At 38.9% G+C, this 288,358-nt stretch overlaps 4 protein-coding genes across 7 annotated transcripts; 2 read left to right on the forward strand and 2 right to left on the reverse strand.

Annotated features, from left to right (window-relative positions):
• Positions 1 to 61,872: 61,872 nt before the first annotated feature.
• Positions 61,873 to 192,434, forward strand: plxna2 (plexin A2; the record flags this gene model as incomplete). The annotated part of the gene is made up of 31 exons (XM_079477514.1): positions 61,873 to 63,066; positions 66,940 to 67,122; positions 104,277 to 104,411; positions 127,087 to 127,187; positions 131,809 to 131,932; positions 134,034 to 134,187; positions 136,230 to 136,326; positions 139,901 to 140,015; positions 140,974 to 141,174; positions 141,688 to 141,784; positions 142,245 to 142,444; positions 148,465 to 148,616; positions 151,436 to 151,553; positions 154,291 to 154,427; positions 156,208 to 156,375; positions 158,174 to 158,267; positions 163,903 to 164,142; positions 164,236 to 164,376; positions 164,697 to 164,931; positions 166,240 to 166,382; positions 166,690 to 166,958; positions 174,650 to 174,716; positions 175,033 to 175,179; positions 175,430 to 175,589; positions 176,960 to 177,063; positions 181,312 to 181,411; positions 184,425 to 184,615; positions 184,998 to 185,167; positions 185,289 to 185,501; positions 185,629 to 185,779; positions 188,846 to 192,434. 31 exons carry the CDS (start codon positions 61,873 to 61,875, stop codon positions 188,939 to 188,941), a joined length of 5,697 nt encoding a protein of 1,898 aa, XP_079333640.1. The 3' UTR covers positions 188,942 to 192,434.
• A 13,089-nt stretch (positions 192,435 to 205,523) lies between these two features.
• Positions 205,524 to 219,825, forward strand: cd34 (CD34 molecule). 2 transcript variants are annotated; one of them, XM_079477450.1, is made up of 5 exons: positions 205,524 to 205,714; positions 215,114 to 215,242; positions 215,397 to 215,590; positions 216,598 to 216,747; positions 217,767 to 219,825. In XM_079477450.1, the coding sequence occupies exons 1-5, from the start codon at positions 205,636 to 205,638 to the stop codon at positions 217,956 to 217,958; spliced, it is 744 nt and encodes a 247-aa protein (XP_079333576.1). In that variant the 5' UTR covers positions 205,524 to 205,635; the 3' UTR covers positions 217,959 to 219,825. The 2 variants fall into 2 exon arrangements, with proteins under 2 accessions (XP_079333576.1, XP_079333577.1); XM_079477451.1 differs by having other exon boundaries at positions 205,546 to 205,714; positions 215,403 to 215,590.
• Positions 219,826 to 258,676: 38,851 nt separating this feature from the next.
• LOC306906355 (L-rhamnose-binding lectin CSL2-like) lies at positions 258,677 to 261,121 on the reverse strand. 2 transcript variants are annotated; one of them, XM_079477676.1, is made up of 10 exons: positions 261,026 to 261,121; positions 260,833 to 260,856; positions 260,611 to 260,673; positions 260,357 to 260,489; positions 260,163 to 260,260; positions 259,925 to 259,969; positions 259,716 to 259,760; positions 259,445 to 259,571; positions 259,231 to 259,342; positions 258,677 to 259,115 (listed from the first exon to the last, which is right to left on the reverse strand). In XM_079477676.1, the coding sequence occupies exons 1-9, from the start codon at positions 261,051 to 261,053 to the stop codon at positions 259,237 to 259,239; spliced, it is 669 nt and encodes a 222-aa protein (XP_079333802.1). In that variant the 5' UTR covers positions 261,054 to 261,121; the 3' UTR covers positions 258,677 to 259,115; positions 259,231 to 259,236. The 2 variants fall into 2 exon arrangements, with proteins under 2 accessions (XP_079333802.1, XP_079333803.1); XM_079477677.1 differs by having other exon boundaries at positions 258,677 to 259,082; positions 261,026 to 261,095.
• Positions 261,122 to 264,844: 3,723 nt separating this feature from the next.
• On the reverse strand, positions 264,845 to 275,185 carry LOC306906520 (rhamnose-binding lectin). 2 transcript variants are annotated; one of them, XR_013787844.1, is made up of 22 exons: positions 274,848 to 274,898; positions 272,303 to 272,412; positions 272,160 to 272,183; positions 272,012 to 272,068; positions 271,596 to 271,731; positions 271,405 to 271,517; positions 270,913 to 270,966; positions 270,672 to 270,807; positions 270,473 to 270,591; positions 269,243 to 269,299; positions 269,000 to 269,135; positions 268,801 to 268,919; positions 267,976 to 268,032; positions 267,734 to 267,869; positions 267,549 to 267,655; positions 267,420 to 267,464; positions 267,164 to 267,293; positions 266,916 to 267,025; positions 266,235 to 266,298; positions 266,038 to 266,071; positions 265,280 to 265,321; positions 264,845 to 265,190 (listed from the first exon to the last, which is right to left on the reverse strand). XR_013787844.1 is itself a non-coding variant. In XM_079477986.1 (19 exons), exons 2-18 carry the CDS (start codon positions 272,397 to 272,399, stop codon positions 266,920 to 266,922), a joined length of 1,629 nt encoding a protein of 542 aa, XP_079334112.1. In that variant the 5' UTR covers positions 272,400 to 272,412; positions 274,848 to 275,185; the 3' UTR covers positions 266,475 to 266,752; positions 266,918 to 266,919. The 2 variants fall into 2 exon arrangements, 1 of the variants encoding a protein (XP_079334112.1); XM_079477986.1 differs by lacking the exons at positions 264,845 to 265,190; positions 265,280 to 265,321; positions 266,038 to 266,071; positions 266,235 to 266,298 and adding an exon at positions 266,475 to 266,752 and having other exon boundaries at positions 266,918 to 267,025; positions 274,848 to 275,185.
• Positions 275,186 to 288,358: the final 13,173 nt, after the last annotated feature.

A 288,358-nucleotide genomic window follows, 5' to 3' on the forward strand; every position in this document is an offset into this window, starting at 1 on the left:
TGTAAATGTGTTGCGTTAATGACTGTTCTTTTTCTCGTGAAGTTGTGGATGTCTTTATCTGTACAAGAGCTCATTTGGACTCTTTTATTATCTCTTTAATTATATTCCTAAATCTCAGCATCATTCATTCTTTAACCAAGAAACCGTGAAGCATCCACAGGGTCACTGTTAAGCGCTGTTTATGGGTCCTTGTTAAACATGTAGGTTTAGCTTAACTAATTAAGTTTTTCTCAGTTCAGTGCTGTTCTCTTTTATTGTTCGTGTAATTACGATTTTAAAGGTTATGTTAGCTTGTGTCTGTTAACAATAGGCATCATAATAAAGACAGAAGAATACATTTATAAATAAAAAAATGATAATACTGTATATGTGACATATCATTTTATGTTATGAATGACAGTCTTGCTGGACTGTGCCTCTTTTAAATTAAGGAAATTAAGGGGAAAAGTTATGTAAATGAGAAACATTTGAATGTGAGATATGAACCAGAAGAGGGAAATAGAGGCCAGCAGTCACGCTGTTTGTATAAGAGCAGCGAGTCTAACATCTTAATTGGTGTGAATGGCAACGTCCGCTACCTGACCAGAATCATTAATCAGAGCGGATGAGTGCCGGAGGGTGTCAGCATCTCTCTATCTCTCTCTCTCTCTCACACACACACACACACACACACACACACAAACAAGCATAATTCTATGGTTACAGCTGTGACTGTCACACTCTAGTTCTCTGTAATACCAGCAAAGGCCAGAAGAGCAGAAACACTCATTAAGAAACACACAGTGCCCACTGGTACACTGTTTATAGCTGTATCAATACATGCTCACAGGACCTGTCAAAGGTTTAAACTGTAAAAACACCTGCTTTTTTTCAAAACAATGACAGCAGATCAGTTGCTGCTAAACTGGAATTATGGCATCGTCCAATAATTCATTGGAAAATGATATTGAAAGAAAACTAAATTATTGATAGTATTGAATGACAGGGACATATTGAATTCATTTTTTGGAAATGTATTTATAAAAGAAATGCAAATTAATAGTGAAATATATGAAATGTTTTGTAAAATATTACAAAAATGTTCATTATTCAATTAATTCATCATCGCAATACCTTATGCCTGCACAACTATTGATTCACTATAAGTTGGTGTTGTTTACATTATGCACTTACGCCCCGATCGCCAACAAAACAGTTAAAACCATTCACTTACGGTAGAAATATCCAATTTAAAACTTCTAAAACTGTCTGGACATATTTGTTTCGTTTTTACTCTTTCTGTAATGAACTTCCTGAAATAAACCATGTTGGTTGAACATTTGTTATTGATGTTCTGCACATGCTCTGTATGGTCTTGTGACGCAGACATATGACTTAGTTTCACTAACCGCATGCGGTTCATGTCCTGTATCTTTTAGCACTATGACTGCGCCAGCTATCAACTTTCTACATCCAACTCGTTTTTTGACAAGTTCACTATGTTGAGCTTAGGAAGCCAGCATGTTTATCATTGTAAAACAGTCAGAATGCATGAAATATCATTGCATGGCCTTTTAAAATTTTCAACATACAACTGTAGGTAAAAAATGAGTTAAAATGCACCATCAAAACTGTACTTGCAACACTACTCTACTATTATATTAAACTGACCTGCATTTCTCCAAATATATCAAATTTTTCTACAGTGTGGGTGTCGTGATTCACAGTGGAAGAACCCAAGTGCAGGCAGCGGGGATGAATGTGTAAACAGAATTTATTTATAAACAAAAAACAAACACCCATGATGGGGAAAACACTAACTAAACTAAATACAAAAACAACCACTTCCCACAAAGGGAGCAAAAATAACCAAACACAAAACTCACAAAGTAATTTGACATATACAAACAGCAGACCAGCCCATGAACAAAGGAACTCTTCAGTACAGGGCAGGAAACATGTACAACGAACGAGCACAAGACAATAGACAAGAGGGCATTATATAGGGAGACTAACAAAGGAGATAACAATGGGCAGGTATGGGTAATGAGACACAGAAGGAAAGCTATACTAGGAACGAGAGGTGCGGGGCCAAATGACGAGACTGGAGAGAACGCATATTATGTCCTGATTGACAATAATATGTTTCTCTCCACATAAAACACGTGGGTCTGTCATGATTCTGCACCTAGACCAGAAAATCAAGACAAGAGAAGGCAGAATCATGACAGTGGGTATTCCTATATTTTACATGCACACTCAAAAGAGATACGGATGCAGTTTGTTGTGTACTCTTTTGTGAACAAAACCCACAGAGCTGATTGGATTTGCTGTCTGAAGGCAGAAGTCTTGAATGATTGGTGGGCATCAGCTGTGGTCCAGGTTTTGACTCGCTGTCCATCAGAATTCTACAAATTCAATTGGCAGAGGACCTTGAATGGTTTATCAAAATGGGTCAATCTAATCTCTGTGTTTACTGGAACTTTCCTGAGTCGAGGCCATGAGCATGTGGCCCTCAGAAATGTAATCATGTAAATCTAAACTAGTCTGTAAGTAGATCAGAGGTCATTAAAAGCAAACAACAGGCAACATCTTTCTAAAAACATGGCCGCAGAGTTTTGGTTATTCATGACTGAAGGTTGATTGTTTGTCTGTCAACATGCATTTTTGCTTTGGATGACAGAACATTGACAAATATGAGAAATATAATTTTAAAATAATCAATATCATCATATAATGTACAGTATACTGGAATGTACAGTTCTACTGGAAACTTTGCACTACATCACACTTTTTTGACAACTGACAGTTTTGAGAGCATTAGGGGAAAAAGATCTTTAGAAATGTGCAATTTGACGAAACTTCTCAAACTGTCTGGACATATTTGCTTTGTTTTTGACACCTCACTTTCTGTAATGAACTTCCTGAAATAAACCGTGTTGGTTGAACATATGTTATTGCTGTTCTGCAAATATATTGCATAAAAAATAATTGATTAAAAGCAATAATAAAATGTCTTGTACTGCATTTATTCTCATTTAAATAAAGTTATATTGACATTTATGGTAATGAGAATTGTGGGAACTTCTGCTTGAATGTTAATAATGTCACAGTACATTGTTCTCTAAATATGCTTATGCTAATTTTTCTTGTGTATTTGTTCCTGTGTGCTATATTGAATATTCCTTCCATTTTTATCAAAGTACATGTTGTTATTACAGTATAATAGACGATGCATCTCTTGTATTGAGTGCATCAGTCTATGCTCTCTGCTCCAGTGCTCATACTGACTGCAGGTCTAATTTAATGCAGTGTTATTTGTTTTTTAGACACCCCGGAGGTCTGACATAATGCAGTCCAGCCCTCAGTGCTGACCAACACAAAACGCTGGCCACATTGGTTGATCACGGCTTACCCCCGCTGCTCTTTTCTTCACTCTTGTTATATTCATCATGCTCATCTTCCTCAGGTCAGTACTCCTGATAGACGAACAAAGTGTCGCCCTGAGGCCTAAAATGCATCTTTAGGTCTGTGTTGTGCATCTCGTGCTCTTGCCCTGCATTTCCTCTGATGTCCCATTAGTTCATGGCCGTGGGGCAGAGGGCTGCAGCTGAGGTCACTTGGCTTTCTCTGACTATTGCCTTTTTCATAGGCTATTCAGAGGATGCTATTAAAGGTGACACAACTGGTTTGTGTTTTTGTCGTCAGGCTAGTTTCCACTCCCCACTTTCAGTGGCTTTCTGGGAAGTTTAGGTGGTTGTGTGAATAGATAGAGTTCTGTGATTTTATCCATTATTGCATGGATCAGTGTTTTTGGTGTGGAGAAAAATGGTGTACCGCAAAACAATAAACTTGTTTTTAGGAAACCAACTTGTTTCAACCCAGCATTGGGTAAAAAATGGACAAACCCAACTGTTGGGTTATGAATTATCCTGCTGGGTTGCTTCAACTTTGTTCCATTATTGGGACAAAAAACTAATTTTTGGTTAATTTGACCTTATGATTGGGTTTGTCGATTTTTTACCCAATGATGAAATAGCTCAACGTCTTGTGTTGAAACAACCATTCCATTTTGTACCCATTAGAGTGTATACTTTATTCAAATAGCAATGTTGCATATACTATAATTATATTGAAACCATGCAACATATTTGTAGAAAATGATGTCCTTGTATTTTAGAAAATAATATAATTTCAAATAAAAGACTGTATAAAAGTGTATGCGTGAAGTGATTCACGTCATTTGTGATGTTTGTATTGAAGAGTGTTTGAGTCCACTTCTGTACACAGATTTGCCAAGCTAGGCTTCTTTCCAAGCAAATCAACTTTTTACTTTTCATGAATGTTCTCAGAAATTTCATTGAAATTGTTATTTGATAAATTGCAAATACGATGAAGATTGATGTATCGCGAATCCACTTATTTGCAATTGATGCACCGTCTGCTTTAGTGCGAATGTATTGATTCGACCGCCTGTAAGAAATAAACAATTAATCTTCAATTTAAAAAATTTGGTCTGAAAATAACTTCATACAACTTTAATCTTAAGCAGTGCAAAAACCAATTACTGAGCCAAGTACTTTTTGTTTTTCCTGTAAATCTGCTGATGAAGAATTGCATCATGGTTAATCTTTTTATATCTTCCCACGGGACTTGCATTAAAGAGGAAATTGCCATGTGAAAGTTTCCGCTGAGTCTACACAACAAAAACATAAATCCACCAGGTCTTCCTGAATCACCCCTGCACCTTCATCACTGTCACTTACCATGTTAGACTACAATAGCTTCCATCCATTCCACTATATTGACTTCCCATTAATCACCAGCTTATCTGTAAAGCTGATATCAAAGACAAAAGAAACCAGCGTTGTGTACCCAGGTCCCTAGATCAGTGTCAGTTATTTTGGACACCTTTGTGTGTGGCAGTGTAAAGGGATTGTTAAATTAATAATACAAATTCTGTCATCATTTATTCGCGGTTCAAAACTTGTTTATGACTCTTTGTTCTGTTGAACACCAGAGAAGATCTTTTTTTAGAAATGTCTCAGTGGTTTTGTGTCAATACAACGGAAGTCAGTGGGGGTCAATGTTGTTTGGTTACCAACATTCTTCAAAATATCTTTTTTTTAAGAAAATCGTGCAGGTTTGGAATAACATGAGGGTGAGTGAATGACGAAAGAATTTAGGGTAAACTATCCCTTTTAGCTATGACAAGAAAGTAACAGTAAATGAGAGAAGAGGAACCAGTTTCAAACTCATGCATCCCATATGAGTTACAGCTGTCAACAGAGCATTTTCCCAGACTGAATTGATGGAGTGACAGACATCAGCTTTCACACACTGTTCACACACATACACACTCCAGTCACCAATCTGCAGTCTGAATCATGCTCTGAAACCCGCTGGTGCTCAATACTCACACAGCAGGTTGTTGATGGACAGCCATTACACACCTCTGCAAACATGCCCAGTGTTCTTCTCTCTCTATCAGCTTGTTTCCCTTTTACCTCTCTCACTCCTCTCTCAGTCTCTCTCTCTTGTTTTCTTTAAAAAATTAACAAGTAAACCTTATTTTTTAAATCCTTAATTTATTGGTCCACATTGTTTGCATTTTATAACCTTTCACCAAAATGTATTTTTCAACTAAAGCTCTTTGTGTGTTGTACTGCACTGTATCAACTTATACATGTCATATGACTGTCAGAGCAGCATAAACATGTTCATGTGTTTGTTTTATACAGAGAATCATCGTACTTTACTTCTACCTGTACTTCTGCTTGGAAGCCCATTTCCTCTTCATCTCACTCTTAAAAATAAAGACACTTTACAATGCCATAGATGAACCATTTCGGGTTGTATAAAGAACCCTTAACATCTACAGAACCTGTGATGAATCTTTTGTAGCACTTTCATTTCTTTCTCTATTAGATAACAAGCTGACCATACTAATGACCTGCCATTTCAAATGCACACCGAAATTCTTTTTCGGAAGCTGATGTGATGTAGTACAGAAATGACATTTCAGTTCACTATCAAGCCAGGAAAGTGACAACCCTTCACAAAATCTCTCTCTTCAGTCTCATTAACCTCGGTGACAGTAAACTTCTGTCGTTTCATCTCTACCAGCACAGAGGACAGTTAGTGGTGCCTTTAAAAGAGGGAAACCGTCCTGTCTTTCTGCCACGCTTCACTGAGCTCTACTCATTTGTTTTTGACAGTGTGTCGCGGAGATTCAGTCATAACAGTTTCCGTTGCTAGATGTGTCTCTGCCTGTCCGCCTCCGTCTTCTTGGGTCTACATGCAATGAAAGCGTTTAGCTTCCAACTTTCTGTGTCTTTCCATTCCCCCAGAGATCTACTTTCAAGGTTAAAGACTGTATGATGCGTCACCAGTAGTGAACTGCAGTCAATAATGAGAGCGCAGCGGGAAGACATACGTATATTGAACTCCAACCATATTTCATTTTCAACATTTCAATTTCTGAAAAGCTTTTCACATTTTTAGTTTTCAATTTCCTGCTCTTTAAATAAAAACTTGTACTGTTCAAACTGTATATTATACATATACATATTAATGAATGTATTTTATAACAACTTAAGATATTGTTAAAGATATTGACTACACTATGAAATAAAATTTAATTTGTTAATACATTTTTAGTCGTATTTGTTAACATTTGTTAATTTAAAATAATGATAACAGTTACAACCTTTCATTTGACAAATATATGAGTTAATGCTAACATTTTCGAGTTTTGTTTTTGTTACATCATGTTAGCAAACACTGTAAAAAAATATTTTAAAGAATCTTTTTCAGATGTTCTTCAGATTTTATATATAATATATATAACTTGTATTTTACAAACTTTTACTGTTATTACATAATTTTTTATATTTTTGAAACATGTCAAAAACCATTAAATTAATTGAAAAAAGAATGCAAATGTACAAGAAAAGCATGAAAAAAAACAAAATTTCTCTTTAAATGTATTTCTTTTAACAGATTTTTTTACAGTAACTGCATGAACCAATGTTAACAGATACAACCTTATTATGAAGTGTGCAGGGTTTTTTTCTGAACGTGTCAAGACATACATACATATTTATTTTTTTAACATTGTTAAACTGACACGCTTTATGTTAGAATCAAATCAGTTAATTTACTGTGGGTCTTGTATAATTTGATTTTTTATTTAGACCCCACAAAAACACACCTAATGTCAAACATTCATCAGTAATGGCAGTTTTTAAAGCACTTCTCTTCCTGCTGAAGGAGCGTGTAAGTGCATCTGAATGCTCATTTTTTATAGATCACTATCGATCAGGCCTGGAAAAGAGCACGCTGCTCTCCAGATAGCAATCAAAGTGTGGCATCGCAAAACTCCCATTTCCTCTCCTGTTGTCAGGTGGGATTGATTTTATGGGTCTGGTGGTCTTTCTCCGAAGCACGCTGGAAAAAACTTCAATCTTTGAGACCAAAGGCACAGTCTGCAGTTTCACGCGCACCCTTGCACTTTCTTGCTCAAAGACAGGCAACGTTAAAGTTTTGTTTGTAAGTGTAATAGAGCGTAATGTGTTTAATACAGTGATGCAGAGAATGATAAACTGATTAAAGTTGTAACACGTTGTCAATTGCTCACAACTATCTAGAAATCTGACATGTTGTGGCTTGCTCCAATCTGGTTTTAATTATGTTCAAGATGCATGCAAGCAGGATTTTAGAGATTCACTGGAGAATGTAGACTGACATGAAAGTAATTTGCAATGCTCTCTTCATTAAAATGCTTTATCTTCCCTATATTTCCTTTTTATTTCTTCCCCAACAGTCATGCTCTAATCTCTCTCTCTCTCTCTCTCTCTCTCTCTCTCTCTCTCTCTATATATATATATATATATATATATATATCTTTCTATCATCTTTTTAGCAGGTGGTAGAAAATCAAATCAGGATGCAAAAGTGCTTACAAACTGAATTTCACTGTCAACTAAAAATGCATTTTTCGTTTTGCACTAGGCAATTTTCCACAATAATACTGTACCTGATAAACTCTTCTGATTTCTGTCTAAAGTCCTACAATACTTCACCTTCAGGTAAACAAGATGACTCCTGATGACATGCTCCCCAGAGACGGTTTGAAGATGATGGGGACATATTCTGTTTCCCTCCGATAGAGCCTTTGAAATATTCAGCGTGAGATTGCTCGCTTTCCCTCTCTCTCCTGTCTCTTTTCCCAGGCTTCTCCTCTTTTCCTCATCAGTAATAGACTCCTGGTGTCACCACTGCTGCTCTCAGCATGGGGCTAATGCAGAGATGGAGCTGTCGCCAGGGGAGATCAGTCACAGCAAATAACATACATTGTTCCCCCCTCTATCCACATAACACCCCACATTCTGTCTTTAGCTACCAGCATACTCGAATGCTCTCCAGCATTCAATGAGGTCGGCTATTTTCAAATATGAGTATAAGCAGAAAATTCCAGAGGTTATGCTTCAGGAACAAGATTTAGCAGGGGATATTAAAAGGATTAGAAATGTAATTCTAAAATGGCCAAATATTGACTCTGATGAATATTGTAATGAACTGCACAGACCTTATATGCAAAATGTTATAGTTTATAGTTTGTGTTTCTCCCTTTCAAAAGTCAATACGGCAATTTAACTTGCTAAGCAATGCACAGTTATATGGTTAATTACATTACATAAGAAATAACTTTACGGATGTGCACAAGTCACAAGATGATTTGAGGGTTGAATAACTACTTTAAGAATTTCTGATCTGAGAAATGCGCCAAAGCAACTAAGAAAAACTGTATTATTAGTTGCATTTTGCATTGAGTCCAGTAATAGCAAAGTTGTAGTAAAGTTACATAATGTACAGTTTTGAAATGAGTTTAAGGTACTTTTTTCAAGCCAAAAGAAAAGGCAAAGTAGCCTAAGCATCAATTCCAATCAAATCTGTCACAGGTCTTTATCTCTGTGAGCACTGTAATACCTGTCAGTAATACCTAGAGATTCATCATATCATGTACTGACCTCATGCTCAGCAATCAGACAGAGAGTCTTTACACCCTGTGGAAACATGATCTCAAGACATCAGCTCATATCTGTGTTACACCGCTGACTTCGCTGTCCATGGTGCTGATCCACCTCTGCAACATCGTGCCTTTGTCTGCTACTTTGTGTTCTTCAAGCAGCAGAGAAGATAGAGAAGATCATCTTACGATCATAAACGAAATATTAAACTACTTTAAAAAAATGAAGAGACCATTTCTGAATTCTTTTTGACTTTAAGACTATAGTAGGAATTTACTATTTATGGGCATGTGTTTAGGTAAAATTATTATTTTTGCTTAATTCTGTGAACCACTTACAATATTTCTCCCACATTTCTAATTACACATGTGTTTCTATTTGCATCTATTTGCATACAATAAAAACTGTAGAAATAAGTCAGAACAGAAAAGATGCTTTGTATTTTTCCGACCTCAAATACTGCAGAGAAGTTCATAATCACTTTCTAAGCAATAGAACAGTCATATTTCATGGAAAGTAAAAAAGGTTTTATGTGATAACATTGATTTTAATCACAGTTTGTTAGACATGAGTCTTGTCGTGCTATCAGTCTTTCACATTGCTGTTGGATGACTTTGTCACTCCTGAGGTCTGACTTAGTTCAAATTCAACAGACACTGGACTGGAATGGCTACAATACATCTAGAAATGCTGATTAAATGAAAATTTGAAATAGTCTTTTAATTTCCCCGGCTGTAAGTACTTGCTGTTTGAAGACAAGATAACTTGATGTTACATATCATGTTCTTGCTGATATACTTAAATGTCTATATCAGTGTTTTACTTGGCGTGACCTTGGCATAAATAGCCTTAACTGTTTTTCTTTATGTTTTCTTGGTTCACATGCCATCAAGAATAAATGCTTGAATATAATTTCTTGTACATTTAATTCCATAATTTAGCATTTTAATTATAGGTAAAGTGGTTTTATACACTTACGTTCCGTACACTGAAGTCACTGTGAAAGAGAGCAAGTCTGTATTTGAAGGTCGATACTTTCACTGAATGTTTTAAACATTATGTTGAAAGGCTTGCAAGTCAGCTGCGTCACAACTGTGACATACAAGTCATGTTTGCACAAATGTGTCTTTTCTTGTTGTATATTTTCTGATCAGCAAGATACAGAGATGTCAAAAGAGTAATTTTGCATAAGGCTGGTTAACACCTGCATCATGTTAATGCTCAAAGTTCATTAGAAATTCAAATGTCCATGTTAAACCTAGAACCTCTGCATTAATTCTCTGAATACTTCCATTCTACATAGATCCCATTTCCATCCATCTCCACTCACCATTTAATTTGGATTTCAGCAAGTTTAGAAAAAGTCAATCTAATAGCTTTTGAAATGACATGTATTCATCATGTTTATACATGGCACAGGTTAGCCAGACGTGGATGAAGTATGGCCTGAGGATTGACAAGATAATATGTGTGTACATTTGATATCATGTCTCGCTACCTAAATGTGCCCCAGGGGTATAAAACAGAGATCACGGTATTAATAATGTAATACATTTCTATCGTTAGTTAATGAGACGCTGGATATATGCAATGCTCGCACGTCACACCTAAACTTTTCAATGTACAGAACAAGGACTATTTAACTGAATTAAATCATCGGTCACTGACACTTCTTACGAATGCAAATTTTATTTTTCAATCAGTTGAAAGTGGTTACCGACTACCTGCTAGTGACATCCCATAATTACCGCGAGACCCATTAAGAAGATCTAGGCTCACATCCACAGTGGCCGTCGTAGGGGCCGCTCCCACTGTGAAGCATTTTCACAAAGAGCAGGCAAAGTGAGGGTCTTGGGTGGATTGTTGTCTTAATTGCTGGATTCATCAATCAGTTCTATTTTCTCGGTTCATTCTGGTAATATGACCCTATTTACAGCCGGGGTCATGCGGAGTGGGATGGCTAAAGTGTCTTATGCCTGTGGCCCTCCTGAGGGAACAAAGTTGGATGTCCTATGTAGTGTATAACACAGAAAATTGAACGGTTATCTAAAAGCTGTGTGTTAATGTTGCAAGAGATTCTATGGTTGGAGTATTTTGAGGTGTGTATTGTATTTTTCAAAAAGATATCATTGTAAGAATAAAAAATTAATAGCGGACAATCCATTATATATTTACACATATACTGTATCAAATTATGGTTGAAGAATTCCCTCTTTCTTGTATTAACCAGTTGGGCAATCCCATGCGAATCTCAACCTCAAGACTTATACTGATAAGATGTCAATATTTTGTGGTTTGAATACCCATGTGAAGTCTCCCTTTAAGTTTAAAAATGATTTTATTTTACTGTTTTTAAAAGCATTGTTTCCTTTAGTCAAGTGCATAACGGTCCATTGAACGAGAACATGAAAATGTAAATATTCTCGCTTTTTTACATCCATAAAGCATACATTTTCCATCTTTTAAAAATAGAAATTGATCAACATTCTTCTTATGTCTGGACTCTATCATCAGGAGCTTAGTAAAATTAAAACAGATGGTAGATGGAGTATTGGTAAAAAACATTCTCTCAGAGTTTATATTATAAATTGTGACTGAAATGTCACACCCAATGCTGGAATTGCCCAATTATGTTGTATATAAAATATTGATGTTGCTTGTAAACATATTTATGTTGTCTTGCAAACATATTGATGTTGTTTGTAAACATTTATGTTGCTTATAAAAATATTTATAGTAAATATATTCATATGTCTAAACGCGTTTTGTTGTTTTTGTGAGTGTGCATATATAAAAATAGATCCTTTACAGTTTCTAATGATGCGTAATGGTATGATCATAAAAGAGAGATAGTTTATGCTGTTATGAGAGAAAAACATAATTGTGCATTTGTCAACCAACTACTTGCTAACCCAGAGATATCTTGCTTTATATATTCTTGTCATTAAAATGATTTATCTTTAAAGGGACCATTGTTAACAATAACTAATATTGACTTTACAAAAGTCTAGACTACAGAGCATCTCCAGTAACTCTGAGACTGTTTATTGTAAAGAGATAGCCACAGCCTCCGTTGTACGAGCCCCCAAATTTATCCCCAACAGGAGCAGCCTTGGACCCTTAAACACCTCCACGCCATCCAGAGGTGCCATAACACACCCAGAACCCAGCTGCGCCTTTTCAACATGGCTGGCGATAGACTAGAATGCTTTGTATTGTTTATTTCCTCCTTGGACCCAGCTGTTTGAGAGTGACTCACATATACATATTTATGGCCATCTGCTTGCACAGAAAACAAAAGAACTCAAGGCATTTCCAGACGTGATTATGTCTTTGAAAGAAAGCTGGGATGCGCGTGCACCAAAATGGCACGGCAAAGAGGCCTTCGCAAAACCATGTATTTGGAGACGTCTAGCCTTGATCGGTCATCAAAAGCAAAAAAACTAAACTAAACGGCTGGTTGTTTCAGACACCTATATGCTTTTAGATGTGGATGACGTGTACTCAGTTTTTCGCATTCATAAAGTGCCAAGAGAAGAGCATTTGAAATGTAGCAGATCCGACTTCTCAAATCAGCATGCTGACAGTGCCTAATTTATCTGTCAGGCTGGAGGCATATGCTACAATTAGAGTCCTTCTCTCACACGCATTGTTCTGTGGACCCGCCGCGAGTACGAATGCTCCGAGCACCGTCCGCGCTCTGACAAAAGCCTTAAGACGCATAACGGCATTGTGGAGTTCTCTGAACGTCTTGGACATGAGGCTATTGGAATGAGATTAGGGGTTGTCACTGGAGACAGTAGTGCGATGATGTCACACGTTTTGAGGACGTGAGGTGTGTTTTAATGCGCATGCTCATATGACAACCGGTTTACGTTTAGTGCATGTCTTTCAGTAACAGGATATTTAGGTTTTCACTCTGCTCGCACACAGAAAGGAATGCTTTGGAGTTGAAGAATAATGAGGTAAAAAAGCACGTACAAATATTTGTAAAAGTAAAGTTGGAAAGTAAGAAGTGCTCTTCTTCAGAATCCAAGCAATTACCAAATCTTGATGTAATAAACTGCACTTTAATTAAACCTAAGTAACTTTTAAAAAACGTGTTGTTTAATATAATAGTATTCTTTAGTGAAGAGTAATTGTTTAATGAAACTAGGGCTTCTTTAAACATAATGAAACTATTGTTAATGGAATCACCAGGAACTGGTGAAATTACAAGAGGAACCAGCATCATTAAATTCTTTATGGTTCCCATGCATCCCTAGTGAGGACTGTCTCTTAAATGAAGATCCATTAATACAGACTCCCCTGCAGAAGAATAAAACATTACTTCAACAAAGGCACTATCTAAGAGACAGTGAAATACTGTGATGAGTTATTAACTCTAGTCTGTTGTGCATTTCAACTAGAATTATTACAGCCATGAAGAGTTTAATGTCAGGTGCTTGTCCATCTATTTCTGTCTCTCTCTTTCTCCCTCCTTTTCACTGTCAGTTACAACAAGCACCGTCGCTAATCACACTAACTGCCACATTTTATTTCCTCAAAACATAAAAGTACCTAATGAGGTTCTGGGTCAAATGTTGAAGAGTTAGTGCCACCCGAAATGAAAATTCTGTCATCATTTACTCATCCTCGTGTCATTTTAAAACTGACTTTCTACCGTGGAGGATAAAAAAGAGAACACGGGATTCATGCTGGATGGACTAGAGGAGTCATAAAAAGTTGATTATAACATCTCATGGTACGGTTCTCACTAAAATGCAACACGAACACATTGTATCTCAGCGTTCTTTCTGCCTTTAAATTTGTCTATCTTTGTAAATTGTTTTTAAACGTTGCTGTGTAAACACTGTTTGTGTTACAGGCATGAAAAACCCACTCGGGACACATTACCAACACCAGAAGCAACGCCTCGGCCACACTTCGGCAACCATCTACAACATGATGGAACAGTGGCAGCACCTTAAGCCAAGCAGCATTTTCTTGAAAGGTGTTTATGTAAAATCCATCTTATAATTATCCAGCTTTTCATATCACCCAATGCATATTTATTTCCTTTCTCTTTCCAGTTTTTCTTTTCCCTTCCCTTTGTCAATGGCAAGCTCATAATTCTCTTTTTATTGTAGATTAAGATTGGGCCGTGTAAAAATCTCTTCTTTTTACAGTAGTTGTAATTCAGTTCTAGTATATTCTCAGACTCGAACTCTGAAGGAATTTCAGTGGTCGGTGTTTGTCTTTGTGAGAGGGACACGGTCTTGTTTATTCAGTTGTGTCGGTGATGTAAAGCGCATGCAATCAAAGACATCAGTGTTTCCCCGCAGAGTTGAGTGGTTAATGGTTCTTTTAGAATGTTGTCTGGATGCGGCTGAACAATTCTGCGGTATCACCTTGACATCTAACCAGTAAGTCCAGTAAATAGACGAGATATCCAATAGAAAAGTGAGGAGAGGCAGCAAAAATTGCTTCAAAATGGATGAAAGAGTAAACGGTGTAGATTGTCTGTTTACATTAGTCTCAGCACAATACACCTTTTTCTCTTCCTGTAGTTTTGCTACCTGCGTTTTTTCACAAGTGATTCCCATCATTGTTGTTTTAGTTGTCTGACACCCACACTATCTCTCTCTCTCTCTCTCTCTCTCTCTCTCTCTCTCTGTGTGTTTGTGTCTCTTCCTCTCTTTCCCTCCCTCTAGCTTTCAGTCAATAACGCGTGATTATATATTTATCTCACCACAGAATACTTTTTGGACATCTGACTAGATCCGTTCTAATTTATATGTCCATAAAATACATTGTTTTTTAATCTTGTCATTTGACTCACCTCAAGGGGGCAGTGTGTACCCCATGTTAAAAAGTTTAGAGCATTTTGTCTTAAGCAGGTCCACAGTAAAGAAGTTACTCTTTTGCAATGTTATTAAGGATAATAATTTAGTCCCCTAGCATAAAGGGTTCACACAAAGAATTTCAGTTTTGCGATGTGTAGACTGTGATAATGTTGCCTTGGCACATGCAGCTGTCAAGAATCCAAAAGCGTATGCGTTACAGTATATAAATCATAGTTCATGGTCATTATGTTCATCTCTGTTCTATTATGATCTGATTATCCTGCAGCTGCTGTCGGCACACAAGACATTACACAGATCTTCAAGAGAAAAATGTTTGATTATAATTACAGTACAACCGTGGTGCCACCCATGCGTAGTGTCTCTTTGTGAAAGAATGTACTGCGATGTCAAAAATGTCAAATACTTTGGACACAAAGCTCAAGAGAGTGTACATACAGTACGTCCCCTTAAAATTTGTATATCTTTAGCATGAGACGTTTCAGAGCTATAATAACTTCAAAGATCAAGGTAAAAATGACATTCAGTGTGTTGCATTCAATCCGATCGCATCAGTTGTGAGGGCATGATGCTTATAATTGTAAATAATATAAAACTTAAGGGCTTGTTACCTTGTACTATCATAAGAGCCTGCAAGTGTTTTTTTGTAATTTCTTCATGATGTAAGCAGTACAATCAGCGTGCACATGACCTCTGCACACATGATTCATAACATTAATTCCAGAGGCAAATGTGTTCCTCCCATGCCAGCTGTGCTGTGCCATGTGACCTTGTCTCGGTGAAGGTCGCGCCCCGGTCTTCTCTCGTCTACTACAGAGTGTGAGCTCTATGTGTGGAGAGGCAAACACACACACACATATGCACACATGTTCTTAATACTGGGCAGGAAGGCCATAAGGGCAACATATGTGAAATTAATTCTGCTCTTCATTCTTGGTCTTTATATCTTTGAAGACCTTCACCTTGAAATTAACATTCTGTCATCATTTTCTCATCCTTACATCATCCCAGATCCATATGACTTTCTTTTTTGGGACATGAAAGGAGAATGTTTTTGACATTACTGGTGGTGGTTTTGGGCATTGTGTCACGTCTTAGGCTGTTTTGTTTAACATCCTGCCGTAAGGTTTACATTTTGAAAGAAACATAAAATGTCTCGACCACTATATTCTCTTGCCCTCCATTCAGTTGTTTTTTACACAGGAGCACTTCTTACGTAAAACCCATTAAGAAATGCTGCTGAATGGGGTCATGCAATGCTGAAAATGTTGTTTTGCACATCATGAAAGGTTCTGGTACATAACAGAAGATAAAGTTAATATAAACACACAAACAGAAGTAAAAATAGTTTGGAACAACGTAACGCTAATTCTGATTAAATGGTGACAATTAATGGGTTGTGTTCCTTTAAATTATCATGCTTGTCTCTCTCTCTCTCTCTCTCTCTCTCTCTCTCTCTTTCTCTCTCTCTCTCTCTGCATTTCTCCATCTCTTCGAATCCCATCTCTCTGTATCCTCACTCTTTCCAACTATCTGTCATCTTCCATTTGTCTGTACCTTTTTGCAGTTTTTAAATGTTCCTGACAGCTCAACTTTTTCTCCCGAGTTTCTCCCATTTCCATTCCTTCTCGTTTTTCTCTCTCTCTCTCTCTCTCTCTCTCTCTCTCTCTCTCTCTCTCTCTTTAGAAGATCTCTATGGCTGTCTCCGTAAAAAGCAGAGAGCAGGATTTTTCAGGTCATAAAGTACAAGTCATACAGGAGGAGCTGATGGGACCCACACCCTAACAATGAAAGCAGGTCAGAAGATGAGTCACCAATGAAGGTGATTCAATCAGGCCCTAGCAGTATGTCCGCTATTCATTTTATAATAGAGCAGCTAACAAACTCCTCCTGCCCTGACAGATAAAGGCTAAGAGCGCTGCCTTTTGTTAGACCTTCATCGAAGCCTCTTTTTGATGCCCCCAGATGCCCCCGGTCGCCTAAATTGAATGCTCCTATTCACCTTAGAGAGTTCTGGTGCAAAATAGCAATTTCCGTTGGCTTGTCGTGCTCCGTCCTTCCATTTCTCTGTGCCTTTATTTCTGACGTTCGCCCGTAAATTTCATTACGGGCTCCTCTAGTACATTACCCGGCGAGCAAATCAAATTGTCGTTCTCTAGAGGCTGGAGCAGGGTTAAATGAGCCTTTCAGAAGTCTTTGGCCAGGGTGGGCGCTTGTTAGCTCTGCCAGGCGGCACACTTCTCCTTGGTTTGCCCTTTGGACCCAGGATCCTCTGCATACCTGTGCTGCATCATTTCTCTGCACTGTACACATACACGGTACCAGCATTTTGTTTAGTCGCTTTATCTGGTAGAAAAGGAAAGGCAGGTCATTTTGTGTCAAGCGTTTTCAACTAAAAGAGAGCAGTTATGTTTCTTAGCTGCAAGTTGTTTAGTTCGGATATGTGTTTTGTTGTTACAGGTTTCCTGTAGCTCAGTGGTAAGAGAATGATTGCGTTAACAACGCCAAGGTCGTGGGTTCGATCCAAGGGGATTGCACATACTTAGAAACAAATGTAAAGGATAATGCAATGTAAGTGACTTTGGATAAAAGCGTCTGCCAAATGCAGAAATGTAAATGCAAATGTACATTTGTCATGCATTTTCTCTACAAATTTAGCACTGCCGTGTCTTTTTAAAGCTTGTTATTCTTCTATTTGAATATTTCTTATTTTTCACATTTTACATACATTTACATACATTTCAACCCACTTGAAGCAAACATTAAACCACATACTCTTATACGTTTTTTACTAAAATAATATACTGAAGCTAGAGGCAGTACAACAGATGCTACCACGATAATTAAATACTTAACTCTCTAAATAATATATTATTGTTTGTATTAAATTATAGTTATTCAAAACGATTTTTTTTGTGAATTATAATAATGAAAATTCAAGTGAATTGCTTATTTTCATAAAAGCAGGGTCGCAATGCAAAATATCTTGTTGTTCCTAAAATAGGTTTCATTATCTGTCTGCAAATAAGTGGTAAAATAGAACTTTTATGAGAAATGTGCCAAATGTCAAGGAACAGTAGCTGGAGTCTTGGCTTTTTATTAATGCATGTCACTGTCAAACTGAGAAAGCCCTCATTGCTCTAAAACACAGGTGGGCATTTAAACAACCGAGCGTGCAGACAGACGGCTTCTAGAAACCACGACATGCCGTCTCAAGGGCATCGGACCACACAGAACGTCTTTAGGTTTCCACAAGCTTGAGTCGGGTCTCTTGAATCATACTGGGCGATTTTATTTCGGTTAGCATTGTCAAGGGCACGTGTCCCTCTTCCATCTTGTGCTTCATACATTTCCTATTGGTCTGTGATGAGAATAGTTTTGTTGGTTTTTAAAATGAGGCTCACTGGTGACCGTACTCGAAAAACAGGTTGGAATTGACTTCAAAGATCTTGGATTTAGATTTGAATACACTGTGGGCTTAGGATGTAAACAGACAGAAAAATTTGATTTCCTAGGAAAACGTGGTTGCTAGGCAGAATGCTAGGGTGTTGTGGCTGGTTGCCAGGGTACTGTTATTGCAATACAAGTATCCAAATCTAGTGTTGTAAGTCCTTTTCTGCATTTAAATTTGTGTCCTCAATCAACACTCTGGAAGGATCTAGGACTATTCATTTACAGCTTGGAAAATACTGTAAAGGCAAAGTGAAAATGAATGTGAAATGACACTTCGGGCCTTGGACATTGCATTGGATTTGTTTGTTGTGTGTAACTGCAAATTCTGGGTCTACGCACTCACCCCCATTAGTGGGTCAGAGACCCTTGAGGAGGTAATACTATAATTGGTTTAATGGCAAAAAAGGGTGGTGGGGCGAAAGGGGGTATAGGCTGGAATAATTATGGGATTTAGTTTCACACCACATTAGCTTCAGTGGTGCCGGAGTCGCCAAGATGATACACAGACCAGTCCAAATAAATAAATGTGTCAAATCTACAGGGTATGGAATGGTGTATAGACTGACAGAAAAACACATTCGTACTAGGAGACGGGAGTTGTGCATTAGGGCTAATTCTGCACATCTGGAAAGCTGTTTTTAGATTCACTTGTAAAACCTTGACTGTGAAACCTAACAGAGTAAACCACATAAATAAAGAGTCAGGTTAGACTGAATATTAAGTCTAATACTTTTTGATTTACATTAATACAAGCTGAATCAACAATCAATTTATGAGTTAAACTGTAAGCAAACATGGGCTCTCCCGCTGGGATTTGAGTGCCAAAAAGTGACGTTTTTCTCCCCGCTAAAAATATATCAAACCACATATAAATGTTTTACCTCGAAGCCCGTTTGATCAAACTGTCTGGCACGCCAAATGTTAAATACGCAGCCCCCAGAGAACATGTATGAATGTCTTCCACTTATCCAGTTGTTTTCCAAAGCGGAAAATCTGACATTTCCAGGTGTTCGGTGTTTATATAGTCAGCCGAATAAGACAGATCCGTACACACCCGTACCTACTGCAGCGTTTGCTTTTCCTCCATTTAACACGGTGTGTGGCGACCATTTTGTTTAGTTTGTCTCGGGCCTGAAATGTCAGTGAAATGTCAGCTGTTGAAAATGTATGAGTGATGGAGGGTGATGTGTTTGTCTCTATATTTACATTAGATGGATGCCGAGGCGAATGCCACAGGGATTTTAAAGGGGCGGATCTGGAAAGATCAGTGTCGCCGCTTACTCATGCGCTCGGTCGTAACTGAATTACATCGGCCTCGTTACCTAAACGAGATTGGTTTTAAAAAACGTAAACTCCACACTTTCTGAGTAATTGCCCATAGAATCTTGTTATCCGGGCAAAGCGACTTTGGTGGAGTTGAGGTTGCAAGCGTAAGGATTTGCCATTGGGGATTCAGTAATGCTGAGTGTCTTAAACAGTGTTTAAAAAATGTCAAGTGAAACTTTTCAATCCTATATTATAAAGATCATACTGGTGTTCAAAACCTCTGTCTTCTGCGGAAGTATTGTCCCAGTGGTTTTGTGTCCATGCAATGAATAAAAGTAAAAATTCGTGCACGCTTCTGTGGCCCAAACCTAACTACCGGTAGCCTACACATCCGCAAAGAATAGAGTCCATATTATTTCTGATAACAAACAAAACAAATAACAAGTAAATTACATTAGCTAGCAAGTTAAAAGTATATCTAGTCAGTATTATTTTGGATTACTAGTAAAATAATAATTTCTTGGCTAAACCTAAATGTGAGGCAAACCATTTAACAAATTATTTATTTAATAAAATAAATGTACAGTAACATTTAACAAATTGCTTATTCAATACAATTATTATACAGTAAAATATTAATATTAACTTATATTAATACAAATTCCAAACTAGTTATATTATTAGCCACTAGCCAGATCGATCAACAAACACAGACCGGAAGATAACTTCGAGCCAGGCGCATGAATTAGTTCACCGTCTTTATGTAAAGCCAAGTTCATCCTTCCACTGGATTTTGCCTTATGTTGTTGTGTGGGCCCTTAGTTTTTTTCTGTGTTTGATCCAATGGATGTCCATCTACTGGAGATAACTGCTGGGTCTGCCAGCCCAGCTGAGGAGCACCATCAGAGGGTGCAATTTCCATCTGATTGGGCCTCTCACCACTCAAATTTATGCAGCAATTAACTGGCCAATTAAAGGCTATTTTCCCTGTTTCCTGTTAATGGCTGCTAAGTGATAACTGCTAGGGAAGCTTTGGAGATCTATATTGTTCTGGACGCCCAGCTGAGCCTGGCTTTCCTTGTGCTTTCCCCTTTTGAGCCTCACGGCACCATACATGTTTAAGAGGGCGTTAAAGTTGAACCGGGTTCAGACCGGGACATTTCCTCTATGAGAGTCGATCTATGCAATAGAACTGAACTGCTATTTGAGCAGCAGTGGGCAATAAATCCACATTACTGGTTGTGAAGACTGTAAGGTCGATGTTGCTGTATTGATGTTCGTTTTGTTATTTAGCGGATCTTCTGGATATCCTACCGCAAAAATGTAACAAACAACCTTTACACGTGATCCTAGATGCAGATGTATCTGGTGTAGGGCTGGGACGATGTATCGTGCTATTTTTATACTCAGTTTCTCAATGAATTACGGTTAAATGTCGTAAACACGTTCGGACAGCCTTCAGAGGCACCGTAACGGAATTCGGTTTTAAATATAAACATAGGACGCCTTTGTGATAACAAATATTATATTTTATAACTACAATTAGTAATTTCTCGATAGAAATGCAATGAAATTGGTAAAAAGAGAAATTTCTATTTAACCAAAAACTGTGCTATATTTTCTTGAACTTGAGCCTGCTCGACCAATCACATTCCTTGCCTGAGCACACACATCGAATTGTGGGACATTGAAGGCAACGAAGGACACATCTATGCTGCCTTCAAAAACCACCCTGATGGAGATATCCCAGGAGACAGGAAGTAAAGCAAACATTGGATTCCGAGTGGTTTTAAAGGCTAAGTGTAGCACATCATAAATCATGTTGCCCGGGTCTCGTGAGATTGGGTGGAAAGCTTACCACTGTAAGTTATACTACTAATTTTAAAGGTTATATCTTTATTTATTCTATGTTTGGTGTTGCACATTTTATTGATGAAAACTTCAGAGTTATGTTTTTTGTAAAATAATTAGAAACACTGCATTAATTAACGTTACATGTTTGCACTTGCTAAGTGTGTCCCATCAGGTTAGAAATACTCCATGCTCACTCTGGATCTTCACGCCCACTTGGGCCAAAAACAGGAACTACTTCATGAAAGTAGTCAAGTGGTCAAGGGCAAAGACTGCAAGGGGTGGTATTTGGACGCAGCCTACGAAGTGTGGAACTGTGGACACTTCATGCACTCAACAGTCGCAGTTTCGCTTACGTAGCAGAATGGAGGCGGGGCTGCAAAATTATAACGCCTCAATCTGATGATAACTAAAGTAATGCTGGGCAAAACAGATGAAAACTAAATTAAATGTACAATGTACAAATTAATTTGTCGTTTGCTCTCGTCTCGAAAACCGAGATACCTTCTAAAACTCATATAAATCATGGTTGAATGCATAGTGCATAGTGAATAACATGTCATTTGGGACACAACTTTTCAGGGTTTTTTATGATAATAAAGTATATTTATAGTGATGATGTTTGATGAGTGTTGCTTTCAAATGTAAATTATAAATGACTCAATCTTATAGTGCTTTTAGATTGAGCAGTACTTGCTACTGATCAAAGAGCCGTAGTTTTATACACGGAAGAGCTGTGCATAAAACACAAAAGCTTTGAGGTTTCAGAATCGCCTAAGACAGATGTAGTTAGTTTGAATCTGGTGTAATGTATCTCACATCATTAGCTCTTCCAGACCTCACAGCAGTAATGGTGATCACACTGGTGCTGGTGATTTAGGTATTGGGTGTACTGGTCCATTATTCACATTGACGCAAACTCTGAGTTCAATGGACAGAGATGTATGTGACCTAACAGTTGCGCGGCACAGGGGATTCATATCTTTCCCCTTCCTCCTGCTCTCGCTCGTTCACATCACTCAATACACTAGCCCTTGAGAAATGTCCTGTGGTCTTTCAAACAATAAACAAAATGACTGGTAGTTAAACATGGCTGATTATGTAGGTGTTGGAATAATTGTAGGCCACTTTTATTGTCTAGTCTTTCAATACAGGCTGTAAATACCACAGTAAAAAAAGACATTGATCAGCAGGGTGAAGACACGTTTAGACCCGCTTTTAACATGTTTGTATTGACTGGTGCGAATAGAGAGAAAGACATTGTTACAAGAATGGAGAACATGTTTTAGTGTTTCAGTTCAGAGAGCTTGAAAAACCTTTAAGATTTATGTTAAACAGCCTTATGATTCATTTTACATACAAGGATTCCAGAATTCAACTCTTTACATTGTAAAATACATTATCAAAAGCTGTACGTTTCTACGTTTCTGCCTTGTCCCATGACTTCCGAAGTGCATTACTATAAACTTGTGCTGTGTTTGTTTTTACAGACCTAGGGAGTCTGTGTAGCAGTGAACAGCATGTGACAAACGTCAACAGCTTAAGTTCAGTAACTTGAAACCATTTTTTATGTTTAAAATGGCTATTTATTTTTTTCATTGTAAAAATATAGATATTTTAAAAGAGCTTTGAGTTTAGGAGGGAAAAGTTACATTTAGACAAGTATAATTGTGATTGTGAAGTTATCCTCCAGTTATATTACAAGCCCACCATAAGATGACAACCAGACCCATTCTGAGAAACCCCTAAGTCCTTACTTTCTAGTATTTGCTTTGAAAACAACCTCACTTCAGAGTTTTAAATACATTATACCTGACACATCCTGTAACCGCAGCGACCTGTGAGGACATGTCAGAAGTGTACAGAAAATGTGCTGATGTTGTGGATTTGATGGGAGAGGAGAGCTATCAAACCTGTCTAGAGCTTGTCTCAGGACCTTACAAGGTTTTAAGTAGTGTTTTATTTACTTTATGACCAAATAAAAGCTGATGTTTGGAAAATTATAGATGTGACTTGCATTGCAAAGGTTTGTACTACTCTTTATGCTATGTATACAGCAATGGATTTGTTTTTTTGAAAGATTTTTAAACAGTGAATTTAAGGTGGGATTGAAAGCAAACACGTAATGATGCTTTCGATTGAGGTTTTAAAAAAGTTTTGTAGAAGGCACTAGGCAGTATGAGTTTGCACATCTAACTTTTTGATTGGCCTTTGCGATGGAAGCATACTGTCTTTTAAATGCTTTCTAGGTAGGGAGCTCGCTAGGTGTCCGAGGTTTTTGTTTCCTCAGAAGTCTTTGTGAATAAATTGTGGACTCAGTTTTCTGGATTTATGTTGGGCCCTAATCTACTGTCTGTCACCTGAAATCACGCAAAAGCACTGGGCTTCAAATGATACACTGCAGATGTGACAGAATCACACTGAACAGACCTGTTTTAAACACTTTGATTGCAGTCCCAGAAGACTACGATATTTGGAGTTTTGCATACGAGAACTCGCAGATGAAAATGTTCAATCTTATTTTCTCTCTCATAGTCAGGCTTTGGAGGCAGTCCTAAGGCGTGGCGTACATTTTTAATGTTGTTTTTGTAGATAATGATGGTCCAGAACGCCATCCTACAGGATACGTTTAGCGGTGCTTTGGAATGATTTTATTTTGAATAATGCATGATTAAAAATGAAATTCTGAATGGATCTAATTTAAATTTAAATGTGCCGCATGAAGAGTTTCATGAGGCCCAGAGGAGGCTGAACGCTGCAGAAACACTCACACAAATTCTTGTAAGTAATGAAGGTGAATCTTAAAGGAATGTGCTCGCTGACTCTGGTGATCACATGATTTGTAATTACCCACAGTGCACTGCAGCTATTTCCCCAAAACTTGATTAATATTGGATGTATAACGCATCATTTTGGTGTCTCATACATATTGAATATGTTGTGGGCTATTGGATATTACAGGCACATTTAAAATGTATGAATGTCACTGCGTCCGACCCTGGTCATGACATCTGTAACGACGAATGATGTTGGACCTTTTTTTTTGAGTTAACACTACTTTTCTTTTCTTTTTTGTCTGTAACCAGCTGGAATCAAGATGATTTTTAGTGGGTGCATAAAGTCAGATTATAGTTAACTTGTACTGTCTTTTTTCAAAAGGATCATTTGTTATTTGATACAATGACATTCATGAATTTTTAAAGCGTGGCTTCTGCCCAAGTACTTTATGACCACTTTATAATTTCACAGAGGAAAATTTGTATATTCAGGAGATGTAATGGAGATTCCTGTTTGGATGAGCATGGTCTTATATAAATGTGGACAGCTCAGATAGTTTAGTTTGGGAAGAACTTGATAAGGGAACGTTACAAATATTTGTTATTGTTGGTTTTGGCTTATCTGGGGAGATGTTGAAACATTGTAGATTAAAAAGGTTTACTCAATTTGTTCCTAGCGCTGTCTGCGAGAAACGGTGGAGGCATTAAACATGTCTATGTCGTGATTTGTCTTTCCTCTGGATTGGTTTATAACTTCAAAATGGAAATGAGAAATGCTATTAAAACTTACAGAACTTCTTACCACCAAGCTTGCTGCCATTAAAGAAACAGACAGTTCACCACATTTCCTTTCCCCTACTGTCACGCATCTAACCGTGACCCTCATCGTCCTCAGCTTGACGGATGAGGCCTCTTCTAATGACTCTGTCACGTCCTGATCCCATTCCATCCTTCCCCTTGATCCCTCTATTCTACATTTACATCTTCTATCTACATAGGCTTTGGTCCGGGTTGGGCTGTGAAAGGCCAGGTGGGATTAAAGCATCAGAAGCTGTCTGCGGTGTGTCTAGAACGGGCGGGCGAGGAGTCTAAATCCCCATCTTGGGAGATGGAATGCAGGGAGACCATCTCATCATCGTCTCGATCTCTTTTTTGTCATCACTCCGTCCGTTCCCTTGGTGATGGAGGGCATTGACGTGTAATGGTGAACGTAATAGTCTCGTCCTTTGTGCGTTCTGCATCACTTGGTGGGGGATATTAGCCGGATAAAATGAGTAATTCATGTCTGTTGGCATTTTTGGGGGTTTAACGAAAGGTAATGGGATGAATTTGTGATGGGGCGTGTCTGGTGTCCTTTTGCTCTGCTGGTGAGAGGATGGAATTATTTAAGAATAATTGAGCTCAGAGTCACTCGGGTAGCGGAGGGCTTTGCAAACATTGACACGCTTAATTAAAAACTGACAATCATTGTCTGATGGAGAAAATTGCTTGAAGTTGAGGAGTTTTGGCCTTTGTATCATTTCATTGATTGTAGATAATAAAGAAAATACAGGAATTGATTGGTTGTAAAAGTAATAAAGTCGGACCAAAAAAATCGAATTATTGGTTGCCTCATAAAAATAAAAACATTTAAGTCTGCATTACTGTACTTCATGTGTTCATAAATCATAAATGTTATTCCAGGGAACACGCTTTGGATAAAAGCATCTTACGAATGCATAAATGTAAACGAAACATACAATTATATTGTAACCAGAGCAATTCATTCTTATTTAAGAAGCATACCACACACCACTGTTGCATTTTCATTTAGGCATTTAGGAGGTGCTTTTGTGTCGAAAGCGACCTACAGTGTGAGGACAACATTGAGAAACAAATATAAAATGTGTTTTATACTGTCTGGCCACCATCATTTGTGAACCTGTATTACTTGTATTTGTAAAAAAAGTCGTATTTTTCCTGTTTTATCAAGGACGTTCCCATTCTGTATGCATTCTCTTGGTTTAGTCCATAGTGTGGTTCCAAGAAAATGCATTTCGTTGCCCGGTTATTTCATCTCGGAGATGGAAAAAACACACAACCTCATGCAATGTTTGTTGCGTGAAGGTCTGTGTCATGTGTACTTACATTAATGTCCTCGACGGATGCTTCCAGTGACTTACAAGAAAAATCAACATCAATGTAAAAGACATGACAGATATTATTGTATTTTTAAAGGGCCGGTACACTTATTTGAGCATTGTAACTCTTTAGAAATGCTAAACTCTAGCTAATATGCAAAGTAGTTTATTAGTATGCGCACAATGTCTGGTTACTGATTGTGGGGGACATAATGACAAAATCAACAGGAGATTACCCTATTAAGCGGTGTGGTTCTGCTTAATAGCTGCGCGTTTGATTTGGCCGGAGCCGTGCAGAATCGCTGGGATGTTTCCGCGCCTGTTTCCGCCGCCACAATGAGAGGTGTTTGGCCTAGCAGGGTGTGGAAATACGTCTAATTAAAATCAAATACATTATCAAGATCCGCGACAAGAGGCGAGCGAACACATAGTCATTTCCGAGAGACGCGCGTTCTGATAAACAGCTTATTAAAATGGACCCTGATTTATTGTGCGTGTAATTTTCCTGAGTGCTTTTGTACGGATGCATTTGTGGTGGTCGCGTATTCCTATCAAACCGAGGCACTTTTGTGTGTGTTTAGAATGTGTATTTTTGAAAATGTAAAAATTATAATTATATTAATGATATTATTTAAGGATTAAAACCTATTGTCAGTGAGAGAGGTCTTTACAAATATTGCACTCTCCAGTGTGAGTGATTTAGCGAAAATGACTTTTTCCCTTCGTGTGTCATTAGGAGTGACTGTTTGTTAAATGGCGCTTTGTTGTGTGTGTGAATTGACGAAATGTGTAAATGACTTGTTTGCGAATGTGCCGCTCTTAATTGTTTTATCCATTACGATCTCCTCCGGTAGGATTTGAGATGATGTCTGTTTGGTCGGGATGGAAGCGCCACGTTGAAGGTTCGGCCATCTGCGTGCTAGCGCCGCTAGCTAACGCGGCCCGCCACTCTCTCCCACGCACTTGATGTGCGAGAATGTGGGTTCCCTCCGAGTTCCCTCCGCCCGCTGTCAGTCAGATGCCTTCAAGCAAGGACAAAAACAATAATAAACATTTCAATGTGATATGTGCAGCCATATACACTCTCTGGTGTTGCCTGCGAGAACAGAACTGAGAAATTAAATCCCATTTTGTTACTGGTGGAGTAATCGAAGGTCCCCGCAGGGCATCACGTTAAAGGATCTTCTTGATGTTTGTTCTCCGTAGAGCATGAGGGTCTTTCATCCTGATCAGATGAGTTCAGGAGGATGATTTAGCCATTACGCTGAAATGATACAACAAAGGTGGACGCTCCCCTGACAATTGCTGCGCTGCTTACAGAAAAGAGATTGGATGGGCATTAATGTTTCTTCAGAAACTGCCTGTACAGACTGACCGTAAGCTAGTTGTTTGTTTGTGTGTGTGTGGTGAAGCTTCCTTCTTGAGTGGGCCTTTAGAGATGCACAGATACCAGTGTGTGTGCTTGTGGTATATTTCCGCCTTACAGCCGCTGGCTGCTCTGACAGGCATGTATATCAATTCATGTATCCAGGCTAACCCAAAAACAACTGTCGCTAAACAAAGATGGTTATTCAGCGAGCAGATATCCTTCAGTCCCAGATTAGAGAGCAGAGGTTCTGCCCCAGACACATGATCAGGCTCCTCAATCTGTGCGTGCATGTGGTAGGACAAAGTTTTGGCCAGTTGCCTTCTCAGAGAAAGAACAAACCCACATGCCACCCAGGCACAATGACATACAGACTAGAGATATAAAGCAGCTGCTCCACATGTATAGTCGTGGAAAAACAAAAGACCATTTCAACATTTAATATACTGCATTTAGCTGTCGCTTTTATTCAACGTAACTTACATTGGACTATAATATTCATAGGCTATCTGATTATGTGCAATCTCCTGGTATCGGACCCATGCCCTTGGAGTTGCTAGCACAATGCTTTAACCACTGAGCCACAGGAAAGTGCTTACTATTTATAGGTAGGTATGTGTTTAATTAAAATGAACTACTCACAACATTTCTCCCAAATATCAATACGACGATTGTTTCTATTTGCATTTCTATATGCAGAAAATGAAAACCGGAGAAGTCAAAATGACTGAAAAGATGCACTTTTCAGCAATACAACAGGAATATTTGTACATATATTTAGGAAAGTAACACTACTAGTGGAAAGGGCCACACTACATTTAATGCTGATTAAATAAAAAATGTTATCTTCATTTTTTCTGTGGCTGTATGTTAGTGCGCTTCATATAATAAATAATAACGTAACAGTGCGACTTAAAATGAGCTTGAATTAACATTATAATCCAGAACACAAAGCATTAAATGTACATTCATAAAATCATGCTTTAACGTCTACTTTGTCAGTTTGTGGTTTTAGTTATTCATAGAGCAGAAACTTTAAAATCGGATTGAATATGATTTGTGTTGCTTTATACAAACTGACCTGGTAAAATCCAGAAATTATTAATAGATGTGATTGCATGTAGTTTCTACTAGTAGAGAAATGGACTGAAAGCGTTTGGTCCATTTTTAAGGGCTTTAAACTATAGGAAAGAAAGATTGTGTGTAAAAATACTGTATGAGATCTAGCAGAAATTAGATTAAATGGAGGGCAATTGAAGATTTGGTCAAGTATTTTGCTGCTTGATAAAAATGGTTGTGTTGTCTAGAGTGCCAAAAACTGTGCCCAGATTTTGCCAACATCATTATGTTTTAGTTTCACATGAGAGATGTTTAATATCATTTTGTTTGAGCTACATTGTTGCTTGACACAAATTTTATTACTACTTTAATTTGAAATTCTAAACAAAGTTGATACATTAATAAATAACATTATTTTTTATTACTTATAATAGAGCAACCTTTGATAAATAAGATTGCATTGCAAATCTACTTTACTGTGTCAGCTGTGAAGTAGGACTGTTTTCTATTGTAAATGTCATGTTAAATAATCGTCTCCAACTTTGTAAATCTGTTAGTTTAATAACTATGTTATGTCTTGCAGGTCAAAGAGTGTGTTTACTCCAACCGAGGCCAGAAAAGCTCAGCACTGAGTTTCGCATCAATAACACATCCACAGATTCAGTGAATCTTTCAGAATCCTTCATTTCACAGTATATGTGTGTGTCAGAATCAGCTGTTGTTGTGGCTGGTGTGTGTTGCGTGAGTCCATTGGCATGACTGAACTGAGAGGTGGAATGGATCTCCTGCTGTGCCGGCAGAGTCATGCTTGGCCTCATGACGCTTTGAGACGGTTGGGAGGGGGTGATGAGACGCCACAGTGCGTCAAAGCAAGAGCCCCCTTCAGCTCGCTACAAAATTACGGCATGCGAGTGCTTTGATCCGCCAACGGATGAGCGGCGTTGTTGCAGTGGCCCATCGCCCTGCATTACGCTCTGCAAGCTTCCCTCTCGCCCCACGTCTGGCTCACCCACCAAGCTGATCACCCGACAAATCGAAATCGGCTCAGTGCATGGTGTGGAATCGTTCTGTTTTGTAATACACTGTCATTTAACCCCTCCAAAACCTCACCGAAAAAACCCACCACTTTATCTCACCATTTCCGGATAAACATTACAGTGGTTTTATGCCCTTCTAATTCCTGAAATGAGTAATTTCGTCCACAATGTAATCTGTTGCACTTGGATTACAAATATGCTCCACAGACGTGCATTGAGAGTGAAAGGTGGGGGGGTTCATTTGGAGGGTCTGAGAGGCTGTCTGTCAGCTTTCTCATTGCGATGACTCACACTTTTGTTTGTCTGTTCAATGCAGTGCTGAACGTGTTGGGGTGAGTAGATGCCGTGCACCCACACCCTCAAATGTGTGGTTGAGTCCCAGGGGTATAATGGAGACCCTTGACAGCAGAGGTGTATGTGAGTTATAGGCCAATCGATTTGCATCCACCACTGACTTGCATAGGATTATATCCATAGAGGATGAATAGGAGAGGGAGGGAGAGAAGGTGGATGCAATGGACACAGCTGTAGATGAGCTATCTGTAGACTCAACCATCAAGGGCATGAAGCCAATCCATGACTTTTTTTTTCAAACTAACATTTAATGTTCAAAGTTTTTGACTTGAATAATGAAAAAAGAGCAGCCGATAAGAGCTTGGAAAAGATGCAAGTTCCTTTAATATTGTTTTAAAAGCATCTCAGGGTGACACTTCAAGAAGTTGCTAATGATAAAACAAAAAAAGAACATCTGCAAATTCAAGGCAAAGCATTACTACATGAAGATTTTAAAAAAATGATTGTTTTAGTTATTATGTTGATGATTTATGTATTATTTAAAAATGTGGAAAATATGAATGACTTAGTGTTCCAACACTAGTCCACTTCGCAAGATGTAAACACTGGCAGATATTCATTTAATATTTTCAGTTATATATGTTCTGTTAGTTGTATTCTGTTCAAACATTTGTGTAGTGAAACAGAAACTGAAACAGAACGTTCTTCTGGACACACAGTATGTTGGACCAGCATTGTTTACTATTTCCAAAGTGATCTATATAGATAAAATTAAAATCGCGATTACATTTTCTGTTCTTCAAAGGGACTTGGATTTGTCATTATTCAATGATTTCCAGCAAACATGACTGCAATGTTTTAATTGAGACTTCTGAAATTTTTCTGGTGTGTTTCACTTTTTTACCATCTGGACGCAGGACCCAATTTGGGCACTTTCACAACCCCTTTGTGTCCAGCAATCATCAGTAATTAGGCTCAGATTGTACGACCACGGCCAAGGTCAGGCAGGGATAATGTTTCGTGGATTGTACCAATTATAGCATTCGTTCCGTGCCTGGCACTTGAGCTCAACCTTGAGTCGGGCCTCGTAGTGGTTGTAACACAGGACATGTGTTCACTGCTACACAGCTGCAGTCTCCACTCACATCTGTCACTGTTGACTTCAAATGACCAAAGTCGAATGTGTCCATCCCATTGCTCTCAGAAAAACTGGGGCTGAGGAATGTGGGAGGATGTTTGGTGTTTCACACTGTAAAAATATTATTTTACGATCCTTATTTAAAATAATTATTTTGGGTTTGTATGCCTAAAGGTGTTCACATTTTATTGTGTATGAGATTATTCTTAATTCATTTTTCTCAATTTAAGCAACTACAGTTCAATTCAGCCTAACTGGATCTTTGCAATTCAAATTGAATTACCCTTTATTAAAACATACTACCACTTGTTCAGAACAGGCCAGAGAATAATGTATTAAATATCCTGTATTTGATTATCAGTAGATGACTAAGATGCATTTGAGAGGTAGTGCAGTGGAACTTCAATATGGACGCCCTCCAGATATTGACCCGGTCTCTCTTAAGAGTACACAGCTTTTAGTAGCCTCTACTTACCCAAGGCTTGGTGGGTGCACTCTTCTCCTCTGGCAGTTTTGCAATACTTTTGATGGCTGCCACTGTTTTTTTTCCCACTTTAAATTATTGATGGATCATGGAATGAGTGCTCCTGCAATATCCCCCTTTAAGTACAAAGATGTAGAAGACAGGTCAATGTGTAATCTATTTCTGTTGTAGCCAACCAATCAAAGTATCGATTGTAGAATGTCATTTTAAATGATCGCGCGACAGATGCGAAGCAGAGAGATGGCAGATTTCTACGTTTTTTTCTCTCTGTATGTGTTTTCTAATACCTTCAGCAACTTTTCAGACTGTCAGAACAGAATTATTATTATTTTGCCTATAAACTAAAAAGAATGAAGAAAAGATTGATGTCGCCTGTAAAATGGAATTGATGATGCAAAAGCTCATTTAGTGCAGAAGGAGACTGCTAATGACTTACGGAACACAAATTCTCTATGACAGGCAAATATCATTTATCGGTTGTATAACACAACGTTATGATGCTGGCGGAGGTTTTATATTAGATGAAACGAGTTTCAGCCTGAAAATTGATCTGGAACTTATTGCAGTAGGAAAAAGTCTCTGTGATTATATATAGAAGCAGGGATCTGTATTGAAAACAACAGAACAGGTTATTATGAAGCAAAATTCAGGGCAGAAACAGCTCAGGGAATCCAGCATCAATTCTGTGCCTACCAACTTCTTGTTTATGTAGACTGTTTATGAGAGTGATTTAAGACTCATTGCAAATTCAGAAATAGAAATAGTTTGCGGTGATTCAGTGATGTATTGACATTAAATATGAGATATTAAAAATATATGAATAGATAACCTATATTAAAATATACTGGTGAAAATGAATACATTTGTGTTATTTAAATCATAAAATGCATTTCTACTGTTGGTCTAATGTATTATGAACATGATTGTGCAGAAAATCAATGTATTCTGGTTGAATAAAAAAAATTAAGTACTATTTAAAAACAGACCTTTTTTCATTTATTTTGTAAGTTCTGTTTTTTTATAATACATGGAACAAATGTATTGATTTTCCCCATCTCAGCGCCGCTTGTACCCTTTTCACTGTAGGCAGTGGCCCTGTTGATTTAGTCGAGGTAATTGCGTGATTCTGTCCAAAGATGGCACTGTCTAGCAAAATTACCACGTGAACTAGCATCTCCCAAACTTGCGGTTATTTAAAAAAGAACATAAAAACTAAACATTACCAGCTTTTCAACATGTGAACGACCTTTGCGTATTGGTGTGACTATCGACCTTTTTCAACCACAAAAAAGATTTCCCTTATTTCAAAATGGCATTAAAAGAAATAAATAATAAAAATCTTTATCCATGCTATCTCCATCTTATATGTTATATTTTCTAAGCAAATATATAGATTATATCTTTTTCAAGACTTCTAAACTTAATTTTGCCTCAAAATATTATCTTTAAAAGTAGGCTTTTATTCATCTTTATACAGGTATAAAGACATATTATAAATAATTAAAAACATTTTCAGCGTTTCTTGTACTGAGCTCTGTGTTTCGATGTGGGCACTGCAATATATTTATTTATTATAATAAAAAATACTAACCTCGCTATTCTTAGCTTTGTATACTGTGCTGGGCTTTAATGGACTAGTTTTGATGCACTTATGTATTTTGTTGCCTATGTTGTTATAATTGCATCCAATGTTTCCTCATCTGTAAGTCTCTTTGGATATTTAGCGTCTGCTAAATGACTAAATGTAAATGGACCCAAACTTTTATGAATCTCTATTATTAATCAGCATACACACTATCTAGGCAATATGCAAAACGTATGTTCGAAGACATACATTGCACAATCAATGTATAGATGTATTGAGTTAAATATGGTGCAGTTATACCGTTACCTGCTGCGTTTGATTTCTAATCACCTTAGATGTTCATTTTAAGTGACCGGCGTTCAGTACATGAAATGGTTAAGACACGCGACATGCAAATAAAGCCGGTGCTAACACAGGGGGCTGGGTTTAAACGCGGCGGTACTGTACCGTTGCCGAGCTCCGGTGAGCGTGCCAGTCTAGCGTAAAACCTTCGGAGAAGCAACGAGCGCGTGCATGACGGTACAACGGAGCTACTAATGAAAAGGCGTGATGTCAAGCCGCTGTCAGTGTCACGGGACCGAGGGAATGTGCCATGCGCTTGGCATACGCGCTCGTGAATGACCATCTTCCCGAGCGGACGGCGTAGATAGATGAAGCGTTGATTTTGCTGCATAGATCAGTTACCGAGCGTCATTCGTCGCCTCGCATGCACCCTGAGAGGAATTGTGAGAATTATTGCAGACACTACCTACAGGACGACTCCGCAGCATTCATCCCGATGTGGATCTATCCGTCAAAACTGAGCTGAACGCAGCATCTTCTCAGAACTCCTTTATTAGAGCATTTGAATATCGTCTTCTGTTTCCTCTTGGATTGTAGGTGAGTGGAGAAGCGTGTTTCGCGAATGCATTTCAGCGTAGAGATGCGAGATGTGGCTGCGAATACTAATGTGTTTCGTGCACTGTTAGAGGAAAGCAGAATCTAATAATGCATTGGATACTAATTCAATTGGGAGAAACGCAAGAAGTTGTAGTTTGCGAGCAATTTAATTTGGATAACGTGATTTCATTTGATGCATTTTGTGGCAGTGTGTGCGTTGCTGATGCTGGCGATGCCCATCTTCACTTCAAGCATATAACCTTATCTGCACTGTTGCAATGCTTCAACTTTTTATCTAATTTATCATGCATGCCGTTAGTGATAACAACGACGCTCTGTCTTTTCAATCTCTTGACGTCATTTGGATTTTGTCCTCCAAACCGGCTCAGATATTGTAACATTATTCCCACATAGACATTATTGCGATGGGCTCTGGCAGGACTGTTTGGTAGGCATATCGGTTTGGATGCGCTTCCGCAACATTACGTTTAATTAAATTGATGCTATTTTTACCTGAAAGTGAATTGCTCATACCTCTCGCACACCTCGCGTCTGACCCGCTGTCATTGTCTGCTTCAGAAAACGTCCACCTCTATATCCTTCCTAAATAGACATTGGCCACCTCCGTGATGTACAGTACAACTTTAACCTCGACACATGTTAAGCGGGAAGCTGTCAAAGAAATTGATACACGTTTAGAATGCGAAGCTGATACATTTTGTCGCATTTTAAACTCCTACCTCAAACTCCACACCAGATGCACTCGCAAATCTTCATTTTCCTCGCACGCACAGCTCCGACATCGGCACTAAAGAAAATAAATGTCTCTTTGAGGAGAATATCGGCCGGCATTTGCATGAGAATCGCTGGCATCTGCTAAGGGACGGGAACGATATTAATCGTTGTAACACAATCAAATGGCGCTTTCTGTGAGGTGAATTCATCTAAAGCGTGACCTCTGCTTTTATCTCCGTCTTAAAGCGAAATAGCGGTGAGGCAGGTCAGCGGGAAGAAAACGACTCTCATTCAAGAAGTGAAAGTGCGCAGTGCTGCTGAACGATGAGCGAATTAACCCAGTTTTCGAGGGAAATGAGATTCAAACTTTATTTCACGCTGGAGAACAAACTGTGTGGTGAGATCAAAACCGAGGAAACAAGAGCGTGACTTGAATTAGTGTACAAACTCCTGACAATTCGTGAAATGTGTTATGTTTAGCCAACAGTTTGAAGTATTTGCATTCAACCTTTGTGTTTATCTGAAAATAGTTTTGCTCGACCAATGGTTCAATGCAAATGCAACCCCATAGCCCACAGATCTCCGAATGATGTTATGCCACCACGAAGCATAACGGTTTAAACTTCTCCAATGGAGTCGGAATGCATTCTGTACGAGGCAAATCTTTGTAGCCGGTTCGATGAGTCGCTAGGAGACACGGAAAGCTGTAGAGCATCTCCAGATCACAGGCTCTTAATCGATAAGGTTAACTACACAAAGCCGAGAAGACAAGTCTCTACCCATCGTCTTCACATGCCCTCTATATACATTCCCTCGCCACCCCGACTCCATGCGGTTTGATTTGAATCATGAAGTGAAACCGTGTCTTTTCCTTCCTTCACAGCGTGAACCTTCTCAGCTCGTCTAGGTTTGCATGTTTGGACAGTTTATGAAAAGCCTGCAGCACTTTTACTCTGGGTCCCGTGTGCTATTGATTTGATTGTGTCAGTCAGGTGCATTAAATGCTTCCTGGAGGGTAATTGGAGGGTATTATGTTCTTAAAGAGGGGTTTGTTGTTTTGTCTTCAGCTATTGGCTCTCCGATGTATACATTTAAGGGGCTGCTTAGGGTCGACTCTCAATGGGGTAGCCACAAGAGACCCATGCTGAGTGCTTATCTTGCCTGCCCCAGTTAAATGCATGCTTTAGCGTGTTAGTTTAAAGGCCAATTTGGATGCGTGGTTGTATGTTGGCTCGGTCAGATAACCTTATCAGTCTTTTCCGAAGAGAAGCGAAGCGGTATAAAGGTATTAACGTATTGTCTATCTGATCAGTCATCTCTGCCATTTTCCTTAAGAGCCAGTTCTTCTCTGTGTGGCTTCCACCGCTGAGGCAGCTAAACATCGAAATGAACATTGAATGATAATCCCAACCGGTCCCCAGAGTAACCTCAGCTGACCACGCACATCCACGTAGCTCAATGACGCCACCTATTGATGTGTTCATTCAGAGCACAATTTTCAATAATTGAAACCATGCTTGTTTAAGTTGCACGCTGGGCACTGCAGCGTACACACTGCACCCCCAGAGACGTCCATTCGGTGCTTTGCTACATTCTCATGGTGTTATTGCCCCTGTTTAGCTTAAGAGGTTTTGACAAGTCGCGGCGCATGCAGGCGGAATCCTTGACCTATTTCTTAATGAGTGAACAGTACAAATGCATTCGGGGGCTGTGTTTGCAAGACCTTCCACCGTCCCCTAAATGCTTACACAGATAGACAAACATACACACGCCCTGGAGGATGAACAGATGTACAGTGAGTTCATCTGGTTCCTCTATGACTCATAAATGTGTGTGTATCCTATACTATATCCTATATCTTTCACGCAGATATTTAGTTAGTGTTGTGTGCCGTCCAGCTGTCACAACAAAGATCGCAATCACTCTTGACCCTTCATGCTTTGCTCTCTCACGAAAAAAGCTGTGTTGGCATGTGTACACGCGCTCACAGCCGAGTGCATCCAAGTGAAGCCAGATGTGGTGGCGATAAAAATTACACTGTGACATTGATCAAGGCAGAATTGAAAGCTGGGTGTCAAGGGACGTTTATTTACCGTGCAACCAGTTTGTGTTAGGTACAGTCTGACCAATAGGGAGTAAGATGCCGCAGTAACATCTTTGTCTATATTCGTCCATCCTTATCTGTGGAGAAAGGTTGTAAACAACGTGGCGTGATAATTTGTCTTCTGTGTTTGTGAATCAGACATGCAGTTGATACAGTGACCCGGCGTACTCTACTCTGTAATTAAACCTGTGTTGTGTGCCGCAGCTAATTACCCTTGAACAGTTGGCGGACAGACGCACGGTTGGAAGGTGCCGGTGTCCAGATTGGTCACGGAGAATTGTGGGTGTTGGTGAATTTAAAGCTTCAGCCAATCACAGGCGGGTGTTGGTCAGACTGTGAATGCTGAGTCCTATTTACACTTTTAATGTTTGTATACAGCATGTCATTTGTAGCAATTGAATCACACTATGGTCTGTTAGATCTGTTGTTTGTGTGATCCGTCAGTAGAGTATGATAGGAGCATCATATTAAAGTTATATATTTTTTCACTTAGGTTCGGTGTGATTAAAGGGAGGAGAAATTTGCTTATTTTACAATAAACCTAAATGGGTACTGCCGTTGTTTGGTTACCAACAGTCTTCAAAATATCTTCTGCAGAAGAAAGTCATACAGGTTTGAAATGACAAGAGGGTGAGCAAATAATCATTTTTGGCAGAACTAAGTCTTATAATACCAAAAGGGATTTTAATGTTATTATATTATATTTTGCATCTATTTTATTTACTTTAATAGCCTTGTACTATAACTTCATGTCAGCATTTTTGTTTGTTTGTGACATTTAATAGGTTTTAGAATAAACATCTGGTACAGTGTTGGTAAATAACTCTAATAAGACTCCTGAGTTATGTACGATCAACATCTGACCAACAGAATGTTCTTCTGTGCTGTTTTGTGTGTTTAAATCAAGCTGACATCTAAAGGTGTTTCTATTCAAAACTAAAAGTTAAAATCAATCTGTACACTTGCATGCTTCTCCTCTGCTACTTTTATCCGATGTTTAAACTTTTTAGATGGTTTGGTTTTTTGTAGCTTGTCTGCCGGGGAGCAAATTTAGCTGTCGTTGCATTCGTGGGTCATGTCTATCAAAGCGTTACTGCTTAGTTTTGTCTGTACGAGCTGGTTTTGATGGAGCTTTGCCTCTTGAGAGTCAGGCCATTCAGATGTAAAGAAAGTGGCTGAGTTTGAGAAAAATAGTTTGTGTGTAAAGTGGGTGAGAGAGAGAGAGAGAGAGAGAGAGGGGGAGAGAGGGAGAGAGAGAGAGAGAGAGAGAGAGAGAGGGAGAGAGAGAGAGAGGGTAAGAAAAATAACCACAGAGGCGCCAACACATGTTGCCATGTGCCCAGTCATAGGAGTCCACTGCAGTTAAACCCAACACTCCCCTTACAGCCATCGCCAGCTTGCCAAAACAAAAGCTTTTGTTTAGGTCTTCAACCCAGCAGATGGGAATAAGGACAGTAAATGAAAACAGTAGAGCGAATAGAGCTAGTGGACCATGATGGAGAGCATACAAACTCACAGGCTTGTCCTTTGGGAAGAGTAACGGCCTCAAAAAAAGCGGCCACCACAAAGTTCCTACGCCGCGCTGCCCTACTGTTTCATCTCATGCCATTGAGTGAAAGCGCTAGTCAAAGCCTCAAGGCTCTCTAGGGCCCGAGCCGCTTTTATTAAGATGTTAATGGAATTGCCTTCATGACACACTTCTATAGGACAGAATCCCACAGCCATTCTTCAACGGCTCAATCTGTCTTGAGCTCGAAGCACATTAGCGGCTTACGCACAACAGGTTTCATACGCATTGAGGTGCTGCTCTGTAATTCTCGCCCTATGTAATCCTTTCCTCTAAATGGCATGCTAAATTTCACAGTATGTAAAGAAAACCAGTTTTGCTGATAGCAGTAATAATATACGGACGTTGTGCGTCTTAATAATAGGCATCGCCTGTTTGTCTGTCAGTGAACTTTAGGCTGGCTGTACGTCAACATCAAGTCCGTGTCTACACGCCTTCTACGAGGCATGGAATGCTTACGCAAGCCTTTTGTGTTTCCACAAACCACTAATGATTTCTCACCCTTAAACCCCAACCCTTAGTCAAGACACCTTCACAGATATGCTAGCGCTAATTCCATAGGAGTTCTATATATAGTACTAGTACAGGTTGCTGTTTTGGAATAATTAGTTATACTTTTGTCTGTTAAAGTGGGTACTCTAAGACTTCAATAAGTCATAAGTTATTCAGAGTTGTTAAAAAAATTAAGCCTTTTTGAATCTTTGTGGTTCTTTCTGAATGTTTGCTTAATTCCGATCACACCTTTCACGACTCCTTGCTTGTACGCTGGCTGGGAATGATTTCTTTGTTGTGGCACTGTAATTGCTTTTAACATCCTTTTTTCCAGATTTTGGCTGCAGGCTTATGCATGCACTCCTACGTGTAACCACCTGCATCCATTCGGTCTGCTTTGTTACAATTTGTTACAAGTCAGCCGTGGCCTTATCAGCAAAGATAGGACCTCTTTCCTGTCAGGAGGCAGACGCCTCAACACATCCCTGCCTCAGCTGGGAAAAGAGTTCTGATAAGACTTCCAAATTCATTCCTGAAGCTGATAGCAAGGAGGGCTCCACAGAAGAGAAAGAGATAGTTTAGAAGAGGGTGAGATGATAAACACTTTCCACAGCACATACAAAACAAACATAGTGTTGATGAAAGTTGCAGAGTTAGAAATATGACATGCTCTCTTGGTACCCCATCCCGTCTTTGGGCAAAGACTTTTGGACACGCAGGAGTTTTGGACACGCTCCTTTGAAAACAAGAAGTAGCTGTGCTTAGAATGGGAACAGGGAGTCATGCAGGAGGAGAGTCTCGGTATTCTGGATGGAGACGTCTTAAGTCCTCAATGGTGCTATGTGTCCTTCTTGGAATCTTTACTTTGGCTTCGACTTGACATTGACTTTGGATACCAAGCACATTGGATTCAATCCAGTGGGCATATTTTGACAATATTTGATTTTAATGGCCCCTCATGTTAGTTTGAACCATACAAATATTTGCTTTATTATACAAAAGTTTGTAAAACACTACACTTGTTTTTCATTTATAAAACAAAATTATTTGGCAGAAAAGGCAGAAGTACAGCATATCATAGAACGAAGATGTCAGTTATCCAATGTTGGGCTGCTTGGGCATCACTTTTGGCCGCTAATGCTTTGCTTTCTAGTGGTGTTTCCAATAAAAAGCAATTATCTATCTTGTCATTTATAAGCGTGTCCTTCAAGGCTGATAGTCACAATGAAACTAGAAAATATTGAGTCCTTTCAAAACATCAAGGTCACTGGATATTCTAAGTATTGATTAGACCTCAAAACTGACCTTTTGGGGAGCAGGATTGTTTGAGCATGTAAAGATCTGTCCAGAATCACGAGAACAACAGACAACCTTTTTTAGCTTGTTGGCTTTTCAATCAAATATTTGTTTACGTTATAAACACAAAGCTTGTAAAAACCGATATTAGAACTTACCGTAAAATATGTCTTAAGAAAACACCACAACAGACATGCCACACTATTACACCTGCAGTGTCAAACCACAACATCATCATCTACCTTCCGCTTTCCGTGTTTGCATTTGCAAATTGTCAACGTAAGCGTTCGGCTCTTGAATTACACCACAGGAAATAAATAATCAAACGATGACATTATGTATAATTCACAGATCATCAGCAATGTAGGTCAGCCACGCTTTTTCTTCAGCGTTTTAGAGACGTGACTGTCAAATTAGGGTATCTAAGACAATTATCCAGAGAGTGACAGTACAGAGACTCTGAACGGCAAACGGCAGATCCCTGTGTTGTCCTTCGAGATGTTGATTAAATATGACTGGGCTGAAGCTACTGCCTGACGATGGGGGGTGGGGAGAGAGAGAGAGAGTGAGAGAGATGGAAAACGGCAGGGGGGTTTGAGTAGGTTGCGAATGAAGAGAGGCTCAAGTCTGCATCTGTGGCAGTGTAGGATTATGGGTAATATTGTTTAACGCCTGCTGCCACAAAAACAGTGAATGCGTGCAAATCTGTGACACTTTGTCACTGTGATGTAATGGGGGTTTACTCAGCACCGTGTTTTTACACTGATCTTAGGTAAGCTTTTATTGTCAGTTTATAGAGTATTTGGATTTCTCATAAAATAAGCCAGTTTCAAGGCAGTTTGTGGCATAGGTGCGAAATTTGAAGTCTATTGATTTGTGTTTATGTGTGAACATGAATTACCCATTTTTTTCGTGTCACACTGCATGACTTTTAATACACAGAGCGCATGTGTACCAGAGATGGAAGCCGCAAAAACAGAGACATGTACATTAAAAGATTGAATGACATGCTAAAGATCAAGGAATGATGGTTGAAGACATGTAAGAGAGTCTGCGTAATGTCTTTTTAAAAATATTTCTCATTTAGTCCCGAGCATAGTGTGAGTCCTGTCAGAGTAATTCATTGGTTGAATGTTGTACGCCCATTTATTGAACGAATCATTTAAGTCAAATTAGATTGAATGAACTGGTACATGCGTTCGTGGTCTATATTCTCTGTGTTGCAACAATGCATATCCATTAGTTACTGAACTTTTCTGAAAATGAAAGGTAACGACCTGGTTTAATTTCATTCTAATGTAAAGTAAATTATGTCAAAACAGTTAAATCTTTGTTTTTGTTTGGAACGTCAAGTAAATGATTTAAACCATTTTGATTTTAGTAGACTAAATGTAATGTAGATTTAGTCAACTAAATTGTTTTTCATATTTCGTCGACTTAAACTAAACTAAAAGTAAAATTATGGGGATGACTAAAATTAAATAAAATTTTCGTCAAAAGACTATGACTGAAACTAAATCAAAGCTGGCTGTCAAAATTAACATTTACATCGCTGAATACATTAAGCTTTGTTGCAGCTCTGGCACCAAAGAAAATTAACCAGGTGGCATCCCTTGGCACGGAGGGGCATTTCATGTAATTCATTACATCATTATTGCGCATAAAATTTATTTTGATTTTGCACCAGTAAATATGGCGCAAAGGCCCAGTTAAAGAAGAAAACACAGGCTTCACACCAGCATCAGCACTGGTTCAAACTGTACACAATACCCAAGACATTCTGTAGAGTTAATAAGTTGTAACCTTTCAAAACTGATTTAGCTTCATACACTGAATTACAATAACTGTCTGAGTGAACTATTGCTAAAAGTAGAACAGAGACTTGAGATGTGACTTGGAGTCCACCTCAGAGACTTGAGAACATGTCTGGTGTGTACAATTATATATTTATAACTTAATATCAAAAGAAGTTGTTCATAGTTTAGGAGGTTGCCAACCAACACCTTATCTCCCCAAACCCTAAAATCACAGCCGTAAAGGCTAATTTAGCTATAAATGTGAGATTCACGAAGTGGCAAAGCAATGATAAAATGCTACTCTTAATGAGCCACCTTGTAAATTAGGTATGAATTCCCGTCAGATTGCGTTCATATATATTAATACATATAAAAGATGCCACGTATTAAAATACTTTAGATTGAAGGTCATGCTGACTGACACGAAAAACTGGGGAAATTCGCGTCCATGAATTTATAGATTACAGCTCGTGAAAATGTCACAAATTCCCAAGTTGAGACAGTGTTGAATAAGCATATCATAAATTAGCTTGCTGTTTGCTAGGATTTGTTTAGTCATTTTTGTCTTTAAAGTCAACTTTTGACCGCATTTTAATGCACATCTCTCATCTTATTTTGGATGTCTTGTTGCATTGAAGTCTCAGATGTGTTTGAGGATTAAGTATTTTTGATGTGTAACATTGCTTCTCTCAGAAAAAATAAAAATTGGTTGTGAACACCATTTCGTTTTTGCCGTCAGTGACTTCACTGAGAGTTTGAAAAACATTCTCATTACCAAAAGCTCTGGAGGCTTTAGGTTGAATTGTTTATTAGGTTTGTGGATCAGACCCGAGGCATTTTAGCTGTTCGCGAATTAAGATTCTAACCCGCAGCTAAGTTTAAGACGATGCCTTATTTTGCCACAAGCAAAAGTTTAGAGGTGAATCTTCTAAACCACCCACCTCATCCGCTCGGTCTATTGGTCCCACATCGGTTGTTTTGGAAATGCACCCGTTATGTAACACAAAGTTCCTGCGGACGATACATATTTCAATATCTTTGCCTTTCGTTTTCGTGCATTAAAGTGAATCTGTCAGTCTAAGGCGTGTGCTGGAAAGCAGACCTGAAAACTGAATAAAAAATTAATTCACGTTATATTGTTTGTTTACTCATTTCAACTGCCTGACAATTAACAGATTGTAGCCGACAGCATTCCACCCCTCCCAAATGCTGTCCCCTCCCCAGGTTCCTCTGTTCTTCTTTTTGTTTGCTCAGTGGGGTGGAAGACAGACGAGTTTGGGGCTGGAAGAAACAGTTGTGTGCGGTGTACGTGGGTGGGGTTATGCATGTTTGTGTATGTAGGTACTGCAGTGCGGATAGGAACGTGGCCTCTCCTGTCAAGCTCGGGTTCGTGCATCACCCAGTGACTTTGAAGGACTTTGGCAGATGCCCGGCGCGTCTGCATTAATGACCAGAGAGACACATGCACCCCTGTCCCCTTGCTGCTGTTTTGTCGTTGCCTGTCCTCTCTGTTTTTGAAGCGTGGGATGAGAAGTAGGGATCAGTAGAACAAAAGCTGAGGTGTCTAAGTGTGGCCAACCGGCCTCAGGCTCTCCACGCAGAGTCAATATGTTTCAAATCATGTGGCTGCTCTCTCTCCCTCTTTCTCTCAGACAGCAGAATAATAAAAGATCTTTACTCCGATAAGGTCCGTGGAGAAACACCTCAGGACGCAGCATAAATTGCATCCCCAACTCCATCCAACGACCCCATCAGTATACCATGACCTGCTATCAGCTACGATCTTCTTGATGTTTTTCCAGAATCCAGTGCCGTCATCGCAGTCGACCGTCGGATATGCGAATGAAATAAATAAATGTAGAGCTCACTAATGCTTGTCGTGTCTGACTTTGGGACACAGTCGTCACAAAGCTCTCATTTAAAGGGATAGTTCACTCAAAAATGGAAATTTTGTCATCATTTACGCAACCTCAAGTTGTTCCAAACCTTTGTTCTGTTGAACAAAAAAACAGATATTTAGAAAAATGTTAGCAACTGAGATTTCTGGGGCACCATTGAGTACCATAGAAAAAATTGTAATGGTTGTCAAAAGGTGCCCCAGAACTGTTTGTTTTCTTGAATTCTCAACAAAAAATTATACAATATATCAAAGGTGCCCCGGTTGATAACTTTCTTCCAAATATCTTTCTTTGTGTTCAACCAAACATTGACATTTATACAGATTTGGAACAACTGGAAATCATGACAGAATAATTTTTTTTGGGGTGAACTATCCCTTTATTGTTCAACCCCTCTTCTCTGTTTTTCATCCTAATGAACGTGTTTATGACTTTGTCAAGAGCTTCAGTCAAAGTCGTTGTGTTTACACAACGAATATCTCAATAAAATATCTCAGACAAATTCCTCCGGCTCGTAACGCAATGATGAAGATTCCTGTTTGCTGTGTTTGTCCCCTGGCAAGTCACTGGGAACCATGTGACTGACAGCATTCACAGGCAGCACAGAATATGACTCGAAACAGGAAGAATGAAAAAAGGAATGTGAACACGGTCTACTTAATTGTTCCTTATGAAAGTGAGTCAGACAGGAAGAGGAAGGGAGCGAAAAGGAAGTAGGCATTATATCAGTGGCGCTCAAGGGAAGTTTAACGGACAGGGCACGGCATTGGAGTGACCGTTCTCACAGTACGGAAGAAGTGGCGTACAGTTTCACATGGCCGTCAAAGAAGGCTGCTTGGCATAGCGCCATGCTAAGGTCAAGCAGGATAAGTCACCCTATTTGGACAGGAGCCTGTTTAGAAACCCAGGCATGTTTAACACTTGTCTTGTCGTAACAGGAATTTACGATTCACCTCAACTATAAGGTTAAAAAATAAGCAAGGATCAGTGATTTTATTTCACAGCCTTAGTGATTATGCACACGTTAGCCGGATTTTGACGTTGAGTGCATTGCTCATGCACATACTCACCTTTTCTGTCTGGCATGATGTGATTATAAACACGGTGTACTTTTCAACCTCCATCCTCCACTGCACATCGAAAGCCGGATGCCAAGAGGGATGCTCCGACTTGATGCAATTGACGCGTTTGCCTTTTGCTTCATAAAGATGTCTTAGACTTAGATTTAAGCGATAGTTCACCCCAAAATGAACAATCTTTTGTCATTTTCTCCCCCGTATGTCATTCCAAACATGTCAAATGTTTCTTCGATAGAATACAATAGAGGATATTTTGACCTGGGGGTTAGAGCGTTGGGCTTGTGATCAGAAGGTTGCTGGTTCAAATCTCAGTGCCAGCAGGTCATGACTGAAGTGCTCTTGAGCAAGGCACCTTACCCCTGATTGCTCTGCAGTAATGTGTCACTGGAAAAAACTACTTGTAAGTCGCTTTGGATAAAAGCGTCTGCCAAATGAATAAATGTAAATGTAAATGTTCTATATTTCGGTTGAAGTTCTAAAGTAAAAAAACACCATTTACATGAAAACTTAGCATTTGCAATATGATGAATATTCACAAGAATTCTATTACAAGAACACAGTTTACCATTGTAGTGTTTTTTCTAAATATATTTCTGCCATGAATCAACATTTGTCATGTTGTTATTCACAGAGCCAGACGGTTTGGTTTGTTATTCATCTGTGAATAATGTTTTTTTTAGTCCTGTGGAAAAGCGGTTGGATCTCAACTGTTTATGGACCCAGCTAGTCCTACCAGAATTGCCTGTGTAACAAAACATTACAAATCCAAACAGTTGCTGGTTTCTTTTCATTTATTTACATATACATATTTTCTCTCTTTTTCCTTCCATTTCATCTCTTTATCTCTTATTTTTTCAAATAGCTTTGGGTACAGCTCTTTGCCCAGCTGAAACAGATGCTAATTTGAATCATTATTCACACACAGATTAGTCTTTGATCAAACTTAATGCCCAAGGAGCGTCTGTTGCATTCGAGAGAGAAGGAAAAAACACCCTTTCATCTGTTCAAATCTGCTCGCAAAGAGTCAGAGGCACAGAGTGAAAATATGTTTAAATGGCTTTGACCATTCAGGTTGAGACCATGACCAATGACCAATAAGGATCGTTCCTGAACGAACAGCATGGGCCTGAGACTGCCACCTCAACGCTAGTCCCAGAGGATCTATGTGTTGCATATGGTCTAGTAAGTCAGTAGCATTATTTCATTACTATGCAGTTCACATGTTGGGCTGGGTTTAGTAAATCCCAGCACTGAATTTTAATTCTCTCTGCTGATGTGCGCTGGTTATAGGCAAGTGATGGTATCAGTATGTATGTTCAATTAAAATGCATTTCTCTATTTTAATGGTTGGCGTGTGAGAACGTAAGGTTACCGTAGGGTTTTTTCTGAGAAAGTCCAAGAGAATTCTCAAGTAAAAAAGATAACATTAAATTTTCTGATGAAAATTTTTATTGATGCTTAACAATTGTAAGTGGTGCACAAGATGTTGCAGTAAGGTTGCTTAAATAGTTTTTATTAAGTAACCCGTATGGTTTTGATTTGATATTCTGTGTGGTTGCTAAAGCATCTCTCTCACTAGGGGGGTAGCTAAGGCTTTCCCACTGTAGGTGGTTGCTTGGGCGGTTGTAAAGGCTTGGCTAGGCTGTTGCTAAGGCTTGCTGGGTGGTTGCTTGGGCCATTGCAAAGGCTTTTCTAGGTGGTTGGTTGGGCAGTTGCTTAGGCTTTGCTAGGTGTTTGCTTGCCTGGTTGCTAAGGCTTTGCGAGGTGGTTGGTTGGGCGGTTGCTAGGCTGTTGCTAAGTATTGCTAGGCGGTTGCATCATTTCATGGTCAATCGTGGCAAAGTCCTGCTTCATCAATGACAATTATTTGTCTGAATACCTTGAAAAGGAAAATTCTTTGAAAATGTGATTTGAGCACAAACAGTGTTAGATATCTACCCAAACGGTATTACATTTTTGCATGTAAGTCATCTCACACAAGTATAAGGAACAGCAATAGTGATGCTCTCTAAAATGAACTTAAACGGCAATTTCGGCCCTTTACCCCGACTCACTGCTCCAGGTCTACATCCCCTCCCGTCATCTTCGGTCTTAAAATGAGTGATGCCTGGTTGTTCCATCACAGCAAGGCACCGAATCGCTTGCAAAAACCTTTTCTCATTCGGTTACCCTGTGGTGGAATGAACTGCAGCATCCTTCACAACTTTTAAAAAGCAACTCAAAACATACCTGCTCCACATTCATTTGACTAACCAGTAACTGTTTATGTCTTGTGTCTAAAAAAACGTGTTGTTCATTCTCTCCCTTGCTTACTCCAGCTGTAATCCTCCTAGTAGCATGGCCTTGTATACGAACGGTACTGTTTAGCATGTTGACAAATTGTGATATGCTCTCCTACTTGTAAGTCATTTTGGATAAAAGCGTCTGCCAAATGAATAAATGTAATGTAACGTCAAATGTAAAGTGCGAGATCTGCAACACAGCATATTACTGTGCTTCTAGATACTCACAGTCTTTGTCAAGGTCACACTCTCCCCATACTATCTTTGATGGTCAAAATGGATATGGCGCCACAGGCCGTACATATGTTTCCAACCCTACCTGACACCTCCCAGCCCCCAATCCTTGGACTTCCACTACCCTGCCAAGATGCTCATGGAGAAAGAGGAGCTAGAAAAGAGGAATTGCTAATAAAGGATGAAAGAGAGGTCGAGATGGAAGCCAGCAACTAGTTTTTGGCACTTAGCGTGATGGGCAGTGCTTTTGAATCCAAGGGCATCAAATTAAAGTCCCACGGCTTCAGCCTTTTAGCATCTCTGCTCTCTGGGCTTCTATACTGGCTTCTTCTGTTCTATTGTTCAGCATCGTGTCTATTCATGTTTCATGTGGTGTGTTTGTCTAAGGGTTTTGCCTCTCACACCTGCCCCCGTGACTCAGTGAATAATGCAGTGCTTCAGTGTTAATATGCAGACACAAAATTAATTCTTCATCTGTTGTTGTAGGTCAGTGTGACTTTCACTAATATAGTATCCACGTCTTCTACACAGTTAGATTTTTCCTTGAGACGTTGGTCTTTTGAATTTAGGAGATGTATAGGAATGATAAACCTCTTCTTTTAGAACTTTCTACCAAAATAGCTAATTATAAATAGAAATATATACAAATCAGCCAAATGTTGACATACAGAGTGCTTAGCTATAAAATAAATGTGGAAAGCACATGGTTTGGTTTTGGAAGATTTTGATGAGAAATGTTTGCGGGAAGTCTCTCTTAAGATCTCCTTAATGTCATTACTGCATACAAGAAACCATTAAGATTTTATTTGCAATTGTTGTTATGGCTTTGTTGAGAAACTATGCTAAAAAAATAAATGACATTATATTAGCATATGTTTCTTAAATTCTTCTATTTTTCCATTATTGTTTCACATTAGAATTCGCATTTTCGCATTAAAATGATAGTTAACCCAAAGAAATGATTCACCTCTTGTCATTTCAAACCATTATGACTTTCTTTCTTCCACAAAACACAGAAGAAGACATTTTGAAGAATGACTGGCATCCTTTCACATTGCTTTTGTGTCCACACAATAGAAGTAAATGGGGTGCAGTGCTGTTCGGTTACCAACTTTCTTCCAAATATCTTATTTTGTGTACTGCGGAAGAAAGAAAGTCATAAAAGTTTGAAATGACAAGAGTGCATTTCAAAGATGTACATCAATACATGGATCGTGCTGCACTTCCAAAAGGAATTTGGGTCACATGACGCCAAACTTGCAAGGTGTTTGGCCAACAGGAAAAAGGCGTCTTATTTTCCACTTAATGCTTCTTCCTGTAGGCGTCGGTCTACAGAGCATTTCCGCTGGCTGGATACCATGTCTGGCAGGGTTCAGGATCATAAAGTTGGCACTTCCACACGCTCAAAATATAATTGACCTTTTCTATTCTCTCAGGCCGGAAGATATAAAATAACTCTTGAGGCTACTGGCTGCAGACTGTCAGTTTACAGCCGAAGTTCTTTAGATAATTGTGAACACCTCTGTCATGCATAAAGGAAATCCAATCCTGTTTACCAATATTTTACACTTTGGTAGCATTTACATTTTTCCATTTAGAATCAAATTTGTTGCTTTAAGACATCTACCTGTAAATGCACTTAGTTATGATTGGCAATACTATTTATGTGTGAAATAAGTAACCGTAACCCTTGAAATAATTGAATACTGCATAGGTGTTGTATGTAAATGAGGGCGAGCAGATGTTAATTACATAACATTATGCATGTGACTTTTGCAAAAGATTCTCTATAAATAGATAACAAAAGCCATCAGATGTAATCACCTGATGTGTATGTGACCAACCACTGCCTTTTACTTCCAGTCCGGTGGGTTTTGACCCACTTCCGTCCCTATTTCATAAATAACCAATCCACTAATTGCTTTCATTTATTTATAATCATGTAAGATTCAGCCTGGCATAACTGTCCTAAGTCACCAAAGGACAATCTGAATGAATTCATTCTGATCAGCAGCGCGTCCGTCTTTTCAGCCGACTTAAAAGAAATCCTGTCAGGCCGGGCTTCACGGTGTACTCTTATAAAAGAGAGTCTGTCTAAAGGGCAAGAGGAACGAGGAAAAGCAGATATATTTAAAGCAGTGGATCTCAAACGGTGGGACATGTACTGTACCGATAGGTGGTATGCAAATGACATGAAATATGAAATATAAACCATTTTATACGTAGGTTGTGCACAATGCAAAGGCCATGAACCCTGTTTGGCATTAAAGTCTTAACTAAAGCTTTACTACATTTTCAATTTTGTTTATTAATTACGTGCTTCTTTTTCTGTTTTGCTGAACTTCTAAACGTTACTGTTGTGTGTTTTAGATGCTGCTCATATAGGGTCCTTCCGCAGATCCAAGGTACTGATAGAGAAGATCCTCTGTTTTAAATAGAAAAGGCCACACGAGATGCTCTCAGCGCTTCTGTGTAAGTTCGCAGTAGTTAATTCAGATACTACTAGTGTCATGATTCTGTCCCATCATGTCATGTTTCTCTTGGTTTAGTGGCAGTACCATGACAGAGTCTCATGTCTTGTGTGGAGAGAGGTAGTTATGGCCCTTATGGCCTTCCATACGCTCTCTCCTGTCTCGTTTCCTCGTTATTGATTCATGCCCTACACCTGTTCCCCTCTTGATTTGGTCCCTTATTTAATGCCCTTGTGTCTTCTGTCCTGTGCTGGTTCATCGTGGTTTGTGTGGTCAGTTCATGTGTTTTGTTAGTTTAGTTATGTGTAGTTCATGTCAAGAGTTTATTTAAGTCTTGTTTAAGTGTAGTTAGTTTTAGTCCTGTCTTGTCATGTTATTATTTTCCCCTCCCCTGTTCTGTTATGTTACCCCTCGTGGGTTTTTGTTTTCTATGTTAACCCCTTACCCGCTGTCTGCACCTGGGTCCTCTGTCCGTATCTCACCACCCGTGATCATGACAACTAGTGTTATTCTATTATTGCCACTATATATGCTCTATAACAAACCGGCAATTCAATTTGGTCTGTTTTTATTGCTGTTAGTGAAATAATAGCTCTTGTTGAAACTGTGAAGTGTGGCAAAGAAAGACAGGAAGAGAGACATGCTTCTTTGGAAAGACTTTGTCTAATGTAATAGACTGAAGTAATGGTCCTGTGTGTGCTAAATAAGGTTTTGTTGTCACAGCGTGGTGGACTAGAGATAGCAAACTTAATAGAGAAAAGGAATCTGGAATGTGTTTAATGCTTATTTTGTGTGTATCAATATAAAGTGAGTGAGATGACGGAAGAAAGCGGTATTCATCTGACTTTCGATTTTTTTTTGTTCACCCAAAAAATGAAAATTCTGTCTTGCATTTCTCACCCTCAAGTTGTTCCAAACCTATATACATTTATTTGTTTGGTTAAACATAAAGATATTTGGGTGAATGAGAATTCTGGGGCACCGTTGACTACTTAAGTTGGATTTTTTTTTTGTTCTTTTGAACACAAAAGAAAACATTTTGGAGAATTTAGAAAAACACACAGTTCTGAAGCACCTCTGACAACGATTTTAATGATAGTAAGCTATCTGAAAGATGGCTTAAGTCACATCAATTCCTTAACGTAGTGTAACAACAGTGTATTAAATCCAAATTAATAGAACAGTAAATAACATAATACAAATGTGTTAGTTCGCAAGCTGTACTCCTCTGGTGTGACTGGCTAATAATTCCTTAAATCTGATCTATATACAGTAGATTTCTGCATTGTTTATTATGCATGGTTTGCTTGTTTCACAGATGTATTTGTCAGGCGGAGGCTGTTAATTACATACAACTGTGAATGAATATGATTTGAATGGGTGTAAGTTACAACAGTGCTTATAAAAATAAATCACAAGGGTATAATCTTAATGCTTCTTGTGTATTTCAGAGTGCTGTGTTCTTTCAAGCAAGGGAAGCAAGTTTTTGTAGATTTGTGATTAGATCCTAATGTCTACATGTTTATTTCTATAAGCACATACACAGTAAAGGCCAATCTTATATTTTGGGGTGAAATGTGACCTACTACATATATCATATTTTCATCTTTTACCCACCCTCATGTCATTCCGAACCGGTATGACTTAATTTATTGCTCAACTAAAAGACGATATTTGAAAGAATACTTTCAATACGACTTTCAGAGGAAAGAATCGCATACAGCAGCATGAGGGCGAATAAATGATGACAGAATTTCTATTTTTGGGAGAACTGTCCCCTTTAGAGTTCACTTTATTTTCCTGCCAAATTCCCAATCTTATGCGTCTGCGTGTTTCCGGTGTATTTCCATTATTCTTTTTTTATTGCAATAGAGTATTTAGAAAAACAATGCAAACAAATCTAATAGTAGGTAATGCTGGATGGACAGACAAAGATTCAGAGCCAGTGCTGGGCCAGTGGATATAAAAAGAGAGAGCTTCTACAGCCCAGCGTATTAATGAATGCCGCTCAGCGACAGTATATGCACAGCAGACTCAATGTCCTGTACGCCTGGGGAGGTTGTGACGGATGATCCAGTCGGTATAGACCGCCGTGACATTGCATGCAGTTGTCATTCCCTGCGCTGACAGCAAAGCATTTCAATGTGGCTTCCTAACATGCCATGCCTAAGCAGGCAAAGCGATGCACAGTAACTGCCCCATAACACCATTATTAACCGACAAATTTATGGCTCCAAAGCAGTTATTTCGGCAGCATTTCCATGATTTATTCAGTAGCTTCATAACAATGATGGCGTAAAATACATCTACTGCTGCAGATCTGACCATAAAGTTCTGCTGTTAATGACCCCTACATGCGTTTGAACTGTTTGAAGTTTTTTTCTGCATCGTCTGTACTATTGCTGAATGACGTATTTTAAAAGCCTTCTGCTATTTTTATTGTTTATTAAGCTGTGTGGCTGTGATTCACTTTAACGAAATGGATTGTGAGAGAGAATACTTTTTCTGCTCCGGATTAAACCTGGAACACGGTGACCCCTTTACGACCGGCCGTCAGCAGGCCTAAATTAATTAGATTGGCATCTGATTGATTAGAGGATAATGAGAGAAGCAAAGTGGGTGGAGACGGACTCTGGTCCCTCTGTGGCCTACCTGCCATTCAAATGAAATTCAGACTGAAATCTTCTGTAGTTTATATTTAGAAGCAGGGCGATTATGTTGGTTAGTTGCTGATGCTAATAGAAGGTCAGCGTTTCAGTTCCAGGTTTTCATGTGAAGCAGTGAGGTTGGGAAACTGTTATCGCATTTGGCCGTAGACATGATTGGTGTGGATTGAGCATTAGAGAGAAAGAGAGTAATATATCGGCCAGACTGATTAAACGGCAGATATTTGGCATTTTGAGATTATCGGCATAGGGTGAAAGCCCGGCCTGCTGTGTCAGATAATTAACAGAAGTGTGTTAATTCCCCTTGAGTCAGTTCTTAAAGGGATAGTACACCCAAAAACAAAAATGATGTTATTATTAACCCTCATGTCATTCAGTCTTTTTCTATGAAACACAAAAGATATTTTAGGAAATGTCAATCATTGTACAAATGATGTCAATGGGAGCTGGTTAGCGGTTCTTTGGAGTACCAACAATCGTTTTGTTTTGTTCTACTGAAGAAAGAAAGAGATGGGGATGAAAAAATGATGAAATAATCTACCACCAGTACTTTTAATGCTAATGATCTTCTGTTTTTAGTTAATTTTGGGTACAGTTCAAGTGAATTTCAAGTAAATATTGCGTACTATGTATAACATTAACTGAATTTATTTTATGGATGACTAACTTTCTATCTATCATATTATATTATTTATAATATATTGTTCTAGTGACGTATCCTGATTCTGTACAAGGCTTTCTGGAATCCTTGATTAGAATTGGTCAAAAGACTAAAGCTGCAATCTGTAACTATGTCGCCATCTCTGTTTAACACATAAAATTGCAGGTTACTTTACATATGACAGCTGACGTAAAACTGACGTTTTCAATGAATTTGCACGTGATAGCTCAAATAACAATTGAATGTTATAAAACTACTATTAAAAATCTTCTAAAGAAATGAACCTCGAAGTGCTTCCGGACCAGTGTTTAGATTTTTTGAAGTGGTCTTTAAGGGTGGAGATGTGAATCAGGGTAGGATAAGAACAAAGATTTTTATCAGGTTAAAACATACAAAGAATAGATCATATAAATCTAATAAAGACACTCTACACCAAGTTTAAGGCATGCGATATGATGTTCATCTGATGTTTTCTAGAATTACGCAAGTGTCTGTTTGTGCTTGTGGCCTCAGTCGCTCATCAGTCAGTCTGGCACATGTGTGTGTCTAAATCTTACAGCGCTGGCTGTTCTTGATGCTGTTTATGGAGTATCAGGACGAAGCTCTGAATGGCTCTGCATACAGTTGAAGTACGATTAGCTCGCTGGATTCTGTCGCCGGGGCTTGAAAATGTTACAGAGTGATACAGAGGGGATTATTCTGACAGGTGACCTTTCATTTCTCTCAATCTCTTATGTAATGCATCAAATTTTTAGGGCAGCAGATCGTCGTGTTATGTTTTCTGCCGTCGTAATGTTACAGTACGTGCAGTTTGCTAGACGTGTTTGCATTGGGCCAGTTCAAAAACAGCATGCGCTTTTTTTCCCGACATCCATCCGTTTATCTCTTCTTTTGTCTCCCGTGCTCATTTTTCCCTCACAAACATTGTAAATCTCCCCCGCTTCCGCTCTCCTTCATCTCACTGACGTTTCTTTCTCCGTGCCAGGCCGTGTAAATCTGCCTCAGATAATAGTCTGTGTGTGGGTGCCAGTTTTTGGAGTTGTGACTGCTGTTGTAACGGGTTGTTGCCCAGTTGGAGTAATGAATAGATGGGCTTCTGCTGCCTCTCCGTCTCTCCTGGGTGCCAGAGCCTCGCATGGCCGCTTATCCATGCCAGCCAAACCCTCAGACACACACACACCAATCCCAAGAGGAAATATTTGGGGGAAATCCTCTATGTGTCACTAACTTCCTGATATCTTTTTTGCATGTTTTTTTTAAGCATTTTTCAACAAAGTTTCAGATGGGCGGAATGCATTTTTGATACAGCTCTAGTGGCTTGGTTTCAGTTTGCAGGGGTCTGATGTCTGATTTTGAGTAGAGCAGCGATTTAGTTCATTGGATAAATCTGAGCTTTGGCAGTACGAGTCAGTGTTACGGTTTAACACTGACCCCAGTCTTGGGTGTTCGGATGTGGGTCTGAAAGAGATTAACAGTCCCTTTTGACAGCTGGGAGTGCCTCCGTTTACGTAATCCAGCAGCCTGCAAATCTCTCCGGGTTCTGTCTTTGGTGGCCATCTAATACTTACTAAAGCCTGATACTGTCTGCCCTAATACCTGGGACTGGGACCTGAAACATGGGTGCTAGATGCAGAAAAGCTAAAAAGAGATGAATAGATAAATAATTTCAGAAAGTTTTTGATGTAGTTTAAATGTGAGTTCAATTGTGAGGACAGAAATGCCTTTAGATCTTTGGCCATAGCTTATCCCATCCGTTCTATCCCATCAGTTGCACCTTCTGACTGGAAACGGCAGTGCTCCGAAGAAGGAAGCGCTGCTCAAACAGCATCAGATTTTACACGCTAACAGTTTTTTTCTTCCCCATAATGTTGACTTTCAAAACTTCCCCATTGATAAACGCGAGTCGCTTCAATCAAAGCGTTTAATTAAATTCAATCCCGTGGCCTCTGGTGACATTTTCCGTTTGTGTCTCGTGCTTTTCCAAGGTCTCCCGTCTCCCACCGCCAGCCTTTACAATTCAGATTTATGGAAATAAGTCTTAATAGAAACCCGTGCCAGGCTTGACAGACAGCTCTGATGAGAAGTACTTCCTGTGTGTGTGTGTCCTTAAGCAGATTGTCAGTTGTGGTAATAGCTGTGAGGCCAAGACTCGAGCAGTGTGTGATTTTTGTACACCTCTCGAGCATCTGCGTACGCCCGGCGACTGTGGGAGGGAGAATAAAATGCATTAGAATAACATTAATATTATAATCTCTCTTCAGTGGAGTTACGGGACTGTGTCGGGAGGGAAAGGGAGTTTATTTTCGCAGAGCTGTAGCGTTGAGAATGCTGTGGCGTCGCAGCAGGTTGCGGGTGAAAGGCGAAGATTATATCCGCACCCCCGTGTTTGTATTTGAGGATAAGAACGCCCGCTGATGTCTGCTAATTCTGATGTCATGTTGACATGGCTTTTACTGTGGGAAATCACAATGTGAAGGGGATTTAATAGTCTTTAATATGCTGCAGCCAGTCTGTATCATTCAATGTCCCGTTGAGAGACAGACTGAGATAATGGCGAGACGCCGCAGGGTTTGAACTCCATATTTTTTAACTTGACCTTCACAATGCATGTTAATTTGAAATCGTCGCTGTCATTCCAAAATATGGTATGTCAAAATTTGCTGTTTTTCAGGAAAACTAAGAAAACTGAATTTTCAAATGATTGTCAAAGTTGATAATAGTGTTTATTGCTTAGATTTTTGCTAGAACCAGTGACTTACATAAAGTGTGACTAATAATAATGATTTATGGGAGATACAAGGTTTCAGAAGTACAGCAGAGATGTGTATCAGGGTTTTTATGACGATAAAAGTTCTGGCGATTGACCCTTCGGGTGAGTTTGATTGACAGGTGAGCGGACCATTTATAACGCAGATATAATGCTCCCCGCCATTTGACAATCAAACCATAGAGTTTAACCGACTGAGCATGATGCAGTTTTAAAAAGTATATACTTCAAATGCAGACTTTCTTATCGCTTTCAGCTGAAAGTACATGTCATTCTTTTTCCAGAATTGATTATTTCACGATAAATATACTTTAGGGCAGTGGGAGCGCTCTGGCTGATGTCGGACATAGCAAAAGGGGGTGGTATTTGCGAAGGGTCAATTGATTTAATTGTTAAAAAAGGACAGGTGGAGGGGATGAGTCAACGTTAAAGGGCTTGATGATGTCAGAAAGTTTGTTTTGGAGGCGGAGCTTATAAAGATGTCATAAGTTTCTATTCATCTAAAAGTTACTGGGTAAGGTGAAGAGTAACATCGGGAAGCCATGGAAAGTGTAATCCGTCTGTACTTCACACTGTGTGCAATGGATGCGCTCAACACCAAGAGCTGGCAGAGAAAGGCAGCCATTACCCGTGCAGACGAAGCTCCCGCAGAGACAAAAGAAATTATAAATATCACTACCCTGCCACGACACCCTGCTCTCACAAAGCCTCTCATTATCGCCGCCAGAGAATGTCAGAGAAGAAATAAAGACTAATGGACTAACCTCTCCTACTAATCGTGTTTTAGACACACTCCCACACAGCTCTTCTTCCCTCAAGGAAATTTAAACTTTCTATTTTTAACTTATTGCCAGCTGAGATGCGGCTTTTTTGCTGCCAAGCAATGTCAAATTTGCCTGTTTTCAAAACTTCTATCGAGTTGATGACAACCAAGCGGTCTAAACGGAAATCACACTGACTGCTTGATTTTTGTCCGCTTAATTAAGTTTCCTTCTTTCAGGTATGAATGTATTTGTATTTATTAACCATTTAGATTACATGCTCAAAGATTAGTCTTTATTGGGAATGACGGATTAATCCCTGGCATGAAATTCCAAAGTGTCATTTTTTTTCATTCCACAACAATTAATAGGATTTTCCACCATAACGGGATTGCGGTTTAGGCTTTTTATCTGCGGCAGTACAATAGCTGTAAATAGGAATTTAAAAGATCAAACAACTTTGGCTCTATTGTTAAGTGGCTTAAAGAACGAGGGAGAATATGTCAAGTCGCACATGCCGTGGGGGTTCATGAAAGGGGCACGTTTTGCACTATAGACTGAAGCCTTTATACAGACCAACCGTTGAAATTTGCAGTTGAATCTGGTGATTAAAGCTTAAAAGGAAAGATATTCTCATCCTAAAATAAGAGATACTCTTACCTTATGTCAACAATGATCAAGGTTTTAAAGTAAACAAATGAGTCAAAAATGATATTTAAAAAATGAAACAAAAGAAAACCCATAGTCTCATGAGCAAGTGCACAACCGTTTCTAAGCATTCAGACTTTCCATGTGGGTTTGTTAAATCCCCTTAGTTTTACTCTTTTATTCACTGTCAACTCAGATCTGAATGTTTATATGCTAACACTTATATATACAGAAGCGTGGCCCAGAGATTACACAATGCACTGCTAGACATCTATGTTGGCAAAGCATTCATTGAGCCCAATGTTGCCAGGCCAGAGCATCTTTGTATGATGTTAGCACATAGCCGATAGATGAGCTAACCACACACAGTTAGTCACCAGGACAATGTGTGTTTATTCAGTGGGTGCTGTTAGCGCTAACATGTGGTTTGTTTTGCCTTACTGTTGATTAAGAAAAACAACATTTTCCTGTACAGTTATAAGAGCATCAGCGCCGTCTGGAATGTAGCGGTTTCTGTGCACATTTACCCCAGAGTACAAGTTTTATGCTTAGAGGTCAATCCAATTGAGTTCACAGTTGTGTTTCAGGTATCAACTTTGTCTCAGGTGGTTCTCCACATTTTTTGAGAAATAGCATGTGAAATTGTTTAGATCAATGCATTGAATTAGCAGTGCGAAAGTTGTGAGTTTGATTTCTAAGGGACACAGTTTTCACGAACTTCTATGGTGCCGCTTTCTTGGTCTTTTTAATGAACAAAACATAAGATGCAGAGCTCTTAAGCAAGAGTTTCCATTTTCTCTTTCCTTTTAAGCTTACTGCTGTCTGACAGAAACAAATGAGATATTTAAAAGACCTTGTTTTTTTATTTACAGTATGTAGAGCTGATATTGATTGATATCCAGTGCTGTGTATTCGCACATAAAGTTACGCACTAGCAAATTCTGTGACCCCTTTTAAGAGTTTTATGCAGTTGAATACCGCAGTGTAAAAGATACCGCTGCGGCCTGAAAAATCTGCTCTGTACACATTTTAGCCGAAGAATCTTTCAGAAGCATAGCCTTGAATTTTCCATGGTTCAGAAGAGAATAGCGATGCTAAATTTGGATCCCATCTGAACAGCATTGTATCCCTGAGGTCACTTTGAATGTAAATGTGATGAGAGGATTGTAACCCAGGGATGGATTTTTACACGATAAAATGACACTTGGTGGAAGCGTGTGCTGATGCCCGGTCAGATGGAACTTAAATACCGCCCGGTGCCGCAGTGGAATATTAGTGATTGCTCCTTAGTTAGAAACAGATGCATTGAATGTATGAAGCTTAGTTTTAACATTTTTATGTGGTTTTGACAGGAAGGATGCTTCTAGTTGTTTGTCATATTTTAAAGGCTGGAAAGAATGGGGTTTTGGGGCACGTAAACCATTTTAAAAATTTCTTTAGGATTTGAGTAGTACTTTCTAACCAAGCAGCTTTAGGGTTGTGGTTAGAAATACGATTCTGCTTGCCAGTGATATTGATCCAGGAGCTTGTCTTACTTGAAAAATAACTAAATAGTCTTAACATAGTGTTTTTTTATGTAGCTTTTTGGTCCCATATGTTAAACTCCACAAATCAAACCAGACACATACACAGGACAGAACGTTGGACTGAAAAGCTTGGTCGCTTGTGGTTGTGAGGTCGTAATGGTTATGCTAATGAGGCAACCGTTACCTTTCCAGTGGTGCGCTGTATGGACATGAATCACTGCCGTGGTGAAAAACGGCTTTTGACAAAACGCCGTTTCTACAATACGGATTCCTGTTCCGGCAAACCTGTCTAAACTGTGCCATTATCGCTATAGGCTGTGGTGGGACGAAGGAGTGATTCACAGGTGCAAACATTGACATGGTAATCTCTTCCGAGAGCCGAGTGTAAAAGCCTGACTTCAAACAATGAATGGAAACTAAGAGGCGAATCAGTCTCATCTATTCAATTCCATGACCACTCCGCATAATAACGAGAGTCCTGTCAAGCGTTGTAGAGAAAAGAGAGGAAAAAAGACAAAGCGTTATAAACAAAGCTCCTATTGCTTCTGTTCCTGACAGCACTGCTGCTAAACTCCGGGCAGTCGTTATTTACACCATTCGGACCCCTCTTCAGTGCAGCTGTCGCTAAGACATAAAAGGCGAGGAGTGCTTGCGCTGAGCCAGCAGTCAGCAGGGAAGGTGGAAGAGGAGAATAGAATAGAAGGAAAAAATTCTGAGCGGGGGGGTGTGGGTTATGGAGGTGGGCCTGTTAAGTGACTAAAACCCAAAATAAGGCCAGTGACTATTGCAGAGGGAGGGGTGAGCGCGCTCGAAGGTGAGGACTCAGAGTCAGAATGCAGGATTCGGGAAGTTGCTTGCTCAGCAGATGCCTGATGACACCTCCAGGGAACGTGCTTTGCACCTCCAGCATGTGGAACGAACACAAAAGAGCCGCATGAAGGACATTACTGTTTTACAGTACTGTTTTACACTCCCTTTACAACCATGCTAATATACGGCCTTACATGCTATGAACTTGCAGATCTCAGCAAACAAACATGAACTGTATAGCTTGAATGCACTGTAATTCGCCGTAGTAAAATTACTTCAGCAAAATACATGCTTGAAGATTGTCGTAGGAAAGATAGATAGATCTTACAGACCCCTTAAAGATATGACATCTGACAGGAGAGATGTAAAATTCGTCTATGCAGACATCAAATTGACGTCTCCTATATGTACATGTGCTATCAGGATAGATTCATCAGATTTTCAGCTATTGTTCTTTCAGCAATCTATCAGAATTGTATGTAAATTTACCAAAGTGGTGTTTGTTATTCCACTCAGAACTTTGGCCTCAACATGCAGATCACAAAAAAGGAACAATAGCTTTTATATTCTGAAATGTTCTAGCCCCCTGTTTGCTAAGACTTACCACTGTGTTGGATCAAGTTACTATTGTTGGGCCGCTTTGCCTAATCATATGTGATTCTGTGATGCACAAGCATTGTCTGCACTTGTTAGCCTGCCACCTTGCATTGATAACGCATGCAAATCAAACAGGAAAAATAGAAGCAGAATTGTAGTGAATGTGGGCAGTGTAGATTGTATATCTCTAATGGCTGCCTTATTCGTTTAGGGATGATTGCTCTAGTGCCAATGATTAATCCCTCGTAGACGTAATGGTTTCAAAGGGATACAAAAAGAAGACAGAGAGAAAAACAGACGAAGAGAATTGGAAGGCATAATTAATGAATTCAGATCCTGGTTTACAGGCCCCTTACAGTGCAGATAGTAAAATCAGGGTGCATGGAAGCGGCACCCAATTTGTTCGCACTTTGTTGTAGTAATAAGATCCAGGCCTCCCTCGTGCAGCGGATTGGATAATTAACTCCTTGGGATAAATTCAGAAGAAAGGGGGGACCGGTCCCCCTTTTGATTTATTGAATGCGGGAGACCACCCTTTGCTATTACCTAAATTGCATTTTTCCTTGATGCACTATTCTGCACAGACACATATGGTGGGGTGGAGGATGAGAAATGAGATTGCAACGTTCACATTTAATAGAAATTAATTTTCTTAAGTTTTCTTTTCTTGACATAAATGCATTATTAAAAAGCATCTCAGGGACTTTTGCTCATATGGTACAAGGGAGTAATTTTAGAATGATTAGTCAGTCTTGTTCACAAACCGTGTCATTGTTTCCTTTTGTGATCTTAGATATTGACGTTGACAAAGCAAGAGATCTTCTGGAGACCTTTGACAGAACACCGCTCTTAGAAACTGCTTTCTCAGAGAACTGTCAAGCGGTGTGACTCAGGTCATGCTCATTTCCGTTGCTACAATGCGCTTCACCTTCCTGCATTGTGTTATCTACCCAACAACTCCTTTGGAATGTGAAGATAAACCTTTCCTGCCATTGTCTCTAAAAGCTGCCGCCCCCTTCTGATTTAACACAGAGCTAATAAAAACTGTTCTCCTATAGTGGCCGAGGGTCTCTGTTTGGTGAATGAGGTGTAATTTCCATTGTCTGTTTCCTTTTTTGCCTCATATGTTGATTTATTTCGAAACTCTGACATGCTGATTTATTTCCTAATGACTTTCTCTTTCTGTCTTTCAGAAACATGTGAAGACCCTGTTGTGGAATTGGACTACAGAGCTAGCTTTAACACAACTAGAAGAAAGCTTTTGCCATCTGATATTCCTCTTCGTTTTTTCTTCTCTCACCTTGCAGGTCCCTCAGACAATGGGGGGACAGCAGGCTTCGCAGAGGACTTTGAATCAAAGCCCTACATGGGTCTTCACATGGTCTTGGTTGTTAGTTTTAGTCGTGCCACTAGTGTGCAGTGAACAGACCTTCACAACCTTTCACCCTGAACGACGGGAATGGGCTTTCAACCACTTGACGGTTCATAAGACAACAGGTGCGCTCTACATTGGTGCTGTCAACCGTGTCTACAAATTATCAGGCAACCTAACTCTTCTAGTGTCCCATGATACTGGTCCTGAAGATGACAACAAGGCCTGTTACCCTCCCCTCATCGTTCAGCCCTGCAGTGAACCGCTGGTTTCCACTAACAACATAAACAAACTCTTGCTCATTGACTACTCTCAGAACAGGCTGCTCGCTTGTGGTAGTCTTTACCAAGGTGTTTGCAAACTGCTACGGTTGGATGACCTCTTTATCCTAGTGGAACCATCTCATAAAAAAGAGCACTACCTCTCCAGCGTCAACCAGACGGGCACCATGTACGGAGTCATCGTGCCCTCACAGGGCAAGGATGGAACTCTCTTCATCGGCACGGCTGTGGATGGCAAGCAAGACTACTTTCCGACCATCTCGAGTCGCAAGCTTCCTCGCGACCCTGAGTCCTCGGCTATGCTGGACTACGAGCTCCACACTGACTTTGTTTCGTCACTCATCAAGATCCCCTCAGACACCCTGGCTTTGGTCTCTCATTTTGACATCTACTACATCTATGGCTTTGCCAGCGGCAACTTCGTCTACTTTCTGACTGTGCAGCCAGAAACACCCGAGAATAGCATGTCTTCCAGCGGCCCCTCCAATGATCTCTTTTACACCTCCCGCATCGTCCGACTCTGCAAAGATGACCACAAATTCCACTCCTATGTGTCGCTGCCTATAGGTTGTGTCCGGAATAGAATTGAATACCGGCTTCTGCAGGCCGCCTACCTTGGGAAGCCCGGACGGGTGCTCGCTGCAGCCCTCAACATTAGCGCTCAGGATGATGTGCTGTTCGCTGTCTTTTCCAAAGGTCAGAAACAGTATCACCACCCGCCGGATGACTCGGCCCTCTGCGTGTTTTCCATCCGGGACATAAACGCTCGGATCAAAGAGCGCATGCAGTCTTGTTATCAGGGAGAGGGGAACCTGGAGCTCAACTGGCTGTTGGGAAAAGATGTACCTTGTACCAAAGCGGTGAGAGATCTTTTTGTTATTACAAGTTACAGTAGTTGCAGTGGCTGTCGATTCTAAAATCCTGTAAAAGCACTTGTGCATGTTTTATTAGAATTTTTCAATATCTCTGCCTTAAAATTCTGTTCTCATAGTTCCTTATATTCTTCCCAGTTCCTGTGTCTGCTTTTTCTCACCACCAAACGTCAGTAGATCACGTCAGTGGGGGATAGTTACTAATTTTATGTATTGCCTGGAATGACGATTGGATCAGAGTACTGTTTATGTAGCCGCTGGTTGTTCTGATGTTACCATCTTTCACTCTTTAGTGTGTAACAGAACACTATCCAAGCAAACCTATTGACCCATAAAACCTATAGGATTGAATATCAGTCTATAGGTTTAGGGTTAGTCCACGCATAAAAACATGCAAAAACAATCCTGTCAGCTTTTAGTCTGTCTATAATTTTGGTTAATTGTTTAGGATTGATAGATTTGAATAAGAGTTAGAAGTGAGGAGAGCTGGCATATGCCTTCTTAGTCAGATAGCACAAACCTGAAATCATTTCAGCATTTTTCACTTCTCTTTTTTTCCTTGTCTGAGTCCCATGGGGCCACATTTGTTCAGAGACTTTATTTATCTGAGGGTATAAACAAATTGAATTAGAGACACTGATAATTCTCAGCGTGTGTTTATTTGCGAGCGTGCGCATTGACTTGCGCTGCCTCTGAGCAATAATATATGATTTTGAATATTTTTGTGCCTCTTTTTGCATTTTTGTGCATGAGCCATGAGACAAAGTATTACCGACAAACCACTGGTACGTGATTCCCTCCAGGGTATACTTTATTAACTTCAGTAAATTCACCATTAGCATTGTGTCAAAGGTGATTGTCACCCCGAGAAAAACATTATTGAGTGTCTGAGCGGGGTGGTCCTTATAGTAGCAGACTCCACTCTGGCCCCATTAAGGGCCCTAGAGGATCCCCTGTGTGACCCCCAGGGGCTGTCAACGGCTTATGATGTCAACCAGCCCTCCTCCTTGTTTTTCTAAGCCTCATTAAAAACATAGCTTTAGAAAAACCTTGTGCTTTTCTTCTCCTAGTCTTGAAGGAATGTGTCAGAGCTGATTAAGAATGTATGCAGTGTTAAAACCTTTGCAGTCAATATCATTCAATAAATCCGTAGTATTATGCAGGTAGATCTTTAATGATTAACGTAGCAAAGTCTAAATCAAAAGCCACAACTGGGAGACTTTTGGAGAATTCAGCCCTCTGTTTTGATCGCATTTTAAGATCAGTAGGAGTACGAAAATATTTTAACAACGAAATAAAACCCAGATATTTTACATTACTATTAAAGCTCATTTTTCTTTACCCAGTCAGTGGTTTAAGTTTTAGTTTAATTATTTTGTGCTATTTTAATTGCTGGCTCTTGAACAGACTTCTGTGCAGTTTCTGCCTCAACTAGGTCCAGTGCCTTTTGCTCTGAAAAAGTGAAAATAAGAGAGATTGGGAGAGATTGGCGAGAAGGCTCAATGAAAGATTTATCTCACAGCCCAGCTGCAAGTGTCTCTCGGCCTGGTCAAACTGATCATCCAGCCTTTGATGCTGTTCACTTATTCAGCTGCTGTAGTGTTTCATCGGGCCGAATGATCAAGCCTGACGTGATGCGAGTCGGACCGGTGAGCTAAAGAGAACACTATTGATCAAGTGATGACCTTTGTCTAGATTTTTGTATGGAACCAAGACCTGGCACATTAAACAGCAACAGGTTTCAGTGCTGTGCAGGAAGCTCAATGAGTAAAATATCCCATAGTTCCCATTTAGTTATTATTTATTTATATTAATTCTTATAGTTACATTTGTGGTATGCATAAGTAGCGTATAATTTTTGCCATAGTTTCTGAGATTACTATTAATTTAATTTGTAGGAAAAGAATCACCCAAAAATACGAATTTTTCATCATTTACATAATTTAATCCAAATATGTATACATTTATTTGTAACGGTGAACACAGAGAAAGATATTTGGATGAATGCTTGTAACCAAACGACAATGAGAAAGACAATGATAGTCAAAAGTGCTGTTGCTTTACATTCTTCAAAATATATTTTGTGTTCAACAGAACAAAGGAATTTATAAATATTTTTCCTGCTATGGTAGTCAGTGGTGACCATGAACTGTTTGGTTACAAGCATTCTTCCAAATATCTTTCTCTGTGTTTATGAGTACTAATAAATGTATACAGATTAGGAACAACTGGAGGACGAGTAAATGAAGACATCATTTTCATTTTTGTGGTATTGACTGTTTCCTTAAGTAAGTGACTCTAAACTTCGTAACGGCAATGTATACATTATATAGTATATACACCAAATAGCCTGACTTATTTTTTAAATAATTAAAATTTTACAATAATTTACAACTACATCAATGTATACCATTTCATTGTATTTAATTTACTTATAGACCTCGCAGAACAATCCGGAAATATGTCAGGCTGGTCATGCTGCTATTTTTAGATGCGAAAATAAAAGAAAACACACTAGGAAGGGGCAGAATGCGGTCGGCCGAGTACGAGACATTTACATCCCTTCTTTATTGCCGTCCCCCAGCTTATGAAGGTCCGGGAAGCAGTAAAGATTTTACAGCGTGAGTCTGTAGTCGGTGGGATGATATTACAGGGCTGCGGAGTGTTCGGGACGAGCAGAGCTGCGTTCAGCATCATGGGCTCACAGCGTTCATCTCTCTTATTCTACATGGCACTTTGAGGCCAGTGTCAGTCACAAACTCCGATGACCTGAATCTAAACGGCGCCGAGCTTTGTAACTCTCCACCCCAGCTCAAATAGGGATTGATAGTGGTGCGTGCCTGCGTGTGACATGAAAAATTGCTCATAGTCCATCCCATTACATTGTAAATGTTTACAGGCTTTGGTCTCTTCAGGTCGGCTGTATGTGTCCGAGTGAGTGGAACATAATTTTTTTACCACTCTGCCCTTGACAAGATAATTTAACTTTAAATCTAACAGTGTGTTTATGGTTTTAGCTTCTGTCGTGTCTGTTTTAGTGCTGGTGTGTGAGTGTGTGAATGTGCTCTTGTCCCCTGCTGGTGGGGTGAGCTACACTATTCTCATAGCACAGTGTAATGAGGCAATCCGGCTCCGGCAGGACTCACTAGAGCAGAGCGAGAACATGTCTGCCCGACCGAACAGAAAACCAAGCATCTGGCTGGGGGAACCACACTCAATGGTCCAGTTACCTTCTCAAGAGTCAGTTTTCTCTGACCTGTCAGGTGCATTTTCAGGTTGATCGTGATGCACTGGTGAAACTGGTTCAGAAGGTGTGGGAACTCTGTGAGACCAGAATGACGGTACTGTAAAATATTTGGCACAAAAAAAAACATTTTGAAAAACAATTGTATACTTGACTGATTTGCATATGGGAAAATAATTATCAAATTTATAGTCAGATTTATCCCCCCTCATGTTGTTCAAAATCTACATATTGCTCTTTCTAGTTTGGAATGCAAAAGAAGACATTTTGAGGAATGTCTCTGTGGTTGTGTGCCCACACAATAGAAGTCAATGTTGTTTGATTACCAATGTACTTGAAAATGTCTTCTTCTGTGTTCTGCAGAAGAAAGAAAGTCATACAGGTTTGGAAAGACACAAGGGTCAATTTGTATTTTTATGTGCACTTTTACTTTAACAACAAAACAACCAGCTGACGTTCGATCGGTCATTGCAATTTGCCTGCGAAGCGCTTCTCCCTATTAAAATTAGTGCAACCTTTTCACCCTCCTGCTGATGTGTGTGTAAACAACCGAGTGACCTTGACTTTTGGATTCTAAGCAAACTGCTGACTATCCATTGACCTTTCTCCTCCTGTAGCCTGTCCCTATTGATGACTCCTTCTGTGGTTTGGACATCAACCAGCCTCTTGGCGGCTCTCAGCTGGTGACCGGACACACACTCTACACGGAGAGCAGGGATCGCATGACCTCGGTGACATCCTACGTCTACAACGGTTACTGCGTGGCTTTCGTTGGCACCAAGAGCGGACGACTAAAGAAGGTGAGCCTCAACACAGGTGTTGTTTTTTTCCTCTCTGCTGGTGTCTGCATTGCTTTAACTTTCACTTACAGGTTTGACTGGCATGTCTTGTCCTCTGAGGAGCTTCTAAGAGTTGGAAATGTTTGCATTATTACGAGTATGTTTTCTCTAATGATCTCTAACCTAAGTGGCCAGCAAACGCTTTTGTTGGCAAACGGCGTGTCACGTTAGCTAGTTATGGTGTCCTCCGTACTTGGAATCGTCTGACTTTGAAATTATGGATGGTAGTAAGAACTAAAAACTTTTACTTTATATATTTGATGTCTTTTTCGTGAAGTTCTTCCTGTTCTTTTCATCATATGTCCATAAAGGGCAGCTTGTGGCAACCTCTGGCTCCCGAGTCTATTAATTTTAATATGTCTTCTCAGCCAGAACCAGGAGAAGATGTTAGGCACAGAGACATGGAGATTGAATATAGAGACCCTTGACACTGGCATTATAAGCCTGACACCGCCAAGGCTAAAGGGTTGTCATATACATAATTATAATATCTCGCATAAAGGCCATGGAGACAACATGTGATTTATAGTCAGGTTAATTTATGTAAATTTTAGCATGATTGACAAGAATACTCAACCTTTTAAAAGGAAAGTTCACCCAAAAAATGTGTCATCGTTTACTCACTTTCGTGCCAAATCTGTACAGAACAAATAAAATATTTTTTGAAGAAAGTTGATAACCAAACAATATTGACCCCTATTGACTTCCATTGTACGGACACAAATCACTGAGACATTTCTCAAAATATCTTTTATTTTTTATAGAAAGTTGAATTGTGAAAGCTTCGATATAACAGAAGACAAAAAATATTCCAATAGTTTACTAATTTAAGCTTTATACTTTGTCACGCTGTGGTAAAATACCGGTAATGATAAACAATTATGAAGGCGAATACAATTCCGTCAGCTGCTTTTGGGACTTGTACCCCCTGGGGTCCTACAGCATTGAGTGACAGGACAAGCCCTGATAGATGAGCAGACACAGACACGCCCTCCTCTTTCCTCACCCCACAGCAGCTGCATGAGACAGCAAGAAGCTCCAAAGCTGCTCTGTACAAACGTTGGGTTTGTCCCTCATTCCCACCTTCCCCCTACAAACACAAAGACAGCTGCCTTTCCAGACACTAAAGAGAGTGGACAATGTCAAAGTGTCAGACCCGGTGTTGGTTTTATCCGGTAAATGTCCAAATTGCATTTTGCGCTGACTAATTAATTTATATTTGTATCACCTCCACAATTAGGAAGTTGTGTGGCATTCGCTCTCTGTAATCCTCGTGTTTTAGCAACTTGTTAACTACGTTTTTTTCTCGGTTGGCTAAATTAAAATAGGACCAGAGCGCTGTGCTCTTAGAATTTGTGCTTCTGGAGCCCCAAACTCGTTTCGCTCACAAATGCTTTCGTTTTACTCAGTTCATATCTGGAGAATGCGCTTTACTGAAAATACTGTAGTTGTACATGCTTGCCGCCACAGAAAAAGCTGAATTTAAAAGGAATTACTGTAGATGAAAGGCTGAGAGGAGAGGATCATGCTACAGACGGCCACATGTGCACACGGCGCAACAGTGTCAGAGGAAAAGCTGAGACAGTCTTACTGTATGAGAGTTTGTGTGTTTTGGAATGGTTAGGGAACTGTCACATCCCCAGATTCTGTGTCTCTTGGAGAATGCGCAACTAGGGGAGCTTAGAAGGATGTGTGGACTTGCACGTCACTTTTTTGTGTGTGGATATGACTTTGCCTGGCTGTGCTACTCTGAGCATCTGGCTATTGTGTGCTAGAGTAATTGGTAAATAAAATTTCACTCCCTATAAAATTAAAACTTCTCATCTCATGGCTTGTGAGTTCGATGACGAATATTTTACTTTATTATTTATTTTAATATTGAATATTTAAATACATTTTTAGAGTTGGTTTGTTCAATTTATTTCCATTAATAAGTTGGATGTGACATTTTGCGTTATGGACGTGACATAAAAATGCTGAGTGAACGAATATATCGAACCATCTGTTTATATTTTAGTAAACCCATGTTGATAGAGTCTAAATAAAATAATTCTTTCTAATAAATTAATCCGAATCAATGTTTTTTCGTCATCACTCAAAAAAAGAAAAATGACCTCGAAAATCTCCTCTTTGCATTCGTCATATATTAAATGGAAAATATGTATGTTAATATTTCTATTTTAACTATTCATTGTTTTATTGGTGCATTTTTTAAAACAAATTTTAAACAATTAGCTTTTAAAAACATTTATGCCAAGTTAAACCTTTTTTTAAAGAAATATGTCACTACAATGCCTCTTTTTTGCTATATAACCTTTCTCTTAGTTTTTACTGTTCATTGTAATATCGGTTCATAACATATGATTAAATATTTAATTTTTTTACTTTTAATCTGCTTGGGTATGATAGCTTGTCAAATGATTTATGTAAATTAGAACCTTTTCGATTTGAACGTGTGTATATTTTTGAAATATTGGTAACAGGGCTTCTTATTTTTAGCCATATAACCTAGCCTGAGTTTTATCCATGCTGACAGGGACTGTAGATTGACAGGATCTGATGCTCTGGTGATATTGTTACAGAGGGGTTGAGCCTCATACTTGGTGCTAGAATAGAGTCGGTTGCATGATCTGCCTGCTTCTACCTTCCAATTGCAGAGGTGAAAGAGAAACAGAAAAATAGAAAGAGAAGCCGAGTGGCAGCAAGAGAAAGGAAGACACTGATGAAATGTGAAATTCAGCTGAAGAAACCGGGCTTGCACTGCTGCCTGTAATTGGATTGGCTCCTTTCCCGAAGAGCAAACCCAGCACTCTCTATAGCCACTTTCTCTGTTTCTCACTCCCTCTCTTTCTCCCAGTGACGACGCAGACACAGACACACATTTGCCATTCAGTCCACACAGTCTCCCGCTATAGCCTTCCTCGCTCCCAGCAGAACTTCCATGCTGGTTTGGTTGTGGTGAAAGAGATACAGGCGACTCCTGCAGCATTGGCTTCTGCAGTTGGACCAGTAGTGGCAGCGTTTTTCCCAGCGTTGAAGCCTGCGGGCTGAATGCACGAGTTGAGAAAAAGCCTTTTGAATGAATTAATAAATGCAGAAGCCGTGCAGAGAGGTATTGTGCCAATTCCATCACACTAGGTTCAACAGGGCTACTGTAGCATTCAGCGTTTTTGTAATGTAGATCTGTTTCAAGCAGTGAGGCAGACTTTGCAAAATGTTTTTTTGCAACAGTCATCCTTTGAGGGACTGTCTTAACAGTATTGATTTTCATTTGTAATAAGGATCTACTCATTTTTAATTCAATCTTAGTGGCAGAGTCGTGATAAGAAGAGCAGAATTTGGCAACAACTGCAGAATAGAAACCTGTAACATTTTGGCGAAGCCATGACAAAATCTGAACATAACAATGTATTATTTTAATATACTATATATTGCAGTATTTTGCATCTATATAATTTGAAACACAGAGTGAACACATGCAGCGCTATATTTATTCATTTCATGTTATATTAATAATACATCATATATAAATAATAGCTCTGAGTAAAAGAAAGTGTACAGTCGCCCATGTCTTCTGTTAGCAACACATTGCATCAGATTAATTATAGGGTGTGAAGTTTAAGTTGATATTGTGCTTTAAGTGTAAATCCCAGTAGAGAGCGGGGGGCTTCCTGAGGGGGGTATGTTAAGAGTGATCGTTCCCCGGCGGATTCTTTTCTCTTTGATATTGTCGGAGTGGAAAAGACTGCATGCTAAAATTGGATCTTCAAAGTTATCCCACCGAGAGATTAGTGCCGATTTGAGATGGTCATGCGATCTGAACTACATTAATCCAATTAAAGCACCAGCAAAGTGAACTTTGGGACACCAGCAAAGTGAACTTTGACTCAGGTTTACAAAAAAAGTCAATTGAAAAGAGCACCTGGGCTAATTTTAAACGGTCCCATTAGACACATCTCCTATTTCTAATTGGTGCTCTAATGAGTGCTCATACGAAGAGTGGTTTGCATGACCTACATGGTAAATCCATCTGTGTAAAATCCCCAGCGAGACACCGTACTCAGCTGACGTTTTGCAGTTCCTGCCCAGGTTTAACATCTCAACCACAAATCAAATGTTTGCTTTGTTGTAAAACCAGCATTTGGTTTGGACCCTACTGGACTTGAAAGACGGGTTCAGGTGGCTTCTTTCTGGCGACCGATTGAGGTCCTAATTGGACAAATGTCTCATTGAACTGGTTAAGTGAGATTCTGGGCAGCGGTCCCATTCTCCTCGACGCTGTCATCGTCTCGGTGACACAGTGAATGTTTTTGGGACTGGTGAAGAGACGCAGCGGTGGTCTGCAGGCGACTGCGGCACATGAAAGGGCGGCCGGTTTAAACGGGCGAGCTTGCAGCTGCGTCCACTAGTTAGCTTGGCCTTGATCTCGTCCTCAGAACACCTTTGGATTGTGACAAGCATCCTTTGTGGTGTTTCGCAGCGAGTTGAGATGGTGTCTGATGATAGCGCTTTGAGCCGAGAGCGGGATGCTAAAGTCTGCTTGGCTTTGATGAGCTGTGAAACAGCTGGCTTGGCGGCTTTCACGTTTCGCTTTACCAGTCTGTGGCTTCCTGATTGTCCCTTGGATTTGGAGTGTAATGAGCTGTGTTTGGGGATGTGCTTTATTGTCTGTCTAGGGGTTTTGCAGTACTAAAATAGCAGCAGTCGATATAAACAAATGAAATTTCTTTTTTTTTAATTCTTATTCAACAAGAACTTATATTCTCCTTATTTTTATTATATATTTGTTTATATCAGTAAATGAATAGACATGTTCATTGTCAACCAAATACTGTCTGTATCGCCATCTCTGTCTGTCATTTGACATTTCTGTAATCGTTTACTTATCCTTCCGTCATTTTAAACCTCTGTGACGTTTTTCTTCTGCAGACCAAGAAAGGAGATATTTTAAAGAATGCTGGTAACCGAAAACGGCAGTACCCATTCACTTCTTTTGTAAAGACAAAAAGCCAGTGCAAGTCAATGGCTTTGGTTTTTCGGTAACCGACATTCTTTAAATATCTTATTTTGTGCTTGGCAGAAGAAAGAAAGTCATAGAGGTTTGAAATGACAAAAGGGTGAGTCAATGACGACAGAAATTTTATTTTTTATTATCTCTTTTACTTGGGGTAAGAACTTGCTCAATAACAGATTTATTTTTATTTTTCACCGAAAACGTTTTGAAAAGAAAAAGCAACCTAAGATAATGTACAAATGCACGTTTTGTGCTTAACTCTGTTTTTAGCAATATTAACCACATACTCAACGTTAACATGTCTATTAGGCTTCATTTCATTCTGTCCCTGCAGGGTTTTCTTTTCAGAATTCACATAAACACTGAAGCATATGCACGTTGAGATGTGGCGCATAAATTTTTTTAAAATCACAGATTTCTCTCTTTGTTTTTTTCCCTCCAGATGTCTGCGCTTCATTCTTCTTTGAATGGCAGAGATGATTTTGACTTTAGCCCGTGAGTGGGAAACTTTAATGAGTCGTTTAGAAACAGACTGTCAGCGACAGAAACGCTCTCCAGAGTTCTGCCCGCCAAGCAAAACTTGCCCAGCAGTTATGTGTTAATTTGTTATTTCAAGGTCAGAGGGGCATCTAGCACATCAGTTTTCGTACCGGTGGCATTTTCTCGACATACTGCAACACTACAACAAATTCTGCTGTTGTGCGGCAACACAAATTGGTGTATCTGCCATGTTGTTGGCTGAGGTTATACATTTTGCCTGCTGTTTTATAATTACTTGGATTGAGAGCTTTCTGTAAAAGCCAAGTTATTATTTTTTGAATTTCACATTCAGTACACTGTGTTATTATTCCTGTTTCCCGAGTTTTAGATAAATAAGTCGCGGATGGAACGCTGCGTGCTGTCAGAAACAAACACATACCAGATGTACTTGTTAACATTTTCTTGTAAGGAAGCTTGATTTACATTCAGCCCAAATGAGCAAAACAGTAACAAGCTTTTCAATCATCAGTCCAAATTCCGGCTCCTTCTCCAATTTCATGTTGAATTAGTAACAATCTGTCTGTAAATTGAATTCTTTGCTTCAATTAATCTTCACTTGCATCATAAATACGTCCTTATTTTTCTGTGTGAGTTTGTCTGTCTCGTGTAACTGTAAAGACTGTCTATAGCTGTACAATATTCAGACATTTGAGCAGTTTTTATTGTCAGTAAATCTGTCCTAAAAGATTGATCAGGTCACTATAGTAGCAGTCATTGTCTGCCGTGGTTGCGCGTGCTATTGCTCCTCAGTGCATCCTTGCTGACTGTCAGCGAGATTGGCAGCAATCTTGTTTATCATGTTACTGTATTTCAGGCAATTCAGTGCGTAGTAGGGATCTCTGATTGGTTGTCGAAATTAAGGGTCACGATATTAACTCACCCGATATTTTACTAAGAAATCGGGCAACTGGGGCATAGGTCAGGGATCGAAAGCTAGTCCTTGAACAGTTTCATATATACTTAGACATTTTTTTGTGCCCAAATATGTAAAAAAACAAATTGTAAAACTCTTATATTAGCTGAAGTCGAGCGTTGATCTTCTAATTGTTGGTTTTTATTTCACTCCGGATCAAAGTTAACTTTAACGTTTTCGGTGACCCCTGGTTGAACTGAGCGTGCTTTGTGCTAAACCAAGGGAAGCAACCGAGACAAAAAAGAGCGAGAGACTTCATTCAGGTTTTCAGAGCAGGCGTTACAGTTTCTTAAGAGGATCTCAAGCTTTCGCGACTGAAGCCCGGCTAAAGAGCCAAGTTTAGCCAAAGGCTGTGTGATAGAGGAACCCTGCTGTTCCATTGACTCATCAAACACACACACAGACCTCTTACACTTATCACCTCGGCAGGGTCTGCATTAGGCCTTCTGTTCATGGACAGTCGTGTCCGAGTTGTGAGTTAAGACCTGGCCAGCTGTCTTGCTTTTTGTGCTTCTGAGGGCTTTGTTCTTCGTCCTTCGCTGTAAAAAACTTCGGATAAAGTAAATAACGCTGAATTACTGTAATTATTTAGGTGATTGTTGCTTTTGTAGGTTTGTACAATATATACAGTCACAACTCTTATTTTGAAGCATCTTTATTTAATGAACATTTGGTTACAATGATGGTATATTCAAAGTCATCCTATGTTCAGTCAAGTTTTAATCATACTTTTCATTTTAATATAACAATCTACCAACCTCTTTTACAGTAATCCGCTTTTTTCTTCGCCTCTATCTCTTTGTCTCGATGTTTCTCTCTTCTGTCTCGCTCATATTGTCTGACCTGCTAGCAGCTAGGCTATTACTTTACCATTAGACTTCACACACACTTACACTCTCTCCCATCTTTCAGCCTCCCTTGATTTTTGACTGTCTTGAGCTTTTTCGCGTTCCTCTCTTCCACTCACTTTTTAGTTCGTGAGACGCAGCTTTTTCTCCGTCTCTGTGCATTACGACTCTTTTGTACTCTCTCTGTTCTTTGTCTGCCTGTCCCCGCTACTTTAAATTCATTTTCAAACCACATGTCTATACTTCGCTTTAAAAGAAGCCCTAAGAGAAGTCTCGGCTTTCACACCCTCAAGGGAATTCTGACTTGCGGCTTCCTGCAATACAATAGTGCACACAGGGACCAAATTCAACTTTTGTGTGTTGAAATGAATATGTGTGTGATTTGAACAAATGAGCACAAATATTTTTTACAAATGGGATTTAAACCATAACATTGCGGTTACTGATGAAGGCAAGTAGCAAATTATTTCTCTTGCCAAAGCCAGATTTTACTTACAATTAAATGGCGATCATTTTGAACCCTGAGTCTGCAGTATACACCGTATTATTGTTCATTTCATCTTATATCAAGCAAACCAACATACGTTGTTCATCAAAAAATATGTCTGAAAACATCAGACGCATTTCAGAGAAAGATAAAGAGCAGCATGTTATTATTCTCTTGCCATTATTGCTACTGTTTTGTTTTGCAGACGGATCACATTATTTGTTTTCCGAAGAGATTATTAGGTAGTTGGTGCCAATAACTGCACCCTCTCAAGACCCCGTGTTCTGCTCACTTGTGCAACATCTGTTTATTCCTACCCTTCTGCTTTATTAAACGCCTCCCAAAAAACAGTTCCCTCCTCGTATTATTTTAATTTTATTCATATAATTTTTCAAGAGCATGGTACATTACCCTGTTGACTGCCTGCTGTAATTGGTCTTAAAACGTCATGGGGGGATGAATTAACCTTGCGATTAGAGTCAGTGGTCACTCGAGACCAGCGTCTATGAGTCTCACATTTTATTTCCCCCTTGAATGAACTCTAAAGTAGCTCTATCTATCTATCTATCTATCCATCTATCCATCTATCCATCTAATCTATCTACTCATCTATCCATCCATCCATCTAGCCATCTTTCTATGTATACATATCTATAACTGTCTTTCTATGTATACATATCTATAACTGTCTTTCTATGTATACATATCTATAACTGTCTTTCTATGTATACATATCTATAACTGTCTTTCTATGTATACATATCTAAATCTGTCTGCCCGTCTTTCTATGTATCTATCGAATTTGTCATTCTATAAAAACATATTTATAAATCCATGTATATTTATGTCCAAAAATATAAATAAATATAATTCAAGATTTGCAAAAACACAGAACATGGTTTTATAAAATTGTCAAAATCACGAATGCACATAAAAAAAATATTTTTATATTTATGTTATATTTATTAATTTGTATATTACATTTCTATATATATAGTGTACAATAGAAAGCACACCCTGTTTTTTCTATGTAATCAGATTTTTTTTAGTTGATGTATTATTATTTGAAAACACATTATGCATTTAGTTATATGCTTAGATGTAACAAGTTGATGATGTGGCTTAACGTGACAAAACTTCCATCCAGTACAATGTCCGATTCTGTTTGAAAGTCTCTTACAGCTGATGTTCTTACCTTTGCATGTACAGTACACTATGTGTTCATATAACTTGTAGTGTCAGAATTGCTGTAATCCGGATCAGAGGTCTGAATATAATCCGTGTGAACTAGCAAATTGTGCGTCTGTTTCCACTAACATTTGACAACGTATCATAAGGGCCGGTAAACCACATCCGACAAGATCTGCGTTTCCATCTCAAAGTCTTCCTGCTAATGCGCTCCAAAGATTAAACACGAACAGAGACCAGAATTACACGGCGGCCTTATTGCTAACAGATGTCCTTGCGGGACCTTCTTGAAGTGTGTTTAGAGAAGGAAAACCTCTGTAATGACATCCATTTTGTATTTGCGGACTGACGTCGGCGGTTCGCTGTGGTTTGCTTGAAGCCTAGCGCATTAGCATAGCGTGGCTAGTCGTCAGAATATCGATATTCAACCAGAAACCCAGCTCACGTTATCATTGTAGGTAGAGCATTTGAAATTCATAGAAACCCCTTTCAGTGGCGTTGGCGTATTGATCTGTTACAGTGGAAATGAAACCAAGTTACATGAGCTCCTTACGTAAATGTAAAATTATATCCCACCTTTACCATAGAAGTAGCAAATACGGTGAATGAGGACATGGGGATGAAACTGCCGGGATAGATAATGTAATCGAGAGAGAGAGCAAGAGAGTGTAAAAGCATTTTTGGCCGCAGTTCCACAAATAGATTTCTACTGTCCGTCAAAGTGGACAACTGGCCCGACGCCAGACTATATTGATTTACTTTACAAAGCACTTGAATGGGCCAGATTTCTGTGATTACCCAATTCATTAGTGTAGTCTCTTAGATTGAAGGGGAAATTAGATAAAAGCTAAAGCCTAGAGATGGGAAGCTCTGAATGTACTGCATGCGCATGTAGGGAGGGGTGAAGTGCTCTTTAAATCAATTAAAGGTGGTTTGGCTTTTACTGAAGCAAATATCGTGGTGCACCCTGGGCCCGAGCTGTAGTTTGACCACCCATTAGTTTGTTCTAATTTTACCCTGAAAACGCTTAATTTGTAGATAATTGCTGTTAAAGTAATATTTTTTTCCCCCTTAAGTTTAAAGAAGGCCCAGTCAATGCAACTGACTGTAGAAATATACATAAAATATACGATGAATATAAAGAGACATTACTTTCCCGAGTGTGTACTGTTTGTGTTGCCCTCATGTTTATAACCGCTGTGTGTAGATTTTGTTGCGTCTCGGAGGATCCTGCTTTATCGTGTAGCTTTCAAGTAAGGCTCTCTTACTGAAACGCCGAATGATGTTTTTGACAATAGCTGCAAACATTGTTTATGCTCGTGAGGCAGCAATTTTCTTCTCTCCTTTTCTTTGCCCGTCACTTTAAATTACACCTTCAAAGAACCTTCATCTTGTTTGGACCATGTTTACAATTGAAGCTGCTTTGTACTATTCATGTCTTACTTATGAACTCATTTTAGCTGACAAGGTGTATTGTGTTTGCCTGTGCCATTATAAGATGTCAGAAATACTTTTATAGCTGTTTTAGTAGCCGGGCACTGCTGATAATTTACCACTTTAGAGCCTTTAAACTATAGTTAAATTTGCATTGAAGTATTTAGCAGATTTGTGAAGATTACATGTTTCTTAACTTTCTTAAAGTTTTTAAACATGTTAGTTGCTCAAATTGAACATCAATCTGATGAACATTTTCTATAGACAGAGCACAAATGAATTGCTTCTTCCTGTTCAAAACCCATACGATTATTGGCCTATATATCGGTGCATCTCTAATTATTATTTCTTCATAGTATTATTTGATTTTTAACAACCAACCTGGTGTTTTCAACCTATTTTATTTTTACCAGCCACAGGTCATCACGGTGTTTGTAAGATAATAAGACGCATACAACGCGCTGGCATTTGTGCCCCCACTTTTTAATTATCTATGGCATTTCGGTCACTTTTCTGTGGCATTTTCTCCAGAGCTCAGGTTATTTTCTTATCCTGCTGCATGCCTCCTAATTTAGGCCCCTTGTGCCGTGGAACGAGGAAGATACTTTCTGGTGATATGTAGAGGCATCTGAGGTGCTCTGGGAATTTTTCCGCTGCCGTCAAATCATTATTGGTCATTTCCTGTCTTGTCTCTTGAGCTGTCCACCTCTTTCTGAATCTCGTCACCCTTCAATAGAGCATCATCTCTAATGAATTCTGATACTTATCTAATAGCAAGCGATAATGTTGCGAATGTCAGGTAATAACATCTCGTTCGCCAAGTCATTACCGGGCCCTCACCCCATCTCCCTCCTTTCATCTGATCTTACCCCACCCGGCTGTTCTGTGGCAGACTTCAGCGTGACGTCACTTTTCCATGCGTCTTAATATGAACTGACAGCTGCACCTCGTTCATGCATCCAAATGCACATCCAGACATTTAGAGCGGCAGAAAATGGAAATGTCCGCTTGAGTGCCATTTTTTTAATCATGCTGTGCGTCCCGACACTTGACAAGAGGGGAAGGTTCCTCTTGAAACAATTTTTTTTATATTGATGTTAAATAATATTGGTTATTGTAAACCAATAGGCACTGCAACCAATGCAAGTCAATTGGCAGCGCCGTGGTTCTTCAAAATATCTATCTTTGTGTTCTGCATAAGAACGAAAGTCATACAGGTTTGAAATGACAGGAGAGTGAGTAAATACTGACAGAATTTTCATTTTTGGGTGAACTTTCACTTTAAGTTAGAACAAAAGTCCAGTCACTCTTGTTCATTTCAGTTCAGAGGTCTACAGGCATCACAGCACAGATGGGATATTTTGCTCGGAGGTTTCTCATTTGGGACCCTGTCTGAGTAGCTCTATCTCGACATCGCTTCAGGCTTTTTCATTATGTTCAGCCTGTGAGTCAGTCCAGAGGGCAACAGGAGTGCTACGGCAAGGCATGAGCTTAGAGCTGTGTAATCCCATTACACAATCATGAGAACTGGACAGGAAGTGCAAGGGTTACAACTCAGATCTGTGGAATGTACATTTGCATGCGGTATGTTATATACAATAAAGGGTGGCACGTGAGGTTAACATTCCAGTTTTATGTAGCAATGCTGAGTGTTGTCGGAGGCAAAAAGCATTAAAATGGACCCTTCATTGTCGTCATCCGTTATAGGATAACAACCCTGGGCGTGAAGGTATCACAGATCCTTCCCAGGAGGCCACACAAGGGCAAATCCAGAACATGAATGTTCGCCGAGCTTGTCTTTAGAGCATACGCTGATGTTATGTAGTACTATAGTGATATAATGGTATAGTTAGGATGTTAGATAATATGCCTTTAATACTTGTGTTTACTGTGTAGCAAACGGTATAGTAACTATAGTCTAATAATTACATTTGTATTGAAGCTATGGTAAAAGATGGAAGAACACCATTGAATTATCATCCAAAAACGGGTAAATGGGTAATTCCATTATACAAATGTTTTATGTAATTTTGGGGAAGAGATCGTCCGATCCAACACTGTTGATGTGTTTGGCTCATACAGTCAGGCTGGGCTCAAAGCAGCTGCTGGTCCAGCAGGGGGTCCAGACCCACAGGCTGTGTGTGGACAGGAGTGTAGATTTGGACCCTGACCCGTAGTTTGTTTTTCTGTCACCCTCCTATGGAGCTTGTAAACAGCTGCCCCTCGGGATAAGTAAACACACAGAGTCCTCCATCATAAGTCCAATCACTGTCTATGCATTCCCTGGTTGTTAATGAAGCTGGATGTGTGTCAACACTTTAAACTGGCCCAGATATTTCCATTGTGTAGGAGAATCACTATAGTGTCCTTCTGTGAAGATATTTCTTTAAAATGTACCCACAAGGTCTGCTTGTGATTAAAGGGGCAGTCCCTCTGAAATGAAAATGCGCTTCCCTCATGTCGTTTCAAATTTGTAAGATTTTCTTTGTTCCGTAAACCACTAAGGAGTTGTTTTGGTGTTCGTTTCCATACAATGAAAGTAAACAGTGACCAGGATAAGTATTCCTAGAATCATTTTTGAAGTTTGAGATTAGTTATACGGATAAACCACATATTACACATAAAAGTTATTTTTTTAAAGGGACAGTTCACCCAAAAATAAAAAATTCTGTCTTCATTTACTATTCCTCAAGTTGTTCCAAATCTGTATAAACATGTTTGTTCTGAGGAACACAAGGAAAGATATTTGGAAGAATGCTTGTAACCAAACAGTTCTTGGCCACCATAGAAGGAAGAATTTCTTTATAAATGTCTCTTTTCCTTTTAACACAAAAGAAGATATTTTGAAGACTGTAGGAAAGCAAACAGTTCTGGGGCACAAAATGTTCCTACTATGGTAGTCCATGGTGGCCAAGAACTGTTTGGTTACAAGCATTCTTTCCGAATTTCTTTCTCTGTGTTCATCAGAAAATATTAAATTTACACATGTGAAACAACTCAAAATTATGATTTTGTGTTCTGCTTGAACTGTCCCTTTAAGGATATTTCATTCAGTTTCATCGTATTGAAATTTATATCACCAACATTCTCCCATTCAGAAAGCAAACAGTTTAGTTTTGGAATGACAAGAGGATGAATAAATTACGGAATGACAGAATTTTTATTTTAGGCGACTGTCCCTTTAAGAAAATCATGGAACACAACTGAGCGACACATAAACCTCCATCATTAGGCGGTTTACATCTGCATTGTGCAAATTGTCTAACTAGCAACAGAAAGTGTCTCGTCCATGGCAGGCATGCGTTGTTTTGACGGCGTGTGTGAGAGCTGAAAGGTGTGTGGTGGATCTGATGACAGTCTTGGCTTCCTGGGTTGCCCCCGTGTAATGAGATCTGTCTGGTGTTTGGGCTGCTCTCTCTCCAGAGCGCTGCCTGCTTTAGACAGGGTCACACTGAGCTGTGTGACAGAGATAAGATTAACTGTGTTACACAGGATCGGCTTTCAAACACTCCAATGCTGACTTTCTTTTTCTTTTAAACTCTCGGCCTTTCTCGGTTTCTGTGAGCAATACCATAATCCTTTGGGATCCATCAGTCATGCGCTAGAAGGTCAAAAATACAGTTGGGTGGTCATTAAAAAAGAATGTAGACAATGTGTAATATGTATAGTAAACATGTAAATGCAGAATTTAAAGGGACAGTTTTCCCAAAAAGACAAATTATATGTATGTAATTCTTTCTTCTTATGAACACACAAGATTTGGAAGAATGCTTGTAATCGAACAGTTCTTGGCCAACACTGACTTGCATAGTCAAAAGTTCCCTTTCCTACATTCTTCCAAATTTCTTCTTCTTTGTTCAACAGAATAAAGAAATGTATAAAGCAATTTGTCCTACTATGGTAGTCAATGGTAGGCAAGATTGTTTGGTTACAAGCATTCCTCCAAATATATTTCCCTGTGTTCATCGGAACAAAGAAATTAATACAGATCTGGAACAACTTGAGAGATTTTTTTCCTTTTCAAAAATGTAAGATGGCAAAAAAGTAAATTGAACTCTATATATACTGTAATATACAGTATATATATCTTGGAAAATATGTGCACCTCTACATTCTCTACCATATCGATGGTCAGAAACTCAATTTTCAAAGAAAGAAAAATGATCTAAAAATATGTTTGCTTAAAAGGAATCTTTATTTTACCTCTCAAAGAGTTTATATCATACAGTCCATTGAACACAGACATTTATTTCGTGAACAGGGCCATGGAAAAGCAAGGCACCCAACAATAACTTCTTTAAGCAAAAAACACAGAAGTCTGGGATCATATCAGAAACAATAGCAGCAGTGGAACCGGCATGAGTTCAGATCCAGAGAAGTTACACTGGATGCTATTGTTGCCTTGCGAGACGGAGAGGAAATTGTTTCCCTTCCAGACCACAATGACTTCCCCCATAAAAGAATCATCATGGACTGTCAAACAGAGAAAACAGTGTATTTACTCTCCAGGCACCCCTTTCTCTGTTTTTACATCTCTCTCTCGCTCTTCTGTATTTCCTGTGCATTATAATGGATTTTGCATCACTCCTGTTATCTCATATCAGATTTAAAGTAGACGCCGGCAGATGAACTGAGGAATTTAGTTATTTTCTTGCCGCAGTCCCTTTTCTTTCCGACTTCTGTTTCTATTCGCTCTGTAATGGCTCTCGAAAGTTAATTGTAGGATGTGTTTGTAAATATTTCTATTCTGCTCTTGTTCTACATCCTCCGCACAAACCACAGACGGCTAAACAGAGACACGCTACTAACATCCGAGAAGAAAATAAGCCATTTGGTGTCTTACAGAGACAACACAAAAAACCCATAAAGGAGCCATAAAATATACAGTGAGCGGCATATTTTTTTTGTGGAACGGGTCCATTAACATTTTAATAGTCCTCAGTAGTCTTTGATTAATCTTCTTTCTTATGCGTTTTAGTATTTTTTCATCTTGGATTCCTCATTGTTTTGCTCAGCAGGCAGCTTTTCTGTTTTGATATTTTTGATAAGTGTTTGTTTTCTTCTTTTTGTCAAGCAACTATTTGAGAAATATAGCTTGTCATCGCTGTTTATGTCTTTATGGGGTTTTCAGCTTTGTTTCTTCATTAACAATGCCAGTGATTTTCATTAAAGGGACAGTTCACCCCAAAGGAAAGTCTGTCATCATTTAATCCCTCTCAAGTTGTTCCAAAGTTGTTCTTTGTTTTGATGAACAAAAATAAAGATATTTGGAAGAATGCTTGGGTAAAAAAAAGACAACATTTTTATTTTTGGGTGAACTTTCTTTAACACATTTGTGAACCAGGTACAAATGGACTTCATTTCCCACAATTCACTTGACACAGAAGAGTTTGCTTCTGGGATGGGAACAGCTCAGCATTTCAACCCAAGTTACGGTTTACCATAGTGGCATTAGTATCATGAGATCAAAACAGTGCTGTTGCAAAAAAGAAATTGAAGTAATTTACAGTTTTAACAGTGATTTATAGCATCGTGAGGCAGAACTGAATGTTGAAATGCATCATCATGCTTTTAAACGGTTTTACAAGAGCTCATATTTTCTCAGTTATTTGATTGATGGCTGACGGTCCATAAGCTGATCCAGCCGTTTCTTCCGCACATGGGATGTTACGTGTCCGAATACGTCTCCGATTGATTCGCTGAACATGTACTGGGAGTTTATGTGCGTAATAATTGCCAGTGAAAAGCATAAATCTTGTTTGAATGAAACAGCACAAATCCCTGGTTAGGCTGCCTTGGGATAAGCTGCTTGCTCTGGGTTTAGCCTCTATGATTTGTCCTGAGCCCATCAGAAATGGAGAGAACCTCAGATAAATGCAGACCCTGAGTTTTCATTTGATTCAGGTTTCTATCAAAGGCCGATTCCTGCCCACTCGTCATTCCGTCGCAGATATTTAATTGAAAAACACATTTGTTACATAGTTTCTTATGTTATGGACAACCACTTTTGTATTTCAGTCCAATTTTGTTAAGATATTTTTATTTGAAAAAGACAAAAGTTAAACCTCCGGTCGGCACCAAAAGCTCTTGTGAATGTATGCTTAAAGGAGTGTATAGAAGTCCTGAATGTCAGGACAAAAGTCAACTTATTTTCAGGCTTTCTTTCCACAATGACCGCTTTTGTTTCATGGTGCCTGAAGCATCTGTCTGCAAGCAAGTGTGTGTTTTGTGCTGTTGTTTCCCATTCGACTTTGGTGGTTTCTATTTTTTTCTCGTTGTCTCTTTGTGCAACTGTCCTCTTGATTTTTTTTCTCCTTTCAGCTGTTCTCCTGCGTACATTCAAATATTAGCATACATTGACATCAGAGGCCTCGGCTTCACAATTAATGCTTTTTTAATGGTTCCTCCAGCCATCACATTATACAGCTCGGCTTCTCAACGTAAGCCGTGAGGGGCACCTTATGGACGCCAGCCAGACCCCATGCCAAGGGGTCTGGCGTTCTGAGAAGCATCGTTTTAAAGTCACAGAAAGTTTATTTGTCTGAACTCGGTGGGAGCCAAATTCAGAGAGAATAGCCGAGTCAGGATCGGGTGTCATTGTGGGTTAGAGTTACTGTAAAGGTGATGGGGGAGCAGAGGGGCTTGACAAACTGTTGTTGAGTGAAAGCCCACACTGGACCCCTCGAAACCCCTCGAAACCCCCCGAACAGCTGAAGGGAACTGACTGGCCTTTAGATTAGCGACAGGAAAACAATGACTCCTGACAAGGCTGTTATGAGCAAATATGGCGAGATTGTCAGTTTCTTTGTATGTTTTTGTTTTGTCTCTTAAGCTCAGTTCTGAGTACTTAAGTTCCTAAGGACTTACTTGTGGCATTTGTATTTCCCCGCCAAGTGGTATGTGCTGAAGCTGCGGGTTTTCTTGTAAAAAAGATGTGAAATACTATCCCAGTTATGACTTGTAAATGGGAATCTGAACGTCTTAGATGTGTTAGATGATCCTCATCTCCTGCTATGGTTTCGAAGGTTCTGAAGTATTATGTTATATACTCTAAACTACAAATCCAATACAAATGAATGTATTTTGTAAAAATGAAATAAGATACTTTCTGTGTTGTTATTTAGATAATTTATCACATTCAAGTCTTCAATGGAACGGAGCCAAAAAGCCTTTTTACTCATTACACAGGTTTGTCGATATTAAGAAACCTTGTCTAATGTTATTTTTGGTCTGGTTTTCTGCAAGGATCGCGTTGAAATGAAACCTAGCGTTCCGGTTACATGCAGGTTCGGGGTTTTGCGAATCCCTTGACAGGCTAAAACCGAAACTGCTGAGTTTTCGTTCCCAAAATGGCCTCCGGCACTGCCCTCATAGCCAGGCTAGCCAGGAGGACTTGACATTTGCCTCTTCATTAAAGGGCTAATTAGCCTGATTTAGACTCATATACGTGTGATTCCATCCGTTCTTCTATGCATAAGGGAATTTGGTTTTGTGCAGAGTGCAGTTTTATCCTCTGTGCTTTTTTTGTCTCAAACCCCCAAACGTACAGGAAGGCCAAACAATAGAATTGTGGGCTAAAATTGGCTTTTGTAAGTTTGGAGTTGTTGAGTAAGTATTTTTGAGGCACACTTTTTTCACTGTGCCTTTATAGTTCAATATGCCTTAAGCATACCACCTGACAGAGTTCTTAGCTCTGTGTTCAGCGTCCGTAGACAGTTTTTTAATTACTCTATTTCGACACCATGCTGCAGATCTGCACTTGTGTTTTTTCTTGTCTTGGTTATGATGTGATTAATAGAATGTTGATTTGTGGAAGGAGAGCGAGTGGACGAGCATAAGAGAGAGAGAGAGGCCTCTTCAGACACCTGACATTTGCCGCTCTTCATTAAAAAGGAATGAGTGTTCATGGCAAACAGGTTGAGGTTTAATTAGGCCATCAGTTCGGGTTATGAGCGTTGCAGTTTTTTCCAGATGCATCACATTCTCAATGCAAATCTCTTTAAGTCCCCTCTTGACTGACGCGTGCCCAGCCACAGAAGAAATAAGAGACCATTCTAAATTTTCATTTATTCAGCATTTCTAGATGTATTGTGACTATTCCAGTCCAGTGTATGTCGTGTTTTAACAAAAGCAAACCTCAGGAGTGAAAAAGTCATCCAACAGCAATGTAAAAGGCTGACAGCATGACCAGACAAACTGTGATAAAAATCCAGGTTATCACATCAAAAAATAATTCGTGAATTTTTCATATAAACACGTATCAGTATTTTTTTTGTATTTATTTAAAGTGAATTTGAACTTGTTTTCTTTGCATTATTTGAGGTCTGAAAAACACTGAGCATATTTTCTGTTATTTTGACCTGTTTCTCCGGTTAGAATTTCTTTGCCAATAAATGCAAGTGCAAACAATATTTGTATTTGAAATTTGGGAGAAATTTTGTTAGTGGTTCACAGAATGAAAGAAATTTTTTTTTTTAACTAAACGCATACCTACAAATAGTCAAAGGAGGTGGGAAACCCCAGAGATGCCAATGAGATGCAGTCTTTGTCTAGCCTGTTTTTGCCCTCTGTATTCCTACTGTGTGATTTAGGCAACTTATCCCAACTTATGCAGCAAAATTTTAATCCACTGTCTGGTTTCGGACCCTCTAGGTCAGGTTCTTCTTCCACTCCCAGCTTGACTGTAAGCCCTCAGACTGACTCATTACTGTTTCCATGGGTACCGATCCGGAGGCTTTTCTGTGGGTTCTAGCTGTTACGTTGACTGCGCAGAGTACAGGTGGATCTCAGACAGGACTTTGTGCGTGCACGAAACCGTGACTCCCGAAGACGGTAATCACGGGAGTTTTCTTTAACAAGTAGCAGACAGAGCTGCAGGTTCCCACAGGAAAGAGATTACGTAGGAATCGCCCACATCCCTCTGAGTAAACATTTGGTTTTATCATACTGTTTTTGGTGTTGAAACATCTAACCCACCCTGATTACTCAAGCATCAAGTAGACTTACTTTAGCTGAGAGATCGTGTAAGGCTTTCATTTCTCAAAATGTATTTTTATGTCCTGTCTGTTAGGAGTGCTGAGCTCATAACTCTATGAAACAGACTGCATCACTGTAAGGACGGCTGTTTAATGTAGATTAAATGCATGATGTACATTTTACAGATGCCTATATCCAAATCGACTTCAAATGCATTCTAGGCATACGTTTTATTAAAATGTGTTTGCTGCAAACCCCTGACTGAATGCTACCAGTGCAATGATCTACCAATTGAGCCTCAGGAACACAAATACATATACATTTTAAAACGAAATAAACACAAATGTAACAATCACAGACATTCTTTTTAGGTCGGAGGCTCAAATGTGAAAATCTTGGAAATGAAGCCCAAAAGTTGTCAAAGGTCGTTGGCACTTACTGTAACTTACATGTTTTTTTAGGACTAAAACAGAACGCTTACTCAGCTCTTAGACAGAATTGTTCTAGCAGCTGTAATTTTGTGGCAGTGTTGTTTTTCATAAACCATCTCTTTGTTGCCTTTCTCTTTCTCTCCCCGTTGCTTTCTCCTCCATCTGAAAGAGGAAGTTCTCTCATGGCTGAAGTATGTAAGGTCTGGCCGGCAGCAAACTCCTCCAGAGAACGTTCACTCCCTCCCTCATATTCAGTATCAGCTTCCGAGCCGAACTGCTGTTGAGACTGTGCAGCTGTCTGCAGATGGACTGAAATGTGATTTTTCTTCAGGTTGTGCACAACAAAAAATATAATTTTTGGTGTATAAACAAAAAAAAAACAGCAAAAAGACACCAAATGGATTTCAGCTGGTTTACTGTATGAGAATAAACTATTTATGAGGTTTTCAATCAGCTATGGAGTCGTGTTTAATGTGTTTGGTTACACAGTGCATCACACCGGCTTTGTGTTCATGAGTGAAGCAGCGAGGGTGTTTCAACAGTCTTTCCGTCTCCTCTGGTAATGATAGCTTTTACTGTCCACACCATGTATGAATTTTTGTGGGATATCAATTGTGGATCTGTTGCTTTTTAACAGTTTTAATTGAACTGTAAAGAGGCCGCAGTCTGGTAGTGTACAGTGCGTGGTTTAGATTGTATTCCCTCATGGTCAAGGCATTTTTGCAGTTCTGTGTTTGCAAGTGTTTCCCGGGGTAATATTTTTAAATGAGGTTTATTATCTCATTGCTTTGAGTTTGCAGTCTGAATTGAAAAAAATTTGCTCTTTTTTATAAAGTTCGGTAATGCTTTTTTATTTCTTTTAGTTTATTCAGTATGATGTAACATGAAGATATTTAAAGACATTTTACTGGACTCTGTATAGAATTTCTAGGAAACACTGACATACACTAAGAAGCTTGTCTGTGGATGCTGTCTAAGGTTTTAGACTATGTCTAAGTTCCTTAAACTCTTAAAACATTTCTGTTAACTGAAATCAAATAAAAAATTGTCTAAATATAGTTTGCAAAACTTAAACTAAATGAAAATTTGAAATGTTGCCTTAGCGATAAACTGAACCAAGTTTTGCTCTATTAACCGCCATGTAAAAAATAAACAAGTACATGATAAAATGACAAAAAGCACACAACTAAATTGCTAAAATTAAACAAATATTTACTATCTTAACAATATAACTGAAAACAAAAGCTATTTTACTGCTTTTAAACTGTGGTTCAGGTTGCCTTACATTTTTAAGTTAAATTAAATTGGCTTTGCAAGTTATTCAAAAATTCGAGCTGTAATTCACCTATATTAAAATGAAGTTATTAGAAATATACCTCGATTTATTTCTTAATATAATTTAAATTCAAATTACTTGTAAAGCCAATTTGATTTAGCTTAACAATTTAAGGATGCTTTTTACATTGTAAGATGCTGTCTGATGAATGAGTTCACTGTGTTTATTACAGGCTTTAAACCTGTGGCTGTTGACATAGAAAAAAAAGTTGTGTAATATATCACATGGTCTTATCAACCGCTATTTACAGTAGCACCCGTCATAGATGCTGAGTCTCATATACCAGTGCATGTAAAGCTGTTTTGCTGGAACAAGAACATCAGGGCAACCTCTGCTTGGATGGATGATTCGATCCACTGATCTTGTCACTGAAACGTCTCTTACAGATACATTTGCATAAATACTTAAAACAAACAATATGTGAGATATAATCTATGTGCCGCTAAACAGCTAATGCTATATAATATGCATAATTTGACAAGAAGCTGATATTGATAACCGGATGATTTTTTTCTATGGTAGTGAGTGAGTGTGGATCTCGGTTTTGTCCACATAGATCTCTATTTTAGTATTCATGTGTTAGTTTTGTGTGTATTTGTGGAAAGATTAGATTGAACAGTCAGACGGTCTGGTCCGTGTAATCACTGAGTAGTCAGGCAAATCGAAAACGTTTGCTGTGTGCGTGTGACTGACCGATTTCATCTCTTTGGGTTGCTTTCACCTCATTTCTGTCAAAGTGCACAAACATATGTGTTTTTCATGCAAATGTGTTTGCATTTCCATACAAACCTGTTTGCGTCCACTGCATGTCTGCTTGTTTCCGGGCAGCCGGAAGAGGCTTTGGCATTAATGATATTGATTCCAGTACTGAAGTCAAAGGTCAATGAGTCAGTGTCAGTTAGAGGACGGATGATTGATCACTTCAAATGATAATCGATTGATACGAATGCCTCGCGCTCAGCTCTCATGCACACACGGATAGATAGATACATACAGAGACAGACTCAGCAGTCACGGACAATAACTCACTTGGCTGACTGTGAGCCAGCTGGACCGCAAACTGCCTACCCCCTTCTCCACATAAAGAGGGGCACAGCAGAATGCCATCCACCCCTTTACCCCTCCTTTCAGGCATGTGTCAGCTGCACCCGTTCCCCAGGCATCCCCGTGCCTCCGGGTCTGACGGGGTATGCACAGTTATCCCCCCCTTTACTTGCCGCCTCTTTGTCCATTCATTGGGGATTAGTGTTATTGAATTATGCTGCAGCCCTGTCACTCTCCCTAGATCACAGTTTTAGCCCCTCCCAGCGTCTCGGTAGGGGGCTACGCATGACAGGGTGTCTGTGCGGGGTCAGGCCCCCTGACGGAGGGCTGAGGGTGAGAGGAAGTGCAGACCTGTGAAGCGTGACTTCCTCAACGTAGGATGAGTGCCATTGAGCGCCAAAAAGTGACAAGCTGTTCGTTTGATGGATGTGAAGAATGGTTTGATTCCATCTTTAACGTTTAACGTCTCATGACTAGGTCCATGTGGAATCTGCCCACAATGAAAATCTCAGGAATAACAGGTGTTTTCATTCTAATGAACCTGGGAAGGTTTTTTCTCATTTAAAAAAAAATCTAATTTAAAATGTAATATATTTATAAAAATATAATCATTTCTGTATTTGTAATATATTAAATGTTTTATAAGATATGTGAAACAATATTGGAACAACATAAGACAACAAAAAGCATAAGTGCAATATCATATAACAGCGGTCAGATCATTCCAGAAAAGTGGAACCGATCCAGATCCAGATTTTTTATCTTTTTTGGTTTGGCACTACAAGACGTTGTTCGTTTGCAGAGCATAGGGATCTGGCGGGTACCTTATCTTATTTCTACTTTTATAATATATTTACTTTTATTTATATTATATTTTTATATATATTTATTATTCTATTCTATTTTCTGGCTCTTGACAAATTTATATCAACCAGTTTATATTGAATACATGATTTAATGCCGGCTTTTAGGCAGTCTACGCTCAAATACTTTTTGCAGATGTTTCTCTAAATCAATGCACTAAATTCAATCTAGTCTGCAGATTCTATATGGACCTTCTCTTGGCTCAGACCAAGACCAAGAGTCAGAGAGGGAGGAGAAATAAAGGAGGATAGACAGAAAAGTGGACAGAGGTTGGAAACAAAGATAGCAGCTTTGAGACGTCTGTCGTTCCAGACGGCTGCTTGCGTGCATGAGCATCTGACCCTCTCTCCCTGTTCTGTGTGTATCACAGCACTCTACATGCAGGGCCTCTAATTCCAGATCTTCATGAATAGCACACAATGTCAACCAGAACGTAAAGCGTTGTCCCTTCTTAAGCGTTGTTGCCTGTTTGCCTTTCAGACTTAAACTGCAAAGCTGTAAATACAGGCTTGGTTAGCAGACCTCTGGAATGTATATACCCTCTGTAAGTATAGGATGCTCACTGCATGTATGTCTGAAGTTCCAAAATGTTTTTTAATATAGTATAATCAAAACAATACACTGAGATGGCCCGGAAATTCTTCCCAACCTTCTTTCGAACAACCGATAGTTCAAACACAAGACTAAGGTCATCCAACACACATTGTTTTTTGTTGATCTTCACGCCTTCTTCAGGACCCTCGGCTCCCCAGAGCACTGTCAGCACTTCCTGTTTGAGAGCCCTCGGGAGTAGTGTCCACACACATGCATATTTTCTCCTTCTGACTCTCACAAACACAAACTCATTTACCTCATCAAAGCATAGTTTCAAACATCCCCCCTAAGACAGAGCCTGTCCCTGTTTTTATTGCCTCTTACATATGGAGCCCATTATTCTGGATGTAGTTAAACACTTTGAAGTTATAAATGAGGGAGAATAGAGAAAGGTGAGCTGTTTTGTCATTACAGTATATGTCCTTTTAAACATATCATTTTGTTTTCTTATATAGATTACATATGTTGATGTTAAGCAGAATAGGCACCATCTCTTTTACTTTATTCCAACGCTTCTGAAAACATCCAATTGATTTATGTGAGGTATATAGTCCAAATGTGGGTTGTTTGGAGCTAAATATTCAATATTATAGATACAGGGACAAAGATCATTTAGTCAAGTTTGTTTGATCTTTCTTTGTATGTTGTTATATTCATAGATATATTTATAACTAGATGTCACATTTAAGCGCCTCAGGCACGTAGATGTGTCCGCCATCTTGGAAGGGTCCACTGACATCACTCACAGTTTCCAAGAATGGCACAACACTGCACAAACATGGCTGTGAAAGCGACGGGGATTTAAATTCCAAAAAAAAAGGATAACCTTTTTTGTTGTCATGTGTTAGTGTAGCAGATATAAAGTTTTCACAACAATAAATATGTTTTCATAATCATGCACAGTCAGCTTGCTCTTGAGTGTAAACGGACTCGCACCATTCCAATATGTCAGACGACCTGCTCATAGAAACAGATGCTAATGCAGCATCTAGTTATATATATATCTATGGTTATATTATTACAACCAAATATACTGTAAGAGCGAAATGAAGAGAGAGAGAAAGAGCAAGAGAGAGAGAGAGAGAGAGAGAGAGAGAGAGAGAGAGAGAGAGAGAGAGAGAGAGAGAGAGAGAGAGAGAGAGAGAAATTGACCAACATGGAACCAAAGTGTTTCTGGCCAGAATCTAGACAAACACAGTGCCGACTGAAAGGAGTCTGTGGTGAGCAGATAAAAGAGGAAAGAAATTTAATGCGTTCTTTCTTTTTTGGCTTGCATATCTCTAGGAGTGGAAACAAAACTCTACCTGTTTCTGAAGGAAAGAGAAATAACAAAGCTCTTGAATGTCACAGTTGTTTCTCCTGAACAACAGTGGGATTAAACAGAGGTGAAATATAGACCTTGGCTTGAACTCCTCAGTTCTCTTAACTTTTGTCCTGAGAACAAGAGTTTTTGTTATTGTTCCATTCATTTCCAGGACTTGGGGAAAATGTGTCCTGAGCAGCAAAATCAGTGGCATTTCCTCTAGGGATGCACCGAATGTTCGGCAACCAAATATTTTCGGCCATTCACTTATGCCGAATATTTTTGATGGCCGGACATTCGGTGCGATGTGTGATATGATCAAGCAGCAACCAGCGCAGAGAGAGAGAGAGAGAGAGAGAGACACGCTTTATTAATGCAGCAAACAAATAAAGCATCTTTGCCGGTCGATAACTTGTGTACTTCAGACTTGAACGGGCGGTCTGACTGTAGCCCCGCCGCTCTCGCAACATCCTATGCAATCATACATTGGTGGCGTGCACACAATTCCATGTACTAAACAACTTAGTTAAATTTAATTTATTTAATTTAATTTATAAATTATAAAATAGTCAAATTATGTTCTGTGCATCCCGGCCTAAAGTGCACCTTCTGAGAGAACAGTGACCGTCAGCTTTTGTGGGCGGAGTTTGGAGGAGAGACAAGAACTGAAATTGTTGTCAGTCAGAATTCCTTGCATGTTTGTTTTCTTTTCTTTAAATCATTTTGCATAGTAAACCTATAAAAATCCAACAGTTTTCGTTTATTCATGTTTTTAGCTTATAATGTTGAATGACACTTTTTAATAGAGTATAGAACATTCATTCAGCATTCAATTTAAATTTCAGTACATCCCTTATTTCCACTTGGTCTGTCTGATAGAGACATAGACAAATTGATGGATAGACAGAGAGAAAGTGTGTATATCCTTTTACAGCCAACCTTATTTTTATTGACTGGTTCTTTCATTCATTCAGAACCTGTTTTTAGGAAACATAGAAGCGGTCCGGCCGATGACAGAACACCCAAAGAACCACAAAACATTTGGTTTTCATCTCTGCATAACGAACGTGCACCTCGGGAAAACAATAAAGATCAGCTGCGTTTGATTTGCTATTCACTCAGTCGTGGACAACGCGTTCCGACTCCCAACCCTCGATCCCGTTGCCAGAACCAGACATTACCTCACAATGGCAATTTATAGCGAGGAAATGCTTTATAGCACAGGTAATGCTGTGCAACATCACCGCACAGACCCAGACATCCGACAACCTCCCAGTGCCAGTCAGAACAAATCAACCCATCTCCTGCGGAAGACCTGTTCTTCAACTCGCTCTCAGTAATGAGTAATAAGCCATAATTGGAGGCTGTGACAAATACTATATGTGCTATTTAAAGCAGATATGGTCACATTTGTGCACGCCGTGGGCTAGAATGTTAATTTTGTGTATATTAACAGCTGTACCTGAATGGACTGTCAGCATTTGAAATAATTTGATTCATATTTGAGAGCATGCTGTCATTCTTTTCTATAATGAGGATCTCAGAACGGACCCCTGGGGCCCTAGGGATGGACAGTTGGGGGTTTGGGTCAGTCTCACAAACACAGACACATGCACACACGCTCGCCCGAGGCTCTTCTTCCTCAATTGCCTTTCCTAGATCAACTTTTCTGGCTTCCTCCTCCTCACAGTTGTATGTTATGGCTTGTTTCCGCCTCTGTCGGTTGTAGACTTCGCACACACACACAGTGTGGTTGGGCACTGACCGGCAATAATGACATTAATGGTTCTGGCCTACATACAGTGTCTTGCAGGCTTGTGTGTGTGTGTGTGGACGACGCAAAGCCAGCGGAGAAAATAAAAGGTTGATTTACATACATAATAACTGATGCAATATAATATTGGTTAGGAACTCAAAATATGTATGAACAACGAAATTGAATTAAAGGGATTTGTTCATCCAAAAATGAGTATTTGGTCATCCTTTATTCACCCTCACGTCATTCAAAACCTGTATATGAGATTTACTTCTGTGGAACACAGATATATTGAGAAATGTCTCAGTGGTTTTGTGTCCATACAGTGGAAGTCACTGTGGACCAATGTTATCACTAACATTCTTTTCAAATATTTGTCGTCTTCTGCAGAAGAGAAAAATCCTACAGGTTTGGACTGACCTAAGGCATTTTTCTGTTCGCCACATTAATAACATACAGTGGGCCCGTTCACATATATTTCTGACCATAAAATGCTTACAACCATAGCTCAGGCGTTTCCTTTCTTCCTCCCACCTCTAACCCTTCCTTTAGATCTACAAAAACAATCTTAAAGAGCTGTTGAGAGAACACGTAATAAGTCTAAATATATATCCGCTTTACCTTGCTTCTAGGGGAGGGTCATTTGGGGCAGGCAAACCACCGAATCCCCCTCCGGTCCTCACCTCTGCTCCTATAATATACGGTATAGCCGAGACAATAACACACGTCTGGTCTCCACCTCCCTATGAGTCTGTCAGTTTGATTTGCTGCAACTGGGGAGTGCTTTGAGCCAGCATGGCGTATGGTGGCTCACGACTAGCCCCCCCCTATATATGTGCGTCTTCCTGTATACGAGGGCACGGCTGCGTGTCATTAAGGAGGTGACGGAGGCGTGCATTGACGAGAGTGAGGCGAGAAGAACCTCGAGTGAATTTATGGTTGCAGTCATCCATGAGAGATATAGAGAGAGTTGAGGTAAGAGCTGCTGATGTGCCCCCTCCTTCCATTTTCTTCCCATAATGCATAGAGCTTGATTTAACAGTGATCTTTGTAACAAGACCTCCAGGTTTTGTTCAGTTATTGATCTACTAGAGAGGTAGTATCTGTGTGAGTGCGTTTTCTTGCTTTTCATTTGGTGGGACGGCGTTTGCCTTCGCTCCCAGTATTGAAATGTATTAGAGAACATTATATATATATATACTGTATCTAGAAAAAGAAAATTAGAGGATTTCTAACGAATAAACACATGCATCCACCTTTGCTTTTCTCCCTGCTAAAAGTGTGCCAGCCATATGTGCATGTGCTCGTGAACATATGTCGTGGAAAGCTGTCATACATGCTCAATTAGAGCGCTTCTCCTGAGACTACCTTAAATCGTTCACAGCTCATGCTCATCTCGCAAAATGCCAATATGTGTTTTCATCATTTGCGTATCTATTTTTCAAATTTCTTCGAGTGGGTCAATGTTGGTGCTTGCCTCTCTATTACCCCCTGCCTCCCGGAGGACACGTTGCCGTGGTTACGGGGAAGGTAGTGGACGATCCTGGCATTGGGATTGTGGCAGCCGCGGAAGCAAGCAAGCTCGCCGGGTCACATGACCCCCATCTACAGAAGGTCACTTGACCCTTATCACTTACGGCACCCAGGAGGGCTATCGAACGAATGGTCAGTACTGTTTGGAGAGTAGCAGGCAGATATAGGCTTTGAATGAAAACAGCAATGCGTTTCAGGCGCAAGGGTCGAGATAAGGTACAGTGGGTCTCTGGGGAAAGTCGAACAGGTAGGCTGATAAGAGGAACTATGTCACACACGCACACACACAACCGTACACATATTTTTTATCTATCTAACACTTCTCCTTGTGGGGTGTGTGTCTTTCAACATTTTGTAATTAAATTTAGTGTGTGTGATATATTTACTATAAATTTAATGTTTTATAATAATACATCAATAGAGAAAGCGGTGTGCATCGGGCTGTGTTGTGTAAGAGACTGACCTTATCAGAGAACAAAAGAGCACCAGGGCAGTACTCCCAAGATAACTGGACAAAGCAGAGACGAAGACAATGAAGTGCATTTGTATCTGAACAATACGAAGAAGCACACTAATCCGTTTAAAGACCTTTTCTAGACGTACACTGAGTAAATAAGATCTAAATAAGACACAATATTTTGCTCTTCCGCCAGAAGCCCATCTCAGTCTCTCTTTTGTTTAGCTAATAAGCTTTAACGGTTAAATATTATCGAATGCTCTTCATCTTTAATGAAGACACCATGAAGTTGACAAAACAAAGAACTTCAGCTTTCAAGCTCAAACCAAGAGGTTTTAGTGAACAGTTAAAGAGCAGTGTGTGAAGAAAATCAAGGAAAATCCCAGAAAAACTTCTAGTCAAGATGTTATTTAGTCCAATTTCGCAAAACATGCAGTAGTCATGTATTGGACTCATCAAAAAAGGAATTTTGACATGTCTTTACAAAAAGGTTTAAAATGCACCACCTATAAAATGGATGGAAATTACACGGTCTCAGACAGCCGTCCATGTGGAAGAAACTAAGTTTGAGGTTCCTGAGGTTTAATTCTGATTGGCTGATTTGAATGAAAACCACATCCGTCTCAGCTGACGTGTTCGTTTTATTATTATTATTTTTATTTTTTAAGAATCAAGCATGCACTTAGTTCAGATTCACTGTACTCTTTGTTCTCTTTATGTCAAATTACAGCCTGCTAACTTGCAATACAATATGATTGTTCTCCAGGGGAGAAATTCAAACCGTTCCTGCTGTTTTTCTTTTCACTCTGCAACTTTAGATTTCATTCATTCCATCATCCACTTTAAGCACTTAAGTGGAGAGAGAGAGAGAGACATTATGCTCATGTGAGTTTTTTTTAAGACAAACGCTTTTGATGTTGCTTTGATAAAGTCATAATAATTATGCATCTTTTGATACTGAGTTCGCCGCAGCTGTCCTGAACCGCATAGCTGTGACTATCCATTGCATTTTTGCTCGGGGTTGTTTTGTTCCCTTTGATCAGTTCTTGTCCTCAAACCCCCCTCGTGTTGTGGCTCTCTCTTAAAGATATTTCATATTGACACTTACCTTTTTTCTGGGAGGTATTGGTGAAGTATGGTGAACAGTGCTGTTATGAACCAAGTTTTGTTTTATTTCTTGGTTAGTTGCCATCAGTGACAATACAAGATATTCTGATGCTTTAAGTGAGATTAAAAAAAACTATTTATAACAACCTGGTGTTTTTTCACCTTATTTAATTCTTACCAAATTTAGACAAGAATAAGTATTTTTGTAACAGCTTTTCATTATTTTGCTATTTGTTAAAGGGATAGTTTACCGACAAATGAAAGTTCTTTCAACATTTATTCACTCTCATGTCTTTCCAAACCTGTTTGACTTACTTTCTTGTGCAGAACAGAACAGAAGATATTTTGAAGAATGTTGGTAGTCTAACCGAACAACACTGGAACCCATTAACTTCCATTGGATGGAAATAATACCTAAGACTTTTCTCAGAATATCTTCTTGTGTTTCACAGAAGCAAGAACGTCACTCTCGAGGGTGAATAAATGTGATTAAATAATGATCTTTTTTTACTCTCATTATAGTTTTTGTTTTGGAGAGGCTCAAAGAATAACAAAAATTGATCTTATGATGTTCCTAAATACTGGAAAACTTTCCAGTATTTGTCCTTTGTTCTCTGGTGTTGGGAGAAAGAAGTATTTTGTTCACAATAGATGTCGAGTCTTAAATAGCTTCTTGGTTTTTAATGGTGCATGCTAATTTGTCTTTGCAGGTCGAGGTTTATTTTAACATTCAGTTTTACGCCTCTTTGATACTTCTTTTATGGGTCATGCTAAATAAGGGGGGCTGTATAATTCCTGTTTACATAATTTTCTTCTCAGAGCAGAATTAATGGGACACCTGATCTCATAGTAAACACTGCCCGGTCCCCCGAGCGGAACACTTTATTCTTCTCCAAGCAAGGGGCTCTATTAGGCCTACTTTAAAAGGAAGAACTCTGAGTTCTCCACAGGCCTGTAAATGTGGATAAGTCATAGAGGGTGCAAAGAATCTTATAGGATTTAGCATGAAATCTCATGTCTGACTCCAAGCTAATTTTAGCCTTCAGCAAAGATATCTGAACTTTATATTTGCCGTCCTTAACATAAATCCTGTCTAAAACGCTGTGAGAGAGGAAACCTCTGCCAGGAATATAATAAGACTTAATGTAGAACAGTTCAGGACAATTAGGTGCACAAAACACCATCTAACCACTGGTTCGACATTAGCTTTACCTCAAACTCATTTTCAATGAGCTACTTGGACACAGTCCACCAGTTTGGCAGTGGTTCTGTCATTTTAAGACTTCCTCATGTACAGTATCTGGCTGGTTGTAGCTGTGCTTGTTGGCATTTTTAAATCATTAAGGATATTTTTGGCCATGTTTCACCACAATCTCTTCTACGTTCAGATCTGGTTTCTGTACCTGTCAAGCTCATTCTTGTTTGTGCGGGTTTCAAACGTACACTAGGTAATGTTATATCTAAGTTTTTCAGTGAACTTTGTTGGAAGTTTATTTGTGACATGATGTCCAGAGCTGGAGAAGTATTTAAAACATTCCACACGAGGGAAAGCGTTTGTTTTATGTAAATGCCAAGCAGTCTAATTAAAACTGCCCTGGATATGTGTATGGAACAGATACGGACATGTGTCTCCATCACTGGGAGAATTTTCCTCAGATGATGACACGTTCGATGTCCCAGGACCCTGTGTTTATGATGTATTTTACGTGGTAAATAAAGCTCAACAAGTTATTGATAGCCTTCAAAGATATGACCAATCCATTTATTTTAAGAGTTGTTGGATGGTTGTTGATGTGAACGTTGAATCTAGCTTGTCAATGAGAGACATGTTGGCCACAAATATATAAGACGTTGATTGTTGAGACAGAATATAAATATTTAATAATAAAACAAATTTAAGTCCTTTTTTTATTCGTTTGCCATCGGTAAATGTGGCAAAAATCATGTGGGACCCTGGAAATCGTTTCAGAGTGAAGTCAGAATCGAAGAGTCCACCCTCTGGCTCTCGGCTTTGTTCTGGAGAGCTCAAGATCTGCTTTAGTGCTCAAGTGTGTCTGAATGGAAAGTGACACGGCGCTAGCAGACTGTTGCTGTAACACATGCGTTATGGGAGATAGTGTTGTACTACAGCAGCTAGAACAAAAGAGTCTGTTTTCCACTGATAGAAACCATCAAAGAGAGGGAGAGAGCGAGAGAGAGAGGGTTTGCTGACACCAGAATTCTTCAGGCTGACACAGGTGATGGATTAGATGTGTTATCCGGGCGGACTTGGGCTCAGAAAAATTCCCTCAGAGAGTGAGAGAGGAAGAGGTTGAGGGAGGATCTGGGTGGTAAAGAGAGAAAGAAATAAGGCTTTGACTTGAAACCAACCCACCTCAAGAACTGGAAGAGAAATCAGCAGCAGTCATTTTAAGAGATGCTTGTGGTTATTGTTCTCTGACAGGGTGGTTCTAGGCTCAGAGGATTTTCGGGAACTTTATGAGGCCATTTGTTATAGCAATTTAATACGCTTTATAATAAATGTCTGCAAGTTGTTATTTATATGATGTGAAATTTATGTCTGAACTAAAACAAAAAATTATACAACCCTTAAAGGGATACACCACCCAAAAAGGAAAATTCCGTCATCGTTTACTCACCCTCAGATTGTTTTAAACCTGTATACATTTCATTGTGCTGGTGAACTCAGAGAAATATATTTGTAAGGATGTAAGTCATTTTCACTTCTGTGACTACCACAATAGGGGAATTTTTTTAATATGTTTTTGTTCTGTTGAACACAAAGTGAGGTATTTGAAGAATTTAGGAAATCTGGGACACCTTTGGCTCACATACATTTTTTCCTATTAGGGCAGTCAATGATGTTATTTATACAGGTATGAAATGACATGAGGGTGAGCAAATGATGACAGAATTTTCATTTTTGGGTGAACGATCACTTTCATTTCTTCCTCAGGTCAATGGTTAGAACTTGTGTGATTTAAATGTATAGTTCACCCCGAAATTTAAATTCTTTCATCATTTGCCTATCCTCAGTTTGTTCCAAATCATTAACGCAGGGGGAAACCCAACAGTTCGAGGGCACCATTGACTACAATAGCTTTTACTTTACTACATACTAGTCAACGGTGCCCCAAAATGCTTGGTTGCGAACATTCTTGCAAATGTCGTTCTTTGTGTTCAGCACAACAATGAAACGTATACAGGTTTGGAACAACTTGAAGGTCAGCAAATGATGACAGAAGTTTCATTTTTGGATAACCTTTCTGAATGTTGGTGAAACATTGGTCTCTGTCCTCTGGTGACTTTAAAACCTAGTAAGCATATTATTAAAATAACAAGGCATCAAAAAGGGTAAGTCATATCTTCCAGAATCATCACTTTAAAGACATCATACGTATGTAGTACTGGACTCCGGTTAGTCTCTGGGGGTTGAACATGGCTATTGGTTTTAAAGCTTTTATGGATGTTACCAGTGCAACAAATCTAAGAAAAGGAGTCAAGTCGGCCTTATTTTGACAGTTAACCCTTTCCTTTAGCGTGACCATTTTCTTACTGGATAAGCAGTGACATTTGACCTGTGAGAGCAGTCGATTCTGAGAAATCCCCTTTGGTGTAATTCGATTTGTGTGCAGGTGGCTGAGCAGTCTTTCTTTCTCTCTCTCTCCGTCTCAAACCGCACAGGTCTACACATTTAAAATGGATTACTGAAGATCAGAGATTGGCCACCGGACAGATTACTTTGTCAGTCTCAGTTCTGTCTCTGCCTCTCGTTCGCTCTCATGCGCACACGTATTTAAACAAGGACATCCATTGTCCCGTGGTGACCTGAAAATGATCTTCTTGTGGTTTGTGCTTTTCAAAGCCTTAAAATACACATGGCGAATGCATTCAAGTTTTTTATGTCTATTTCTGCTTTGATTATTCCTGAGTGGTGTGGTTAAAAGGGTTATTTTCTAAAACTATAGAAGAGTGTAAATATTGTTGCTGAATGTCTTTAAACAGGTTCATGTTTCAGCTGGTGAGTGCTTTGTGTTGGAATGAAATGTCTCTCTTGCACTACGTTACGCCTGCCCTTTGTCAAATCATTACTTTAAGAGCAGAACAGGGAAATATTGCATTAGATCAGGATAAAGATTACATGTAAGATGGATGCGTTGACCTGTCAATGCTTATAATCATTATGTTATACCAAATATACCAATGCTGTCATTAAAGTGTGAGAATAGAAGTAAAGCTGTATTGGGATGGAAGGGTGGTGTTAAAGCACAAACAGGATAATGACCTCTCGGGCCGCTATAGATCTTTGTACGGCTCGGACCGAAAATGGATTCTGAGAGCATTTAGCGGGACCTGCCATAGATGACAGAGAGCTCCATTAAGATGCCAGTATGGGCTGAAGAAAGCAGGTTTAGTGACATCATCACTTCACAAATCTTTAAAGTGTACCTACTATAAATGTAATGTAAATGTACAGACACACCTACAGATTTCAGTGTCCCTATTGTTGTAGCATGTGCACATATAGGCTACTGTATGTTCAAAATGTTTCTTTTGAATTCTATACATTCTAAACATGAATTTATGAAAATGAATAATGTATTCAAAGGAAGCATTTAGATGTCGGTGAGTGATGCTGTGTATTGTATTGCAGATGTATGCACAGTGTGTGAGCGAGTCATTTTTGGAGGGTGCTGAAGAGCATTTGAATGTGAGGCGCTTTTCCCATTACGCTTCAAATTCACATCAAATGCGTCCCGCTGGCATTAAACTGGATGTGATCGGCAGTCTCAGAAGTCCCCTTTGAAGTACACACAAATGTACATAAATAAAAAACATGCAAATAGGGAGCCACTCGGACATGGAGTACATCTGCCCGTATGTGGGTCAAAGCGGGGGAGAAATATTATATTCAATAAAATAACGTAAACCACTTTTTTGGCATGCATCATTGTGCAGCATTATTTTCCTGCAGCTTCCATGTGATAGGTCACATGACATTTACGGTTCAGGTGATTGGCTCTGTATGCACAGATGGCATATTTAAGATCATGTTCTTCCAGGGATTCCTCGATGATCGAGAATGCTAATTGATAATTCGCTCCAGGTTTTACAGACCCCCGTGGTGAAACATCACTGGCAGGTACAGGTACGGGCTTTGGCATCCTTTAATGGTGAAATCTCATATACTGACAGCACCACGGGACACACTTGGACATGTGCACATACACACACACACAAGCACATATGGGTGGAAGTGTGCACCTACATGATGAGCGTGTGTGTATTTGTGCGTGGGAGAGTTTCTCAGCACTCTGTGCATCTCCAACGAGAAAGACAGCTGCACTCTCACTGGAGCCAAAGAGACAGCAGCCATCTATAATGTACAGGAGTGAGAGAGAGAACTGTACTGAAAAAGTCATGAGCAAACGTGGCGGAAGAATGAAGGGATGACAAGCATAAGTCTTGGAGAATAATAGTGAGAGATCGAGACTTAATCTAGGGTGAACGGTAGATCATAGAAAGAGAGAGAAATTAGTTTTTTCTCCCTGTGAAGAGGCTTGACCCATTTTTGGATCTCTACCGATTAACTGGTTTTGCATTTATATCTCACATTTACTGTAAATATGTATATACAGTGCAAAATAGTGTATTCCTTACGAAGCATTTTTGTTGTGTTTTGTTGTACAAAGAAAGTCATCTAAAACGTTTATTCTTGGTTTTGTGAACTAAAATTCCTAAATCAAGATTTTCTGCAGAAGCAAAATTATTTAAGATAAAGTATAGTCTTGTTTTCTGACATTAAATCTGTATTGAATTGAAAGCATATACTCATTTTTATATTTCTATACAGAAAACATGATAATATCCTAGTTCACTATTCAGAAATGTTTTGATATTTTTACTAGAATATAACCTGGAAGTTCATTTTTTGCAGTACAATCATGCATTTGTATTTGTAACAACATGACATTTACCCTCACCCCATGTCTTAGCACTTCTACAATTACATATTCTCCCTGCAACCGTATCCCTGCTTGAACGCTTTTAGGTTCCCTACAGTAGTCGTGAACACAACATTTACCTCCGAAACCAGAATGCCAGGCCTGCTTATTGCCTGCAAATGAAGTATGTTCTTCAAAGTGCCCTCTGCGGAGTAGTGGACACACTGCGCTTGGTGACATAACGTCCCTATGGTGCACGCCGGGTCGAACCGGGGTCACGTTTGGCCGAGCGAGAAAAGACGGGCCGTGTTGACTGGCTGGCATGTTTTATGTATGAACAGATTTACTGTTACGGCAGGACGTCAGTGTGCTGTAAATGTCAGTTTGGTGGAATGGGAGTCTGCGGCTCACAGATGGTTTTTACATTTGCTGCAGTGGACTAATGGCTCGAACAAGGCTTTAGTGAAACACGGACATGTAGCGTTCAAGGTTTTTTTGCATCTGGGCTTGTACTGCGTTGAGAGAGATGTGGAGCACCAACAGAGATGTGATAGTCTTCTGCTGCTCAGAAAACTGATCTTAATAATTACAAACTACACTCCGATTTGCTGTGATACCAAGTCAGGGATTTCAATATGTGCTCAGACATTTCTCATCAAAATTTTACATGATACATTAATCTTAGAGGACGCATGTAAGTTTGATGGTTAATGAAAGACTGGCTGAGAACTTGCTTTTTGAACTGGGTTTCGCTCCGCCCCCCATGGAATTGTGTTTGGATCGTCCTCCTCATCTGCTCTATTGTGAAGTTTTAGTAGACAGACGCGTGACCTGACTCTGACCCTGGTCAGACAAACACCCTCCATTCAGGACAGCCCCAATGTGTCCAAGTCTTTTAATTTGTCGTTGTGGGTGGGTGGAAGTGGTGGGCGGAGACTGGACAGATGAAACCTGCGCTGTCGATTAGTATATGATATGATATTATTGACATTTGTCATGATCAAAAGATGTTCTGTCACTGAAAGGCATGGTTTGAAGATTAATTTCTTAAAGTAGAAATGAAAGAAGAAACTAAATCAAATACATTTTAATAAAAAATATATTTATATTTGTCAAATCAATATTCTGCACACTCCGGGCATTCTCTCAAAGAACGTAATATGTCCAACTGGGATGTTTTTAAACTGCATTGAATGATTTCCCATGTACGCTTTTTGGCTGTATTTCCTTTACAATCTTGTCCAACTCTTCTTCAAAATACATTTCAAGCTATTTTTTAAGAAATGTTATAATCTGAACTGCCGAACATCCTCTTATAATCTCTTCTAACCTCTTTCTGTTGCAGATCCGGGTTGATGGTCCTCCTCATGGTGGCGTCCAGTATGAAACTCTGCCGGTTATGAAAGACGGAAGCCACATCCTCAGAGACATGGCCTTCTCCCTGGACAACAGCTACATCTACGTCATGTCGGAGAGACAGGTCAGAACATATATACTCTCACACGTGTGAATGTGCTCTCTTCTGCTTCATAACAGCCATGGAGAATGTGACAGCGGTCGCTAATGAAATAGGAGAGTAGAGAAGTCGTGTCAGTGAAGGGAAGAGTGATGGAGAGACAGCTGAAGAAGTAGAGATGGAGAAAGGACAAGGTCACCCGCCTCCCTCTTGACAGCGTAATGATGAGAGGGAAAGAGAGAGAGACCGTCTCATATAATAGACTTGCATACAAGAAGTGCTTTATATCCTGTGGGATAGATATATCCATACTAGATGTTACATACAGTTTTATCGCCCAAGCCTAATTCAGATTATATAATAGAGAAACAGGGCGTGACAAAACGAGAAATACTCTCCCTCTGAAGATAAAGGACTCGGCTGCTTCCCAACATCTCCAGGCTTTTTTTAACATCCATTGCCGAGCGCTTATATCCCCTCTGGGCTGGGACGTGGGCAGCAGGATGGGGTCGGGTGTGGCGAGAGGGAATGGGTCTGTAATGAGAGAGGTGGTTTAATGCACGAGAGACAGGTTCACATTATAGCAGCACACGCAATGCATGCTGGGTACGCCCCGGGTGAGAGAAAGAGCGCAAGATTTGTTGAGTCAGCACATTGTGACCATTCGCACTCTCCTGAGGGATGGAGAAGTGCTCTCAGCATTTTATCAACTTTATGGTCGGAGTCTCTTGTATCACCCAGACCTGGTGACAAAGAATTAAGAAGATGGATATAGACTCGATAAAGTCGCTACTCTCTATTTCTTTCTCGCTGTTATACAGTTTTAAATTTAAGGGTTCTTTATGGTGCGATAAATACAAGTTATGCTCTGTTGATAGCATCGGTGACAGTATATTTGTTTTCCTCATAACTTTGCGTTTGAAAAGCAAACGCGAAGTGTTTTCACAGTCACGCGGTTAAACTGGGAAACCACAAAGTAAATATTATTTCTGTATAGGGTTTCGGAGTTGTCTGCTTTGTGGCTCATTTAAAAACTATTTTAATTTCCTCCTCCCATGACATTGCAAACCAATATGACTTTCTTTATGACAAAAGAAAGATATTTCGAAGAACGCCATTGACTTGTCTTATATAGACAAAAAAGCTATTGAGACATTTCTCAAAGTCTTTTCTTGTGTTTTCTACATAGCTCGCATCAGGTTCGATTGCTCTCTGTTGTATTTCTCTCCGCTGCGCCCGCCGCCGCTGACTCATTTCTCTGTGTGGCCTTAAAATTCAGCTCATTGGGCTGAGAGGAGATGGGAAGTGTACACATGAAGTGTACACTTCACAACATCAGAGAGCTGCAATAACTACCCAAGTTCAGCCATTCCAGCTCCACCTCATACGTGACTCCACTCAGGCTATGATTCCCGATACCGTAAAGGTGAATGCTAATCCTGTCACTCTGTGAAGTGTGAAACGTGACTGCGATGACTTCTCAGACCGGGGTGACAGACTCTGTGGGGCGTTCATCAGCATTTCCAGCCCAACGAGCGCGCCTTCACACCTGCATCCTGAATTTTAAGGCCACTCAGAGAAATGAGTCAGAGGCGACGGGCGCAGCGGAGAGAAATCGAACCTGATGGCTGGAATGGCTGAACTTGGGTAGTCATTGCAGCTCTCTGAGGTTGTGAAGTGTACCGCCGGCATGCCGGCTGGATAAGAGGAGCTAAAATGGCAGATTGTGTGCACACGGGAGTCTGTAAGATGCTGTGAAATGGAATGCGATGGTATATACAGTAGAGTAGATACGTTGCAAATGTTGTTTTTTACGTTGACTTTAAGAGTGTCATTAGGTTATGGTAGCCTACTGTAGTTACAGTACTGATGTATAGATCTTCTTCATATTTTGTATACAAATTGACATACATGCACACATGTATCAGACGCCCCGAGCGAAGATGGATTTGCAGTTTTCAAGCATGCTCGTCCTTGAGTGTAACCACACACACTCTTTACTAGCACATTTGCCCTTCAGCATCAATAATTCTTTTCTATGAGGCCATATATTGTGTGTTTTCGCCTTTATTCTAAAGACTCACATAAATAAGACTCATTTCAAATGCATAGGCATCCCCTGCTAACACTTTAACACAAATACATTTCAAACAGACTTCACCACACTCAGATACTGGAATATAGGCAAATACTCACAGACTATAATCCGGAGTCCTTACTATGAGCATATACTGTATGCATGAATGCACTATCATATTTTGTCATTTAATTTTAAAAAGGCATAGATGTTACAGATTTGTTTCAGCGAAACACATGCATGTTTATAAGAATACTGCTCTTTTTTGTGAGGCTTAGGCAAACCTATTCTATTACTTAGAACAAGAGTCATACGTGAAGATTCTTCAGTCATTTGTAATGGCAGATTTGGTCATTTTTGTATGAATTGTTTCTTTTATGATCCATAGTTTTCATAGTTGGTGAAAACACGTCATCATATAACCACTCTCATGCTATGTCAGGTCTATTTACCGAATATGGATGAAGGAGCAAAGATTGTCCCGAGCAGAGGATTGTTAGATCAGGAAGCCGTTGAGATGGTGTGCTTTCCGTGGTAATTCATAGCATTGTGATAAAGTGCTTTGGCTGTTTGGCTGGGGATGAGAGCCAGAGGCTAACAGCTACGAAAGGTCAGAGCTGTTTCAGCTGATAACAGCTTCACAGAAAGAGGGAGAGAGAGTGAGGGCACGGGCGGTGGGGCGAGAGAAACAAAGGGCGTCTCAAAAACAGACATGAAGGCCTTACAGTGCCAGGTACATTTGCAAATGCTTGTCAAAGACTATTTCAAGAATGCCTCACACCCTTTTGATTTTCAGATTTAAGCCTTCCTTCAAATGTCTGTAGCAGACTTCTTTCTTCAATAATGAGTAAATGTATTTTACTTTGCACTGACTTTGGAATATAATTTTAGCATGTTACTAAGGTGACAAGAAAAAAGCTTTAAAACACATTGTTATTTAAAAGAACTACATTTTAAAAGGAATCATTTATCCCGAAAGGCTCTCATAAATGGCTTCTTTTCATTGCAGTTGTATATGACTTTCTCTCATAAGCTGAGTTCAAAATGTTTTTTATATTTACAATCTCCTTTTCGATTGATATAAATCAGTGTATAGGTCTCAAAAAGCATGCAACACCGCTGGGTTTAAAAATGCTTTCTAAAGCAACCCAATGGGTGCGTGAGCGAAGACTTATAATATTTTAAGCACATTAAGAAATAATGCTTAAGTCATTAACTTTCACACACCTTCATTTGGCTTCAGATGAGTTATACGCTAACACTTACACACAAGTGTGATTTTGAGGATTATCAACATTTTGGGACTTATTTATTATATAAATAATTTCTTTTTTATATATTATATATAAAGTTACAGATATCCTCATCAAAAAAATGAAGGAATAAAAAGAAGTCAGAATAAAACAGTATCTGGGATTGCATGAAATGTTGCACTGTTTATTGTATGTTGTTTACTTGAATTAAATTGACCTACTGTGAATTTATACTAAGACTTTATATTTATATAAATAAACTATATTTATACTAGAATAACATTTTTCCCATTTCTCTGATAGCTGAAAGACTTTTAGATGGACAGACAGTGTTGATCAGTTTAAGCAGATCTTCATCCTGGACAGCACTGATGACTCTGTATAGAAATAAAAGTTCACATTGGATGTTTTACTCATTTTCACCACTGAGTATTAAACAAATCAATATGTTTTTTGCAGTATCAATGCAGGGGGGGGTTCATAACCTTCTTGCTTTACTGTCAGTTGCTTTTCCAGACAACCTTTAACCGATTCTACTGCTCTCATGTAAACCATTCTCTTATGCAAAGTATAATCAAATAAAGCCTGAGCAATTCAAAGAGCATCTAGTATATTTTAGGGCAAGCAAAGCCACACCTGGGTTTGCTACTATTTGCAAATGTATATCATGTAACCAACCTCGCTTTCATTGAGGCATGTAAACCTTTAAACCGTAAAAAGCTTTCCTATGGCTCAGTGGTTAGAGAATGGCGCAAGCGACGCCAAGGTCGTGGGTTTGATCGCAGGGTATTGCATAGTCAGAAACAAAACAATGTAAAGTATAATGCAATTTAAGTCGCTTTGGATAAGAGCGTCTACCAAATGTGTAAACGTAAACCAAATCCTTATGCAAAGCAGAAGGTAGGAGATATCGCTCCACATACTGTTTGCATATGAGCTCATATAACTCCAAAACACGATTATGGCTTCAGGCTGCTGTGTATTTATATTGGTCAGCGTTTTTTTCTATTCACTTCAACGCTATAAATACCTCTTTTCTGTCTTAGACAGAAAAGGCCCAACACAGATGAGTAAAATGTCAAAACGGAGTGCAAATTATTCTTCAATCTGGCACGAGAGGGCTTGAGAATAGATTGTCAGTGTTTTGATTGGTCGTTTACTCAGTCACACTATAAATTGTTATGAACTCCCCCTGCATTACTGCGAAAAATCATTTATTAATTTAATCATCAGCGGCTGAGGATGTTGGTCTGAACTCATTGCCCATCCATTGTGATGAAAGTGTGGCTTTATTAGCAATATGAGATGACCGTGTCTACTGGAATATGCTTTGTAAACGCTCTTTATGAGTCATATAAATCCAGAACATATAATATCCAGAACAAAAAACATCTCATTTCTGTCTGTCCATCAGATCCATCTAAATTTCAGTTATTGGCTTAAATGTGATTTAGAGATTTGACACAAGACACTGATTTGGCATTGTCCATCTTGCTCTCTCTATTGAGTTGCGTGACATTTCCATATGCGTGACTAACTTGACGAAGCTTGCGAATGGAGTGTTGACTTTCACAACCAAACCTGATTCTCCTGACATGTGCTGCTGTCATTCTTTTCTATGGTTGCAGTATCTGTAGGATTAGGAGTTCAAGCTACCTTAAGATCCAAGATCGGCTTATTTCACCCACACCCCCCAACTCATAAAAGCAATGTTACCGAGATCATCAAGCAAATAAAAGAACCTCCGCATTTCCGCCCGGGCAATTTCCCTCCAAGTGCTCAGCTGTGAAATTTGAAATCCATGCATGGCTTCCCTTTTCCATGTCTTGAAGATCCAGATTATTTGCTCTGTGTTTTTGCACACCCTTTGCCTCCACGCGCATTTCAAATCATATACATGTATAAACCATTTTGATATTTTACACACACACACAGACGCACTCCTCTGCACCATACCTTTGTCCGGGAAATGAACTGTGTGGCTATCAAACGCAGGGAAATAGGATTTTTCACCCGCAGTGAGATTGTTTGAAAGCTCTCGCCTCTTTCTCTGCCCATCCCAGCCAGCTCCTAAAATAACACTTCGGTTCCTTTTCCCAGCGGAAGATCTAGTCAGGAATCATCTCTATGTTCCGCACACATGCACATTGTTTTATCTGAAATTATGGCTATTTCAAACGTATGCATTTGAGATTGGATCTTACTTTTTCTTTTGAGCACATTCGCTGCCCCCCATTGGGATGGGTTATTGTTTTTGCTTGTCAAAGGCGCCCAAAATTGATTCTTTTATCATTTACTCACCCTCATGTCATTTCAAACGTGACTTTCTCACAAAAATGTATTTTAAATAACAGAAACAAAACAACTCCCCATTGACGTCCATTGTATGGACCCAAAACCATAAAGACATTTCTCAGAATTTTTCCTTTTGTGTCCACCGATGAAAGAGTCACATACAGGTTTGAACGATGAATAAATGATGATATTTTGGCTAACAGTTATGGAAATATTCAGATGTCCTATAATTGAAGTCCTGTCTGCACAGATAGCGCCCTCAAGTAAGCATATCTGGTGATTTACGCACCGTTCCGTTGGGGTCTTTTGTTTGTCTTTGTTGGATTTGAACGGCCCCTCATACTGCATGCAGATTGAGTTGGCCAAAAGCCACAGGTTTTCCATGTGTGTGTGTGTGTGTTTTCGGGATGTCAGTGTTTGGGTGACTGTAGCGTGGTTAGGGGGGTGGGGGTGTACATGATGGAAGGGCTAACAGGAAATCAACGGAGCGGAGGATTTTATTAATGAGATCAAAGCAGCGGTAATATTCACTTAACAGAGGTGCGAACACACGCGCGGCCTCTGGTTCTTTTACAGAACGCACAGGAAGAGACCTGGTTGTGCTGAAATTCACAGATAACAATGAGCTAAGGAATTGTGCCCTAAATTAGACAGATTGGAAAACAGAAATGTGCATTGTCAGCCCGATATCCTCCAGCATCTGACCTTTGGTCGCCCTGTGAAAGTGCAGCTGCTCTTGCTAAAAAATGGGAACAAGGAAAGTGTGTTGACCAGTGACCTTCGTCTTCTCTATCCACAGATCACTGTCACTCATCTCACAGCGGACAAAGAGTGAGATTAAGTGTAGCTGCTACGGTAATTGACAGGGAAGGATGAAAATGTTCTTTTTGACTTTAGAAATGTGATCCATTGGATGTATGAAAAATCTGTTTAGTATAGTCCAATAGTGTCTAGTTTTGCCATGGAAGAGAAAAATAAATGGGCAATTTATTCAACAGTGAGATTAAATCAATTCCAAATTGTTAATTTTGTCAAATTGTTAAGTTTTTATGTTTTGTTTCTTCAAAGGCGACCCACGTAAGAGCCTGTGCCTGTTTTTGAGTTTAGATGTTTCAGATTGTACCAAAATCTGGGATTAAAAAGAATAGATTCCACATTAAACTCTTTAAAGACTGTGTAGAATTGTAGCTTTATAACTACTTTTATTGCACAGTTTGTCAAGCTTTTTTCTTTTCTTCAGGAAATTAAAAGAAGAATCTGAATAAAAAGTCTATGAATGACGACATTGTGAATCACTTTTGAACAACCCACTTGAACGAATCATCCAAATGAATCAGTTTGCACAAATGAATCAGAATAAATGTTGTTTTTCTTAGTTGCTTAAATTGCAGCTTCTGCTTTGGAATTAGTGCTGTCACAATATCAGATTTTAGACATGGTTATTGTGTCCAACAGAATTGACGTTAACAATTTCATTGTGATATACTTGAAATATATTAATCTTATGAATTTATCTTTAATTTAGTTTTTGCCATTATTTGTAAACAAATCACACTCAAAATACAAATGTTAGAGAGAAAATGTGTAACCATTGTGAGTCAAATTTTTAAAAGGGTGCTGAATAGTTTACAGTATCACATTATGTGTGGAATTAACACGATGGTAAAAATCATAGTTTTAAATATCACGGTTTTGGCAATACTGGTTTAGTGTGACACCTCTCGTTGAAAGAATAGTTGTGTGCAACATGACATACAGTACTGCTGGCCAACAAATAGCTCAAGGTTTTGTTTAGGGTCAAAAGCAATTTCCGCCACACGGGACAAATGGTGCAGCCTGTCACGTCATGTGACCGTGAAATTCGTGCTCGTGTTTATATAGACAACGGGGCACGAACAATGCTAGTCTGTGACGCGTGATGGCAGGAGGTCGTATAGCTAGCTGACATCTGCGGGCCATTACGCTAACAGCGATGAGCTGCCAGTGTGTGCATTGTGCTAATGTCAATCATTCTTCTCGATTAGCCCTCTTGCTAGTATAGAGTCTTGCTAACACAATGCCGCGACTGATTGATACGATATTGTCTTTTATCTCTGATTTTAGGGGGGTCACTGCTTGCGCTATAGAGCACTCAGGTGGGGAATCAATTTCAATGATAGTGTGCAGAGTAGAGGCATGGTTTTTGTCTCGGCCCGAGTGTCATCTTGACAGCTTCACTTGCTATTGACAGCGGGACAGATCAGGATAAATGACCCTGTCGATACATTCTGCGTCCAGCTTTATTGATGAAGCTTTTTAGCACGTTAAGTCTGCCAGAGCTGGTTCCAATCTTAGATACACGCCGGACACCTGGAGGCTTTATGTCTGAACGCCGCGTATATTGCGGTCTACGGGTCAGTGCTTGACCCAGCGCAGTGTATCAAACTGCCAAGGTCTACCAAAAGGTCAATTGTATATGGACACAAGAGCCATTTATGGCAGGTACCGTTGCTATTCACCCTACAGATATGTCAGCATATTTTATGTTATTTGTCTATGAAATTGGAATGAACTCTAAAGTGATTTTGAGAACATGTTTTCTCAATGGGAAACATTTTTGCTTACATTATTCTTCTTAATAGTCTTAAAATAGTTCTTTATAGACTTTCTCTTGAGCTTACAGAGTTAAAAATAATTCTTTAAGAAATATTATAGACACAAATTAGAAAAATGTTGACATACAGTAACTATATAGAGCTTTCGTGATAGTGTTTATTTTAAAAAGTAAACAAGATTGCAAAGATCATTTTGATCATTTAACTGAGATTCTGATTGCAAAATTTGGCAGAATTTACGACATTATAAAAAAAGTTTGAAAGCTTAAATAAAATATGACATTAATTGTAAAGCATTGAACGAAACGAAAAGTGTTTTTCACCTATAAAACAGGAAGATTTGATTAAACTTAATGCAACATCTAAACCTACAACATGCTTATTAGACCCAAATACCAACCTTGTTTTCCTTTTTTGTGTTTTTCAATTTTTATTATTTTCTCCTGTAAATCTGCTTTGGAACAATGCCCATTGTGAAAAGCGCTATATAAATAAAATTGAATTGAATTGAACTGAACTTTATGGTATTTTACCTGCACCCCCACATCTTTTGTAAGCGATTTTTTAACAGTGCTCTCATTGCATAAAAAAAATCTTGCAGATTCCTAAAAAATGCCTTTGGGGGTGTAACAAGCCCCCTCAACAAAATTCTGAGCTCTCGACGTTTCTGACTTATGAGGTGGAGCGATCACCAGTATTCCTCTGCCCAACAAAATGTGTCCTTCCGTCTGTAATAATCCCGGTCTATGCATCGGTAATTGACTTAAGCGGGGATTAACACTAATCAGGTTTTGTGCACGGGAACCGTCGGCCGGTTCTAACCTCATTATTTGATAGCAAAATTCTTGTCAGCCCCCATCAACTGTTTAATTAAAATAAGCGTTGCCTTTAAGGCATTTTCTCCGTTTTTTGTGGAGGGGAAATCTGGGCTGTCAATAAATGATTTGCTCCACGGCGCTGTGAAGCAGCGTTGGCTGGTGTTCAGCAGAGAATTCGGAGTCTGAGGTGAAAAGTCTTTGTTCTTGTTAGTAAATAACCTGCTCGGACCTCACGCTGACCTCTGACCTGTCAGGACGGTCGTAGATTTAGTGGCAGTGTCACATTGGGTGTTATAAGTTAAAACACTAGCGGCACAGTATGTACCTGCTGAATGTTCACTGCTGTCTCACAGGCCTCCAGGGGCCTTTCAGTGTTGTGTTGATTTAATAGTTTCAAATGAGGTTGTTGGCACCTGAAATGTGCTGCATTGCTTTTTTAGAGGCCGTTGGATGGCGTATTAAGTGACTGGTGGCTGTGTGGGGTCGGTGGATAACACGTCTATCGTGCAAAACTGTGGTTTAGAGGGACAGAGGTAGAGAGTATATTCAGCTTCGCAATCGTTCTGTTGTTTGTCATTCTCGAGTCGGGCCACCTATCGAGAGATGTCGATAGTGTAAAGTGGCTTGACAAGCATTAGCGTGATGAGTGGTTAAACACAGGCCCTGCTGTTTTGTCGAAATATGCGGTCGATGGCAAAAGAGTCTTGCTAAAGTAAAACTGAAAAAGCTGAATTTGTTTTCATATTAAAGCAAGATAGTAATGGAATCTTTAGATTTTATTTGACTTTATATCTCAGAAGTATCTTTGTGTTTCATTTATTTCTGTTAAGTAATTTGTAAAGAAGCATCTGGGATATGATGATCCTTAAATCGAGCATCAAACCAAATTTGAGTTATATTATCTCAGATGTGTCTTATATCTAATTAGCATGTTTTTATTTTATTATAACAGGAATATCTGGAATAAAGTTGATTCATAAGTAAGAAATGAGAAAGAGAAACACAGAGGTGTGCTGCAAACCACCACTCAAACAAGGAGATTTTAACATCTTCTCAAACCAAATTCTTTAATATACGTGAGTCTCGTGTCTCAATTGTTTTATTTCATTTTAGGAATTTTTTAAAACAATACGTTTATTAAATTTAACCTTATAATTGAAATAATTTTAATAATCCGAAAAGCACAGTTGATGTGAAAATTAGTAAACATATGAACAATATTTTTTTATCATCTAAATATAAACACACGTTGCAATTTCCTATCCACCGTGTCATTGTCTCAGGGATCGGATGCGAGGATGGCAAGATAATAGCATCTGCAATTAAAAAGCTTTAGCATATCAACAGCCATCGTAGCTGTCACCGGGCGACTGCGTAATGTTGTAGGCTTTGTGCTCGCCCCACCACACCAAGGGGTCTCGCTGGCATCCGCCGCATCGCTAAAAGTGCAGCTTCAGTCTCGTAATTGCAGGCTTTAATTGCAATAATTATTTACAAGCCTAATTAAACAAAAAAGACGTCTCGCAGAGAATTGACTTTCAGTTCAAGTAATAAGCCTCGGTTCTGTCAAGAAACGCTGCTAGCGTGCTATCATCACCGCTAGCTGTCTAATTGATGAAGGCGGTATTCTAAGACTCGCTCTGTTTTACTCTGCCGGAGAGAGATGAAATATGTCTTGCCAGTGTGGCGAAAAACTTTCATACTGCTCTTTAAATATTTCAGGACTTTTGTCACAGTGAATGTATCAAGTTGGAGGTTTAGATGGTGTTGTGTGTTTTTTTTTTGTTCACAAACATTATGTCTTTTTGATATTAGTATATTTGCATAAAACTACCCTCCCGTTTCAGATGCCATGGTACCATGCTTTTATTGTGGTAAAACTATAGTGATTTTTCTTTTGTGCAAATGTTTGATGAATTATTTTTTGTATTACCAAAGTTTTACTACAAAATTGCAATGGTTAAACTATGTTTACCGTGGTACGACCATAGTCAAACTTGCGGTTAAAATGGTTTCGCTACAAATGAAAATAAAAAACTATGACCTCTATAGTTCAACCATGGTACTTTGTGTAAGGCTACTTAGGAGGATAGCTAAGATAACCAGCAAAATGTCTTTCATCAACTGAATTCTTTGGAAGAGCCAGTAAACACTATGCTTTTTATAGATGAACACCATAGTCATGATAGTCCAACACCAAAAACAGCACAAACCGGCCTGGACCAACAAGTATTATGGTCCAAACAGGTCTTTTCAGCAAGGTTTTGCTTAACAACTTATTGTTCCTCTTTGTTTTGCTAATGTATTACAAGTACTGTATCCTTATATGTTTCTGAATTCTATAAAAATATACCATAGTTAGCTTCTTAGCTTTGACTTTCCCTGCTGCAAAGTCTATGTGCTATTGACGTCACAATTTTCACATCTCTCTCAAAACAGCTTCTTTTTATTTCTGTTCTCATTTGGCTTGATTTGGTGCGCGGCAGCGTTTCAGAGATACTTCTCATTAATCGAGTTCAAGCTTTTTAAAGACTTGGCTCCAAGAATCCAGAATAACAAAACCCCTGTCCTCCTTTTATCGATTACATCTGCCTGAATTTGAGTGGTAGCTTAGCCTGTGCCAGGCCATAATGGAGATGGGAGCCTGGCTCCCACTGTGCCTGCGTGCTTCCAGACAGATCCTGTCAATGTATCCTTGCTTTTTCCCTGCTGAATGTCACAGCGGGCCTGGTGCTCCTCCTCTTGTTTTGTGTTGAGGGGCTGTAAATGAAGCCCTCCTGTAGATTTCCCCGTCCTCTTCCCTCTAGCACCTCTGTAGGTTTAGCTGCCAGTCTAGGGTGATGCCCGCCCCACGGCACAACAGTTGCCAGATCTGCATATGCTCCTTGTCTGTCCTGTTAATGGCTCAGATGCGACCACAAACACCCCGCACGGCGTGATGTGATTGTTTTCCGTGGTTTCACAGCGGTAACGACGGGTTCTGCCTTTTCGAAATACTGCATGTGTCGCAGAAGCGTTCCTTTCCAACGGTGAATAGAATCGACCTGGCAACTCTGTCTGTGCTCGTGAGAAGATCATATTGAGAGATCCGTCAGCACAAAGCAATGGATGCGGTTTGAGCGAGTTGACTCATGTTTGTGTCATTTACTCTCGAGGGAAACACTCAGAGTGGTAAAGTCAGCTCTTATGAGCTAATGCCACAACACACTTCCTGTTTTTGACCTTTGATACATTAATAAACATGCATACGGGCGGGCTTAATAAAGCCCAGTTCCACACAGTCAGGTTTTCCATCTTCATTGCATGACCTGCTCTCCACGGCGTATTGACAGAAGCACTGTCTTCAATTATATGCTTTTAGAGAGCGACGCCACATGGATTATCGTCATAGTGATAATACAAATGCAGTGAGAGTATGTTGACTTCACAGTGATGGATGTCAGTCTCAAGCGGGTGGGATGCACATCAGAGACGGTGATGAATGTTGGTAGGCAAGCATCACAAGGTGAGAAGGAAGAATTTGAAGGATTTTTCAAGAGGTATTTGAAGTTTTACTTCCGTTGGAGTTGTGCCCTCGGTACACGACGAGTGTCTTGACTTGGGATGTTTAAATCTAGCTCCTGGAGTGTCGCAAAGAGTTTAACTTCAAACCGAGTGCATCTGAACTGAAGGTAATGTGGGTCTTACAAGCAGGTATTTGAAAGAAGTCATTTTGAATTAAGGTTTTTGTCAAACGGATACTTGTTATGTATATTTTATTTGAAAAACTAATTAGAGGTATAACAGCTTTTTTATGGGGGATACTCCGTAACCACCATAGACACTGCAGACAGTTTACCATAATTTAAAATAGTTTTAAACCAATGCTTAATGGCTTTTTCATCTGTAGATTTTATCTGTACATTTCCCACTTTCATTTTGACTTCTTTAATATAATAGATGGGGCCCAAAATGTTGAATACATAGAATGAGATGAAGAGATTTCTTCTTAAAATGTTATATTAATTTTATTATTTTATTAAGTTGAAGATTACTAACCATTTGAAACTTAGGTTAAGAAAATGAGATTGAACACAAAAGAAGATATTTAGAAAAATGTCCATAAACCAAAAACCGGGGTCCCCTATTGTAGGGACCCAAAACCAAATCAATGGGGACCAACGGGTTCTGTTACCGACATATTTCCAAATATCTTCTTTTGTGTTCTGTAGAAGAAAGTCAAAGCATGTTTGAAATGACAAGAGGGCATGTAAATAATGAGAGAATTTTATTTTAAAGGTGAACTATTCCTTTAAAGATATGAATATCCATCTAGTCAAACATAAATGGACGTACAAAATCAGATCCACAGACAGCCAGACCTCATTACCGGAATATTCTTATGACTTCCTTTTAGACGTAGGCGGAGAAGAGGACTGTCAGAGGGGCTGGATTAAATGAGGCGAATGGAACTGCGTGTATTTTCCTTCACTTTTTTCCCAACAAAGCGAGAGCCTATTATTTCCAGTGGTGGCGTTCCTTGGATAGGACGTATCCACCTCTTTCTTCTCTGTCCTGGAGGAGGGAAAGAAATTGGCCCATGTCTCAATCATATCACAATCCTCGCATCTCACAATCCACTGAGCGAATTGAAGGATGGGCCGTCAGTCGCGTCCACGCTTGGTTCTGCTAAATTAGTTTTTTCACAGGTCTGATGGCTGAATGCTAGAGGCTTTGTTTATGACTTGACTGGTACCAGACGGGGCCACCTGAGCTTTCGCCCAATTTTTCCCCCTTTTCCCCAAACCTTACCAGCCAATCACGCTGGGCGTACGCCTGCAGAGCAGCCAGGAGAGCAGTGGGGTGCAGCCAAGCCCGCCATCTGTATGTACACACGCTTGCAACACACAAACACTCGCACCAGAGACTACCACAAATGTGGAGGGGGCAACAAGCAGACAAAGAAACCCAACACACGCTGACACACACACACAAACAGATGCGATTAATGCTGAAGTGGGGAATTTTGATGCTATTCGTACTCCTGAAACAAAAGAAGTGCCTGATGTTCATAGGCTCTAATTTCACATAATCAAACCTGGATTATTATGCATCCCCCCGGGGTCCAGGAAGCCCACTGTCTGGCTGCTTCAATCAATAAGCCCCCTATCATCTTGCTGTGCTGATGTAGACCACCACTTGCACGTGCAGAGCGCCCTGCCTGTTGCTCTGAGGTTTGATGGCTGAATTATTCACGCTTCAGATGGCACCTCAGCCTCCGTCTATTGTCAGATTGTACCAAGTTATCAGTTTAGAAACCAGCGCTTTGGGATCCGGCTGCAATACTGGCCACTTATAATAAAACCTCTCCATCTTTGTCTGATGTAATTAAACATCTGCTATTTCCCAAAATGTGCTAACGCTATTATTTATGATTGCAAAACTATCCCAGACAGAAAAGCGGGCATATGGCTGGTAATTACGTTTAAGGGTCTCATCAGTTAGCTTATCTGACAGTTGGATTTCGACCCGGATAGCTAGCTCAAACCCCCTACCTTGAGACTAAAAGTTCAAGAACTGTGCCCGCCTGGCACATTGCAAGGGAGGTCTAATTGACAGCCTGACGGACAGACAGGTTACAGGGCTTTACCGCAGCCTCCCCGAGGGGTCTCCGAGCACGGCCCGCAGCTGCGCCCGGGTGCCGCGCTCCTGAAAGAGGCAAATGCTGGGTTTTCTCATTAGTGTCACAGTATGTGCAAGCCGTAGTTGTCAGGTGAGGCAGTATGCATCACCATTTTGTCAACTCTTGACAGAGATTTTGTACATATGCCCGTATGAGGCACGAAATATGCTTAAATAATGCTGAAAACACACACGTGTGCACGGCTGTGCTCCCCCCTCTCCGTTCCCTCGGCGAGAGGGTTTCAGTCATACATTATTGATGTACTCACTCTCTATCGACTGGCTGCCGTTTTCAGGTCTGTATCTCAGGTCTGGGCTATCTCTATATTATTCAGCTCTTTCTTTGTGTCTCTGACCCTTTTTCTACCTGTATGCTTTTACCGTAAACAGGCCTCATTCTCTGTATGTGCGTGAGTGTGTGGTCTGTCATTTTACAACAGCTAGTGAAATGTCACTTGAGTTTGTGTCTACATTATTTGTGTGAATACTGTTTACTGTAACAAATGGCAGCTTCTTTTCTAGTAGACATATGGCGCTTTCAAAATATTTGATGAGCATCCCAATTCAGAAGCATTTTTGTGTTGCGATACGAGCGGGCTCTTTGTTTGGCCGAGCAATGGAAGACAGGATTTTTTTCAGGTTGTTGCTTTTTAAGGGATGGTTCACAAATAAATGAAAATTCTGTCATTATTCCCTCACCCTCTTTTTTCTGCAGAACACAAACGAAGATAATTACTTTGAGGAACGATGGTAGCCGAACAACGGCAGCACCCATTGACTTGCATTGGTTTTGTGTCCATACAATAGAAGTCAATGGGCACTTAATGTATTTTTTAGTTTGAGCTGTAATGTTTTCTGAACTGCTTAGTGTTAGAGGTTTGATTTGATTATTCATATGTTGTCGGTGGTCTAATTTCTCCCATGTGACTTTAGCCACTGCGTGTACACACGTGTTATGTCTACGCCTGAGATTTACAATGCCTGTGGTTCTCTAAAGCTTTTTATAGCTGGATTGAATAGATCAGAAACGACGAGGTAAAATCAGCACGTTTAGGCCAAATCCATTACACAAATTGCTCTGATGGGAGAGAAACGCTTCGCTGGGGAAGATCTGAGCTCTGTTCTAACGTGGAAGTTAAGAGCCCTCACATTTCATCTAAAATACAGTCCGACAGGATGCTTCACTCAGAAATAACCATCGATTTTCGGATAGAAACCGCCTAATGTTGTTTTGAAGCCTGTTTTGTTCCGGAAACGACGCACTAATGTTTCTTCTGATCAGACAGTTAGTTCACTCGCTGTGTTTTATTGCCATGTAAGATTGTTGGCGAGCTGCGAGGATGTCTAATTTTGATTTATGCCTATTGTTCCGGCGGACAGTAAAAAGTCCATATGACATTTAAGCGCCGAACGGAGACGGATTTCAAAGGTCAGCCAGTAAGTGCGGATGCTGCGCTTGTGCTTTTAATATAGTTCCTAATCAGTCCAGTTGCGCTGCGTCGAACTGCGTATACATTTTACACATCAAATTTTGTTTTTTTTAAGAACAAAGAAAACAGGTGCTTACCTGTGCAAAATTTACAATAATGCTAAGGTGTTGCCAAGAAATGTCATTGTGTTTTCACATACTATATAGTACAGTAGTAGGTGATTTTGGATGCTGAGAGTGTTGAATAGATGTTGAAGTGTTTTTTTTCCAATCCCCAGTCATACATTTGAGCAATAATGATAAATTGAAACTAAAATGTCTTATCAAAAAATAACTCCTTGTACTTGAAGGAACTGGTTTATCTTCTTTCCCACACTGATGAAGTCTCTCTCTCTCCCTCAACCTCTCTCATATCCCATCATTCAGTTTCAGAACATTGGACCCTCGCTGAGAGCCTCCTCACGCAATCAGGAATCCTTTGATTGAGTTTTTAACCCCCACACACACTCGCACACTCGTTCATTTCCAACGCACGCTGGAGAAATGCGAGCAAATAGAGCCGACGCGGTAATGCACACACTAGAGATGGTGATTGTGTGTGTCTTAACTTGTGTGTGTGTTTGTGCTTGTGTTTTATTTCGCTCGTAAATATATTGTAGTGTCTGATTGTAGATTTCTGAGAAGATGTGTGTCAAGAGTTTGTGGTGTCTGAGTGTGTTTACATGAGCCGCTTGAGACACTGTACTGACCACATAGGAAACAGTTAATTGTTGCCCTCGGCTAAGACAAGCATGGATTTATCGCCAGACACTGTGCTCAGGATGTGCGTGTGTGTGTGTTGCAGAGGATGTGATCGATGGCTCTCATTGCTGTGGGTGAGGAGCTCAGTAGCTTACATTAAAAATGAATGTATGAGTGTGGGTGTTGGTGGCAGCTTTTCCCAAAGGTACCCGCTGTTTACTGCTCGCTCCAGGAGAGGGGTAAGGGGTCAATGCATGGACTGGTGGCTATGGCAACCACGATGTGGAATATGTGAATTGTTGGAGTGTGCGTGTTCATTCCTTTCAATCAATAAACATTTCCATGGAACTAGAAACTTCCAAGTATTTGTCTTGTGATATGGTGTGTAATTTAGTTTTTTGGAGGATCTATTGACAAAACACGGTTTATATACAAAATATGTCTTCAGGGGTGTATAAAGACCTTACATAATGAACCCTTATGTTTTTATTACCTTAGAATGAGCTAATTCTATGTACATACCCCGCGGGTCCCCTTAAATGGAATTCACCATGTTGTTTCTAAAGTAGCCCTATAAACAGACAAACTGCTCTACAGAGCGTGTTTCGTAAATACGCTATCCTTTTAGCCAAAGAAGCGAAAACGTGACGACATCTAAGCCCGTGTGAGCCACCATAGCAATTCGGAAGGAAGAGACGAGCGGTGGAGTGTGCCGTTGGTTGCAGTTTGTAACCTCACCACTAGATGCCGCTAAGTTTCAAACACCGGACCTTAAATTAGAAAATCTAAAACTAAAGATTATGGGTTTGTTTGCTAGGAAACACACACACTGATCAAATATATACATTGAATGCTCTGTAGGTGACTTTGGATAAAAGCGTCTGCCGATTACATAAATGTAATTGTTTTTGGTCAAAATAAGCTGTGTGGTGGATTAGACTTTACGTTTATGGTCAAAAGAGGATTCACCAGACCAGTATTACTTAAATTCCGCAGATTCTCTTTAGTTTAGTCTCCACCTCACATATTTGATCTCTCTCTTCATTCTCTTCCTCTCTCCATAATGTTCTCTTAATAACAGCTCCAGATGTTTCTTTTCTTAATTATTTACATCAGACGCCGCATCTCTCTCCCATTGCCCAGCTTTCTCGCCCGTTCTTTCGCTCTTGCATTCTCTCTAATGGTTCTCCATTCATCAGACAGGTGCCCATGGCAGTGCGGACTATGAAACACAAAGCTAATGCGAACATTTATTGTCCATGTCCAGAAACACCTTCCAGCTCTCCCCGCACACTGTATGCTCCATATATCCCCCATGTAAATCTCTTAACCCCACGCAGAGGTCTGGAATCAGCCTTTTTGTTGTAATTATAACATCACAGGTCAGGAACCAAAAGGCTACTATCTCAAGGAATCTTGTTTGCTTCTGGAATTCAATGCCAACTTCGTCTTCTCTTTCTGTAAATGTCCCGTCTCCAGACGCTTCTTGGCCAGCTTCAGAGCGAGAATATCGAATTCAAGCCAGATAGAGATTAGCAGATACCATCCTGGAAGCATTTTAAGCCGTGGAAGAATTACGGAGCTCAAGAGGAAATTAGGAGTTGGCAAGGACCCTGTCCTGCCATGAGTTTGGGCTGAACCCAGAATTCCACACTAATCTAACTACAGTTGTCATTTAAGCCAAGTGGCTCTTATTAATACATAAAATTTCATGAGTGCAAATGGCGATTAGTAGCTGTCATATGATAATCTTTCAGTGAATATGGTAATGATAATGCTTTGGTGGTGGATAAACATTTAAGAAAATAATATGGACTGTAAAATGTGTTTTGCTTTGCTTCATTTTGCTTTGCTTCGCTTCGATTCGCTTACATTTTTTAGTTTAGTTTAGTTTAGTTTAGTTTAGTTTAGTTTAGTTTAGTTTAGTTTAGTTTAGTTTAGTTTAGTTTAGTTTAGTTTAGTTTAGTTTAGTTTAGTTTAGTTTAGATTTGATTCGATTACATGTTCAGTTCAGTTTCGAGTTTTTTTTTTCGATTCGATTAGATTCGACTACATGTTTAGTTCAGTTCAGTTCAGTTCAGTTTAGTTTAGTATCGATTAATTTTTTTGTTTCGATTCGATTACATGTTTAGTTCAGTTTAGTTTCGTTTCGATTCGATTCGATTCGATTCTCTTTTTTTTAGATTCGATTCGATTACATGTTTAGTTCAGTTCAGATCAGATTCGGTTCGGTTCGATTTTGTCTTGTTTAGTTTCTATTCGATTCGATTACATGGTCAGTTCCGATTCGATTCAATTCAATTCAATTCTATGCAATGCATAACTTTTACATCTCTTTTCTATCTGATCTCTGTCTGTTTATTATGTGGGTTGAAGTTCAAATCAGTCAAGTCAAAACTGTACTTGACAGCTCCAATTATAAATAATTATTTAAAGAATACCTTGCGAAACAGAATTAGGACATGATAGCTTTTTTATTCTTGGCCGATAACTATATTTTTTACCCAAAAAATAACAAAGCGAAGCTTTAAAATAGAATTTATTGAACATTGGTGCCGATTACTTTTTTATTCTAGCATTTAAACCTGTTGACACTTTAAGCATAGTAAAATCACTGCAATGCATTACCTCTTGCCTTAGGTTCCATTGTAAACTAAAACAAAGAATTGGTGCAAACTAATATCACATTTCTGTGTTTCTTGATCAAACTTTATACTTGATGAGGAACCATTTAAACACACATTGACCTGTCGACACACACATACTCACACACACACACCCAATCGCAGGCTGCTCTCAGTAGGAGAACAGCCCTTAATGTGCTTCCCGCTGTCATGAGTGACTGAAGCATGTGCTGGTCAACAGCTGCTAGCAGCCCCCATAACACCTTTATCCATCTACTTTTTCTCTCTGTAACTCTCTCTCTATCTCTTCCTGCGACATAGTCCTGCCGCGCGCGCAGACGGGACGCACATCTGCGGCAGCCGTGTCACCCCGTAGGGTAGCTGTCCTCTGTTCCCTTCTGTTAGAGCTCGACACTGCCTCAGATCTGCGATCTTCTTCAACTGCCTTAAGTAAAGCAATATACACAGTGGGTCTCCATCAGACAATATGGGATGCATAGGGTAGGCAACCATAACGATTTCTATTCTCATATCAGCGGCAAGAGATTGATATTTGTATATTAGTGCTGCTTGCTAACATGAGATCAGATAGTATCAGATTATGACCGGCAGATTATCAAAGTGTAAAATGTCTCATAGACTTCTGTTGATGGAGGAGCTGAGACAGACAAGAATATATGAAGAGTTTGGTTCCAGAATGAGATCATTGTGCATTCCTATTAATATCAATCAAGCTGTTGTTAGTTTGTTTTTATTTACGCCATATTAACTAAAAGAATACAACTAACACAATAAACACAATAAAAACTTTGAAAAATATATCAAAAGGAGTCATCTCATTTTGGAACCAAACTCTTCATATATAAAACCTATAAAGAAAACTAGTAACCACCTAGAAACTTTAAACACCAGACTGAACATGTTGCTATAGCAACTGCATAGCAACACACTGGCAACTACCCAGAACACCCCAGCATCATAGAGAACAGATACTAGACAATTATAAATCGAGTCTTTCATAATAACATCAGAGCATCATTGTTGGTCTGACTTTAAATCTGTGTTGTGTAACATTGAGACTTATTGCCAGCGTTGCTTCGTGAGCAGAGCCCCTGGTGAGCTTGTTTGTCATAAGGCTGGGCAGCAGAGATGATGTGCTGGACTCATTACTTTTGACCACCTGTTTGTCCTGGGGCAATGAGTAAGAGAGGAGGGGGTGAAAATGAAAGAGGGAATAGGGACGGACTGTTGCGCGACACCTCTCTAATTCGCCATGAAGTCACACCGTGTATGTATAAACAACTAAAAACACAACTGCGTGGTCGTGAATAATCCACCAATAGCGGCCATGTGTCTGTGAAAGCAACAGGGGCGGCTGGTAGCAGGACATTGAATGCGTCTTTGTTCGCGGGGACAGGTGGATCGTCAGACCCCGCCGCTAACACGCTAATGACATTTAACACGGCCATACAGCGCGCACACACACGTGCAGCGTGAGCCCGGCGTGTTGCTCCGCCCCGCTCACTAACCACACACTGTGTGCCCACTCATCCATCTTAAAACTGTCTCTCGCTTCATCTTAACCTTTGACCCCGGCCACAATGTCGGAAGAAAGATACACAAAGGCTTGGCGCGTCAAAAGGCTCAGTGAATGCTTGAATTCAGATGGCGTGATGCTGTGGGTTAAAATGTTCTTACATTTAACTTGCCTTTATTTTATGTCATGTGTTGCTAAGCAGAATTGCCAAAAAATGATCCCCAAATCCTTGATGTCTACGAACACAAGCAAGGCATCTGTTTGTGTGTGTGTGCTAATAGGATGCAGGTGCACCCTAAAAATCCCTCCGGCAACAAGAACACAGATCACAAGCTCCAGTCCTGGCGATGAAAGAGAACGGCTGAAAATAAATGAATAGATAAAAGGGATATTACAAACACAGGCACAAATCATGGAGCTGTGGCCCGGTCATCGCAGTGGTGCTATCCCAGCATGCCAAGTGGGCAGCAGAAGGATCTGCGAGTGGAATGGAGAGGGGCATTGTGGGTCAGTGGCCAAAGCAAGGCTCTAGTCTGTCGTGGTGACCATGTGTGTGTCTGGTTAGCACTGTCCTCAGAGGTATTGCTGGAGTGCTTATTTTATTTTTTTGGATGTGTTTAATGCGTTTGTGAGAGAACATTTATATAGCATATTTGCAATGGTGGGATAGGTTTGCATTCCTTCAATGCTCACTGCAACACTTTGGGGAGGAAAGAAGCTTAACATGATCTTAAAGGTCATCAGAGTTTTGCCTTTGGTGTGCAATGTGTGACACTTTTGGTGTGTGAGCATCAGTTACAGGGAATTTCTGATCTGCATCGACTGATAATCAGAACATGTCCTTTGTTTCTTTCTCAATATTAAAGGGTTGTACATACGTGCGTGCGTGTGTGGTTCATACCTACTCTAGCCGCACAGGTGCAGTGGGCTATACAAAAGACCGCTGTGTTGGTGTCTGTAACACAGCTGCTTCTGTCCTGTTTACACATACAATTCATGTTTCTCCACTTGTGTTTATCTTTGATTGATCTGTTTTAAAGGGTTCATTTATTATTGTGCACTTACATAAAATATCATCTGTATGGAAGATTGATATTTTAGACACCAAAATAAAGGGTATCAATCATTTGCCCAAAAAAATAAGATTAGAGATGAAATCCTTCTTTGTTTCCCTTGAAACAAACCTTAGACCTTGGAAACAACAGTTATGTGGCACATTTGACTTCTCGTTTTAATTTTTCCTACTTTGGCAGTCAATGGTGGCCAAGAAGTGTTTGTTTACAAGCATTCTTCCCAATATCTTCCTCTGTGTTCATCTAAACAAAGAAATGTATACAGATTCACATCGAGGATGAGTAAATGATGACGGACCTTTTATTTTTGGCTGAACTTTGCCTTTAATAATCTCACATTTTACCTTCGTCTCCAGTTTCAGAAGACGTGTCAACAATGTCTCAAACTGTCAGATTTGACATCAGAAGATATTTCAATAGGCAGGCACCCAAACATTTCACATCAAAGACAAGTTTACAGTATATATTAATTAGCATATCCAAATATTTTGTATATTAATACATTTAACTTACTTACTTAATGCATAATATGTGTTACTGAATGCTGAATGACTGCTGTTCTTATTTAAAAAAAACATTTTTATATGTGTGTTGCAGGTGACACGGGTGCCGATCGAGTCCTGCGAGCAGTACGGCACGTGTGGAGAGTGTTTGAGCTCTGGAGATCCTCACTGTGGTTGGTGTGTGCTGCATAACATGTAAGTCACGTTTTTACCATCACACTAGAAATTACAGTATGCCACATACAGCATGCAGTCACTTACAAACACGGTTTTCATTTGAAGGCTACATTCTTGGGTTTGCTTATTATAATGGCCAAACAAATCGATGAATGGTTTTCAGGAGACCCCGAGGGTTTTGATTCAGCCCTTATTCAAAGCTTTCGAATGGCACAGAGGATGTTTGCCCTCTGGTGGAGGACAAATGTTACAGCACCTGCGTCTGTTCGACTCACAAAGCTGAATCCTTACACATTTATTTCTCAAGTGTTATTGTGGAACAGCTTTTAAATGTTTAGTTAAACGAGTGGACCAGACAGAATGAGCTCCTGTATAACTTCTCTTTATGTGTTATGGGGTTGTGATTGGCTGTTGCCGTGTCAGGAGTCTGAAGGGACGGCGGACATGCTGTCATTACTCAAATGGTGGCCGTACCTCCCAGGAAATGTGCACTTAAAGTAATTTACATGACTCCCGACAGGACAGGGACCAGTAATTGTCGAAGTGAGCGGCATTTTAGCATCTCTGTTCAGCATGAGACCAGCGTGTTGTTAGCGCGGCTGGATTGGTTTTCCCCAGCAGCCCTCTGGAGCTTTGTGCTGTATTAAAGCTCCTGCTTTACAGCTGGTATGTGTTTCTGAAACACGGTTTCTTGTGCATGCAAGCCGGATGTATTCAATACAAAAAGATTATGGTGCGTGTTGTGTGTTTAAGGAGGATGGATTCATACGCAGTAAATTCCCCCTCAGTGTTTGCTTAATAACATTAACACCTCCTCTCTCTTTTTCTCGCTCTAATTCCAGATCCACACACATGTTTGTTCATTTATCACTTCTTACGGCCCCCATGGAGTCCACTCTTCACATACTGTATGATAGAGCATTTGGAGCGATTGCTCACACTTTGCACCATGTCACAAAGGCTTTTCAATACTTCTCTTTTAGCATCTCATCAACATCTTTTGAGTTCTTGAGTTGGGTTTGGATATTAAAGAGAAAAAAATCCGTCATCACTTATTCATCCTCATGTTGTTCAAAACCTGTATGTGAGTCTTTCTTCTGTGGGACACAACAGACGATATTTTGAGGAATGTCTCAGGGCCTTTTTATCCATAGAATGGAAGGTGAAGTGTTGTTTTAGGCTACCAACTTTCTTTAAAATATCTTCTATTGTGTTTTCAAAAAATGAAAGTCATCGGATTCTCCATTCTTCAGGACCTGAAAAAGAAGTATGTGAGGCGAGAGTTAAAACTTTGCTGTCAGATTTTGGGAAAGGCTAATCTCCTTTTAAGAACACTAATCCTTCTGATGATCCGGTTGGCTGAACTTCTCTTGAGGTCATTGGGCGTTTTAATATCAATGATCCTGCAGTTAAGCAGAGATCAATTCAACAGATGTAGAATCGGTTTTAGGATTTACTTCATAATGGGGAGAAGGAAGGGGGTGGGAAAACATAGCAACGATCACTATTTGAGAGCAGAATGTAAGTGTATTTGAGATTATGCAATACACGAGAGTTTGAGAGCGTGCGTGTGAGCTCTCGGCTTGTGTCTTGTTTGCATGGCTGCGGCGGGCGCTCCAGGAGCGAGGCGATCTTCACAGCGGGGATCAGCTTTTGATCTGTTCTGCCGGGAAATATTCATTCTCTCTGTGTGATGTACAGGCATGGCCATGTCTGAGTTCAAAACATAGGCTGTGTTTGGAATGGCACGTAGTAGTGTCATGTTTGTGAATTTTTGGTGTGCTTTGAATACCCGAATGAACTCTTTTTGCGTAAAACTGTAGAATGAACAGGAAGTATCAACTCCTTAGATAGTATACAGTCATATTCTAGAGTTATAAACGTAGGCAAAGTTTTAAAAGCAAACTATAGTAAATGGCAACCTTGCGTTACTCATTACATGGTGATGGTGTTTACTCTTTGATCTCGGTATCGAGCGCAGGTCTACGTTTGGCTTATATGTGATTGGTATCTCGTCGCTTGTTCTTCTAAATGAATTCTTAATGACATATTGATCTGCTCGATAGATGGAAGCTGTTCTAGGTGTTTACAGATTCACAATGCACAGCTATCAGTACAGCTTGGGTTTATGAATGAATTCTCGTGCAGAAATAATTGGACAGTATAGGGATGAGAGTGGGGTTTACTTTAGGGTCTTTAGGGATGTTTGTAACTCTCGTCTGGTCTCTTCCTTTCATATTTTCTTTCCGTATCATCTCATCTTGTATATTTTGATCTCCATTGGTTATGTATATTGTAATGTTTTATCTTATCTCCTCTATTCGTTTCTCTCTTCACATCTGTTCTTCTCCTCTCCTCTTTTCTCCTCTGCTCACTTCCCTCCTGGCTCTCACAGCTTTCTTCCCAGTTATATTTTAATAGCTGGAGTTTTACCACTCTGTAAAACTCTGCCTCTCCCTCAGAGTTTTGCTCTATCAGTCTGTCTCGCCACACACCTCGCGGGACACGTTTGAGACGCCTGTAAGAAAATATTCTCCTGTCATCTGTCTTCTCTTGTCATGGCTGTGTACGTGTGTGAGAAAGTGTGTGTGTGTGTAAGGAGGAGAAAAGAGTGTAATTGCCTGTCTGGTGCACAGGGCTAAAGGCAGACGGTAGAGTAAAACCCAAAGGTTATTCCACCACTGCCATTACCCTCCTCTCTCTCTCTCTCTCTCTCTCTCTCTCTCTCTGATACACACCCTCACAAACACAGGCATGATTCTTTTTACACATTCAGCTCTGTATTCTTGTTGAGCTTAATTATAAGTGAACTTAATAATTTTGTATATATCTTAAATATATACGACATGTTTCATTTATTCTGTAATCTGTTATTATGATGTGTATGAGGGTGTGCAGGCATTTTCTTTGATGTGGATGTTTGAACAACATGTACAATGACATCCCTCTAAACATTGCATTCTGTGTTTAGAGAACCAGGGCTGTCCAGACCGTATAAACCCATTACAGACAAAACAATGGACACACACACACACTTCAATTTAATGAAAGAAAGAGAAGAGCTTGGCCTCTAAGTACACAGACTTACACATACACACATTATAATGGCCGTCTCTGGGTGCCATGGCAACGAGCATCCCGAGTGCACCCACCACCTCCTCCAAAATCAAACCCATTGCCTTAATCTGGCGGCTCGGAGGATGCGCACGCTCGCACAGACAAACGCACACCCACATTTTCAGATGCTGAAGTATGCGCGAGCCGTCCCGGACATCTGAAAGCGCAATAAGTGTAATTTCCCCCCAAGCATTAGGCATGTTAAAAAGACACGGCAAATTGCAAGCCTACACGCTCTTTGTCAGGGGAAGAGAGAGAGAGGGAGCATAAGAGAGAGAGGCTGAGTCAAAATCAAGTGACAAGCTGATTGAATGTGGTGTGAAAGTAAAAATAACGTACAGAAGGATATATTATCGTAGGCTGGTTGAATGGCAGTAGTTTCAGTTTGGGAGCCAGTCTGTGTAATGAAACTGTATGTTAAAGTAAAGACAAGTATTTCTCTGTGTCAGGGATTTTAGGTAAGTACTAACACATTGTGAGAAAAACAAGGTCTTATTCCCGAGTTCATATTTAGAACATGAATGTGGTTGACAGTAGTGAGTCTGTAGACCTGTTATGTCTGATTAGCTGGTCAGAAAGTGACTGGTTAAGCTGGTAACTGGGGAAACTGGTAGGAATGTAATTGGTGGTTGAATACTTTTGGATTTCAGGACCAAGGACAGCAGCTGATGTCTATCGCTATAGCAGCGTGTGTGAGAATGACATGCAGCCAAAGTCATAGTTCACCCAAAAATAAGAATGTGATTATTTACCTTTCTGGAATAAGATGTTGGTCATTTCTTTAAAAAATATATTTGAGTTTGACATGTGGCGCAGTGTTTGGTGCACATGGTCCAGACAAATTAAAAATGTATATGTTGGGGTATTATTTGGGTAAATGTCCCTTAAATGGTTTAGTGGTGTGTGTACATGACACTCACATGCTAAAATGAAAAAAAAGTTTATCCTCTGTGTTTTTGAAAAGTTTCACGTTCAGACAACAACATTGTCAAAACGATCACATGGAGGCACACAAATAACCAAAAAGGTTGTATCATGCATGACAGGTCTGTAGTTAGAGATGTCACTTTGGAAGGAGAGTCTTAGCACATATACATTCTTCTACAGAGCGGTAAACTCTGAACACATAACATGCATGTGGATGACGTCTTAGTTTTCACAGATTCTTATTTTTGTAGTTTACACAGAGACAACCACACCCTTACATTTAAACACGTCTTTTCAAACGTAAGCATTTTCAGACCCCCAAAACGCCACTGTCAGGTAAATGAACAACCAAAGTGCATAAAAGGATTCATTTAGTTGAAAAAAATGCTCCCTTTATCTATTTTGCTTTATTATTTTGAGACACGTTGTGAGAATGATTATTTTACTATACCTGCTAGCAATGATTCCATAAGAAATGTATACCTTTAATTGTAGGTTGTGAATAAAGGTAAACGTTTGTGGTTGCCAAAATGACAAATCATAACTAATAATCTCTCTCTCCCTCTCTCTCTCTCTCTCTCTCTCTCTCTCTCAGGTGTTCACAAAGAGACCGTTGTGATCGAGCGAATGAGCCATACCGTTTTGCCGCCACACTGAGCCAGTGTGTGAAAGCCACGGTGTACCCGGACAGCATCGCCGTGTCTGAACCAAGTGTACCGGTGAGCCTCCTTGCACCTCTTTCGAACAATTTATGCTTTTCACAACCTTGAGGTGGTGTTGAATAAAACAGTGGAGTGAAGGTTTCTTTCAGCAGAAATTAGCATGAATTAGTTTTCAGTGCAACATCTGGATAAGCAGTTTTGGGTTTGTTGAGTTGCTCTATGTGGGCGGCTGATGATCTCTGAGGCTTTGGTTGAGGTACATGTGTGGGTGAGATACCACAAAGTGTGTGGGCCGATTTAAGAGTTCTGTTTAAGGAGACTGAGACATCTATTCTGATGGACACTCAGAATTCTCAGAGCATTGGTTGGACTTCTTTGGGCATTATTTTTCTTCTTAGGTTGTTTTCGCTGGTGTAAGCAGAACTTCCTCAGACATACAGTAAAAGGCAGATTAAAGGTTTTTACTTTGCTCACGTTTTATTATGTTGTAAAAAATAAGGTGTACAAACGAACGCTTACTGTACAAATAAACAGTTTGTATTGTGTTTTTTATTCAACTCAATTCATGTACATAAATACATAATTAACCAGAAGGTAAATAAATGTAGCAGACAGTCAAATAATGAAGCAATATTAAACTGCCATGCCCCAGTGCATGCTGGGAAGAGGGTTATTGAAAAATGTTTAAAAAACATATTAAGTGTACAGTTGACCAATTTGAACCCACATACATAAATGCTTCAAAAAGCATTTTATCAACATTTTTCAATAGTAAGTTATCAAAATTAGTTTCATTAATGTTTTTTGTTCATTATTTACTGACAGTGTAGGAAGCCACTTCCAGCAAGCAACTGCGTAACAAAATTCCATTGTCCAGATATTTGAGTCCCTGTATCACAGCTACCTGATTAGGAAAATGAGACGGCCGGCGCTAAATTAGTTGTTTCTGTCGCGTCGTAGCGCTCGACAACACGACAGGGTCACCTCTGCTCGTCACATGGTTTGGCAAAGGGAAGCTATCACCATGCCAACCAAGCCCATCCGCGTGATGCTGGTGAGCATGAATAACAGTGAAAACAATCATATTTATTTTATTAGAAATGCTAGCAATGATTAGCTTTCTAGACACAGCGACAGCCGCTCAAAAAACACCCCAGAGCGTTAACACGCAATGAAAGGAGCAAAGGCAAAACATAGCAACAGCACTCAAGCCTCAACAAGGTTGTTATGGGGAGGCAGCGCTTCGTAGACAGAACTAACCACAAACAATGCCTTTTCTCAGCGTATCTACAGCGAATAACAAGATCGCTAATTAGCGATTTTCTAACCGTCGATTGCACCGCACCAATTTGCCAGCCTAAAGACTGCGGAATGAGTATTTGTGTGGTTTTGGGGTAATTAGACATTTTATAGACATTCCTCAGAGTTTGAAATTTCAAAGGAAAGAACGAAGAAAGTGAAAGAGATGGGAAGATATGTTTAGAAGGTGTGAACTTCAAAATGAGACCCTCAGCATGGACAGCGAGAAGTCAAATTAAAGTTAGCCGTGAGATTTTTACAAATGCCACAGGAATAATTATCTCCTGTAGCAGATGAAGGACCGCTCTGCTCTTTTCTCTTGCCGCGTGAATGTGTGTATTTATAGCCGATGAGCTTTTGTCCTGTATGTGTCACCAGTTCCTCAGAGGGACTTCAGAAGACTTAAGTGTGAGATTTGAGAAGGTGTGAAGTGTAGATGGAGATCGAAAACAGAACGGGATTGTTAAATGTCCAGTTTCAAGCTCTTTGAGCAGAAGGCATCTTTAAATGAGTAGGTCTGTAATGATGGCTTGAGTTTATGTTATGGGGAGACCATCTGGTGTGTGCTATCCAATGCACTCTGCCCATTTATCTTTGTCCTCTTACGCACTTGAAGTCAGTTTCTATTTTTAGAAATGTATTCACGAAGGAATACGAATCTACCAGTACTGATTTTTAGATGTGAGAATATCAATACGGATTTATGAGGTAAGATATTGCAAAATTTTGAAATATTGTATTTTACATCATCATTTCATGCATAAGTTGAGTTGATCTCATTTTCGTCATTTCAAAGTCAGTTTTGTTCTTGCATCATAATATGGTCATCTAGTCTAAATTTGATCTTTCCTCTGTCTAGCTGCTGGTGAAAGTGACGGACGTTCCGGATCTTTCCGCTGGAATCACATGCTCTTTTGGGAACCTGACGGAGGTCGAGGGAAGAGTGGATGGGAACCAGATTCTGTGTATATCTCCTGCCGCCAAAGATGTTCCCATCATCCCCACCGATCAAGGTGATCACTCCCAGACCCTGTGACATCTCTTGACACATGCAGCTTTCAGTTTCTTTCATTTTTTATTGGTATTCTTAATATATGTATACATCCATCCATCCGTCCGTCCTTTTTTAATAGTTAACTGTTGCATTATAATCTTTGAAAGTACTAATGTGCAAATGTTCCTAGCTGCATAACACCCCTTGAGTTTTCTTTCTTGCTCCTGCCTCTATGTACTGAACTATTCCCATCAGTTCCATGTGCTCCATCAGTTGCCCTCTCCTTTCCTGTAGTATTGTCTTTATCTACCTGTTCCCCTAAGTGAGGCGATCTCTATTCTCAGCTATAGATGTGCCATTAATAAACTCTCCCCGGTGTACCCGACAGCAGCGCTTCCTAATGAGAGCTTCATTCGTCTGGGCCTCCCCCTCGCACACTCGAGCAATACCATTGATCCCACCTTCCACGTGAAAGCGCAGCTCTAATGAGCCTAAGCTGACCCCGGGTCAGCACCAGGGCTGCAGGCGTGCTCTCAGACACAGTTACGCCCATTAAAGGTGACAAGCCCTCTGCCCTCTCCAAACCCGTAATTGCTCCAGGGACAGTGTTATTCCTGAGTGCTGATCAACAATTGGGTTCCGAGTCGTCTGTGGTTATGAATAGGTTAGGAAGGAGTACTGATCTGGGATCAGAGCGCAGCGTTGGACTGTGAATAATTTGATTTGATGAGTACCAAGCCAATTCGAAATGAAACTCAGCTCATGGGCACTCAGCTCCGCAGGGTTTGCTGTTGCCGTACACCGTAAATGTCATGTGACTAATGGCTAAAATGAGGTCATTTCAGCTCTGATTGGTTGCTGGTAAAACACTATATTATAATGAATCATAATATGTTGGCAAGCCAACATAACACGTGACTTTTTTCAAATGGCTGCTAATAATAACGCTTACTGCAGCCAGATGGTGTAGTTGCGACATCTATCAGCATGGTTTGACCTCCAACCAAATGTTGTAACCTTAGATGTAAGCCATTCAAATACTGAATCATCATGTAACTTTTCAGTTTGTTGGCTTTATGCAGCAACGTCATTGATTTAGTTTTTCTCGCTGCAATTCATGAACAAATTCCTACATGTGCTTTCTTTCTAACCTCGATTCAGAAGCAGATGGCTGTATATGCAGCAGAAGTTGGTTGTGATTATCCGATTCACAATAATCCCCCTACCAACCCCACCGTAAATTTCAGCTCTGTTTACCCACAACCCCGCGTTCGTGTCGGGGAGCATTATCCAATCAGTAGCCTCCCTCAGGTAAATGTCACGTAATCCCCCGGTGCTTCGTATTTGCTGGCTGTCTCTCCACCGGAGCATATGAGCATCGATTGCGTGTGGAAATACTGGCTACGAGTATGTGTATTGATTGAAGTCGTGGTGGGTGTAACTGATCGTATTCCAGTTAATTTCCAGTTGCTGGGAGGCACTGGGCATTTGGGAACATAATAACTGGCACGCAAGATGAAAAAGATGCTAAAATGTTTAGAAAATGACAACTTTGTAGCCTTCCGTCCAGTCATCCGTGTTATTGAGACAAAACGAGGCGCAGAAACAGGTGGGAAGGAGGGAAAGTTGCACCTTGGAGGTCACGGCTGACTCCCACATGCTGTATGCTAGCTGAATTGCAGCCTTTTTGGGACGAGCTTGTGGGTTTTTTTGAGTGTGAAGTGCTGGCCGATAGGAATTCTCCACACCACCACCCTGCCAAACGCGATCGGCCTGGCTGCTGTGCCCCCCGTGGGCCTGTTCCACAGTAACAGCAGGGCTCAGCTGTGTTCTGTTACAATGGCGTGTCTTTACAAAGATGAAATATGCTCGCATCGGTTTAGATGCCACGCTCCGGGCATCGTTCGGCTGTAAGACTGCGGCGTGAGGAATGCCAAGTATTACTCAGAAGACAGCTTGTGTATGAGGAAAACCGAAATAGTGTGGCAAACAAAACGGTGGTGAAGACACAACAGAATGTAATGTGACAAATGTGAAAAGGTCTTTCTGTCTCTCTTTCAGACTGGTCTGGTGTGGAGCTCAGATTGAACTCAAAGGAAACGGGTCAGATGCTGATCAGCACCGAAGTGAAGTTCTACAACTGCAGTGTGCACCAGCTGTAAGTATACAATGACATCATCTTCACATGAGATGGCTTTTTATATCAAATTTTTCTTTAGGACAAATACATTTTTTGGCATCTTTTTTTCACCCAAAACTTGTATACGACTCTTTCTTCTGTTGAACACAGATTTTAAGAAATATCTTAGTGGTTTTGTGTCTTTACAGTACAATGGAAATCAATGGGGGGCAATGTTGTTTGGTGACCAACATTCTTCAAAATATATTTATAAGTCATACAGGTTCAAAATGACACGAGTCTTTAATCGAATTCACATCTGTGCTATTTACATATATTTTACAACTTTGTACCTTTTCTGTACATCAGAAATTGTCTCTTTTTCTTTGTCAGACCAAGATTTACAGGTCCAGTGTAGGAAATGTAGTGACATCTAGTGGTGAAGTTGCGAATTGCAACCAACGGCTCACTCCACCCCTTACCTCTCCCTTTCAAAGCACTACGGTGGCTGAAGGAAAGCTAAGATGTCGTCACATTTTTGCTGTTTTGCCGAAGGACATTACGTATTTACGAAACGCGCTCTGAAGAGCAGTTTCTCCTTTTAGGGAACAACATGGCGACGTGAAACAACATGGCGAATTCCATATGAGGGGACTCATGGTTTATGTAGATAGAAATAGTTTATTCTAAGATTATAAGAACACAACACTTCATTATGTAAGGTCTTTATTCACCTCTGAAAACATAGTTATGTATATTGTATTGCATTTCTGTCAGAAGATCCTTTTCAAAAAAATTACACATTTGACCTTGGACTTGGACTAGTCATAATATTTGGTTATCTAAGCTATAGTACAAAGGAGTAACCTGAATAAAATATCACTTGTTGTACGCTATTCATTTTAAGGTTTTTTGTAATTCGCTGGATGTTTGGTGCATTATCTACTCAGGGGTATGTTACTGTGTGATATTAGTCTCTGTGAAGTGTGACCACGCCATCAGTCCTGATCATGTATTTCTCACTTCCTGTTTCAGAGAGCATTATGTCGCATCGCTCAGCCAGTTCTCTCCACACGCTGTGAATACTTCAGAAGTGTTATGCAACACACAAAACTGTGAATGTTTCGAGCCCAGCGGGCGTCTTGATGATATTCAAAGAGTTTGTTATCGAAGCTGCGTTTGGCTCCGCACCAGATTCCAGCAAAGCTACGAGTCCGAACTGTTCGAACTGTGGCCCGCTATCTCGACATCCCTCCCCGGTCCCTGCAGATATAAAAAGCCTCCATTAGGGCAAATGCCGTCTGATTGCTTGACATTTCTCAAGTGTAGTGACTGAGATGTCTGAATTGCTGAATCTAAGTGTTTCGTGGGTTTGTGCTCTGGCTGGCGGCATCGCTGTCTATCGCAGTGTAATTCCACTTCATCTACAGTATTGAGTGATCGGAGACTTTGACGGCATCTCTGCTCTCTCTGGGAGGCCAGTTTATGAACGACAGTTTACATTCGGATTTGTATTCGCACCACGTTCCCAAACTCTCTTTGCATGTGTGTTTGCATATTTTTTGCCGTTTATATGCTGAGAACAGATGCTGTGCCATGCTGGAGATCACAATGCCCCGGTAGCTGGAAGCTTGCTATAAGGCGCAGGAAGACGTAGCTTCCGAGGGATCCTATTGGCTGCCACTGAGAGGCTCACCCCTCCCCTTTTGCAGACAGTTCCCTCCATGGGTGTGAGACACTTCCTTGCTGTCTCACACCCATGTCGCAGAAGCGTCTGACAGATCTGGAACTATTCAAACAAACTCCATGTATGTAATCCTTAGCAGACCTCACACAGTTTGGTTCTGCCACAGGGGATTATGGTTAAACGGAGGCAGGATAGCCCCTCGCTTAGTGGTTTACTCTTCAGCCTGGTTGTTTGGCACACTCATCCTACCAAAAAGTCCCACGCTTTCCTTTTACGTTAAATGATTTAAAGTGCCTTCATTTATCTGGAGTTCCCATGTGAAGCAACAAAGTGATTAAGTACACCGTAATATGCTTTACTAATCACAGTTAGTGTACTCTCTCGCCGTCCAATCGGCTTTGCCCATGCGAGTCCTATGGCCCAATGGAACGGCTGCTCTCATGAATATTTTAGGATAGGCACTACTGCATAATTTAACCGGGATGCAAAAAAACACATTCTTGGACGCCAGAGTGCAATAGAGGTTTATTGCCCTGGATGTGCCTCCAGGATTCCACAACATCAAACACATGACATATTCCTCTACAAACAAAACAAGGCATGCTCACCCAAGCTAGGAATTTGGGAACTCATGCAAATGTTGGGAACATGTTCGTACTGTGGATTCGGGACGTCTTTATTGTGAGCTGTACTCTTCAGCATGTACTGTAAATGATGAAGAAGTAACATTGCTGTTGTCTCATGTCTTGAACTGGTACCCAGGCAGTTAAATTATATTTAACTGAGATCACGACCCTGGTTTATCTAAAGTTGACCCCTTTTAATTAAACACTTAACCTCTCCCACAGGACTGTGCCTGCAATGGACATGCACATATACTGAAAATACTGGAAAAAAAGTTATGCATTTGATGCTTAATGGAAACCAAATTCTGTCACCATTTATTTACCATCATGTCATGCAAAAGCTGTATATGACTCTTCTGCAAAACACAAAATAAGATATACTGTGTAAAGAAAGGGTTTTGTGGCCGTACAATGGAAGTCAATGGGGTCCAATGTTACTTGGCTACCAACATTCTTCGAAATATCTTCTTTTGTGTTCTGCAGAAGAAAGAAAGTCATACAGGTTTGAAATGACACAAAGTTTAGTAAATGGTAACAGTATTTTCATTTTAAGGTGAACTATCCCTTTAAAAGAAATGATTGTCCAAAACGTATTGTTGACTAAATATATATACTTAATCCAAATATATATAGTAATTACAAATGTATTTACTCTACGATTCACTACATTTGATTATTAATTAGAGATTGCTATTCATTTCATACAATTCTTTCAATTTTTAATAATCTTGCAATATGATGTTATGGCAAATCATATGTCACGCTATAGTTATGTCTTCATACAGGCTGAATGTCTTAATATTTGAGTGAAGATTGTACAGCTGAGGTCGATCTGTATAAGGGGTTTGGTGGCAGACGCTGGCCTCTACATACTAATTTTCACAGTCCACTTTTAATTTTGTAAGCAATGAGTGGAAAAGGTCAAGAACACAGCAGTGCCGGTCTCAAAGGCAAAGTCCTTATCCCCCAGTGCTAATCTAAAACCCAGAGCTGGGTTTTATTACGGAATATTTTCATAAAACCTTTTAGAGAGGGCTTTGGATCATAAATAAGGGTGAAAACAGCACTTTATATCGGCGCTTTTTGGAAGAACACGTTTGTGTGAGAAACTGATCTTAGACCAGCAGATGCAGGCAGCTGTGTCTCAGATGCAAAGAGTGAGATAAGATCATTCCAAGATGAGGTCGTAACCAATGTGTGAGTGTTAGCACCCGTGTGTTATAAGTGTTTACCCCATGTAGAACACAGCCATCTCTCCTAATCCAACATTGTCTGTTTTTTCTCTTTTCTGTGTGTTTAGATGTCTTTCCTGTGTGACCAGTTCCTTTCGATGCCACTGGTGCAAATATCGAAACCTATGCACTCATGACCCCTCCAGCTGCTCCTTCCAGGAGGGACGTGTCAACGCTTCGGAGGTACACACAAACACACACACACACTGAACAGCTGTGTGTATGAGGTCAAGGTCTCACGGTAGCGCTCTGCCTCATCACAGTGGCGAATCTACAAGATCACAAGCCTTTGGGGAAGAGCTTCCAATAATAGAAAGTGTGTGTGAAGTCGAGGGCAGGTGTTCGGCTGATCAATGTGCTACATTACACCCTGTCAGGTGGTAAACACACTTGCTCACCCTCTCACAGCGAGCAATTAGCAGTCGATATCCAGAATATTCTCCATCACAGCACACACAGGCTTCCCACACAACCATATGCACTAATAAACACACACACTTACGCTGGCGAAAACCCCTTACAATGCGACATCGATCATTTCTGCATTTGCATAATTGTGTTATTTAAACAGTATAGGGGTTCAGAAATAAAGCAAAAAATATTTGTTCCGATAAAATTTTCAAAACGAAGAATCATTTCCATCCTTTTCGGATGTTTAAGTTTGGGCCACAAAATGTACAAGCATTTGTATATTTTATGTGCCTGGCAAAGTATGTTTTGCTTTAATCTCATATTCTGTAATTATGACTATTTATGAAATTGTTTTATTTAAGCACAGCATAAGTATACATTACCGTTTATCCACGTTTGTGCGTTAGGGGGGGCTTTAGGAAAGACACTAGGGACTACTCTCACTAGCCGACCTACTAGCACACAACATGACTACATACAGCTTTTAGACAGTAACATTTTGAGATGCTTTTAAAGAGCATCTGGGGCATCACGGGTTGTAAAGTGTGTGTGTGTTTCCGTGTGCGCTATACAAGTTTTTAGAAGGTCTTTTTGGATTCATCTGTCATGTTCTCTGCTGAGTATCGTCAGAATGCATTTAGTTTTAAATGTGCATGTTAGTCGGAGGTTAGGTTGTTACATGTGCTTGTCCCGACTACCCGTTCACCTTTTGCTCCCTTTACTCCTGCAGGACTGTCCTCAGTTGGTCCGCTCTGAGGAGATTCTGATACCGGCGGGGGAGGTGAAGCCCATTACGCTGAAAGCCCGGAATCTTCCGCAACCCCAGTCGGGTCAGCGCGGGTATGAGTGCGTGCTACATATACAAGGAGTCAGTCACAGAGTGACCGCTCTCAGGTTCAACAGCTCCAGCGTGCAATGCCAGAACAGCTCGGTATGTCTGAATGTACATTGATTTCCTCAAAACATACTGTAAATATTAGAACAATATACATCTTAGTAACATTGGCTCAACCGATAGCGTGAGGTATCTCGAACTTCCTGTTTTCTGACCAATGGGAGAGAGGGTTTGTCTCTTAAAACCTGGCATTATTTTTGTGACTTGTTTTGTGATGTTGTTAGGAACCATATTGGTTTATTGAATTGGTTTACCCAGTTTTTCTTGTTCAAACTCGAACAGAAACACACAGATTAGAAATAAGGTTGGAAGCGGTTGGAGAAGACTGTCCAAGCTGTAGAAAATGTAAAAGTGTTCCTTGTTCCTCTGACTGATGATGCAAGTCTGGAGTAACTCAATAACCAAACTTGTACCGTCATACCCACCCCCAACACTGTTTGAGACCAAATTATATAAAACATGAAATAAACTAAACTTTAATTTATGGCAGTGTTTGCACTTTAATGAGACTGTTGTCATTTCTCTCTGTCTCTCTTTTTCTTTCTCCAGTATTTGTATGAAGGTTTGAGAATCAGCGAGCTGCCGGTGGATTTCTCTGTGGTGTGGAATGGAAACTTTATCATTGATAATCCTGAGAATATCAAAGGTACTACGCAAACCTACTATTTATTTAAATAACATTGAAATAGACACTTGCTATCTTGAATGACTGCTATTGACTTTGCCAAAAGTCTTTCTAAAACATTTCTTGCAGACCAAAAATCAACAAAGTGACTCACCAAGTTAAATATGGGATCTACACTTAAGATCCATTGGTCTGTCCTTGTTTTATGAGAAAGAAAATACAGTGTGACTGCAATGTTATCTGATGTTACAGTTAGAGACTCTCCAACTATCATTAAAACATAATAATTATTTTTATATTGCATAGTTTGTCCAAATTCCTGGTAAATCTGTTGATGTTTTTAAAAAATGCTGGATTTATTTCTCAGTATGCTCATGTCAGTGATGACCAGAAAGCCTTTAGTCTACTGGAACTGTCAAAAATATCAACCTAGGGTAGACTGATATTGAATTATGAGTTACTTGTCCCCTGTATCCCACAGTGCACCTGTACAAGTGTGGCGCTCAGAGGGACAGCTGTGGTGTGTGTCTGAAGGCGGAGAGGAAGTTTCAGTGTGGTTGGTGTAGTATGGAGGGTCGCTGCACCCTACGCCAGCACTGTCCCATGTCCAACCCCTACACCAGCCGCTGGCTACACCTCGGCAGCACCAACGTCAAGTGCACAAACCCTCGAATCACAGAGGTGCGTCACGCAAACATACAGTGCATGCTCATGTGTCCTCTTCACAAGCTTGCTATTTTCAGTTTTGTGCCAACATTTGTTGTTGTTCAAGTCGGTAAGTCTTATTTGAAGAGTTCAGTTCTTTGAAGACACATAAATCCACTTTTCTTGAGGCCCAAGAAAGAAATTCCAAAGTGAATTCTGCAGCTTCTCAACATTAAAGGCTTTAAGACCCTTCATAAAAACGATGAAACAGTATCGATTACTATAAAGAAACAGTAATGTTTCAAAAATCCACATCAAAACCATAACAGCGACAACGCGTTGGTTACTTAAAGAGCACCTTTTCCCCAGCTGAGAACTGAAAAAACATTACAGCCAATCAAAATTCATTTTAAATTTAAAGAGACAGCACATTTAAAATGCTTAGAATGGACACAGTGTGTGCTTCGTTGGTGTGAGACAAAATATCAAAGTAATTGTATTTTCCTTTTCCTTTCATAAAGTGTTTCCAAATGCAATGTGCAAATGCTTCTCTACTCAAAGTATATTTAGTATAAATTCTTCTTCAGTACGACAGACACACAAAGAACGGCATGGAAATGGATTCCCTGCTAGCTCATATTCTTACTCTTCACTCTGACTGCGAGCTCTTTATTGATGCTGCTATTTCTATTGAAAGGTGAGCCGTGTGTGTATCAGGAAAATATTTCTCTCTCTTTCTCAGTGTCACCCTCCACCATCAGTCACTCTAGATGCCAATATATCACGTTTTGTAGTAATTAACGCAATGTTAGAACGCTGATGGCATACTGTGAGGCTCGCGTGTGTGTGCTCGGAGAGAGAGAGGAAGACATGGTGTTTAATTAGTTTGGGTGGCGCTCCAGTGCCCTGTGTTTAAAGTACCTGCTCATTGATTCATGCAGCCCTTTGCAGTCTGCGTGTCACGAGGTGTGGACCCGTGTGCCCCCGAGACAATTAAAAAGTAAAGTTGTGACTTCCTGTTGTCTGGTTTAATTTAGAATGAATAGGCGGACTGGATTAAGAACTGTTAGGGGAATGGATTTTGGGTTTGGTGAAGGAGAGAGCTGAGTAATACAGTTTGTTCTGTTTTTGTTTAAATAGAATGTGAATGTGCATTGTTATTGAGTATTATTTTGCACTGGTTTGCCGATATACTGTATGCACATGAAACTAGAGAGCGGTATGAGATCCACCAAAAAGCTTGGGAGGACTAATAGAAACATTGATGTACTTGTAGTTGTTTTTTGTCTGAATTTGGAAATACAAATAGAGAGACATTAGTGAGATCTCCCTACAGGAAGATGACAGTCATAAATGATTAATGCTTATATTAAGCAGCGCTCTCTGCCCCTCCTCTAAAGCGTCATTAATATGAATGAGTCTTAAGTCTTCAGTGAAAGCAGAGGGTTAGGCATCAAATGAATTGTGGAGGAAAGTCAGGCACTTGAAGCCGGTCTAGACGCTGCTCTTTGCTTCAGATGGTCCCTGAGCCTCGTCGTAGCGGTTTAGTCACGGAAAGGTTGATGTCAGTTCGTGCCCCGAAGAGCTGATCAGGGATCAGCGATGAGAACTTTTGGAAAATTTGGATTTATTAGGGCAGGATTGTTTATGCATTTTGTGTATATTGTATATAAGCAAAGTTGATTTGGCCAATAAAAATTGGTTTCACGTACAGAAAAGTATGTTTTGCATGCAAGAACTTCACAAGCTTTTGCAACCACATTCCGTATGCATTCTTATTTTCTAGTTTGGCTCAACGCATCAGCCCAAAGCTCGGGAAATAATGGACTAAATAGACACGGACAGCGAGAGAGAGCGTCTGCATTGAACGTAGTCATGAATAAATAATATTGCCCTGATAGAGGATTCTCTCCTTTCAGAGCTACAACCTCACGTGTCTGTTTACAGAGAATTCGGCTCAGCGCACTCAACCACAAATCCCAATTTTAAAACCAGATGCACCACTTTCAAGTCCCCCGCCACTTTCTTTCTTTGCTTAAACAGTTTCCCACTTGGCCGAAGTTCAAAAACAGGTCCTTCTTTTTTCCATTTTCACTCTTTATCGCCGCCAACCACGGGGACATTTAAGAGCAAATAAAGCGTTTAGTATGCAGTTTATGCAGCAAGAAACAAGCCATAAGCCGGGTTTTATCAAGCCCATAAAATGCATCTCGGTGTGAATTTTGGACGTGCTTGAATCAGCTGAAAAGACTCGGTCGCGGTAACAAATCACACCTTTCCTCTTCCACCGCACACTTTCATTACAGCTTCCTAATCATACGCAGCAATTGAGCGCGTGAAAACTCTCCAAGGAAGGGAAATACATCCCCATTTAGACTCGAACGTGCCAATGTTAAGCATTAGCATTTCTCCATCACTTGGCAAGAGAGACTGGCACTTTCCGACAGATTTTTAAAGCGTCTTTCACACGAACCCTATGATGAGGACACAATGCACCAAATTTGTGCCTATTCGGGAGGATCCACTTTTTATGCCACAGTGCATGCTGGGTAAGGACTTTAAATTCAAAATTGAGCTTGTTTTTTCAATACACACTTGATGTATAATTTGGCTCTGAAATGATGCCACCAGACTCGCTTTCTTCTTAGCCAAGGAATTCCAGCGGTGTTTACAGAGGGAAGTTCCTCCACGGTTGACTGGAAATCTTAATGGAAATCAAAGCGCTTCCTATGTTTTTCCCAATATCTTGTTTCACTTAATAAGTCTCCTTGCAAAACTAAAAGGGTTCTGTTATGAAATGTTGATTTTAAAGGATTACTCCCTGACTGGCCACAGGAGAGACATGCATAAGAAAGGAAGAGACTTCCTCCCTGTTGTCCAAACACTCAAGACACGACACTGGCCCGTGGCTGTACATGTATCTGTACGTGAGAAGCATCAAGATGTTCTGTGAAAGTCTGCATTGTTTCCGGACTGAGAAGCAGACGGTCACTTTTCTAATGAGGGTGAAATTGCAGTGGTGCATGATTGCAGCTCTGGAACTGGCAGCCACGCATTCTGCGGTTCTGTGTGGCGGCGGAGGCCGTCGGCGGGGTCAAAAAAGGCAGCGCTTCCCCTTTCAGTGGGCGGATGAGACTTTGAAGTATTGAGTCAATGCTGAAGATATTTATGCTTTGTGTGAATAAAGCTCATTTGATGTCTGTAATGGTCATTCGGAACAAAACATTGTTTGTTGAATCTGGAATGAGATTAAATGGAGAGTTATCAAATAATCTGAGTTGAGTAGAGGTTTAATCCATAGACCATCATTATGAAGTTATTTATATATTGGGTGCCGTACATCCGCTAAAATAGGGATCAATGGCGTTTAGTTTCAGGATACACATAGGATTACGATCAACAACGTGAGTGAAATTATTCAAACACTTCGCCATACGTCAACAACCAAAAAGGAGGAGCACTTCAGGCTATCTGTTTCAAGCTACATCAACAAATATGAAAAAAAGCAAAGTGAACTTTTGCACTTACTAGAGGCATGATCACATAGGCACTTTAAGGCGGGGTGTCTGATTTCTCTTAGCCGTTGTTGATGTTCAAATCACCAAAACAAACACACCCCTACACCATCTTTGGCTTTCGTCAGCGCTCGGCTCGACTAATGTCCTGTGCACTGAGCACCTTACTGCTGATTTGCTACAAGGTTGTTTTGCTACTCGGCCCGACTTTGTCTAAACAAGAGTAGTTCGGAAGTCGGACACCCCGCCTTTAACAATGCTCACCTGTTGTGCTGTCGTTTTTTCTTTTTTCTTACAAAAAATCTATGAGCGAAAGTGACCTTGCTGGCTGAGATTTTAGCAGAAGTACGTTGATTTGACCGATCAAATTGTGATTCATGACAGTGACCGATCAAATCATGATTAAGTTTGCCATTGTGAATCAGAGGGAAGTTTTCAACATACATTTTTTATATACCTGCAATTATTATTTTTTTATCAAAAAATACGCAAATAAATAATTCGAATATTCTGTGAAGACAGTGTTCAGTGTAGAAAACTAGTATTTGAGTATACTGCATGCTGTTTTGAGTATAATATTTAGTACAAATGCATTCTCACAGTCTTTCAATTAAAGAATGGTATCTGGTTATTCTTTTGGTAAAAATACACTTATTTTTATAATTTTTATAAATTGCTGTTTTAGTATTTACCATAGAGATTCAGATTTCACGTTTATCACGATAGAAACGTGAACTAAGCATTGTGTGATTTGTACTGCATTTTGGCAAAGTTTTCAGTCTTTCTGTTTATTTTTATGCTTTCAGAAAATTGGCATACTGTGCATTGCATACCGCTACCGTATACTTTTTGAAAAATAGGAAGTATCACGCTATTTCGAGCATACCCATATGGTGCTCTGGAACCAGACTTCAAAAGTTGAGTTTGTTTTTCATAGTTAATCTGATGGTGACTTGGACTGAAGTGTATAAATTTAGCTTTGCATTCTTTCTCTCTGTTTTTCCATCTGTTCTCTTCCTTGTTTGCACGTTGTCCCTGCTCCGGTCCTGCATGCCAAGGAAGGAATAAAAGATTCATGCACTTCCACTCTAAAGTACTGTAGTGACACGCCTACTTTAGATTCTAACCAATTAGTGTCCAGTAAATTCAGGCTCCTCTTCGCTGTTTCTGTTGGGTGACTGCATCATCTAGTCTGCTTCAGATCAGCAAGCAGGCACAGTTGCTTCGGTCATGTTGGTTTAACTTCCACATGACTGCACACAAATGTTTTTTTGATTGTACATGTAGTGGCTGCACTGCATATGTGGACTCTTGGTTTCTCAGATGCTCCCTTCATTGCCCTCTCTCTGTGATATTTGGATCTGGAGAAGGTCCAACATTGAGCCTCTCTTGGGCTTTTACAGCACAGAAGGCTTTGTGGCACCCAGAGCCAAGGTCACGCTGAGTGGCCATATTGTATTTTATGAGAGGGTGAGCTGCACTGAAGGCTATGTGTTAGATTTATTAGCTGTGGCAACAGCATGCAGATCTGACTGTAACATTTTAAAGCCCTGTGCAAAAAGAAGTTTATAATGAATTTAGCATTTCTAATTCATAACAATGTGAATACACAAAAGAAGTGTGTGCTTTTTTCTGTTGTCTTATAATATATATATATATGTGTAGTATACTATTGTATTATAATGTGACTATATTGCACATTATGTATTGTGTGTGCGCCAAGCGTGATATAGTTTACTAACACTATTAAAATATGTCTGTTATTTGAAAACAAATGAAATATAGGCGTAAATATAATTTTTTTAAATGTATACTAAAACTATTTAAAAATTTCGGTAAAATGTAAAATAATGTATAAGGATTATTGAAATAATTTAAACTAAACAAAAATTTGAATTATTAAACTGAAATAGAATTAAACTGAGGAACAAAATTATAAACTAAAAGTATTAAAAGTAAAACATTAAACTGAAATAAAAATAAATTAAACGTATATATCAATATAACATATAAATGAATAAATAATTAAATATAATGTAATAATATAATGTAATGAAAATTAAAAAATTAATACAATAAAAAGCTATAATGTTAATTAAACTACTATAAACGATCTTAAACACAATGTTGTCTTTTTAAACATTAAAATATGATTCACAGTTGTAATGTTCTTGAGTGACTTTCTTCCAGTTGAACTTATGTTCCTCTGCATGTAAACTAAGGATGATAAATGGTTTCCACAGTATATGTACCGAACACCAATGTACACTTAAGCCTGGTAAAAATACATTTGTGTCACTTCTGGCTCTACAGTATATTGTGTATTTTAGCACTGTATTGACCAGTCAGCTTCTAAGACCAGAACTATCCATTTTATAAATATTCTATAGAGGTTCGATGCAGTAGCTTTGTCTTCTAAACCTTTTGTTTCATGCATGTTTACCATATTGCTGAGTGCTGACAGAGTTCAAATCTTGAACCTTTTCCAAGAAAGAATTGCCGAACATGCTGATGAATGCATCATTAACTCTTCTGTCGCAGATGACACCAGTGGCCGGACCACCTGAAGGGGGAACTAGAGTGACTATCCGCGGCATCAATCTCGGTCTGTCCTTCTCCGACATGATCAACAACGTACAGGTGGCGGGAATCCAGTGCACCCCGAAAGAGGACGGCTACATCATCGCTGAACAGTACGTGATGACCTCAGACAAAGTCATGCTATGAAACTAGTTTCGCTTATCTTCCTGAAAACAGCAGGAGCTGAAAATGTGTATGTACTGAAAAGCTGTTTCATGGGGAAAGACATTTTATCTCACCTCAGGTTTTCATGTAGTTTGCTTCAAAGCACAGCAAGATGAGTCCATTAAACATATACAAGGTCCACCAAAGTGTCTTTGATGTCATAATTGCTGATCGTCCAATCAGGTTTAAGTTTGAGAGGCAGGCCTGGTTGTGGCACTCCGTTCTCCTCTAGTGACTGTGCCGCGGCATCTTGTCTGACAGAAACATCTTAACAAAGGCAGAAAAAACACTTGTGTATGAAAGGCCGGTTGTCAACGGTGACCAGAGTTCTAATTAGAGTCGAGACAGACTGAGGTTGGTCTGCGGCCGGCTGTAGGTTCCAGTCTTCAGCATCTGTTTGTGTTTACTCTGTTTATTGTGTCATTAACCCTGTTTGTTTTTGGCTTCAGTAAATGTACTTGCGGCAGTATTTCATCATTGATACCAGACCTCGCTAAAATAGGGGCCAAAGGAGCAATAACGTGATGAATCTAAGTTATGTTTTGTGTTTATGCCTTGCCTACGTAATGCATTTTTCTTGCTAGGACATGCAGAAAAAATGCACACTTATGCAGACACAGGTTTGTCTGCGTGGTTAGAGTTTCTCTCACCTGGAAATACTTTTTTTATTGAAAGAACAGATGGACCTGTCTCAAATTCTGCCAAGGGGAATGGTAATGCTCAGACAAAGAGATGTTTTGATAGCACCAAGTGTTTACACTTTTATTAATCATAGGAAAATAAATGTGGGAATTAAAGTACACGGTCATTATCTTTATTTCATATGAGGGTGATCTTGACAGTTTTTCCAAGGCATACAAATGTCCCGTAGTGTCTTTTTTGGGAAAGCATGTCCCCACAATGCCTTTCTCTGCTGCTGAGGTGGGTACAGACAGAGAATGTGCGGTAATTGAAATGCACGGCATGCTGCCGTCTGTAGGAGGCAGATTTGTCAGCTCCTCTCTCCTGACAGCAGTTTATTCCGAGCGGGGCAGAGCCGAGTGGGAGTGGATTCATTTGTATGGAGCGTTGAAGGAGTGGCAGGAGGAACTAGGGAATGCCCATCAAGCCTCCAGATGGGGGGTACAAAGAGAAGCCAGAAGAGTTGTGCATAGCGTTATATACTCTATATTATATAAATTTTTAACTAACAATGCAAAACCTTCCTCTAGAATCTATAGTTTAATTGTTTTTATATGCAGAAGACAACTTAAAGGCCTCTGTAAAAATTGATGCGAGGCAGGGACGATGCGAACTGGGCAGGGACGATGCAAACTGGGCATGGACGATGCGAACTAGGCAGGGACGATGCGAACTAGGCAGGGTCTGAACACGAACATGGTACGAAGAAACGAACTGGAAGGGACAAAAGGGACAAGAGGAAACTGGGACTACAAATAGGGAACATTAACGAGGGAAGTTAACAAGGGGCAGGTGAGGGGAATGAAACACTAACGGGCCAGTGACAGAGAAACAAGGGGCCGGGGCTAAAGGACGTGACACCGGCGAGAGAGCATGGCATGACAAAAACCAAAACAATACCATGCCCTTTCTCCACATAAAACACATGGGTCTGACATGATCTCGGAAACCAAGACCAGGAGAGGCAGGATCATGACAACATTCATGCAACTTGTTCATCATTTACAGTATCAGTTGCTTGCAAACATTTTTCTGTTTTCTGTTTCTTTTTTCTCTTTTTGTTTACTTTTTTCTTTCAATTTTCTACTTTTTAAGGAATAGTTTACCTTTAAAGTGGATGTTCTGTCATTTTTTATACGCCCTCTCATCATTTCAAACCTGTATGACTTTCTTCTGCAGAACACAAAAGAAGATATTTTGAAAAATGTCGGTAACAGAATAACCGTCGATCCCCATTGGCTTGCATTGGTTTTGTGTCCAACATTTTTCAAAATATCTTCTTTTGTAATGAAAGAAAATCACTCAGGTTTAAAATGAAAACAGGGTGAGTAAATGATTATACAATTTTCATTTTGAAGGTGAACTATTCCTTTAATCAAAATATGCCTTTTTGTATGTGAAATGCCGGAACTAACTTCCTAACCTTGATCCCATGCACATTAATAACGGAGTACCCAAACTCTCAACTTTTACTGTCACAGAACTAAAAGTCTCACACTCAGTGTATAAGAGTGCACAAAGTATGCAGGACACAGCTGTGAACGTTGTCTGCCGTCTCTGTCAGATGCAACGCAGGAAGCCGCATCACGCCCACCATCAAGCAGTCTGCGCTGCATGCCTTCTAACAGTCATTCCACTCATGTCGGTTTCATATTTACTCCATTTGAGAGCTAGTCAGTGTGTTCGATTACATCATTTGATCTGGCCACCCGTCTGTGAATCCGATACCTGATCATTCTGTATGATGTAGCAACATCGACCAGCTCTCTGATCAGCGCGTGTGATAACGTCACATTGATTGGTGCAGGCAGTCTCGATCTGATTCGCAAGCTTACAGCCTGCCGTGCTTTGCCTACGGGAAGAGCTCTGAGAAAACATAAGGGTCTGATGCAGCAAAAGTCTGTATTTTAGGTGGTCTTGTCAATTCAACTGATGGAATGTGTTCGCTAAAGCGATCAAGGAACCAAAGCAAAAATTTCAGGGAAATCAATGGAGAGATATACAGTAGTTGCATACTGATCAGTCAACGGGACACAGAAGATTGTAAATGTAACTGACTTTCTGTTGTGTGTCTATTCTTCTTCAGGATCGTGTGTGAGATGGACGCAGCACCTGTGGACAGTAAACCCGGCCCGGTCCATTTGTGCGTAGGGGAGTGTAGACCTGAACTGCAGACTCGCTCTTCTCAGCTGTATTCCTTCGTGGTAAGGACTTGAACTTCGCTGTCTCTCTGAATAATGCAGTGAGGTGCTGTTGAGACCGAGCAGTGTTTTGCTTTTATTAAACTGGGCTTTATTCGGTCCGCTGAAGAGAAGTCACGGGTCACTATGATGTCACGCTTTTGGACAGGTGAACTTTGCTGAGGTGGCTTTGTTCTCAGAAGCCCTTGAACAGCAAAATGTCAAACGAAGTGACTCGACACACTTCAGCTGGCTTCAATTTTGGAACAAAGACTTTCTTTAAGTGATTGGAATCTGACTGGAAATGTGCCATAATAATATTAATCTGCTGTGGGGTTTACCTGTAGCCTACGTTGTACTGCAAAGTACATTGAAGGATAACGTGGTATATCATGCTATTTTTTTATTCGATTTCAGACAAAGCTAATATATGTTTGGATATGAATGAACAATACTACATAATTAAAATTAAATACATAATTGGAAATACTGTATATTGAAAATATCGTTGTTTTTCATTTAGTATCATTTTAGATCAAATAGAAAATAGAAAAAGAGAATATTGTTAAAATATATTAGGAGTATGGAGCTGTAAAATGAATAAGGACTGTAAAGGTACAATCAAACTTCAAAATAAATGTTTGCCCTTACAATTAATTATTCCTTAATATTCAGTTTTGATTGCAGTTTGAGCAAATCTGAGCTCAGTCTGTCACATTGTTGAGATTTCTTTGGAGAAAATGTTTGGATATTTGTGAGATTTGTCTCAAGAGAAACATCTGAGATGCAAGAGACTTGAACAAAAGTTTCCAAATAAAAATATTAAAAATAGCTCACTAATGTCCAGGAGAAATAATTGCGATATTATCGAGATTTTCTTTCTAATTGGATGTCATTTACCTAAAGGGAAAGTTTTCGCCCAAATTCTGTCATCATTTACTCACCCAAAATGCTCCAAATCTGTATACATTTCTTTGTTCTGATGAACACAGGGGAGGATTTTTGGAAGAACGCTTGTAACCTAGCAGTTCGTGGACCCCATTGACTACTATAGTAGGAAAATTTACTTTACATTTTTTGGTCTATTGAACACATAAGAAGATATGAAGAGTTTGGTTCCAAAACTAGATAACTACAGTTGGTTTGTTTTGATTTAAGCCATAATAACAAAACAAATACATGATTACTAATCGATAAAACACAACCAAAACATGATAACATAAAAAAATATATACCAAGCTCTGTATATTTTGACGAATGTAGGAAAGCAAACAGTTCTGGGGCACTTTTGACGGCCATTTTCATTTTTCCTACTATGGTAGTTAATGGTGGCCAAGAACTGGTTGGTTACATTCATCCAAATATATTTTTCTGTGTTCAACCAAACAAAGACATTTAAACAGATTTGGAACAACTCGAATTTTCTGAATTTTAATTTTTGGGTGAACTATCCCTTTAATCACAATGTGCGAAAATCACTTCATTTTCCACATAGCATTTTATAGACTATTGCTGCCATTTAGTCTTGTTTTCAAGCACTTTTTTTCAAGTCGTTTTTTAAATAATGTTATTTACACATTTATTTACCCAGACATTAAAAGAAACGCAGGTTTATTGAACTAATGCACTCATCAGGCACAAAGACTTGGGACACGGCATAAAAGCTTGCTAATTTACAGATTGCCGCTGTGTTTGTCATTATTACAGCCTCCCAGCTAACAAAAGAAGCTGTCATCAGCATGTTCGCAGTTATTATAATAGTGAGTGATTATGAACGTGTAGCACCGGGGGGGGATTCTGTTGCATGTATTGAACACTGAGACAATGAAAGCCATTAACCATATCAAAGGCAGGATGGTTGCCATGTTGTCTGCTGTGGAGGGGCACCTGTGGGAGCTCCCTCACACCTGTCCCAAAAAAACAATCGTCGGCTTTGGGTTAATAGATAATCAACAGCATTCACACAAACACACACTCACACACTTATCTATACCACAACTTTTTTTAATTAAAAGAGCCACTTCCTATATGCATGTGTGTACGTGTTTGCATGCATTATTTTCACCATAGGCTTCCACCAACTGTGCCTTTCATATCGCATAGTAATACATAAAAGCACCATGTTATGTTTGATATATCCCTACCAACAACATCCCAGAGTCCCAGAGCGGCCCACCGGTTGTTTAACAATAAAAGGTGCCAGACATTGGTGCTAATACATTTTTAGTCTTTGTACGTGTGAAGGCGGCCGGCAGCCATCGAATGTTTATTCTTAAGACACAGAGCTGTCTGTTTCTATTTCTCCGCCTGCTATTACACCATAAAGAGAGGGTGTGCGTGGGGAGAACTAGAGAATTTATGTACCGCAGTTTAAATGCCTTGTATTTGTCCTCAGACGTGCTTTTCATGAGCTCGCATCACTCAAACAGGACTGGAAATGACATTTCTTTGTAGCTTTTACTTTTTCTTGTAACCTGAGCTGAAGACGTCGAGGCTTGAGAAGGATGGTTGTTGTTTACAGATGTGACTTCTCTTTTGTGGAACATCTAGGCTGATTCAATATGTGATTTTTTTATATATTCTTTTTCTATAAAGCTGTGCAGTTTTTGCAACCATAAGGGAGCCAAACTGTTTTGCACATTTGATCAAATTATTGATGCAAAAGCATTTATGCTAAATAGTGTCTTTTAAAACTGGTTTTGCAGATTAAAGGCTCCCGACTTCATATAAAATTAACTCTTACTTTTTATCTCTTGTACAGATGCCTTCTATCACAGGGTTGGTCCCCAGTCGAGGCCCTGAGTCTGGTGGAACTAAAGTCACTATAACCGGGGAGAATCTGGGGGCCGGCAGCAGTGTCACAGTGCTTTTCGGGAACCAGACCTGCGAATTTTATGAGTAAGAACAGTTATCTTATGAACCCATTGCATTGTGGGATACATTGTTACTTATGCACTCTGCTCTGTTTTGCCAAATGTATATTGAAAATGTGAATGTGCACCTTCCACTTGCATGAATGAAATATGACAAAACAGCAATCTGGTGAAATGGTTAAAAGTAAACATTTTACTTTTAGATCTAAAGTGTATCGTGTATTAATATTATGTGGTGTACAAGTTATACCTAAAAGTTATGAGTTTAGCTGAGGTTTCCCCCAGATTTGGTGTGTTAAGGGTTCGTTCACCAAAAAATAACAATTGTTTAATTATTTATTCACCCTCATCTGGTTTAAAGTAAACGTCTTAACGCGTCCAAAAATGGGTAGCAGAACCCGAAGAGACCAATGAATCTGCTACACAGGTCCGACTCGGACCCGTCTAATCATTCTAAAATTGGCGCCGGACCCTTGCAGAACCGAGAAAAGTCATAAATTTACTACCCGAACACTTGCTATATCAAAAGATTTTAGATATAACAAGACTTTTCATTCATATTATTATAAACATGAGGAAAAAGTGGAATTCACACTTTTCTCCACATCACTCATGAAGGCATCCATGATCACAGAGTTTTGCTACTGACGGCTTGGGGTCCTCGTGTTTTTTCCCTTATTTCCAGACTCACACTTTTCTTGTCCTAATTTTACGAGGTGCACAATACTTAACACACGCACAGTGCTGACTAACACTGATGGCTCAGTGGTTAGAGCAATGCCAATGTCATGGGTTTGATCCAAGGGCATTGCATATAGTCAAAAACAAGTGTATAGTGCAATGTAAATCGCTTTGGATAAAAGTGTCTCCCAAATGCATACATGGAAAGGCAATACAAAGTAATACATTTAGACCCGGTCACGGCTGACCATATAAAATATAGATCCGAACCCGTACGGGTCCTCCCTGAAGACCTCTAGTCCAAAACCTGAATGTGACTCTTACTTATGCGGAACACAAAAGACGATCTTTTGAGAAATGTCTCAGTGGTTTTGTGTCCATTCAATGTCACTGGGGTCCAATGTTGTTTGGTTAGCAACATTCTTCAAAATATCTTCGTTTGTGTTCTGCAGAAGAAAGAAAGTCACACAGGTTTGGAAGTCACTCATGAGGGTGAGTAAATAATGACAGAATTAGGTTTTTTTCTTTAAACTATACCTTTAGCTGGTTCACACTTTGATTTGATACGCCACCTTTTTTTTAGAACCGCTGCTCTAGATTTCACTTTCCACACTCAGGTCTTCATCCTCTCTGTGTGATTTAGCTGACATAGTGAGATCTTCCTCTCTTCCTATATCTTCCTTTTCCCACTCACCATCTCTCCAGGATGTTTATTTAAAGACGATTGTACTGCTTTAGGTTCAAGAGACAACTGCTTAAATGAGATATCGGCCAATTGCAGATTTCTTTGTTCCTCTTTGTTCCTCTAGAAGGAAGGTTGTGTGTGTGTGTTTGTGAGGGAGAAGTTGCAGCTTAAGGTTCTCCGATATGCCAAAGAGGATGACTACATGCTCATTTTGCACATGTACCATATTCAGTGAGAGACATAAGAAAAAGACTACAATTAGAAAGATCAGATACAGTGTTTCAGAAAATTTGCAATGTGTAGACATCTAGAAAATTTTGTTTAATCATCAGTTGTCCTAAAGGTTTTATAGGACACTGTTTTCATCCTTTAAAAAGATTATCTTTTTAACATAAACACAATTACACAGTTGTAATGTTTCTTTCTGATTTGTCCACAGGCGAACAATAAACGAGATTGTGTGTTACTCCGCCCCCTCCCTGACGGGGGTGGGGTCTGTTCAGATTGGCGTGAGTGTGGATCGTGCCCAGGTCAGGGAGAGCTTGACCTTTGAATATATAGATGATCCTACTGTTCAACGCATTGAACCAGAATGGAGCATCGCAAGGTAAATGAAATATCAATCGAGTTACGTTACTGCAAGAAATATCTTATTCACTCTGGGAAGTTTAGAGTCTTTGTTCAAGGCTGTGGGTGGTTGAGTTATTCTTGGAAATGTGTCCATCTAAAAAATATGTCCATGTAAAGGTGACTATAGATAGTTTTCTGGAAAGGAAGATGGACAAACCATACATTTTACTCATTCTTTTTGCGCCCACTTGGGTCTATTGTTTTCTTTTTACATTTTTCTTATTTAATACTTTTTCATATGAATGTGTTTTTTGCAATAAACTTTCAGTTCATTTTCAGGTTTCAATAACATTTTTAACTATAGATTTTGAAAGTACATTCTTTACTTTTCCATCAGTGAAAAGCTTGTACCAATTTCCTTTCCTACTGTGGTCTGTTAATGATCTTCAGATGGTTTCTGTAAGTACATCTGAAGTGATTTTTAAGTACAGATTTAAGTAGAGATTTAATGTTCAGAATTTATCCACAGAGACCCTCTGTCTTCCAACACTCAAAACAGATAACAGGACTCGTTTAGAGAGCCAGCTGAAAATATACATCGACTTTAACAAGTTTCTACTCATTCTTCTTCTTTTGATCTCACTCCTGTGTAGGAGAAATCGTTTTTGTGTTTTTCTTTACAAATGGCCTTCCCTTACACCCGGCAGGTTGTCAATTGACGGTCGTGGTGTTGAAGCAGGGCAGCGGCCACACATACCACACACCTGACTAATGAAGTACTCAGCAGTAAACAGCAATAACACCTACAGCAGGAGCTCCTCAGCCTTTCGCTCTCTAAAGCTCATTGCTTTTGTTGTACTTCATCCGACCCTGGACATTCCCAGAATGCTAAACAGGATCACTGCTGCTTCTTTTCCGATTTCAAAGAGAAATATAGTATGTTTGATTAAATCTACTGAAGCCAGTTTGAAGCATCTTTAACCGCTCTGGCGACAGTCCCTCTGAGGACTGTTTTAAAATGGAACAATTTTGATGTGGAGATGAGTTGCATAAACTTGATAGCAAATGTAGTTTGAGCATAAATTGTCAAACATTTATGTTTGAGCTGGACAAAGTGCAAAAACTATAATAGCTTAAATTTGTGTATACAAATATTGCAATTTGCAATCTGGACTGTGATAAAATTGCTTTTGCTACAGCTTAAAGATCTAAGCTAAAATAATAATAGCTTACACTGTATATTAAGGTACACAAATTTATTATTAACTACTTGCTTATTAATACGCATATTGGTTGCATATTCCTGCATTACCTTATTCTACATCCTTCGATCCTACCCAATACATAAGCCTAAAAAGACCTTATTCGCAGTGATAAGGAATTTAAGTTAATAGTGAGAAATTGACCCTAATCTAAAGTGTGCCAGAAAATCAACACAAACACACTAGAACAGCCGATCGCGTTAAATCAAAGTGTGCAAAAAAACGTCCGATCTTCAAATTCCATTGCTCTTCGAGTATTGGTGCTTTGCTATTTCAGTTGAAGTGAGTACAAAAGAACCCAGTGCTCTTTGCATCCACATTGTACCTGGACTTGAAAGTGAACTCAGATCTCTTTGAGTGGATGTGGACTCTGCTTTGAAACACCTGAAAACATTGAATCATGACCCTCCTGCGTTCTTTGTGGTAGACGGAATAGACTCTTTACTTTGAAGCAAACACAGCGTGTTGCGGACTATACATTTATGTAATTCAATTGCAACTTTTTGAGGCTCAATGTCAATTTTAATGGTATGGATTTGTCAGCCTTTATTAATGCCGTCATGTGTTTTACAGTGGACACACGCCTCTGGTGGTGACCGGGACCAACTTGGATGTCATACAGGAGCCGAGAATTCGGATCAAGTATGGCGGACGGGAATCAGTAAATGTGAGTAACTGAAAACAAGTGCTACTTATTTCTCGGTGGTTTCTCAGTTATCTGCCCTCTGCGTTTGAAACGACCTCAGTTACCTGAGCTCAGAGTTTTTGAGAGAACGGCTCTCCTGAGAGCGAACGCTTTGAAACCAAATCGTATCAGTTCAACCTTGAAAAGTGGCATGCTTTGTCTGCGGGTTTGAGTTAATTATGTGTGACTTTCAGAAGAGAAAGGATCCCCCCATTTGCGCTCTGCCTTTTTGGGATGCATTAGACTAATTTCTGTCCTTTCTGTTGACCCACGGAGGCGAGATCAGCCGTGACTCACTGCCGTAACTCCAGAAATCTCATCTGTCTCCTACCCACAAGCCTCTGCGTGACCTCTTTTTAAGCCGTGTATCTGTAATTTCGACTAAGTACCCTGCTGAATTATTCAGACTGCGCAAAACGGTGTGGATGAAGCATTTAATTTGTGCATTTTACTCGTCTGAAAGCGCCATCGCCCGATGTGAACTTGCTGGCCTTTATATGAAAAATTCTGTGTAGATTCTTCATCTTTTAAAAGGTTTTCTGGATGTATTGGTGGATTGTGGCCAGCAGAAGAGCGTTGTGTTGGTTAATGGGTTGCAAAAGAAAATAAGCTGCTGTCAGACGGGCTTGGTCAGCATAAAGAGATCCCGAAAATAATGGCAGAGGAATCTGTACAAATTCAATTTGCTCGACACGGCAGGGAGTCCAAGTTTAATTAATGGGATTGGGTTTTTTACTTGGTCTGTCCAGACAGACTGTTGGGATAGCCAGAGGCGTCTTGTGTTCGAACAGAGAGATTCTACTGTATAATTATGCTTTGTTAACAAAACACTGTACAGTAGGCTAGATTTTACTTTCAATCTTGTTTATACTCATACAGATAAATACAGTCAAACCAAAAATAATTCAGACACCAGATATCATTTGTGATATTGTTTTACTAGTGGGTGCAGGACACTGTAGTTGTAGATTTTCCTCCTCTTTTAGTAAATTTCCCTCCTCATTTGTTTTTATTGTTGTAAAAATGTATTTGCAAAACAGGTAGTTTGTGCAATACCTTGGAAAGGTAAAAAAGATGTTCATTACTCATCTCTGAGTGAGAATTGCTATTTGCTAACTGCTTTAGCATCTTCTGTCTCTCTCTCTCTCTCTCTCTCTCTCTGTGTGTGTATGTGTAGTTCACCTGAAAGATACTTTAGTAACAAAGACACTACGGAGTTTTTGAAACCCTGTGTTTCTGCATGCTTCACAGAGTTGCACACTTTTTACTCGTAAGTCATTGTGTGGGCGCTGAGTAATCTTTCTTTCTTTCTTTCTTTCTTTCTTTCATTCCATTTTATTTCTGAAACTTTGATTCTTCTGTGAAATGACAAATGGCTTCAGGAGATCTAGTAAGAGGCACTTTCATGGCGCTTTTTGTCTTTTCTAAAACTTGCCATATGAAATGACCATCCACTGTTAAAGGGTGGAAAAGTGCTGCTTCTCATAGAGGAAAGTAATGAATACTGAGTTGGAACGATGAAGGAGTGTGTGAATGATGACGAAATTTTTGGGGTGAACTGTCCCTTTAACCGCAGAAGTTATGCATCTCTTCATTGCTCCCCCTCCCCTGTATTTTTTGTGGCGGTGGTGCAAGGGGTTTAGTTTTCTGGCAATCAGAGCCGAGCGTCGGTCAAGGCAGCTTTCAAACTGTCATGTGCCTTCTCCCCAAATTGCATCTCTACCACCTCCCTCCACCCCTCTCTTACCTGGCAGCCTAACGAAAGACACACAATTGCTTTTGTGCATCCTGCTGTACCTGTCACCGGCCTGCAATTGAGACGTTAATCATTTACCTGATTATAGCTAAAAGATTAGTTTTTCTGCTTTTGTCTTGTCCTGAGAGAAAGAAACGCTTGACACGTGCGACAGCGGAGAGATCCTGTAATAAAGTCTGGAGGCAAGTTCCTGAAGCGCTGCGCGTCGCTATCTGAGCCCATCACAAAAGCACTTCAGTTTTCCTCTAAAATGAAGCGATCAGACGACCCCACCAATCAGTGTCAAAAGACCTCCCCAGACAACGCGGATAAGAGCACGCTGGCATAACCAACAAAAAGAACACGAACTATAGATGATAAAAGCATTGTAGCATGTGCCTTTAACATAGAGCCACAGGCACTTCGCTGGAAACGTATGGTTGTTCTGCATTCATTTTCAAGTCTGCCGTACGGCAAGATGTCTAGTTTTATGCATAAGGACACAAAAAACAACAGAAGAGCTGGTGGTAAGAGCAATGGATCCTGAAGGCGATTCTTTTTCAGAATTATTCGCCAAAGGGTTCATGTCTGGTCAGTTCACCCAAAATATTCCATACTTGAATGTTTTACTAAATGTTGAGGTCGTCTTTACCACACATAGAGACATACAATGATGTCACAAAAATGTCTATTCTTAATGTCTACTTGAAACAAGAAGGCAATCTATTTATTCGTGGGGTGAAAATAAACAAAAATGCAAGATTGAAAGGAACAATCTGATGTTGGAAATGATTGAATCCCTGAAGCTCGAGGGATGACTGCAAAAAAGCGTTACATTGGACTGTGCTTTGTGCTGAATCATGTGTCAGTTCACGGAAGAACCGAAAACCTATTATTTCAGAGAGACAGGAAAGGATACGGATCCCAATTATTTTCACAGACAAATACCTGCAGCTACTGCAACCTGGTCATGAAAGGATAGGAGAAAAACTCAAAAGCTATTAGTCGGGTGCAAGCCCTCGAATAATGCTAGGCAAATAGCAAAATATATATCAATGTGTATTAGGTTTCGACCTGCCCGGTATTTACTGTACATCCGTATGCTTGCACTGTTTGTATTAAAGCATTGTAATTCAAATCTTCTAACTTAATTCCTGCCATGTGGAAAGCTACATTTTGCGGAAAATTGGTAACGCAATGTGGGAGGATTTGAAAAAACCAAACTGGTACAGCAACACAAAACGTGACAGGGGGCAATGTTTGAAGCCAGTTTTAAACAGATGGTGCGCAGATCCAGAGCGAGTCTGTTCTGGGCTGTCCTGTGACTTGCCAGGCTGATTCTGGCCACAACATCTGTTTCTGGCATGGCAATGCCATCATAGGGTGAAAAAACTCAAATGCAGTTCAATCAGATTAGATCCTCCTTATGTCCTGCTAGACCCGGCCGTCCGCGCTGTGAACAGCATGTAGGTACCGATCATGATGTCGATAACCTGATGGTTAGAACTAGATAACTGTAGATACTGAGATCTAGACTAAATCCTTGTGAGAAAAAGCAGGTCAGTGTATGTTCTTTAATGCTCCTTTGCTGAGGATATTCATAATGGCCTATTTGGCTAGATCTTCATTCGCCTGTCAGTTAGATCACGTTTGGTGCTGAGGGGTGTGTAATAGGATTACATGTTTAGATGACAGTGTTATTGAATCCCATTAATTCTGAACCTGATCTAGTTGCTTTGTCATGCAAACACTTTGTGTAATAGAGAGTGCCCCAAACTACAGAGAAGATCTGAGCTCTGTAAAGCATGTCAGATGTTGTTTGAACCTGCATGATGTTCAGACCTATTAAATGTTGTAATGTCAAAAGCACGTTTTTGTTAATGGGTGATTTATTTCTTTATTTTCTATATTTTGCTATCCCCTGGGTGATGTTAAACATTTTTAAAGGATCATAGAAAAAGTGTTGTCTTATGGAAAATCATGTATCATAATATGACGTATTTTACAGTTAATATATTATTTTAATCACAAATAATATTATTTTAAATACAATATTTAAATGTTATTTTTCTATATTTTTATTTTTCTACTACTAAAATGTGTTTTCTAATAAAATAACATTCAAATTAAATTTAAATAAGAAATTGTAAACAAAATAAAAAAACTGCAAACAAAATTATAAAATAGCATAAATGTCCCATTATTGTTTCATATTCCCACAATAGTATAGCTACAAAAAATGGTAAAAGTGGAAATCCTCATTTTTAAAATATAAATTAAAAGGTATAAAAATCACCCTCATGTGCTTTGTTTGACATATTGTAATGCTGTTTAATTTCATTTTATTAAACACACATCTTTATTCAGTACAAAGTACAACTGCATGAGGACGCACACCGACCCCGGGGTGCAGAAAAAGCCAATACAGGTTAATCACTGAGAAAAAAACACCAATGCGTTCTCTGGATGGCCGTGAAGAATATCACTTATGATACACTCCTCAAGAGCCGAGTCAAGAGGAACAGCAGAGGAATGAAGACCAAAAGCATTGGAATGGGATGCACCCTCAATCTCACAAAATCAAGTTTGTGTGGTCAAAATGAGTTACTATCGATTGTGGCTCGGCCTGCGAGTAGGCAAGATGCAAGTAGGTGGCGCGGCACTCACCGGTCCTGCCGAGCTTTGAAGATATTTAGCTCTAATTAAGTTTAGCTCCTGAGAGTCGAGCAGAAGAAAGGAATGAGATGAAACACTCCCGGTGCAGTCAGAGTTTCACAGCAATCAATTTTGTTGTCGGAGCGTCGATGTTCTCCGCTGCTCGGAGAGAACGGCTCGATGCCTGAGCGTCTGTCGTGTGTGACTGCTTACATTTATGTGGTACAGCTCACAGATGTTGAGTGCTTGAGAAATGAGAGTGTTATTAGCTAATATTTGTACAGTGTTGGAGTTCATACCAGCAGTTTGTCTCGCTCTTAAATCAGCATTAAGATGTGAAAATATATTTTACATTGTGTGAATGGGTAATATTCTAATGCAGGACTATTAGAAAGTTGACAATATTTTTACGACCAATAAGCACTCAAACATCTTTTTTATTTACTCAACTTTTTAAAAACGATGATTATTTTTTACAATGTTTAGGATGTTTTTTTGCTTTTTTGCTTTTAGTATAAATAAGTTAGCCTGAAGAAACCTGTGTGCTCCCCTTTTTCGTGCATCATTCAGCTTCTCCTCAAATTCCAAGCCTTAATGTAAACTCAACGCTATTGGCTATTTTAAAAGGGGGAGGGGCTACACAACACATTTTACTGTTACTTCCTGTTTCATTGGAAATAACATCGTATCAACACATTTTAAGATGGTAGAACATTTATGTTTTGTGAAATGAATCTCACAATGCATACAAATGTATTTTATTTAATTTTTATTTTATTTTTGCGAACATAATCAAATGTGATATTTCTTTGATTGCGGGGTGAAATATGTACCACATTTTAAACAGTAGATGTCTTTTTTTCTTTCGCTAAAGAAGACCTGTGAAATTGAAAGTAGTTCGGCGAGTCTCGCACTGTTCTGTGATGTAGAGAGATTTGATCAGAGTGTAAATTATACTTTTAATGTTTTCTCTCGGTTTCGCTTCTGACTTTCGAGCATTAAAGCCGCTCTGGCCTTTGTTCTCTAGCTATGTTGTTGTCTAACAAAAGGATATGCAGCTGTAGTCTTTTCAGCTCAATAAAACACACTTGAAAGCAGATGGTATCAAAGGGATCTTAATGGGAAAGAACTGAAGTGAGATAAAACAATGAATAACAATTACTCTGGAAAATGCTGATGAAAATAAACCACATACCATCTCTCTCTTTCTTTCTTTCTGTCTCCCAGGTGTGTAAGGTACTGAACGTGACTACCATGAACTGTTTCGCTCCCTCGCTGAATGCCGAGTACAGGCCGGGGTTGGACTCGCTGAAGCACGCGGACGAGTTCGGTTTCATCTTCAATAACGTCCAGGCCCTTCTGGTGTACAACAACACTAACTTTCTGTACTACCCTAACCCTTACTTTGAACCTCTGAGCACCAATGGCATTCTGGAACAAAAACCAGGGTCCCCTATTATTCTAAAGGTACGTCTATAAACAGACTTGAGATGTTAGTATTAATATCAAATATGATATACGTAAATGTGCTTATATGCAAAGTCTTTGTGTGTGTTTCAGGGTAAAAATCTGGTTCCTTCTGCATCTGGTGTAAAGCTCAATTACACCGTTCTGATTGGAGAAACTCCCTGTTCGGTCACCGTGTCTGAGACTCAACTGTTGTGCGAGCCCCCTAATCTCACCGGCCAATACAAAATCATGGTAAGATCAATGTTTACTAAGTTTGAGACCTGCGGTGTTGCCATGAGGGCTGAATTTGCTCTTTAAACACTCATTATTTACTCATTATTGTTGTACTGCCGGTGGAGACGCGGGACAGACAGTGTTGTTGCTGTGTCCGTGTTCCCATGGAACAGCAAACCAATTACTGTAAAGTGCTGCCCCGAAACTTAGCAAACACTTTATTTACTTCATGTGTTTTGTTTGTATCGTTGTTGTTTGGGTGGGTTAAGGTGCAATTTTGCACTCTCTATCTCTGCATGTACACTTTTGGATTCTCATGTTTGTGTTTTATTTCTCAGGTGCAAGTTGGAGGGCTGCATGTGTCTCCCGGCTCAGTAAACATTCTCTCCGACAGTCTTCTGACCCTTCCTGCTATCGTCAGCATCGCTGCGGGCGGCGGCCTTCTTCTCATCATCGTCATCCTCGTGCTTATCGCCTACAAACGCAAGTCTAGAGAGAACGACTTAACGCTAAAGAGACTGCAGATGCAAATGGACAACCTGGAGTCAAGGGTCGCGCTGGAGTGCAAGGAAGGTGAGAAAGACACCGGCGAAAGGACATAAACCACAGACACGTTGATCTTATCATATTGTGAGCCGTTGATGATGCACCACACCCTGACGTCGCTGAAGGTTTGAATAGGTTGTTGCAGATAAAAGCAGTGACTCATAGTTAGCAGGGCTGAGCAGGTGAGGTTTGTGTTGACTGACACTGGAGACGTGAGGAGTTTAAGATACGGAGGCATTAAAGGGGCAGATTCCCGCTGTCAGATGGGGGGGGGATTGCTGCTCTCAATGAACACCTGAGACAGACTGGGGGTTGAAGATGTGAGAAGAGGGTCCTTTTGGACAGCAAGAGAGAGGATGAACAAAAGAGCGTTTCAGAAAGGAAGAAAGGAGATGGAAGAAAACATGAGGCGAGAGAGAGAGAGAGAGAGAGAGAGAGAGAGAGAGAGAGAGAGACACAACTCCCTCAGGGTAGAGCGATGCCGCAGGCTTTGTTAGAATGGACCCAATTAAAGACATCCCACCTATAGTCTCCACCGGCAGGGGACACGCGCTCCAGCACCCTTCAATTAACTTGCTGTGGTGTGTCTGTGTGTGAGAGAGAGAGAAAGCCATAAATAGAGAGAGGCAAAGATGTTATTTTGGTTTTCTCTCTGTCAGCCTTCAGGAACTTCATCAAAACCTGAAAATGGACAAAGCCAAGCCTTCAGAGATCTTAATTAGAACTGCATTGAGGTTCTGTCCTGTGTTTGGTACTTTTTTGTAGAAACAAAAATCTCCAAACTTGTCACAAAACGTTCACATAAACGTAAAAACAATTTATGACAAGGACCATTAAGATTTTAGTTTAATGACAGTTACACATACCAAGATCTATTTTTTATTTTGTTTGAATAATTGCTATTAATTAGCAATTCTCATTTAGTATTAATGTATTATGTATTAGAATAGATAGATGATAAATTGGATTAATATTTAATACTATAATGTACTAATAAATACTACTATATTATTTTTAATCAGCGTAAATTCGACTTGAATAAGTACAATAAATACTTAACGTATGGAAAAAAATTAATTGCAAAAAGGCTGTTTTTCCATATTACAGTAATGAATAGATGATTGTTTTACGGTATAGCAATAAACATTTGTCAGCAATCGACTTTATTGTCATGATAATAAACAATGTTTTTATAGATTTTTATATTATTCAAAGGTTCCCCTAGATCCTTTATATATTATCCAATAATATCATATGTTGACATTGAAATATAAATGATTTAATGTATCGAAATAATAACATCATATTCTATTTCTCTCTCATCCCAATTTCCAGCTTTTGCAGAGCTGCAGACAGATATTAATGAGTTGACCAGTGATCTGGACCGAGCTGGTATCCCATATCTGGATTACCGCACGTATGCCATGAGAGTATTATTCCCCGGGATAGAGGATCATCCTGTGCTCAGAGAACTGGAGGTGGGTTGTCATATGTTTTTATGGAATTTATTAATAAACCTAGGCATGACACAACACCAATGTTAGATCAATGAAATTGGACAGTGGGCGAAGGTACCCGGCATTAATGTCACAAAAATAGAAACCCACGATTGGAAAAATGTCCCGTTGTAGTTGTGGTCGGTGAAGACGTGGTGTTGTTTACAACTCGTCTACAAGCAGCATGTGTGCTTACAGTGTAAATGATGTATGAAGTATTGTATTTTCTTCAAACTTTGTCAGCAAAGTTGGTTTGTAGATAAACGTTGGTGAATATGTTGTGTTCCAGGTCTCTGGTAATGGGCAGCTAAGTGTGGAAAAAGCTCTGAAAGTGTTTGCCCAGCTGATGAACAACAAGGTGTTTTTGTTGACGTTTATCCGAACGCTAGAAATGCAACGCTCCTTCTCCATGCGTGACCGTGGCAACGTGGCTTCGCTCATCATGACGGCTCTACAGGGTCGGCTGGAGTATGCGACGGATGTGCTCAAGCATCTACTGTCTGACCTCATCGAGAAAAACCTGGAGAGCAAGAACCATCCCAAACTACTGCTCAGAAGGTTAGAGAGTGTTCAGTTTCTCTCTTTTTTTACTTGACTGTAATTTCTAAACAAATGGATGTTGAAGCCATTTTTTCAACTCAATTTATTTCTTTAACATTTTCTATTAACAATACACAGTTTTCCCAAGCAGAAAAGTAGACAGATGTGACGGTGAAAAAGAAAAATGTTGGGCTGGCACATATTATTGAAATATTGTTTTGAGTTGCCAGTAGAAGAACCGTTACCTGGCTAAACTTAAATGTAGTTTCACAAACGTTATATATGTTTTTTATAAATGTAAGACCGATCAACAAACACAGACCGGAAGTTAACTTCGTGCATCAGATGAAATCGTCTATATACAGAACATAAATATTAATGTCAGCAGATGTAAGCCATCCACATTGTATAAATGACAAGAGTTGTTCCCATATTATACTGACTATAGTGGTTATAATGACTTCTAATGGGATATGAACTCAAAAAGCAAGCAGGCAGGCTGTGTAGGATTGAGAATTTGGTATTTTTTAAAGAAAACCTTTGTGAGTCAAGGTTACTACCATTTTTATTACTGTTTATGTATATATCACAATTGATATGCAGGTATCATCTCTGCCATTTGAATATTATTGACCCATAACTGTTCTTTTGGGTTTTTTTTGTTTTGGTTTTTCATTCAAATTATGTTGTTTGCTTCAATTATCGAAAATGTAAAATTAACAGTTTGTGTTATACACTAATATCCTTCTTGTGAGGGCTGTAATGACATATGGATTAAGTAAGAAACTAATTGAGCTAAATGTGTTCTTTTCTGTTATCTTATCTTAGATTACCGTCTAATACGTATCGATTCACGCTCTATAGATCCATCCTGTCTCTTCTGTATTTCTCTCTCAAGTCTCTGAATACGGCCCCATTGTCAGCGTCACTTATCGTTGATGTGCTGGCTTCTCATAAAACATTTACAAGCGGCTCAAATCCACATGTTTTCCGTCTTTCTCTCGCTCTCTCTCTCCCTCTCGCTTGTTCTTATTCCCCCCTTTAAATTTATTGAGGTTTTCAAAGACTTTCTATACCAGCATGTCAACTGGAAGATTTAGTGTAATAATGATTAAACAAAGAGTTGCCCGGGGGTAAGCATATATCCCAGTCCATGGCTGCTTTCATCACAGCCCTTACAACTCTTGACGGAGCGTATTTTAGCTTTAGGTGCGATGTGACTCGACACATTAATAGTCGGAGTAAATAGATGCAGGGGAAATGTGGATTATGCCGTTATTTAAAGCGACAGATGCCGCATCGCTCTCATTATCTGCTGTCATTAGGAACACAAAACACTAATCCTCCAGCATTGGCAGACCGGGGCCGTGGGGATCGGGGGATGTAGTCTTAGATGATACTTTAAACTTTTTTTGTCTATGGGAATTTTAGAGATTATCGATTCGATGTTCTTCTTTTGCACGGTGTGTCCTCACTTTACTAGACAGCATCTGGCGAACGAAAAGACTGAATTAGAAATGTCTTTTGAATCGAATTTACGTACCGTTTCCTATTTCCTCTGTTTCACCCCTGTCCGCTGCTTTCCGTCCCGGCTCAGTTTCCTCCCGATGTTGTCAGAGAATATAATGCTTCGTTTCTCCACATCGATTGGCCTCCATCTCACTGTTTTGCTTTTCTGTTGCTTTAATCAAACAAATAATTTTTCCTCTTTCTCCTTTTCTTTCTGTCCGTCTCGAGCATTTTGCTTTCGATTGATTTGTTTGGAAATAGCTCGCTCTTCCAGTGACCTCAAAGATTCCCTGATTTACATCAAGGATTTTCCTGCTGTTCCTTTTTCAACAGCTTTGGTTCTTGGGTGGCATGTGATGTCACTTCCCGTAAGGTGCTAATGAAACAATTTAATTAGAACCCAGTTTCACTGAAAAAAAAGAACCAAAAACTGCCCTTCAAGCTATTTTATGTGACAGAAAACCAAAACATTGAAATCCAAAAACTTAAAAGACGCCACAAAGTTGGAGCTACTTTGATGGTCCTTCTGCATTTTCTTGATGCCAGGACAAAGAACATTGATGTGTGTTGAGTAAAATAATGAATGTCATAGATGCCTGTAGGGCAGTCGCTTGCAAATGAGACATCTTTAGGAATCAGACAATATCAACAGCGAGACTAATTTAGTTTCATAAAGTGACCCACTTGCATTTAATGATAACCGACTGTGAAAAATAACAAGGGTCTGTCTGGTCTCTGTGGTCATCAGACTGGCTCTTCATTTCATTTCAAATCGCCTAAAGCGTAATTGGCATACATTTTTGCTTGTCTATTTTATCTTTATTTGATTACGGTGGTCGATGGAGAATCTTGCAAGACTCGGGCTTGTTTTGGACCTCCGTCTCTCTTTGAATCAGCAGGGAATCTGAATATTTTCAGCAGACTGGAAAGCCACAATGAATGAAAACTCTTGTACAGTGCATGAAAGTCATTGTGTTTTTATCCATTTTTGAAAGAGATTTTGAGGATACACTTGAATTATGGATGGTGTTGTTACTATTATCTGAAACCAAACTCATTCCATATCTCACACCTCTATTTTCATTTCAATACAGTTTTCACCTCAGCCTTCATGTTGAGTTTCTCTCTCTTTACCTTTTGTGTCTCACTCTTTTTTAATCTCCGTAGAGAATGGTGGCTATAAATGGAACGGCTCCATCGCCCCGGGCTCTCTCACGCTTCTGTATGCGTGTCGGCGAGTGTGTGTACATGTTTTCCCTTAATGAGATTTGGAGGCGCCCAGAGTCGCTTGGAATGGACTATTAGTGGGACGTTGTGTTGCGTGTCGCCCCTTCAATGAAGCATTCCTTTACCCCCCCAAGACACGCGAGCGCACACGCACAGCTCATAAACACGCTAATAAAACCCTCATGTTCATTAATGAAACTCAATTAAAGGAGAAAAGAAATCAAATATGGCTGCAGACTAGAGGAAAGTTTTTCTGAGATGACTGAATAGGCGTTGCACAAAAGCCTTTATATGATGAAGTTGTAGAGTTTGAAAAACCTCATTTAGATGCTCAAATAGCTACTATTAACTTCCTATTCATACATTCTCTCGCTGGGAGATGAGCAGACGGCGTCTTTGTGTGTGTGTGTGTGTGTGTGTGTGTGTCCTTCCCGGTGAAAGAAAATAGTGATTCAGTAAGGTCTTTAAAGCATCAAATCTTCAATGAAGTGATTTTGGAGATTGACTTCTGTGGGTTTGAAATACATTTCCAAGCCTGGTATTGAGTCAGTGGTCCCCTGAAATATCAGAATTGCTGGTACACCAAGAGCATGCCTACTTATCAATTCTCATGTGCATTTGAAAATGCCTATCCAATTTCCTTTCATTTTCTTTGTTAGAAGTCAATTTCCACCAGTTAGACCTAGTTTAAAAGACACGCTGCACTAGGCTGAGGAACCTTTTACATATTTTTAATCTAAATGCACGTTGCTCACATATTCCTCCGGGGTTCAAGTTCTACCAGTTTATTAGTTTTACTTTAATCTCATTTCCCCTCGCTTAAAGGACAGCTTCGGTAAAAATGGCTTTTCACAATCTCCCGTAAATTTCGTAAATATAGCAGTATGTGATTTACACTTTAGTGTGTGTAAGTTGAGTGTCATGATTCTGCCTGCTCTTGTCTTGATTTTCTGGTCTAGGGGCAGAATCATGACAGACCCACGTGTTTTATGTGGAGAGGAACATATTATGGTCAATCAGGACATAATATGCGTTCTCTCCTGTCTCGTCATTTGGGCCTGTCCCTCTCGTTTCTAGTATAGCTCTCCTCCTGTGTCGCATTACCCACACCTGCCCATCGTTATCCCCTTTGTTAGTCTCCCTATATAATACCCTCTTGTCTATTGTCTTGTGCTTGTTGGTTGTACATGATCCCTTGCTTGTACTCCTTACTGTGTCCTTGAAGTCAAGTCAAGTCAAGTCAAGTCAAGTCAAGTCAAGTCAAGTCAAGTCAAGTCAAGTCAAGTCAAGTCAAGTCAAGTCAAGTCAAGTCAAGTCAAGTCAAGTCAAGTCAAGTCAAGTCAAGTCAAGTCAAGTCAAGTCAAGTCAAGTCAAGTCAAGTCAAGTCAAGTCAAGTCAAGTCAAGTCAAGTCAAGTCAAGTCAAGTCAAGTCAAGTCAAGTCAAGTCAAGTCAAGTCAAGTCAAGTCAAGTCAAGTCAAGTCAAGTCAAGTCAAGTCAAGTCAAGTCAAGTCAAGTCAAGTCAAGTCAAGTCAAGTCAAGTCAAGTCAAGTCAAGTCAAGTCAAGTCAAGTCAAGTCAAGTCAAGTCAAGTCAAGTCAAGTCAAGTCAAGTCAAGTCAAGTCAAGTCAAGTCAAGTCAAGTCAAGTCAAGTCAAGTCAAGTCAAGTCAAGTCAAGTCAAGTCAAGTCAAGTCAAGTCAAGTCAAGTCAAGTCAAGTCAAGTCAAGTCAAGTCAAGTCAAGTCACTCCCTCGTGGGTTTTTGTTTTGTTCCTATTCCCCCTTATCCCCGCTGCCTGCGCTTGGGTTCTTTCTCTGTGATTCCTGACATTGAGGTTCTATGAATCTGTCACCGTTCCTGATTGATCTTTGATTAAGTGCTAAAGGATACAGTCAGGAAACACTCCTGCAAACCAACATCAAACACACTGTCACTCACATGCGGTGTGTGCGCGCACGGGTGTATGTGTATACCACACACACGCAGTGAATCTGTGCCGCATCAGAATTTGTGTGTTGATGCTCAAATATACACATGTTCATCTCACTGCTAAGGTCTCACAGCTCGCAGTACCAAAAGAAAACAGGTAGAACACAAATGAAAGATGACAGGCTTAAAAGAGAATATGTAAACATTATAATGTTTTGTATAGACAGATACGCTTGCTTCTGAAGTGATTCTTTCGAACACACACTGTCCTTCAGAACATACACACATACCGACACACTTATCATGAAGATGAGACTTTGCCTCGTTTCACTCCGTCTTGCATCATTTCTTGTAGTAGACGATAACTTTTCTCTCATTTCATCTGTCTCTTTATCTCCATGTGAGAGCCGGACTGATTTATTCACTGAAATGCGGCATCATTAAATGGGCATAATTTGACGGACTGGTTATTTGAGAGGCATGTTTATTTTTTCAATAAAATTAGCATTTACAATCTGCTAATGCATTAACCCGGCCGAGTGAATACAAAGCAACAAAATTCGACGTAATGCAAATAACATCGTCTTTATGTTAATGCCCTCTTTAGCTCCTGAATATACAAACTCCGAAGCCCTAAGAGCGCTAATAACTCATTTTTAATGCAAGTCGGCCTATTTTTCTGCCATGTTGATACCTGTTTAGCAGTCGTGCATGTACTGCTGTTTATTTCTATGGGAAAAGATTGAAAACGACTGTTCCCGGGTTTGCATTTTAAAAACGTATGTTAAATCCTCATTCAAATCTGACCAAAGTTTGATCTTTTTTATTTTAACTAGATGGCTAGTCAGCAAGAGATGGTAGTCCCATATACATATACAGCCGTGGAGAAAATCTGCATTTTTAGATGTATTGTGGACATTTCAGTCCATTGCCAAAAAACATGTACAGATATGACTGTTGCATTGCTTAAAAGTGAATATGAACTTGTTTTCTTTGCAGTATTTTAAGGCTGAATAAATACAGAGGATCTTTTCAGTTATTTTACCTTTTATTTCAGTTTTCATTTTCTGCAAAAATATGCAAATCAAAACGATATTTTAATTTGAAATTTGGGAGAAATATTGTTATTAGTTCACAGATTTAAAAATAAATATAATTTTACCTTAACGCATACCTATGAATAGTAAATTAAGAAAAACTTTGAAGCTCGTAAAAAGCCCAAACTTGTCTGAACCAGCCAGAAACCACATTCAATCTGAAGTACGTCTATAGTTTTCTATCTTTGAGAATTTTGTCTAAAGTGCAGACAGCTGTCTAGTGCTAGTCAGTTCAGTCACATGCATATATACCTGGATTACAGTTTATCATCATCCGAACCTGAGCTCTGTGACCACAGCTAATCGTGTCTGGCCGATCCGCCGCTCCTGTTACGTGCCACCCAAACTCACATAAACACAAGCAGCCATACACACTTATACACACACGCTCTCCCACACTTAGAGTTTGCAGGCTGTCTCAGCGGTGTAATCATAGTTATTTCCACATGCATTAAAAGAGTCATTTTCTCTCTCTGCTGTTGAGTAAATTGCTGGTGTGCTACCTCGCTGGCCCCATAGTGGCCAAGTGGAGTGTGTGAAAGTGTGTGCGCGTGTAGATGTGTGGACGTTTGCGGATGATGTTTGTCAGGCTATAGGCAAAAAATACGATGCTGATATCTCATTGTCCTGTGATGCCTATATGTGTTTGTGTGTCGTGAGTGCTTTTTCATGCTAAAAGAGAGAAAGGGCGTTTTTTTCCTGATTAATTTTGTCTTTTACTTGACCCACGTGTTTCACCTTTATATTTCCCCTTTCTTATAAAAACGTTTATCCTTTTGGGATGAAAACATATCAAGGTCACTTAAAACACTTTTTTTGTTTCAAAATCACATTATCAAACTGAAAAGACAGCGATTAATAGAATGATCCAGATGGAGAAGAGAAGTATTGGTATTCTTCTGACACGCTTAGCCGTCAGAACAGGGAATAACCCTTTCATGTATTTTTCATGCTTGTTAACTGCTCCCGTCAGGGTGCTGTTTGTTCTCTCCTTCTCTCTTTCTCTGCCTTCCTATCTCTCTCTCCCACTCTGTCTCTTTTCCACCTTCTCTGTCTTCAACAAACCCTCGGCTCATCCTTTATCCTTTCTCTCTCCTCAAATTATTGCCCACAGAGAGCACTGTCTGAGTGCTGTGTCTGTTTGTCACTAAAGCGCTGTGTCTGTATCTGTCTCACGTACGCCTCAAAGCAAATATATAAAGGAATGAGACGGGGTGGTCACAATAAAGAAATTATAAATGGACAATAAGGCTGAAGAATGAATGAATGACAGGAAAGGAAACAAAGACGCTCTCCGTCTGCTAGTGACATGTATCACTTTCTCTCTCGCTGTCTCGCTCTCTCTCTATCCGCTCTATTTTAAATCCCACATAACAAGTCTAAAACAGTGTGGGGAAGGTTATTTTTTTAAATAGCATGTTTTTTTGTAAGGCATTGTATTAAATGTGCATAGGAAATGAAATTGTGCGGCATCTAGTGGTGAGGTTGCAAATTGCAACCAATGGCTCCCTTCTGAAGCACTACGGCTGCTGACACAGAACTAAGATGTCGACACGTTTTTAAAACATAACGCTTCATTATGTCAAGGTCTTTATACACGTCTGAAGACACAGCTTTGTATATGATATTGCATTTCCGTCAATAGATCCTCCAAACTACGCGTTGCACCCTTAACTCATTAACACCAGTAATCTAAATATGAAATTTTGCTCCAAACATAAGGAAATATGTCTGGTAAATAAAATAAGAGTACAGCAAATAAATAGAGTCATTTAGGAGACACTTTTGTCAAAACAGAACTTCTGTACACTTACTATATAAACAAATTCCCAAGAGCATCCTCACTTAAGTGTGCTCAAAGGTTTCTGGTTAACAGCTCAGATCTTCAGTATGCCATAACCTTGAGATCACCTCCTAACAGAAGAACATTGTGTGCTTGTGTATTTTTAGGACAGAGTCTGTCGCTGAGAAGATGCTCACCAACTGGTTTGCCTTCCTGCTTCATAGGTTCCTTAAGGTAATTTAACTTTCCTTTAAATATAACTTTTGTCTATTTTGGATACTGTAAATGTGCTACTACTTATTTTGTAGCCGATATTTTGATCAGCGTGATTGATACTCAATGATAATATTTGAATTTGTCATTGTGTGGTCAATAAACGAGACTATTAGCGCCCCCTCTTGGCTGCTCCAAAATCTGTAGACAAATTGAAACGCAGCAACGTAATTTTTTTAAATGAAACTACATAAAATGTAGTTTTCCCCAAACCATTATTGAACAAAGTTTGATTGACAGATTGTGATGACCGACCCCCCTCTCTCTCTCTCTTCAGGAGTGTGCAGGTGAGCCTCTCTTCATGCTGTATTGTGCTATAAAACAACAGATGGAAAAAGGCCCAATAGACGCCATCACAGGAGAGGCCCGATACTCCCTCAGCGAAGACAAACTCATCCGACAACAGATCGACTACAAGACGCTGGTCAGCATTACACTCTCTTATGATCTTGCTAATAAACAAAGTATCTCATTACTATCGCTGGTATTATTGCATCAGGGTGTGTACGGTATGTGTGTGTGTGTTTGAAAGCAGACAGTCTGGCTGGTGTTCATTAGAATCTAATACCCCGCTATGGCTGAGATTGGGGTCCCGTAGAGGGTGTGAAATTAGATTTCTCTGAGGGCTTCACCGTCCTCATCCTCCTCACCTGTTCTCTTTCTCTCTACTGCAGATCTTAAACTGCGTCAACCCGGAGAATGAGAACAGCCCAGAAATCCCAGTCAAGGTTCTGAACTGTGACACCATCACACAAGTCAAAGAAAAAATCCTGGACGCCGTGTATAAGAACATGCCATACTCACAGAGACCCAAAGCTGTGGACATGGACTTGGGTGAGTCGTACATTCAGAAACACTATATGTGCAACGGTCATGAATAATTGTTGTGGAGAGACGTGCTATTTGTTTTCAAGGTTCCAAGGTTGCTTGGAAAGTGATTCAAAGACGAGGAAAGTTTAGTCTTGCATTTAACAAGGGTCACAAGCCGTATCTAGAAATATCAGAGATTTGACTTGGGCCCTCCGCACGAACACCTTTGCAACCACATTGCAACACCTTATCAACCACTTACAGCACCACTCCTTATTTAATAAACAAAATGAAAACTGTAATTTAATTTGATCTATTTTTAATATAGAAAATGGAACTCTGCTTGATTATGTGCAAGCAGGTTTGTAGCCTATGTGTGTGAAGCAAAGGTTGACAGCCAGCACAGACAGACGGACTTCTATCTCACACACACACACAGACCCGTTGCTGCACAAAAGCCCCCCATCAGCAGTGCAAATCAGCCCTCCGGCACCTTGACCAGAGCAATCTCCTCCATGATGATGTTCTACAGTATCTCTGTAGCTTTGGAACTGCCTTTGCTTAGGATTTGTCTGTGCGTGTTTGTGTGTACATCCTTATCTATAGACGATTTCCTCAGATACACACGCCTGGCCCAAAGTTAACTTCTGGTCTGTGTTTGTTTATCGGTCTGGCTAGTGGCTAATAATATAACTATTTATATAGGATTTTAATTTATATTGTTATATAATTGTATATTAATTTTATTATATATTAATTTTATGAAATAAACCTTAAATAAAACATTCTTTTACTGGTAACCCCAAATAATACTGGCTAGACATACTTTTAACATGCTAGCTAATACGTGTTATTTATACTTGCCGTTTCATCCCTAGAAGCACGTTCTATGTGACAGAATTAAGTTTAGGTACATTCGGGATTTTTGTAAAAATGACATTTGAAAGAGGTAGCTTATAAAGAGGTAAAGCTAAAATTGCAACAAAAAATGTAATTTTGCAATAGTAATTGGAATTAAGCAGGATCAAAAACGGATAAATAAATCTGATATTAAAGAAAGCATATTAAAGTTGTATTTACAACTAATAGCTATCTCTAAGGAAATAACATATTTGTGGGTGTGTGTCGGGTGGGTTTCCTCAGGCATCATCTGTGCTTTTGGCAACCACAAACTAATAATCCCCATTCAACAGAGGAGAAAATCAATGATCACTCTCACTCTGAGCTTGTTTATATCCTATCAGCTCTCTCTTTAGCATTTAATTATACCCTACCGTACATTTCAAACCCATTTGAAAAGACACATTCACAGTACTGGATCAGATCAATCTGATTTGAGCTGGGGGAGGTTCTCTTTGTGTCTTCATGGCAGATGTTTGATTTGTTTTGATCAGAGTGGCGACAGGGACGAATGGCCCGGGTGGTCCTGCAGGATGAAGACATCACTACTAAGATTGAAAATGACTGGAAGAGACTGAACACGCTCATGCATTATCAGGTATGAAAGAGGACACATACATTATCCCATGGTGCCCCAATCTTTCTCAGCTAGTAGACTTTAAAAGACACGTATTATGGATTTTGTTCTTTTTCGATGTATAGAAAAACAGTGTAGTATAAAGACATACTGTACTTGTGACATTAAGCTCGATGGAGACATTTGCTAAGGTTAGTGATATATTTACACTGTTTCTTAAAGAGACAGAAGCAGAAACAGCATTTTTGTGTCATAACCAGGCATCTACAGAAAATTCAGCCCTCCAGACATGAAGCAACAATTACGTTAAACAAAAAATAACACGCCCTTCCTCTTGAAGTGCTCAGAAATCTTACTGTGAGCTTCGGGGACAGACGACAGACTCACACTATCCACCTTTTTCGCAATCCGTCAATTTCCCAATGTGCGTAGGGCTGATGCTTCCGGTTCGCCGTTTGATTCCATTAGCGAGGCATTACCAAGTTAGCTTGAAAGCTTTTAAACGGACGTTATAATACTTTTATGTCATTTAAGAACAGCATAATGTCAAAGAGCAGTGTGTAAATTATTTCACAGGGGCCGCACGGGCATGAGTTTTTAACCTAGACCGTAAAAACAACAAGTGTGAAGTGTGGAGCATCAAACAGGAAGTCACTCACGGTAGTGGCGCCCTCCATGGAGCTGTCAAGAAAAAGGTGGATATGGAGCGATATAACAGAGGACAATTATTGAGCTCAATGGCTGAAATGTGTAGCTGGAAAATGGTTGTGTGTGCTTACTTTATGATTTCTACCTCAGTGGATTAATTACAGACTTTCCCACGTCTGTACTTCAAATACAGAGACGGCACCCGTCAGAAGCAGATCTCAGATAAGAGCAGCTATGAAAAGTTATGACAGAGCAACTTTCGAGCAATAGATTTGTCCTCTAACACTTCACCAAATATTCAAAGTATAGTGTCTCAGCTGTATACTCTCTGCTGCACAGAGTCCTGCTCATTCCCCAAGGACCAGAAAAATAACGGATTTAGGGAAAAGTGAAAGAGAAGAGGCGGAGAAAATAGAGAGCGGGTGTCCCTAGACAACACCGCATTAAAATCCATCACTTCTGAGTCCTCCACACAAGCCCCTCACCTCTCTCCAGAGCTCCGTGGATATTTTAATCCCAGTCGGTTCCTCGCGTTCTTCCATGGAGTAAAAAGAACAGACAGTATAATCAGCGGCTTTGTCCTTGTGACGCTCGGTAAACCTGTGGTCAGCATGTTCTTCACTGATTGCTGATTTTGATTGCGCGGGGCTGATTAAAGCGTCAAGAAGTTCTCATCAGTCAGGACGTTAAAGATGTCGTATAGCTTAGTTTTCTTTTTTGTCCTTGTTCACTTTTACTTGAAATCACAGCAGCACTTGACCTTGCCAGTGTAGGTTGAATGGTGAAACGGTGGATTGGCGGCGTGTCCCACGGGGGCCGCCATACTTCTTAAATTGCCACTTTCAATAGTCCTCTTACATGGTACTCAAACAGTACACCAAGATTAAACTTCTCTCATTTATTTATGTTTTGTCAAACTCACAGTCGTCATTGGGATGCATACTGTTTGTCAGCTATGAAACATTCCCGCTCCAGCATCTGTGATGTGGCAAAAGCTCTTGTATGGTTTCACGCTAATCCTATTTGCATGACTAACGTGACATAGTAGGAGACACGTAACTGCCTCCTTTCCCTCCATCAAGATGCGGCGTCTGAATCAGAGCCGTTTAAGCTTACCGTTCGCCATCAGATAGAGACCAGCCAGAGGATTCAGAGATACGTGTGGAAAAGGGGTCAGCTGTCTGTTTGATGCAGACGTTATCGTGAAGAAAGATCAGCTCTTATCACTCTCACACCCTTCGGCACGGCCCACCCGACTGCCTGCATATGCCTGCCTTGCTGGCGATTATGTCTCAAGGGCAAACCATCTACCCACCATCATTCAGGCTTTATACGGCCTGCATCACTGCTGTGAGAGAAAAAGAAAGGGTGAAAAGATGCGATAGAAAGCCAAAAAATACTGAATGTCGCACAACCCTGGTTATCAAAGAAAGCACGAGGGAATGAGTGAGATAGAGAGAGAGGGCGAGAGAGTAATAAGACCCTTCCTGGTGTCATGCACCTGTCAAAGGGGCAACTGGAAAAACACAGGAACTCAGGAGGGAGACTGTGAGCCGTGGGTAGTAGATGGAGGAAAAAAGACGTTTGGGGTGTGATGAACCCGGTGACATGTGTGAGGTGATTCTGAGGTCTACAATCCTACGTTCTTTCAAGTGGCTTTCCAGTCCGGCTATTAGCCCAGCCTGCAGTGAGGGTCGGCTTAGGAGAGACTAATAGGGTTGGAGCTTATGGGGGCGTAAAAAGGGTAAAGTATCACCATCTTTGGCCTTGAGAATGGAGGAGGAGAATGAAGAATGCTAACTGCCCTCAGACTGCAAAGGGGCTCAGGAGGTGCTCATGCGTCTATTAGAGAGGACAGGGGGGGGGGGCTTCATCTCAAAATGGACTCTACTGTTGATGAGACATCTCATACTGAAAATAATGAGACTTGTATGGATGGATAATAGATGAGGTTGTTGAGCTGTCAGGTCAGCAAAACCTGTCATAAGACCTGTATATGAGTAAAAGAAGATATTTTGAGATATGCCTCGGTAGTTTTGTGCCCTTACAATGGAAGTCAGTGGGGGTCATTGTTGTTTATTTACTCAATATCGTCTTGTTTGTTCTGCAGAAAAAAGAAATTAATGCAAGTTTGAGATGACATGAGAGTTAGCAAATGATCAAATATTTTGCATATTTGAGGGGTAAGCTAACGGTTTAAAGATGAGACTGGGAACCAAAAAGGTTGTATGTTCAAATCCCACATGTATTATTTAATAACTTAATACACTACAATTACTGGATCTTTTATTGTTATATTCATATAGTGAATTGTTTTGCTTTTTATTCAAGATATGCATATTATATGTGGACCGTCTGATAGTCTAATGGTTTTGTGAGCTAGTTGAGGTAATGATGTTGCTTTCATGTTCAGAGTTACAGGCCTCTGTTGGAGTAGACCTCATTTCTACTGTAGCTCTTGACAGTTCAGATTATTACAAAAGATCAGACGGCGCTTGAGCGCTCACAGAGCAGACAATGAAAAATTGAGAGTTTCACCTGAATGTACAGAATCCTGGACTTCACCTTATATTTCCTGATCTCTAAATTAATCGATCATTACATCATGTCAAAACTCTGTTCTATATGTATTTCCAGTTATTATCTGTATCTCTCTCTCTCTCTCTCTCTCTCTCTCTCTCTCTCTCTCTCTCTATATGTGTGTGTGTGAACACAAATATTTCCAATCTATAGTTTTTATTAATGCTGGTGCTGTTACCTTTTCTCTTCTTAGTCCTTTTTAAACAGATAAACTCTGTCCCTCTGTGATGAAAAGTCACCCATTTTTGCACGGCAGCTATTTCTGCAGCTACATTTACTGTCAATTATTGGCTGGATTAGCGCTGTAGTTGCTTAGCAACATGGATATAAATATTTAAAACATAAAAACTCAGCGCCGTGGGTCAGTCTGCGTTACCAACTTAGATCCCGCTACTTATGCAGAACAAATTCGCCTCACGCGTCCAAGACATTCAGACCTTGATGTCAGCCATGTTACATCTGTGCATTTAATTTCCTTCTGCTTTCTGGACTGCTCGTATATTGCTGCTCACAGTTGTGTTTTGAATGTACAAGATAAAGTGACACTGTTACATTATGCATTTGAATAAGCTTCCCTCTCTCTGTTCTTTTCGCTCTGCTCGACTCATTACTGTCTTTTGAGAAGTGTGGAGTGACAGGAGTCTCGCTGAAGAACATCTCATATGCGCTGCCATATGTAAATATGGGCTTTTTCTCTAATCGCACTCCTTTTTCAGTGTGGGAAGAAGCTGCCTTTACTCAAGAATGTGATCAGAGAACACAGCGTGAACGCTCCTAAACGTTTACAACTAGGACAGATCTTTTTGAAATATTTTATTTTAACACTGGGGAGAAACTTGAAAATATCACATCACTTTCTGATGTAATATAATAGTATTGGATGTGTACAGATGGAATACCTGTTCAACAAAATTAATTTATTTGTCAAAAAGCAGATTAACATAATTTGGACTACTAATAAGAAGCTTTGAAACAAAAAACTGTGAACTGGATGATTATGGGAAAAAGTACTCAAGATTAACCGAAGTGTGTATTGTACAGGTGTCGGATCGCTGTGTGGTCGCTTTGGTACCCAAGCAGACATCCTCCTACAACATTCCACCCACAACAAGCATCTCCCGGACCTCCATAAGCAGATATGGTGAGTATTTTCGGTAGATGACGATAAAGATGCGGTATGACATCATAAGGGACAGAGTCCAATTTTGATCAATTTGCAAACTAATTAATATCTTAATAGTATCTGAGTCAACATCATTGTTTTACCAAAAAAAGAGGTTTAGATGTTAAAAAACAAAATCGATGCTCTGTTCCTTTAAACAATGGCTCTCATGACTGTGTGCCGCTGCTTTGCTCAGCAGCCCACGGGATGCCCAAGGGAGTCTTCGGGGTGCCAGAGAATGAGAGAGCTAGAGATGGTTAGAGGAGAAGAGAGAGGTGTTAAAGTTAGTGTGAAGCTCAATAAAGCTGATTTCTTTGCAGAGTGTGGAAGCCACCCGTAATGGACACATTAGCTCCTTCCCCGTAGCGTTGCTTGGAGGGAACACCACAGGGCTCCCATCAGGGCCCTTCTCATTTCCCATCACATTGAGCTGCAGGCCACTCTCTGATTGCTAATTATGCACCAGCAATGATGCTACACATGGGTGAAAAGAAAACAAATGAGACATGGGCCGGTGCTGATATTGGGTCCCTTATGCGTCGTCACCTAGCATCACTACGCAAACATCTTGCCTGGGTTTTAATTCAGTAGATCCATGTGAAGCGCACCTCATATCGTCTCATTTCATTAATCAAAGGAAATGAACGGTTTAGTGAATGAGTGTAGTTATCATCTCTTATCGATTACACACATAATGTCATTTAAAGTTCAGGAGAAAACATCAAAAAGGAAAATTCAAAGAGCAGATGATGGGAGTAGCGCCAAAATGTTGACACGTTTGAACACCTATCTCGATTTACCAGACGCTTTTGTGTGGCAGCTAACCTCAATCATTTGTGTCCTTCATCTTCCTGAAATAGATAGTTAATCGTTTTTAGCGCTTAGATACATTTTACTACATAGAGCTTGTTGGGTATTTTTGGAAACTCGTAATATAGCGACGAGACGGCACAACGGAGGTCTTCGGTTTATCTTTTCTGTGTGTTTTTTGCAAGCTAATTTCATGTGTGGCGGATGAAAAGCAGCTCTCTCATCTGGCAGCGCCCTGGTGCCCATCAATCACGGCATGGCACAGCGGGCACAGCTGTGGCCCAGACACACGCTGATTGATTCATTTCAATTTAATGCTCAACACTTAGCAGCCCGGCCCAATTTAGCATGCCAGCACCCCCGGCCCAAAATAACACGCTGCTCACACACCTCTGACTGGAGGAGAGAGTCTCACACATTGATCAAACATACACGCAACCTGTATGTAAACACATGTGTTTACACTGGTATCAGGCACCTGCATCACACTACTATATGGTTTTTATAAAAATACTCTTGTGAGCACGACTTTACAAATTTACATTTTAGTTTTAAGAACCAACTCAGAATTGTCGGACATTTGTGATTTAGCCATCTATGATTCTGCTGTATTTATTTTTTTTTTGCTGTCAGAAAGTTGTTATATAGGTGTATTTGTATTACTTTGTGCTATTCTGATTTTAAGTAAAAAAAAGAACGTGATCATGCTGGAACACTGGTTCTCATACAGAAAGTCATTTATTAAGTTATTGTATTTATATTGTGCTTTTTATTAACAAGGGAACATTTTATAATTATTATTTTAATATTTAATATGTATTACACAATGTAACATCTCATTTTCAAGGGGGTCCTAAGAACATGAGAAAAATATACAATTATATAATTACTATACAGACATTTTAAATTATTGCAGAAAATATTAAAAAAATATATTAAAAAATATATATATATAAAAATATGTAGAAATAATATATAATAAACATAAATTATTATCTGCAGGATTGTTAAGTTTCTTGTGTTCACATTCTAAAACTGGTGAAAATAATGTGATCACGCTGAAACACTTGTTTTTACCCAGAAAGTCATTTATTTTAGTCATTTAAATTTCTACTAAATATTTAAATTTTTAATTATATAATATACAGTTATATGATTATTTTTACAGAAATTTGACAATTATTTTAGAAAAGATAAAAAAACATTTAAAAAATATATAATATTTGTAAAATCACTGGAAAATTATTGTTTATTATATATTATTTAAGTACGTATAAACAACTATCTGCAGGATTGTTAACAGTTTGTTGCATTTACATGCAGGTCTGCTTCTTAAACTTTGATTTAATGTGATTTGGTCTAATCTGGTTGTAAACATTATACACCCTGGGTACATTTTAGACAGATACACAATCTATACTAGTAATCCCTCAATAGCAACACTGTAGCAGCGGACGAAAGGACTGTAAGTATGCAGTAGCTTAAACTGGATTGAAACCACAATCCTCTTCTTCCTCCCCTGCTGCTAACGACACGATCACACACCCACCCTTTTACAAGTCCAAATCTCCGGGGTCTTCCCTTGTGACTCCGATCTGCTCAGAATTCCTCTTCTGTCTCAAAATAGCCTGGGCTATTTGCCTTCCTTTGCTGTTTCACATCGCCTTTGAAGCCAGGTGACAGTCCAGAGGCAGAGAGATATAGAGAGAGATGCAGAAGATTATACTACCATTGTGAAGAGCCATTCTGGCCTCCCAGGAGGTCTCTCGGCCGGTGTGAAAAAAAGAGACATCTAATTGGAGAAGTGAGCAAGAGACTGATTACTTAACTCGATACGATGGAAAGTGAAAGGAGATGAGTTGGATGAGGTGGTCGGAGAGCTTAAGCCATTAGAAATCTTTAGATGCATTGATTAGGTCCCGCGATGCAGACGTTTGGAGCGTGTCTGCAGAACAATGAATCAGGATGAGCCAATTATGAATCCTTTTAAGAGGAGAGCAGAGAGCCTCGGATCATCTCACTTAGTCTAGATTGACTACACGGGTGAATTGTCTACAGAGAGAAAGAGATGGGTAGGGATAGGGAGAATAAATGAAACTTGAGTGTGTCATGTTGTCTGTTCATCCGGAAAAACTACGGCGTTAGATCTTTATCCTAATTTTTTATTTCTCTCTTATTACAGACTCGACATTCCGATACACGGGAAGCCCAGACAGCCTGCGGTCCCGTGCTCCGATGATCACACCCGACCTGGAGAGCGGAGTCAAGGTCTGGCATCTGGTGAAGAACCACGAGCACGGAGACCAGAAAGAGGGTGATCGTGGCAGCAAGATGGTATCGGAGATCTACCTCACCCGGCTGCTTGCTACTAAGGTAACTATATATTTAAATAGTTAAATCTTAAAAGGATGGATTATGTCATTGTTTATTCACCCTCATGTATTTTAAAACCTGTACATGACCCTTTTTCCTGTGGAACACAAGAGAAGATCTTTGAGAAGTCAATGTTGAGTCCAATGTTGTTCGGTTACCTACATTCTTCAAAATATCATCTTTTATGTTCTGCAAAAGAAAGAAAGTCACACAGGTTTGGAATGACATGAGGGTGAGCAAATGATGAAAGAATTGTCAATTTTGGATGAACTGTTCCTTTAAAGGCACATTAGCAAAACGGCATGTTTACCTAAGACCAGAGAGAAATTGGAAAATGGTTGTGTCAAACTACGTTATGATAAACTTTGTTTGTCTTTCTTAGGGTACACTGCAGAAGTTTGTTGACGACTTGTTCGAGACTCTCTTCAGCACAGTTCATAGAGGTAGCGCCCTTCCGCTTGCTATCAAATACATGTTTGATTTCCTGGATGAACAGGCAGACAAGCACGGCATCCACGACACAGACGTCCGTCACACCTGGAAGAGCAACTGGTAAGAACGTTGTCAAACACACCTCCAAAAAGAACATTGATAAACAGACTCCCCTCGTTCCCAGTAGAAACCAGGGAGTAAAGCAAACACATGCCATCTCTTTGTGTCTCTTTCTGTCTAGCCTTCCTCTGCGTTTCTGGGTGAATGTGATCAAGAATCCGCAGTTTGTTTTCGACATCCACAAGAGCAGCATCACGGATGCATGTCTGTCCGTGGTGGCCCAGACCTTCATGGATTCATGTTCCACATCTGAACACAGATTGGGCAAAGACTCGCCCTCAAATAAGCTGCTTTATGCTAAAGACATACCCAACTACAAGAACTGGGTAGAAAGGTAAAACAATGCATATTTAATAGTAATATTTTATTTTTATAAGTATTTGTATACAAGAAAAATGTAATAATATTTTTTGCAGTCGATAGTACAAACATTGAGTATCGCCCCCTGGCTGTCTCCACAGGTACTACGCTGACATCAGCAGACTGCCAGCCATCTCCGATCAGGACATGAATGCGTATTTGGCTGAACAGGCACGACTCCACTCCAGTGAATTTAACATGCTCAGTGCCCTCAACGAGATTTACTCCTACATAAGCAAGTACAGCGAAGAGGTGAGGTGCAGTTCAACACACACACACTTCCATACGCACCTCTCCTTGTGAACAGCTTTGCTTAAGCTGTTTATTACCTGCTGAAGAAAAAGACCAATTAAACAATGGATTTAGATTTGAAAAAAAATTACAGGTATTTGACAGGATGAGAAATTATTTTTAAACTGTCTCTAAAGCCACAGGTAAGAAACGTCTCTGACACACACGCTATGGAGAGAGAGAGAGAGAGAAGTGGACATAAGAGGGAGGGTATGAATAGAGCTCTGATGAGGAAGATTACACACAGCTAGATCACTGACAGCCACTCCGACACAAAGAGCCGTAGAGTAGGACCCTCGATGGAGATGTTCCAGCTGTAATGGCAGCTCCACTCAGGAGACCCATTAGTCTGACCTTTACTTTACACAGCATTTAGGAGAGCGCCTCTCTTCTCCTCTCATGTAAATATCTCTTTAGTCGTTTGTCTGGGTTTTCAAGAGACCCGATCTCTCTTTTTGGTGTTTTTTTTTGCACTTCGCGAAATGCAGTCAGTCAGTCTGTCTTCAAATAGTGTTGAACAGCGGAAGTCATCTTTTTTGACACAGAGACTCTCCACACAGTCTCACGCAAACCCAATATAAAACTACTAGCCTATTAACAATTTCATTGGTTATTGGTTAATATTTCCCAAAATATGCCTAGAAACTTTTAGAAATATTAATTATTATAGACTAAATTGTTTCCCGGAGCGAGGACAATTAAAACCCAACCTTGAGATGACAACGCTCTTTTGTGCGCAGAGCAAATGTCTGGTGGCCGCCGCCGCGAGGTGGAACATGCTGTACCTGCACTATTTCATTATAAAATGCGAATAGGACATCTGAAAATAATTAACTCTGTCAGGCTTTCAGAGCACTTTACCTGATGAGCGAGCGAGAGAGAGAGAGAGAGAGAGACAGAGAATATGCCCTCTTTTAAAAATGAAGATGACCGCATCAGACAATAATGTGGCGTGCGCTTTGCAACTGCATGAAAAATTCAGCGCACATGCTCCTTGTTAAATACACGCTCAAACTGCGACTTCTCGCGAAGACTCTGAGCTGATGTAAGAGGGTTGAACGGCTCTGTGAGGAACTGAGCAGGTGTGGACCCGAATGAAAGGCATTCTGGGAAAAGCAAGAAAGTGCTTCCACATCTACTTTTACGCATAAGTGCTTTGGGTTTGACTCTTGGATCCAAATGACAGTTTTAATAGCTTCATTGTTTTGATGGGGTGAAAGTCGGTGCATAGAAAAGAAACCTGGTTGGAGTTGAGTTAGGCTGTTGGTTAAAGGAATAGTTTACCCCCAAAAACATAAAAAGTACATCAACGTTTCAAAAGGAGATTTCTCTATACATTCCCAAACACAATTTAGACCATTTTAGAGGTACCATTGTCATAAACGCATTTTTGCTCCTTGTTTATGCCCATATCGATCCAGTTTTCCTCTATTTTCCCTTTTTGATATGCAAACAAGGGCCGTCCGCAGTTCACAATGCAACTTCCCCGGTGTTCTTCCGAAAACTGGTCAGACATTGTAACACAAGCACAGAGAGAGGTCGATCCCATCTGCTCGGCCTTTCTCAACATGACTCGACACTTCATACTGCCATGTTTTAAAAAGAATGCGCGCAGACATTAGATATGGCACACCACAGCGCGGGTCGTACTCGAAAGCTATATTTTCCTTTATAATGAAATATTCATGATATAAAGTCTCAGGCAATTTTTCTCACAGAAGCTGAAAATTGGCCCTAGTCTCATATCACAGTGAGCAGTAACCAATCTGCGTTAAGTAGATACAGAGTATGCCGTCTCTGTTTAATGGATGTCCGGATCGGTTTTGTGAAATGCAGAGTTTATTTTTCTGCAGTCTGTTAAAATGTTTCAATTCCGCTCTGGGGGATTGGTTTAGATAGGGACCAATATTGACTAGGCTATGTTGGTTGCCATAACAATGACCATCAGTTCGATGGCAAGAGAGGATATAGTTCACAAAATATGCATTGTGATGCCTTTGCATACGTGTCTCTGGAAAACAAACCAGTCTTATACATACATTTTCTTTAATTGAGATTATTACATCATCTGAAAGCTGAATATTATAATAGGCTGTCCATTGACGTGTTGCTTGTTAGGATAGGATAATATTTGGCCAAGATACAACTATTTAAAACTCTGGAATCTGAGGGTGCAAATAAGTCTATATACTGAGAAAATGTCCTTTAAAGTTGTCCAAATGAAGTCCTTAGCATAGCTTATTACTCACAAAAATGAAGTTTTGATATATTTACGGTAGGACATTTACTATATATCTTCATGGAACATAATCTTTACTTAATATCCTAATGATTTTTGGCATAAAAGAAAAATCTATCTAGTTTTGTGATCCAGGGTCACATATTGTGAATACAGTGACATAAATGTGACGCCTTGGGAAATACTTGAAATAAGTGCTATTCAATGATGATGTGGATGAATCGCATCGAGAATAAAAGTTTGTGTTTATATAATATGTCTTTGTACTGTGCAAATACATTTTTCATTTATAAACATGCATATATTTAGGAAAATATAATATATTTTAAAATATAAAAATATTTTATATATATATATAATTTAAAATAAAATGTTAATATACTTAAGATATTCCCTAAATCTATACTGTGTTTATAAATACAAAATAAATATGCACAGTGCACAGACATAAATTATTATGTAAACACAAACTTTTATTATGGATGTAATTAATCGCCATTAATCATTGAACAGCCTTACTTGAAATTTCATATTCAGGCAATGAACAATCTCATCTTGTATTCAGTTTTAAGATGCTGTGCGCCCATTGTGCCATGATTGATATCTGCCAAAGACATTTTGATAAACGCTCATTTTGAGATGATAACCTTCAGTGGTGATATCAGATTTAAATGCTTTATAAGTATTTCAAAGACGACTTCTCCATATTTCAACCGCGCTATAATGTGAAATGAGCAACCTCTCATCCCAGTTAGAACGATGAACACATTTCTGCTTTCTTTTGCCAGATTACGTCTGCATTGGAACAAGACGAGACAGCGAAGAAACAGCGCCTGGCCTACAAGGTGGAGCAGCTCATCGGTGCCATGTCAATGGAGAGCTGAGAGGAAAACCGAGCTGGAGCAAAGGACGAGTAACGTGCACTCAACATCATCCAAAGTCTCTCCACATGAGAGCGAGCTACACTGGCTAGAGACCTTACCACATAGCTTGTGCTTTTTCTAACGTTTTTTGAACAGGTTACCTTTTCGAAACCAATGGACAACCATTCGATAAAAGCTGGCCATGGGGCTTTTATCTAGTGAAGGAAATCGAGAGCGAAAACTACGGAGTTCTTTTTTGCGTCTGAAACTTTCAAGTTTGTTTTCGAAACAGCAAAGTGGGGCGAACAGCTTCCTGGACTGGTTTTGTGTGTTTTTGTCTGTCTGTCTGATTTGTTTGACGTTCCTTGCTGGATGCAAAAATCCCTAAATGATTTCTGGATACTTCCTCTAAAAACGTGCTCGCTGAAGAGGATTCGATGGGGACCGGACTTCTACTGCCTCGCCGTTACGGCCCAGCTGATGGCTTTTACTTCCAAATTTTATTTTTATACATGAGTTCTGTTGCTGTTGCCTCTCGAGTCTAAACAACATAGTGACGCTAGCATAGATCATCAATTTCAGTGTGATGAAACGTCTCTTTCTGTCTCCGGAAAGCAGCGGCTACTACCAACACGCGTGTGCATGTCGACACGCCAGGACAGATTTGCAGTTTTGAGTCTCTCTTGCTTTAGAGACCATGAGGAACTATTCGGCTCATCTGGGAGAAAATAAAACCTCTCAGTAAAGTTCAACCAGCATGTCCGTTCGCCCCAAATTCCAGCAAACGACCAGAAACCGGACAAACAAACTGTACTCTGCGGTCTCTCTGTGTGTATATGTTCTGTTTTCTACATGTAAGCGTATGTGAATGTACAAACGTTACTCTATTTTGTCTTTGCAATTTTCATTGCTTTTTGTAAAAACGGGAGACAGTTGAGCTGATCTCCCGACGGCACGTTCTGAAGAACTGATGCGCTCATTTCTCCATAACAGCTGCCAAAATTTGTGTACGGACGCAGCGACGAGTAGCAACGTCAGCTGAAATTGCGAATGGAGAACCGTTTGGACTTGAGATCGTCTTACCAGAGAGTATTAATTATTATGTATGGTCCAACGTGTGTGTAGTATGCATGCATTATACAGTACCTCATATTTAAAAAAATGACTTCTCCATTCTCATACGCTCCTACCTTCAAGTGCCAAGAGGTCACGTGAGTTGTAGATGACTCGGAGGAAAGCTGAAGATGTAATATATCGTGTCACTTCCTTTCTGTACTACCCAGTCTGGACCCGTGGGGATTAAGTGCCAAAAGATCACTTGAAATGATTCACACACTTGTCGGTTGATGCTTTATTAAGGGAACAAACCCTTTGAAGGTCAATGAAACAGATGTGTATGGGGCGATCGCTCTCAGCACTTGCAAATTCAGGTACGAAAAGATCAGACTCAGAACACTGTAAATGTTGTATTTGTAGAATACTTCAAATGTCTGAAAGCTGGATATATTGAGTGGGTTTTTTTCCCCTGTTTTTTTCCTCATCTGACATGAAATATGTCAAAAGAAAGCATGACAAAAGAGAACATAGCTTTCATTTATAATGCATGATGACAGGTAGAGTTGTTTTTCAAGATCATCCCAACCAAAATAGACAAGGGCGTTCAGGTCGGAGTCAGCTTGGGTTCACACAGTTATTAAGGGAGAACCCTGTGGGAGCCGAGACCAAACTCAGAAGGACGATGCTTCTCTCTTCACGGCTATTTTTAACCTCAAGCTCCACTCACCCTTACAGTTCTGTTATATCCAATTGAAACGACTCAAATGTCTCGTTTTTTTCCTGTGGCCTTAAATTATTTTCTATTTTTGTGTTGATTTTTCTGTGTTTGAGACTGATCCGATGACTGGCATGAATGAAACGATGAAGCAGGACGGAGGAGGCGTGGCCTCTCTCAGACGGTTGGTTGGTGGTGTCTAGCCGAGTATTCGAGAAGCATAGGAATGAGATGGAGAGACAGACCCCTTTAGCTTCAGATTTCTCCTGCTGCTTTGAAGCTCGGCTTTGATCTCGAGCAGTCTTGTGCACAGTGTGATCGGGAGATAAAAAACACACATCAAAAATAGGAACCGGTGCAAGAGATTACAAATGAAGAGCGATGTGATTGACAGTGAGTTGATCTGTTAAGGTATGGAAAAGAATGGGAATTTCACTCTTCCTGAACAACCACAGATTCCTCTACCATCTACACGATGTATAGTCACTGTACATTATTTGGCTTATACGCTGCAAGAAAAAAACGTTTCTTAATCAGTCTTGTTTTCCATCTAAACATCCTGAAAATTAGACGAATTGTAGTGTAAAAATGTTACAATGAAATGTGATTTATGCATAAAAACAATTTGAAAATAATAATTTGCCTATGGGGTGATATACCCACTTAAATTTTAGCATATATTTGCTTCTCACGTTTATCTTGATGTCAGGAGTTTTGAACTGGAAAATGAGACAAAACACTGATTAAGAAAATGTGAATTTACAAGTTGTGTCTCGTGTCAATGACATGAAGTGACACAATGAAGCTTTCTACGTTTGATTATCCACAGTCTTCCCTCATCCGAGCTCATCCGGACTCTCTAAGGGCAAAAGTATTTCAGAAACCTTCTGCAGACCTCGATGTCCTTGCAATTTTCCCCAGGATGTTGCTTAAAAACGTTAAATGTTCATTTGAGCCCCGTTGCTGCCACATTGGTCAAGGAGGTACGACTCCTGGTGCAAAAACTCAGAGAACGGCGTATTTCTTTGTCGTAAAAATTTGTTGCACAGAAAATTGCACTTTGTTGAGAAAGATTCGGTATCTTGATGCTTATTTATTAGGAGACATTTGATCCCCTCTTAAAAAAGATTTAAGTTTGATTTGCGCTATTCCTCAGAGAAGAATGAAATTCGACAGCACCGGGCAGCTTTGAGAAATATCGGCGGTCATCTGCGGCTTTTGCAACGGCCGCTTATTTTATATTTGGCACGATTCGAGAGTCTTTAAATACATTTTGTGCACTTTTATCTTTATAGTTCATGTGATGGAATAGCATGCTACAAACAAGATGTACAAACATGTTCATATTCTCTTCATATTACCGATTGTCGTTCCGAGGGAACAAAACTGAGATAAAGGCATTTTGTAGTCGCCGCGCAGGTGAATATCCTTCCATTTTCGATCACGCTAAATTATAAACAAATCTCTCTTTGTAGACACTGGAGCTCTGTAACATAGTACATAGAAATAATAATGACCTCGATAATAATAACGCTTATGGGTGTCTGTTCTTGTTGTTTTTTAAGTGTTGTGAAAATTGTAAGAGAGTATTTAAAAAGAAAAAAAGTTGTTCTTGTTTTTTTAATTGATTTTGTTTTGTTATATTATATTACTGTGTACCTATTGTAAATATGAAGCACACCTATTTTGCAAGCCAAGGATTCACTTTGTACTGTTGTTATATATAAATAAAATTTACTGGTTAAAAATGGTAGTACTTCTTTTATTTAATATACAGTGAAGCACCCGATAAGTACAGTTTAAAATTTCACTATGTAACGTACAGTAGCATTACATAAAACATAAATGATTTCAATCACCTCTGGGGAAAAATGACCACAGATTCTTCACACTGCTGGGATGCAATATAAACCCACTGTCAATGAACACTCGCTGCGTAACAAGGTAACCGATGGAGCTTAAACTGCCCAGCGCTGCGGTTTGTCTTTCCACGTGGCCATTATCTCTAGCTGGACATTTCTCTCGCACCACTCTCAGGCAACTTACATTACGATGGTAATGGACCGCTGGTTTCTGATTGGTTGGCCCTAAAAACGTCCCAAAGGAACTGAGGTAGATGCGCTGGGTTTAAATCAATAGAGATGTCTGGTTCGGGCAAGAATGCAACCAAACACTCTAGGCATATGTTTTTCAATGTAATTCACTGGTAGATGAATTTATTAATTCCAACCTTGGCTGGGTCACCGAGTATGTAGGCTACTGTAACCCTGTCCAGAAAGCACAAGTACATGAAGACATTGGTTAAAGAATGCACCTTAAAAGACTGCTTTAGCTTTGACTGCACTCCCAAAAGAAAAGCTACTGGGGATTGTACCCTTTGAAAGGGTCCTATAGGTACCACCAAAATGTACCGTTGAGGCCCTACTTTGCTCTCTTTAGTGTACTTCTTGAAAGGGTGCTGTCCCAATGTTCTGTACCATTTATCTGACAGTGTATATTCATAATAAAACAAAGCATCTTGCTTAAATAATACATTTGCGTGACAGTTTACGCACCATGTCATTTTATAGAAGATCCGGAAACCTTCTCGTCCATAACGAAAGTGAAGGAGGTTTGGGGATGTCAATTCGGCACAGCACAGAAGCACAAGAGTATCATCCCATTCACTTTCATTTCATGGAAGCATCTCTGAGATTCTGCTACATTTTTATTTTGGGTGAACTGTCACTTTAAGAAGCCTGATGGCACCCAGCAGCCATGTTTTACTGTATGGACTTCGCTAAGTCTGCCAGAGAACACGGGCTCTGTTTCTCATTGCCTTCAGAGCTGTGAACGAGATCGCAGAGCACCCTGAATGGCTGCTGGTCGATTTCGTTTTTCAACCGCCATCCATCTGTCATTGATGCTTATGCATCTAGTCAATATTAGGTGCCACGGTGAGGTCTGTCGCTAATTAGCCGGTCAAACTGATAGAGGTCCGGTACGACCCGTCCGGCTCAAAGCCTCACCATCAATAATAAAACAGGCCGTGTGTAATAGCCGGTCATAAATATTTTACCGCGTGCTAAGCCGAGACCTCTGATCGCCATTGAGGTGCTGCCCAAGGCAGTTGAGTGGATTTTAGTGCAACTTCATTAGCTGTGAAGCTGCTCTGTGAATGCAAATAGCATGTCGACGTGCTTTGACGTGGGAATATCAGAGGTGCTTGAAATTGCTATTACAGAACAGACTAATGTTCATGCACGTGTATAATGCTTAGTGTAAAGTCTTGGAGATGGACACTGCTGTCATCCGCAGACTGGTCTAATCCTGAATAGAATCCTCTGTCGGCGACTAGTCACCGCATCCCCGGAGGCTAGTTACAGAACTTAATCCTCACAGAGCTGTCCTCTCGGGCTACCTGACGGTGGAGATAGGGAGAACCGGGGGGAGGAAAAGATGAAGGCAACACCAAAATGAGCAGTGTGCTTAACAAAGAGAACGCAAGAGCAATCAGATAGGAATTGGGAATAATGAAGTAATGATGAAATACTATAGAGAAATGATGTAACAGATATTCTTGTCAATAATCGGATGACGTGTGAAGGTTTAAAGGCATCATTTGTGGAAACTGAAGTGAGGTACTGAAGCACAGAGGTGGATATAATAGACGGAGAGCAAGAATAGCTGTTGATATAGAGGTCACCATGTGATTGGAGGAGAGCGGTGTGCAGGAAGATGGGCATGTGTAAAGGAAAATTGGTGGTGGAGAGCAAACATAGACGTCAAGCACCCGTCTGCTTGTCAAAGGAGAGTTATTTATAGCGTTCTGGTCTGCTCACCTAATCTGTCTGTCAGTTTTCTCTCTTTTGCTGTTCTCCGAAGCTGGCAGAGGAACACGTGAGGATTTTTGGTTGTGCTTCTTTTAAAGACCAAAAACGTGCAGATTACACACATTGTAGCTAAACATTTGAATGGGAGTTAAAGATGGAGTATGCAATTTCTCTGCCTCTAGATACACCATTGCTCAGACAAACAGATGAGACAAAAAATGGACAACATGACTCTATTGACCTAAACGTTTCATGATAATTCAATCACTCACATGACTCTATTGACCTAAACGTTTCATGATAATTCAATCACTCAAATGTCATACAAGCCGTCAAGTGTGTTTATTTCTTCTGTCGAAAACAAATTGAGGTTTTTGAGGAAAGATTTCCGAGGTTCTTATCCATATAATGCACTTAAAGGGGGGCTGTCGGCTAAGGTCCAAATTCCAGTTTCATCGCAGCTTCAAAATGCTCCGATAATATGATATACTTTTAAACATAAATATATGGCTTGCAATGCCTCCATGTATAGAACCCTGGAATGCTTTCCTCAAAAGCCTCAATTTGTTTTCGACGGAAGAAATAAGCACACGGACGGTGTGTGTGCATGAATTATCACGAAATTTTAATTTCATAGGGAACTACTCCTTTAACCTGCTTTTGAAGATGAAAAATGATTGGTCTTGATCCTTCTTTACAACATTAAGATAGATTTTATGTCTGTCAGAACTACTGAGCATCTGTCTGTTTTTCTCTCGGGTTAATATTCCTCTCACTGTTTCCTGTGTCTCATTAGACGTGTAATTCATTTCAACGGCACATACATGACTCTGTAGCCTCAGTAGTATGTTAAGAGGCTCCTCTCTTTTCTTCTCATCAGAGCTGAAAAAGTGTGGAAAACAATTGCGAAGGACTTTCTTGGCCGTCGGTGGCACCGCACACTCCCACGCCATCTGGGTTGAGCTGGAGAGGAGTCAGTGGAGGCCGTTGAGTATGTAAGTTCATGTGCTTATTGGTGCATTAGTGCTCGTTCTTATGCATTTGTTTGTTGTTAAATATGATGCAAACCAATCCATTTTTAGAACCAAATTCATATGAAGTCTCTTTGGTACTAGCAGACATTGGTGTGCATCTACCAGCCAAGGTGGTCCTTTAAGCATGTATATTATGCAGATATTTACCACCACCTAATCTCAAAGAGTAAATTAAACCTTTAGTGCACAATGATCTCAGATCTGTTCAGGTACAGCTAATAGCCATCTCTCATGGCTGTGGATAGGATTGGGAAAATACCTCAAATTGATAAATGAATGTGTGAGACACTGACAAGATGTTCTGACGCGAGTCTCAGTGTTCAAGTATTCGATCCAGCTGAAATGTAGAAAATGTGTGAAACAGCCCCTTCATTTTTTTCTGTCAATATCTAACAGAACAAACCCAGGAAGCATTCACAAGCATTTTATTTATTGATCACAGCTAAATCATCTTTACTGAATAAAGAGCATCAGTCTAACAGTCTGCTCCTGATTCTATATTTCTCAAAAATTGAGTCCAGCCAATGTCCAACTTTAATTGGACCAAAAAGGGGCACTTAAAAATAACATAGCATGACACCAGATCTTTAAGTTAACAGCTTTAAAAACTGTTAGAAATTAGCCTTCCATTTCTCCTCCAGTTTTGGGTTCCTCGCCACCGTTTGCATACTGTTTTGGGGGCTGCTAGAATTTATAGTTTTATTTAATCAACACTACATATACATATAGATATTTGACCTGTTTTTTGACTTTCATAACCTTATATGTTTTGCTTATAGTCAATGTTTTCTTGTACAGCTGCTTTGTAACAATGAAAATTGTAAAAAAGCGCTATATAAATAAAGCTGACTTGACTTGACTTGACTTGACTTGACTTGACTTGAAATTTTGACAAAAGGGGCAGGGGCATGCTCCCCTGTGCACAACATGGCATTCAGTAACTTTGCTTAACTCAAATCAAGCACTCAATTGAACATCATGTATACTCTACTTAAGTTAAAGACGTTATGGTAATTTTTCTATATAGCTTGTCGTGCACATCTGTTTTTATTTTTCGAAAATAAAATACTCCCCTGAATCCATTGTCCAGGCTGAAGCGTGTCTAGGTTGGTAAGGGCTTGCTTTTGCTGCAGTTCTTTGAGAATTATTTAAGGCATAAGAGTTACTGCAGGATAAATATTTGATGCGTAGAACCTAAGAGTCTGTGCTCAAGCCTAGAGCAAATACATCAAGAGGCAGTCAGCACACACACACCTGAAACAAGCATGCTTTAAAAACATTCTTTGTACATTTCGTATCTAGTAAAACAGACTTTGTAGCATATACAGTATATGGAGATTAATACAGTAGAACTTCAGGATCCCTGAACTGTTTCACATAAGCTTAACACTTTAAAATTGGTCTCATGCATATTAAATAAATCTTTGAGATCAAGTTAAATACTATTTTGTAAAGGCTGTTTAATGTTTAGAGTAGTTTTCTTACAATTGACTGAATAGTAGAAGTGTAAAAAACAACCCATTTAACCTTAACAGCATCTTCTGTGCTCGTGTTTGGATACATTCAATTCTCAGTCTGAACATTAGGGGGCGACATGGTAACATGGTGCTATTCTGTAAACAGGTCTTTTGCTGCCATCAAGTGGATTTAGGCAGATCTGAAATTATATTGCATTTCTTACAGCTCCACCCAAAAATGAAAATCCTGTCATGAATCCCCCCCCCCCCAGTTGTTACAAACCTTTATAAATGTTTAACACAAAATGAATATTTGGAAAAATGTTAACAACTGACATTTCTGGGACATCATTGAAAAAAAAAAAATAATGGTAGTCAAATGTGCCCTGCCCCAAAATGTCTCTTTTTGTGTTCAACAGAACGTCAATGATGTCCCAGAAATGTCAGTTCCTAACATTCTTTCAAATATCTTACTTTGTGTTCAGCAGAACATAGACATTTAAACAGATTTGGAACAACTTAGAGGTGAGTAAATGATGACAAAATGTTTTCTATCTTGGGTGGATTATCCCTTTAATGAAGTATTCTATCCAGGTAAGATATTTTTTCGTTGTGTGTAAAATGTGTGGGAAATCGAAACCTTAATCCTTCATTTCAAATGTCAACGTTTATATGAGATGCTGTTAGTTATGTATTGAATTCAAAGTTATGTCAGATTGGAAAAAAACATTTCCATTGAATGCAAAATGCTTGTGTAAGAAATCCGTTATGATTCTGATGAATGATCTGCATGTAATTTCACTTCGACCACCAACAGACATATACACGCTTCTAAAGATTTATGGTAAAATTCTTTACTCCTTAACCTTGCCATGCTACGGCTCAATGTCAACTCATGCTCGCATACAAAAGATTGAACGTACTGTTTTCTTCCACATAATGTCTTCATTGTCTATACAGAACTCCCTTTGACCTTCCTTATCGAGGGAGCGAGAGAAAGAGACAAACTATACGGAAAAAAACACACGATGATCAATAACATCCGTATGTGTGTGAGAAGCAGGTTCAGGCTAGAACTTGAAACATTTTGGTGAGAAATGACCGTGCTTTAAGGGTTAAGATTACTCTTTATTCATTCTGATATCTCCCTAAGGTCTCACTTTAAGAGTTATATTGGAGGTTAAAGGAGGGTCATAGAAATTCACGGGGATTACATTTTCAGTAATATAAATCACTATAAGATGTCTGTCGGTACACAATCAGTACTAGTCAGGACTGGTCATGTGATGAATTACGTCCTTTTTACTTGTTTTGGTGAAGAAAGTGGAATGTGGAATTTGGTTCAGCACGGATGATGATGTAATGAAGGATGTGGTTAGGCTTACATCATAACCAGAACATGACAGATAAACGGTGCCTTTGACTTCCAGATGTGCAGACTATCAACAGTACTATGGAAAAAAAACTAACTGGTTGTCTTTTTTTATTAAAGTCCCAATTTGTTTATTTTATAACTTAAAACTCACCGTTAAGCATTGAAATTGCATATTTAAGTTTTTCCTGTGATGATAATTTCTTCATGCCTTAAAATTACTTTAATGTAACACCCTTGCTTCATTGAATATATGCAGATTCTTGAATATGCTAATTAGTCCCCGCCTCCATTGAATCGAATCGCTTCAACCCCTCCTCCATTGAATCTTATTTAAAAGTTCAAATAAAATTTCATTAAAGGGGATTTCATTGTTTACTTTCATGTCCAAACTTACATGCCAAAAATGTTACGTGTCCCTCTTAGCTTAAACCAGGACAATCCCTTAGTTACATTCTGATATTTCAGCCGCTTTTATTCAAATGCCTTAGATAAAAACAGTGTGCATCTTGAAACAAAATGGCTGGGATATATTTAAGAAATGCTAGGACCATTTATTTTCACAAAAGACAGTTGAAGTCGAATGTTTTGTTTCTCATACACTGTTGAGGTTACGCACGCGATGTTGGGTGTGGTGGCGATGTTTTATTAGCACGTGGAGAGTCCTCCCTCCTGAGATAACTACTAAAGTCCAACATCTGCACATGCTCGACTCAGACAACAGCAGTAAAGAAAGAAAAGACAGAGAGCTGAAAAGAGGGAGGGAGTTCAGAACAAACGGAGGAGAATTTGGATGGATGACAAGAAACAGTGTGTTGTGTTCTGGAGTTTTAACTGCAGCTCAAAAAACATCTTGCCTAATCACTTATAACTTATAATAACTTATAAATTATTAGAGGAAAGCGAACGGTCATTCATTATGTCTGTACTGTATGTGGTCTGCAACATCTATTTGCTGTTAGCAACAATTATTGGCGCGATGGTATCAGCTCAAGCACAATTACTGATAAAAATCCAGTTGGCACGAGTTGTTGTTGTCGAGCCAGTGCTAGAGTCACTACGCAAAAGCACATATCTCTCTGATGTCAGTGGAAGTCAATGGGGGCCTGTGTTGTTTGTTACTAATGTTCTTTAAAATATCCTGCATTGTGTTCTGCAGAAGAAAGAAAGCGTTTGAAACGACATGAGTCGTTGACTTTACGAATGACTTTCCAAATCGGAAAATTTCTAAGTCTTCAACTTTGGTAGCTGCATATTTTCTAAGCCTCTTCTTTTCCATGTTTTTGGAGCGAGCAGGGCGACAATTCCACTCAGTTCACACATTAATGAATGAGAGGAAACAGGTAATGCTTGGACAGGAAGGAGGGAGTGTTGGCTTTCACACTGAGCAGAATAGGGGCTCCCTGTATTGTTTCCTGCTTTTCCGAGTCAAATGCAGCCCAGATCCCTTTAAGCTCCTCATCCACCTATTTTCATTGGGGAACTCGATTCTCAACCCCTGAACGTGCTGATAGGCATTCACTCAAGACTTAAGTAATCTCCCATAATTCCACTGACCATTAGGAACAGCCCCACTGAACAGCTGTCTGTCACTGTAATTCTTTTTCCTTGACGTGTTTTTTTTTTTGTTCGTCTGTTCCTTTACCTTTTTTGGCATCTTTAAGTCTCTGTTGTTGATATCAGTGACACATTTGGCATCAGATGTTGACAAAGGTGTGGTCTGGGTCAGTCTAATCACAGCTTGTTTGAACAGGCCTGTGGTTTTTGTTTGGACAGACAAGGAAGGAATTTAGTGGCCATTCCGCATGTGTCGTATTAGAATATTTATAGATTACAGAAGTGTTTGCCATGATGGCCATTGAAGGATGAGTGCAGGCAAGATAGTTTCTGTTTAAAGAGAATACTCACCCAAGCCCAATTCATCAGCAAATTTGCTTCACAAATGATTTTGTGGTTGTTTAAAGCTGTAAATTTTAACTTTTGACTCTCTTTCGCCCTCTGTAGTTAAAATGTAAAATTGCAGGCTAATTACTCATGAAAGATTTAGATTCCCACCGGTTTTTATTACACTTCAATTCAGTGTCAATATTATTGTTGCTCAGAATTCGGAATTGAATTATTAAACTAAACACAAGCATTACATTGCTGAACAAAAATCGGCCTTGGAATATTTGGCCCACATCGGCCCTCCATCAGTTTTGTCAACGGGGGGAGGATCCTGTGGATGGGGAGGTGGGTGCTGGTGGCACATGCTTGGGTCTGTCTAACGGAGGGATTGAATGGTTAATTCTGTCGACGAGGGGGTGGGGGTGTATAGCATTCGCATTGCCTCCATTCGCCTTTATAATACGTCCGTCTGAGTGGCCAAAGTGTCCGTTCCGGCCCCAAAAGATAGCAGCCCACCGGGAAAACGCCAGATGGCCAGTCGGCCCCGTTACATAAACGGTATGGAGGATAAGTGAAAAAAACATGTTAATATTGAATTAGAAAAAGTATTAAATAATTATAACAAACTTCAGCGTTTTATAATGATGTTATATATGATTATGTACAGTATGTGATATATGGTATATATCATAAAAAGATTTAATTTCAGGGGTCAGCTGTGGCCTAATGGTTAGAGCGTTGAGCTTGTGATCAGAAGGTTGCCGGTTCTAATCTCAGTGCCAGCAGGTCATGACTGAAGGGCCCTTGAGCAAGGCACCTTACCCCTGATTGCTCTGCAGTAATGTGCCACTGTATAAAACTACTTGTAAGTCGCTTTGGATAAAAGCGTCTGCCAAATGAATAAATGTAAATGTAAATGTAATTTCTGTGTGGAGTTACCACAGTTTAATTTTTTGTTTTGTTAAGTTTTATTAATATTTTAAAAAAATGCTACTTTTTAAGCAACTGAATACTTTTGTAATAATATATATTTTCTTTATGTTGGTACATAAGATTAATTTATTTGTGTGTTAGCTTTAGTTTGTATTTGTTTATAATTAATATTTTTATATTAGTATATTCAACTTATTTTAGTTTATTCCAATGTTTCAAGTTTTTCCATAATTTGGGAAAATTGCTAATGTTATACATTGATTTAAAAAGGACAATATTTGATTTCAATAAACAGAAATGTTTTCAAAGTTTAAATTGTTAGTAAACTAAAATAACCTTGGTGTACATTATTTTCTCCCATTGATTTGGACATATTCATTGGCTTTCATATTTTTTTTCTTTTCTCCACAGTTTCCTCCACTGCATCATACTGTTATTTCTGTGTAACTCAAGCGTAGGGACTGACTTAAGCCTGTTAGAAAAATTTCACTGTGAATTATGAACGCTGGACATGCTTAAGGAGCGTCATCGCATGTAAACCACAGATCAGCCAAAGCTCTCTCCACCCCTGCACACTTCCTGGAGTCAAGGGAAGCTTCGACCTGAGGTAAAGAACATCTAGACAAGCTTAGAAACAGGAGTGTGAAAAAAGTTTTTAGAAAGTATTGCCTCTAGGTCTGTATGATACCATGTGTCGACTATTTTGGCGTATATTCATATAATATTATAAAGAAATATACTTATTTATAGTAGATTTTTCGACTTATTTAAAATTATTATTTATAATATTTTTCTAGTTATTTTACATTGTAAGTTATTTATATATAACTTTTATAAAAAATATATATATATTTATATATCAAAGTTATACATAAAATGTTTAATTATATATCAAATGTATAAATGTAATTATGAATTGTGTTTATAAGTACGTGAGTTTCCTAAGGACCGCATCATTAGATAAGTCGTTTTACAAGTTAGTATAAGAGCATCTGGATCATTTTTATGAATCAATTCTATTTCCACCCTAATGCATTCCATGTGGGAGTCATCCCCCCTCCCCAAAGTAGTGCTAGTTACATTGTGGTAGTTTGAGTAAACCATACCCCTGCCCCCACAGACTGAAAAATAAATAAGGTCATGATAGGTCAAGTGCCCCGACCCCCAGTGCTCCTATATGACTGCACGGTGCCCATGTGATGGCCTATAGACACAGAAAAGGTTTGTTTGGGTTATTGTAGAGGCTGTGGGTGAAGGATCGCTCTCAGAAGATATCAAATGTTCTCTGCTGTGTTCTCACCGGCGTGGTTGCAGAGGAAGGAGGCAGAACATACTCGCTATGATGCAATACTTTCTCGAAACCCACGAGACTCAGAAAAAGAGGGAAGGGGAAGAAAAAGATGATTAGCCGTCTCAATGGTAATTTAAAACAGATGTTTGAATGTGCTTGTGCGCATGTGTGCGAAGTTTGCGCTGTGAGCCTACTTAGATAACATTGGAAAGCTGGTTTCGAATAAAATGATGTAAGATAATACATTCTGTACGAATGCAAAGGCACATTGCATGTATCCCCAAAAAGAAATGTTTACCTTAAATACACATGATTTCAGTCTGTGTTTTTGTTATACATTGTTATGCTCATTAGAGTCTTGGCGTCTGGTCTTGAGCTGCTTGAGTGGCATGCAAATATGTTTCCGATGAAGTGCATTGCAGATCAATGACTTTCACTAGCATAGCTATTATGTAAACCAAGATGTCAGAATAATGAACCTCCCGCACATTCCACAAATAGGAAATGATAGGAAGCAGGAAACAGCACAAACAGGAAATGAGCGCACTTCGTAGTTTTATCTCTCAGCAGGCAATCAAGGGCTGTTCTGTCGCCATAAGTAAGAGGATGTGAGCAATAACCATTATACACTTTTTATAATTCATTCGTGTGTCTGCGTAAGTCATCACACCGATGCTAAAGCACACAATGAGTTTTCCTGTGAGTGGTCAGGGTTATCTCCAGAAGCATCTTGTATTTCAAAAGCACAGCCAAGAATTAATTTACACAATTGTTTTCCTCCTTGGTGCATAGATGTGCATAACTTATTGGTCATTTGTAACAGGACTTAGATGGACTGTTCATGGCATAATGCAGGTTAGCCCAGTTTACTTGTGGTTCCATATGTTTAATTTTGGCTCTGCTGTGGGACTCTCCTCACACTGGAGTGTTCCTGCCCCATTTCCCCCTTCACTGCAACTGGCTAGAAACCAGAGAGCCCAGGTGGTTGTTGTGGGTTGAAATCAAGAACGAGTCTAGCAATCATTTTACCTCCAACACGAGAGAGGAAACAATAATGTGCATGTGTTTTTCTCAGTCATTTTACTTAAATTATATATTATACATATAATATAAATTGTAAATACATAACTGTCTTCATAGGCGTATAAAGTTTTTATTATCTTAGAATGAGCTATTTCTATCTACATATACCACCCCATACATGGAATTGGCCATGTTGTTTCTACAGTTGCCCTAAACAAACAAACTGCTCTACAGAGCGTATTTTGCAAACAGGTCATCTCCTTCGGCAAAGAAGCAAAAGCAAGACAGAATATTAGTTCTGTGTCAGCCACCGTAGTGCTTTGAAAGGCAGGGGTGGAGTGAGCCGGTGGTTGCAATACACAACCTCATCCCTAGATGCAGCTAAATATCATAAACTGTACTTTAAGGTTGTCATAGATTAAATTAAGGAGTGAGTAAGTATTTATTTACTTTTTACAGATCTTGAAACTACAAAGTGTTTTACAAGCCTTGAAATACAGTCCTGGCTGAACTTTTATAGCCAGTGACATGCGTTTCAATGTGACCTGTATTTGGCACAGCGGGCGATAATTTGTAAAAACACATTTCTTCAGTAAACACATTTTACTAAAAAAACAATAATAAAGTTTGACAAAACGTACATTTTGTACGCCTACAATTGGCTTTTACATTAGTACAATATTATCCACACTGTAATGTGAATATAATTCCTCAATACATTTACACCTGTCTGTGTGTATGTCTGTATGTTTGTGATTCATGAATGATGGGTGAGGAAGGGGATACATTGTGGGGTTCCCACAAACTCCTTAAACCTCAAAAAAGGGAGGGAAACGAAACTGCGGGAGGGGACTCATGTTCTCTGCCTTCCTCCATCTGGCCGAAATGTTTGACAAGTAATTTTGCGAGCAGTCACCAAGAACACACAAAGCCGCACCGTTTCCAGATGTTCTCCGCGCAGGGCCAAAACACAGATACATGTGAAGCGCTCCCGCCCAATCACACTGGAAGAAATGGGAAGGGGAAGCGGGATTGTGTGAGGGTGTGCGTGTGTTTATATAAGTGCTGCTAAACCTTTGATCCAATTTATTACTTACAAAAATGTGCAACACAAAAATTAATCACTTATACCCCTTTACCTAAATGCACATACGAATTCATGTGTGTGTTAAATTCCAGTTTAATTCTGCTGAATGATCAGCACATCAGATATGCTGAATATCTAAACTTTTGTGTTTGTATTTTTGGGTTATTGTGGGTTTAAGATGACTCACTGTATTTTTCATTTGTCCATTACACACAAATCGAATGCAGTCGAGAGTTTGATGCACGTGCTTTTACAAACTGATCCGCTAAAAACACAATGAGGAGAATGTGTAGATGTGCCTGTTTAGCAGATACATATGTGGAAACTGAACGGTGTGGTTCTTGTGCAACATTTTTTATTTCTTAATTGAAAATGTTGGTTTTAAAGAAAATCCTATAATGCCTATAGAGTAGTTCAGGCCCTTCATCCTGTTCAGGCCCTCAGGGTAAAGTCTTTATGGTGCTTTTCGTTTGAGAGCCAGTGGTCAATACCACTTTCTTTTTATGGAGAAGAAGAGTTTGGGCTTTACTATCTACATTAGTAAAAATAACATCCTGTAGTGAAACAGCATTCATTTCAATTAAGGAGCTATTTCTTCAATAATAAATAATCGTGAGTTCTCTGAATATATTTGGAAACATGGTTAATGATTACTTTTGTAGTGTTTGGAGATTTGTTCAAATTACTGCAAACAAACAGAAATGAAAAAGCACAATAGAGAAGTCTAATAGCAAACAAATAAACTACACCAGATTTATACACATCTGTATTATAACAGTCCTCAAATACAGAGTGAAGGGGGTGGCCAGCCTGCAGGAAGAGATGAGCTATGGGTGAGAGAGAGAGAGAGAGAGAGAGAGAGAGAGAGAGAGAGAGAGAGATGAAGGGGGAGTGGAGAGGGGCCATATAAAACCCCTGGAGCACACGCCACGCTTTATCCTGTGACCCATTTGTTTCTGTCTCAGGCTCAGGAAACCCCTAAACTCTCTCAGCCCAACCCAGCGCTCGCACAAACTCAACACACACCTCAGCGTGCACGGACGAGAGAATGGCTGTGTTCATGACAATGAATGAACTTTGGAAAAGGACGGCTTTGGGTTTGGTGTTCTGTCTTCTTCTGATACACAGTAAGTTTGAAAATACCTTTGTAAATGCCTTTAATCAAATGAAATGTGAACATATTCTTTCTGTGTTTCTTATTTGCAGTGTTTAGTCATTATTTGAAAACATCCACGCACATTTTTGTTTCTCTTTTTGGGTCATCTTAAAACGTTTTTACTTTAAGTTGTGCAAGAAAAACATGTTTTTTATATGAGGTGTGGGAAACAAGGCAGAAGATGAACGGCATATATTAGGTCATATAGCATTATGGATTTCAGCTTAAAATTTGGGGTTTTAGTGACATTAGTCAGTAGCATTAGTTTAACTCAAACACAGTCCAACCTTGATGGACGTGACAGCCGGCAGCGTGTAGTGTTTACTCAGAGGATGATGGTTAAAAGTTAGCGGGAAAGTAAAACAAAGGGGTCTGGCTTAGAGTGGAAACTTGCCGTTGCTCGTAATTATGGTCTGCTTCCTGTTCTCCGCCTGGGTGGAGCTGGCCAGGGGTTTGAGTCGAAACATGGGTGTTTATGTTCGTTCAAGCACTGAAAGAGTTGTAAAAAGCTTATCTTTTATGTGTAGTTTATCCTGGCTTTTTTAACAACGTGAAACAGTTGTTTTCAAGGCTTTCTGTCTCTCAGTCAGGTTTATTCATGTGTTTATTGTAATCTGGGATGCAGATCACCTTTTGGTTCACGTTCATGTGGAAATAGATGACTGTTTTGATTTTTGGCCACAGGGCTGATGACGGTTTCGAAGAACTGTGCTCTCCATTCAGAGAGGTTTCTGCACGTCCGTTATTTCAAATAGGGGTAAAACATGTCTGGAAATTACGCCCATGTGGGCTGGGCAGTTGTACGCCCCATTCACTTTTTCCCCAGAGATGTAAGTAGTGTTGTAGAGTGGGTATAATCATGGGAAATCTGGTTTGAACACAGTTTTTTATGTAAGGGACATATTCTCCAGAGATTAGTGCTTAAAATGGGCAGATTTAAAAGGGACATGACAGTATTAATCATGTGTAAAAACTGAAACAGGCAAAGACATAAAAGAAAAGCTTTTATTGCTCACAGCTTAGAGCTGTTAACATTTTATATACAGATTCTTGGGAGATATCTTCAAAGAAACGACACATGTGGAATTTTTCACATTTATTTAGATTCAATTCAGTTTTATTTCTTAAGCGCTTTTCACAATTTGCAATTGTTGCACAGGAGCTTTTAAGGGACAGTTTACCCAAAAGTAAAACATCGGTCATCATCACCCTTCAGTTACAAATCACATTTCTTTGCTCTGATGAACACAGAGAAAGATATTTGGAAGAATACTTGTAACCAAAGCTCTTGGCCACCATTGACTACCATAGGACAATAACAGTGATAGTCAAACGTGCCACAGAACTGTTTGCTTTCCTACATTTTTCAAAATATCTTCTTTTGTGTTCAACAGAACAAATACATTGTATAAAGCAATTTTTCTTAGTAGTAAATGAGTAAATAAAGACAGAATTTTCATTTTTGGGTGAACTGTTCCTTTAAATACTGTGCATACTAGGGTCTTTGGCGAAATCATTTTCTTCAATTGCTTTTTATCTAATCTCATTGCTATCTAGGAGACACGGTAAAACAATTAAAGAGATCGGATTTGTTTTTTTTCATTCCGTTGAGATAAGAGAAAGAAAGGCATGCATTTTAATGACAGAAGGAAGACATTTGTTCTAGGTTAAAATGTGTTTGCATACAAAAGCACTCCAGCAGATAATCTGTTACAAACTACAAGAGAAATTGAATTCGATAGGCCTGCCCCTCTTGTTAGTAAATGAAAGCCTATATCCTGTACTGGAGTTCCCAAGGCTTGGGATATACCACATTCCTTGATTATCCTCAAATGTCCTATGAGTTAAGTGTATAGAAATGCAAACTTGTTAACCTACTGAATTCATTAAGCTGTAATGACCATCAATAATGGCTCTGAGTCCAGACCTCTGCCCCTCCCCACTATATACCACAAAGCACTATAGGATACCATTTCCACCACCCTGTTAATGGTCGACACTTTAGTGAAATTGGCACTTCTGTGATACTTCACTAACAGACGGTCAGAAGATTCAAGCCATTTTCAATATACAACATATACTGTATTTGAACTACATATATTTGAATTACTGAATGTACATTTCTGAAGACAGAAAGAATAGTTAAAAATATTGCATATTACACTTATAGAGATGTTACATCTTTCTTGTTGAAGGAAGGAGCAGCAGAATGATTAGATGACATAGCCTGTTGGCAAACATATTTATCTGAGCTAACGTTTTCTCCCTTGTAACGTTAGCTTTCCAAACGTGCCCAATTTCATCTACCACCATTTCCCATGATGTGACTTGAGCCGTTATACACCCTGCTAGCTATGTGGCATTTCAATGGCTAGGTGCCAGTATGACGGTTGGTGCCGCCCAGGCATCGTGGAATATTATTTGGCTTATAAGCTCAGTGGCGAGTGAGAAAACACTTTCACGCGTCTTCAGCTATTTGGCAGACCTTTCCCTGGAGTAGGTCTTTTCCCAACTTCCCCAACCCTACAAGTGTGGGGCATTACAGATTTATATTTGGATATGATCCAGGTCCGCGGTCCTTAACATCATCCGAACCAACAGTGGGGCCATTTCATCCCCATTGATCTGAACCAACAAATGGGAATTCCCAAACTGCCATACAAAACATAGTTTATTGTTAGACACGATAATAACACATGCAATGTATGACTGGTATTTTTAAAGCATTGGCCAGAACAGCAGAACTATTTAGATTGTTTTGACACAATGACACAAAATAAGCATCGTGTAATGTCATTGTTATGAGTAAAGGTTTGATATAACCCATCCTCCTTTGATAAAAATAAGATGGATAGCAGGGGTCTAGGAAAGAAATGATACGTGTGTGTCTCTCATATCTGTGTACCTTGGATCTAGAACATTCCCCTTGGCAGTTTTTGGCCAAAAACATGGACTGAAAATTACAAATGCTAGTTTCTCATGGCCCTCTGTGATTGCCTGGCATTCCAGCAGTCCCGGGGCACATTGCTGACGTTCTGCTAGTGTCATGGGTGGAGGAGCCTGTTCAGTAGAAGATCTTCACTCATATTTAGGCGTAATCTGCTTCATCTGGATTTTTGTTGTTGATTTATATTGAAATACAAATAGGCATTAGTGTATTCTTCTTCTTCTGTGGAACACGAAATATATTTTGAAAGATGTCTCTATGGTTTTGTGTCAATACAATGGAAGTCAGTGGGGCCAATGTTGTTTGGTTACCAACGTTGTTCAAAAAACTTCTTTTTTGTCCTGCAGGAGAAAGAAAGTCACACAGGTTTGGAAAGACACGGGGGGAGTAAATAATTGGGTGGGCTTTCCCTTTTAGATCCCTTTAATAATTGAATGAGAGTAATGGAGCCTTTTACTGAACCTCTTGTCTCCAGTCTCTGAGATGTTTTTCATGAGAAACACACCTTTGTAATCTCACATGTGTCGCCTCTACAGTTCAGAAAAGATCCCAACTGAGCAAGAAGTTGACTAACAGGCATGTTGAATTAGTTAATGAGTAAAACAAGACAATCTGGATTCTTATTAGGGTTTTTTTGTTGTTGCTTTGTTATTCTGCAGATCTGGCACTGTAATCCAGTTTAGCAGTTATTTCATCTCACAGTCGCTGACACTCATTTTGACACGGCACTCTTGTAATACGAGCCCTTAAAACCTGAGTCCAAACCTTAGCACATCATTTGGTTATTCAACATCTGTAATGAATGGAAACTTCAAGATGGTTTGGATCAGTCTACAGCTTGCATCATTGTTCGTCTAATAAGCACGTAGAAAGAGATGGCAGCAAAGTTACGGTTTACAAGAAACCCAGACTGTAACTGTTGGGTTGAATGCAAAACTGTGCAACATCATGCAGACAGGTTTCTGTTGGAGAATAGCTTTCATTGTTATAAATCATTATCAGCATATAAAATGCAAAGAGAAATTTTAATAGTTGTGTTTTGTATTAGTTGTTATAAGCATGCACTTCTAGGGTGTTTTTTGCCATTTCGCCTGAGGAGAAAATAGAGTTAATATGGCTTGGCCGAGGCTCTTGAACCGGTGGGGTAATAGCGGGGGTAATGAATGTTCTGCAAGCAACACAACACTGGGGCAATTCTCCCAAATGTTCCTTAATTGAAAACAGAAGATCGTATCGTGTTCTTGCCATCAAGAGCACGAGGGCTTTTTCATGGCAGTCTTTGCTCTTTAACCGCAGGGTTACAGAACCCAGGGGATTTGTTACGGTTAGCCAGAAAAAGAGAGAGGGCTAAAACCCAAGCCTAGTTTTTCTTTTGTGTGAAAGGAAGCAGAAGGAAGGAGATAGGCGCTTCACCCAAACTCACCCCCTTCTTTCTGTTGTAGCCGTTGCTACGAGCATTATTTAAGCTGATCATAGCAGCCGATCAGACAGTTAGATATCCAGTTACAGCATCCAAATCAATCTGCACTGTGATGTCAAAGAACAAAAGCTTGGAAACGCTCCATGGACATCTGCAGCCATACAATGTTGCCGGTGCTGACAGTGAGCCGTTACGGAGGGGGGTAACAAGAAAAAGCCTTGACAGTTTTGTACAAAACTACAGCTTTTACTTCACACATTAGCACAGATATCTTCAATACATTGATGGTGCAAACCATGTACCAGGGGCCAGTTGCATAAAATAATAACTAGCAATTATATATAACCAATCAGCCTTATGTTTCAGATTTCAATTAGACCACTCTACCTTTTTATACAACTGACTTTAAGAAGTGATGACCAGTCTTGAAGAAAAGAATTACATGACTAACTTGTCAGACTAATCTAAGTAGTTTATGCAATCAGCACCAGATTTGAAGCACAGTTTTTGTATTGCTATGTTCGTCTACATCTGGTTCTGGATGGTAAAATGTGTGGGTGGTCTGTGTATTAAATATCAGTGCGGTCATGTATGGGATCATTACTAATGGTTAACATTCTGGCATATTAGTTTATAATTCCTTGCTGAGATACCTTCATCCTTTCTTGAGTGGAGGGAATTCCACGCTTGACTGTAATTTGATTTATTCCTTCATCTCATTTTTGTTTAGTCGGGGGCTATGGGGGCTAATAGCTGGGCTATGGGCTCACTGCTAAGTAAACTCTGAGGATCAACATCAACAAATGAAAAAAGTTCTTCCATAGTTGAGATGAATTGAGAATAGTTTTAGTGCCTCAGTTAAGTGTTCCTGATTGATATTTCCTTGGTTATTGAAAAATTTTGATCTTGGTGATGATGGCACAGTGCATCTTGGGAAAAAATATTTTATATACAATTATAAATATACAAATATACAATGCAAAATAAGGTTTTTTTCTGAGCATTTTTGTATTATTTTCTAGTACAAATATCTACAAATTCTATATTAGAGATGAATTTACTTGACAAGGAAAGTGACCTGATATATTTAGTCCAAGCTAAGAAAATTCAAGAAGTAGGTTTATATTTAAAACAAGCAACAAAAAAAACTTGAATTAGATACTAAAATGTACAGTAAGTAAAAAGTAAGATATTTATTTTAGCATTGTTATAAAAATGGTCTTAGGTACTTTGTATAAAAATCCAAAATGCATTTTATCAGTGTATGTTTCTTAAAGGGATAGTTTAACCCCCCGAAAAAAGATTTAATCATTTACTCCCTCGAGTTGTTCCAAATCTGTATAAATGTATTTGTTCTGATGAAGGCAGAGAAAGATATTTGGAAAATTGTATCCAAACATTTCTCGGGTACCATTGACTACCATGGTAGCAAAAATGACAATGGTATGACATTGACATTGGCTTTGCTAGGTTTGACACATAATCGTTCATTGAGCTTCTTAAGTGGAATTGAATTGAAATTGCAATTTTAGTAGGAACAAGGCTGTTGTAGAGGAACATATGGAGGTCTTGCTTGCTTTAAGGAGGGGATAGAGCTGCAGCTGGCAACAATCAACATTAAAAACGCTCTCTATGGTTTGGGTGTGGAGGGGAGGAGTCTCAGTCTGCTGTCCGGCCAAGTGTCTGTGGACGTCACGGCCTGATGTTTTGCCACTTAGTACATCGGGAGGGGAGAGCTTCCCTGGAGATCTGTACATCTGCTGATGGAAAGAAAAGTTCTCCGCCCTGGTGTACACCACATCAGTGGCGATCATTAGAGTAATTTCCAATCCTTTTGTGTCGTCTCCCTCCATCACCACACTGTTTTCTCTTTCTTTGTTTGTTTATTTATATTTCCTCTTCCATCCAGACCCGGAGGTCAGAGATAAGAGATCTTGTGATGGTCATCTGCACTGTTAAGATAACCACAGAGTCCTCTGAACAACAGACAAAGGGAAATCTTTGTTAGCATGTTTAATGGATTTGTGATTGGATCTTTGATGCGGGCATATTAAAGACACTCCCTTATGAGCTGTGAAAAGGCAGATTGCTTATCGCTGTTTTCCTCTTGGGGATTCCTTTCAGGATACAGTTCAGCAATTTTCCAGAGGGCTTTTAAAGTCATGAATGCAGACATAACTGGAGAATGTCAGAAATAAATGTCACTTGGAAAATTTAAGTGACATCATATTTAGTTTCATGCATAGACCCGAGGGATATTTAAAGAGACAGAGGTCAAAAAATTATCTCATCAGCATGCTCTGGCAGTTAAGACATTACTTTTAGTCAAAATGAGTTCTTCTGTATTTAAGTTGCGCACAACTAACCAAAAAACCAAAACAAGACACACAGTTCTTGAAATCTAACCCCTGAAACCAAGACATGATGAGGTACTTCCTTTAAGCATATTTTTGGTATTTCTCATGTTCCCCGGGATTGTGGATGAAGGTGGTTTGCATCAGAGCTGTCAGAACGTGTCTTGGTCTGCTCTTTGTTATGTGTCCATTCAAGCACTGCTGAGTGACGGTGAGACCATGGGGGATTTTGAGAGTCTTTGCCTGAGATTGTCTTACATCAGACCAAACATGCCAGAACATCATGGAACGAATTAGAATGATTCAAAAATCTGGAGAGCACTTTGGTCCCAGTTGTGTCCCTTGCCTCAGGAAAACAACGGTTCTGTTTTGCCGTTCTATCGGTGGATGAGAAACATGCGGCAAGCAGTCGGGTGGGGCCACGTTCTAGCACTCATCTAGAACTCTGTTTGTGTTTACTGTAGTGCATCCAGATGTCACTGTTTGATGGTAAAAAAATCACACAGCGGTACAAATTGTGAAATTCTAGGTTTCAAAAGGTCACACATGGGATGGAAATGTATCATGTTTGTGGATTGTTATGGCTGTTGTTGGAGTCACAGTTTAAACAAAAGTGTTTCACCTTCATGTCCAACTTTTTGCTATTGCATGCAACTAAAAAATATCCACAATCATTTAAACAAAACCCAAATGCACGCTTCGAACATGTTAAAGGTCCAGTGAATGGCTCACTCCACCCCTCCCTTTGGGAGCACTATGGAGGCTGATATCGTCACATTTTCACTTATTTGCCGAAGGAGTTTGCCGTTTCGTATTTACGAAACGCATTCTGTAGAGCGGTTTGTCCATTAAGGGCTACTGTAGAAACAACATGGAGAAATCCATGAAAAGGGAACCCACAGTGTTTGTAGATACAAATAACTCATTCTAAGGTAATACAAACACAACATTCATTGTGTAATGTCTTTATACACCATTAAGACATAGTTAAGTGGATTATATTGCATTTCTGTCAATTAGATCCTCCACAAATGACACACAGCACATTTAAATAGCAAATCATGCTTTTTACAATAAATTGATTAGGAACACAAATTATAAATGTAAATATTATTTAGGACAGTTAGTATGCCAACATGTTAATTTTTGCGCCTGCATATATAAAAGAGGTTGTTTAGTTTGTTTTTGTTTAAGAAAGAACAGAATGTTTTAGCACTTCTCATTTATAGAAAAAAAACACAAATACAGAGAAAAACTGGAAAAAACAGGCGCTGTTTATGTGAAGTTAGTCGAACATTCTTCCTAACTGTTATTATATCAATAAACATGTCAGCTTTTGGCTTGGGTAAGTCAGCGCTTACTTTAATGAACATTTTTAAGAGCTGTAGGAAACATGCCCGGTTCAGCTAATTAAAATATATGGCCGGCTGTGCGCGATAGCACTGCTTTAAGGACACTCAGGGTGGATCTAACATGAGGGGAGGGAGGCGTCACATTTTTATTTATTTATTATTGACCGCCCAGAATGATAGTCCATAATGTTACCAGAAATTATTGTAGATCTTAACCCTTTGTTACACCAGGGCAAGCGATAAACTTGTCTAAGTGCTGTTAGCAAGAACTCATTGATCAAGGGCTTTCGGAGATGCCGTAGTTTGTCAGGCAGATGCTAGGAGGATGCACCACCCAAAACAAAAGAGTGAATTAATGAATTGGTAAGACGCCCTGTCGCATCCTTGCCTTTTTTTCCATTTCCTCATCATTTTGCTGCACACTACCTCTTTAGAAAAAAGACTCCTTCCTAAGGGGTGTCGTAATACACAGCCATGCCAAAGGTCGAGACTTTTGGCGAGTGATGTTTATTTGCATTGTCCGTGGTGTGTGCATTAGCCTCTTGCTTAAGCTAATAATACAACTGGCTGTGCAAACAGGGCACATTTTTGGAGTGGGTGGAGAAGAAGGCATTAAATAACGGTCGGGAGGGGCCAGGCTTTTTTAACCTCCGCTCAACCTCGCAGTGCACCTACCACCCACACGTTAGTAAACACAGAGGGAGTGTGGCCGGCTCATGCTCGACACTCGGGTCAAACCCCTTAAACCCCCCAGCGATTGCGTGATAGGCAAAGAAAATAGTGAATGCATTTCTCCTTAGTGCCTAAATGCATAGAAATGCATTTTTTACAAGTTGTATGTTGTATTGTTGTTTACGGTGAAAAGCTTTATACAAATAAATGTGCCTCAACTTTAATGGTTTGACCAAAAGTTGTTAACGTGGCCGATTAAAGGTATACTTCACCCAAAAATGAAAATTCTGTCATAATTTACTCACCTTCAAGTTGCACCAAACCTGTATAAATGTCTTTGTTCTGTTGAACAGACATTTGGAAGAATGTCAGTAACCGTTGACTCCCGTGGTATTTATTTTCCCTACTATGGCAGTAAATGGGGTATGGGATCTGTTTGGTTACTGACACTCTTATTCCTTTGTGTTCAGTAGAACAAAGACATTTATACAGGTTTGAAACATCTATGAACTATTCTTTTAATTGCAAGTGCAAAAATACTTTATTCTAAGGTGATGTGGAGGTGGAAGTGAAAAATGAAAGTGTGTCTGTTCTGTTCTGTAATATTTTCTTTGTTCTTCTGTAGGTTGTCAAGGTCAGGAGGACCCAACCCAACAGCCAACAGCACTTACATATTTCACTAACACAACAGCAGGCACAGATCAACCAAATACTGATAACACAAGCAACCAAACCACTGATAACACCCCCCCAGGTATGAACCTCTAAATCTTCCTATAATGCTTCATGACTCATTTTTAGTTGTTTTGTTGGGATGCATGCATATTCTCATGAGTGAGCTTCAGCATGAATTGGTTCAGTTGAATCTTTGGAGTTTTATGAGGACATCACCTTCATTTTTTCCTTAGGTTCAGCTCCAACTGATCCGTACCCCACAACACCTGCACCTTCATCAGACAATTCCACTGGCGCTATCGGGACACTCAAGACCACAGCCCAGACTCTTTTTGTAAGCTCTGAATCCAATCCATCCTCAGCTTTCATTGGAGAGAAAAGCATTGAAGAAACCATTTCAAGCCAAAATAAGTCCTCTACTTTAAAAGTAAGTAGTTTTGGGCCAAAGTCCTTTTGTTTGAACAAAACTAGGATGTAAAATAATCTTACAACCGGGGTGTCACAATATCAAATTTTCACCACGGCCGAAGAATTTCATTGGGATATCTATTAAGTTAAATGAATAAGAAATGTTAACAGTCAAATTAACCTTATTCAACCTTATTTTTGACTTCTCTTTTTTATCAATGAACCACACTTAAAACATGAGCATAGGAATGTGTGTCATATGTGTAACATGATATCGATAATCATGGTTTTAATATCACTGTCAATCCTGGTATATTGTGACACCCCTATTTTACATATACGATATCGACCAAAAATATAATTAGAAGGAACGTAGATGACAGCGTTTTTCTTCTATACTTCAATATCTAAGTAAAACTAGAATTCAAAGGCCTCCTGCCAAACCGATAAACAGAACAACTTTGACAGATGTTTTGTTTCAGTTGGTGTCCTCTGCATCTGTGCACATTTGAAAGGAAGGAAGCTTTGTATCTGCGCGGATAAAGTTTGGCAAGATAGATGAAGCTGTTGTTGCCTGTGAGGCCAGCTGAAGGATCCTGTTTTGTCATTCACTATAAATAATGCCTCCACACACAAGATGAATGAGTGTGAGACCAGAGGCTTCCTTTCACTACTTCAGTGTGGTTATAAACTCAATCTAAACAGAGGTTAGAAGAGGAAGTGATGGTTCTGGCGAGAATTTGAGGGCCTTGGGTGATTTGATAGCCGTTTTGAGGCTTAAAGGTTAACAGTCTAAAACAAAAGATAAAGTTCGTTTATCTTATCTTTTGGTTTGTTTGAGTTACACTCAAACTGTTAAGACAAATTTAAAAAAGATACAAAACACCCTGTATCCTGTAAATGTATCCGACTTCTTGACTACTTGTTAGGAGAAACTACCTGGTCAGATTCAATTTGAATCAAAATGCGTTTGAGATTTTTAGGTATCAGACATTCTTCATTATTATCTTTTGTGTTTCTGTATAGGAGCTTCAAGACAACAACGAGAATGCATCTGGGTCTTCTAAGGTTTTTGTGTCTGTTCTGGTGACAGGCCTGTTGCTCGCTGCCATGATCATTGGCGCATTTTATTTTAAACGGCATCATAAAACCAACGGCAAAGGAGGCATGAAACTGGTGAGTATTAGCACATAGACGGACAGTTCACTGACCTGATCAATAAATCTAGGATCCAAAATCAACCCACTCTTTTTATTGTATGAGTGTACATGTGTTTTTATATTACATCTATCTGAACTACCGTTTTTATACACTTGAAAATGTGATTAGACACCAATCTAATCCTTTTAATACATCCAACATTTTTCCTCCGTATCACAAATTGATCAATCAAATTTCAATTTTAATAGCCATTCATTTTAATTGAAAAGTTATTGCGTGTTTGGCTGAGCTGTGTTGCCAAGCTCAAAATTTGGAAGAAAACAAGTCAGTCCAGCACAAATACTCCACATCTAATGTTGAGAACCACAGCAGACGCTAACAAAGAGTTTCATCTCCCTGCCAATACTTCTCAACTGTTTTTCTTTTCTCTTCATATCAAGTCATGAAACTGAAACAGGCCTAGCAAGAAAAAAACACTGTATGGATCATTATAACACCCCTTTATTTACAGCCACATGTTGCTCAAAGCGGAAAGAATGATCGAGTGGGTTTGCTTTGAAGATGCACCAGCAAATGGTATTCCATGAAAGAAAAATTATTGTTTGAGTGTTTAGAGGTCTTGCGTCTTCTGTAGTAAAATTGCATAAAGATGTCAATGACCCGTGAGCAAACCCAGACTTAATGTTATTGCTTAGCGGTTGCTCTTGTATAGCTCATGCGTCTTAGCTGAGATCTCAGCTTTGTGTAATTTTTTGCTGTAACATATCGCTGCGGTCCTTCTGAAACATTGTATCCACATATTTCATGATATTTTTCCATAAATCATTATTATAATTCAACCTTTGTCACTGGGTTTAGCAAATATCTAACCCATAAAACGTATAAAAAATATATATTTGGACAAAACCGTAATGCTTTTTGGACATCTGAGGTTTTGGAAGGACAGCAACGCTATGATATTTGCATTTCAAATGCAATGTAAGCTACTGTACAAGAAATCTTCAATTTAAGTTGAGTGTCTTGTCTTTTCACAGGCTGAGGAATCCTACATGGCCGATGAGGAGAACCAGTGTAACACTCTCGTGTCTGTGGCCCCGCTGAACCAGCCCGAGCCCCAGGAGAAGCCCAGTCTGAATGGAGAATCCCCGGAGGGAGTGATAACCCAAACTCCTCTTGCCGCCACCAATGGCCACTCTACCACCAAGTCAGCAGACACCGAGCTGTGAAGGATCAGTTCTCTTCTGCTCCGTCTACAGCACATCCACCTTAAACTTCAGCAGGCACAAGGGAGAAGGGAGCATATAAAGACTTCTCATGTACATACAATCGGATAGGTTTATTCTGAACATTTCTTGGACAAAGATAACAATAAATAATACTAATGAAGTAAACACATTTGGCCAAGCAAGTTTTCCTACCCAAGTAGTGTATATGCATAATTGTTAAACAAACGGTTTCTGTATGTTACAAAGGCAAGCGATGATTGATGCTGACGCCAGTTATGACCGCATATGGTGCAAAAAAGTTGCATTCCTTGAGTGTAATACTGGTATGGGGTGGGGGACCTTTCCCATGAGTCATTACTCGCTTCCGTAAGGGCAGCCAGGGTTAGGATACTGGGAGGGTCCCTTCTCCGGTCCCAACACACCAGAGCTTCCAGCTCACTGTAAAATATATCACGTCAAAAAGAAAATCTCAGACTGCAGCGTAATTAGAAGTTGTGGTCTTGTTTGCAACGGATTGTTTGTGTGTGTCTAACATGCCTCTAAGTCAAGTGAACTGAAGTTACTACGTTCTGTATGTTTGTATTTGTGTACGATAAGATTTGACTAGTTTTTAGTCTTGTATAATTTTGTGAATATCATTGTGTGACAAAGTAATGAGTTTTGGAGTAGTCTGAAAAATGAACAAAAGCTTCATTTCATTACTGCAAACAACCACAATGTAAATCCAACAAATCAAGTGTACTGCAAAGCCCCTTAGTGCTCAGGGTCACAGTTAACTGTTTTATGACCGATGTAGTGTTCAATCATTGGAAATGAGGTGTAGCATCACCATTCTTTGTAAACCAGTATTATGCTCTTTTGTAATATTTTTACTAGACATTAAGAGTGTTGTAGTGTTGAAATGAACGAATGGCTTAATAGTTTGAATGACATTTGACTTTTGGGGTGGGGGGTCTTTTTTTTGTTATTTTCTACTACACTGTACATTAACCATAATGCAGAGGAAACATTACTAGTCAGTATGATGTAACTTGGTGCAGCCATTAAAACTGCTTTTTAAAGGGATAGGTCATCCAAAAATGAAAATTATGTCATCATTTACTAATCCTGATGTAGTTTCATACCTGTATAAATTCTGATGAAGATATTTGGAAGAATGTTTGCAATTTTCAGATATGGCACATATTTGACTACCATAGTAGGAAAAATGCAATGGTAGTCAAATGTGCCGCAGAACCTTTTCTTTTCCTTAATTCTTGGTCGTGAATGATGTCCCAGAGCTCAAAATTGCTAACATTCTTTCAAATATCTTTCTTCGTGTTCAAGAGAACACAGAAAGGTTTACAGGTGTCAAACAATCTAAGAGTGAGTAAGTGATGAAAGAATTTCCATTTTTGGGTGAACTATCCCTTTAAGTTGTACTTATAGTTTTATTACTCTTGCTTTGTAGAATCACGGCAAACATTGAGGAAACACTCAGATAACAAGAACACTTGCACATACTAACACACATTTGTGTTTCGGTTTGTTTATCATTTTCGAGAAAATTTCAAAACTTTCTGGTTAAACTTGGATGTTCGAATGAATGTGTCATTTAAAATAACATGAAAGTGGAATTACACAAGGATTTTATAAGAATATATGAACATATTCAGCAAAAAATGCCATTACATCATAAGCATGTACCTTTGCAAATTCTGTTATTTTTCCTGTGTAACATTCCGTTTTTCTTTCGTGTTTCAGGTCGGTGTATTAACATTGTGTTAAACTGATGTACTGTATGTTTGAGATAGGAATAAAGTTTTAGAAAATAAAGTGATGGGCTCACTCTCCCTTTGTGCTGTATGCCAGGGAAACCTCGTCTTTTTGTGCTTAAAACTTTTCTTTTTGCATTTATTTGGCTGAGATGATGTTTACTCAAAAAGACTGTTTGACATCAAATGCACTCACGCTCATTCCCTTACACACAAGCAAAGATTTGGCTTGTATCTAAATTCTGTTTGAGCAAACAGCTGGTTTACATAACTGGTGGTGACATCAGCGCAGTGATATGGGTGGGGTTCAAAAAATCCCCATCAGTTGTTCAGTACTGTTTGCAGCTTTCACGTTTACCCCTGGACAAAAACATGTTTAAGGGACAAATCATATGGGATATTAAAAGTGCACTAAAACATTTTAACATGCTTAATTTGAATATGGAGGCATGTAATGCGAAAAAACATAAATAGGACTTTCAACTAGTCATGAGACACACAGGAACCAATGAGATTTGGACAGGCCACTTTGCAATCAGTTCTGTTTGTTTACATGTAATTTCTGCTAAATACGCTTAAAACAGTAATTGTTTCCTATCATAAACATTTTTCGGTTTCACTGGAGTCATTTGGTTTACAGTGAAAGTTTCACCATTTTGAGCTTTTAGAATAAAAACATTTCAATATAAAATTATGTTTGCATTAGAAAGGAAGTCCTGTACATCTGAGATGATATGAGGGTGAGTAATTTATAGCTTCAGTAGCAACAACGTAAACAAACGTTATGTGGCCCAAACCTTACTTCCGGTAGACCTATGCAAATTATCAATAAATTCTGAGTAGCTTTAAATTAATTTAATACAATTAATTTACATTAAAAATAAATATATATAGATTATAAATATGAAATACATTATTATATTATTACAAAGCACAGACCGGAAGTTAACTTCGGGCCAGCTTGTGCATCTGGTGAAACTGTTTACAAATGTTTAGTTTTGGGTAAAGTAACCTTTACCTTGGAATTATACGGTTAGATTGGCTTTCTGAGGAGTTTCGAGATAATAAACTTTACAATTTTTCCATGCACTTTACTTTGAAGATAACACCTGCAAAGTCCCAAAATGTCCACAAAAACACATTGTGTAAGTAAGTTGTTACAAAATAAGAAATGTGAGTCATATTTTAACAAAAATGTCAGATAGAACCAATTCCAAGGCGACTATTTGTTGCAGCATTTATTTCAAACCAGTATTCAGGTTTTCACCCAATTCTGCATACATTTCACATAGTCCATTTAACTACACACTTAAAAATAAATGTGCTTTATGATGGTGTAGAGGCACCATTGAATATGTTTCTTTCATAAAGAATTTTAATATCAAAAGAGAATTTCTGTTTTAGAAAATGTTGTTAGTGGAAAAAAATGAGTAATAAATAGTTCTTATAAGAAACCAAAGAAAACCAAAAGTGATTCTTATATGGAATCACTTGTGAAGAACAATTTGTAGCAGCCTTTTTTAAGAGTGTCTTATCATTATCAATACATAAGAGAAAAAGCAGAGGAAAAGGTGTTTGAAAAAAATTTGGGTCGTAAAAGTTGTGAGTCGTAAAAAGATACTGCACAGATTAGTGGTTGAAGTAATTATCCCCTTCAGAACATTGAAAGTAAAATGCGGCCTTGCTTGTGACCATAAGCCAAGACTCAGATTTACTAGACGAACTGAGATTACATTTATTTATCAGACGCTAAATGAGTTACAGAGTCTTTCAAATGAGGCACAGCACAAGCAATTTGTCCTGACAGCCAACAGTATTTAAAGTATACAAAGTACAAGCAAGATTACACAGGCTGTCTTAAATCACAAGTATTCAAGAAAAAATGCTCAGAAACAAAACATACAAAGGTAAAAAGATATTTAAAAAGACTTATCGGTATCCTGACATTTTCCTGTTTGGAGATATACTACCTATACATCTATTTTCAAACTGTATATGTAGCCACAGTGTATTACCCACAATCCACTCTGATTACCCCAACACATCTACCAAGGCCAATGTAGATCCCCTCATGCTAAATATATTTTACAAATCAGGAATGAACCACAATCACCCCGCAGCAGAACTATATAAATAGAAACAAGGACAAATGGGTTTCGCACAACACTGAGATAGTTACAGTCTCCTTTTGGAGACAAGGAATACTGAACATAATCACAAAAGTACATTGAGTAGAGGACAAATGTGTCTTTGATGTTTTCTTGACATGTTTTGGTAAAATACATTTATTAGGATGTGTTCCGGGCATAGATTATCAATAGATCGGACAAACTGCAGGATTTATGCAAAACCTTTAGAGAATTTACAAAAAAATATGCAATTGCCATGGACATATTTTATTTGTGTGTCCACTCCCAAGGTCACAGATTATCAAAGTATTTGGTTAATAAAAAAAGTATAATATGTGAAGCATATGTGCTATTTGTCTAGAAAAATATTCTTTTTTCTCTGTGTGTGTGAGAGAGGAGGTGTCAGAGATTAAAAACACTCCTTCACACACACTCCCACACAAGGCAGCAGGGTGTTTTATCTGGCCGTCGGGCCTCTTAGGGCGGGTCTGTGTGTTGATGCAGCTGTGAGGCTCATTAAGTTTTCTCTCGCCTCCATCAGATGCTTAGATAGTCTCACTGAGAAACAGAGAGAGAGCGGTAGGCTTCAGGTTAAACAGGCGAAGGGAGAAGAATCCCCGGAGAGTCTGATGTCGTCACAGCAGGGGAAAGCAGAAGAAGGGAGGGACAGACGCTGACTCTGATAGTATGTCAATGTGAGGGCGAAAAGGGCAGCACTACCTCAATGTTTTGACTAGAACGTTTGAAATGAACATAAATATCACTCCGGCATCATCGGTTCGTGCTGTTCATATAATGATTTCCTGAACGTATTGAAGACCACCTCTCATTTCAAAAGGACTTGATGTGATCAAAATGATAAAGAAAGAGTGAGAAAAAGAGCAAAATGTTTTGTTTTAGGTTAACGTCTCTTGCACAATATGACAAAAAGCTTATATTCCTTATGGGTCAATGATCATAGCCTGAAGCTTAACCTGATATTACTGATAGAGAGATTTAGTCCAATAATACCACCCCATAACATGTCAAGCCAGTGCCACAGAGATAAAAGATGACATCATTCCTAAATCCATCTAACCTAGAACTGATCCATGGTCTTATCTACAGAAAGCAGTTTCTTGTGACCGCTCTGTCCACATTAGATGTATCCTCAGGAGATGTCTATTAGGAATCAGTGGGCTTTAGAATGTTTACAAACTTCCTGCTTTTCTCAACGTTTCGAACGCTTTATGTTGACACAGTCCTTATCTCGTGCAGTCGGAAAACATCTGGTCTCTACAGATCTGAACAGGAAATATATCCACTTTCCCCCATTTGTTGGTTCCCCCCATTTTAAAATCCCCTCCTAGAAGAATTCCACAATTGAATGAATATGCATCACTGGACATTTAGTAATAAAGTAATAATTTAACCAGACGCTCAGAAGATGGAACAAACTTGTGGAATCAATGCCATGCCAAATTCCTAGAAATTTTCTAAATCATTTTCATGATAACCTAACTAAATTAATCTTGAGTGAAATTGTATCAGCAACAAGTCACACAAAGCCAGTTAGACAACATAGTCGACAGTTGTGTCTTTTATTATTGCAGGGCCTCTAATTTCATCAGGACCATCAGGACTGGTTAGCCTCTCAGATTGATCTATCTTTCCATCTCAATGTTGGTTCCTCTTTTCCTACACTTCCAGTCTGAAGCTACAAGGTATTCGTCCCAGACACGGGCTGTCATCGATGGCCAATGGCAGTGAGACAGTGTGTCCAAATAATATAGCGGACACATAATCAACAGCTATACGTGAGTTACGGGGGGCAATGGGTGTTCTTGTAGCGAGGGTCATAAAAGGGTGTTGAATGATGGGCTGAATTCCAGACCTAACTGTCGGAATTTGGTTGGAGGCGGGGAAATGGAACTACGGTGGCTGACACAGAACTAAGATGTCTTTCGCGTCTTTGCAGTAGGAGATAACGTCTTTACGAAACGCGCTCTTTAGAGAAGTTTGTCAGTTTATAGCTACTGTAGAAACAACATGGAGATTAGGGGTGGGCGATATGGACAAAATATAATATCTAGATATTTTTGGCGATTTTAACGATAACGATAATTAGACGATATCCATTAAAAATGTGTTTTTAAAAGTCTGAGTTACTTAATCACTGATGATAATAATGGGCACCATGTTGAATGAAAACAGTGCTTATTTATTTTCTTTAACATGTAAGTATTCAAGTAAAAACAATTCAAAGACATACAAAATACTAATTGAATTAGTGTACGAACATCGAACTCTGAGTAAACATTCAGTTGTACACCTCTGCTGTAATGTAAATTGTACAGCATACAAGCAAGATGAAATTATAATATATGATAGAAGTTGGGGAGGGCAGTTGAGCTGAAATAATTTCGACTTGGCACTTTCCCTACCTACTGAATCGGCAGCATTTATTTTGCTTGGTGATTGTTTTAGCATTTGTTTAAACTTGGTGATAGCATTTGTAATGTCTTGGCACTGTTGCTTTTCTTATCGTAAGGCACATTTCCGCTAAACGACTCCGCTAAAGTTTGCTGCGTATGTTGTGCAGCAGGTACCTTAGCCGATGTCTCTCAAAACCGAACCACTTCGATGCAAGGGAGGTTGAGCCACGTTTAGCAACTAAGTAATCTGAAGTAGATTGCGAGGTTCTGGGTGTCTGCATGTTGTCTCTTTCTGTCAAATGTTTAGCATAACCACATTCGCTAACCGGCGTTGAACATGCGTGCGGCCATGCGCTAACCTGTGAGAGAGATGACGACGTGTATGCATACAACAGCAATCACGTGACGCCCTGCTGCAGCCTCTGAATGTGTGGAGTTATAATGCGTGTTTTGGAGTGTTTTTTCGGAGTAATTAACATACTCGATAATGAGAATTTGCACATCGTTAACACAACAAACCCGATATTATCGCAGACGATATATATCGCCCACCCCTAATGGAGATTTCCATGTAAGGGGACCCGCGATGAATGTATGTGGATAATACAAATATAACGCTTCATTCTGTAAGATCTAAATACACCTCTGAAGACATAGTTGATTAGCTCAGATTAGCCAAGACACCAAATACTGCATTCAAAAGTTCTCATCAATTCCCCAAAATCCAAACAAGTTCAATGTTATAACTACATAGTCTTTCTGTATGACAGCAAATATCTAATTTGTGACAAAAAATGTTTGTCATGTATGTTTGTCAAATGTTCCTAAAATGATTCTCGTGAGGATTTTTGGGGGAAACATTTGAGACAGCGTTCATATTTAACTTAATTAAAAATGACTGAGAACGGCAAAGTGTCATGACACATATGTGCAACCTCTGAGCAATACAATTTTTTTGTTGGTGAGCACATACATGACAAACATTTTCTGTCATTTGCAGACATGTAGACAAAACACATTTTCCAAAGGATATCCCTGCTTACGCATGTTGGGTAATGATGTTCCAAATTCTATCCATCTCTGCATGACAGTTTGATATAGCCATGTGCTGCTACTCGGTCTGACCGAAGGGTGTGTCCATTACATGTCAAACTACACACATACATAACAAGCCATCCCGTCACCAGCTTCTCACAGCATTTACTTTCTGACTTCTTGTGGTCACGCCTGAAGCTTTTCATTTCACCTTATGTAAAATATGATACTCTCATGTTTTACTAGTGAGGCTAACACATGCACGCAGATTAAAATACACACTCTCGGAAACTGTGTAATAGCCATAGAGTCGAGTTGCCAACTTGAAGCCGCACATTCATATATCTTAATTTATTGAAAGTACCTCCCAATATGCCTGACTGAGCTCATTCCAAAAGAGCATATGAAGAGGTGTTTTGGGAGCTTGGGTGTGGAGAACTTGTAAATCCTTGCCACATGACAGCGGTATAGTTTAAGAATATTACAGGATCGTAATGTTTTACTGCAGCTCTGAGGGTCGAGCATGCTATCATGCTACCAAGTTTGCACCTGTTGCCTAAAACATGCATGCATTCTCCACAACAAGTGCATACAGAAAAATGTATTTCTTCTGTGTGTATATTTAAATACATATGTATAAAAACCTCACAAACAAATAATAAAGATCAGCAGCGCTATGAAGAAAACAAAGATTATAACAATTGTTCTAAAGGCATGTTTTCTTCAAACCATTTTTGACTGCAACATCGAACTAAGACCATGTGAATGTGCATCTGCCCTTAAAGCCAAAGGAATGTGTAAAACATCTCTCTTTCATTCTACCATGATGCAATGCACGCTTAAGCGATTTCATTTCCTGTTCTCTGTAACGCACCCAAGTCAAGCGTCAATTTAGCTCAAATCTTAACATGATCCAACATTCCAGTCTATGGTAATCATAATTCTCTCTACGTCAGCACTGACTTTACTACATTCAAATAGGACTAAGGGGTTTTGGTAAAAGAAGCCGAATATATATATGAATAATTATATGCCATATGTATAAATAAAGAAATACATAATTTCATTTATATTATTGTTATCTTCAGCTCATTGAAAAGACAAAAATGTCTTGCCCTCACTTAACCTCAGCACATGGCCTCGAAAGAATCCTGTGCATGAATTGTTGTGAGCAGTTTGAACAAGTTGGGTAGCGTCTTAAGGGTCCAGAATGAAGACCAGCATTGTGTGCAAATCAAACATTTCCATCACACTATCGGAAAGTTATCTGATTCGTTTAGCCTGTTGTTTTTATGCGGCAAATGTCGCCCTCTACTGTGATAAAGTGGAAATTACGAAAAATATATGTTTTACTATAGTAAGCATTATCTGTAGTAAAACTATACCCAAACCATAAACAAAAACATGTTTACTATACTTTAACTATATACAAAAAACAGGGTTCGTTTTTATTTTCGTGCAGTGAGTAATCCTATGGATATATATATATATTTTTGTATATATTCAATTTCAATAAAAAAGAGTAAAATGCAGCTTGAATTAGCTTGATTTTCTTATTTATAACATAAAAAATTGTTGAAGTATATGAGTTGAATTGTCACCCATATAGTATTTCGCTTTGGGGGTGTGACGTGCCGCACAGGGGCAAACCAGCGTCTTCCAGAGACAACCACCAGAACATTCCAGATCAAGGCAGGATGGCGAGTTAACAGGTACAATTGGAGGTTTAACAATTTAAACGACGTGCTCTATATTTGTTGATATCTATCTCGACTATTCCAGCTCACCGAACACAGACATAAGAAAAAAAGAAGCGGCTCAACGATCACGCGCACACCTTGAAGTTGGTTCACAAAAACCTTCCGGTTGTGCTGCATAATCTTGCATTATTTATTATGTTATAATCATAGTTATATGATGCATAAACAGTCGTTTATAGGTTCGCACACCACTGTTTTTCCCAGAGCGGAAACGCCACTTTCGAGGCACTTTTGTCGCATTTCGTGACAAATTTGTCACCTAACGATTTAAAGCCGCTCGTCGTGCGGTGAAGCATCCTTGTTAACCAGCGGCATCAAAACTGGGTTGAAATAGCTCTGCGACATGTGATTCGGTCGAGTGTTTGTAAACATGCGTCAAAAGCATGTGATTCTGATGACGAAAACTGTGTTCGTGATCACCGGCCAATTAGAAAACGGGGGTGTGTGCGGATGGGCGGGGCTGCGCTGTTGCGCTGTGGAAAATTCTATGCGCTCGGCAACAAGGTGTTACAGACGATTTAAAAACGATGGAAGGAGTTTGAGTCTATTTCGTCCACCGCATGTCCTCGTCATCTGGTAGAAAACTCAACGATAACGATACGCCTGTCCAGGTAAATGGGGAAATGATTAAAGAAAGGCATTGCGTTATTCCAGATGATCCACCCAAAAAAAACATGCATTATAATGTGGCAGGTTGCTTAAGTTTAGTTAAAGTGTGTTTGACAGAATTGCTTATTCAAGGATGTCATTGTTATTGTAAATGAGCATTATAGCCGATGTACGATTGTGTATTTATGTATTTTGTCCGTTTACTCTGTGATGTCCGTGTGCTTCATGAATATTGATGCTTTAATGTGTGTATTGAGGTCTCTCGGGAATACCTTGAGCGGTGTTCTTTAAAATGCCCTCAAAATTGCCTTTACTTATATAAACAAAAGATGCGTGCCTTCTGGTCGAGAAGAAATCAAGGTGGAGTCTGGAGGGAGGAGGGTTTTCTGCTGCGACAAAGGTGCGCGCGTGGATGGACTAGCCTACTTGGCGTGGCAAAGATGGGATGTTACGCAGTTCTTATTTACAAGCCAATGCGTTTTGGCCAGACCCACGAAACATGTTTTGATCCGAACTGCAACCATCATCAGTCCACCTTCCCGTCAGAATACCATCTAGCAGGTCGGCTCGATATATTTCTCATCAGTAGGCCTATTAAGCGTATACAGTTTCTTAACAATGCATCAGTCGATTGGTCAAATTGGTGGACCGAGCACACAAATCGTCTCAGATTTGCATGAATATTTTGCGCAGTCTTGGCTAATAATTCCTAATATTATGACTAAGTTCATATAACTTTTCAACTAGCTTGTCCTTATTTTCAGATTTGGGGTTTTGTGTGACGTTTTATCCCGCTGATAAGCACGAAATTCCCAGCTAGGAGTGTTTTGAGTGAAGTGCGCACCTTTTATTTCTCATGTAAACAAAGCAGGCTTTTATTTTCTTCTTTCGCGGGGTGGCGCTGTTTTGCGTTGTACTGCACAGATTGGAATAGTCAGGTTTAGTTGATGTATTGCTTTAAAGGGGCTTGAGTTTATTAGTTTATTAAAGAATTTCGCATTGACAGCAGACGGTTCTATAGTTTAGATGTGACGTAGAAGGAAACGTGAGAAGGTTAAGAATGATGTTACTGTGATGTGGCTGATTAAGGATTTCATGGACCGAAAGTAAGGAAAATGAATGCTGGACAAAACAGGTCAAGTCCGGTCTGAGAGTACATTCATTTTAACATTTATTTTCTGCTATGAAGTTACACGTGTTGTTGCCACAATACATGGAACTCGTGAAACAATTCTGTTCCAAAATATTACATTATGGATACCAGACTGGAATCATATTGAATGTTGCTTCATCAGACGCAATGTAAAATACCTTTTTGATTGTTTTTTAATGTTATAAATAGTTTTCATAAGATTACAATCGTCAAATATTTCTGTACATAGGTTTCTGCTGTTTTGTGACCATAGCCTTCTTTTATTTTTCAGACGGAGAGAGACCATATAACCATAAAGGTATGTGTTTACATATTGTTCGTATAGGTTGTAATAAAGAATAAAATCAAAACTGTCCATAATGCATTTTTCCCCCTTCTTGGTTGTGGCATTATTTTGGAGTTGTGAATCTGCAGTTTAATTCGTCTACAGCTGTCCAAGCCAAACAAGCAGAATAAGGTTAGTCATCCCCATTGCCCTCCACCCAATTTAAACAAATATCTTGTCTTTTTAAAGTCTCACTCCTTAGTGGCTCTACTGCCCTGCACACTATATTCTGTCTGCCAAGATCTTCATCCCTTCGCTGTCATTTGTTCAGAGCGTCGATCTCGAAAGTGCGTCACTCAGGCCTGAGGCCTGTCGGTCCATTGTAGTCATCTGGTCGGGCTCCCCTACTGTCTGACCTTAAGCCTACAGGAAGTGGAGTACTATGTAAAGATGACGCTACTAAAATGAACCCACCTGCTGCTTGGTGCTAAATGATGACTGTATTAATAGCAACAGTAAGGGCCCTAGTTAGCACGTACGGTTGAAAACAAACACATGAGTAAAGGTCAAAATAATATCAGGTGTGTGTAACGACAGAATGTTTCTTATCATTCAAATGTTTTGACTTGTATCAAATGGTTTAGTTTTAGCTTTTGTTTATTTACCACAAAAAACCCATTAAAATAGGACAGAAGCTTTAAAAAGATGAGAGCCGTGATCAAACCTCAAACTACAATACATTCATATTTTATACCGTATCCTTAACAGATGTGAAGTTTCCCGCAAGTCATGTGTCTGCCTTAACCAATCAAAACATATTTGATGAATCTGACACATTGAATGTTGACCACATTTAATCTGTGTTCAGACTGACTTTTGTCAAACTTTAACGAATTTGTTCCGTCGTCAAGTCCAGTAGTTTCTAGATCCATTTAAAGTCTATTTTCAGTGGGTCTCTCTGTGTCTTCCTGCATTTTTATGCCCCAATCATTACACGGTTGACAGTGTTTTTGGTGCCAAGTTGTAATGCAATAAGGGGTAATTCAAAAAGCCATTAAGTTGACGTAGAAGTTCCTCCAGGCGTTAAGCAGACGTTTGATTACAAGATGTTAATGAAAGATATCCAAGAATAACATCACACACTTCATATAGTGGCGTTTCATACTGTGCACCTCTCACATATAAACGGGAACAGAGAGAAGGATTATCATTTACTGTTGGTGCCAAACTGCGGGCGGCTGTGCACCCTGCCAACTGACCTGCCTCACTTCCACACTTAGATTGAGATGTCAAAGGGAGGTGCATGCTGGGAATTGTGGTCCATGTGAAAGTGTGTCAGGCAACTCTGAGCATAGAGTTTTTAGGTTTGGAGAGATTTTAGTGCCTGTGCTTGTCTTTTTTGATAGGATAGACATTCTTATATCTTGTTCTAGAGAAGCGGTGCTTCTGGTCTATAAAAGTAGAAATGCTAGCCACCAGAAACCACCAGAGTTGTACGTGATGTCTGACTAACTCTGGAGCAGTTTTTTGGAGCAAAGTTGCATTTTTAGGTACGGTGTTATTTAACATCGGGGTCAACTGGTTCATGTCAACCAGCTAAATATTGACGTCTCTTGTCCGGTTACAGAAATATTTAATTTATATTCTTTAGGTCTGTCGTCATGATACCAAGTTTTTACTTCACGGTTATTGTGGTCATATAAATTCCAGTAGCGATATAATCACGCTTTCTGCCTTTTTATATGTGTTTTACATAAACCAATACTACTGTCAGTGAAATGAATCAGTAATCTTTTTTATTTAGCTCTTTTTTTGCCAACAAATCACTTACAGATATTTTTTTGTGATTTGTTATAATAAACATTTGTTTCTTTTTTAAACTCTAGCATCTGTTGCCGAAACTAATTCATATTTAGTTTTTGTATCTTTTATGTGATAAATTGCATGTTGTGTTTGCTAAATCACTACATTTAAATTTTATACTTAGTTGCCATATGTGTTTGTAATTATTTACGTTTCCTTTTCCCTATACGTCATTTTGGTTTTGAATTCGGTTACATCATCTATGCTGTCTGTCTCCATGGTTACAGATCTGTAGTCTTAAAACAGGAAAAAGATACCTATAAGATACTGGTGGTGTGACGTTCCATGATTTTTTTAATCCTGTCATATTTTGTCCTGTCATACCCATCCAAATCACTAGTTTTACATCCATCCAGCCACATATCGATCTAATAGAATAATGTTGTCAGTTTTCTTGTTTTCTTGAGTCTTTCCGTCCCAGCCCATATTATCTGATTTAGCTCTCCCCGACAGCCTGGGACATTTCGAACAGGCAGAGGAAATAGGCTGAGATTAAAAACACAAGAAACAAAACAGCCCAGTTGTTACATAACCCAGCTCTGCGATGTGCCTTTAAAATCTGGAGGCTGTCAGGTGATCAGAGGAACACGGTCGTCTCAGTTCATCGAGACACCAGAGTGTTCTCGGAGAGGTAGATGAGACGCTAAAGATATGGGGGGGGAAGATGGGTAGACACACAGTTATGGGAGGACAGAGGGGAGAAGAGGACACCAGACAGAAGCAATCTGTTATCAAACAGCTCTGTTTCCCTCTCGCTCTTTATCGCTTATTATGTAGCAGCGAGCGTGTTGCCAGGTTGGATTTTTCAAGAAGCCACATTTGTGTGGCCGTAACAGCAAAAACAACCCAAGAATTAAGTGCTGCGTCACAATGAGCGAGAGAGATAGATGGAGACAATGTGAGGGAGGATACACAGGGATTGTGGGAGTTTTCGCCATAACTATCTGTCTGGGTGATCGCTCGTGTGTGTGTGTGTGTGTGTTTGTATGTGTGTATTAGTGAGCTATTTATGCCGACATGTGTCTGTCTGAAAAAACAGAGCGATTCTGCTGTTGCAACAAGATGAAAATAGAGCGAGCGGGAGAGGGTGGAGGACTGGCGGAGAGAGAGCGCAAGAGAGGAAGGGAGGGAGAGCGAGAGCTTTTGGATTAGTTGCTACGTCACTTTTTCACGTCGAGAGGAAAACAGCAGCTAGGAGGAGAGGATTCGGACATGTGCGATTTTCTCCTACCTGTGAGTGCGTCCCAGCCCTCCATCCATCCGTCTGCCTTTCATCCACTTCTTTTCTTCTCCATCGCTTTCCTCTTAACACTTTCACTCTCTCTGATTTCACGATATCGTCCGTTCTCCAGAATCGCTGCTCAAACATGGATGCTGAGAATGTGATACAGTTATACAGTCCACGCTTGTGTGCGTGTGTGTTATTCAGAGGTTTGGTGTGTGTGTGTGAGTCCGATGCTGGGTGTGTGATGGCGTCGCAAGGTTTGTATGATGCGAACGAGCAAAAAACGATGAACAATATAAAGCGTTAACAAAGCGAATGCTGCTCTCGAATGCTCCTTCGATACAGGCCTGGAGACTTTAGAATGCATGTTTTTGTTTTGTTTTGATCCAACACCGAAAGTGTCTACATTGTATTCGTAGGTTTACAGACGATGTTGTTGTGTATGTATACACGCCACCATATAGAAAAGCTTTCTCCTGGTAACAGGTAAGTGATATATCACAAACTCTGAAAGGGAGAGATCACTCTGCTTTCTTAAGACAACAGGTAAGACAACTCGTGAAATTAGTTTATGGTTGGTACATTGCGTTTTACGGTCCACATACTGAAAAAGCGCAGGTGGAAATAAGAACAGGTGCGACTTGATATATTTTTAAGCCACTGGGAACCTAAATTCACAATCTTTTGACTCCAGAATACAGTGCTGGTAAATGGAACAGTTGTGTTGCAGTTTCATCCTTAAAATGTTTCTGCCGAATTACGGGAGACAGAGTTAATGACGCAGTCATATTTACTGCATTTTTTTATCTGTGTTCGTCTCTCTCCCTATGTCTCACCTTATATCGTAGTTCGTGTCCTAAGGTAGGGTAGTTTGTCATGGGAGGGAATCGGGGAAAGTGCTAGAATGAGAGGGAAAGAGCGAGAGCGTGAGAGAGAGGGAGATAGAGAGAGAAATTGTTTACCTTGCTCTCTTAGTGACTGTGCACTGGCAGGCGCCCAGTTCACATGCGCTAGACTTCCTAAAGCAGCCGCATCAGAGGAGTGAGTGACAGAAGTCTCCTCCTATCTGATGCTTCCGCTGCTCCGAGTCCTATTGGATTATCAGCTGGATGATTTATTCGATTGGTCGAAAAGGTAATGTTTTCATTTGGGAGTACTGTTTGACGTTCGGTTGTTATTGTTTTAGAGAGATGTACTTAATAGAAATATTACGCAAAAACAGTTTACATTTGATGTAGTTGAAGTAAATATGTGTTTGTTCTTTATATTCTTGATTGTGACACATCAGATATTACTACGCAATATCAATTAAAGGACGTGTTTTTGATCTTGTATCCTCGATTCTCTTGAGGTTCTATTCAAGTTATTTATCTAACGCTGTCTCCTCGATACAGAGTTGTTGCATGATTTGACACCGTCAATCGCTTGCCTTCTTCCTCCGCTAGCTGACCACTGTGCTTCCTGTTTAGATACAGTACATGGTGTCAATGCACCATTTTACTATACGTCTGCAACCTTGCACGTCATCTCTGTTGTCACATAGAAGACAGTGTGACTCTTTCAGAGAACATATTTTCTCATCGGAAACCTGTTGCATGTCGAGCAGCGCTGTCCCCAGGTCACATCGGAGTGTGTGAGGCAGAGGTTGCACTGCAGCTGTTAATGCTGCATTAGACGCCACAGACCGGAGCTTTGGCAGGCGCTGGTTGCACAATGGCACAAGCAGGCTGGAGGGGAGAGCATCCCCGGCTGCCTCATCAAATGGGGAGGAGGGAATATTTTGATGGATGAGACTCGCCAAATGATGGAGTTAGCCCACAGGCGTCTGGGCCGAGGATTGAACTGTGACGCAGATTGGAACTTACTCTATTTTTCACCGATATGTGGTGTGGTATTGTTTTATCCCGTGGCTGTGATACTTGTGTTTGTGCAAATCGTCCAGGAGATCATATTTGAGTTGTGTTTGTGTTATTTATCGATGTAACTTATTTAAAAATGTGAAACGCCTTTAAGGGATTGTAAACGCATATATGTAAATGTTACACATGAGTAAATATACAAATTTAGGTTTTAGCTTTAACTGTAATATTCCGTACATATTACACAACAGGTTGAAGGCAGCAGGGATAAGGCAAACACGCAGGTGGGAGAAAGCGAGAGGGGCAACCAGATCCCTCTAAACAGCAACTGTCGCCATGCTCCTCTCCGCTCGGCTGGGAAACTCCCACGGGTCCTGTCCTATCAGTCAGATAAGGGTTACCAAGCTCCTGAGGCATGTTTCTTCCCTCTGTCATGGAGCTCAAAGTAAACAATATCAAACTAAAGGTTGAAAACAATACTTGGTAAAGTGCTGTACTCTGTAAATCAGTCTTTAGGAATGCAGTTGAATGTAATAAAGAATATACTGTACATGTTAGGGTTATGTTGATACATGGAGAACAATCATATTTGTTTGAATATTTTCTGAATCAGAGTTTTGTCTTGTTTTTTGTTGTTGAAAAGCATCTTGTAAAGTTAAATCATGAATGTTACATTTGATAAGGTTTTGTAGAATGCATGCCCCCCCCCCCCCGTGTTTTAGGCACAACCCCCTCTAACTTCATTCAAGTAAATATGGCCATGACAACAGAATCTCTGTTCTCTAGTTCAAAATGTAAACAATCCTCGTGTAAGGAATGTTTAAATACTGTAATTTAAGGGAAATCGAGACTGATATATGTTTTCTCACTCTGTCAGTTACTGTATGTTGCACTTATTTAGTCCTAACCCTCATGTTTTGCCTCCACAGGTGCTGCCTCACATTCCTGACTACAAAGGACATTTTCCAGCATCTGTGCCTATTATTTAATTTGTCTGATGCAGAATATATCAGCTTTAGGTAAGTTGGCTTATTTGCGTATAGGGAAGATACAAACACAAAATATGTCATACAGTAGCTATAGAGATGGAGGTGGGGACTGTTGTTATATACATACTCCCATTATGCTTCCATTATTCCAGATTTACTTGTCAGATATAGTTCAGTATAGTATTTTGTCTTATGCTTCACTGGCATTATGCCACCGCATTTGCTTGTGTGCCACTTCTTGCCGTTATAAAACCACATTATTTCCTTTTCCTTCCAATCGATAAAAGGTGTTGCTTAAAGTTACGTAACATTTTCTTCATTCCATTGATTGATTCAAGTTTGGCCCGCTGAAGATCCCTTTGAAATCTATCTGCTGCATTCTTCAAAGCTGTCTTTCAAGCGTATCATAATTTGCATAATTATTTGCTAATAATCTTGATAACTGTTTTTCAAAGAAGCGTAGCAGGGTTGGGTTTCCTGTTGAACGGGCGGTGTGGTTCACTACATGACTTTAACTTGATATTATAGTAACCATGCACATGATAGCTCTAAATCAAAAAGCAAAGCCTGGAAGAGTTGTGTTTTAAAAGAAGATGAAAAATGCCTAATTCTTGCTGACACTTATTTTGTGTCATATTATTAAGTGAAAAAGTATGTTTCTTCAGGGTTCTACACTACAAAATACTGTCTGTCTAGCAGGTAATTATACAAATATGACTTAATATTGTTGTTGTTGTTGTTCGTATGATTTATGTTTCAGCAAATGATCATCAAAGGCCAGTTGTGAGAGGCTGACTATAACTCCTCTTGGAAGCTGGTCTCAGATGGTGTTTTAGAGTACAGATGAAATAAATCTAGCACCATTTGAAATCAGTGTTCTTAGAGTGGGAAACGCATCACTTGTACAACTATCTGAAAAACTGACCACCTTCATTCTCTTTACTCTTATTAGGAGATGTAATTTGACTTCGAGATCTGTGTCCTCTTCACAAGGTTGACTGATTTCTTTTGGTGTTCAGAGTCTTTTGGGGTTTCTAGCACCATTTGAAATCGGTTACAATGAAGGACAGATGTCTACGCTGGAGCACTTCAGCAACCTGTTGGATTCTTATATTTAACGGAACACTAGTGAATCAGGAAATAACACGCACACAAAATAATGTGATTGTTTATTTATTGAGAAGTTGTTTTAATAGGGAAGTATATGGTCATGAATTATTATATATTCAATACATTTTTAAAATGTTTTTAAAATAGGTATGAAATCTCTTTAAGTCTCTCAACAATAATGAAAGCAGTAACCTATTTGCCCACTAGATGGCAGACTTGTTTTTGCTTTACTTGTAGGCTACCACACAGAGGGAACTATATATGCATAGTTTTTTAACATTCATTTTGTTATAAACATCAGACCGCATATTAACTAAATTTATTAGTAACTGTATGTTATTTTTTTAAAGACATATTTTGCCCAGATTGACCTACCATAGTTCAAAATTATTAAGTAATTTTTCCTTCTTTGGGAGTCAATGGGGGGCAAAATCTGTCTGGTTATAAGCATTCTTCTAAATATCTTTCTCTGTGTTCATCAGAACAAAGACATTTATACAGATTTGGGACAACTTGAAGGTTTTTGGGTGAAATATCCCTTTAAACCGGGACTAGGCCTTAGTTAAATTAGGATATTTAAGTTGTTCTATACCTTTACTGGTTTAAAAACATTACTGGTGTGCATCTACAATTGCAAGCAATTGCATTGATATATTTAAAGATATGTCAGTGTAAGTTGCCTGGTGGTAAGAGCGTTGGGCTTGTGATCAGAAGGTTGCAGTGCCAGCAGGTCATGACTGAAGTGCCCCTGAGCAAGGCACCTTACCCCTGATTGCTCTGCAGTAATGTGACACTGTTAAAAACTACTTGTAAGTCGCTTTGGATAAAAGCGTCTGCCAAATGAATAAATGTAAATGTAATGTAAATGTAAGTTGTTATCGAGACACCTCTAACATTTAAGTCAGTCTGGGACTAGTCTTAAGCTCTGTCCGGGAAACTGCCCCGTAAGTATTATATTTTCTTATTCTACATCAAGAGAAGACATTACCAAAGTTATAATCTGTACATAGAGAACAAAAAACAGACAAGAAATCTAATTTAAAGGTGTGTACAGTCTGGGATCAAGCAGTTTTGTTCAACCACTTTTAATGTGTGGTCAAACACTTCAAAAAATACAAAATTGCTCAAAAAGAAAGTGATGAGTTTTGTTATTTATTTACTCACAATTAAGCTACTTAATATTTTACTAAGTATTAAGAAAAAACACAACTTTTTCATAATTTCTAAATTTTTATATACTTTTTTCTACATTAAAATAGTTTCATTTACCTAGAAAAACTGCATTTCCCCCAACTTGAATTTATAGGATACATTCACGACAGTGTTTGTTAAAGGGTAAATGCATTTAAGCTACATAATTTTTTTACTGTATACATTGTTTTTTACACAGTTTGTGTTCCCTGGCAATGATCTTTAACTGCTAATGCTTTACCAACTGAGCTACAGAAACACTTCTGTATAAAGGCTATAGATATGTATAGATATATACACACATTCAACAGCTTCAAATGTTTTCCTGTTCCTCAGTGAGTAGAGTATTGGTCATGGGTCCCATACACTACAGTTTACCCTGTTCACTACAAGTCATTCTGAATAAAACGATCCATCTAAATGCAAAATTGTAAATGCAAACTGAATACTAACTGCAATTTCACAATACTTAGCACTTTTTTGCTACTGGGAATCTGCAGATATTGTGTATTTGTGCATGTGTGTGTGATGTTTACAGTTTTTCTCAAATGCTAAAACATATTTCACAAACGTTTCCTCCATGTTCCCCAATGTCTAAACACAACACCCTTTTCTAAAGCTACATAAACACAACCACACCTTCTCACTTCAAAACTCAAACTTTCACACCAAAAGAGCAGCTCGAAGCTTTCAAAAATGTAAACACTATACACATCATTACACACAACAGCAAAATGACCCCAAACATCAACGATTGTGTTAAAATGTGTACAGACATTATGATAACTGTAGCATAAGATGAACATGTCTATGAATTATTTGAATGAAATGAAGTTTAAAAATGTCAAAGTAGCTTTTTACCCTCAATTTGACCTCAAACATAACAGGAGGGTTAAACAATTTAAAGAAATCAATCGAAATTATGGACTAATACATTACTCCTTTCCTTGTAAAGAATGGTAGCCTAATTCTTAGGTGAGCATTAACTGAGCCCTCATGCACAAAAGTCATTTCGCCCATTTAAACTGCTTTTCAGACCCTAATAGGACAGAAAAACAAAGCTAATAGAGTTATTTTCCTTTACTGAATAATCTTTTAAGAGGGATTTGTAGTTGTTGATGTCAAATTGACTTATAAATGAAAACCCAGATAGTAAATTGACATAGAATCAATAACATGTCTCTCACCGCATTGAAACGACGTTGATCCGATAATGTAGGCCTACAATTTTTTTTATATATAGAAAACAAACAAAAAAAGAATGACAAGGTATAGGACACATTAAACGTGTTGTCAATTTAGAGACAATAGGGTTGTATATTTAATGTAGTAAGCAACCTAGTGTTTGTACAAAGACAATATTCTTCATATTAACGTTAAAATAATTTTAAAGATCATTTTCAGGGGAAGGTAGAAGTATAACATATCGGTCATTTAGATAACAAGCCAAAATTAACTAGATAACATGATGAGCATCAGGTATGTAAAATGTTTCTTCTATAGTGGGCTAGGAGTCTATATTTTCTGGTTATACTTTTCAATAGAGTTGAACAATTGAATATGAATGTCTACGGAAAATCCCCACAATAAACAGTATACCACCTCTCTGTTATTTTGCATGAGAACTGTCAGGCCATAATATGAGAAATGGGAGTGTTAGCACTAAGTATCATCATTGCTGCTTACTCCATCTCTTATTGTTCTTCTGACAGAATGTGTTGTTCACAGGGCCGGATTATCCAATGGACATTATGGGCACAGGCCCAGGAGTAGTTGCTACAATTAACAATTAAGATTAATTTGAGCAAAGTTGACAACATTTTCTAAACCATTCAGATGTATCAGTAATTTTATGTTCAATATTCAATATTTATACTGCACAATGGTACTTTTTGTTGTCATACATGAATTAAATACCAAATGAGCGAATCAGATGAGAGGCATCTCAGTACTGGCATTAGCCCAGTTAATGCTCATTGAATGATGCTACAGACATCATGGGTGTGCTATAAACCTCTCACAGGCACCACTTTTCTAAACTACAGAAACACTAAAACTCAAAAAAATACAACAAACTCTTTTCAAAATCAAAGATAAATTAACATTAAGCACAAGTCTTTGTCTTTACTGAAATAACACAACATTTTGAATCTTCGGCAAAGCATGCTGGGAACTGAAAATCCCCCTCAACCAGTTGTGTTGAATTAACTTGTTTATATTAAGTTAACTCAACAAAAGGTCCAATATTTTAGGGTTTCGCATTTTACTCAATAATGTTGAATATATAATGACCAGTGAAACACTTGTTAATGCAGACAGTACAATTTTTTTTGTACAAATAGCTGTTAACTTACGTTAATGTAGCTACTTAATCTTTATGTAGTGTGGACAAGGAGGGTTTTGTAAAACTAGCAACAGCAACAGTTCACTTTTTGAGTGTTGTATGCATCCTTTCTGTGCTGTTTGTTCTGGTAATGTTAATCCCACCAAATAATTGAACGTCTGATTCTTTTGTGGTTTTGTTTGCATGCTTAGAAATGATAAATCTCTTTAATAATGTTAGAATACTTAAGGTGTGTGTCTGTTTCTAAACAGTTCAGTTTATATATAATATTTTTAGGGGTTTGTACACAATTCTTATTAAACCAGCTGTTTATGTTTAGTTTTTTTTCACAAAACTGTTGATCCTGGATCAACAAAGATGTTAATCTTGCTAAACATTAAGTTAAGATGATACACTAACAAGAAAGTTTGCATTGGAAAGTACATTATTTAATATATAGTTGTTTATCCCAAACAGAAAATAACTCCTAACACCTCACGATATTGTAAAATTATGTCTAGTTGTTTGACGCACAATAGAGAATATTTCTGATTAAATACTCATGCAATGCTAATCTAAAGCATTAGAAATATTATATTATACATTTTTATTAATATTATATTAAAAGTGAATGTATAGTAATGTCAAACCAAATAAAAATCAACCAGTTCAAATATTGCATTATTATATTATTTTGCTAACATTCAGAACTAATTATTCTATAACATTGTATTAAGTATATGAATTAATTAATGAAGAAAACCGATAAATAAATTTCCTCCTCACTCAAAAGTTCACAGAAATAGAGATGTGTCTGACGTGTAGATGTTTTCATCAAATGTAGTGAAATGGTATTAGATTTTCTATGCCTTCCAAATAAGATATTTTCCCCTCTGCATTCGGAGTGAACACTGCCGTACTGATGAAGGATGAAGGATTCCGAAGGGTACAACTGATGGATACTTCGTGTCCCCATGATTCTTTGCAATACGACGGCGCCTCTTTTTGGGCACAGGATGATGAAGCAGAAGGGCACTTCAAGAAACAGTTGTTTGGTCCCCTTCACCCTTCAAAGCTCTCACTCCCGAGGGTAAACTTTTGAAGGGTTTAGGGATGAGCCCTTAGGAATATTTTTGTTTCATTCTCGTTGCATTAACACCACTTTTACCAACCAATGTCACCAATTTGCAGCATCTTGGCCACATTGCACGTGCGCAGGTTAAAGGCAGGATAGGTGATCCTATCCAGAAAATTTTTTTGTCATGCTGGCTGGAAATCTCTTTACATCCTGATAGCAATCAATAAGTAAAGTGTTACACAAAACAGGCGAGGTGATATCAATGCGTTCAGCATTTTATTTTGGTATATTTAAAAACACTCGTGATAATTCGTAAAACTCTTTATGATTGGGTTTTATAACCACAATCTTACCACAACGGATGGCTTTCTTCTCATATTGGAAATACGAAATGGATTATAGTTCAGAGGAAAGCAAAACATGAACCAGAACTTTAATAAGAGTTAAAAAATATTTTTGAGCAACACGTGTCCATTCAGGTATTTGTACATGTAAAACGTAAAGAAACAAGAACTCCAGGACAAGCTTCTGTGTATATGCTGCTGCTCACTCCAGAGGAACAACTGTCTTGTCTGTCACATCTAGGACATAATAAAATACAAAGATGAAATTGTACAAAGTGAAAACCAATACAAATATTGATAAAATTGCTCTGTAAGCTATGTAATGCATTTTACTGTTCTTACTTTTAAGCCAAAGTACTGATGACATCATTTAAGCAGTTGGTTGTCCTGTATTGCTTCTTTGGCAGGCTGCTTTATTTGTACGGCCATAATTGGATGCGATCACTTTAATGGTTGCCCTGTCTGTTGATAAATCACAACATTAACATGATTTTGTTTAATTTTACTTTTATACTTTATAGTTTTAGTATAAAAAGCAATGAAACAAGAAACTGTAAGGCAGAGATAAACCAGGACACTAACCACATGTGGGATTTGCAATAGTTCCCTAAACGGCGATGTATTGCAATATTCCAATACCCGGAAAGAGACCGATCAAACAACATATTTTATATATTAGGCATAATCTTTGTGTTGTACGTGAATATAATTGAAATATATTTGTATTGTTTATGCTTACCATGTTGGAGTGGTAGCATTAATACTGGAAACATTTACAAAAAATACTTTTAAACATCAAACCCACAGGTGTTGGTGCGACCAATAACATTTCACCTGCGGTTGTTTTGTGTCAATTAATTTCAAAACTGACATGGACTCATCCGACAACACACAAAAACGAAGTGTTTGCATTTGAAACGTATTTATTGAACAGAAATATTTGATTATATGGCACAGAACAAACCTTAGACCCATGCAGAATAAAACAAAAAGAAACCAAAAATAATAAACAATCTTGACAGTATTATTGCTGGCTGTTGAACTAGCTTGTGACTGATAACTCTTGTGATAAAAACCAAAAAGGCCATTTTTATTTTTACAATACTCAGATAATACAGAATTCAGATTCTAAATGATTCATGATGGTTGACACTATTGATTAAAAATCTGCCTCAACCTGTTAAATGTATTAAAATCACGAATGTAATTATTAATTCATGAAGAAAACAGATGAAGAAATGAAACAGATTTCCTTCCCGTTCAATAGAGGATCACACAAATCACAATGTCGGGTCATCTTTCACTGTGAAGAAATTATATGTTAGAACAAGGAAATCCACTACAAAGCAGTATAAGCAATACTTTAACAATATGGTATAAAACTGCTTGTCATGTATGAAGCTTGTCAAGAATTGACCCATGATAAGCTTCTGGAAAATAGGATTTTCATTTTAACGAAGCATTTTGACTTTATATATTATTGTGAAATTACATTTAGGTAATTAAACCATACAAACAAAGGGGTTGAAAAGACAAAAAAAGATACAAAAATGACTTACACTTTATTCACAGCTATAAGACACCTCCAAGTATTTATGGATTTGAGGGCATGGATCATGAAACTGTGAATTCGAAGCATTTAGGACGCAACGTCTCTTGCCATTACACCTAAAGAAATACAAAACAGGTGCTGGGATTAGTTGTAGCTGTATATTATTTATTAAAATTGTATTTAAAGAAACTCTGGTAGTATTGCTTTTCGTGTGGATGCACAGCAGTGATACCGGAGTTGGAGGTTCCTGGTCTGTGAAGATGTGCACATGGAGGACATGGCGTTGGCATTAGAATTTGGGCAGGTCACCACATCTCTCCTCCCATAATTTGCATAGTGAATGTTAAGGCGGCGATTCCCCACTAAAAAACACAAATTGAGTATAAGCATGCCCTTGATAGACTACTGTAGATCACATTTAAGCTGTTATACATATGCTGTGTTTCACTTTGATGATAATAAAAAGCAAAGAGCAAAAGCATTAAGAAAATGAGAAATCAATCTTACCACAGGTAATGGTACTGCTTTTATCTTGACAGATTATAATTACTATTGAATTATAAGGGAGAAAAGCAAAACATATTAATCAGTTATAGACCAACTACATTAACAAAGGCTTTTCTAAGTCATAATAATTGTAAATAAGTTACTTGGGACACAGGTGTAGGACACATTCAGGTATTTGTAAGTTCCTCCACATGGATTACCAAAAACTCCGTTGTTTACAGAAATAGAGCAATCTGATTTTCCATCACATCTATTAACACAAAGAATAATAAAAGCATTAAAAACGTTGAATAAACAGTCTCTTAACAATTTCCCTGCTGTGTAGTGTCCTTACGGAGTGGTCAGCACACTGAGGGATGTGCTCTGAGTGCACTGAACATTTGAGAGCTGGTTAGCAGGTCTTCCAGTAGAGCAGGTTGTTCGGTCTGTCCGCCCATAATTGGCAGAAAGCACCTTAATAGTTCCCTGTGCTGTTATAAAAATAGTGACACACTTGTGTTTGTTAAATAGTAACATGTTAACATTCATTTACTTACTGTGTACGCGTAGATAAGAATTATGAATATACATGCAAAAGGAACGCAGAGAACTTACCACAGCTGAGACGGGCAGTGTCTGAGCTTGATTCACAGGTAACCAGATTTGTTGTTGGTGCAACTGGAGTCAGAGATGAAAGTTTAAGGATTCTTACTAAGGATGATGCTACAGTGTTACATTTACTCTTGACATGACTATTGCACTTCATGGGGCACAATCCTGACTCAAAAAACTAGTGGGAATGTTGAATTAACTTCACACTGAAAACAATTTGTATATAAAGTTGTAGAAAAAGGCACTAGGTGGTTACAGAGCATGGTAGCTGGCCCATGAGTGGCAATAGTTAATCCTGTTTTCGAGACAAAGTGTCACTGTTGGATTGTGCTCATGCATGCACCACACGCATTCATACATTTCATACGAAACAGAGACTACTTAATTCAAAATCTGATAAGATACATATGTATTATGTGAAATGACATTTAGTTCAATCTGAAATGTAGCATCCATCCAGGTGTATAACTCACTTGGTGGTGGTGGTAAGATGCACTCGTAAGACACACTCAGGTACTTGTAAGTTCCAGGACAAGGGTCAGTGAAAGCCGCATTCCCCACAACAACGGAACAGCTCTGCTTTCCCTCACATCTGTGACAAAAGAAAATGCATTGCCAAATGTACATTTTTACCTTTATTCAATTCAATTTTATTTATATAGTAATAACAGGTAATTTTACAGGAGAAAATAATAAAAACTGGCAAACACAAAAAAGACCACGACAAGAACAAGTAAGATTATATGTATTATAATATCAAATAGATGCAGTCTCCCAGTGGTTTATTTAGCATTAGCTTGGCTGAAAAGATGTGTCTTTAATCTAGATTTAAATTGGGTTCAAATTGTGTCTGATCCTCGAATCGCGTCCGGGAGGCTATTCCAGAGTTTAGGTGCTACGTATGAGAAAGCTCGACCCCCTTTGGTGGATTTAGTTATTCTAGGTGTTATCAAAAGTCTGGAGTTGAGGGTTGATAACATTGGGGTTATGTGATCGTATTTTCGGGACCTGGTTAGAACTCTGGCAGCTGCATTCTGAACTAACTGTAGTTTGTTTATCGATGATGCAGGACAACCACTGAGTAGTGCATTACAGTAGTCAAATCTTGAGGTCACAAATGTCCGAATAAGCTTCTCTGCCTCAGCAACACATAGAATATCCCTGAGGTAATCCATAATTTATTTACGTTAGATTAGATGTTCCCCCTTTAAATGGACAAATGGATGTTTATCTGATAAGTAAGATCTGAGCCATTGTAGTGCCTGTCCTTGAATACAGGTATAATTGTGTAAGCGATTTAGAAATATGTGATGTCTACAGTATCGAACGCAGCACTAAGGTCAAGCAGGACTAGGAGTGAGATGTTACCTTTATATGATGCTATAAGCAGGTCATTTGTAGTTTCAGTACTATGATGATGAAATGTTTCATGTATGTCATTATTTTGAATTTATTTCTGTTTTTGTTAGTTTCTATGAGGTTATGGAGGTGTTCAGCCTTTGCTGCTTTTAGTGTCTTCTTATAACAGTATGCACTTTCTTTCCACGCAATTTTAAAGACCTCGAATTGGGTTTGTTTCCATTCGCGCTCCAGCTTACGTGTTTCTCCTTTAAGGCCGCGAGTGCTGCTATTGTACCATGGTGCTATGTTTTTCTCATTCATCTTGTTTGACTTCATAGGTGCGACAGCTTCTAATGTATTAGAGAAAATAGTGCCCAATTTGCTGGTCATGTCATCGAGCGATTCTGTATTTATTGGTATGGTTATTAAAGGAGTCAGATCTGGCAAGCTTTTTGCAAAACTATATTTAGTAGTCAAGGTAATTGTTCTACCCTGTCGATAACTAATTAAATGGCTGATTTCTGCAGTGTACGTGTTATAAGATGTGTGATCGGTGACATCGTCGCTTTGAGGTACAGTACTGTATATTGGTTAGATTGACCTTGAGATATAATCAAGTCTAGTGTATGATTAATTCGATGAGTGGTTCTATTGATGTGCTGTTTTATCCCAAAAGAGTGTAGTAGCTCTGTAAACGCCACTGCTAATCCATCTTTATTGATGTTTATTGTTCTTACTTAGTGCTCAGCACACTTAGGGATGTGCTCTGAGTGCACTGAACATTTGAAAGTTGTCCGGCTGGTCTTCCAGTAGAGCAGGTTGCGCTGTCCATACGCCCATAATTGGCAGAAAGCAAATGAACGGTTCCCTGGTCTGGTGAAAAATAGTGTCATACCAATTTTTGTTACACAAAAAAAAAGATATTGAGAAAGACAGGGAAGAATGCAATTTCAAAGTTTAAAAAGAACCCTTATATAGTCTGTTGATAAAGTTTTTTCCAGAGAACTCACCACAGCTGAGACGGGCAGTTTCTGATTCACAGGTAACCAGATTTGTTGTTGATGCACCTTGAGTCAGAGATGAGAAGCTTGTTGTGATGCCATTTATTGCTTTTTATTACTTTTTGGAGCACAATTTTACTATCCAAAACTTAACAAATACTGGGTTTATTTAAATCTTCCATTAAAATTATTTTTCAATTAAATTTTATTAATTCATGAAGCTAAAGGCACAGGATTGTCTTTATATCCAGCTTTAATATGAATAGAAATTAAGAGTTTGTTTCCAAACTAATGTTTTTTATTGTGCATTCCAATTAATATCAATCAAACTGCAGTTGATTTGTTTTGATTTAAGCCATAATAACTAAACAATACAATAAAACATGATAAAAACATGATAACATAATACAAAACATGATTTTTGAAAAATTTCTAAAACTGAGTTATGGAAACAAACTCTTTAGAGGCTTTTATGTGTTCGGACAAACAAATCAGATAAGAAACCTCCTCCCGCCTCCACATAATTTTTTTATATTACTTTTATGTAATCTGATTACTTTTGTAGCGCAAATCAGGACTTTTTATGCAAATATGTCACCAAACAATGATTACCAAGCAATCTTGGAAATGCACTATGTAATAAAAAAATGTATGAGTTGTAGTTCAATTTATGATGTAGCGTCATGTATAACTCACTTGGTGGTAAGATGCACTCGTAAGACACATTCAGGTATTTGTAAGTTCCAGGACAAGGGTCAGTGAAAGCCGCATTCCCCACATCAATGGAACAATTCAGCAGTCCATCACACCTGTGATACAAAAACGAATACCGAATGTAAACAAAATATCTTTACATAGTATTTTAATATCTTCTAGCTCTTTATTGACGTTAATTGTTCTTACTGAGTGGTCAGCACACTAAGGGATGTGCTCTGAATGCACTGGACATTTGAGAGCTGGTTAGCAGGTCTTCCAGTAGAGCAGGTTGCTCTGTCCGTACGCCCATTATTGGCAGAAAGAACATTGGTGTTTCTCTGTGCTGATGAAAAATTGTGTCATACTTATGTTTGTTATACACACAAAAAATAAACATTGAGAATGACTGAACATTTAAGAGTTGTGCGTCGTGTCTTCTCGAGGAGCAGGTTGTGCCGTCCATACGCCCATAATTGGCAGAAGTCACCATAATCGCTCCTTGCGCTGGTGAAATATTTAGTTTTCATTAACATTTATGTTTTGATGGAAAAACATATGACTGCAATAACTGAATAAGACACAGAGAACTAACCACAGGTGAGACTGGCGGTTTCTCCCTCACAGGGGATGAGATTTACTGCTTTAACACCTACAGAGACAAACAGATATTTATACACATTTATACAGTGGAGTTAAACTTATAATTAAAAGTTACATTGATTCATGTGAATTTTGTACGACTGTGACATATAAAATCAGTTCTTACCATGCAGGCTTAGTAGCACCGACACTGAAGAATGAAACAACAACAAAAATACAAGTAAAAAGTGTATGAATTAGCATGAATGTCAATAAATCACATGAAATAAGAGTTTTGTGTTGTAAAACCGATCATCAGACTTACAAGTGAGAAAGCTCAGTATTCGTTGCAGCATGTTGACGGAAGAAGCTTTCTGATGATGAAGATTGTACTGAATCCTTGTTTATAGAAGCGAACCTGAAACCAGATAATGACACATCTGAAACCGTCTGTAACTAAACACATTCAGTTATAATTTTGAATGAGTTTGGAATGGGTGGGACACATTTTTACAAATCCTTTCCCTCATTTGAAAGTGTTAATCTTGTTTTTGATTAAGAATATACATTAGTTATTTAACTGTTAACGTCCTTTAGCCAAGCCTAAAAAACAAACAACTAAGAATACGGTTCGATACGAAGAGTCTTACATTTCTAATTAAAATTACAGGTAACAAAGATCAATCAAAAAAACTATTATTAGAGTTAGAGTTTTGTAAATTTAAGAAAAATGTACAGTACGAGGTTAGAAGTGCTACAGTAATTAACAAATGGTTAAAGTGAAGAAAGTTTGAAAAAAATAACACTATCATTTACTTCTAATGTTCATGCCATACATGTATACAACAGACGGTTTCACTGGACGCACGCGCTAGCCAGAAGGATTATGAGTAATTCGCATGGACGGCGCTTATTAAAGCGGAGGTGGCTCCGCCCCAGCACGGTCTTGAGCATCATTGGCCCAGTACAGTTTGGAATTTACTGGCGCTGTACAATAAAGCCCCGGTCACATTGCAGCTTGAGCATTGAACTATTTGAAGTACTGTGTTGTAAATATGGGCGGGGAGCAGAATATACGGAAATTAGCCTAAGAATGGAGTAGGGTCACATCCTGAGGCTTAGAGCCGGTTGCACCAGCTGGATGTAAAAAGTAGGGTGGAACCCCAACGTCGGACTTAACTATGCCTATCTCCAGACTTGTGATAGATATTTACACCAGTTGCACCATCTAAATCCCTGCCCCTTGTGACTTTAAACTGGAGCCTTATGCCGCAATCACACCTGTCTCTGATTGTCAAACTTGCCAAAAAACACAGTTGCGTGATGACATCAGACTCGAAACACCAAGGATTTAATGAGAGACGCAAAAGTTGCAAGGTTCAAGTTTGGTGAACTCTGACTTCTGACTTCAGATCATGTGAAGATTTGTGACCAGATGGACCTTTCTCTTCTCAGGGTGTGACCCTCCTCCATTCATGCACTAGTTTCCTCATACCCTGCTCCCCACCCATATTTGCAGCTGCATACGACAAATAGTTCATAAAGCGGCTTCATAAAGCGAATCAATTGGTCTGTGCAAGAAACTGATTGAACTCATTGATATGGCTATTATCGCATCTTCAGATGAAAAAAAATCCCATTCATGTAAACCACGCACTTTAGATTGTTTGAATGGCCAGTTCTGGAAGGAGATGAACAGCTGTTTTTTTGTAAATATAGCTGTTTCAATCACACAAAAATGCAGCAGGCTAATAAAAACAATATTGCTTTTTCCTTATCATAGACAACAGTTCACGTGGTGTAGTACCCCTGATACACGTACATCAGGCAGACATCTATTTGATGCCTGCATTTTCATCTGCAAGGCATCTTTCAGATGATGTTTGCTTATCTGCCCTACATCTCTGAGACGACTGCTGTCAGGTGTCATATAGACCTCGAGAAGATGTCTGTAAGATGTGTATGATTTAGAATGGATATTCAAAAGCACTTTCTAAGATGTTTACCAGATGTTTTAACAAAGCAGATGTTTTCCAGATCTTTAACAGAAATCTTACATCTGTACCTGTGCTATCTTGGACCCTTCCTGCAGTTACTTTCATTGGCACAAGATCTATCGCGTGCAAAATCAGAATACCTGTGGCTGTAGTTTGGTGATTATAACCAGTTATACGAGTCAGTTTTTGCAAAGTGTTAGTGTCAGTTATTATGTAGTAATTCAGACAATACATGTAGGGGAATTCTGATATTTCTTCAATCGCCGACACGTTAAAAACAACATTTAAACACGGAGTAAACTTTACCCTAACGTTTGTTTCCTATGTTTAAACGGCACTTAAAACATTATTTTCCATGTTGCTTTAGATAGGCCTACTACGCATGCGCTAAGCTTCGCTGGGGCATTGCGTTCCTCCCCATTCATTTCAATGGCAGTGACGCGTCTTGTTAATATCAATATCTTTGTTATAAAGGTGTAAAAAACGTTAAGTTTCTTAGACAGACCGATCAAAATGCTTTACAAGACGTCAATCGTTATGAGCGAAATTTATTTCGGATTGAATGTAGCAGCGCTTTTTTGCGTCTCAGGATGTAGGCTACATTTCTTAAAACACACACACCCTTCTTCAAGTTTCTCCACTTATTTGAACTGTTTAGACCCGCCGGGTAAGGATGATTGGCAGGCAGTCAGTTGACTAGCCCCGGCCTTAATAGCGTCCCCGCGGCTGAGAGTGACATTCCCCGCACTGAGGGTGACATTCTTACTCCCTCAAATGATTAAAAAAGTTAGAGAGCAACAAAAGAAAAGAAAAATTATAGTAAAAAATAAGAAAAAAACGTACGAAACTAGAGAAAAACGTACATGCAAATGCAATAACCAAATAAGGAAAAACAATACACATTAATAAATGTAAAAAAGTGACAGCTTCGAAAATTGTATTGCATTAAACATTTGTACTTTTTAAATAATAAATACAAATCTGTAGTAAAACAGGGACTTGAGCTAGGAATTAGCTCGATTCCCAAACCAGGAATCGGAATCGACTCCAACAAAATCATAACGAACAGCCCCATATATGGCGTTAAATGTGTTTTAAAAGGACCGGGACCGTTTTATCGGATGTGCGCGCACACCCCAGTTAACTTCCGGTTTGTGTTTGGCTAGTGGCTAATAATATAAAAATGTATATTTAATTTAATTTATGTTGATTATTAATTTGTATTATTTTGCTGTCTAATAATAGAATAAACGATTTGTAAAATTTCGTCAAAGGCCTTACATTTATTTTTTTGTCGATCGTATGTTACATTGAAATCTAGTGGTTGAGCTTACGGCTAAATTAATGTAACCATAATGGAGAGACACGTTTAGGCGAGTAATAGTTCTTTTCGGTCTCTTTTGATTATTATCTATAGGCACAATTGTTTTTGAATTTGTCCTGGAAGTTCAGGGTCACAAAAGTGCGAAGACAAAATGTAGGCCTACTGTTCACAAACCGCGCTAGTGTGGTAACATTATATGTGCACTTTCAAATCCACAATTTTCAGTAGATAACGCAGGGGTGGATTCCACTCTGCACATTCAGTCTTACACGCAACATTATCTCAATTCAAACTATGTTTTCTCCATGGAAAACGTCAAGAATTTTTAGTGATGACAAAGTCTCAGACTTAAGTGCCTTGGTAGTGCAACCGGTATACATACTTCACAGGACTTAAGGCGAATTTTACGTCTAGTCTTAGACTAGGTGTAGGCTACCTCTACCTGGTGCAACCGGCCCTTTAGGTTAGTGATGGGAGGAGACCCCCCCAAGCTTCTGAAGTTCTGACACAATGCATTGTGCCCATTCCTCAGGGAACCGAGGTTACAAAAGTAACCGGGACGTTTTGAGTAGTTGCTATTGAATAAAAAACGATTAGCCTATGTGATGGTGACAATAATGCTTTGACATTATGGATATCAGTTAGAGGGTTCACTACAAGACTTTATACATTTTTACATTTTGGCAACATGATAGCTCTAAATCAAAATGCAAAGCCTGGTAGAGTTGTGGAAAAAGTTGATGAAAAAATGCCTCATTCTTGCTTACACTAAATACTTTATATTGCCGTTGTTCATTCATGTTTCATGTTTCAAACTGATCATCAAAGGCCAGGTGCGAGAGGCTGACTATAACTCCTCTTGGAAGCTGGTCTCTGATGGTGTTTTAGAGTACAGATGAAATAAATCTAGCACCATTTGAAATCAGTGTTCTTAGAGTGGGAAACGCATCACTTTTACAACTATCTGAAAAACTGACCACCTTAATTCTCTTTACTCTTACTCAATTTGACTTCGAGATCTGTGTCTGTGTAAAAGTACTATATTTTCTTATGCTCTCCATCAAGAGAAGAGACTTTAAGAAAGTTCTCTATAGTGAACCAAAAACAAACAAGAAATCTAATTTAAAGGCGTGTGCAGTTTGGGTTCATGGTAGTGCTGTTATGACGGGTATGTTATATTTGGGTATATTTATTAGTTTATTATTTAAAAAAAACGTACACTAACCCTCTTCTCTCAACAGGTAGTGGTCTAGCCTTCGTTGAAACTAGTTACTTTGTATAAGCACCTATTGTACTACTGATCTTTGTATGACATATCGTTTATTGCTCCCCGAACTCTTTATAAATCGCTTTGGATAAAAGCGTCTGCTGAATGACTAAATGTAAATGTATTATGGCACTAGGGGGCAGCACGTACATTTTAAAATTGGCAGCATGATGGTATAGCTACTTGTGGAGCTGATGGAGGGAGGTGCGGCTCGACCAGCAGGTGGGGGTGTTTGACAACTGTTGTCTGTTCAGTCAAGCCGAAGCAAACTCAAACAAATATTTTACTCCTTTCATTTTAATGAACGAATTAGCGATCAGAAGTTTATAAATCCTTGGTGTTTCAAGTCATACGAAACCTATACCCTAACCCACACCCTAACCATATAAACTACCTATGATTGTTAAATTTGCAGGTATTAACTGATTTCGTATGACATCTTTGTTGTGACATAATATGAGCGATACATGAAGGTTTAACACCTTACTCCATATCTTATTGATCTTCTGACAGAATGTGTTGTTCACGTTACGGACCACATACACTACGCAGACATCCCAAATCTCCCGGAAGTTCCGCGCGCACGGCAGAGAGGGAGCGCGAGTGTGTGTTTGTGTAGTCTGCGTGTCTGCCTCGTGAAGCGCATGTAATACAGAGAGCATCCTGATTGGCCTGTTTTGGTAAATCAACCGATCAATTGTCAGTGTGGGCGGGCTTTTCTCTTCTCCCTAGTCCCGAACATCTGGGTTTAATGATTGTAAAAGACATGTTGAGGTGAGTTCATCAAGTTTTATTTGATTTCATGCGCATATTATTCAGGTCGGCTAACAACTAGCTACGTGAAAACACCTTATACATATTTAAAATAGCAATGGAATGTAAATAAAAGCAGTTTACATAATAGAGAGAGAGAGAGAGAGAGAGAGAGAGAGAGAGATTTTATTTGTGATTGTGCAGTAGTACCATACAACGAAATTTGCTTGTGCATCCTCTAAAACACTCACTTTCGTCTACCCACTCACACAATAAATAAAGTATAACAAATCTAAAACAATAACAGGGCATCAAACATTACACTGAAGTCCCATTGCATAAAGTCCCTGTCTATAAAGTGCAACTGTGCTGACTGGGTGGTAGGGGTGTATGATTGTTCAGTTCTATGATGGCTCTTGGGATAAAAGTATAAATAGAAGCATCTTATATAAATAGTAAAATGTATCTACATATAGAATGAAAGCTTGCAAGAAAAGTAAAAGGCACATGATGTAGGAAATAGGCCTAGGCCTACATAGGCTACATTTGCAGTGTGTGTAAATAGTCATTTTTTTCACTCATTGTTGTTATATTCAACTGTATTTCGTTAGAAGTGCTGTTCTGTGGTGAATTGTCATATCCTTGTCCTCCTTTTTATTGGGGGGGACTTCGGGATACCTCCCTGAAATGACTTTTTGCAGGTTGGGATGTCTGCACTACTTTATAAACGTTGCGTAGGCACAAAACGGGGCTGGAAACGTGCGTGCGCCACTTTCCACGGAAAGTGAGCTATTAAACATAAACTTGACTGGAGAATGTGCGCACTTGTAAGCAAAGTCTGACCCATGCCGCATATTTTGGAGATAAGGGGCGACACAAATGGTGAGTTAGGGAATTTAGATTGCAGAAAGCCAGTGTGATTAAAATTAATTTAATCTTAAAGCCTCACACACATTTAATTTGGCCTCCGTTAAATATCAACTTTATCACGAAGATTAAATCTACCAGTTATTTGCGCTTGTATTGAGTTATAATTGTTTCATGCACTTTCTTGTTAAATCCAAGATCTCAGGTGAAGGAAACCACAAATAAATGATTTTAATGAGGTGTTAATGATCAGTCTAAATGCTGTAAATATAGAGTCCTTCTTTGGCTTCAATATAATTATAATAGTATTGATAATTATTATTTTTAATTATATTTTTTTATTTGCAAATAGAAGTGAATATCTTGTGTGGCCATTCGTGATGTCTTTTTGAAAGAGAACTAAAAAAAATTTATTTTCCATATGGCATCTGATAGGGGTGGATCCGGAAGCGGTATATGTTCATTATGGTGCGTGACGTGAGGCTCAACAAGCGGATTAGATGCCATGCTTAAGTAGGCTATGCGAATCAGCATTCATGAGGTGCTTTGCATTGACTATTTATGGGTAAAACTGGCTGTGTACAATGAGGGATATGAGGCTGATTCACCTACACGCACTTGCAGGTCATCTGTGATTTATAAAGCAAATATTGCTTTGTGTGAGTAAGCATGCGTTTTATATGTCTGAATCATTTTTGGGCTATGCTATTGTGGGCTTGTTTTTATAATATCGTTTTTTTGGATATGCATTAATAGAGTCAGTCATGCCTTACAATAACACATTTCACTCTTCTGAAAAGGTTTTCCACTAGATTAATTTAATGGGTGTGGGGATTTTCCTCCAAGTCAAACCAGTTGTTACACCAGACACAGTAAACCTTTTACCATTCTTTAATAGAAGTTGTTTCGTGCAAAGAGCATTTACAAAAGAATATAAACGGGCCTTGTCCTGCTTAAAATGTTTGCCGAAGTGGATTGAATTTCTGTAGGCCTAATGTTTATCTCGTGCATCTGCCGGTAATGGCTGTTATACTGCATTCATACTTTAGGAAATGCATATTATCAGTCCATTTATTTATTGGCTCTCAAAAGCAGCCTTTGTTTGCATCATGCTCAAGGGAGAAGTATGACAGCTTTTCCATTAAGTAGTGTTGTATGTTCACCTGGTAATGTTAAGCCCACCTATCATTTCATGTCTGATTCAGATGACGTTCTTTTGTGGTTTTGTTTGCATGCTTAACAATGATAAATCTTTTCAATAATGTTAAAATATTGAAGGCGTATTTAAACAGTCAACTCTAATTCTTAAACATAATTCTTATTAGTTTTTATTTTACAAAACTGTAGATCCTGATAAAACTTGATGCTGTAACTGTACTCTTGATCATACAGAAATGTTGCTCAATATTTAGTAAACACAAACCATACAGTTTGCATTGGGTTCATTTAATTTGACATACTGTATGTAGTTGTTTACTTGTGCAGTGCTCATCTTAAGCATTAGAATTATTATTTTGACGTTAACAGTGAATGCCTAGTAATGTCAAAGCAAATAGAAATAAACCAGTACTACATCATTATATTATTTTGCTTACATTCAGTACTTTAATGATTCTGTAACATTGTATTAAGTATATTAATTAATTTACTTCATGAAGAAAATAGACAAATACATTTCCTCCTCACTCAAAAGGTAACAGAAATGGAGATGTGTCTGATGTGTAGATGTTTTCAGTCGCCATGTAATGAGGACCCTAAATTGTGTAATGTGGAAAAAATGAGACGATTTACAAAATGATGTTGAACAAATAAATGTCATGAAGTATTTGTCAACAATCTTAAAACAATGCTGTAAAAAATAAAGGCAAGCATGACAATTTAATCGGGATTGTCAGACCTGCTCCAACATATGTCTTTGACAATTTCACTTTGCAACTTTCACAAAAAAACTAACTCCAAGTATATTTTTAATACAGTGGCAGAAATACATACCTTGTCCTTCGCAAGTGTAAAACATCTTCAGATATTTGAAGATGTGGGGACAGCGATCGAGGTAAACTAAACTTGAAACATACAGGCTGCAACCGTTTCTCCCATTACACCTATGAACATAAAGAAGCAGATGTTGGGATTAAGAATTTCCTTTTTACAAAGCGAAGACTTGAAAATGTGAGTCATGTATGTACGTGTTCAGCAATAGTACAAAAGTTGAAGAATCCTGGTCTGGTCTGAGTAGCAGATGGCAGATATGAGAGTAGAATTAGAATGAGGGCAAACCAACGGATCTGTCCTTCCATAGTTGGCATAGTGAACGGAAATCTTCTGATGCTCAGCTGAAACAACACAAACATTATTGTAATTCATTTTATTAGAATGTTTAGTATTTTTAGCATACATGAACAGTTAAAAGAAATCACTCTTATGACAATTTATAAGTGTACTATTAGATGAAATGGTATGGAATCACATTATATTCATTATTATTCATTCAGTCAAACTCAGATTGTTTTGATAGATTTAAAAGCATCAAGAGATAATAATTCTGCTTACGACATCTGATGGTCCTCTTTTCATTCTGACAGATTTCAAATGTTTCTGGGTTTATGGTGAAGAGATCCACAACATAATTTTCAGTTATAGACAGAAGTCACATAAATGACAAGTTTTATAACAGTAAAACATTAACGCACTTCATGAGCAACAGAATATTTAATATAATATTTTAATGAAACAAGAATTTACCACAGCTTATTTGTCCACAGTCGGCCGGCTCCGCTGCTAAACCTTGTGAGAAACAAATATTTTTTAAGAAGAAAAAAATACTGCACTACTGAATTGAATGCCCTTAATACATTCCTGAAATATTAAACATTTTCTCATTTAATTTTTTTCTACTGTTTATTTCACACACTTTGCATTTAACGGCGCAACATAATAAGTTGATTCTTACCATGTTGGCAAAGTAGCATAAGTACTGAAAAATATAAACAGAAAAATATAAACAGAAATAATGTGTTAAAATGTGTCAATAGTTCTCGCTAATGTTGAAATGGTCAACGGGAGTATAAATATTAACAAAATGTCACTGGTTCTCTACGGCACAATTTACAGGTAATGTAGTTCAGCTCTTGTCGCAGCATGTTGAATTCGCAGATGGATAAAGAGATGATGGCCTTCTCCTTAAAAGTGCACAGCATTTGAAAACGGATTAAAATGGGTGGGACTTTTTATCCAAAAATGTTAGGCATGGCGTGACATTTTAGCTTCAGTAGTGGGGTGACGTAGGCCTACGTGATGTGACGTAATGTATAATGTTTTGACTGTTGACATCACATAAAAACTTTCGTAACCATGAGGTTGTATTTGTATTAGTAATGCATGAGTTAACATGAATCAATGTTTTCAGCATTTATTCATCTTTGTTAATGTTAGTTCATGGAAATTCAATTTTCCAACTTTTAAACTAAATGAAATGGATCACAGCAAAATGTTAACGTGAATTCAATAATGAGTAGTCCTATTACTTGCGCAGGATGGCAACATCCGCTGGTAAGAGCCTTGTAAATGCAATGTGAATGATACCTTTACACAGTGATAATGTTTTTATCACAAATATCATTACAAACCACCAATTGTGTACCAGTTGGCCATATTTAATTTGAAAAGACGCATTTCAATAAAAGATGCAGGTTGCTGAAAAGTGTACAGAATGGGTTACTGCCTTAATATGCAGTATTGGTACTATAGCTAATTCCTTTGCATATTACTTTGTATTCATCCTATAATTAAATGTAGTTGAAAACTATCCAGATGTATTTGGGCTAGTGAGTAAAGTGTATGACATAACAGCTGCACATTATAAAAAAATAAAAAAGTTGACTTAACTTAAAATTTCAAGGCAACTTGCTGCATAGCTTTTTTGAGTTTACTCAACTTTTGGACAAGTATTTCACCCAACTGAATAATGTCACATGACTGTCAATTGAAAAAAATTGTTGAACCAACTTAATATAAACATGAACAATAAAATTTCTGAGTTCGCTCAATTGAGGAATGTCACAATTGTCAGCTGGATTGCCCATTAACTCAAGTAGAGGGCACTCCACACAGAACTACATTTCCCAGAAACCCATGCTAACCACCACCAGGTGTCTTACATCACAGACAATCACCACCAGATGATTCCCATTACCACCTCACTATATATACTGTGTTCAGACTCATTCAGGGCGAAGTCTTGTTTAGCCAGTCTACATTTCTGAGCGGTCCTGTATTTATTCTTCCGTGTATTACCTTGGACTTTTAATATCGACTGTGATTCTCTGCTGCCTGCCCCGACCTCTGCTTGTGACCGTTGATGATTTTGGATATTCCCTAACATACCATAAGCTGTTGTTGATCTCTGCCTGTTTGACCATTCTTCTAATAAATACTGCATTTGGATCCGTACGTCTATGACTCCTTGTTACAGAAGACTTCGCCCTAAATGAGAGTCTGAACACAGTATATATAGTGAGGTGGTAATGGGAATTATCTGGTGGTGATTGTCTGTGATGTAAGACACCTGGTGGCGGTTAGCATGGGTTTCTGGGAAATGTAGTTCTGTGTGGAGTGAAAAAATAAGTAGGCTATATATATCCATAAGAATGTAAATATACAACATTAATTCTAGATGTAAGAATAATTCAAAAAGCGATTTTTTTTATTTTGTAAATAGTACATTTATACTAAATAGTTTGGGATAAAAAATATATATTTAGTTACCCTCCCTGCACCTTTCATCTAGAGCCGGGCCTGTAATGGTTTAAATACCTCTAGTTCTTTACTCTGTGTTGGCTTTTGTTGGTGTCATGTTATCTGGTGCATGGGAAAAAAGATTACTTTACTGTCTTTTGATTTGTAGGCCTATTCTTAATTCTTTTTAATGATATAATAAATAATGATATTGTATTTTTTCGATGCATTTCACATGGGATACTTTGCCCTCCGCATTTGGAGTGAACACCGCCATAGGGTCATTCCAAACCGAAGTGCTCAAAGCTGGCGGATTGCGAAGGGTACAACTGATGGACACTTCGAGCCCCCATGATCCTTTGCATTAAGAGCAAACATTTTTACTAACTTTAATGAACCCATGAGGTTGCATTGGAAAGTAGTTTATTCAACAGCCATAGTTCTTAATCCCAGATACAGAACAAAACTCCCAACAGGATACAAATACAAAAATTGTAGTTCCATTCACAAGAAATCTTATTTCCACCTTATTAATTATCCAGCAGTTCAATACTATTGTTACATGTTGATTTGCTAACATTCAATAATCTAATGATCTTCTTACATCGTCCACGCTTACTACTAAAATAAATGTATATATTCATATTAAATATAATTATGTTGATTTTTTTGTGAAATCTCACGAGGAAAGCATGACGTATAATAATATCACATTGAAAAAATAAAGCGAAAGGTTTTCACACTCAATAGAGGGCCACAGGAATAGAGATGTTTTTTGATGTGTAGCTGATTTCATTGGCAGGCCAGTCAGACTCTGAATTATGAAATCAGAGAAATACATCATAATCTATGAACCAAAAAGCAGATATCAGTTTTTATTAATAATTATTATGATGATTTGATTTTGCAACACTTACAACTCTCACTAAGATAACTGACAGTTATCAACTAAAAGTACTTACTTGCTTCTATGTGCAAATGTAATACACCGCCAAATATTTGTGGACACCCGGGCACTGATCGAGGTAAGTTAAACTTGAAACATACAGTTTGCATTCCTCTTTTTTTTTACACCTAAAAGGAAAATAAAGAAACAGATGTTGGGATCACAAAGTAAACGCTTGAAAAGTGCAGGATTTGAAAATGTGATAGCGTTTTTGTGTTTGGCAATAGTACAGAAGTTGCACGGTCTTGGTCTGGTCTGAGAAGCACAGGGAGGATGTGAGAGTAGCGTTAGAATGAGGGCAAGTCAACGGATCTGTCCTTCCATAGTTAGCATAGAAGACGGAAATCTTTTGATCCTCTGAAATGACACAAAACAGCTTTGAAACCATTTAGTGAGGTGAATGCGTTCAGCATTTTGGGGATATTTAAAAAGCTCTCACAACAATTCATAACTCCCTTTCAATCAGTTTGAAAAGTGTAAAAGTAGTAAAATTTATCTTACTACAGCGGATGGCTTTCTTCTCATATTGACATATTGGAATTACGTCTAGGTTTATAGTTCAGAGAAAAGAAGCAAAACATGTGTAAATTATTGACAGCAGTCACAACATGAACCAGCATTTTCATAACAGAATACTTTAATATTTACCCACTTTATTGGCACGTGTCCATTCATGTATTTGTAAATGTTAATGGAATGAAACAACTCACTACATGCGATTCCTCCACAGTCGAGAGGCGTCTGTGTTTTTAAGCCTTCAGAGAAACAAACAGTTGTTTAGTGGTCAACATGCTGCAATGCATTTATTGTGTTCTACCTTATCAGATATGCCTGTAACTTTATACTTTTTTGTATGAGTAAATGTAAAAGGAAATTAAAACATTTACATTTTTACAATTTTACTTTGTAAATGAAGTGTATGTCTAATGTGCTGTAGGATCAACTTACAGATATAGGACACGTTCAGATATTTGTAAATTCCAGGGCAAGCGTCTGTGAATATGCTGTTGCTCACATCATGGGAACAACTCTGTTGTCTGTCACATCTAGGAAATAATAAAATAAAAAGAGGAAATTGTACAAAGGGAATAAAATATATTTTGTGAAAAAAAGCTCTGCATGCTCTTTAATGATGTTCTTACTTTCCGGCCAAAGTACTGGTGACATCATAAAAGCACGCATCATTATTCAGAAAGTCTCCTGAGAAGCCTCCTGGGCAGGCTGTTATACTTGTACGGCCATAATTGGATGCGATCACTTTAATGGTTCCTTTGTCTGTTGATAAATCACAACATTGACAAAATTTCCTTTCAATTAACCTAATTTCTACTTTATTTTAAAAAGTATAATGAACATGGAAAAACAATGAAATTGAAAAATAAATCAGATAACTAACCACAGGCGGGATTGGCCTGGGTCCCCTCACCGGCGATGTGGTGCAATATTTCAATACCCAAACCTGGAAAGAGACCAATTGAACAACTTATTTTATATATTAGGATATAACAACGTTTAGTATAATCTTTCTTATTATGTGAATTATAAAATGATTGTTTACTATAAGTTTGTTTGTACTGTTTGTTGCACACATTTGACAGCGGCAAATAAAATAACTTACCATGTTGGCATAGTAGCATTAATACTGAAAAATATATTAAAAAATACTTCTGTTACAAACATCCCTAATTTAGAAAGCTTCCATATTGTCAGTAATATTGTGGTTAACAATAAATAAATAAATAAACATGTTTTGCTGCTACATCTCATAGGTGAAAGAAATAAGGTTTATGTTTAAAAACACATGGACTTACTGGTAATGAAGGTCAGCTCTTGTAGCATGTTGAATGTGCTGATGGATGAATAGATGCTGGCTGTCTGATTATGTGGACAGGTTATTGATATTCTCTTTATTTAAAATGGGCTGAAATGGGAGGGACTAAATTACACAAACCTACAGGCGTTGATGCGACCTATAACATTTCACCTGCGGTTGTTTTGTGTCAAATAAATTCAAAACTGACAAGGAACCTCTCGACAACACACAAGAAACAGACCAAAAATAAAGGGTTTGCATTTTAAACATATTTATTCAACAGACATAGTTGGTTATATAGGACAGAACAAACCTTAGACCCATGCAGAATAAAACAAAAGAGCGACCAAAAACAAGGAAACAATCTTGACAGTATTATTGCTGGCTGTTGAACTAGCTTGTGACTGATAACTCTTGTGATAAAAAACAAAAAGGCAATTTTTATTTTCACAATACTCAGATAATTCAGAATTGAAGTAAATCAAACATTCACCCATTCAGATTCTAACTATTGAGTGAAAATCTGCCTCAACCTGTTAAATGTATTAAAATCACGAGTGTAATTATTAATTCATGAAGAAAACAGATTTCCTTTCCATTCAATAGAAGATTACAAAAATTGTGTGAAAAAAAGATGTGCATGTGTTCACATTGTCGGGTCATTGAAGAAATTATATGTTAGAACAAGGAAAACCACTACAAAGCAGTATAAGCAATACTTTAACAATACTGTATAATGCTGCTTGTCATGAATAAAGCGTGTCAAGAATTTACAATGATAAACTTCAGACAGAAAACAAGATTTTCATTTTAAAGAAGCGTTGTGAAATGACGTTTAGGTAATTAAACCATACAAAGTGGTTGCAAAGACAAAAAAATTAAAAAATTACTTAGACTTTTATTCAGTTAAACACCTCCAAGTATTTATGGATTTGAGGGCACGGATCATGAAACTGTGAATCCGAAGTATGTAGGACACAACGTCCCTTGCCATTACACCTAAAGAAATACAAAACAGGTGCTGGGATTAGTTGTAGGTGTATATTATTTACTAAAGTTGTATTTAAAGAAAGTGTGATAGTATTGCTTTTCGTGTGGATGCACAGCAGTGATTCCAGAGTTGGAGGTTCCTGGTCTGTGAAGATGTGCACATGGAGGACATGACGTTGGCATTAGAATAAGGGCAGGTCACCACATCTCTCCTCCCATAATTAGCTAAGTGAATGTAAAGTGTGCGACCACGCTCTACAACAACAGGGAGTTGTTACATTTACTGTAGGCGTTAAACTGTTTCACTTTAATAATGATAGTGTAAAAACCATTAAGAGAATCTGAAATACATCTCACCACAGCTAATAGAACTGCTTCAGTCTTGACAGATTATAATTGTTCCTGGATTATAATGATTATAAGCAAAAATTTTAGTCAGTTATGGACCAGCAACAGTAACCAACTTGTAAGTATTAGTTAAATCTAAGGCGAAGTATGAAAGAGGAATTGATCTCACTTGGTGGCTAAAAAAGTAACTCTCAAAATGCAGTCTTAAGCAAAGCATGCTGGGAAATATAAATCTTCTGCCTAATTTGAGAAAATATATGTTAACACAACACAAATTATTTATGTAGTGCCAACATGAATTAATTTAGTTACATAACATGAAAAAATCATGTTGTGACAAAATTGTACAAAATTATGTTTATTTAACTTAAATTAATTAATTAAAATTAATCAAATTTGACAAGCAGCAAAAAAAAAATCAGTGTATGTGAAGACTAAATAACGAAAACCAAGAGATCTCACCACAGCTAAGAAGGGCAGGGTTCAGATTCACATGTAACCAGATTCTTTGTTGGTGAACCTTGAGTCAGAGATGAATAGTTTGTTATTGATGCTACATTGTAACATTTACTGCCTTTGCTTACTTTTGTTTTAGCGGCAAGGTGTCGAGGATGGATTACACAGCAGAGGGCATTTCAGGGTATTTCAGTTATTTTGCCAGAACTATTTTCGAGAACCAATTGTAAAAGCTTTGATGTGTTCCCAAAAAAAATCCAGTTTGAAACTTCTCCCCGGCTCTACATATATTTTTACATGGTTTAACTACAGTACATGTGGTTCTCTGCACAAACGCTCACAAAATGAAGATAATTTCATGCATTTTTGTGACAGAACATCTGATAAGCGTGCGATATACATCTTGATTAAAATTCATATCTAAAAAAGCTGTTCATATTTAGTGAAAAAAAGCGTTGGTGCAGGTAAAAACAAGCAATGAATACCAAAGATATGCAAAATAATTAATTGCATATGGTATTTTAATATTTTGTGTAGTGGTCTTACCGAGTAGTTAGCACACTTGGGGATGTATTTTGAGTGCACTGAATATTTGAGAGCTTAGCTGGTCTATCATCAATAAATGTTTTTTTATTTTAAAACAAAAAATCTGAATTACAAGTCAGAAAGCTTAGCTTTGGTTGCAGCTTGTTGGATGTGACAGATGAACGGACAAATGTTATTTTTAGAGGCCACCCTGAAACCCAATTTATTTTCTTGACAAGCCTGAAACCATCTAATTTATAAAGGCATACATAACAAATTAATACTCCTTTTATTTAAAATGGGTTTGGAATGGGTGGAACTAAGTATCTTAAAACTTGCCCCTGATAATATTGGTCGTATTATGAAGAATAAAATATTGTTAATGTTTATTATTATACTGTAACTGTTAATGTGACCGTAATTACAAAAAGCCAAGCCTACAAAACAAAACAAAACAAGGAATGTGATTAGGAATGAGAGTCTTAAATATTAAGGTAGGGTAGGATAACACTTAACTCTTCTTCAATTTGCATTGTCTAAACTGGATAGACTCAAACTTATTTTGTTGTCCAACTAACTATAATGAGCTTTATTAGTTATGATCATTACAAAGTACAAATTAAGATCTACTTTAATTTGAATAATGAAGAAAGTTTGACAGAAATTGGTTAACCAGGTGTGTCTTTATATAAACACAATCTTAAATACTGAAAAATTGTGCAAATTTTGATTTGCAGATTCAGATTAGTATTTCCTCAAAATATATTCTTTAAACCGACACATATTCTGGTTCTGGTCTTTTATTATATATTGTAAATTTTTCAGAACTGTCTTAACCAACAATTTTTGTTGACGTTTATAAAAGTCTGTTGGTTCGGTTTTATTTCTTTTTCTTTACTTTCTGTGCACCAAAAGAGCATTCTCAACACATGAAGAGCAAAAACAGAAAAATTTTAATAATAATCTTTTTCATCTACTTTTTTCCAAGTAATGTCAATCAAACTGAAGTTGGGTTATTTTGATTAAGCAGCTAACTAACAAATAAAATATTTTTATTCTGTTTCTGCAAATGAACTGTGTTGACAGGTGGATGTTCTTTTTGGTACAAAGAAAAATAAATAAAACAATCAAACAAACAAAATTGTCAGTATTTGCTAGAATCTCCTTTTTGATTCACATGAGATTCTACGTTGGCTGATAATCCTTCACTGCATTTTATAGGGCGAGACAAAAAGAATCATGAGATGAGAACAATCTAAAACTGGTGTAATTGTGCTTTGATAAAAAAGATACACGCCTGTTGATAAATCTAGTATGTTGATGGATAGTTTTCAGCCAGCCACACAGCTTTAAACAAGATGTGAACAAAGAGAGGTGTTAACTGCTCCGTCTCTCTCATAGGTCGTCCTGCTGGATGAGTTACACAAGTCAACTTTTTTCATAAATCAAATAATCTAAATGTGCAAGTTCTTATGCTTGATTTATATTTCAAAAGATTTTCTTATTCAGGCGATCTCTTGAGTGTTTTAAGATCTGCTATGACCTCAGTCAAGTTAGGGTTAAAATGACATAAAATAACCATGTGACGTAGAAATCAACAAATTTAATTTAATTTCAAAAAAGGTAGACCATACCGTACATCTAACTACAGAAATATGCTGGAATTGAACCTTTATATTACTGCATGCTGAAAATCCCTGGTGCTTTACTACAATACAGGAACACCAGATGGATAGTATTTGGAGGGATATATCTTGGTAGTCAACATTAAATATCTGAAGAGTTGGTAATCCATTGGTGCTCTTCAAATCCCTAGTTGGCTTTAAGGGCCCTGTATCCAATGTCTGGAGATATGAAATGATCTATTATGTGAATCATTGTTCAAGTTTAGACATTAAAATGTTAAATCACACAGTTAATCTGCATTACTCACCACAGATGAACTGAACACCCAATTTATATTTTCCCCTTACACCTGCAAGGAGGACAATAGAGGAATAGTGTTGCATCAAAGAAAAAGGTCTATAAGGTCTATAATATCATAAGTGATATTGTTCTGTACTTGTAGATCCTTTATATATTGTATTAGTTGAATAACATTGCACATTTACTGTACATTTAAAACCATGATCCCATAAACAAAACATTATCTTTTTAAATTATGAACCAGTTTACTGCTGGTAAAGGAGCGGTTTATGCGAAACAATTTACACTAAAAAACATTTAAATCAATGAAATACAGTTTAAATTGTGTAAATGTAAGTAACAACGCAAATATTAGAATTCACCAAAAATAGCATGACGCTTATATAAAAAATACTTATTTTTTCAAGAAATAAACTTTAAAATATCTAAAGTCAAATCCGTTATATGGTCCACTGAAAAAAAGTCAGTTAAATTATTTTAAGTTAACAAGTTTGTTTGTGATATTTACTAAGCCACAAATAATGTTTTAGCCAAAACTCAACAAGCAGGTTAATTTTTCTGTCAAGATAATGTAGATTTAAGGGGAGGAAATAAAGGTTATTTTTGTTGAATAAATGCTGCTTCATGCTGGATCTGTGAGAAAACAATCCCCAGCTTTGCAGGCAAGTTAAGATTTTATCATGTTTCCCCTTACACAGTACTTTTTAACGTTAGCAGCTCCTGGTTGACATTTATGAAAGTCTGTGTTGGTTCAGTTTTATTTACTTTTCTGTGCATCAAAAGAGCTCCTGTACGCCATCTGTTGGAGAGGTAGTAGAAATCATTTGTATTGCTTTAGACAACAGAATACCACATACATTTTAGAGCCAGTGGAGCAAGGAAACCAATATTTTGAATATTTATAGAGCACAGGTGAGAAGGATTTATAGAGCACAGGTGAGAAGTTTTTATAGCTAGTTTACCTATTAGTCACAGCTTTTCCTTTCACGATTTCCAGTTGAAAAGTTCTGAACCATTGGCCATTGTCTATCAGAATAAGTGACCCAGTGTTTAGATTCCTCACCAACCCGGTTTCCGAAAATGGTTAAGTTTTATATTCAAACACACTGATGGCTTGTTTTGCAGGTTTTTCAAAGACGCAAACACTTGTGTAGTGATTTTTCACAAACACGTGTAATGATTTTTTTCCACACCCATTATATAAGAGACCAAAGATAGTGTTTGCACTGAAGTTATTTATTGAACAGGCAGTTTGAGAAAACCTTAGAAAGTCCAAAATTAAGGAAAAGTCAGACCAAAAATATGAACAATCAGATTCTGAATACGATTCACCATGGTTGAAAGTAATGAGTTAAAATCTGCATTTACATTGTTAAATGCAGTTATAACTTTAGATTTTTAAATCTTACAGAAAACGGGTGAAAAAAATGAAACCGAAGATTTCCCTGCAGCTCAGATGTGTGGATGTGCCGGGTTGATCCTAAATTGTAAAAAACCATTATACAATATTAGACACTTGAAATATAAAAGTACATTAGAAAGCCTTGTCACAGTCGAATAAAAAAAATTATGTTAGCTTAAACAAACATCATATCCACAATATGACTGCACAGAGGGACATGGATGTGTCAAAAAATACTCACACGGTTATTCACAACTGTAAGACACCTCCAAATATTTATGGATGCGAGGGCACCGATCAATGAAATTAGAATTTGAAGCAAGTAAGCGACAATTTCTCTTTCCATTACACCTAAAGAAAAAAAAATGCTGAATTTACTTTGGTTCACTTTAAATTATTGCATTGCTTTAAAAAAATACTTTTATTGAAAACTGTATTGTGATAGTTTTTTTGGATGCATGCATGTTTTGTATTGCACAGCAGTAATACCTGAGTTGTAGAGTCTTGGTCTGGGAAGAGATGCATGTGGAGGACATGGCTTGAGGATCACGGTAAGGGCAGGTCACCTCATCTCTCCTTCCATAATTAGAAAAGTGAATGTAAAGTCGGCGACGACCCTCTAAAAAAAATGTTGTATTAGCATGCCTCTGATATGCTACTGGTAGATCATAATGAAACAGCATATGAACAACAGCAAAAAGCAAAGAGAAATTTTTTTTTTAAGAAAATGATAAATTAATCTTACCACAGGTAATGGTACTGCTTTCATCTTCACAGATTATAATAGATTCTAGATAATAATGGAGAAAACACCACATTAATCAGTTATAGACAAACTACATTGACCAATATAATATGATCGTAAATAATTTACTTGGGACACAGGTGCAGGACACATTCAGGTATTTGTAAGTTCCCACACATGGATCACCAAAAACGGCGTTGTTTACAGAAATGGAGCAATCTGATTTTCCATCACACCTATTATCACAGAATTAAAGCATTTATTAGTTAAGGGACATTGTAAAGATGCAAAGTTGACCTGTGTGGTGTTCTTACTGAGAGGTCAGCACACTGAGGGATGTGCTCTGTCTGCACTGAACATTTGACAGCTGGTTAGCAGGTCTTCCAGTAGAGCAGGTTGTTTGGTCTGTTCGCCCATAATTGGCAGAAAGCACCTTAATAGTTCCTTGTGCTGGTAAAAATCGTGACGCACAAGTTTGTTAAATAGTAACATGTTAAACTAAATTTACTTACTGTTTGCATTTTTTCTTCATAATTCTAATGTATAAAGAACTTACCACAGCTGAGACGGGCAGTGTCTGATTCACAGGTAAACTGATTTGTTGATGCTGCATCTGGAATCCGAGATGATTATGTGAAGGATTTTTATAAAGGGAAAGTACAACCAACTTTAACTCAGCCACATGACAATAAACATGTTTAGAGAACTTACGGCATCTTCGTGGCATAAATTAAGATATTTAGGTGAGTTCCGAGAGATTTCCTGGCCTCCTTATATACATATCTGGTCCTTGGCAAAAGCTGACATGTATATATGTATATAAGGAGGCCTGGAAATCTCTCGGATGTCACCTAAATATCTTCATTTATGCCACGAAGACACCAGAAGTTCTCTAAACATGTTTATCGTCATTTGGTCGAGTTAAAAGAAAGAATTTTTGGGTGAACCTCCCCTTTAAGGATGATGCTAGGGTGTTACATTTACTGCCCTTTACTTGACTATTCAACTTCATTGAGGAACAATCCTGATAATGAAAACTATGGGAATGTTGAGTTTACGTTAACCCCACAGAAGTTAACTTCCAACTGAAAACTATTTGTATATGAAGTTGTAGAAAGAGGCAGTAGTTGGTTACAGATCATGGTAGCTGGCCCATGAGTGGCAATAGTTAATACGGTTTTAGAGACGGAATGTCACGGATGGATCGTGCACACGCTTTCACCATATGAGGCCATTATGCCATGCTTAAATGCAAAAATTCATTCAAATGGGCACAAAACAGTGACTGCAAAGTTCAAATCTGATGACACGTGTGATCTGTATTATATTAAATTACATAAATTTAATCTGAAATGTAGCATCTATTAAGTGTATTTCTCACTTGGTGGCGGCGGTAAGATGCACTCGTAAGACACACTCAGGTATTTGTAAGTTCCCACACATGGATCACCAAAAACGGCGTTGTTTACAGAAATAGAACAATCTGGTTTTCCATCACACCTATTAACACAATTGAAGCATTAGTTAATTAGTTAAGGGACATTGTAAAGATGCAAAGTTGACCTGTGTAGTGTTCTTACTGAGAGGTCAGCACACTGAGGGATGTGCTCTGTCTGCACTGAACATTTGAGAGCTGGTTAGCAGGTCTTCCAGTAGAGCAGGTTGTTCGGTCTGTCCGCCCATAATTGGCAGAAAGCACCTTAATAGTTCCCTGTGCTGGTAAAAACCATGACGCACAAGTTTGTTAATTAGTAACAGCAATTTATTTACTGTTTGCATTTTTTCTTCATAATTCTAATGAATAAAGAACCCAGAGAACTTACCACAGCTGAGACGGGCAGTGTCTGATTCACAGGTAAACAGATTTGTTGATGCTGCATCTGGAATTCGAGATGATTAGGTTAAGGATTTTTATAAAGGGAAAGTACAACCAAAAATCTACTTTGTGATGTTTTACTCACCCACATGACGATAAACATGTTTAGAGAACTTACGGCATCTTAATGGCATAAATTAATATATTTAGGTGACGTCCGAGAGATTTCCAGGCCTCCTCATAGACATCATGGTGTCCAGAAAATACAGACATCTTTAAATTGGTCCATCTGCACATAGTGGCTCAGTAAAAACATTTTGAAGTGACGAGAATGCTTTGTGCAAGAAACAAACCAAAATACTGACTTTAATCGATATATTCTTCTATCTTGTCAGTGTATGGCACGCATTCACAAGAGCACTTGGTCTTCTTGGACGAGAGCACTGACGCATGTGCATTAGGTTTGTGCACCGGAGGCCGCATGAGGCTTGCCCCCATTGTGTCAAAGACGAAGTGCTCTTGTGAACATGCGCCATACACTTACAAGAATGAGTAGAATATATAGATTAAAGTCAGTATTTTTTTTCCCGTCACTTCAAAAGTTCAACTGAGCCACTATGTGGGGATGGACCAATTTAACAATGTCTTCAGTACTTATCTGGACCTTGGCAAAAGCTGACATGTCTTTGAGGCCTTGAGTTTCTCGGATGTCACCTAAATATCTTCGTTTATGCCACGAAGACAGTGGAAGTTGTCTAAACATGTTTAATGTCATGTGGTGAAAGGGGAAGTTCACCCAAAAATTCTTTTTTAAGGATGATGCTAGTGTGTTACATTTACTGCCCTTTACTTGACTATCAGAATTGTTCCTCAATGAAGTTTAATAAAGAAAACCATGGGAATGTTGAGTTTACGTTAACCCCACAGAAGTTAACTTCATATACAAATAGTTTTCAGTTGGAAGCTGTAGAAAGAGGCACTAGTTGGTTACAGATCATAGTAGCTGGCCCATGAGTGGCAATAGTTATTAAGGTTTTAGAGACGGAATGTCACAGATGGATCATGCACACGCATTCACCATATGAGGCCATTATGCCATGCTTCAATGCAAAAATTTACTCAAATGGGCAAAAAACAGTGACTACAAAGTTCAATCCTGATGACACGTGTGATCTGTATTATGTTAAATTACATAAATTTAATCTGAAATGTAGCATCTATTAGGTGTATTTCTCACTTGGTGGCGGAGGTAAGATGCACTCGTAAGACACACTCAGGTATTTGTAAGTTCCCACACATGGATCACCAAAAACTGCATTGTTTACAGAAATGGAGCAATCTGGTTTTCCATCACACCTAGTAACACAATTGAAGCATTAATTAATTAGTTAAGGGACATTGTAAAGATGCAAAGTTGACCTGTGTGGTGTTCTTACTGAGAGGTCAGCACACTGAGGGATGTGCTCTGTCTGCACTGGTCATTTAAGAGCTGGTTAGCAGGTCTTCCAGTAGAGCAGGTTGTTCGGTCCGTCCGCCCATAATTGGCAGAAAGCACCTTAATAGTTCCCTGTGCTGGTAAAAAGTTTGTTAAATAGTAACATGTTAAAATAAATTTACTTAGTGTACCGGTACATTAGAATTATGAAAAAACATTCAAAAAGAACCCAAAGAACTCACCACAGCTGAGACGGGCAGTGTCTGATTCACAGGTAACCAGATTTGTTGGTGCACCTTGAGTTAGAGATGAAGTTAAGGATTATTATTAAGGATGATGCTACAGTGTTACATTTACTGGCCTTTTTTACTTGACTATTGCACTTCTTAAGGCACAATTCTGATAATGAAAACTGTAGTGGGAATGTTGAGTTTATGTCAATCCCACAGAAGTTAACTTCCAACTGAAAACTATTTGTATATGAAGCTGTAGAAGGCAGCACTAGGCGGTTACATATAATTAATACGGTTTTAGAGGCCGAGTGTCAAGGACGGATCGTGCACTCATTCACCACATGAGGCCATCATGCTATGCATTAATGCAAAAATTCATACATTTCGGCACAAAACAGTGCCTACAAAGTAAAAATCTAATGATACATGTGATGTGTATTATGTTAAATGACATTAGTTTTAGTTTAATCTGAAATGTAGCATCCATTAGGTGTATCTCACTTAGTGGTAAGATGCACTCGTAAGACACACTCAGGTATTTGTAAGTTCCCACACATGGATCACCAAAAACGGCGTTGTTTACAGAAATGGAGCAATCTGGTTTTCCATCACACCTATTAACACGGAATTAAAGCATTTATTAGTTAAGGGACATTGTAAAGATGCAAAGTTGACCTGTGTAGTGTTCTTACTGAGAGGTCAGCACACTGAGGGATGTGCTCTGTCTGCACTGAACATTTGAGAGCTGGTTAGCAGGTCTTCCAGTAGAGCAGGTTGTTCGGTCTGTCCGCCCATAATTGGCAGAAAGCACCCTAATAGTTCCTTGTGCTGGTGAAAATTTAGTTTTATGTTTAGTTCCATTAATGTTTTGAATGAAACCGGTTTTACAGTATTCTTAAGTCATGTCAACTTAATGTAAATTGTAAAAAGCGCTATATAGTTACAAAGCAGCTGTACAAGAAAACATTGACGAAGCAAAACATATAAGGTTATGCAAGTCAAAACACAGGTCAAATGTCAGAAAGAATATAAATTACTATATGCAGTTTGAATTAAATAAAACTATAAAATTCTAAGACTTCAATAACTGAAGACATGAAGAACAAACCACAGGTGAGACTGGCAGTTTCTCCCTCACAGGTGATGAGGTTTACTGCTTTGACACCTATAGAGCCAAAGGATATTTATACAGTGTTGTTACACTTATACATCACATGAATTTTGTACTGCATACAACTGACAAAATCAATTCTTACCATGCTGGCATAGTAGCACAAACACTGAAGAATGAAACGACAACAAATGCATGTAACAAGTGTATGAATTAGCAAAAATTCACTTAATCACATATGTAAATGCAATGAGAGTTTTGTGTTGTAAAACAGATCATCAGACTTACAGGTGAGAAAGCTCAGCTCTCGTTGCAGCATGTTGAATGTGCAGACAGATGACCGGATGGATGAAGCTTTCTGATGAAGATTGCTCGGAAACCTCATTTATAGAAGCAAACTGAAACCAGATTATGATGACACATCTGAAACCGTCTGAGTATAAATACGTTCTGTTATTATATTAAATGGGTTTGGATTGGGTGAGACTCATTTTTATAAATCTCAGACAGTTCCCTTATTTGAAAGTGTGAAGATTAAGAATATTGTTACGTTAATTATTTAACACCACTGTTAATGTGACTCATTTAATTGCAAATAATCTCCAACCATGCCTAAAAAACAACTATCGTAAAATACAGTTAGGAACAAAGTGTTTGAAATGTCAAATTTAAATTACAGATAAAGTTCTATCAAAAAAAAAACTTAGTTCATTACATTTTGCAAGTTTAAGAAACATGCACAGTACAATGTTAGAAGTGCTACAGTTATTAACATATGGATTAAAGAAAATTGTTAAAAAAAAAAGAAGTCACCCTAAAATGTTCTTATCTTCATGCCATACATGTACAGTACAGATGGGTTAACTGGATTTTATACTTAAAAGGGGATTAGATCTCAGTAAAATGTCTACCATAAATCACACACGTTTTGGAACAACATAAGGGCGAGTATAATATTGTCAGGATACAGTTTCAGTTTAATTAACTTCGAGCATACCAACCAGCATTATTACATCTCTATGTATAAACTCCACCTGAATCTCACACATAAATAAACAGCTGTGAAAAGCACCTCCATTTGATCGGTGTTAAAGCAGCAAGGATTCTGTAGGACCCATTTTTGTAATATACACAGAAAAATGAGATATTGGAGTTCAGCTCGTGGAAAATGCGGGGAAAAACAAGTGTTTATAATTTTGTTCACTGTAAACAAAATTCCTATTTCTCAAATATCTGTGAGATTGTGAGAAGTGAGCACTTCTCCTTTGCCGAGATAATTCCTCCACCTCACAGGTGGCATCAAGATGCTCATTAGACAGCATGATTATTGCACAGGTGTGCAGGCTGCATGGCCACTAAAATGTGCAGTTTTATCATGCAGCAAAATGCCACAGATGGCGCAAGTTGAGGAAGCGTGCAATTGGCAAATTGAATGTTCATTTCTCTACCACAAGCGGTCTCCAGAGGCGTTTCAGAGAATTTGGCTATGCGATAATACGCTTTCACACTGACCTCGCCGAGATAGAGAGAGGGGAAGCAGAACGGTTATGACAGACAAAATTTGCAGTTAATCCCTGGGTCACAAGCATCTGAACATTGGGGCGCGCTCCATACTGATCACAAGCTTTTACCGTAACCGTAAACGGGTTTTAACTTCGACATATTTGATGTTTATATTCTCACCTAAATTCAGTGCTCGAATTGGGGTCCCCCCCATATGACCAATGACTAACCCCCACCAAAAAAACCAATTTTCGAGACTAACCCCCACCAAAAAAGTCTTATATACTATTCTCGAATATACAAAATATATTTGATCATATGCATAACTATATACTATTTATTCAAAACAGGCTTACATAAAAGAACAGGCTTTTACTCTATTCTGGATCAAATCAATGCAGGCTTGGTGAACCGAAATGACTTTTGAACAGTAGTTTATATCCAACAGAATAATTCCAGCATTTTTTACCAATGTAGTATTTACTATTTTCCCTAAAAACGACCGGATTGACACTTTGAATAATTATGTGCGTTCCAAAAGACTTTGTTAAATGCAAGAAACTATTTTAATAGATATTAAAAATATAAATTGTCAGTCAGTCTGCGTGTTAGTGTTGTGGGGATTTTTCAACGATTTTAATGCAGTTTACATCTGTCAGCCATAAGACTATTCAACCATTACGGTCCAAAAGTCAGCTTTATTCAGGAACTAACTATGGCTATCAATATGTCAATCCTGGCCATTTCAAGAGTGAATCCCGCATTTATATGCCGATGTAATTCCCAAAACTTTGCAGTGTGTATGTGTAAGTTGCTTTAGCAGCATGAAAAAAGTTATATCCAATCTTGAATGGATTATAGAAAACAGAAACCGCACAACGAGCTTCATCGAGATCTCTAGCACCCCAGAACCAGGCCTAACAATAATTTATGCAAGGAACACAATTCGAGCACTGCCTAAATTGCGGTTTCTGGAGAAGCGCGTCTTTCTTTCGCCTCCGCTGCGGTTACACGGCAGCTCCTGCCCACAATTAACATTACGGCCCATTCCAATATTTTATGGTTCAAAATAAAAAAAAGGAATTGTTGATGTGCTAGTCTTGTTGATCGAGCAATGAGCTGTTTTCAAAGTTATTGGTTTAATCATGCAACGTGTTGTGCGCAGCATTTGCGCCAGGAGTTTAACTTGTAGTCACTGCGTATAGCGGGTGCACAATATTATGGGTTTTTTTTATAAATTAAGAAAAGAAGAGCAAGAATAAAGCTATAGACTGCTAAAGACAAATACTGCACTGCATATGACTTCTTGTTGTGTCGAAAGACTGCTTACCTACTCCACCTTGTAACGTAAGGTAGTCCAGTAAATTGACTGATAGCCGCTGAACTCGCCTGGTCCCGGCTCTGCCTTTATTGTGCTTCACTTCAGGTGTTCTTCAATTCGCCTGTAAGAGCCCTGCTGAGTGGACAAAGGGCTTTGAAGTGCACGAAGCGTGACTACTACGCAAATGCCATGAATACGCTATTTTGTCCGTGTGTGAAGACAAGACAGTCGTGCAGCGCAAAGTCGTGTTCTGAAGTTAACTTCAGGTGATTTTCTGTGTGCAGGGAGTAGAGAGCCGTGAACACTGTGTAGGGACCATCTCAATGGGAACACAGTTAATTCTCGGCACGCTCCTCTAACGAGCTGGTGATTTAAATCAGGTGTGTTGTGTTAAAAAAGAGAAATGCAAACTATGCAGACGGCTTCAAACAATATGCCTTTGTTCCTATAATTTACACATTTATAAATATCTACATACTACATCGTTTTGCTAGTAGCAGTTAATGAATGATCATGACAGAAATACATTACTGTACTGGATTTTAACTTTGAGCGGTGTGCTGCTGATGTGATTCAACCAGAGGAATCATTATGAAATTATTCATCATTTATAGACTGTAATATATCAGCCTAAATTGTATTATCAGATAGAATACAAATTACCATTTACCGGCCAATAACGATATGAACGATTATTTATCGTGCATCCATAATAAATATATATACATATGTACAATATATATATATATATATATATATATATATATATATATATATAATGGCCCCGTCATTTAAAGACAGGCCCCCTCAAAAAATAAAGTTCTGGCATGCCAATGATTATAGGCTATAAGAAAATAGCGATTTTGAGCAAAAGCAACGCTCTCCGTAAACCTAATCCAAAAATGTTTTGTACATTACAGTCGTGATTTATGGACATCATAGGGGTGGCAACTGATGTGCAAAGCTGCCCCATTCGGACATGCCACTGTTTAAATCAGCTTTTTTTTACTGACAATGACCTATCAAACAACACACGTGGACCAAGAATAAAGGATTTGCAATTAAAAGCAATTTATTGAATAGATTTAGCTGATTATACCAGGACAGAACAAACCAAAAAGACTTGAGAAAAAAATCTGACAAATTTACATTTCATGGTTTCCTTACATTTTAGCTGTTAAACTACTGTAACATGAAAATTATCACTTTTGTAATCAAAATTATGATTATGTATGAAGATTTCATACATCTAGATTTTTCGTTGTGTGAGTCTTAATATTTTTACCATCCTATTTTATAAGTATAACATTCAGATTCTTCATAAATGGTTGAAACAAATTTGTGAAAATTTGCCTTCAACATGTTAAGGCCCAGTTTCACAGACAAGGCTTAGCTTCAGCCAGGAATATGCCTTAGTTAAATTAGAATATCTAATTCACATTACTGCATCTAGAGACAAAACATTGGCACTGACATATTTTAAGATATTTCATGCCAAGTTATTCCAATTTCAGAAAACTCAACCATTTATTTTAATCTGGGACTAGGCTTTAGCCTTATCTGTGAAACCGGGCATATATGTTATTAAATTGCTTGAGTCTATAAATGTCAAAATGAAGAATTTACATCAAAGATTTCTTTCCCGCTCAATAAAGGGTCACAGAAGATGTCCAGACGTTTACATTGCTGGGTTTATCCTACATTATGGAAACAAAGAGGACAATTCTATTAGACATTGGGTGGTTTCCCGTACAAGGTTTAAGACTAGTCCTCGACTAAAGTAAATGTTAGAGCTGTCTAACCTGAATACAACTTGCATTGACATATCCATAAAAACAGCAGTGCCATCGTTTTGTCTCAAAATGCACACAAGTGATTTTTTTTGTATGCCATCTTTGTAAAAACTACTTGAATGTCCTCATTTTTCCAAGGCCTAGTCCTGATTTAAGATAATCCCTGTGCGGGAAACCACCCCTTAATGTATTATACTCTATACAATACTACAAGAAAAATACTAATCATGAATTAGCCAATAATTGTTAAACTGACATTATTCTTCTGATAGAAAACTAGACTTAGATTTTTTTTAAGTATGTCGCAGCATGAAGTGATATCTATGGCATTAAACCATATCCATCAAGTTGATAGAAGATACTAAAAATACTTACATGTTTTTTTACAAATGTAAGACACCTCCAAATATTTATGGTTGTGATGGCACCGATCAGCAAAATGAATTGAGAATTCTGTAAGACATACGACTGCAGTAAAATATGGAGAACTAACCACAGGTGAGACTGGCAGTTAGTCTCTCACAGGTTTTGAGGTCTACTGCTTTGACACCTACAGAGACAAACAGATATTTATACTAAAAGTTACATTTACATTATATTATTTTACATAAAAAATATGTACAATTGTCATATAAAACCAATTCTTACCATGAAGGCATAGAAGCACCAACACTGAAAAAAATAATGACAAAAATACTTTATTTATTATTTTTATTATATTATTTAGATTATCAATAAACATGCGATTTACAGCTGAACCACATTTCAACATGAAATAAAATAATCCTTTATTTTAAATCAATAAACTTACAGGTGTGAACACTCAGATCTCCTTGCAGCATGTTGAATGTGCAGACAGATGAACAGATGGATGAAGCTTGAAGATGAACACTGTTCCTGTCCTTATTTATACAGCCAAACCTGAAACTAGATTTTGATTTCTAAAGGCAAATTAATAACATACTGTTATCATTTGAAATGGGTGTAACTCATATTAAATAAGCCTTGTGGCAAGCAGGGCGGGACAAGAGCCGCGCGAGGCCAGTCATGTGAGTGATAACAAGCGTCAGCTGTTTGTGTACTGGTAGAATTTATTATTTCAGTTGCTGTAAACGGTTAATGTTAATAAACTGCACAAACCTCCTGCAGCCAACCCTGATGTTGTCGGGAGCAGACCAATTTGGTGAAATTTGGCTCAATAGGAGTAACAGCACAATGAAGTTGCGACTGTAAATTGCAGTCTGTAAGACGCCCACGGTAACGTGACTTGATGCGCATCATTGCAGAAAATGTGCGTTCGCAAATGTATGTCGACCCAAATATGGAAAGCACTTTTGAACTTAATAATCTGAGGTTTTCTCCAGAGATGTTTCGCCACATTTCTGTAACTGAGGATGACTGTTGCGTGGTATGACTGTGTCCTCTTGCCTGAACATCCATCAGTTCATCTTCGAGTGCGCGCGGGACAAACCGAAAGTTGCAGCCAAGTCCTTGATTTTTTCCAGAGGGAAAGTCAATGGCTCTCTGATGAAATGTCCTGCAGATTTTATTCTCTCAAAATCAGAAATACGAGAGGTGAATTTTTCCTGCATTTGACTGACGGTTTTAACGAATCGTTCTTTCTGTTGCATGTCCAGGACACCCTCACACACGTCATTCAGAAGTGGAAAGTGAGTTAAATCATCATCTTTGAGTTGTGCAGTGTACACGAAGTATACATCAACTAACTTGCTGCATAGTGCTTGTTGATGCACGATACAGTGAAATGCCAACAAGTCAGGGGAGATTTTTCGCATCTCAGCCACGAGACCCTTGTGTTTTCCCGTCATTGAGGGCGCACCGTCAGTAGTGATGGAGACAACTTAGGATTCCGGTACGTTCATGTCTTGCATGCTTCACGAAGTGCTCTATGAATGTCCTCGCCCCTTGTTCGTTCATGTAGCGATTTCAATGCCAATAAATCTTCTGTAACCTCAAAAGTCTCTGAATTCATACATCTCACCCAAATGCAAAGCTGAGCAACATCTCCGATGTCTGTCGATTCATCCGCAGCCAAACTGAGTGCTGAAGCAGTGGCTAGCTTAGTTTTTAGTTGTTCTGTCAAATTCTCAGACATTTCAGAAATTCGACGAGTAACTGTGTCATTGCTGAGCTGTAAACTTTTTATCCTGCGAATTATCTCACTCTTGTTGCTCAGATCATCAAACAGACATTGTGATTCCAGAAAACAGTTCTTAACTAGCTCTCCATCACTGAATGGTTTGCCGTGTTTGGCAAGGAGCCAGGAAATTTTGAACGTTGCTAATGTCACGGCCTGAGACATTTTTAAGCTAGCTCGCATTGTATTCTGTTCAACAATGGCATTTTTTTCAAGACTAGTTATCTTGAAAGCTCTTTCCTGAGATCCAGGTGGATATTTCGTGTCAAAAGTTGCATGGGTGGTATCGAAATCCCTTTTGAGATTGTAAGTTTTGCATACGCCCAGTATTTATTACAGAGCAAGCAGAAAGGCTGTCCATCTCGCTCGTCATGGGCCGCATTGGCATTTGTGACCTGCCGCGGGTTGAGAACCGTTTTAAGGTGTTGAACGGTTTCTTCCAAATTTTTGCCATCAATTTCTTCAAAATCAGACATTGTAACTACTTTCTCAGGTTGTGGTGTGATCTGTCTGACCCCAGCGCAACTCAAGGATGTGCTGATCACCTTTCTAATGTTATTGATTTTCTCAGAGAAGAAAGAAGCAAACTCACTCCACTTGTTGTCTGAGAGCATTTCACTGGGAATCTGGCTTGGGGGGTTTGTCAGTCTGTCTACAGTAGCTAGTCCGGGTGTTGTTTAAGTTGCTGTTTATAATATTTGAGAAGAAAGTCTGTCTAGCTTTGCCTAGTTCCATATTGAAAGCATGGATGGTGTCTTTGTAGATGTTATAATGGACTACAAGTTTTGTCTTCCGCCACAAGCGTTCTGCTTCTCTGCATTGTCTTTTCATATTTTGCACTGCTGTTGAGTTTCTCCAAGTTGCTTTTTGTCTACCACTCTTCCTCACTTTCACACGAGCAATATCATCAATTACACTTTTAACCTTCAAGTTAAAAGAATCAGGGAGAGAATCAACAGAGTCAGCAGATATGCTTGGTGTTAAAGATCTGGCCTTCATAAATAGTACACTAGTGTTCTCATTTAAGCATCTCTTCTTGACAGACACAGATCTAACTTCAATGGCAGGGGAGATCAATATATCAAAGAAAATACAGAAATGATCAGATTGTCACGAAATGGCTTTGGACAGAACCCAGATGCAGGCAGACGAAGGTATAACAAAAAACTGTATTAATTAAATATAAAAGCTTTGATATGTGCGCTTTGATGGGTTCCGACAAACAAATCAGATGAGAAACTTTAATGGCCCCATCATTTACAGACAGGGCCTCTCAAAAATAAAGTTTTGGCATGCGAATGATTATAGGTTATAAGTGAATAGTGATTTTGAGCAAAAGTAACGCCCTCTGTAAACACAATCCAAAAAATGTTTGGACATCATTGGGGTGGCATCTGAGTTGCAAAGCTCATTATGCTGCCACCCCATGTGGACATGCCACTGTTTAAATCAGCTTTTTTTCACTGACAATGACCTATCAAACAACACACATGGAATAGACCACGAATAAAGGATTTGCAATTAAGAGCAATTTATTGAATAGATTTAGCTGATTATACCAGGACAGAACAAACCATAGGACCATAAAAGAAATGAGAAAAAAATCTGACAAATTTAAATTTCTTACAGTTTCCTTAAATCTTAGCTTTTAAACTACTGTAACATGAGAATGATCACTTTTGTAATCAAAACTAAAAGATTTCAAACATCTAGATTTTGGGTTAGGTGCGTTTTGTGAGTCTTAATATAGTTGCCATACTATTTTATTAACTATAACATTCAGATTCTTCATAAATGGTTGAAACAAATGTTAAGGCCCAGTTTCACAGACAAGGTTTAGCTTCAGCCAGGAATATGCCTTAGTTAAATTACAACATTTGAGTCACATTACTGTATGCATCTTGAGACAAAACATTGGCACTGACATATTTAAGATATTTCAAGTTATTCCAATTTCAGAAAACTCAACCATTTATTTTAGTCTGGGACTAGGCTTTAGCCTTATCTGTGAAACCGGGCATATTATATGTTATTAAATTGCTTGAGTCCATAAATCTCATAAAGAAAAACAGATGAAAAACCGAAACAGATGAAAATCACAGAAGATAAAGGGTCACAGATGATGTCCAGACGTTTACATTGCTGGGTTTATCCTACATTATGGAAACAAAGAAGACAATTCTATTAGACATTGGGTGGTTTCCCGTACAAGGTTTAAGACTAGTCCTCGACTAAAGTAAATGTTAGAGCTGTCTAACCTGAATACAACTTGCATTGACATATCCTAAAAAACAGCAGTGCCATCGTTTTGTCTCAAAATGTGAATGCAGTGATGGTTGTTTTTTGTATGCCATGTTTGTAAGAACTACTTGAATGTCCTCATTTTTCCAAGGCCTAGTCCTGATTTAAGATAATCCCTGTGCGGGAAACCACCCTTCATGTATTATACTCTATACCAGGGGTCTCCAACCTTTTTGTAAGCGAGGGCTACCAAAATATCTAAAATCCTCTGGAGGGCTACTCGTTAATAACATACTTTCAAACTTTAAACATGTGATGCCTTATTTTTACGCTCACAGAACCAAGTTCCGTTTTCTTTCAGATATTTTTGCACTTAAATATATTAAAGCTTATTTGACTTCCTAATAATAAACTTTCATGACGATGTAGCACTTGGCTGATCGGTATAGTCGGAGATTTGTCAACTGTCTTGAGCATTATTGGTGAGCCCTGTGTTTAGCGGGGGAACTCTGTAAGCACCTTACAGAGTTCATGCGGGCCACCAGGTGCCCACGGGCACCACGTTGGAGACCACTGCTCTATTCAATATATATTATAAAACTAAATTAAGAAAAATACTTACATGTTTATCTACAACTGTAAGACACCTCCAAATATTTATGGATGCGAGGGCACCGATCAGTGAAATTAGAATTTGAAGCATGTAGTTTACAAAGTTTCTTTCCATTACACCTAAAGAAATAAAAAAACAGTTGCTTAGACTGCTGGTTCACTTTATTATCAATTCATTCCTTTACGAAACTTAATAATAGTAATATGTGTGTATGTGTTGTATTACTTCTTTTGTAGGTTCCTGGTCTCAGAGGAAATGCACATGGTGGACATGGGTTTATGATACCGGGGAGGGCAGGTCACATTATCTCTTCTCCCATAGTTAGCAGAGTGAATTTTTAGTCGGCGTTCGCCCTCTATAAAAACACACAAACACTTTAGACAAATTATATTGAGTATTAGCATCCCTACGACAGGCCTGACACAGGTTGGTCACATTTACATTGTTATAAACGTGATAATCATGCAAAAAGCAACATTTTTAATTAAGCAAATAAAAAGCAAAGAGAATCAGAAATTAATCTTACCACAGTTAATGGTACTGCTTTTATCTTGACAGATTATAACTGTTTCTGGATAATAATGGAGAAAAGCCAAACATATTAGTTTTACACCAACTACATTAATCACGTCGCAGGAATAGAACAGGTGCTTAAAAGGTTCTTTTCAGTGATGCAATAGAAGAACCAATTTTGGTTCCACAAAGAACCAGTCAAAGGTTCTCTCAGAAAGGTTCTTTGGATGTAAAAGGTTCTTTATGGAACCAATTAAACAAAAAAGGCTCTTCAATGGAATCGTAAAGCACCTTTATATCTAAATCCTCAAATGATTCAATGCATTTTCAAATTAATCAGCTGTGAAATGTCTTCCTGGCTCCACATTCATATGTTAACATTAATCACCACATATTCTGGTTCCTTTCTTTTGCACAGATACCTCTAAATTATGACATTTCATCCTAAAATCAGATATGCGTGTAATATGTAACATCCTTTTTTATAAATTGCATAGTTTAATCTATGATATAGGTGATGTAACTCACTTTCTGCAGGTGGTGGTGCTGGTGTTGAAGGTGGTGGTGCTGGTGTTGAAGGTGGTGGTGCTGGTGTTGAAGGTGGTGGTGCTGGTGTTGGTAGCTTGCACACGTAAGACACATTCAGGTATTTGTAAGTTCCAGGACAAGGGTCAGTAAAACCTGTATTCCCCACAACAATCGAACAGCTCTGCTTTGCATCACATCTGTGAGTGAAATTGCAAAGTGCATGCAAATGATATCAAAATGGTAGAAATACTGGCATTAGCTCTTTAATGATGTTTAGCGTTCTTACTGAGTGGTCAGCACACTGAGGGATGTGCTCTGTCTGCACTGGTCATTTAAGAGCTGGTTAGCAGGTCTTCCAGTAGAGCAGGTTGTTCGGTTTGTCCGCCCATAATTGGCAGAAAGCACCTTAATATTTCCCTGTGCTGGTGATAAAATCAATGTATTTATCATTAATATAAGATTCACTGGAAGAAGTCTTGAGAATTCTGTAAGACATACGACTGCAGTAAAATATGGAGAACTAACCACAGGTGAGACTGGCAGTTTCTCCCTCACAGGTTTTGAGGTCTACTGCTTTGACACCTACAGAGACAAACAGATATTTAAAGCTACATTTACATTATATTCATTTACATATTTTGTTTTTACACTTGTCATATAAAACCAGTTCTTACCATGAAGGCATAGAAGCACCAACACTGAAAAATAAAATAATGACAAAAATACTTTATCAATAAACATGCGATTTACAGCTGAACCACATTTCAACATGAAATAAAATAATCCTTCATTTTAAATCAATAAACTTACAGGTGTGAACACTCAGATCTCCTTGCAGCATGTTGAATGTGCAGACAGATGAACAGATGGATGAAGCTTGAAGATGAACACTGTTCCTGTACTTATTTATACAGCCAAACCTGAAACTAGATTTTGATTTCTAAAGGCAAATTAATAACATACTGTTATCATTTGAAATGGGTGTAACTCATATTTAATAAGCCTTATATAAAAATTAAGGATTGTCTTACAGTTAATTATTTCAGTTGCTGTAAACGGTTAATGTTTCAAAACTGCACAAACCTCCTGCAGCCAAACCTACAAACAAACCCTTTTAGTGTTCTCGGGAATGTATAGTCCTTTATAAGTCTAATAAACATGAACAATGATAGAAGTGCTGCAGTTATTCCTACTGTAAAAGCATAAAGGAATACTTCGCCCAAAAAAATTACGCTATAATTTATTCACCCTTGTTGTGTTAATAACTTTCATTCAGCTGAACAAAGTCACATACACCTAGAATGGCAAGGGTGAGTAAATTATTGGGTAACTTTCAGTCTGTAGTGAACTATTTCATTATAGGTCCAATCGTGTGCAATTCTTTAGAGGATCTATCGACAGAAATGCATTAGACCAATAATATACACCTTACTAAAAGACCTTACATAATGAAGAGTTATGTTTTTATTACCTTAAAATTAGCTATTTCTATCTACATACATCGTAGGAAACCGCCTTTGTGTTTTGCTTGTAATCCATCACTGCATGCTACTGTAAGGTGAGACAAAACTAAGTGCGTACAGAACAATTAAACTGAATGTAATTATGTCTCGGAAACAAATTCAAAAATATGTGGGTACGCCCATGGATGTATCTATTATTATGGTATTAAGCTCAATCATTTGCAGCCAGCCACACAACCGGAAATAAGACGAGAGGTGTTAACAGCTTCACCTTTCTAGCAGGCTGTAGCTGGACGACTTTGTTTTAGTTGACTTTCAAATCAAAAGCGCTTATAGTGATTTAATAAATAGTGATTTTATTCTACTATTTGTCATTTTGTTCTAATAACCAAAACTGTAAGTATTTAAAACTGAAAAATTGGAGCATATAACATCCAGAATCTATGTTATTTATTTATAAATATGTGGCAGGAGACCACATCAAAACAAACTAGCAAATTTATATAAAAATATGTTGGCAACATAGTGACATTTCACCATAAAAGATCATCAAAATGTTTGGAGAGTATATGGAGACTGTACATATGTTTAGTAACCACAAAAACTTATCTTTTAATAGATACTACTTTGATGCTCATCTGTATCTGACAACACAATTTATCTTCAGATTACCCTGAAAGGTGTTCTCAATAGCCAAGTCTAACAGGTCTCAAAACGTCTGATTTAAACAATGTGATTTTGTTCCTATAATTTACACATTCACTTATACTTTATCTACATACTCTACTTCAGCAATGTTTTGCTAATAGCTTTAAGTGAATGATCACAACAGAAAGACAGTACTGTACTGTATTTTAACTGTGAGCAGCGGGCACCTGGAGTGGTTTAAACAGAGAGATGATTCATAATTTATCAGCTATAATATATCAGCCTAAATGTTATTATCGAAAACACACAAAATAGTATGCTTTTCTTTTTCAGTAAATAAATTGCATATCTTGTCAGGACAAAGAATTTTTTATTGCAAACCACAAAGTGGTGCCATTTCTAATGGCTGTAATGAATGAGCACAGAGGAATCTTTTATTTAGAGGAAATAGCATTAAAATGTGACAATATGAAGAGGAGAATTTACACGGTATCAGGTTTTGTTGACAGGTGTGGAGATGAAACAGTGAGCGAGAATCAGGAAACAAGCGGGCCAATACGAGCCATGAGACCTTATGGCATCTTGAAAACAAGTCCCATGTTCTTCCAAATCATTATAAAATTATGATACCACTTTTATACTCGGTTTATACTCAGGATCCAAATAATATGCGGACATGAATATAATGCAGAGTATTGGAGTCAGGATTCCAAACACATCACAAACATAGCCAGCCTAGAAGTGGTGGAAACCAGACTGTATGTGCCAACATAAAACAAAGAGCACATAGGACCGAGAATATCAAGGACAAGGTGCCCACTTTAAAACTGACAGGCAGACAAAACTACACACAAGGAACAATCAAGAATAAAAAATCTGCATTTATGTCCAATGTATTGAACAGATATAGCTGATGTATTAGGACAGACAAAACATGAACTCAGGACAAAGAGGTCAGAGAGAGCACCCATCGCGGCCAATAGAAGTCATAACTTAATTGATGTTTTACAGTTTTAAAAAGTTGTAATTTTGTGTTTGTTTTGGTAAACATGGGCCTTGTTCAACACATTTCTTTCAACAATAAAAACAATAATACATTTTTCGCACCTGACATTCTTCCAAATGACTTCCTTTGTGTTAAGCAGAACAGACAAGAAGTCTGTGCATGTTTGAAACTGTTTTTTGGGTGGAGTATCCCTTTAAGTCAATTTAATCCCTTTATTTAATTTAATAACAATTTAATTTAATTGTTACATGAATTTAAATTTACAGGTTTTAGGCGTCACCAGATTAGATTAGACAATTAGACTGAGGGAACCAGTTTACAAAGCACAAACTTAATCCATGTTTAAAATACCTGTACATAGGCATCAAGTTAAGAGACTTAAGTTGATGAAGTAACTTGGTTTCCTCAATTTAAGTACTAGTTTTTTGTACTTACTGAGAGGTCACAACACTTAGGACTGTAGTGAGTGTGCGGTCAGTATTTGCGAGCTCACTAGAGTAGATGGTCTTCCATCAGAGCAGGTTGTTGTGTTGTCTCATCTGTAAAAGGCTGAATGCACTTTAGTGGTTTAACTTTAACAAAAACATGATGAGATCTTAGTTCTGTGTCAGCTGCCGTTGTGGCTTTGAAAGGGAGGGGGTACAAAGTTATAGCAGAAGACTATTATTAATGTTGTTGTTACATTTAGTAAATGTAGGAAACAATGTTAGAAGTTCTACAGTTATAATGTGAGTTTAGAGCGATAGTTCGCCCAAAAATGAAAATTACTCCATAATTTACTTTCTCTTACGCAACTCTATACAGTATGTGTATTTGATACACTCCGGATGGCATTAAGAAGTCATTTTCATTCTGCACTTTCAGAAAAGGTACAAAAGCTATGGGTACGGGTCCCTTTTAAAGGGACCTAATATGTCCCATTTAGATACATGTATTCATTTTGTACCAATATTTAAGATACTAATATGCACATAGTGCAAAGATGTAAAATGGGGTATTCTAAGCGGTGAAATGTTTTCTGACGGTGTGAGTGAACTATTCCAATAACCTTCTTATTGGTTTCTAGAAAATGTTAAACTTTTCTTCAGTGACATCTCTCAGATTTAGACAGACCAAAAACATTAGTGGCAGTTTCCTGGATAGGGATTATCTTAAACCAGAACTATAGGCCTTGGTTAAATTAGGATAATTAAGTATTTTCTAAAAAAATACTTCAACAAAAAAACTTTACTCACAGCATCTTGAGAAAAAAACAATTGCATGGATATATTTCATACATAAAAGGGTTTATGTATGTTTAATTTCACACTTTACTCATTACAATGGCGGTACTAACTCATTAGAAGGGCTTAGCTCTCAGTAAAATGTCTCACATAAATCACGCATGACCCCTTTAATAAATGCTATGAAAATGGAAAATGTCATTGTGGTGAGGAAGGCGGGACGAGAGCCGTGACGCGGGGCCGGTGGCGTGAGTGATAAGTGCAATCAGCTGTGCGCGCACCGGTCCCGCATCTTATCACGGAGGAGATTGGGAGCTTAAATGGATGTTCGGCAGGACTGTTGACGAGAGAGGACCGGGCCCGAAACTGTGTTTAGTTTGTGTATGTTTTATGGCCGGCAGTCTACCGCGAGGTGGCTGCCGGTTTGTTCAGTGTTTATTGTTTATTTAATTAAAGTTTTAAAGTTTAAATGTTCGCCGGTTCCCGCCTCCTTCCTTCCCTTCTTACGAACTTTATTACAGTCATGTTTTGGAAAAACATAAGAGTATAATTGTCATGATCCTGCCTATCCTTGTCTTGGTTTTCGAGTCTTGTGGCAGGATCATGTAAGTCCCATGTGTTTTTTGTGTGGAGAAAAGCATTGTTTTGGTTTGTCACGCCATGCTCTCTCTCCGGTGTCCCGTCTTTTAGTCCCGCCCCCTTGTTTCCCTGTTAGCGGCCCATTAGTGTTAGTCTTGTCACCAGCCCGGGTCCATCTTTCCCTTAGTGTTCCCCTCACTTGCCTCGTGCAATCCTCCTGTTAGCTTTCCTTTAGTGTTTCATTCATGTCACCTGCCGCCACCTCTCCCTGTGTCATCAGTCCTTGTTAGTGTTTCCCTTTATCTAGTCCCAGTTTCCCTCTGTCTCTTGTCGGTTCATTGTCATTATTTTCCTTGTTTATATTCTCTGGCCCTGTCGGATTATTCCTGTCTATGGATTATCGTGTTTGTTCCTGTTCAAAGTTTGTGGATTATTGATTTATTATTCAAAGGACTTTGTTTGTTTTGTCCCCTTTGTGGGAAGTTTTAGTTTACAGTCTTGTTTTTGTTCATGTTTTCCCCATTGTGGGTCTTTTGTTTAAATAAAGTTTTTATTTTTTTTCTCACGTCTGGGCTTGGGTTCTGTCCATAACCGTGACAATAATACCTACTTGACTGTATACTGTATCCATTTAGTTAACTATAAGCATACAAGATGGCATCATTACATTTTTACATAAAAAACAGCCAGAATTTATGGCAAAAAATTAAAGTGATTTCCAAACTATCTTGTTCACTTTTCGAGACAACAACTCC

Source organism: Barbatula barbatula, assembly GCF_947034865.1.
Source record: "Barbatula barbatula genome assembly, chromosome: 17".
NCBI classification, from domain to species: Eukaryota; Metazoa; Chordata; class Actinopteri; order Cypriniformes; family Nemacheilidae; genus Barbatula; species Barbatula barbatula.

Excerpts from the sequence above, each read along its gene's own strand:
- cd34 (XM_079477450.1), top strand. The coding sequence starts at position 205,636 with ATGGCTGTGTTCATGACAATGAATGAACTTTGGAAAAGGACGGCTTTG. Across the intron at positions 205,715-215,113 it reads CTGTCTTCTTCTGATACACA|GTTGTCAAGGTCAGGAGGAC; the intron begins GTAAGTTTGAAA and ends GTTCTTCTGTAG. Across the intron at positions 215,591-216,597 it reads ATAAGTCCTCTACTTTAAAA|GAGCTTCAAGACAACAACGA; the intron begins GTAAGTAGTTTT and ends GTTTCTGTATAG.
- LOC306906355 (XM_079477676.1), bottom strand. The coding sequence starts at position 261,053 with ATGCTACAAGAGCTGACCTTCATTACCA. Across the intron at positions 260,261-260,356 it reads ACCAGTACTTTGGCCGGAAA|ATGTGACAGACAACAGAGTT; the intron begins GTAAGAACATCA and ends ATTATTTCCTAG. Across the intron at positions 259,343-259,444 it reads ACCAAGACCGTGCAACTTCT|GTGTAAAAAAAAAGAGGAAT; the intron begins GTACTATTGCCA and ends TTTTCCTTTTAG.
- LOC306906520 (XM_079477986.1), bottom strand. The coding sequence starts at position 272,399 with ATGAGGTTTCCGAGCAATCTTCATCAGAAAGCTTCATCCATCCGGTCA. Across the intron at positions 271,732-272,011 it reads AACTGCCAGTCTCACCTGTG|CACAAGGAACTATTAGGGTG; the intron begins GTTTGTTCTTCA and ends AATTTTCACCAG. Across the intron at positions 269,136-269,242 it reads CACTGCCCGTCTCAGCTGTG|CACAGGGAACTATTAAGGTG; the intron begins GTAAGTTCTCTG and ends GGTTTTTACCAG.